Raw genomic sequence first — 288,358 nt, forward strand, 5'->3', positions numbered from 1 at the left:
TGTTTAATCAGAGATCACACAAACCCCAAGCAAAATGAAGCTGAAAATACCCCTTTTCACTGATTCAAAGTCAAGTTCAGTTATAGGTTTGGGGCAGCTACAAATCCCAACCCGTGAAGCAAGGTCTTTCTCCATGAGCTCATTCACCAGCTTAAACATACATATAAGTAGTTATTTGGAGCTTATTTTCTTCTTGTTAGGATTAAGCCAGTGGTGACTTTTCTTCAGTTTCACAGTCATTTATTGAAGTAGAAGAGAGCAAGGAAAAATGAGAATGCAGTCAAAAGACTTGAATTCGAGTCTAGAAACTTCTAGTTCCTGGCTGCATGACTGAAGAGAAATTGCTTAATCTTTTGAACCTCGAATTCTGCTTCTGCAAACTACAGAAATCACTGCCTGTCTTACTGCCCTCACAAGACTGTTGTAAGGTACAAATGAAGAAAAGGCATGTGACTGGTGTGTCTTACACAATGCTATATAAATGTTGTTGGTAGCTAGATGCTATGAGTGAATCGAATACGTATAACTCGTGGTCAGGATGCTCAAGGAACCTACCATCTGAGAGGGGAGAACTGTGTAAAACTAACTTTGAATACAGCCAGATGTGATCACTGACACGGGGGCCCAAAGGACTCAGAGACATGGGGAACTGGCAGGTCATGAAACACAGGGCAGTGAGGTCCATACGGAACAATGGGCAGCCTTCCAGAGGGGCGGGGAGAAAGCATCTTGGTGAAGGAGCAGCATGACTAGAGGTGCCCAGACTCTGCTTCCTGGTTCACAGGGAGATGCTTGCAGCAGGAGCAAAGGTGCTTCCCGTGGAGGGGCAAGGCCATCAGGAGGTGGTCTAGAACCCTAGAACTGGAGAAGCCAGGAAATATTAGCTATATTGACAGGAGTGTGAGTTGAGCTCCAGGTCCTGATGTCCCAGAACAAAGCTTAGTTTGAACTGTGAGGAAAGTTAATAAGGGCACCGAATTTTATCCCAGCGAAGTATCTTGTCCCTACTTTAAAACTTTTCCACATACCTGTTCTCTCCCAGAAACTGATCCTGAGTTGTGGGGTTTTTTTTTTCCCTCCAGTAATTAGAGAGAATGAGTCTTCTCAGCTAATATCCCACTGGAATTTTGTGCTTTCTTTATATCCCTCACCAGGTTCAAGCAGAGGAAAGTTTATACTTTAAGGAAAGCCCAAGATGAACTGCAAATATTCCAGAAGTCACAGTCTATTATCTTCTCTGCTGCTTCTAAACAATGCATGCCAGTTAATTTCCCTGGCCTACACATGCTCTTTGGTACTGAGTATCCCTGTGGCCAAATGAGGCTTTGCTGCTGTCTCGCAGCTGAGGAGTGAACTGCTCTGTGCTCCGTGTACATTGTATTCTTCTTGCCCTCTGATCTCATTATCTGATACATCTGCACGCAGAACTGCACCCCCTCACACACATACACACGCTCTCACTCTGGGCCCGTCTCCCCTACTATAATAACTGGGTCCCATTCCTTGCCCCTCTTTGTAGTGTCATCATGGGGAAATGTACTGTCAAAATGTGAACTTACCCTGGGTGATAGGTATAAAGTCAGAATAAAGGTGTTATTTGTATGCGTTTTAGAGACATCTTACTCCTTCCAGAATAGCTCCCTTTCTGTAACACCCATTATTTTCTGCTCCTCAAATATTTTGATCTACGTGTTTATTTCTCCCCTAGACAGATTTTTAATGTTTTAATATAAATAAACATGTTACAAACTCGAGGGTCAACTGTCTTCTCAACCTGTTAAAAGATGCTCTTTTGTGTTCTTCTAGTAATTGTGTGCTGACTCACACTAAACACCTCTTTTAAAGTTCTCGGTATTTTTTACAGGGTTTAAAATCCTAAGCACAACTTTTATTAAATAGTGAGAATTTTAGCTTAGACAATGTAGAGTTCATATAACCAAAATATATATTCCTCAGGATTTATTTGCTTCATGTGTTACAAATGTGTAGATGTAAATCTAAAAAAAATGATCATATTTAAATTTGTGGGGCAATTTAAACAAAACAGTATAAGAATTATTAAGCGTGAGAATTTTAAATCACAATTTAAATTTTAGGACTTTTAAATTCTTTTTAGAAGAAATTATTTTATAGCCTATGATCCTTACTTCCATGGGCTATTTCATTTCCAGAGATATGGGAAATGTAGTAAATATAACAAAGAAAATTACAATATCACCATTAGAAAACCATCATGTGTTTGAAATAATATGTTCAAGATATTATTCCAGCTGATACTTGTCATGAAATTACTACAAAATTCAGATATCCAACACCCTCCATGTCTTCACCCCACAAAATGAATCAATTCGATGAAAAAAAAAAAGTTCGACATCAAAATAGCTATTTGGCATCAAATGAAAGATTTTTAAGAACCTTTCAATTGGAAATATCATTAACATCAAAGATTTGACGTTCTTGTCACTTAAAATGAAGATAAAATAATTATATTGTTTAATGAAACACTCTCTGTAACTTGACTGACAGGATCTACCTAAAATATTTTAATTGCTCTTTGAGATGGGAAGTCTCAGCATGTGAGCCCTTCTGTTTTCCATGGCACACAGGGTGCAATAATAGATAAGAGCGTGAAATACTGCAAATAATGACATTTAGCTTAGCAGATCTAGGACAAAGAGTAAAGAAAGAAAGCCAAGAAGGAAATATTCTGGCTGCAACTACTTCCTGCCAAACAATGTAAGAAGCATGTTTTCAGAAGAAATGCTTAACTTCTCTAGATTAGAAGCTCCCTGTGGGCAATAACTGACTCTATCTTGTTCATTATTGTGTTTCCTGAGTTTCCTGGAAAAGTGCCCGACACATGATTAGTAACTGGTAAATGTTTGTTGAGTGAGTAAAATGAAAAAATTTAAATGAATGAATGAACTTTATTGCTGCGACGTGTTTGGAGAAAAATGTAAGTGAGAAACGATAGTGAGATAAACCAGAAGATTTAATGGTTTGAATACTTATTCATTCAACAGTTAACTATTGAACAGATGAACAGATAAAGAAGATATATATATATAGATAGATATATATATAGATATATATATAAGATATATATATCTTATATATATATCTATCTATATATATAAAGAAGATATCTATATATAAGATATATATATCATATATATATATATATATATATATGATATATATATATATACACAATGGAATATTGCTTAGCCACAAAATAGAATGAAATCCTGCCATTTGCAACAACAAAACAAATAAAGGAAAAATGAGACAAACAAAAATAGCAAACCCTTAACTACAGAGAACATACTGATAGTTACCAGAGGAGAGCTGTGGAAGGATGGGCGGAATACATGAAGGGGATTAAAAGTACAGTCACCATGATTAGCACTGAGTAATATACAGAATTGTTGAGTCCCTATATTGTACACCTGAAACTAATATAACACAGCACATTAACTAGACTGGAATTAAAATAAAATTAAAACTAAAGATTAAAATTTTTTAAACAGGCAGAGGAACTAAATATATATTTTCCAAAGAAGGCATACAAATGGCCAATAGGTACACGAAAAGTTGCTCAACCTCACCAATTATCAGGGAAATGAAAATCAAACCACAAGGAGGTATCACTTCACAGCTGATAGAATGGCTATTAACATCAAAAAGACAAGAAACAACAAGTGTTAGTGAGGTAGGCAGTTTTGGTGGGAATGTAAATTCGTGAAATCACCATGGAAAACAGTATGGAGGTTCCTCAAAAAATTAAAAATAGTAATATCATATTATCCAACGATTCTGCTACTAGATATTTACCCAAAGAAAATGAAAATACTCATTTAGAAAGATATATGCACCATGTTCACTGCAGCATTATTTACAATAGCCAAGATATGGAAGCAACCCAAGTGTTTATCCATAGATGAATGGATAAAGATGTGGCATATATAGACGCAATGAAATATTACTCTGCCATAAAAAGTAATGAAATCTTGCCATTTGTGACAATATGAATGGACCTAGAGGGTATTATGCTAAGTGAAATAAGTCAGACAGAGAAAGACAAATGCCATATTATTTTGCTTATATGTGGAATCTAATAAACAAATGAACAAACAAAAAACAAAAACAGACTCATAAATACAAAGAACAAACTGGTGTTTGCCAGAGAGAAGGAGGTTGGGGAATGTGAAAAGTAGGCGAAGAAGATTAAGTACAAACTTTTGGTTATAAAATAAATAGTCACAGGGATGAAAAATACAGCACAGGGAATATGGTCAATAATATTGTAATAAGGTTGCACACTGATAGATGATGACTAGATTTATTATGTTGATCAGTTCACAATGTGTACAAATATAGAATTACTGTGTTGTACACATGAAACAAATATAATATTGTATGTCAATTATACTTCAATAAAATACCAATAAAAATAAAAACAAATATTGAGATCATTTATCTCCACCGAGTCCTAGATTAAAAGAAATATATAAAGGAAGCTCTTTAGACAAAAGAGAGTTCTTCAGGAAAAGAAAATAATATGAAACTACATTGAAGATGGCACAGGTTGATGGAATTTACATGTTCTAAAATGCTTTCATTTTTCAGGAAATGTAAAAATACTAATTCGTATTGAAATTTATAAATTGAGGACACAAGTTGTAATTTTTTTAAGTTTTTTTTTTGGAGAGAAAGAGAGTGTGAGCAGGGGAGGGACAGAGAGAGAGAGAGAGAGGAGAGAGAGAGAGAGAGAGAGAGAGAGAGAGAGAGAGAGAGAATCCCAAGCAGGCTCCTCGCTGTCAGTGCAGAGCCCCACATGGGGCTTGATCTTACGAACTGTGAAATCATGACCTTAGCCAAGATCAAAAGTGGACTGCTTAACCAACTGAGTCACTCAGGCACCCCTACATGTTGTAATTTTAAGATAACCATTCAAAGATAGTAAATAGTAAATGAATGTAAAAACAAATAACTAATCAGTGAGGAAGAAACAGAATAACAGAAACATAATGTTAATAAAAAGAAGCCCAAAAAAAGAGAAAAAGGAACAGAAACAGATGGCAAATAGATAAAAGAGGGGTGGTAGATTTAAACACAGCTGTATCAGTAGTTACATCAGATGTAAATGTACTAAATATTCCAATTAAAAGACAAATTTTTCGGACTGGATAAAAATGCAACTATATGTGAATTACAAATCAAAGATGTGAAACAAAAGAATAAAGAATGATAGAAAAATCAAAGGAGGAAAAACTCTATACTAGGTATGATTACTTAATTTTATGTATCAGTTTGACTGGACCACAGGCTGTCAGATTAAACATTATTTCTGGTTATATTTGTGAGTTTTGTCCATAGCAGTTTTGTTAGCATTAGAAAAGTTAATTTTACATTTTATTTGACAATGCAAAGAGCAACGAATAGTCAAAATACCCTTGAAAAAGAATGAAAATGTTAGAAGGTTAGAATCTGTACATTACTAACTATCACGACATTACAAAGCGACAATAATTAAGAGTATGTGAAATTGGCCACACATGAGAAGGCAAGATAAACAGACCCATGGAACAGAATATAGTATCCAGAAACTAATCATACATTTATCGTTATTTGACTTACAATAAAGGTAACAAGGGTAACAACAAGTGTAACAGGGAAAGGATGATCTTTTCAAAAACAGTACTGGGTCAATTGATACACATGTGGGAAAAAAGTGAACAGAGTTCTGCATCATATCATACTCAAAAATAAATTCCAGATGAATTGTAGATCTAAAGGTGAAATATAAAACAATAACACTTTCAGAGATGAGAACACAATTACTTTATGATCTAGGGTAGATAAGACTTCTTAAATAGGACACTAAAAGCACTTTAAAATGATTAATAAGTTGGGTAACATTAAAATTAAGAACTTTTATTCAACAAATGACATCACTAAAAGTGTGAAAAGGCACGTACAGCGTGAGAGAAGACATTAATTTGTATATTTGCATACATATACCTGATAAAGAACTGATATCTAGAATATATAATACATTCCTACAAACCATTAAGCAAAAGACAATACAGAAAAATGAGCAAAACATTTGAAATAAGCACTTAAGAAAAAGTTATCCAAATGGCCAACAAACACATGAAAAAGTGCTCAGCCTTGTGAGTCATCAGAGAAATACATATTAAAACCACAATAAAAATAACTACATACCCAACCAAATCACTAAAATGTAAAAGACTGACAAACTCAAGAGTTGGTAATGCTGTGGAGTAAATGAAACTTTACTACTCTGTTGGCAGGAGTATAAATTAGGACAATCACTTTGGGAAAATGGTTGGCAGCAGGTACTGAAGCTGAACACATGCATATCCAATGAATCAACAAGTCCATTTGAAGTATATATTCTACAGAAATGTGAACATAAAAGTCATGTACAAGAATATTATAGAGTTTTATTCATAAGTAAGAAAACCCAGAACGAATTATTAAGAGAAGAATACCTATTAAGAGAAGAAAGAATAAATGCATTGTGGCATGTCCACAAAATGGAATACTATACAGCAATGGAAATGAATGAGCTACTACTAGGGCCGTCCATATGACTCTCACAAAAATAACATTGAGTGAAAAACACCAGACATAAAGGAGTACATATTGTATAATTCCACCTGTAAAAGTTCAACAGCAGGCATCAACCCATGGTGCTGGAAGTCAAGATAGTGGCTATATTTAAGGAGGAATGGGTAGATAACCAGGAGGAGACACAAAAGGAGGCTCCAGAGGGCTGGTAAGGTTCCATTTATTATCTTGGATCATAATTCATGAGTACATTTGTTTTGTTCTGTTTAATTTTGTTTAAAGGTTTATTTACTTTTGAGAGAGAGAGAGAGTGCATAAACAAGAGAGGAACAAAGAGAAAGGGACAGAAGATCCAAAGCAGGCTATGCACCGACAGCAGCAAGCCTGATGTGGAGCTTGAACTCATGAACCAAGATATCGTAACCTGAGCTGAAGCTGGATGTTCACTCAACTGAGCCACCCAGGTACCCTAAGTATGTATGTTTTGTGATAACTAATCAATATAGTAGATGCTATTGATGTCTCACCCAGATCCCCTTTTCTGAATCTATCCTTTCCTCAGCTGATGTAAGTGGTGGCTACTAGTGGCTCACAAGCTACATCCTTGTTCTGAGAATTAACCTAGGCCAAAGGAGGTGGCTCCCCTTGGAAATACTCTCTAGGTCATGCCTTACTCTACAGGTGATCCACGGCCAATGGTTGAATGATATGGGAGTGCAAAAGTTCAGCCCCCTTTCCTGAGGAGCCATTAATACTCCAGAGCTCCCCCTGGGATCATAATAAGGCTAGACCATAAATGAACCTGTATTCTTCCATTGGGAGACAGTTCCCTATGGGCCTTTCACATGTCTGCACATCTTATAAAATAGAGGCTGAATGCCTTTGTTCTGTATCATCCTTACAGGGATGTCTATATACTAAATAGCCTTGGAAGGTAAAAATAGCATCTCTCTGGAGCAGAAGGTAGGTTTGTTTACTGTCCAGTATAATAAAGGTAATATCTCCTTCAAGGACAAAGTTCAGACAGGTTACTGCCCATTATAAAAACTTCAGAGGTCAGAGTCCTCTTGTGTAACATAATCCACTACTTGTGCAGCACACCCCGGCCCTCTTGTATCTCTTTGTGGAAATTATGGCTCAGGAAACCAGTACAAATGCTAATATTCTTGTTGGTGCTATTGCTGTCAGGAATAAAGCCCTTTATCTCTGACCTCGCATCTATGAAACTATGGCCAGCTAATTTGTTAGCTTGCAAGTCGAGTCTAATTTCAGATCCTTCACATTTCTTTATATCTTCTCCCACCTTTCCTGCTTCATTTGCTCTCTTTCAGGTCTTAGTTGAGAGTGTTCCCTCAATAAATCACATGCATAAAAATCCCCATCTCAGGTTCTGCTTCCAGGAACCCCATTCTAAAACAGGATAGCTGTAGACTTATAATCTGGGCACTTTAGTATATGTACTCCCTACTTCTATTTTAAAAAACAGTTTATATAAATATAAAAAGTAACTGTGGCTACAGTGTGGAACATGGATTACAGTAGGGGGAGATTGGAGTAAAAAAAAGGACCTATTGAAAGGCTATTACTAGAGAAAAAAATTACTAGCTCATAATCATCCTAAAAAAATAAAGTCTGTTACTAGAGCCAAGTTAGGGAAAACTAACATCTGACCTAGGGCAGCAGCAGAGAAAATGGGGCAGATTTGAAAGATATTTAAACGGTGGGATACAGGGATGATATACAAAACATTTAACAACTAGTGTGCACAGATGTTAACTCATCAGAATGGATACCAACCATAAACCACTGCTATGGCAGAACTGGTGCCTACAGGCAGAATATCATCAGGCATGGGCAGATGGATAGAACTGGATATCCAGCCCGAACGCAACTGGTGAGAAATTAATTGAGATGCCTCCCTCTAAAGTTTTCAAGCTTAGTGACATGCAGAATAATGTGCCTTGAATTGATATGGGTAACATCATTTCGACTTACATGATTGATTATTTGATTTGATTTTGGCATGAATGATTCCCAAATCTCTCCAGCTCTTCTGAAGATCAGAATTATCTCAGTATCTGATTCTGCACACACAATTTAGAATGAGATGTGTTTTCCATTTTTAAAATATTTTTAAAATCACACCAATTAGAAGCCATAAAGAAAGGAATGTAGACCAATAAAGTAAGCCAGTTTGACAGATGATGTATCACTTTTAATCACACAGCACATGCGGCTGCCAATTGCTATTTTTTTCTGCTAAAGCGCACTTTACAAATCATTTGACTTTTTCACAGATCTTCCTAAGGTAGCATAAAAGCAGCTGGATTTTATGAAGTGAGACTCTGAATGGCTAATTCAGTCTTTTACCATATATCCCCTTTAATGCAAACAGCTCAGAATTAACTTTCCTTAAATGATTAAGAACTATGGCTTTCCATCTTCCCTTCCCCATAATTACCAGTATCTTTTAAGGAGGAAAGTGTGTTTTCTGTTCATTAATGGTAATACTACCTAGGCAGACCAATCAGTAAGTCCATGATCCGGCAGTCACTGTGGAAGCCAAATTACCCTCTACCAGGACAAAATCAATTAACACCACTAGGGATGTCATTATTGTCACATTATGTCACCCGATAGTCTCCAGGGCCTATAAGTGATTTAAATTTGTTCTTACTGCTATGATTCGTGTGTGTGTGTGTGTATGTGTGTATGCGCATGTTGGACAGGGGAGGGATAAGCTTCACACTGACAAAGGAGATTTCCATTAGAGGGAAATTAATTTCACAACAGAAAACTGCAAGCCACTGTTTCAGGTCTTTGGGAGAAAATTATACACTTGCCTAACTCTGAGGCCTAAATGATTTCTTGTACGGAAGTGTATTTTAAAGATCTGTTTAAACAAAAGCCATGTTGGCCAGAGTCATGAGGCACTTGCCTCAATGCAGAGTAAGCCAGGGGCTGGAAATCTATCAAAGCGTAATGCTACATACACAGCAGTCAGAAATCCAAGAGTCCAAAGTTGCTGTCTTCTCATAAAATCAACTGGCTTCCCATCAAGAAAGATAGAAAAAGTCCAGTTTTGCAAAGTTAGACACTTGACGTGTCAGAAAAGAGGGTGAAATGCCCTAAGTGTGTCTGGCAGAACTGGATGCCGTTTGCGAAGGCCAGAATTCGCGCTTTGAATTCCGCCAACACATCACGGGCGGAGAGGTGGATAGTTTGCACCTTCAAGAACTGTTCCAATTGCTTAGTCTGAGGTTTGGTTGGCTCAGCAGCCAGACACTCGGAAGAAAAACTGCATTTGACATCATTCTTTTCTGACAGTTGTCTTTTTCTTCACCATCTCCTTAACTTCTCATCCCTGGCGGTGAATATTAAACGGGATCTGAGTTGTTTGTTTTTATTACTGTCGTTGCTATTAGAACAGAATACAAAATTCCCAAGTAAATTAAGCAGAATGTTTTGAAATGGCTGGCTTCCTTTTTTTAAAAGTAGACCCAACTTCTGTATTTTGGCCTCCATCAGGGGGTATTTAATTAAGTCTATTCTGTCTAACATGATCTGATGTCATTGTACAAGGATATGTTCTTTGTTAGCAGCACTCTTAGTTTCAGACTCCTCTGTGTATTTGAAACCATGGTAACAGAGCAGTAAGCTAAAGCCAATGAGATAATGAGATATTCTCATTGTAATTGTGTTTCATGAGGGCACAAGATCCCACGGGTGGTATCTGACTGTCTTACAACTGCTAACAGAATTTAAGAAGCAGACATATATTAGCATGGTACCGTTTTCCATAACAGCCATGTAAACATTTGTGACATGGCATTTTTAGCTGTTTCCAGCACATGAAAGTATGTAATGTGCATTTATGTCACAAAAAGCCACACAATTAATGAATATCAATATTTAAAAATCCTTAGAACTTCAAGGAACTTCAGATTTGAAATGCACTAAGCAGGCTGTGGCGATGCTGTTTTGCATTATAATTATGAGCTGGGCTATGGTTTATGAGGGGAGGAATCCATCAAAGCAAAGAAAAAGAGAGCAGCTACCCCTCCTTCACCTCCCAAGCAACCCTCATGCACCTCCTGAAGGAGGAGACAAAACCGATGCCAAGCAGGGTTCCCTGTGTTTTTCTGAGGAAGAGCCGAGTTGGGAGTTTCTAAAAGCATTTTACCTTGAAAAGGCGGGGGGGGGGGGGGGGGGGGGAAACATTTGGAGAATAAAACCAGGATATTTACAAGCCATCTCCTTTGCTGACCTGAAATCAGAAAGGAAAACACCTCACTTGTGAGTCGCTTCTCTTCTGTCACTGTTTGAAGTTTCCCCACAGTTTTCATTCAAGCTGCAGATTTTATGTACAAGTCGCTGAATCCATGTTCTCCATCCTGATGAGGTTGCCCTAACAGGCATGGTGTCTTTTAATAAATAATTTAAGACCAAAAAGAGAAAGCACAACATGGAATGATCGGTTGATTTAAGCAGGGCGAAGACTTCCTCTTCATGTCACCAGGCCTCCCGCCAGGAGCCCCGCTCTAGAAAAGAGCTGACCTGAGAATGTACATTTTGTCAGCTTTGTGACGCCGATGACTCATGGGACAGGGATGATCCAATACAGCAGAACTTTAGAGACAAGGAGCCCCCTTGCTTTCCGCCGCACGGACAAGCGGTGTCACTTCTTGGCTTTTCGTATGTGCCGCTGCCGTTTCTAAAATGTTTCGGCATAGGGAGCTAAACTGGTGTGAAAACCATGTTGACAGAGAAAGGGGAGTTGGCTTTTTTGAAACTCGTTCAAGTGCCTACAGCATTGGGGCGGGGGAGTTCTCTCTCAAAACGTCAGCAGTGCCACATTCCTCTTTGAACGTCACTTGAAGACAGGCAGTTGTTTCGTCCGCTGTGTGTGTGTGTGTGTCAGAGAGAGACACAGAGGCAGAGACACAGACAGACAGACCTGCACATGTGTAGTTGGGAAACGAAATCTGTGCCATAAGTGGTTACACAGAAAGAACACGTCACAGTGATGGAGAATATGGTCTTCGTCTCTGTGAGATACGAGTGGCCTCATCACTCATGGCTGCTGCAGCAAAACTAAACCAGAAGTGGGTAATGAGGCCACCCCTACTGTGGGTAGATAACTTCTATATCTGAGCTGTCACGACCCATTAGGTCCTCACACTGCCCCTTCTTGGATGTGTCTCCCAGCCAGCTCTTTGGACCATAGAGTCTTTTTTATTATCATTCTACATCTGAAAGGGGGAGATCTTGGTTTCTTTAAAACCTTTCTTTCTTGTTCTTGACAAATAGGAAATGGTTGTCAGGTTTGAAACCTCCCTCTGGGCGCCATGTTGAAAGGTTCAGTGAAAACTAGAGTTGACAACAATCGCAAGAGTTTGTTTTAAAGTAGCCAAAATTATGGCAAAATGGCTTTACTTGCGTGGACTTTGAAATGGGTTACCGCATTTTAATCCAGGTAAGTTTTTTTGAGTTTTTTAGTGGGCCTAGCCTATTCCTAGGTTTACAGGATGGGACAAGAAATAAGGGATTGAATGTATTTTTAAAATATTGGAATCACATAAGTATCACTTATAAAACAGATTTTGTAATTTACATTCTTCAATTTCAAGTCTTTTAACGCCATAATTTAGCATGAGAATAGCAGATGTCCACAGAAGTTGATTCTATTTTGTTTAAATGATAGCCAGAGGCTGGAATTGATTTTTTTTTCCCCCTTTACATCCCCTGCCTTCTATCCTGACTGGAGCCAACATTTCTGGGTTTTAAAAAAGGGTTGAGGCTAAGGAGATGCATGTGTGTTGTGGGGGAGCGGGGGGGGGGGGGGGGGGGCGCACAAAATCTGCATGTTACTAAGTGGAAGGAAGCAGGCAGAATGACGTGAAGGAGTAACTCAGAAATCCACAGCTTCCAGGCCTGTGGCCCCAGGTGCTGGGCAGAGAGTGAAGTGACTTCAGAGAAATATGATTGAGGCGATGGGTGGGCAATAAGCAATAATTGATTGCACATGGGTAAAAGCTGCAATGCCTGCCTTTGGTAAGTGAGGCACAAAACAACACCTTTCCATGTCCCCAGCACAGAATTTCAGAGGCTGGGGGCGCTGTAGGAGAAGCATCCACCCAGTTCCTTATTAAGTGAGAGAACCTGCCATATTGGCCCACGGTACCTCCCAAGCAGGCTGAGGCCTCTAACATGACTGGGAACGAAGCCAGCTGTTTCTGCAGACAGGGGTTAGTGGTGCTTGGAGAGGAAATAGCCATCGGGGGCCAGAATAAACCATGCTAGCCCTGGGAAGGTGGGGGAGGTGGGGGAAGAAGAGCACAGGGCTTTGAGGCCCAACAAACCTCCTTCAGGTCCTGGTTTCTCTGTTTAAAAGGGGGGTGAATGTCACTTGCAAAGACATAAACATAAACAGTATCTACTTCACAGTAAGACCTGTATGAATATACATATGAATAGGATATTTATAAAAGTGACTAGTGCAGTCCAGGGAGTTTCTTCCTTCCTCCTGGGGGGTGGGGGGGGGGGTGGGGAAAAGGCAGTAACAGGCTCCATGGAGCTGCTATGAGGATCAAATGAGAAAATGTATATGAAGGACCTTGGCAATGCTAAAATACCCCATAAACGGTAGTTAAAAGAATCTTTAAACGTATTAAATTTAACTTAGGCATGTAGATAAGTATATTTATAAACATAACTGCCACATAGTCTTTCAAATTTCTATTTCCTATCTTTCACTTGAAAAAAAAAAGACTAGAAAAATCCACAATAAATAAGCAAAACTTTATTTCTTAAACAATGAGTGATTAGAAGAATAAACTTGAGATGCTTTCAGCCCCCCTCCTTTGAGTCCATCACTGGGGAGCCCAGGGACAGGGCTGCAGATGTTTTGCCCCTTTTGGTAGCTCTAGCAGAGGCTAAGGGCAAAATGGTGAAAGGGGTGGGGGATGGGTCTCAAACTCAAAGCACTTTTCATCCAGGGATTGGCCTAAAAAGCCACGCTTTTTGATGCGGGAGGATCTGACAAAAACGATTACATATGAGGTGTACTTATGCAGTCTTAAAATGAAAGACACGTTTTAATTCAAGTCAGAATTTGGTTCTAAGTTGTTAGAATTTCTACTGGAAAGATCTGAGTAGTGATTTTTCATGTGCGAAGAATGAGAAGCTTTGCCAGAACTGCCCCCAGATGCTTCTACCTTCTTCCCCATCGGTCACAGAGCATCAGAACTTTCCCCCAATAGATTTAAGCATTTTCAGAATAAGCAAACAATTGAGTAGAGTCAATTGTCAAAAGGCCCTGCCCGTACCCTTGCCCTGGCTGACTGTCTGAAATCCTCTGTCACTAACTCATTTGAGCCACATGGGCATTAACGGGTGGCTGGTAGAGGGAGAACTTACTCCTGGCCTCATCAGTATCTGCTAGTGACAGTTCAGGTTGAGGAGATTTATTTGATGCTTCCTGTTGCCTAGCAAGATCCAGAACTGACATACGGGACAAATAGAGCCGGACTTGTGGAAAGGATTTCTGATCTGGGAGGGCAGAGCCATTCTCCAGCATTCAGTAGGGTAAGAGTTTGAAGAGGACCAGAGAGAGGCAAAAAGAAAGTCACCAATTTGTGTCCCAGTTTTGTCCTCCTTTGTTCTCACCCGTTCTTACCTCAGGGGCTGAATACTTTGATTATGCTACAGAAGTATTCCAACTCCATTTAAGGACAATGCATATGTCACTCTATAACTGCTCTTCCCCCAACACAAACAAATCTGTCTAGTAGAAAACTCTAAACTGTGACTTGCCAACCAGTCTTCCAAACTGAAAATTGGAAAGTGCTTCCTCAAACACATAGCTTCAGCAGTTGAGGAGCTGAGTGAGGCAGGCCTAACAGAAGCACATTATGCTTGAGGAGGAGAACTCAGAGCTTGCAGGAGTGCCTTCTCAGGGTGGTTGGGAGGCTCTAGCTCATCGGTTGAGTTCCTCTCTTTCTGAGCAAAGCTAGACATGTAAGTAGTACTTGAAGGCACTTTTAAGACTGGCCTTTCCAGCAGACCATCAGCTCCTCAAGGGCAGGGACAGAATCTGTTTTGTTCACTGTTGCATCTCCAACAACTAGCACAAATACCGAGCACAAAGCAGGAGCTCAATTTGTTGAATGAATAATAAACGAATCAACGAGTATCTGACCCTAGGCATCTCTTTTTTTCTCTTCTTTTCTTGCAACTCCAAGAGCAAGTTCAAAGTCTGCTAATATTTTGCTACTTTTCCATCCTTCTTTCTCTCTTTTTTATGGACCCAGTTTCTCTCTTCTTTTTTTACTCTCTGCTGTTCCTTTTTTTTTTTTTTTTTAATGTTTCTTTATTTTTGAGAGAGAGAGACAGAGCATGAGCAGAGAGAGGAGTCAGAATCCAAAGCAGGCTCCAGGCTCTGAGCTGTCGGCACAGAACCCCACGCGGGGCTCGAACCCACAGACCGAGAGATTATGACCTGAGCCAAAGTCAGACACCTAACCGACGGAGCCACCCAGGCGTCGCATTCTCTCTGCTGTTTCTAACCCCCCGGGGGGGAAAACTGCCAGCTTCTGGCTGAGCAGCTACAAGTGGAGTGTGTGAACCCACCCATGTTCCTGTGTTGCTCAGAGCGTCAGTCGGCCCGACGTTTCCACTCAAACCCTCTGCAAAGCCGTAGGGCTGAAGCCATCACCCACGTGCAACTGATTAGAGCTACACACACTGCACACCACATTCATCTTGTGAAACTTCAGCTCCAGCCAGCTACAACAACCTAGGAGATTACCATGGCAAAGAAAATTATTTTCTTTAAGTGAAGGCTGGTTGACCACCACAGTGTGGTCAAAATAACTCATTTTTTTCCCCTTAAGAAGCACTAACTCAAATGTGACAAGGACGTGTGCTCACACTCGGCTGACCCTGTCATTTTCCTGCTTCCAGCCTGGCCCCTGCAGGGAGCCGGGCTCTCCAGGTGCCTATCAAATGAAAAGGGGCTTGAAAATTCCCGGCCTCATTCTCCTAAAATCCTGCACCGATTCCCTGATAGAAATGAAAACCCACCAAAAGGGAGTTTGAGGAAAATGCTTCCTTTTTAAAGTGCAAAACTAAAATTCATAAAAAATAGTCTTTATTCCAGACCCGGGATGTAGAATAGACTAGAGCTCAGCAAACTGAATGCATTCATTAGTGATTCTCAAGACCATAACTGAAGACACACAGCTTAATCTTCATGGTTTGTTTGAAATAAAAGCAGAAATCTTATGGAGAAAAAAAGCAGGTTTTACAATTTAAGTTCTGACTTAATGTACAAATTTTGAAAAATTAGAGAAATCCAGAGTTTCACAAATGTTAAATTACAGTATATGTTAATGCTTGATTTTTCCTTTAGAAACAAAATTCGACTTTTTATTACAGCATTATATTTAGTATTTTTCTGAAACATAATAGCATGTAGTCAATAAAATAATATGAATTTCTGAACTGAAACTGTTCATTAGCTGAATATTTTGGAATTGGGTGCTGAAGAAGTGCTTGATTATAATGATAAAGGACTGCAAACCTGTGGGGATTTACAGACATATTTCAGGTTATCCTAGAAGAGATTTCTAGTCCCAGTGTTATGAGCTTGTCTCAGACATTTTACAGTCATCTTGTGAAGAGCTCACCATAAATAGATTGCTTCTTGCAACTCCGATTCTTAGTGCATCTTGAAGAAAGAGCATAAAATAGAAGCATAGAATCTCGGAGCTGAATGGGAGATTCTCTTGTTAAACACATTAATTTCACAGATGAGGGGAAAAAAACCTAGAGAAATGAAATGACATGACCAAGGTCACCCAGCTAATGAGTGGACCCTAGCACATGTTTTCTGACGTCAGTTCCAATTAGGTTTACCAATCATCATATTAAAACATATATATGCTAGTTTAGAATTAACACTCAGCTATTGTTCTTTTGTGTCTTCTAAAAGTCCCTCTTTTGTTGCTTTTAAAAACTTTCCATTCTTATTTTTTTTTTATTTTTTAAAGTTTATTTATTTTGAGAGAGAGAGAGAGGGAGAGAGAGCATGCACACATGAGTGGGGAAGGAGCAGAGAGAAAGGGAAAGAATTCTAAGCAAGCTCAGTGCTGATACAGCACAGAGCCAGAGGCGGGCTCGAAACCACAAACTGTGAGATCACAACCTGAGCTGAAATGAGTCAGTCGCTTAACTGACTGAGCTACCCAGGCGCCACTCCAGTCTGTTTTTTAATATATTATTTTTAGAATATGTCTTTAGAACATTAATACAATAAACATTTGCATTTCATTTTACAGTTTTGAAACTTATTTGCTTAATAAATTTTTCTTTAATACTTGGGACAATGCCGTAGTATAGGAAATCTATAATCTTTGAGGAAAGTGAGGCTCAGAGAGGTTTAGGGACTTGTCCAATGATACAGAGCACAGACAGTGCTAGAAAATGGCTGCCCTTTGAACAGAAGGGTTTTAGTGAGTATAATTTGATGCGCATTCGGGGCAAATGTGAAAATTAAGCCAGAACTGAGGGTGCGAGAGGAGCTGAGAGTTGTTTCCATTCCTTGGTTATTCAACCGAACCACTCATGTAGGCATGGCTGTGAAAGGACTTTGCAATGGAATTAAGGTTACTAATCAGCTGAACTCAGTATAGGGCGAGTACCCCAGCCCTCCGGGGGGGAGGGGCAACCTAATCACCCCTAAGAGAAGAGGAAGGCAGACAGATGCCACAGAGGAAATGTGAGGCCGAGGGAGGTTAGAGGGGTTCAGAATCTGAGAAGGATTCTACCTGCTGCTATTGGCTTTGAAAATGGAGGCAAGGGACCAAGAGGCAAGAATAAGGGCAGGTTGCAGAAGCTGCGGACGACTACCAGATGGCAACCAGCAAGGGAACAGGGATCTCAGTCCTACAACCTTGTGGAACTGAATCCTGCCAGCAACGTGAATGAATGGGGAATCAGATTCATCTCCAGAGCCTCCACAAAGGAAAGCAAGTCTGCTGACACCCTGGCTTCAGCCTTGTGAGATGTTAAGCAGAGAAGCAGCTGAACCATGCTGTGCCCAGACTTCCAACCTACAGAACCGGGAAACAATAAAGTGGGTATTGTTTGAACCTGCTAAATTTGTGGTAATTTGGTGTAACATTAATAGAAAACTGACACAATGGAAATTCTGCTTTAATTTCTAAATTGTTTCAATCATTATGTTAGGAGCTTAGGGCCCTTCAGTTCTTTTCCTCCCAGGGGTTGTTACTGGCAGAGGATCTGCCCAAGGGTTGACAGCCACATGAAACAGGAAGCACTGTTTTATTAATTTGAGCAAGTGTTGTTAACTCTCTAGAAGCAGGGGTTTCCCAGGAGGCTCATATCCAAGAGTATAGCTTAGGCTTGAGGTCAATTTGGAGCATCCCATGTCTTCTTTCCCTGAATTGAAAATAGGCTTACTGCTCTTCAGAAACTGGGGACAAAGGACTGAAAATATGACCACGGACCTGCCAAGCTCCTACTGCCAAGGGCAGGAGGGACATGTAGCCATTGAGAGCATAACGATACCACCTACTGGTGGTGGCCCAGTGAATGTTAGGCTCTTACCAGTCAGATTAGACATTGCTCTTCCACTGGGGGAGACTGAGTTATGAATGGTTGGGATAGGAGAAGCACGTATTTCTTCTGTGAACAAGACTGAAATACGAGGAGAGGTAGAAAGGACTCTCCATACCATTTGACAGACTGAATGTTCTTTTTGGGTGGTCATGAGATGGAACAGAGAATGTAAAACTGTGAATAAGTACCATTTGGAATACTATGTCTGAAGCTGGCAGAGAGAGTTCCTTTAAAGCACTAAATCCCAGATGCTTTTAAAATAATTGTGATGACAGAAACAATCACTGGATATAAGAAAAGGAATAAAGAATTAGATCTTTCTCTATAAGTTTAGCATTTGATTCTCACATGTGTTTAAAATTCCTGACTGGTATAAAAATGGATCATTTGAGAGGAGTCCTTTAGGACGATATCAATATTCACTATTTTTGTCTCATGAATAAGAGTGAGGAGAAATTATGTTGAGTGGTGTAAAGCTGGGACCATTGGCAGAGTGGGGTTAGTGGTTGCTACAGGCACACTGAGAGAATTTTAAGAGCTGAACCATCAAATGAAGTCTGAAAAGTACGTGAAGGTTCAGCAGTGAGGGTGGAGGTGAGAGGGAGGTGGGACTGGGGAAGACTGAGTCCAGGAGTAAGTCATCAGTTTTACACCAAGGTGTTCAGAGGTGTCCCAGGCATGTGAGGTTATCTAGGTAGTTGAATGGTGTTTCAGTATAAGTATATACAGTTGACCCTTGAATGACACAGGTTTGAACTACACAGGTCCACTTATACACAGATTTTTTTCCATAGATACAGTAGTACAATAAATGTATTTTCTCTTCCTTAGGATTTTCTTAATAGCATTCTCTTTTCTCTAGCTTACTTTATTATAAAAATACGGAATATAATACATACAACATACAAAATATGTGTTAATAGACTATTCACGTTGTCAGTAAGGCTTCTAGTCAACAGTAGGCTACTGGTGGTTAAAACTTGGGGGACTCAAAAGTAGATTTTTTACTGCACAGGGAGGCAACACTCCCAACCCCCACTTTGTTCTGGGATCAACTATATTTGCAACTATAAATTGTTCTTGGTCCTTACAGTTGTCCAAATTTGAGAATATAGTACAATTGACCACATCTCAAGAATTCACTTGAGTTCATTCTCCTCTTGGTTTCAAGAAATAAGTTAACGAACCTCTCTCTTATCTTTACAGAGGGGACTGCAACTTGGTCCTTATCTCCCCTTCTTCTTATACTCCTTAGACATCCAGATGAAGATACTTAGTAGGCAGGTGGATAAACAGTCTAGAGTTGGACTGGAGATACACATGTGAAATGTGTCCATGTTTGGCAGTATTAATGTCATGGAAATGGAGAAAGTGCAGCTAGAGGAGCTTGCTTGCTGTTAGTGGGGCTCTGGGCCCTCCTACATGTCTGGTAGAAAAGGAGAAACCAGGATTAGAAATGAGATAGGGCTTCCCCGAAGTAGGAAAAACCAGGAGAATGATGTCACAGAAGACAGAGAAGAGTGGTTCAAGAAGGGTGTGCTTCGAAAGAAGACTGTTCAGCAACATCAACTGCTACTGACAAAGTAAGATGAGAATGGGAAATTGGCCAGCAGCTCCGGCCAAATACAGGTAATTGGTGACATTGATAAGGGCCAATTTAATGACCTGATAGGGATGAAAGCTAGGATGTTGTGGGTTGGGTAGGGAAAGAGTGATGAGAAAGTGGAGTCACAAAGTATAGACCATTCTTTCCATGAGTTTCCACTCTTTCCATGAGTGTCGTTGGGATGAGAAGAGAAATGGAGAATATCTGATGACTGTCATGTTTTTTGTTTTTTTGTTTTATTGTTATGTGGGTATACCAACAGACGTGTGTGTGTGTGTGTGACAGAGAGAGAGAGAGACAGACAGAACAAAAGACGGAGATGGAGAGAGAGGGAGGGAGAAGGAGAGAAGTTGATTATACAAGAGAGATGTGCAAGCATAAACTTACCTAATATTCAAGTGTTTCAGAAACACATTAATATATAATCCTTAAGGGCAATATTTGCTTGGCATTACTTTAAATAGAATTAAAATACAAGTTCAATCAAGGAGGTCTCTTCCTAATCTAAAAAATTCAATTATTTCACTGTCACTCTCACCCTTGTCTTAAGTTCATAGTCCTTTTCATAGGGTGTGGGTGGCAGCAAATATGGTAATAATAAAGGCAGCTGTGGGTCTCACTACCCTCAACCATCCCTGAAGACAGCCTTCTTATTTGATGTTCCAGAGACATAAAGGAAGAGCATGGTGAGGTGGTTTCTCCAACATACCTCAGAAGCTGTGAGCTAGAATTCTCCTCTTAAACACACACCCTGTCAACCCCTTAAAAAGAAAGAGATGACAAACACAAGAGATTAGTGGTTTACTAAAGTCTTTATCCTGTCAAAAAATGCAAGGGCACAAGTAACATGGAGAAGAACTATTCTACAATATACCACCCACATCTACTGTAATGTCTGAAATGTGAGATTTTTTTTTTTCTGAATAGTATTTTTTTTTTGGTCCAAACTGAAGACTGATGAGAAGATTGTAGGCTGACTGTTGTAGAATAAGAGCCTCCACTGATCCCCACATGCACACACAGGGATTAGGCAGAGAGTATGCATTTTCTTGCATTTGATAAAAAAATACTTTTCCAGCTTCTGCAGCCTTTGTGATACAGAAGAACTCTGATATAATTTAATGGGAAATTATAACAGAACTATTAAGATAAGTAAGAAATTTCAAAAATCCATTGCCTTTGTTCCCTTGAAATGAGTGACTCTGGTTAGCAAGATTATTCAATTTGAAATAATTAGGTTTCTGGTTCCTGTAATTTAGGCCTTACCTGTCACTGCAAATTATCTAAATTGTTATATATACACAGATATATATAAAAACTTGTGTCATGTCATTAAGACTAAATATTTTTAAACATTTATATTCAGAGACTCTATTTATTTTCTAATCAGAAAAAACTCTAATACATTTGTAGAACTTTGACAAAAGATTTTTAAAAGGATATTCACGTAATTATGTTTACCACAGGATATTGCTTATATCGCACTTTGGTGAGGTTATGGATATGGATTTCTTTTAAACTCTTACATGGTTGAATTTTCTTTCTGTCAAAGAAATTTTAAAAGACCATGCTATTAAATAGCTATAATGTTTGGGTGCAGAGGTATTATAATTTGCAGTGACTGTGTGCTTTGTGCCATAACCTCCCAGATCTTACTAAATCTAGCCTTGACTGTAGGGAATTCATCTGATTCCATTATTTAGCTAAGTAGAATTTTATAGCCATTAAAAGCAAAGCAATAATTCCTTTCACTGAAGTTGAGCCTAAGACACTGTTTAATACATTTAATTACAACAAAATTGAGTCCTGGGACACTGCTAGCCCACTGATGGACTTCAAATGTTATTGCTAATTTAATAATAACTTTTATTGAGTACATATTCCTTATTCTGTACCAGGCACTAAACTACATACTTCATATACACTATCTTGTTTAATCTTCTAAATAACCGCAGGAAGGCAGTACTATTTGTGTTCCACATTTACATATTAAGAGGTTCAGAAAGGTTGTGTAATTTGCCCAAGATCACACAGTTTGTTATTAGAGACAGAATTGCATCTAACGCCTATCTGAGGCCATATTATAATACATGGAAATAGACAAGTTGTCTAACCCAAACCAGATAACCCTGGAGCTAACCTGACTATATGATAAAATTTACCTCTTTTGAAAAGCCACTCAATCTCTAACAATTTGCTAAATCGTGCTTATAGCCTTTCTCTGTGGTATTCTTAATTGTTCTTTATTACTCAAGGGCAATAGAGGGCCACATATGACTGTCACTGCAGATGTGCATGTGGGTATATAACATTCACTCATACATCCAATCATCTACTATTTATTAAGCACCACACTGCGTCAGGCACTGTGAACAAAACAGCCCGGGCCTTATCCTCATTGAGCTTCCTGTCAAATGGATGAGATACACATAAAATAAATAAACTGTAAATAAATCAATGTAATAAGTACTTTAGAGGGTTATGGGAAATCTGGTTTCTATGAAAGAGATAATCAATATTTGGTTATTCTGAATTAGGAAGTCAGGCCTCAATAAAGAAGGGGCATTTGAACTAAAACCCTTACAGGCATACCCTAAAAGAGAGGCAGATGAAAAGACTATGTACATTCATTCATTCAACAAACATCTGCTGAGGGCTTGCTATGTGCAAATCACTGTGCACAGTGTAAGGACTACATCAGTGAACAAGGCAGAAATCTGGTCCTATCTGTGTAGAGTTTCTGGTCTCATCAAAACACCAAATCTAATGTCTCACTAAAGCTGTAGGAAATGACTCTAGAAAAAAAATTTAATTTAAAAAGAGGGAGAGAAGCCAGTTAATGTAAATATCTGTGTTAGTAACATGGATTCTTTTTTTTTTTTTTTTTGGTTAGTCAATTAAGAAGAGTACTTGAGACATATGCGGTCCCAAAACTATGAGTCACAGTGTTATGCCTAGAAAGCACTCTTATCATTAAGTTATCAAAAAAATAAAAACAAGTTTTGAACATGTTATACTCATTCAATTCAGAAATTAAAGAAAATAAATGAACAGGTTGCCAAGAGTGAAATCTACCGTATGTTGCTAAATCATGCAACACCCACACATAATTTTCCTACAGGTGGCGCTGTGCAGCTGGATTACTGTAGGTTGACTTAAGTGGTGGATTCAGCTCAAACCACAGACATAGAGGCATGCAAGGGAATCATTTTGGTCAACCTAAACATAAACCATCGTGGATAACTTTCCACATACTGCTGGGTTGGACAGGAGTGGTCTTATGATTGATGTCTTATTTATAGATGCTGAGAAAAAGCTCAGTTATCTATCCTTTTGACCTACGACTTCATCATTTCAGATGGCATTTGACGGATATCTATGAACTGCCTTGTCTCCAAACAACAGAATATCTGTTTTCTTAATTTTGTCTTTGAAGGAAAAAGTCCCTGCTTATGATGATCATATAGAGCCAAGGGTTCACTTTCTCTCTAGAGATTAAGACTATTGTCTTCAAATAGGGTGCCTCTGGCCTTTTTGTTAGTTGAGGCAGCAATTGCTGCTCAACTCTCTTTAGGTATTACTGAAACATCCAGACAATCAACAACCATAAAACAAAAACATATTCTAGAAACAAACTACCAAAGAGCTGTCAGGAAGCCACATCCTTCCTTAAGAAAACACGAGCTCCTCTAAAGCAGGGCCTGAGGAGAGAATCCTCTCCAGCAGTGGGGCAGTGTCGAGGCGTTGACATGGGCTCTTAGATTCACTGCCACCCTTGTTTTCCTTTTTCGATATTTCTTCCCAATTCCTGCTGCCATCACAGTCCCAATCCAAAGGACACTGCCCCTTTTAATATCCCAGACCAGATACAGCCCAAATCTTCCCCTTCAAGTTCAGCTGAGACCAGGCCATGACATTTAAGAAAATACTAAGCGCTTTAAGCAATTAAGGGAAAGAGGTTGAGACGGAAACATGTAACCAGACCCCCTGAGTTCAAGACATACCCCCACCCCAGCCCTGGGTCTGGCTCCTCATGTTGGATGCCATCTTTGTACCCACCATCCCAGGGTACATACATTCCAATGTATCTCAGCCCTTAAGAGAGAAAACCCAAGATAACAAACGAATTGAGAGTATTGTCCAGTGCTGTGGTGTCCAGTCTCATGTTAGGTCTCTTCCCTGGGACTAAAACCTGAGCTAACCACCCCTGTCAGAGAACATGTTACTGCCTACTCAGAGGAGGAGGCCTTACCCTCAGGCCAAATAGGACGACCGCGTATGATTACACTCCAATGGTGTTCATACAAGTGGCACTAGTAAAGAACGATAGATTATTTCACCCCCAAAAGGCCCACGAGATGAAGCAAGAGGCAGACTGTTGGGCACTGCCCATTTTCTGAGTGTGTACAAAGAGGCAAGGTAGCTTTAAGGGAATGGCTGGACATCATGGACAATTCTTTGATGATGGTTCTCTTTAGGTGGGATGAGGTGGGGATAAAGGAGCCATCTGAGGGCCGCACTCATACACAGTTTGGGTAAGTAAGCTGTGAAGTTCAAGTCAAAGTAGAAAATCTGAAGCAGGTCTCTTTGTGGCTCTGCAAGTCAGTGATGTTGGCTGATACAGGCACATTCTACCCTACACATCACCTCCCCAGATGTCGTCACTCAATATGAAAAATTTAAGTAATATTGACTTTCAAATATGTCTCTGGACACAGCTAAAATTAGCCCCAGAGGAAAAACTCTGGAAAAACTAGAGGTAAGTGAGTCCCTGAATGCACCTAGGATGCAACCCAATGTTGGATTCCTCAAGATTAAGACTTCTGTGCAGTTAAGAGATGAGGGAAATCAGTGAGAAGCAAAAGTCATCCTTTATCCCACCCTATATCCTCTTGCCACAATCAGCCAGGTGCTCTGTCCACAGTATTTCAGTAACGAGAATGGACAATTGCTCAGCTTCTCAGGTTTTCAGAGGCTATGGCATTACTCACCAAAAAGATGTGTAGGTGCCATGGCAATCCCACAGGGCAAGCTTCCTAAGACAATTCTGATACTCTCCACAGAAAGTGAGGATGGGCTTGCAAGAAACAAATTCAAAACTCTTTGTATGTGGTTATGTACATGTATTTCTATGTAGAATGTTTACATGAAACAATTCCCATTTTAAAAAAAGATCATTCTTACCAACTTTTTCTCCCTACTTTAGATAGGAGATACTAATAGGAGGATCCTGCTGGGTCCTCTGAAATATAAAACAGATCAACAGAACATTAACAAGATCTTAAGAGAAATAATAAAGCCAAACCACACTGGATAAGGACCATAGCCTGATATTCCAATAGATAACTAACAATAACAGAGCCCAGTGGATTCTGGAAGGCAACATGACTTGTACTGTTTCCATTCTGTTCTACAGCTATCCACTCAAAACATCTGAAGTCATTCTTCAAATTTAACATAGAAAAGGCCTCTTTTCTCCTTGATGTGGGTCTGTGAAAAATTCATGATCTAAATACCAGAGAGAATAACTATATTAACAACTTAGTTTCTAAGCGACAAGAAATGAAGACGTTCTCTGATCTTGACCAATTCCACAAGTGGAACGTGTATCATCCAACTAAACTCTGATACCCGAATGGCTTTGCCCATTCTCTTTTTAAGCACAGTGGGAAATGTCAGAAAGATAAACTTCATAGAAATAGAAACTTCTTTTGTGGTTCTTCACTTAACTCAAATGAGCTCAGTATTGTTGGTATTATAAGTAATTGGTACTTAATAAGTACTTCTGAATATGAATGTTTTTATCATCATCTGAATATTAGGAAAACGGTGAACTTCCATGTTGTCATCAAAAAACCAATTAATGACGTATTCTGGAAGGTATATAAGATAATATATAAGCCAATATATGCAAGCACTTTTTGCAATAAATATTATACATATTAAAGTATTGTTTTATTATCATTATTATGTATTGGTACGATTTAAGAACAAAACTGATTTCCCTGGGTATTGAGTCAAATTTAAGTGGACACTAATTAATGAAATACATTTTAACAGTGTCTCCAAGGGAAATTCACATAATATTTTTTTCCCAGGCCTAGGTCCAAAAGTAGTTGGGAACATCTTGGAAGGGGATATGGCCTACTCATTACTCATGCTACTTACTCCCCCCAGATCTGTTTTCCAACTACCAACTAGCTAAATTCTTCTTGGCTTGTGAAAACTAAGGAGTTCACAGCCTCAGGAAATACAATTGGAAGCTGCGGGTGTATGTTGGGGTCAGGGGTGTTTGAAGCAAGATGCCTATTTTCCTCAAACTGTTAAAAAACAGTTTTTAAAAAACCAAAGCAAAAAAAAACCTTGGCTGCAACTGGGTAACTCCTGAGTATTTCACCATCACCACTCAGATGACGCTTTCCCACTCTTCCCTGCTCAGGTTCCTCCTCACTTGGTACCTTTTAGCGCTTCGCGAATTTGCGTGTCATCCTTGCACAGGGGCTGCGCTAATCTACTCTGTATCCTTCCAATTTTAGTATATGTGCTGCCAAGCGAGCACTTGGTACCTTTTACATTCTCATTTATATCCATACTCATCCCTGTCTGAGCACAGTTGTCATATAAGGAGGTTGGGAGGGGCATAGGTCACAGGAACCTATAGCTGTACCTTCCTATATTAAAAATATATATATATGAAAAAGAAAGAAGTGTCATTCTGTGTTAAAGGCATGGAGGGTCCTTCTTTGTATTTGTGTGGCATAACTTTGATATTCAAAGAAAGCTGATGACTAACACCCCACCCCATCACAGAGGCTTGGGGCAGTCCCTTTGCACTCTTTCCCTGCTTTCCATTCTTATGATTTAGTGTAATCTAGCCCCTTGCTGTCAGGAGCACGCAATGAAATCAGAAACTAAAGGGTCCTGAGTGCACACACCCTTCTAACAAAAGGAGTTCACAAAGATGTTTCACTCAACTGGCCACCTCTGCGTTTAGGCTGCGGACTGCTTCCCACTAGGCAATGCGGAAAATGTGGGCTTCAAAACTCAACAATGAATAGAGCTGGCATTGTAGTGTGAAGGAACAGCAGAGTAAGGGAAGGGATTCCCAAGCACAATTTTCTTCATGCCACACATTGATTCTGTCCCATTCCAGCTCCCTAAATCTTTACATTCAATTTCTAACGAGTATCTTCAGTGCCCTTTACCTCTGAACAGCCACCGTTCAGAGGAAAAAGCAAGACTGTGATCATAAGATTAACCCATAAGTTACCTGACGATCAAAATCTCATACTTTTAGCACACCAAAATTCCAGGGACTTTATTTACACAGCCTCATAAATAGGAGAGTGAGGCTGGACCTGTCCAATATGGGCATTTCCATAAGATGAAAGGAACTTGGGCTCCAGCTCTGTCACAGGCTCGTGCGCATACCCTTGAGCAAGTCCATCCACCTCCCCGAGTTTGTCTTCACCTCCATAGAAATGCATAGACTAGACTAAATTATCTCCAGGGTTCCTTCCAGCTCTGAAATCCTATGACCTGTAATTATTATATGGGTGGTATATTTCAATACTTAGCAGAAATTAGAAATGTCAAGAAAAAAACCTCTTCTTTAAACATTTCTAAAACTTAGAACTCTGATTTCATAATAATATTAAAGGCTTAGAAACCTGCCCACACTCCCAAGTTTATGCCTTTGTCAACCAAGGGTGGAAGAACTGGAAGAAGTTTGGTTTGAGTAAATCTCAGTTTACAATTTTCTTTCTTTTGCCCAGGAGGGTTTTATTTTGCTTAATCTTTTTTTTTTTTTTTTTACTGATGTTAATTTTGAGGAAAATATGGTCCAATTGTTCCTGAGCTATTTTGAAATTCAGCAAAATACAATTTAGTTCCAGTTATTTTCCATCTAATCCCAAACTCTATAAACTCATTTATCTTTCAACTAGACATTGCTTTTGCAGTGACTAGATACCAATATTGAAAAGGCTCAAATGTGGTTTTAGATATGCAGCCCAATGAGTTTGAAAAAAAAAAAAAAGATGAAAAAGAAAAGATGAAAAAGAAAGAAGTGTCACTCTGTATCTAAATTTGCCCCAAATCTCTCTCTTTTAGCTCAGACTATTTGGCAGGCTTTTATTGGGAGCATGACAGTTGTCATGGCCTAACTATGAAGTTCATTTTAAGAACATTTGACCTAGTCTGTCTTTCTCTTTCACAGATACTCTCCTACTGGGTTTTCATAAGAACATGGACTTTTCTTGGAACCTCCAGACCAACCTACTATCACTGTGTGTCTTCTTTAAAACCCCATGGAAATGACAGCACACGGCAGATGTGTTCATCCTAAATTCCTACAGAAGAGAAATCTTTAGCCAACGTTTACCAGAGCAGCGATATTATGTGTCTTGTCCCAAATGGGCTCTCCAGTGCTAAGCTGAGGGCCTGGTACACAGGAAGCTTACAACAATTATTTGTAAAGTGAACACATTCTATCATGAGGTGATACACACAAGAATAAATGAATATGACATATGAAAAGAAGAAAATCATCATCTCAAACCTTTCAGATTGGGCACTAGGAAATTTTCCCAGAAGAATTATTTTCTGGGAAAATAGATGATCTCTCTTCTATAGTTTTTCATTTATAAAATTTGAATGAGAAGCATCCCAAGCATGATATGCATAATAAGCAGTTCTGGCTAATTTAACCAAAAGAATTAGATAGCTATAGAATTCTATAACACCTGCTGCAATTTTATCAACAATGGGTTCTATAACTGAATTAACCAATAATTAGTGAAAGTCCCTTCGACAGTTTTCTCCATTGAATTGAATTTTACTAGTTGTTTTAGCATACTGTCAACATAAACCAAATCGCCTTATTGGAACATTCCTTTTTTCCCCCTCACTCAATAGTTCCTGTAGTTAGCACTCATTTGTGCAACAAAGAAATGAGAGTCCCTTCTGTTCCAGGCCCTATTCTAGGCTCTGGAGAAGTAGCAGAGAACAATATAGAGATAGCCCCTGCTCTTGTGAAACATATATTTGACCAGAAAGAGATGAATAATAAATAAACAATTACACAAATAAGATAATGTTCGAAAGTTAGGGGTGAAAGAATCAGGTAAGAGAGGCTAGTGGCAGGGGCAGGCACCATAGGTTAGGTGGTCAGGGAGGTCTCCCTGAGGCAGGAACTGCGGAGCTCAGAACTGACAGGTGAGCAGTCAGTCCACACGAAGATCTGGGAGAAGGGCATTCCAGGCAGAAGGAACAGCAGAGGCCAAGCTCAAGGCAGAAAGAGGGGTTGAAAAGGAAGACCAGGGGGTAATATGGAAGGGATATAAAAAGAAGCTGAGAGCAAACAGGCTGAACCTCGTAGGGAATGCATTGCAGAGTTTGAGAAGCTAGAAGGTGACCAACATGATTTGTTTCTAAAAGGTCCCTCTGACTCCAGGGAGGGTGGACTGTGGGAGGGTGTAGGAGTTGCTGCTGCCCAGGTGTGGCATTAGAGGTCACAAACTCAAGTGGTAGCAGTGGGAACAAAGCAAATAAGTAAGAGATAGATCTCAGCAAAAGCAGTAAGACTTTCTGGCTGATTGACTGTAGGGAGTGAGAGAAAATGCTGGGTGATGCCTTATTGAAATTAATGAGATCTACTAATTAGGATAGCATTTTACCATAAACAAATTATTAAGCACTTTTCCTGCCATTATCACTGTCCTGCCTTTAGGAATAAGGCTTAAAGATCATTAAAAAGGCATCTGACAGGAGTCAGGGGACCTCTAATACTTTCTAACCATGGGGAAGGAAACTGCAGAAGTCGAGCTATAAAATATGTCACATTTATAAAGCACGTTGCTGTTTACAAAGTGCTTTCATATCCATGGTCTCCCTCACACTCTTTATTTTTCTTCAATTTATATGACATTTCCATTGAATGGGGTCGATTAGTAAGCTGGTGCATTCACGTAACAAAAACCGGATTCTGATGAAGAGTTTGTTGACATCCCACTGCTTATTATGAGTTTTTTTTTTTAATCTTGCCTAATGACAAGAACTCCTCTTCTAACAGAAATAGTTTTCAGAAATTTAGAAGAAACATTTTTCCATTATCTTTTTGTTTCAGTGCTATCCACAGATCACGCTTAGACCAGATTTACAAAAAGTAGGATTCAATCAGGGTTTTAAGAATTCCAGCATTATGAAAGTTTTGAAATGATTATGCTTTTCACCGAATGAAAAGGAAATTCAGATTGTTATGCATGAATTAATTAGGGCCATAACCTCCCAGGCCTGCACACGGATCAAAGCAGGCTTCTGCCCCAAAGCAGGCTGAGAGGGGGAGCTGTATGCAAACAAGGGCTGTGATCTTTCCAAGTGCATGGTCATGCCATTGTCTCAACCAGAGAAAGCACTAGACACCCAGCCCCAGAGCCTTGTACAAAGGGACTGGTGGCTTCTGCTCCCCCAGAAAAGAAACCAAGAAAGGTGGCCCAACTCATCTATGATGTTCCGCTAAGGGGAAGGCAGCATGGCTGAGAAGCACGACAGCACAGGGCTGCAGGAAAGTGGAGACCATCAGAATATCCCTCCTGGGCTTTCCCTTCCCATGAGAAACCTCAGAATAAAGTGGAAAGAGCAGGGGCTTTGGAGATCAGTGACAAGGATAAGAATGCTGACTTATGATGAGAATCCAGCCTCCTCTGTGCAGGGGAGACAATCCACTCTCTCACAGGGTTAATGGGAGGATTAAAACCCATCATATAAAATAGATGTACTAATGATTGTTGTGAACATCATTAAACTTATCAAAGAAAATCTTTATTAGACATGCATGAAAATAAGCAGAGGATTATTGATAAATGTCCTCATTGATCACTCTGCAAGTAAGTTTAATGATCATTTACTAAAGCATAGTCCTAGGCACAGTGAAAATAAAAAAGATGTTGTCCTCCCCTCACACTTTTCTGTCTCCTGAGGTACATGCCTGGTTATAATTCAAGAAACTGTGATAAATACTTATCAGAAACAAAGATAAGGGTCTGTGAGAGCACAGAGCCTGTGGGAGACATTCATCCTGGCTAAGGACTTAAGAAAGCCTCATGGAGCAGGTGGCAGTGAAAAGTGAGAAAGGTTTCAACAAAGTGGGATGGAAGAGAAGACCAGCAGCAAAGACACAGAAAATGAAATTGTGAGACCCCTTTGAGGAACAAAGTCAAAGATAAAGGGAGTTAGATGGGGGAAATGGGCTTGAATGTAGCTAGAAATCTAACTAGGGACAAGACTGAGCCAGAGAGCTAGAAGTCCCCACCAATCTCTCTCCAAGATACAACTTAGTTTTCAGTAGGCATGCAGGTGGGAGTTTAGGCCCACAAAGAATATTGCTCTTTGACTTGTATAAAGGAAGCCAAGCAATAAAGTCTACCACTGGGTTCCCAGTGATATTTCCAGGGAATCCATACGCCACCCCGAATCACCCTCAGCCAGAGCTGTAGCTAGAGCTGAGGGTTGTTGGACTCTGTTTCATAAGGTTGGCTGTCTGCTCTATCCCAGGTGGGATTTCCATAAACCAGAAAGCCATTTTCTTCTCATCACCCATGGGATACTTCATGCTCAAAATTCTCAGATCATTTTAGAAGAGCAAGGATCCCCAAGGTCATCTGTTCCACCTGCTCCCTCTCATGAAAAACACAGAAAGAGAGAAGAAGGGAGGGAGAGAAGAAGGGAGAGAGAGAGAAGGAGAGAGAGAGAGAGAGAGAGAGAGAGAGAGAGAGAGAGAGAGAATGCTCCAGAAACAAACAAACTGCATTTAGTGACAAAAAGATAAGGAGAGCCAAAAGGTAAGGAAAGGCCAAGCTCCAGATATTAATAAGATAAGACAAAAATAAGAAAGGAGGGGAAAGGAGAGAAAGAGGAGAGGGAACAGGTATCAAAAGAAACAGGAAAAAAAGAGCAGAAGAGGGGGAGCAGGGAATGAACATATATGGAGGAGCATTTGCACTGAGCTCTGGACTCTGCACAGGAAGCAGCAAAGGGAAAGGAGAAGAGATATGAAAAGAAAGGAATATGGATCATAGGATACTCAAGAGATTTGTTGTCTGCACTCAATCCTCTGCAGGTTGCCTGGCCTTTGACACCATCCCTGGTCAGCCAGGCAGAAGCCTGATTCCTGGACCCTAAACTTTCTCCACAGTCCCAAGCCCCAGTCTCTATCCACCTGAGCCCCAGAAGTGGCCCAGCATCGTTGGTTACACAATCTCCATTGGACTGGAAAAAGGTTTCCCACAGAGTCAGGAAAGTGCTGGTCTCCCAGGTTATGACACTGGACCAGCAGGAGAGAGCCCCTACTGCTGTAGGAGCTGCTGCCCATATTGTCATGGCCGCCTCTAACATCTCCACCTCCCCTCTCATACCCCTGCTTGCGTCCCAGGACTGAACTCGAGAAAAGGAAAATAGGACCCATTCCAACACACTCAGGAGGACCCCAGCAGTTAGGTTTTTCTCAGACTTTCTAAAAATTAGCTGCAGTTACTCAGAGTCCTGCTCAACTGTCACAAGCCCCTTTGTCTTAGCATCCTCAAGACTGCAAATGCCAGGTGGTCTCTCAAGAACCATTTCTTCATTATTTCATGTGGTCTAAGCAAGCTGTAAAAATTAGTGATACTTAATATTCCTTCTCAGACTCAGAAGAAAGCTCTGCAAAATCTCCCCCCGCTGGGGTGGTGGGGGGGGGGGAATCAAATTCCTATAAAATTTTGCAAGTATTTTTGGGGGGGGGGTTATGCTTTCCTCTAGCCCCTTACCCCATCCATGGACCCTAGAGAGTCCTTTGACTCCAGATTAAGATTCCCTGGTCTGTAACTACTTTCAAAAAAACCTCTGATTTCTTATTTCAGACATGGAGGATAGCTGTGGAAAATGTTTAGGACTGTAACCCAAATAAGAAGCATTGCTAAGCTAGGAGGAACCAAAGTTTATCAGCCTCCTTTAATGTTTTAACCAATGTGTAACTCTGCTTCAACCAAAAATCACAAACAGAAAACAACACATCATGGAGACTCAGAAGATAGCAACTTTCCTTTCCTCAATGCTCAGAAGTTTTTTTTAAAAAAAATGTATCTATTGTTTTAAGAATGATACAATTTGGGTTGTTTACTGGACTGGATAAATCTTTAAAGAAAAAATGTGTATGGATGTAAACATAGTATATAAACCAGATGCAGCCTTTTCCATAATTATAGTTGCTTCTGACTAATCGTATTCACTTTCTACTGAAAAATACTTAATAGTTCATAACACTTCAGAACAAGAATTTGCTTTCAACATGAAGGTATTGCTGTCACTGCCTATTTTCTCCTTGCTTTGTGATTACAAGTGCTGATCACAGCTCAGATAGTTGTAAAATATAAACCTGCTATCATAGCTTGCATGTAATTAGTTCTAAATGTGTGGCCTATTTACAATAGCAAGCTGTACATTAGGTACCACAAACACTTAAAATGTCAGATACTGCCACACTTTTATGACAGCCATTAACTGAGTCATAGCAGCAAATATTTAATGTGACAGTTACATTAACATACAGTTCTGCTGATAAAGAAGCATGTCTTGCAATTTGCATCGCGAGATGCAACACTGACTGTATACTTTGACAATGACGGTCTTCTACTTGGTCCAGAAAGTCTTGAGGAAACAGTCTCTGAATCCTCTCCCCTCTGGCAAATGAAGGAGAAACATTTTCATTCCGATGATCGAGCATCAGGTAATTCTGAAAAGTACATCTCTTTCCTAGCACCCTTGACACATACCTGTGGGTTTCTTATTAATCTAAATTATAGAACATTTCTGTCAGTACAACTGTAATTTGAAGATACACTTTTAGTCAATGACTTGTTTCAGAAGGAGGTGACGGGATCAGAGTGATGGTTGGGTGGGACTAAAAACAACTACACAGAAGATTTAAAACATATTCCACCTTCTCCTGGATATACCAAAGATCAGCCACACGCTTCTTTAGCCTTCCTGCTTCTAATTCCAGAAATGGGAATATGGTACCCAAGTTCTCAAATGTCCAACTACGAGAGATGTCCCTACAGTTGGATTCCAAATGTCTTTGTTTTATTTTCTGGTATTTAAGAAAACTATGGTTTCCAGAAGAATTATGTAACAAAACCATAATTCCCAAAAATATTTGTGTTCAAGCATATTTTGTGTAACTGTGGAAATACCAAGCTAACCGTGGCTACTCCCTTTTGATACCATTTCTTGATTTTTTCATCTGTGTGAACATTGTCTGGTAGTAACTGCCACGGATGGACATCAGTAAGCATACTTAGCACACCTGAGATACAGGAATTGACACTGCTCAGAAGCACTGATAATAGTTCATATAAAGTGGCCCATTTATGGGCTGAGAGAATAGGTCATAAATCAAGAATGGATGAACAGCATAGTATTCTTTCCACATCGTGGTAGAAATGTACCACCTGCCCCACATCTCAGCAGCACTTCTCTCCTATCAGTTGACAGTAGGAGTGCAAATTTAGAGGCCTACTGAGATTACTCAACAATATTGATGAGTGAAGTGGGTCAGATATAATACAATATGGAATAGTGGGGTTTGTGGAAAAATGAAAAGTGAATGAATAATCTAAAACGGGCAGTTCTATAGACATGAGGCAGACGGTGCCATTTAGGAGGGTGAGACCTGAGTTGTAGACCCACTAACTGTTTGAAGGGTAGGAAGCCCAGAGTTTTGGGTGAAATCGCCCAAATTTTAAATATTGGCAACCAATTTATTTTGGTTTGTGTCTGTGGGCACAGTTGTGGCCACTGATGATCAGTTTGCAATGATTGTACTTAAGAAACAGATAATACTCTGCCCTTTACAGAAGCCCTGGGTAAGGCCTTAAAGTCCCAGCCAGCCAGGCCACCCCTTCTGCAGACTGAATTCTGTTGCCACCTTAACCACTAGTAAAAATTTTCAGTTCTGGTCCTAGGAATCATTCTGAGTCTCCAATTATTTTCAAGAAGCTGGAACTTAGTTTCATGGATTAGAAATCTTTTTTATTTATTTATTTAAAAAACATTTTTTTAAATGTTTATTTTATTTTTGAGAGAGAGAGAGACAGAGCGTGAGCAGGAGAGGAGCAGAGATAGAGGGAAACACGGAATCCGAAGCAGGCTCCGGGCTCTGAGCTGTCAGCACAGAGCCCGACACAGGGCTTGAACCCATGAACCGTGAGATCATGACCCAAGCCAAAGTCGGACGCTCAACTGACTGAGCCACTCAGACACCCCTCAAGGATCAGAAATCTTTGACCATGTTTTATAGATCATATAATAATAAAAATAATAGCTAACATGTATTGAACCCTATCATAATGTCTTATATGTAATCACCAAAACCCAGTAACACAAATCAAAATTTACAGGACTTACTTAATGCCAGGCTCTGATCTACACTCTTTACATACATTAACTCATTTAATCCTCTGAACGACCCTATGAGGCAGATACTGTTTTCATTTCCTCCTACACTGTAATAAGGAAACTGAGGCACAAAGAAGTTAAGACACTTTCCTGGGATGGTGCAGTTAAAAGGTTGGAGCTTGGATTCAAATCCAGTTGATGAGACATGTTCTCATCATTATGCCATCCTGCTACTTATCAATAAGGACTCAATGACCATAAGTAAGCAATGACCACAGCTGAGATCCATGGGCCTCCATTGCAGTTCCAAATTTTCTAATATGTACGTAAATGCATGGAAACATTAGTAAGCGTTAGGAAAAGTAGGAAATAATTCATTATCAACTGATGATATGATGGGGAAGAGAACTGACATTTCTTGACAGCTCTCCATATGCAAGTGATTCACCTACATTAATATCTCATTTAATCTTCACCAAAGCATCATGCAGTATATCCTCATCCCATTCTGCACCTGGGGAAACAGAAGATGTGCAGTGGAGGTATGTCTGGAAAATAGAGTCCATTAAGGAAAACCGCAGAGAAGACTCCAGAGATTGTTCCAACTGGAAACATATCACTCTACTTGGAATGAGCAATCTTTTCTGACCATGTCAGTATCTGGCTTTGAAACTGTTAATTCCCATTGGGAAGGACTGGGGTGGAAGCAAAGAAGAGCAGATCAGAATCACCAGGGAAGCATTTCCTAGACACACTTGACCCCTCTTCCACTGGAAGGTAGGCCAGTACAGAAGGAAGGGCAATGCAATCCCTCTCTCCCCGGACAGAAGATAAAATCCAAAGACAGAATACCTCCGATAAGAAAGATGTTGCATGCTTTTGTCTAGGTGACTGGTCTAAAAGTTCAAATGCAAGAATGTTTCCAGTTTGCTTGCCCTAAGAGTGTGCTCCAGCCCAGCAATTTAGACTGCTGGGACATCTCATCTCCTGCTTCCCTCTTCCATAATGACATCCTACTTCTCCTAATCCAGCCACATCCCCACGCACTTAAAATACTCATCCTCCCATGGTGTAGTTACACATTTCAAATATTTGTAGCCCATTAAAAAGATATTGAGCACATGGAGAAATAGAGGTCCACATTTGGAAAACATAAATCTGAGGCCCTAGGGATTACAGGCTCTCTTTTTAAAATTTTTTTCAAAGATGAGAAAGGTTTCCTTTGATAATAAACAGAACTCTAAACCTAGCAAGCCGCGCATTCCTTGTAGGATATTCCTCTCAAAGAGGTTTACCAGCCCTCAAGGAACCTCTCGGATTGAATGCTATATCTTCTCATCTCCCTGACTTTGCCTTACATAAGATGGTAATCGTTCTGCTCATCCCTTCTCTCCATTGCCAAAAATGTGAGGGACATCATCTTCTACATGCAGAGGAAGTGTGTATGCCTTCCCTCTAACTCTCCTGTGGTTTCTCACCTTTGGCTCCCAAAGGATCGCATGCAGACACACTTCAAAGTGTGAGCAAACCTTGACAGAGCAGACAATATCCAGTTACCCTATGGGGAAAAAAGGTTTTGCCATTCCTGTATACCTACCCAGTCCCAGGCACTCCCTTTGGGAACCTGGAAGGTGGGCATAAGTGACTGAGAGAACACTTACCTTCAGAGCTCCAACAATTCACTTTTCTACCCCCCTAGATGGAGCCACTCCTCCCACCCAGCTCACTGTTCTCCTCCCCCTCATTCTTACTCCAGTCACATTTTTCCCAGCAAAGGCGCTGGCTCATTTAAACGAAGGCTGGTATGACTTACTGTGCCATGCTTCTTGAGACATCTGCCTTAACAGGAGACAATGACCCCGATTTGAAGGAAAGATCTAGTTGCGATACTGAGAGGAGGTATTCTTGAACTGAATAAGGGAGGTTTTGTAGAGAATGGTAGGATGGATGTGCTTGTCAGGAATTCATGAAACCAGTCTCAAACAAAATGAGATGGGTTTTCCTTCTGCCCCATGTAAAAATCATTCTCCCACTAAAACGGGGAGTAAAAATTCTCATTCCTTTCTCTCTTCCAAATCCCCACTCTTTAATATGTCCATCTCTGTTCCAACTCTTAGGCTGCTGAGCCTATGGTGAGGGAAAACAAATATAACACAACCTTAAAAGATGGTACCATAAAAGATTAAAGTTTAATCCCACCTGGACTGCCCCTCCCTCCATTCTGAAGAGGGGCTAGTTTGAAACTTACCTCACTCACTTTCCATTGACGAACTCTCCTCCTTCTCCACAAGGAAAATAGAAACTGTCAAGGCAGGATGCCTGCATTTCCTCTACCTGTGCCCAAAATTGCCATCTCTACCACTATTGCCCTCTCCACCATCACACCACAACCAGTGTTTTACCCAGATACCACCAGAAACAGGGTGACACAGCTCTCCCATCCCACTGCCTACTTCCTCTGACCCCTAGTTCCAACAAGTATCTACTCTTTGCCTTAAATTTTAAAATGTGTTCATCTCTGACTCCTCTTCAGCTTTACAACATTTAGTCCACAAACGCTTTGAAAAACAAGTAAACAGAAGCACATCCACTGCCTTCAGGTGGCCTTGGACCCTCTGTTGCTTTGGGATTTGCAATACCTCCTAATTCAGCTCTCTGCCTTTAGCCTTAGCCACCAATAATCCAGACTCTACATAGTCAACATAGGGATTTCACAAAGACAGCAAATCCAATTGTGCCTAGATGCTAAGGAAAATCCTTCAGTGCTACCTGTATGAGTACAAATTACCAAAAATTTAATGGCATAAAACAATACAAACTTATTATCTTACTTTTTTGTAGGTTAGAATCTGACACAGGTCTCACTGGGCTAAAATCAAGAAATTGGCAAAGTTTATATTTGCAAATGACATATCAGATAGAGTTAATATCCAAAATGTATGAAGAATTTATCAAACTCAACACCTAAAAAACAAATAATCCAGTGAAGAAATGGGCAAAAGACATGAATAGACACTTCTCCAAAGAAGACATCCAGACGGCCAACTGACACATGAAAAAATGCTCAAGATCACTCATCATCAGGGAAATACAAATCAAAACCACCATGAGATACCGCCTCACACCTGTCAGAATGGCTAACATTAACAACTCAGGCAACAATAGATGTTGGTGAGGATGTGGAGAAGAGGAACCCTTTTGCACTGCTGGTGGAAATGCAAACTGATGCAACCACTCTGGAAAATAGTGTGGAGGTCCCTCAGAAAATTAAAAATAGAACTACCCTATGACCCAGCAATTGCATTACTAGATATTTATCCAAAGGATACAGGAGTGCTGTTTTGAAGGGGCACATGCATCCCAATGTTTATAGCAGCACTATCGACAATAGCCAAAATATGGAAAGAGCCCAAATGTCCACAGACAGATGAATGGATAAAGAAGATGCAATTTATATATACAATAGATCATTACACTGTAATCAAAAAGAATGAAACCTTGCCATTTGCAACAATGTGGATGGAACTAGATGGTATTATGCTAAGCAAAATTAATCAGAGAAAGACAAAAATCATATGACTTCACTCGTATGTGGAATTTAAGATACAAAACAGATGAACATAAGGGAAGGGGAGCAAAAATAATGTAGAAACAGGGAGGGGAACAAACCATAAGAGACTCTTAAATGCAGAGAACAAACTGAGGGCTTCTGGAAGGGTTTTGGGTGGGGGGTTGGGCTAATCTCCAGGGGGCATTAAAGAGGACACTTGTTGGGATGAGCACTGGGTATGATATGAAGGTGTTGAATCACTGGATTCTACTTCTGAAACCATTATTACACTATATGTTAACTAACTTGGATGTAAATTTAAAAAATAAGTTAAAAATAAAATAAAGTAAATAATAACTAAAAAAATTAAAAAGTAAAAACAAAAAAAGAAGAGGAAATTGGCAAACTTTTATTCCTTTATGGAGGCTCCAAGGAACAATGCATTTCCCTGCATTTTCCACCTTCTAGAAGCCACCTACATTCCTTGGCTTGTAGCCCTCTTCCTTCATCTTCAGCTACATGGACTGAGTTCTCTGACTCACTCTAACCTCTTCTACTGCTTCCTTCTTCCCCTTTTAAGAACCCTTATGAATACATTAGGCTCACCTAGATGACCCAGGAAAATCTCCTTATGTTAAAGGCAGCTAATTAACAACCTTAACTCCATCTGAAGTATTAAATCCCCATGCCATACATGGCACAGATTCTGAGAATTAGGACGTGGACATTTGGGGGAAGTTACTATTCTGCCTACCAGACCACCTCACCAGTCTCAGAATAGAGTTCAAACTCTTGGACCTGGTTTCATGTACCATGGCCAAGGGCACAAATGCTAAGGTGGGATGTCCTGGGTTCAAATTTTGGCTCTGACTTTTGTTGGCCATGTGAACTTTGGATGAGTGAATGTGTCTATTTCTTATCTGTAAATGGAGATGATAATAATAATAGTACCTTCCATGTAGAGTTGTTATGAGGATTAGTTGAGATAAGCACGGGGAAAACGTTTGAAACTATGACATACTTAGTAAACATTCAAAAAATATAGCTACAACTCTCATTTTATAGTATTACAATTAGGAATGCATTTGGCTGTAAGTAGCAGACAACTGAAGCAGAGGATTATTTTTTTCACATAAAGAGAAGTCCACAAGTAGGTGGTTTTCTGGCACTGGCTCAGCAGCTCAGTGATATCAAGGCCAACGTCTTTGTGATTCTCTTGGCCTTTCCTCCATAATTACAAAGTAGCTGCTACATCTACTGCAGCCCTCACCCAAATGGTGGAGGACTATGATGAATATAATACTCTTTTTTATCAGGAAGGCAAACACTTTCCGAGAGCCCTTCCAGCAGGTCTCTGCTTGGAACTTATTAAACAGAACTGTGGCATATACCTACCCTTTCCTGGAAGGGATACAGGAAAAGTGAATATTTCACTTTTGCAGCCTTGGAGTAGAGGTGAAAAAAGAGAAAGGGTTGGGAATATCTGTTGGTTAGCCATGGGTACACACAGAAAGAGCATCTATTTGCCATACTCCGTCATTCATGATCTGTTCCCGTTTATCCCTTACCTGTATCTCCCTCCCATTTCCATTCACTCAACTAATATTTATTTAGTACATTCTATGTGCTAGTTTTTAAGACATAGTACCAGGGTCCAAAAGACCTATAGTCTGAAGCGGCAGACAGCTAGGTAAAGAAGCAATTAAAATATAATGTCAACCATGTTAGGATAATGAGAAGCACTGATTGCTATGGGCGAACATCTGGCTAGTACTGGGAGATGTAGGGAAGTTTTCTCAGATGAAATAACATCTAAACCAAGACATGAAGGTTATGGAAGGATCTACCAGGTAAGTGGGCAGTGGGGGCAAGGTGTGTGTGTCATGGGAGGATGATACAGGAAGATTGGAACACAAGTAGGTGGTTTCTGGAAGCCCTCATACTTCATCCTTATCCAACCCCTGATAGTTTCCAAATGAGTCTTCTCTTGTGTAAAATGTTCTCTCCCACCCTGAAAACGTGGCAGATTCCTAAACTTCCTGAAAGGCCCTACTCTGACTCCCCCGGCCAGATTAAAGACACCACCCTCAGTTCTCCTCTGGCAGCGTAGATGGCCCCTGTCTCCCGCTGGCCTGTGAATTCCCAAAAAGAGGGACTAGACTTGTTTTATTCACAGCTATATCCCCAGCCCCTCATGGAATGTTGACACAGAGGAGGTTTTTAATAAATACTTGGTGGATAGATGAAACACCAAAAACTTAAGTGATAATGTACTAAATAAATGTACATAATGAATATACAGGTGCTTAGCAGCCCTGTGGTATGAACGCAAAATTAGTATGTCCGTCTGCTGGTTCACACATTTTTCATGCCTTGGTAAATGAATGAATAAGAACATAGGTTCTGTGGTCAGATGGTCAGGATTCAAAATGGTCATTTACTCCTTATCAGCATGACTTCTGGCTTTACCACACCAGCTTTAGTTTCACCCTGAGAGCAATAATATTAATATCAATCTTATAAGGTTGATTGAAGATATAAGTGCAATGGTCCAGGGGAATGATCTAGCAATGAATAGATGTTAGACATTCTTATTGAGAAGAAAAATGGGAGGAGCAACACTCTTAAAAGATACAAAGGAAGTAAGTTCTCAGTCCCCATGTAAGAATGACATACACCTGAAAACAAAGATTAGTGTTTTCCTGCCTCCACCTCCTAGGACCCAGAGAAGAGAGGTAGGTTAATAGCAAACTTGGTCCTCCTCGCCTTACTGAAATGAGGTCTGCTAATGAGAAGACATTAAATTCATATTTTTAAAAATCAGGTTTCCTCTCCAAAATTATGTCTAGCTGTAATCATTAAGAACTTAGGATACAGAACAAGTTCTATCAAAGACTCTGGATTTCATTGTAAAGCACTCGAGGAAACGAGGTTATAAAAGTTATGTGGCTGCATTTTTATGCTACTATTACTCTCTGGAATTAGTTTCCTACCATGCAGAAAAATGGGAGTGTGAACATGAATGAATTCATCCCTTCCTGTTTATTGCTTCAGCTGAACCCAGAGCTGGGCAGCCTGCTCTGCCGGCTCCATAAGTCGCATTTTGTGGTTTCAGCCTGTCAGGGAGGTCACTCACTGATGACTCAGATATGCTGGCCTGAAGGTATTTATGTGATCTCCCGAGTCGGCAGAAAGCCTGCCCTCAGAACAAGGCAAATACATCCCTGCTCTTGATGGCTTCAAGCTCTGCAATGGGGGGCTGACCTGACAGCTGCTTGTCCTGAGGGAGAAATAAAGGAAACTGGTGAAACACATGCTATTTCCATGAATTCCCACTCATCTGCTGTTAGAAAATTCAGTTGAGACCCTGACAATAAAGGTTAGACTTGTAGTGTCACAATAGAAAGGAAAAGAACTTTAACTTGCCTTCAGCATACCAAACAGGCTGCACTTCACGAGATCTGTAACTCGCTGAGCCATCTAAGACGCGCCACGGAAAAACTATCAATGGGCATTTGTCTGAATTCATATTTATGACATCTGTTTGACATGCGGTTTTCATTTAGATGGCAATCCAGATACCGCTTTGCATAAAGTTCTGGCTTTTTGAGCTGTCCAGATCAATTGTCTTTTACCAAATATCTAATTTTCAGATGTTTACAGATGCACCAGAAGAATATTTTCAAATCATTCAAAAGAATGGCATCCAAGAAAAAATGTGAACCAAATGCTAATGAAAATTCTTGTGTTCCATGCAGAAAAATACTCTAAAATGGAAAAAATCATTCTTCCCAAATTTACTGCAAAAAGCATAATTTGTCTGTCTTTGAGAAATGACTTATACCATTGCCCTTCTCTCCCCATTCCTAATTTAGGCAAAAGGCCCATATCAAATGCATTAAATCAGAGTTTAATCATTTTTATAACTAGATGTAGTGAGGAAAAAAAGCCATAAAAAATTCCCAATGCAATGACACAAGCATCTCTGTGAGTCAACTGTTATTTCAGGGATTTATGATAATTCCTCATCTCAAGGAAAAATGAAGCTAATTGAAACAAACTCTGTACGTTATATTAATGCCATTTGAATACACTGCCAGTTGCAAAGTGACGTGGAAAATGAGGCCGTCCTCAACAACACCACAGTTTCTCAGTTTTATGTATTTTTTAATTTCCTCTATGGAAAATCTGTTCTTCATAAAAGAACTGCGAGAGAAAAATGTGGAAAAAGTTGATTCATTCCATATTTACATTCTTTCTGGTACCTGGAAATGAACCAATTGCAAAAGTATGCCAAAAAAGAAGTTAGTTAAGTCATTTAGAAAACTCATCTTCCCCGGGGCAAAGGACAAACTTCGCAGGGAAAGTCTTGCTCTGATAATATAAAACACCTTCCAGCCTGATGAGATCTGTCTTCCTAACTTTTACCCAGGTTTCAGCAAGGCCAACCTTAAGAAATGGCTGATTTTCTTTAATATATAACGTATCCTGCAAACTGCCCACCAACCCGGGAGAGTCAGTACTATGCGAATCCAAAATTCTTCCTCTGATATTTGAACAGATCGAGGCACTTAACACAAATGCGTCCAACAGCAGAGAAACACCGAGTTTCACTACAAAGCCGACTTAAGTCCTCCCGACCTGATCTGCTAATGCTATTGACCATTTCCCTTTGAAGAGCTGGGCAAAATGAAAGCAAGGTGTCGCTCTCACGGAGTAGAGGGCAGCCCGATGTGTATCACACAGAGCTTCCAGATGCATTTCCCATTTGGCTTGTCATTAACAGCTTCATTTCATTTCATCTACGATAAAAACAATTCAGAAGCATGGAAATGACATTACAGTGAGGTTGCCCTGAAACATCACAGCAGTGAAAGAGCTAGTACACAACTGCATCTTTCTTTTTGAAAATCTGAAGCTTTTCCTGGGTCACAGAGCAATGAAAGTCATGGCTTTTGACTTGTTCAGGTGACAAAATTTCTCCCAGAACAAAGCAAACCTTTATAGCTTTCATGCAGAGGCAAAAGGACCCCTAACCTAAGGAAAGGGGGAGAAATCTGGGCTCCAAGATGGTGGCCAGGCCATGAAAATTTGAATGACTGCCTTTTAGGATGGGACTGGGGTGTGAGGGTCAGGGATGGTGACCTCATTTGCCATTGCTTGATGTCAAACTCCTGCTTCTTGCTCTAGCTAAGCCAGTTTCCTCTTTCATGTTTTTTCTTGTTCAGTTCTTCTTTCTGTCCACACCCCATAGCAATACAGGTACAAAGAGAATTGGACACACATTCATAAAGCCTAGGTTTCTGAATTCAACTTGTAAACCTCTTTCTGTAACTTTAGTATCCTCATCTACTCATCGATAATCTTAAAGACTACATGGTCCCTGAAGTTCTCTCCAATTCCCAAGAATTCATGACTCCATTCTCAATTTAGTCACTGATACATCTAAATTTATATCTACATCTTATTGTGCTAGTCACAGAGCAGCACTGACTTGTCCCTCAACTTCCAATTCCAATTTACCACCCCCCCCCACCACCCCTCATCTGAGAAATCTTAGCCCGTATCTCTCACCCAAGTTCAGACTGGTATATATCACCACCCATGAGGCATTTCCGTCACATGGCCATCCCACAGACTCCTTCAACTCAAATTACCAAAACTGAATTTACCATCTTCCCACTCGTGTCTGCTTCTCCACCTATTTTTCCTATCTCAGGAGACGGGGAGACCCCCCCTTCCCAAACCAGAAACCCAGAGATCATCCTTGACTCTTCTCTTTCTCTCACCTTCTACATTCAGTCACCAAGTATTGCTGATTCTTCTGAGCTATTCTTCATGAACATCTCTCACCCATACCCCCTTGTCTCCAGTACTGCATACTGAATATAGGCTCTAATTTCTCTTTCTGTGTCATAGCAACAGCTGCAGGTCTCATGGTCCCCATGCTAGTCCCTCCCAATCCATTCACCACATTGCATCCAGAATCATGTTCTAACCATGTTACCCCCTTTTCTAAAGTCTTCCAGTGACTCTCCACTTCTTACAGGACAAAATCCAAAATTCTGAGCATAACAAGTAAGACCATCTAGGATCTTCCCTCTGCCTTTAGCCTCATTTCCCCTCTCCATCAGAATGAGCTTCTACAGATTCCCCTAACTTTTCATGCTTTCTTGTGTTTGCACATCATGTTCTCCCCTTTTTGGAAGAACTTCCCCCTGCCCCTTTACTCAAGTTCTCTATTTTCTCAAGACCTACTGAAGACACCATCTCTCCAGGGAAAGCCCCAAGTGTCCCTATGATGTGTTCCCTTAAAATTATGGGTAGGTAAAGTCTTATGATCTCATTAACTATAGAAAAATTGCTATTTACTCTTCTCTGTACTCAACTCTAAGATGCCTGAAGATAGGGAGTATGTTTTATTCTTTTTATTTATCATCAACATACTGTCTGGCATATAGAGATTGTTCAATAAATAGATCTTATCATCCAAATAAATTTCATCCAGCAGTTTCTTTCACTTGTGCTTTTTCATATTGTGAGTTTTCAGGAAATTCCCTGACTTGTTGTGATCTTCAAATTGTTATAGAGAAACCATATACACACAGATATTTAGAAGAAAATACTAGAAGCTAACTAGGAAAATATCACTCCTTTAAAATTAAGCAAAAATAAATGGTGTTCACATTATGATAATTATTCACATGGAAGTTTGCAAGTTCTTTCTATATGATATCTCATCTTAATTTTTCTTAACTTTTTTAATGTTTATCTTTGACAGAGAGGGAGAGATGAGTATGAGTTGGGGGGGGGGGGGGTGGGCAGAGAGGGAGACACAGAATCCAAAGCAGACTCTAGGCTCTGAGTTGTCAGCACAGGGCCCGATACAGGGCTCAAACCCACGAACTATGACATCATGCCCTGAGCCAAAGTCAGATGCTTAACTGACTGAGTCACCCAGGCGCCCCTCTCATCTTAATTTTTAATGTATCATACAAACAATATTATAACAACAGAGGTAATTTTTTAATAAAATTGATAAAGTTTCATGACATTACAAATTCTTTTTGGAAAGAGGCCGGATATGAATAATTAAATTTTAAAAGGACCTACCATCTCAACAAATCTGCTATGTTTAATTTTTCCATTTCCCCTTCTCACTTTTATCCATTTAAAAATGTAATTTTTGCATAGTTGAAATCACAAAATAGAAACAATTTTATATCCTACTCTTTTCATGTTCCCATGTTGCTACTTAGTCTTTATAATTTAAGGACTGAATAACATTCAGTTGTCATGACAACTCATAGACCTGTATCTTTAGCCTTCTCTCCTCATACATGCAGCTGCTTCCTGGGCTGTTATACCTGGATTCTTCTTAGGAGTTTTCAACTCAAGATGTCTGTCACTAAGTCCATTATTGCCCCATTAGCTCCTCTTAAACTTGATCATCCTTCTAGGTTCCCAGCTACAGTGGTGCCATTACCCTCCAAGTTCCCTTAGCCTCACTCTTTCCCACTTCCTCTCTTTTAACATCCAAATCAACAATTTTCATTAATGTTTTAAGATCTCTGTAATCTCTCTCTCTCTCTTTTTTTTTTTTGCATTCTCTCTGCCATTACCTTTGCTTTTCAATTCTCACTTGAGCATTGACACACAATCGAATACTGACACAGCTTCCTAACAGTTCTCCCCACCTTGTCCACTATTTACCAAGCCACCAAGGTCATCTTTCTGAAATGGATATTGAGCTTCTCACTAATATTGCTTAGATTCACCCAGTTGCTCACCATCACTATGGACAGACTCCAAATACCCTAACCTAGCAAGAAAGGATCTTATTAATCTGCCCTATCCTATGAGTTTTACTTCCTGGATAGTGGATCCTCATCCCAGTCATACAAGGGATGAAATCCAGGCCAGAGCCGACAAGGTAGATGTCACTGGCCTGCAGACTGCCCCCAACAGGAACTCAATAAAACCAGACAGTCTTTGAAGGAAACTATATCACAATCCTGGCAGACCTCCATGCTAGCTGTTGTCCCTAAGGCTGGCCAGGAGGAATGAGTTTGTTGGAAGGAAAAGGAATAAAATTCAGGGAAGCCATGTAGAAGTGAAGTCAGGTTTAGCACATAAAATGAGCAACAGAGACCAAAGCGATTCTCTGAACTGGAAAGCAAGTGAATGTAACACTTATTTAAGGAGCTAAAGGGGCGCCTGGGTGGCTCAGTTGGTTAAGTACCAGACTCTTGCCTTCAGCTCAGGTCATGATCTCATGGTTGGTGGTCGGGTAGAGCCCCATGTCCAGCTCTGTGCTGGGTGTGGAACCTGCTTGAGATTCTCTCTCTCCTTCTCCCCCTTATCCCTCCCCCGCTTGTACACATGCACGCTCTCGCTTTCTCTCTCTAAAAACAAAAAAAAATAGGGGCGCCTGGGTGGCGCAGTCGGTTAAGCGTCCGACTTCAGCCAGGTCACGATCTCGCGGTCCGTGAGTTCGAGCCCCGCGTCAGGCTCTAGGCTGATGGCTCAGAGCCTGGAGCCTGCTTCCGATTCTGTGTCTCCCTCTCTCTCTGCCCCTCCCCCGTTCATGCTCTGTCTCTCTCTGTCCCAAAAATAAATAAAAAACGTTGAAAAAAAAATTTAAAAACAAAAAAAATAAATAAAAATTTAAAAAATAAAGAGATAAAGCTGTGGACTAGGATCTTCCAAGGTTGAGCTTGGGACTACAGTTCAGGACTACTATGGGCTCTAGCTATAAGGCTAAAAGTGCCCCAAGGTGCCAGGCTCTCTCCATACTATATTTAAATGTGCTGTTTCTTCTACCAGAGTTCTCTCTGACCCTTCATCTGCCTGGCAAAACCACTTTTCAAGTATCACCTCCTCTATGAAGTCATCCCTGAATCCTAAGGCAATGTTAAGTCTAAGTGACATTCTGGAATCAGTGCAACGTGAAGTATATATTGCATTTGGTAGTGGCCATCAGATTCATCTTAGAACCACAGAAAATCATTAGAAATGATTATAAACAGAGGAGCCCTTTCCTGTGCTGCTTAAGAATGGTATTTGTTTTGCCCACTGTGATTTTTGATGTGGTGTGTTAGCAAATGCTATAAAGGAACTTTAAAAGGCTAGATTAAGATCGGGTGGCATGCCTAAGTGACAGTTCCCATATATGAATCAAAGGCCATTGATAAGCCAATAAATGCTACAAAATGTCTCCAATTATTCTTAAAGTTTTTCAGTTGAGTTATACTGAATATGGTCCTTATTAGTGGTAAAAATTACTACCCCTATAGCCTATCTCTTCTTCTTACAGAACAACAGATTAAGAGACTTAGACCTATAGTTTATTGGGAAGAAAATTAATTTAGAGCTTTAAGGAAATACTCAGAAGCCAGTTGAATGACTTTGGTCACCACAAATTGTTGCTTTTTGTAAATTAGGTTGACTCTTCTTTGTGTCCATTTTACCACAATAAGTAGGTCTACCTAGTTCTAAATTTGTAAATTTGTGGTATCAGTAAGTTAGGAAATACTATCTCATTATCAAGGGGATTGTGTTTACATGATTCCTCTCATGGAAGCCCTGCTAGGAATATCTCAGAACCCACACACGGGCTTACCAAGAGGACCCACTTGAGACAGCATAAATAGCAGAGTAAGGGAATGTGATTATCTTCTACAGTATCGAAACTGTCCTTCTCCTACAAACAGATGGGGAGTCACTAGTTTTTTAAATACTAGTAGTCTCCCGATTAGAAACATTAAAGCTCCCTGTAGACTAACCCTGTGGGTTAGTAGTTAACATCTTATATTGCAGTTGCAGATTAATTTGATCAAATGTTTTCATCTCTGTCTCAAGACAGAGGTTGTGGTGAACCAACCTATCTAGTTTAGATCTCCTGTAGATAAATCTTTAGGTGAACTTTCTCTCTGCAATTCAGATTCCTAAATATTGATGCACCTCAGAGAAGTTTCTAAAGTTCTAAATGATAGAACCAGCCTGTACTTTCTACCATTAGAGTTACATTTGTGACAAAATAAAAGTTACAGTGAGTGGCCAAATAAAAATGGGGCCCAAAACCTTGAACCTGAAGGAATTAATTCTTGACAATTCAGCTTTCTTATAAGTGAATCATCTTAAAAGTCTGTCAGAAAACTATCAGTGTAGGGTGTTGAGCTTTATTCTCCATCCATCCATATTCCATGAAAGAATGTTGAGTCACTGTGAGCACTGCTCCAGAGATTCCTGGACAGCAGAAAAAATGCAAGTATTCCCTCATAAGGTGTGGCATTGCATGATGCCTATACCTGCTAATTTCGCTAACCCTATTTGAGTTGCATATGCCCAGCATTCTAAGCCGAGATACAACATTGCCAACCTCATAAGCCTCTTGGTCCCTCTCCTCTGAGAACAGGAGGAATCTGAACAGAAGCAAGCCATAATTATGACATTCTGCAACAGATGAGAATGGACTGCAGATGGGTCAGCAACCCTGGAACCAGAAAGTCACCTTAGAGAGGACTTACAGATGAGGAGGAGATTGAACTAGAAAGAAAAGGTATATCAAAGACCTGTATTTATTACACTCTTGCAACGGCCAGCTTAAGAGAAAACATTGTATTAGATCCACAGTCTCATTATGGAGATGAACTATATACCTGAAGCAAGAACACCAATCACCAACAGATGACTGAGATACAACCAGCATTTTGTTTCTCTCAGTATATTACAAATAACCAATAAATTATTCCAAAAAAATTCAGGGACATTCTATGACCAAATCTGTGCCAGTTACCTCTGAAATCCTATCAGGAATTTATAATCTATTTGGGAAGACAGCAGTCACATGGGAAGCATTAGGGTACCATTTGGCACTTACCTCTACCAGAGTAAATGCACGGTACTTTCTAAAGAACGTGTATTAGTTTCCTGAGGTTACTATGACAAATTACCACAAAGTTGATGGCTTAAAACAATGGAAATTTATTTCCTCACTATTCTTGAGGCCAGTAGTCCAAAGTCAAGGTGTCAGCAGGTGACACTGCCTATGGAGGATCTAGGGAGAATTTGTTTTTTGCCTCTTACAGCTTCTGGTGGTCTGCATTACTCCACTTGTGGCTACATCAGTCCAATCTCTGTTTCCATTATCCCACTGCCCACTCTGTGTGTCTCAAATCTCCCTCTCTCTTTCTCTTATAACAACATTGGCAATGGCCTTGTCCCACTCAGATGATCCCAGATAATCTGTGCATCTCAAACTCCTTCATTTAATAGAATTGCCAAAGACCTTTCCAAATAAGATTATTCACAGGTTCTGCAGATTAGAACATAGACATATCTTTGAAAGGCCATTTTTCAGCCTACCCACAGAGACAAAAGTCTCTGGGAAGTCATAGGAAGAATAGTTAGCATTTGTCTCTTATTGCTGAGATGATGGGTCTTGAGAAGGTCCTGTAAAGATGGCTAAGATTTAAACTGGCAAGCACAAGAAGTTGGGCATTCAATGTGGAGGGACCAGCAGGTGCAAAGGCCATCGTGTGTTTTCAGCAAATGAGGCATGAGGCCATATGTGGGGCCCATGGGGAGTGATTATCACTGCTCATCAATCCCTGATGGAGGGCATGTAGTAATGAGCAAGGTCAATCAGGCTGGGCAGTTAGGATGGAGCCAGATTATGCAAGCTCTTGAAACACAAGAAGCCCAAACTTGATCTAACAGGCAACAGGGAATCACTGTGCATTTTTAAATGGGAAAATACCATGATGGCTAATTTTCTAGATTCTTAAATAAATTGCCACATCTTCCCAGCCTGTGCTCTTTTATTTATCCTATCTCATTAGCAAAATCTAAGCCACAATACTTATTATTTTCATAAGTTATCTTTTTTTGGAAACGGTAACAAGAATTCAGTATAATTCCCATAATGAAAAGTTGTGCTTCTAGACGTAGCCGTTTCTGTTAGGCGAAAAAAAAAAAAAATAAATAAATAAATAAATATCCATTACTTGCTTGAAGGAAAGGCTCTCTTCATGAGCAATTATTTATACATCTGGCTTATAATAAAATCATATCATGCAAATGAACTGGATTGAGTCAAAGATGAAGTTCTGATTATAACAATATGGGGCTTTGCAATATTCCATTAGGGAGAAGGGAAATGCTAGTCAGCAACCCAACCAGGAAAAACTATTTTGGTCCATAAATTATGCAGCTTTGTGTTTATTCAATTAGGTTAATCCTAAATGAATCCTTCTGTGAAAACTCTATGTAAACACTGCAACATACAACAAGAAAGCAATGCTGAAGGGATGCCTGCGAGGAGGGCTGCCGATTGGATCTGCCCCGTTGTGGAATGACTCCACTTGCTCATTCACTTGACTCCACAAGCATCTCCAACAGCGTGAGATCAGGTTTAATAAAAACCCCGTCTGGCTCTAGGGCTGTGCAAACCCAGGTGAGGCCTCACAAGTCCTTAAAAGTTGATTGTTTGGGGCTGCTACAACACCAAAATTTGATGGAGGTTTTATTAAACCTGCAAGAACCTTAAGAAGACATATTTGAGAAGCCAATATGGAGTATTGGAAGGATGCCCTTGTGGATGCATATAAAAACTCCCTTGCAGTATGGGGATCTGATGGGCATTTGTCCCTTTTCCTGGCTGTACATTGAGTAAAACAGGCCAATACTGGAATCTATGCACCCATATGCATTTGCTATAATCCCATTTCTACATCAATAATAAATAATTAATTAGCCATCTTAAAACTAATATATGAGAGCTTTTACATTTCAGGAAAGAACTTTCACCTCTCTGCAGCTGGCTTAGTGGCTGTTCTCTTCCTCTAGGCCTTGATGACAGTCATCTTGAAGCTCAGAGTTGATTTCTAATTGATAGAGATGCTACACACTATAAGCTCTCACTCCATTGTTTCTTGTCTAGTGATATAGTCAACACAGATTTAACTGTTTAGTTACACTGAAAGCAAGCAGTGTGCCAAATAAGAGAAACAAGGAAGAAGTGGTAAACGGAACAGCTGGGAAACGTTATCTTCCCCCAAGACAACAACGCTGGTGGTCAGTTACCATTGCTGAGTTTAGAGATAAGAGTAAGTGAAAACCCTCTGTGATGGGCACCACCCACCACCACCAAAATGTGGGTTATGTTAAAATTCCACAAAATGAAGATTTTAATTTGATGCCTTTGGATACCAAAAGAAACATTTTCAAAATGGTATTTATTGTAGTAATTTAATTCCTCTAAACCATCTGAAAGACACAACAATTTGGACACACCAGTGGTAAACACGGTCCCTTGTTTTTCCTTCTGCCACTACCACTTAAGCTAGGAAGACTCTCACAGCCTTTTGGAGGTGGTATATATCTATCGAGACTTTTTTTTTTAAGGAAACAATAAAATGCATAGAGGTCTCACAGGGAGATAGACTCAGTATTTTTGGATGACTCATCAAAGCTCTGACTTCTGCCAAACTTTGGAAATGTATATGGTCAATCTGAAGGTGCTGGAGGGTCATTAAATTACCAAACTAAGACTGTTTACAGGTTACTTTGAATAAAATGTTGTGCAGGTGTGAACCTGTAACCAAAGTTTGTGGGCATCATAAAATAACCAGAGTGCCAGAAATTCCATGTCTCAGGCCTTCTGTCAGCATAATATTTTGCTACCACTAGATCTGTCCAATTTCTTATAGCACAGAAAAGTTAACAATAGAACTAAATCCCAAAGTTTTTCAAAATAAGGTATTTGTAGGTGTATAAGCAGTCATATTTTTAACGAGCAATTCCAACTACAGCTTAAACTAAAATCGTGTTGTTCTCCTGCACGGTAACATAAAAGAAAATGTCCCATAGCAATTCACACTAAAGTTCCTGAGGCCCAAGTTGCTCGCTATAGTTCTAAAACTTTGAAACTATTTCAGAATGGCTTATCCAGTTGGCCAATTCCTGAGTATTTCAGAAGTCCATTCAAAAATAAAATGACTAGGGTACCATTATGGCCTTGGTCAAATCTGGACATTGCAATTTTTCAGACACAAGAAGATTGCCAAAACACTTTAACAGCTTTCTACCACCACTGCCACCCATCACTTGGTCTGTCTCTTCTACATGTATTGGTGTGACTGTGTGTGTGTGCATGTTTTCATTTATACGTGTGTGTGGATATGGTGAGTGAGCAGAATGTCTCTCTGATTTAAATTTAGCCAATCAGGGATGTGAAAAAAAAGGCAAAAATGAAGAACCCCAATAGATCAGTTTTTTGTTTTTTCTTTTTTTTTTTTAACGTTTATTTATTTTTGAGACAGAGAGAGACAGAGCATGAATGGGGGAGGGTCAGAAAGAGGGAGACACACAATCGGAAACAGGCTCCGGGCTCTGAGCTGTCAGCACAGGGGCCCGATGCAGGGCTCGATGCAGGGCTCGAACTCACGGACCGCGAGATCGTGACCTGAGCCGAAGTCGGCGCTCAACCGACTGAGCCACCCAGGCACCCCTCAGTTTTTTGTTTAAAAAAAGTGAATGGATACTGACTCTATGGCTTAACCAAGAGGTCATAAGCTCCTCATTCAGATCCTGCATCTTATTCAAAATTCAGAAAGGCAGAGCCATTTCACCTTGAAGCAAAGGGACACTGTGCCCCAGGACAGCCTGTGATCTGGGAAATGTGAACATTGATGAGGACCATTCAGAAGTGGCTCAGTGTTGCCCCTGTGTCTTCTGTGGCATTTTTAGGACATGGACAGGGACCCCCCACAAAAACTTTCTTGCTCTTGCTAATGTTCTTGTTACAAATTTATAAATGCAGAAATAAAGTTGCCCACAGCCTTTCATGTATTTATTCAACAAATATTAATTTCCCATAACTCTGTGATTTAAATAAGATGGAAACAAACACATATAAAACATAGTACCAGTCCACAAGGCAAACATCAATAAACAACAAACAAGTCTAGTGAATTGCCTCTTCTACTTTGTTAGTAATGCTATCATTTATTCCTACTAAACTTTTGGCAGACAACTTGATGCTGTTTGACCCATGAAAAACAAGCCTTCTAAGACCTACATGGTTATGACCCCAGTTCCAGAGACAAATCTCCTTAGACAACAACCAGAAGGACAGTGATGAACTCAAGCATCATTGACCATTATTTTTATCAAGACTATTGATTCGTTTGACCTGATTAAAGCTGGTACAATGTCTATTCCTTTCAACATACTCACCCACAGCCTTATGTTTTATCATTTTCTATGATTCGAATTAAAAATTGGAATACAAATATTACTAGTGTATTTTTAAGGGCACAGAACAAGTTTTATTTTCTCTATATCCTCCCATGCTGAAATGAGGTGCCTTCCCCAGAGTAGTCATTTAACAAGCAGTTAAATGGATCTATTCAGAGTTTTCTGAAATACCTAAACAATGACTAAAATTAAATTGTAAATTTTAGGATGAAAGCTCATTTCTAGATTAAGACCAAAAAAAAAACCCTGTGGGTAAAAAATTTAACACAATAACTTCTCAAAATCAACCCATTTAGAAATAATGCTAATTTTTATCTGACAAAATTACCTATAAACTTACTTATTCATTCATTGAGTCAACACATTCTTATAGAACACCTACTATGTGTTGATCTTTTGTTGAGATGTCAAGTTTTCAAATGGTCATACAGGGATGGATAGGTTGTCTGACCTAAAACCCATCTCTGAGGGATGTTTGTGCTCTCTGCACTAGAGTGAAACCTTACAGAAGGTCAAAATGTCAGGTACAATACAGGGTTGTATATTTAATTACTCTACAATTCCTTTCTTTTTCCTCAGTGGTTTCATTCCCTTAACTCACACTCAGTTCCTTTTTCTCTAGCTCGATGTATATGCCCAGAGGTTATTCACATTTCATGTTAGAAATACTATATCTGTAAAGAAAGCTAAAGAATTGGTTTATGAAATGTTCACTTTGTTTCAATAAAACTGCTAGCCAACATGTTTGGCATATAAGCTCTGATTTCTCTCATCTCTCAGTCCTAAGCCACTATAACATGGGAGAGTTTCAGAAAAGATTACCAGTGACAAGATAGTTACCCCAAATTCTGGTCACCTTTGGATTCCTCAAAAGAGACAAGGCATTCCATTTATTTTGCCCTCTCTTGTGTGCCTTCCATCCTACCTTCTTGCTCTAAAATATCACAATAAAACCTCTCTCCTTTTCTTCTCCATGGGCCTGGGCTCCTGGGCTTCTCTTGCTTCTTCCCTCACCTCTAACTCCAGCTTCGATCACTGTTGATACAGGCTGAGGCCTGAATGCACACCACACTGAAATTATTAATCTCCAAGATGACTCCTCCTCTGATTCCTAGTGGCTATTGTAAACCTCCTATTCTCTTCTCAGCAGCTTCTAAAACAGGTTTGATAAACTCATCATTTAGGCAACCTTCATGACCACAGCCAGATCTTCCCTGGGCTAATAATTGTCTCCCATAGGTAACTTTTTAAGGCTACTGATCATTTGTCTTACTAATCTCTCTATTTGTTCCTGCAGCTAATAGCAGATCCCCAAATACCCTCTGTAATTTTCTAACAAGCAGAATTTCAATTCCCCATAAAGAAATCCCACTTTAAAGTGTAATTAAAGATCATCTAAGAAAAACAGAGCCAATTTTGAACAACCCACGAGCAATTTTTTTCCTCTGCCAGGAGGAAGGGTGTTTAGGGAGAATTGAAAATCATTTTGCAAAATTATAAACAGGTTTAATGCAACCATTTTGATCAGCGGTCTTGTTATCAAGTAATAATATCTTAAATTAAGGTAATGGATTTTAAAAGGAATAGATTGAATAAAAATCATCTGCTATTCAACAGGCATATCAACCAAGCAATTACTAATTCTGTTTATAACTACAGCCCTTTACTCTTTTTAAAAGGGCAATGAAAGCAAAACTTGGTTTGTGAGCTCCTATTAAATTAGCATTGATTTTGTTTTACTGCCAAGCTAAAGAAATATCAACATTAAGGAGTTCTTTAACCCTATTTAAAGTATGCACACTTGCATAGAATTTAGTCCACAGGTTGTTTATCTTGTTATTTACAATGAAGTAAAAAAAATCAATCCCAGCATAGAAGTTGTACGCATGGCTATAGAAGAAAATATGACTATTTAAGAAATTATTAGAAAGCGGCAATACACTATTAGGTAGGACACAAAATGGTTTGTGCTGTTCAGATGTAAATTCACTGAAGTGCAATCCAATGTTAAATGTCAACAATTGGCTGCATTTGATCCATTACAGAAAGGAAGGGCTCACTTAAGGCAAATCGTGACATTTCCTCAATAGTTCTTACATTTGTAAATATATAAGGTGTTCATAGGCAAAATATTTTGGGTTGTTTGGAGACAAATATAAAAGACAGGGAATAATTCACGTATTAGATTAAACAGCAAATAAAGTACAGCTTTCCTAGTTAAAAAGAAAAATGTTCAAATGAGAAAAAAAGCAATCAAGCTTTGAAACATAAAAATTGCAAAAGCTATAATAAAATATGGCACAACATTGACAGAAGTATCAAAACCACTCGAGGAAGTCAGCACTTGGTGCAGCCACTATGGAAGCAGTATGGAGGTTCCTCAAAAATTTTTAAATAGAACAACCATATGATTCAGCAATCCTAACTTCAGGTCTATATGCAAAGGAAATAATATCAGTATCTTAGGGTAGCCTGGGTGGCTCAGTTGGTTGAGCCACTCACCCTTGGTTTTGGCTCAGGCCATGATCTCATAGCTCGTGGTTCGAGCCCCATGACAGGCTCTGCACTAACAGTGCCGAGCCTGCTTGGGAATCTCTCTCTGTCTCTCCCCCACTTTCTCTCTCTCCCAAAATAAATAAATAAACTTAAAAAAAAGAAAAGAATACATTGGTTACCGGGGTGCCTGGGTGGCTCAGTGAGGTAAGCGTCCAGCTCTCAATTTCAGCTCAGGTCATGACCTCACAGTTCATGAGATCGAGCCCCACGTCTGGCTCTTTGCTGACAGTGCAGAGTCTGCTTGGGAGTCTCTCTCCCTTGCTCTCTGCCCCTCCTCCACTCACGCATATGCTCTTTCTCATTCTGTGTCTTAAAATAAACATTTTTTAATTTTCATTTTTTAATGTTTATTCCATTGTTATCTTGAGAGAGAGAGAGAGCAAGCAGGGGAGGGGCAGAGAGAGAGAGGAAGACAGAAACCCAAGCAGGCTCTGTTCTGTCAGCGCAGAGCCCAATGCAGAGCTCAAATCCACGAACCATGAGATCATGACCTGAGCCAAAACCAAGAGCTGGACACTCAATGACTGAGTCACCCAGGTGCCCCAACTTTTTTTAAAAACCACTATCTTAAAGAGATGTCTACACTCCCATGATCTTTGCAACATTATTCACAATAGCCAAAAACATGGAAACAACTTAAGTATCAATTGACAGATTAATGGATTAATAAAATGGGATACACGCACACACATACACACACACACACACACACACACACACACAAAGTGAAATATTATTCAGCCATAAAAAAGAAAATCTTCTCATTTGTGACAACACAGATGGAGCTTGAGGGCATTAAACTGTATGAAGTATGTCAGGCAGAGAAACACAAATACTGTATGATCTCACTTATATATGGAATTTATAAATGTCAAAGTCATAGAAACAGAGTGTGGATTAATGGTTACCAGGCATGGGGGAAATGGAAAGATGTTCGTCAGAAAGCACAAACTTTCAAATATAAGATGAGTAAGTTCCAAGGATCTAATGTACAGTATGGTGATCACTGTATCCTATATACTGTATACTTGAAAGCTGCTTTGAAAGTAGGTCATAACAACAATAACAAAAAAAGGTAATAATGTGAGATGAAGGATGTTTTAACTAACCTTATTGTGTTAAACATTTTACAATATATGCTTGCATCAAGCCATCACATTGTACACCTTTAATTTACACAATGTTATATGTCAACTATATTTCAATAAAGCTGGGGAGGAAAAAAGGAAGTCGGTGGAGCTAAGTCTGGCTAATATCTGCAAAGATGTCTCGCATATTTGTACCAGGTTTGTTGCAAATATGATAGCAATATGTTGAAGTCTTCTACTTTGCAAGAACCTGATCTTTTTCAGATTATGCGAATCTAAAATTGATTGAAAGAAGGACAGCTATTAGACCTGTGTCAAAAGGCCTTTCCATAATAGAAATGTACTAGCCATTTTGAAATTTAATCATAACCCTTCAGATCTTTCTAAGCCCCTAGAAACAATTTCTTTTAAAGTGTAGTATAACTTTAAATGAGTTCTCCATATTCTATTTTTCTCTTACATACCACTGTGTTAGGATATGTTGAGTATCTCAGGAGTTTCTTTTATAAGTAAAAACAGAGAATTAGGGAGTGCAAACAAATTCTATGATCAAGATAATTCAGGGCACTCTCAGTCATTGACGGGCTTGTGCCCAGAGCCTGTCTGGGTATCCTAGAAATACTGGAGCATGGAAACCACTTACCTGTCTACCAAATTCCTACTCAAATAATACAACTTGTTCTTCTTCTAGTTACATAACAGAGGAGATAGGGGAACTAAAATTTATTGCACATTTACCATGTGGCTAGCATTGTGCTAAGCATGTTCCCATGCATTAATGTATTCAGTCTTCTCAACAGCCATATGCAGATCCCCATTTTACAGAGGCTACTTACACATAAAGAACCAATGTTAGGGTAACTACAGCCGTGCCAAAAAATTGTTTACTTGGTATCAGAGAGCAAAACCAATAGAGATAGAGATCATTTGAAAATTTTTGCTCACCACCTGCAAAAATTCATTATGGTAATAAATGGTCCCCAAGTTTTTTTAGTCATCTACTGCTCTCAGAAAAAAAAGAAAAACTTTTGTGCACACACAATACATGCATATTTATTTATTATAAATTATATAACATATAGCATATATTGCTGTCAATATCTAATATCTCAAGACATAATATCAGCCTAGGGCAAGGTTCATGGTTTTAAAATACTAGTCGGGGCGCCTCGGTGGCTCAGTCGGTTAAGCGGCCGACTTCGGCTCAGGTCATGATCTCACGGTCCGTGAGTTCGAGCCCCGCGTTGGGCTCTGTGCTGACAGCTCAGAGCCTGGAGCCTGTTTCAGATTCTGTGTCTCCCTCTCTCTGACCCTCCCCCGTTCATGCTCTGTCTCTCTCTGTCTCAAAAATAAATAAACGTTAAAAAAAAAAATTTAAAAATACTAGATATAAATCCAAATGACAAATAGCATTCCTGATAGTTTTGAATATTTTTGGCTAAACTTCTTGTCAGAGTACGATTAGCTCAACATCAATTTTACCATGTGAAGTGGCTGAGGAAGAGTCCATCTTGCAGGAAGAAAAGGATCGACTCGGCAGCTTTCTTGTGAGTTACTTGCTGTACATTTTTAGTACTAGATTAAAACTAATTCTTTTCCAGAAATCTTGTTAAACTACCTATTAAATGAGAGTTTGAACAAACAAAAAACAAAAACAAAACAAGATAGCATTCAAAAATATGCTTGCCCGCATAAAGAGCAGTGCATCTAACGACCAAGGTGGGAGTCAAGAGTCCCCCACATGCCCCTCCATCCACTCCCTGCACGTTGAAACGCCCTCTTCTTGTCCATCCCCTGGGAGTAGAGTGATCGCTAGCTATGGGGTGGGGGAGTCCAGCGAAAGCAACAGCACCCGTCCATATCTCAAATAATTAGTGGTTTGATTTCATTTCTTTATATAAATTAGTATAAATGTTAATATAGCCTTTCTACATTCCAATGCCTCAAGTGAGTCACCCAGTGCTGGCCCCTAATTTGAATACTACTGCTCTAATAAAGAGAGTTAGAAGTCAGCATAGACGCATACATACTCCCTTAATACAAGGTCTTCTTGATTGATTTTAACTACTTCCCAAGACACATCTGCCTAATTTCTCAAGATAGAATAAGGAATGGAGACAATATTAGAAAATGGTGAGAAGCCCCAGCCCTGCCATTTACTAACAAGTTACCTCCACCCCTATGAGGTGCAATACTTCTTTTATCTACAATTGTGAGGATTTGTTGAGAAACATTTAGAAAATACTTAAAAGGCATAGTGTGAGCACAATAAATATCAACTGAATTATTACAAAATATTTCATGCTAAAAATATTTTAATGGGCAGTCTCCCATAGGAAATTATCTTCCCAGGAATTAGGAAAGCTACATACAATTACCATATAGTTATTCATATTCTGTGGAGCCCTTTCCACAGGCAAAGCCTGATTACATCAATATATCATTATGCCAGTTGAAGTCCTAAATCGAGTCCCAACCCTTGACCTGAGTTCATAAGAGACAGATTCAAACAATAATCATTTGACTTTAAAAAATAAATAAATAACAACCAAAAAATAAAGCTCTTTTGGGGGAGGCAGGGTGAGAGAATTAAAATAAATCCGTGGTCCCCAGACCAGCAGAATCAGCAGCACGAGGGAGCTTATTAAAAATGCAAATTCTGAATCAGAAACTCCAAATATGGGTCTTGTATATAAATAAGGCCTCCCAGTGATTCTGATCCATGCTTAAGTTTGAGAACTGTGAGTATACATTGTACCTGTCTTCTAAAACAAACAGACTGTAAGATTTACAGTCTCAACTAACAGGTGCATTCATTTCCTCTCTATAATTTCCCTGTAATGAAGTAAATTCTCCTCCCTTGTGGACATTATAATGTTAGAACAATGATAGGGATAATCATACTCGTTAAATTTGGTTTGGTTTAGAAAAACTGCTTAAAGTTAAACACAAACATTTGGCCATAATTCAGGACTCAATTTGTTTCATTATAAATTCAAGATTGTTACTGTTCATGAGACATTTTTAAACACAGTTATATTCATGGGTTATAATTTCCAATACAACTCGGTACAATAAGTAAAATTTAATAACTGTTCACTGTCCCATTTTCTTAGTAATACATGTATGCTTCATAGATGTTTTTTTAAATAAGGAAACAAAAAACTCCTCTACTTAATTTTCTCAATATTGCATTTGATACTATTAGCTAAAAAAAAAAAAAAAAACAGGTTGCCCTTATTATGTTTTTACCTTTTTCAGTCATCTTAACTCACCGCATGTCACTGTTCATTTGTCTTTTTTTTCCCCCATACTATTCAATTTGTAAGTATATCTGCAGCCCCATAGACAAATTTTGGAAAGAAAGTACTGTGCATTTTTCAATATAAAATTATTTTTGAATAATAAAAATAGACTTCTAGATAAATAATTCTAGATATTTTATTTACTGTTTAAACTCAAGTGTGTACATTTAAAAGTACCACCAAAATCCATAGACCTGGATCTCCTCTATGAATCACTTCCCTTAATACACATTACCCTCCCTTTGAATGAAGCACTCTTTATTAATGAGCTGCTCTCTCATTTACACATGGTTCGGGGCCTGCTGGCAGAGACTTTTGCCCACTCACATGATGTTATTTGTAAGACAGAATGTGGGTGACTTCAAGGCTTAGATGACCTTTCAGTATTAGGACTGACAAATGAAATGTTGTAATACATTTGCAAAATTTGGTGAAAGAAGAAGAGAACATTCTCAGATAATAAAGTATGGCCCAAGTCCAGACAGCCAGCTGTGAACTTGATTCTTTAAAAATGATTTACATGGTCCCATTGCACTGTCTCTACAATTTTCTTTTTACACATCAGTCTGGATCTAGATTATATATGTAAGATTTATTTGGTGTTTTTTGTTCATTTTGATTTATTATTGCACTATTTGGACTCAACTTTCTCTGAAATGTCTTCTATGAAAAATGATGTAACATTTATTGCATTTATTATACTTAACGATAAACCTTTCAGTAAATTCACCAATGTAAAAAATGGCCAAAATAACATACATTTAATTTAATGCAACACATGATTTTACTTTAAGAGATTTTACATGCACAAAAATCCCCTAGATTTTGGCCTTTATCTAGGGCAACTTGCTTTCAGCAGGAGACTAGTTTGAATCAATTCTTTTCCATTTTAGATTATATAAGGGTCAAAATTCTTCTGTGAACTGCATAGTTATATGTGAGACATGACAAAGAAAGGCAAAATCTAACCATTGTTTCTAGCCAAAAGGTTTAAATACTACGTCTTCTTTGATTCTCCCTCTTTCGTGCAAGTTTTAAGTGTTTTATTTCTCCTACCAAAAAAAAAAAAAAGTTGATAAAATCTAATTCTAAATCAACTTTTTGTGGTTAGATAAATACTCCTAAATGGAATGGAATGTGTTCATCAATTTAAAATGCTTTTCAAAACTCCAGTCATGCTGTAAATCATGCAATCTTTAGTTGGGCATGGATTAAAAGGGTTAACATATCTTTTCAGGTTAATTAAGACTCGATTTGAACTAACTCAATTCTTTCCCCACAATTTAATGCTTCCATTTTCTACCAGTGACCTGAAAACATTTGATTTCATAGATGCCAATGTAGACAAAAAGCTCAAAACACAAAGAATTGGTTTTCATTGCAATGGCAACTTGTTCATTTTGTATAAGCTGGTTGGTAAAGTTCACATTTCCACATTTCCACACTCCAAATTTCATACTTAAGCAATTTAGACATCTTATTAATATTGTCATGGAATGCTTAAGTTTATTTTCTTGACCTCTGATTAAATTTAAAATTTTGATTATTTCTCCTATAATTTATTGTGAAACCAAAAGGGCTCACATTTCATAAATCTTTTAAATATGCTACCATGAAATTACCTAATTATACATTTTACAGTCTAACCCATAAGTGAAAACAATCCATAGCATTAAAAACAAATGAACCTCAAGATGCTTAATTCATTTGACGAGATGTCCTCATTTAAGTGTTTTTTTTAGCCCTTAACAAATAAACAATGTTTTTCGTATTTGATTGAAAATGCAATTGTTATGCAGAAATATACAAATTGTGTTTTAAAAGAAAATGAAGCGTCCTTTATTTTTGTAACAGAGAATATCATTCAAATTCAACCTGTCGCCAGCATATCACCTTCACTTTGACCATACCAGGGAAAGTTAGACCAAGTGAGGCGTGGGGCGGGGGGAGTGGAGATGGGGGACAGGGTATGGAAAGCTAAAGAACATTAACTGGATAAAACACTAAGTTCACACAAATGAACCACTGATCCAAAACATTTGAGCTCAGAATGGAGGCCATTTCACATAGAATCATCACATCTCAGCACTGAGTTGTGGTTCAGGCTCTTTTTTTTTTTTTCTTTTCCCCTTTGAAAGCTGAAACTAGTCAGCTTTGTAACTTTTACAATGAGAAGTCAGGGTACTATTAAATCATCAATTTATTTTAACTTGGAAAATAGCAATGATTTATAATTTGTTAACCACCCTATTGGCTTTGTTTTTTTCTAATACAGGGCACTTTCCTTTCCATGTATCATACTCATTAGAAAAAAAAGTTCATTAATCACGATTCCAATATTATTGTTTTATGTAATAAAAGGTCACTAAGCAATTACAGAGTTTCAGATCCCACACATTGTGCTGGCAGCTGGCCCACTCTAATCGCGAACCGTTAAACCTGCATTTGGTCACCAATACACTAAAACATTGCAAATGACATGGAGGTAAGACAAGATAAGCCCACCCTCATAATGAATGACTCCACAAAAGTCAAGTGGCAAAAGTAATTATAGAATCACATGGACCACTGGCCTTGAATTGTCATGGACATCCCATTTCATGTTCAGTTAAAACAACTCAGAGATAACCTTATGTTCAGCAGAAGCAGAGGCTGTATCACAGATGTACTTCAACTGACACATGCTTCTGTTACGAGAACCAATTGTCCTATAGGAAAACAGCTTCAATTTCTTTATTATCAAGACGAATGAAACAGTTGTCCACAGTCAGATTGTATCCTAACTACACAAAAAGTCTTGTGTAAAGAGAAGTAAATGTTTTTAAATGTTGCAATAATCTTGTGTTGAGTTTTAGCAAATACCATTCAGCATCAGCAACTTTCCATGCATTCCCATAAAACTTCACAAGAAGCTTTAAAGTACATAACTAGCATAATATGACTAGTATAATTACCCAAAAAAAAGTGAGTACATTTAGATATGTCAACCGTTTAATCCGATGTAATTATCATAAAGAAAAATGTAATCAAATTTCTAAATAAAGGTGCTGACAAAAGCTGTATATAAATATTTAAAATTACTTAATGTGGTTTTTAAAATATTTCAGTGCAAATAAAAATCCCCTGAGCAAAATATTAAGATTAGTCATTAATTCCATTACATGTAACACGGAAAACTGAAAATTTCTTTTTTAACTAAGCAAGTAAAGGATTGCTTCACTGAGGCACCACGACAACAATCCAGCTACTCCATCATAAAACTGAGCCATAGGATGGAGCCCGTGACACTGTCACTTTTATCCAGATGGATATTTTTCTCCACAGCCTGTTAATGGACATTGTCAAGGTGATGATAAACACTAGCTTCTAGGCGCATATGTCAATATAGTCTATGATGGGAGGGAAAAAAATAAATAACCACAAATTCTAAGTACACTTACTGCTGTGATAGTCTCTACAACAAATGTGACACGTCAAGGTATTTCTAAACATTAACCATTTGTTCGAGTTCTAGGTCTAAAATAGCATCATCCTAATCTTATCAATTTGAAGCTGAGCAAAAGACCATAAAGTCAGGGGTGTCTTTGGTCTTGTAGCACATGCAATTCCAATTACTGCTCTGTTACTGCAAAACACTAAATGTTGGGTTTTTGATAAGCTGAAATGAATAGGAAGTGACAAACGAGACATAGTGTAGTCGGGATAAGAAATGTATAAAGGAAAGAAAAATGTTGCCAGGGCATGGGAAAAGGGAAGGAATGTTTCTGAGACCCTAAAAACTCTTGATATGGGAAATTGGACGGTGTAGAGTGTATTTATTACATTTTAAAGAATATTATACAGACCACTACTTTAAACTTATGCTAGGAAGATAGTGTCATTCTTATTTTTCATTTTGCTTTGGATAACAAGAAAAATAGAACCAAACTTGGGGCCCATAGCTGAAAATTACAAGACTTTGTAGGGGTTTTTTGTTCGTTTTATTTTTTAATTTACCTTACCTCAGATTTTTAAATGTTTTCATATTGCATCTATTCATTTTAGCTTATTTTATGTATTTTGAAAAACTGCCTCAAATTCTTTTTGGACAGAAGTGGGAATGACTGACATATTTCATTCAGTCTAAGTCCCCTTTTATTGTAAGATGCATCATTAGTGTCTATGCCATTAACAGGGGGCAATAAACCAGTAAGGAACCCACTGCCAGTTGAACTTTGACACATCATCGATTATAAATACATCCTGATTTCAGAGATGACAGATGTGAAACAAAAATTAGTGAAATGCAGTAACATCATTCTCATTGCTATGTTTTAAAGTATTTTTTGACAGTTCAGTATGTTGCTAGGTTTTGGAGGACAATGTCAAGAACTGGGATTGTGAAGATGGGCAAGACATTAGCCATTATCTTGACCTACCCTCTTGTTTTACAGATGAAGAAGTGCAGAAGAGAAGACATAGTCTGAATCCTCAAGAAGCTTATCATCTCATTGCAACTTTAATGATTATATGCAACCTCAATGATCAATGTGAATTGGCTACCCATCAATTACTCAAAGAACAGGATATATTTATCACTAATATGTATATTAAACCTAAAACGAAACCTGAACTGAAAAAGCTTTTCTTTTTCTATGAAAAAAGACACACCACAATACCAACTGAGCATTTAGAAGTATCCAGTGTTGGAGACAGATTTTTGACTCCTTGGGTTTTACACATCTAGAACGAGATAAAGTTTACATAGGTTTTGTGAAACTCTAATACAAATGAAGAATAAAATTTCTCTTGCACTTATAGTGTGGTATATGGATATAGAGAAAATTAGTCATTTGCGTCAGAATTTCTGATTTTGTTAAATAGTAACTGTGAACAGATTTTTATTTTTCTCACTTAAAGATTATCTTTATCCCTTTAAAATTTCCCATTGAATGATAAACCTGATAAATATATATTCAACATTAAGTTACACTCCATTTACAGTAGAGACAATCCAGTATCCATTATATATATATTATATATATATAATTGATATATATATTATATATATTATATATATATATAATATATATATATATATATATGTAATTAGAAAGAACACCATAGTGAAATAAAACCTGATTGTAGGATAATTGGCAATATGAATAGTTGGAAGTTAATAGTGACTTTGCTAAACACAAAACATTTAAACATTAATGATGGTAGAAAGCTAATTAGTAAAATTTAATTGGATGTATGCAAAGGGTATAATGAGAAGAGTTAAAGCATATTTAATTTTTAATCCAAACACAAACTCTGAAGTGGAAAACCAACTAAAGCCAATCATTGTAAAAGATAGATTGACACATTTTAAAGACTACCCTATTATCACATAGAATGAATGGATGTCTAAAATTAAACACAGTAATATATTCTCTTGTGCCTTAAAAAAAAACACATATAGTATGCAATTATCTAAACTGCTTAAAGAGGAAAATTCAAAATATTAAGGCAGGCAAATGTATATGGAAAATGACCCCACGGAATATAGTTTAAAAAAGGAATTAAATTTTATTATATGCAGATAAGCATCCATAGCAAGCCATTCAGGAGACTTAGAAACCTAGAAAGCAGCCAAGGTAAAAGGAGACATGTCAGGGATAGTGCCCAATTTCACTGAATCTGATTTCAGGGCAATATGATATGGAAGTCAAAAGGGTCAGTGTTATTTCAGGGAATATATGTTACAGAGAAGTTGATAGTCCCTCCCTGTATACACATGATACTGACACCACACCCAGAGCTTAGGGTGAGGGAAAAGGTTCTGTTTAGAGTGAATTGCAGCCCTAGCAGCACATTATGATCATGTGGAAAACTTTAAAATACTGATGCCTAGCCCCCACACCAGGAATTCCAATTTAACTGATCTGGGCTGAGGCCCGGGCATGAGGAGTTTTAAAAGCTGTCCTAGGGGATATTGGCCCTCCAGTGTTGAGGACCTTGGTGTGGAAAGACCTTGGAGTTTGTTTGTTTGTTTGGTTGTTGTTTTGGGTTTTTTTTTTTTTTTTTTGCCATGAATTGGTTCTGGCTTTTGCTTATTGGTTGGTGTATATCTTTTTCTTGGAATTGAGTGTAATTTTTTGTTCTTGCCTAATATTCTTCAAAATAGAAATATGATGTTGGCATACAACAGGAGATAATGTCAAAACTGTAAGTCAGCGATATGTTATCTTAAGCACTACAATCAAGTTTGCAATGTTTTCGTATGTCTTCTCTGTGTGATGGACAATTATGCTAAGTATTGAGCATTGAAAAAGCCTGGCTTATGGCTTCTTGGCAGGGAACTTAAATACGACATAATCAAATATGAGTTGTTTTTGCCAGAGTCCTTAGTAACAACAGAAACAACTCTGACTAATTTAGGCAGAAAAGGCATTCTCAAAAGGCTACTGTATAGAAAGTCAAAAACCAGGGGCGCCTGGGGGGCTCAGTCAGTTGAGCATCTGACTTCAGCTCAGGTCATGATCTCATGATTCATGGGTTCGAGCCCCATGTCAGGCTCTGTGCTGACAGCTCAGAGCCCAGAGCCTGCTTCAGATTCTGTGTCTTCCTCTCTCTGCCTCTCCCCCATTTGTGCCCTGTCTCTGTCTCTCTTGCTCTCTCAGAAATAAATATTTTAAAAAATTTTAAAAAAACAGATTTGAGGCTACAACCTAGGAACAGTGACCCAAACCAGACCTCGTCACGGTCTTGTGAGGCCCCGCTATTTTGGGGCACAGACTGGCCATGTACCAGCCACTTACACTGCTCGCATCCCCCGATGCCAGGCGATATATACCTAGACCCCCTACTCAGGCCAGAATGGAGTCCTAGTTCCATTGAATGGAGTCCTACTGAATGGAGCCTGTCCACCACCCATACCAGAATGGAGTCCTAGCTAAATCAGCAAAGAATAGTCACATGCCCATCCCTGGCTCTCAGGGAACCTGGCAGAGCCCTCATCTGGCATTTTCTACTCCCTTAGTGGAACATGTTCTCCGTTTCCCACTAAGACTCATAAGGTGGGGAATTCTTCAAACAGATAGGGAGTTTGCTCACTGAGAAACCTCTATATTTCACTTTTCCTGGAATTAAGCAAAGCTATAGGAAATGGCTTGCTCTGCATTTTACTTCGGTGCCTGTATTTTCCTGTATCTGAAACTGAATTTCAAGATCCCAAGTTCATTTTCACGTGTCTTGGGCTCTTCAGCCTCTCCAACACACAAATATTTTATTAAGTACTAATGTAATGTTGCTCAGTCCACACCTAGCATACTGAGTTTTTATGCTGGTTTCCCACATTGTGCTCTGGTATGCTCCTATACCTAAAATTCACTAAGTTTGGGCAGGTATTAACATATTGTAAAATATTGATGCTTCCTTAGTTACATATGGCATCTGAAACAACCATCCCCATTACCATACACTGGACATTTATTCACTGAAATTTTCCACTTTCCATCACAAGTAGGTCTCATTTTTAGAATGCACATATACCAAGTGTATGCCAGGAACTATAAGGTTTAACATGCTCCTGTGGCCCTGAGATCCTAACTTGCTAAGGAAAAGAAGTTTATGCTGGCTCAAAGACATCTCTAAAATTTCTTCTCCTTGCCTGTGAGGCTTTGGTTATTTCTAAAACATTTTCTGGTCCTGTAAATTATAGCTCCTCCTGCCATTTGTTGGCAGACTCTTCGAAAGCAGTAGTTAATATATACCTTTTCAGAAACAACTGAATGGTATGATTTCAAACCTACATAGTCACTATTTAGCATTTCAGCCTTGTTCTGACAGGTGAATCCAAATCTTCTCTTTTGGAATATATTAGGCTATTACTGCAAATACAAAATCAAATGAATACTCAACCAAAGTTTTCTCAGAGTTATTTCTTCCAGTGGGAAACTTTCTTTTCTCATGAAAAAGAAAGAAATTACCTTTACCCAAGAACAAGCATCCAGTCCAAACCAGAAAATATATGAAGAAGTTAATCCCAATATCCAGTTTAACAGAAATAACTTTGGAAGGACCCTAGTATTCCCACAACACATTTTTCTTAATGTCAAACTCTGAAGTTCTCTTTGGAAAAATAAAACTCAAGTCAGGTAAGTTTTGAAACACAAAGAACATTCCTGAATGCAAAGGATTCCAGCTTTAAGCAAAGAGTAATCATAGAGTTTTAATGACTTAGTAGATTCTACTAATGCTATGCATTTTTCCCCAAGATTTTATTTAAGTTCAAGTTAGTTAACATACAGTGTAGTACTGGTTTCAGGAGTAGAATTTAGTGATTCATCACTTACATATAACACCCAATGCTCTTCATAACAAGTGCCCTCCTTAATGTCCATCACCAATTTAGTCCATCTCCCCATCCACCTTCCCTCTAGGAACCCTCAGTTTGTTATCTGTATTTAAGAGTCTCCTATGGTTTGCCTCCCTCTCTGTTTTTATCTTATTTTACTTTTCCTTCCCTTCCCCTATGTTCATCTGTTTTGTTTCTCAAATTCCACATATGAGTGAAATCATATGATATTTGTCTTTCTATGACTGACTTATTTCACTTAGCACAATACACTCTAGTTCCATCTATGTTTATGCAAATGGCAAGATTTCATTCTTTTTGATAGCTGAGTAACATTCTATTATATATATATACAGAGAGAGAGAGAGAGAGAGAAAGCACTTCTTCCTTATCCATTCATCAGTTGACAGACTTTGGGCTCTTTCCAATAATTTGGCTATTGCTGATAGAGCTGCTAAAAATATTGGGGTGCATATGCCTCTTTGAATCAGTATTTTTGTACCCTTTGGATAAATACCTAGTAGTGAAATTGCTGGGTCATAGGGTAGTTCTATTTTTAACTTTTTGAGGAAACTCCATACTGTTTTCCAGAGTGGCTGCACCAATTTGCATTCCCACCGACAGTGTAAGAGGGTTCCCCTTTCTCCACATTCTCCCCAACATCTGTTGTTTGCTCAGTTCTCAATTTTAGCCATTCTGACAGGTGTAAGGTGGTATTTCATTGTGGTTTTGATTTGTTTCCCTGATGATGAGTGATGTTGAGCATTTTTAATGTCTGTTAGCCATTTGTATGCCTTCTTTGCAGAAATGTCTGTTCATGTCTTCTGCCCATTTCTTCCCTGGATTATTTATTTTTGGGGTGTTGAGTTTGATAAGTTCTTTATAGATTTTGGCTACTAGCCCTTTATCTGATACGTTGTTTGCAAATACCTTCTCCCATTCTGTCAGTTGCCTTTTAGTTTTGTTGATTGTTCCCTTTGCTGTGCAGAAGCTTTTTATCTTGATGAAGTCCCAATAGTTCATGTTTGCTTTTGTTTCCCTTGCCTCTGGAGACATGTCTAGTAAGAAGTTGCTACAGCCAAAGTCAAAGTGGTTGCTGTCTGTGTTCTCTAGGTTTTTGATGGCTTCCTGTCTCACATTTAGGTCTTTCATCCATTTTGAATTTATTTTCATGTAGGGTGTAAGAAAGTAGTCCAGTTTCATTCTCCTGTGTGTTGCTGTCCAATTTTCCAAGCATCATTTGTTGAAGAGACTGTTTTCCATTGGATATTATTTCCTACTTTGTTGGAGATTAGTTGACCATATGGTTGTGGATCCGTTTCTGGGTTCTCTATTCTCTTCCATTGATCTGTATGTCTATTTTTGTGCCAGACCATACTGTCTTGATGATCACAGCTTTGTAATACAGCTTAAAGTCTGGAATTGTGATGCCTTCTGCTTTGCTTATCTTTTGCAACATTACTTTAGCTATTTAGGGACTTGTCCCATACAAATTTTAGAATTGTTTTTTCTAGCTCTGTGAAGAATGGTGGTATAATTTTGATAGGGATTATATTGAATGTGTAGATTGCTCTGAGTAGTATTGACATTTTAACAATATTTGTTCTTCCAATCCATGAGCATGAAATGTTTTTCCATTTCTTCATGTCTTCCTCAGTTTTTTCAAAAGTGTTCTATAGTTTTCAGAGTACAGATCTTTTACATCTTTGGTTAGGTTTACTTCTAGGTATCTTATTGTTTTTGGTGCAATTGTAAATGGGATAAGCTCCTTGATTGCTCTTTCTGCTGCTTCATTATTGATGTATAGAAATTAAACAGATTTCTGTACATTAATTTTATATCCTGCAACTTTGCTGAATTCATGTATTAGTTCTAGCAAATTTTTGGTGAAGTCTTTTGGGTTTTCTACATAGGATATCATGTCATCTGCGAAGAGTGAAATTTGACTTCTTCCTTAGTGATTTGGATGCCTTTTATTTCTTTTTGTTGTCTGATTGCCGAGGCTAGGACTTCCAGTACTATGTTGAAGAGCAGTGGTGAGAGTGGACATCCCTTTTGTGTTCCTGACCTTAAGGGAAAAGCTCTCAGTTTTTCCCCATTGAGGATGATATTAGCTGTGGGTCTTTTGTATATGGCCTTTATGATGTTGAGGTATTCTATGCATTTTTCTATGGAGAAGGTGTGTGGCTTTCAAGAGAATCAAAAAGGGATACATTTCTAAAAATAAAAGTTAAGAAACAGTAAGAATAAAGTTAAGAATAAAATAAAGAGTCCCTTCCCTATTGCAAAGGTGGATTCTTTAACCACTACCACCCAACCTTCTAATTGAAACAATGAAAAGTAAAGTCAATTTTTCAAATTCAAAATTTCCCTAGAGTCCTAGTTTCCAAATTTTTTATCTATAAAGACACAAACGCCCAACAACCTTATCTTCTGGATTTCTTACAGGAGGCTGAATTATTCTTCCATACTTTTGGGAGCAGTGAGTGTTGAGAGGGGATTACATCCAGTGTTTAGAGACATGGTCACCACCATTCACAAGCTTAGCCACCATATAAAAGAATAATTCAAGGAGCAGAGCTGTCCGTCTGCAGTAGGAGACATCATCAAATAAAAAGAAAGAAAGAATAGCCATGAGTATAGCATTCAAGTCATAAAAATGACATGTTTTTAACATTAAAATTCTACTCAGCAGTTTAAAAGTCTAAATGGCACAGTAGCTCTACTGATACTTTCCATTGTGTTCCCACAAAATTCAAAGGAGATACTTGTCATCAGATATGGGTAAATGCTTCTTTTTAAAATACTAAAAATGGGGTGCCTGACAGCTCAGTCAGTTCAGTGTCCGACTTCGGCTCAGGTCATGATCTCGTGGTCCATGAGTTCGAGCCCCATGTCAGGCTCTGTGATGGCAGCTCAGAGCCTGGAGTCTGCTTCAGATTCTGTGTCTCCCTCTCTCTCTGCCCCTCCCCTGCTCATGCTCTGTCTGTCTCTCTCTCTCAAAAATAAAGATTAAAAAATTTTTGTAAATAAATAAATAAAATACTAAAAATATTCTTATTTTATAATCCAGGTAACCTAGTCCTCACCTCACCCATTTGTGATTATGAAATAAGTCATGACTGAATTAATCACCAGCTTATTTTTCAGAAATTATTTTCTCTCAAAGTGTCCCTCATTATTTTTAGGAGCCTCCTTAAATTTCCCAAAGTGTATTCTCTGAAACAGTAGACCCAGAAAATACTCTATGAAGAAAGAGACTCAACGTCTGGAAAATACTGCACCTAGATTCCCTCCTTGGCAAGGAGCCATGTACATTTGACCAATATGAGTGCTGAGAAGTCCCATTTTGTTTTCTTTAGTCCAAAGTCACTTAACTCCTGACCCAGAAAGTGAAGAGTTTGTTTTTGAAGGATATATTTACTTTCACTTGTAATATTTTGTAACATTCATAACTTCATACTTGTGGAGTGGGTAGGGCAAGTAATAGCTGCTCAATGTTGGAGATGAGAAAATTGAGGCATGAAAAGGTTAAATCATTTGTTCATTGTCATCCAGTTTCTAGGTGGTATAGCTTGGACTCAAGTCCAATGCTTTTTCAATTATCCACTGCTTTGGGGCCTCTGATTAGCCACAAGAAGCTGAGATCATCACTTACTATATGTCATCTTAACACAGAAATACACATAGGTCTTCAGAGAAACCATTGTAGGAAAGATTTCCTAGGTCACAGGATTTTGCCCCAAGTTCTGATCTTATTGTTCTACCTGAATACGTTAGCAAGACCAGGAAATTCTTACTGATTTCTTTCACACACAAATTATGTGTCAGCCTTTCTCAATTCATACCCATTATGATGACAAATCTGAAAATTTCAAGAAATGGTGAAATTTAATTAATTGGACAGATAAAATAGATGTAAACCTTATATTTAAGGTTTAAAAGACTTTTTAAACCTTTAGGAATGTAAAATTACTCATTAGTTTATGAAATATGAAATATATCAATTATAATTTGATTTGCTCACAAAATCATTAGGTTTCATTGTAGTTCAAATAAACCATTCAATGAATAAATTGAATTTACATTTAGGTGTATTATATTTTCATATAAAGGGAACATTACATTGTCAAACTTTAAACAACTTAGCTGGTTTTAATATTTTTGAATTTTTGAGAAGCAGTCAAACTCTTAAAATAAATGAAATATTATATTTCAGTAACACAGAGGGTTATTATATTTTCTGGGCAGAGTCTTCCAGTATAGGACAGAAGAGAGATCATAGTTTTAACCAAAGAGCTAAAAAGAAGAAGAAGAAGAAGAAGAAGAAGAAGAAGAAGAAGAAGAAGAAGAAGAAGAAGAAGAAGAAGAAGAAGAAAAAGAAAAAGAAGAAAGACAGAAAGAAAAGAAGAAGGAAGAGAAGGAGAAGAAAAGGAAGAAGAAGAAGAAGAGGAGGAGGAGGAGGAGGAGGAGGAGGAGGAGAAAGGGGAAGGGGAAGGGGAAGGAGGAGAAGGAGGAGGAACCCCACATTTTGAATGACGAAGTTGTTGCCACATCCAAGTATGTCTGATTAGCCTCTGTTGTCCAGAAACCTCTACAAGCAATTTCTGCCTTTCAGAAGGGTCTTTTGCATCTTTTTGTGGGCTGCCGAAAACTAGAGTTTTGTTCTGAATGAAACAAGTTTTTTCTTGTCTATTTTCCAACACAGCTCACTTTCTTCCATCAGAGGTAGTGTTCTGTGGATGTGCCTGACTCAGCTTGGGGAAAGAGCCTTCCCCAACTCAGTTCCATGCAAAATTCCTCCTTGGCACACCATTTAGGAATCCAAAAAACACTGGTTGGGCCCCTCTGCCTCCCTCACTCCAGCCTCCCTGGTCGCTCTTTCTCCTAAAACTCCCCAGCAGCACCATTGCCTGGGCTCTTTATCTCCTCTCATCTAATCCTCACTCCACAATTGCCTCTTGTTTTTCAACACCAGTGGTCTTAAAATAAAATTGATCAACCAACAGTGTGCTTAATAATTTAAATTTGGGGTGCCTGGGTGGCTCAGTCAGTTGAGTGTCCAACTTTGGCTCAGGTCATGATATGGTTCGTGGATTCAAGCACTGGGTGGGGCTCTGTGCTGACAGTTCAGAGCCTGGAGCCTGCTTCAGATTCTGTCTCCCCCCTCTCTCTGCCCCTCCCCGCCAGCACTGTGTCTCTCTCTCAAAAATAAATAAACATTTTAAACAATTTTTTAAAAATAATAAGAATTTAAGTTTGTATCAGGCCAGGTCCCTGCCATTTCATTCATTCATTCAACAGACTTTGTAGTAAAAGCCTGCTCTGGCTGGAATGTGCTGGATGCCAAGGATAAAACATGACCCCTGACCTAGAAGAGCTCAATCCAGCAGGAAAGACATTGTGTCCAAAATAAATTATAATACCACAGAGTACTCACAACACAAGTACTAAGGAAATACAGAGAAGGAAGTAACTCACTCTCCTGGGAGCATTAGGGAAAGGACATGGCCCCACAACTAGGTCCTGAAGGTGGATAAGAGTTTATCAGTCTGAAAATCTGAGCACAGGTATACCTAAGGCAATGGCAGATTTTAATTGGAAGAAATGGAAAGCTATTTTAACATGCATGCCAATAAAGTTTTGGAGGGGAAAATGCTGTCAACTTCAAAATCTCTGTGAGAGAAATTTACACTTTCTGACCCCAAGGAGGGACATCAATCAACTTTTGGCATTCCCTCCACCTTACCTCACTGTCCTGTCAGGAACCTCTCCACACCTTCCCCACCAATGATTTAAATGGCTATCCCTTCTCCCAAGTTTTCAGGACTACCTGTTAACATCCCCTCCTTCACACCTGATAAATGAACTAGCAATTCATTCTCGTGGAAATACAGCTGTAAAGGTTCATAAATAATAAATTAAAACTTGCAGTTGCCATCTAGGTTAAAATAATCCTTAGACTGACTATTGGCAGAGCATTTAGTCACAGCTCATGAGGGAATATGGTTCTACCACATTCAGTTCTAATTTGTGCCTGAGGGGAATTTTCCAGGTAAAGGTAGATAGCACAAAGTCAAAAATGTCTGAATGTCTGGTATTATGTAGGCATAATTGTTAATTATATTTTGAGGGCATTTATCCATGACTCCTCGTTTTCCTCATCTCAAAATCAAGAATTTAAAAATGGACAAAACCTCTGCTTCTCCTCTCCTCCGTATCTCCTTTATTTCCCCCACCAAACTTTGGGTGCAAATGACCCCCTCCACCTCCATTTGATTATTACCATTCCCGTCTCCAACTGCCTCCCCCTACACAATGAGATTTCTGTCAGGCTGCTCCAATCCTGTTCTACTGATTCTGCCCTGAAGTTCTCCAATGACTCCCAATCCTGAATCAAATGTTCCCATCAATGCTTAATATTTTATACTACACTATGTGTTATTTCTGTCCACCATCCTTTCTTCTCAAAGCCACCTTCTCTCTCAGTTCCAGATGCTATCATTTGTCAAACACCTATTGATGAACCCAAGTCTGTGCTAGGCACTGGGGTTAGCATCATCCCTGTCTTCAAGAAATGTATATTCCAATAGGGAAGGCACAAAAGAATCCAGTAGTTACAAACAGTCATGGCATGTTATTGGGAAATGCACTGGGTGTCAGAGGCACACGGCTAGGATCCTCACACTAACAAACCAAGCCAGAGAAATTGTCCTGGAGAATGTGAGCTGGGTCCAGAGTTCAAGGTTGAGTTCACAAGGAAGGAAAAGCAGCAAGGAATTCCCATGGAAAACAAACAAACAAGCATCTGTGCTTTTCTAGTCCTGCTTCCCTGCCCATCATTCTGCTTACTTCTTCTGTTTTGATTCTGGATACAGACTGAGGCTCATTCCTCATTCTCAGTGCTTTCTCTACCCACTTCTGCTCATTAACAGGGCTTAAGTCATGGTTTAACTCCCTGCAGTATGAAATGATGATCAAATATGAGCCTCCTGCCTGGGGTCCCTAAGTTCCCACATCCCAGCCCCACAGGAAGGGCATGCCATCTCCCGGTTATCAGTGTTTTCAGACCCTGGTTCATTAACTAGCCATGAACAGTGACCCCTTCACAACCACAGGATTTCAAGCAATAGCACCATCCTTATCCCAGGAATTAAAATTAAAAACCTTGAGAATAATCTTTTCCTTTTTTCTTTCCTCTTTACTCAGTTTCCCATGCATTCATGAATGAACGAATAAAACTACTATTCGTCATAGTTTTCCCTTCTAAAACCTCTAATGAGCTTTCTTCTGCCTTTAAAATAAAGTAATTTTTTTAAGTTTATCTATTTGTTTTGAGAAAGAGGGCTGACAGCGCAGAGCCTGACCTTGGGCTCAAACCCATGAACCATGAGATTATGACCCGAACCAAAACCAAGAGTTGGGTGCTTAACTAACTGAGCCACTCAGGCTCCCTCCAAATACAGAAAATTCTTAATCCAGATTTAAGACTCTCCATAATCTGATCCCTTATTTCAACCCCAGCTACCTAGGCTACCTATACTGTGCCACATTGCCACATTTATGTAATAGTTGATGGTTTTGAAAGTGTCTTCCCAAAGCATTTTTACAAACATTATCTCTATTGGTCTACCACAATACCCCTATAAGATTGGGAGGACAGGCATTATTATTCCACTTTTACTGGAAGACAAAACCAAGACTCTGAGAAGCACATTAAGTCAAATCTGCTAATTCTTAACCCAATACTCCCGCCCACTGGGTCATATCACGTCTCATGTTTTCATTTGTTACGTAAGTGCAACATCAGTTGTTTCACCTGTGAGTTTTCTATTCTTGCCAAATTGTGAGCTTCTAAAAGGCGGGAAGAGTATTCAAGACTTTTTTCTATAACTTCTTAGCGCATAGCACGCAGAACTGCATCGCACATAGAGAAAAACAGTCAATAAATACTTCTTGAATAAATGTTCTAAACCATGTGATTCTGCTTAGGGAAGCCACAGTGCTACTCCCTTGCTTAAAACTCATCACACTCAGTTCTGTTGATTATATTCCCTTAATCTAAACTCACAACCACAGCCAACAAGGCTTTTACGATCTTGCCCTGGCCAACTTCTCTGACTGCATCCTCTCCCTCACCTTGTTGTCCACCAAGCTCCAACCCCAGGCCTTTTTTCTGTTACTCAAGTTGGCTGAGCTCATTCTGGCCTTGGAGCTTTGTGTCTGCTGCTTCCTCTGGCTGGAATGTTCTGTGGCTGGATTCCTCTCCTCATTCAGGTCTCAGCACAAATACCACCACCTCAGGAAAGCCTCTCCTGGTCACCCGACCTAGAGTTAACCCTTAGTCATTCTCATCTTGAAATATTTTCTTCCCAGCACACGCCACAAACTAAACTCAGTGGTCAGTTATTTATGGGTTGTATTGCCTGTCACTCAATCAAACTATGGGACCCAGTAGGTCAGAGGCATTGTCTCTCTGGTTCCCCAGTGCCTAGATCAAGGCAACATTTATTTTTCAAATGCATGAATAGACGAACAGATGAATGGATGAGTGAATGAATGAATGAATGAGCCTAGTTTCCTCACCTATAAAATCACAGAGTTGGCATAGATAACCTCTCAGGTCTCTCTCAACCTAGTGTTGGTTTTTTTTTCCTTTTTAAAAATATTTTTTAATGTTTATTTTTGAGAGACAGAGAGAGAGAGACAGAAAGCAAGCAGGGGAGGGGCAGAGAGAGAGGAAATCACAGAATCCAAAGCAGGCTCCAGGCTCTGAGCTGTCAGCACAGAGCCCGATGCAGGGCTCAAACTCAGGAGCTGCAAGATCATGACCTGAGCCAAAGTCAGACGCTTAACCAACTGAGCCACCCAGGCACACCTCGACCTAGTGTTCTTTAATGAATCAAAGCTCTTGTCTTTTGATGGAATCAGGCAAGTTTCCTTAATTGGTTATCATTAGATCATGTTTTCTTTTTCTCATGGCTTTAGTTCCCTCATTGCAGAGATTCCCATAACTAGAGAAACAATATTGACCAGAGGAGAGAGCAAGGTCAAACAATATAGTTCAGGCAAAGAACACCTTGCTTCACATTGTGATGTGGCTGCTTCTCCTGTCAGATTGTTACAGGCTGAAGTTTCCACAATCACATTTGTGATCTACTTTTTGTTGTTTTCAAATATGGTTTGGGGCACCTGGGTGGGTCAGTTTGGTAAGCATCCCACTTCGGCTCAGGTCATGATGGTTTGTGGGTTTGAACCCCAAGTCGGGCTCTGTGCAGCTCAGAGCCTAGAGCCTGCTTTGGATTATGTGTCTCCCTCTCTCTCTGCCCCTCCCCTGCTCACGGTCTGTCTGTGTCTCTCTCTCAAAAATAAATAATAAAAACATTTTAAAAAACTAAAAAATAAGATAAAATATGGTTTGCATTATTGTCCCAATATGCCTCTTTGTTTTCTTTAGCCTTGATAAAGATATTCCTAAAATGATTATCATTTCTGAGTTTTCCTCAAGGTATAAAACGTGTAGACTGAGACATTGGTTCTTTCCAAACGGGCAGTGTTGGCACATGGATGCTAGCATAAGTCAGCGTGTGCCTTCGACTGCTATTAACAATAACAGTGGGTGCTCCATGTGTTTGTGTTTCATTCCCTTCATATGTTGGGTCTCTAATTACTGACGAATTATAATTATTCATATTATTATCTTTCTGAAGACAGTAGACACATAAGACACCGTGATAAAGACTGAAACTAGTCATTTTAAGTGTTCTCCAACCATCATGAAGAATAGCCAACTGCCAACAGTGGCTCCAAATCACTAATAATTGCTGACCTGTAGCTGTGCTTGTCTTGGAAAAATAAAACCTAGCACTGGATACTTCCTTTGTCAAGAATCTCCAGAAAATGAATTTTTCAATTGGTTCAAAGGGTACTGAATGTTTTACCCATCATCTTAACAACTTCAGACTTTCAATGTTTTCTGACCTCAACTGCAACTTACTTACACGGAGGTAAATTTAACAGCCTTCCTTAAAACGTGGCAAGGTTAGACGTCCTTATCATTCACAATAGGAAAAGGTCAGGAAATAGAAGAGAGCCTCCCTAGAGGTCTTTTCTTCAATTCAAATCATGTTCTCAGGAGACTATGACATTGCACTCTTTACTCTTGTTTAGTTACATCATCAACTTCTGGTTTGTGTTTTGGCACGATGATGCCAATTGAATCAGAATATAAATCATTTTCTGCTTTTGCCCATACATAGCTACCACTGACATCTTAGATTGTTTCAGTTAATTAGCACTTCAAAGAACACAGGGAGAAAAAAAAAAAAACATAGAAACCTAGCTTGGATCAAAATTTAAGAGTTTATGGTGGTCACTTCTAGCACAGGGTGCCGGCATGCCTTGCCCCAGAGCAGCTAGTGGGGAAAGGCAGGCACGGGAGTACAGTCACCAAGGACAAAGGGTTCTCCTCCTGAGCTAGACCCCCTCTCTTGGATTTCTGCTTAGCATCTGCTGAAATCCCAGTTATTTGATTACAAAGATAAGATAAATGGATCCCCAAGGACTACATCAATTAAATTAATAACCTAGAATTTCAAGGACAAAAATTCCCAAGGCAAAAGTTTCAGAATAGTGGAATATTTACAGAAAAACTCTGAAAACCTGTCTTCCAACAATGAACTTTGTAAAATGAAGCCACCTCAAATGTGCCAGATTTAATTAATGATCATAAATAATGCTACAAAGTATATTATTATTAAATCTCTTCTCCTTTTAAAGGGGCTGGACAAAAACAATAAAATAATAACTATCAAGTCAATTTCAAAGCTGAGATATAAGTATCATAATTAATTTTGCTCCAGGCCTTTTTATTTTTCATGAAAGCTTCTCTACTGATAGAGAAATAATTTATGAAAACAGAAGGAATATTTATTGCAACCTGCCTCATGGTCATTATTGATCATTTAATTTATAGCCTGAATAGTTTATTTCCACCTTTAAGGACATTTTAAGATCTGTCTTTAAATCTCATTACTGCATCTTATTTTATATTATCTAAATATATAATCCAAAAGAAAAGGCTTAAATTATCCTCATCACTTTAGGAAAAAAAAAAAGGAATCTTGTTTCCGGATCGCATCTCTATCCTAGAGATTAACATATTTTTTTTCTCCCATCATTATTTCACTCATTTAAAAATAGATGTGTGTTTCCAAGTACAGCAAAAAAGACTAAGGTGCATGTCTCCCACTTCCCTACAACAGCTAACTCAGGTTAAGAAAAACTCCTTACCTAGTGGAGGAAATAATTTCATAATCAATTATATTTATATTAATAAAAATTATTTTAATAATATAGTTAAACAAAATAAATATTCATTTAAAATAATTATTTAAAAATTAAAATAAAATAATTATTTAACAAAATATTAAAATTTAAAATCAGATACAACTAAGCATAAAAAAAATCATGTTCAGTGATTATAGGTAGATAATGCTTAAAAAGATGTAATAGGACATAAAAGATAATTTTACATTTATAAAGGAAAAATCCAAAAAAATGATTCAAAAGCAATATCTAGTCAATTTACTATGCTATAAACTCACAAAGACAATACCTTAACGATGTTTTCTTCCCATTTTCTCTCAAAAAACTCTTATCTAGTACAAGTTCAAAAACAGAATTTTAAAAGCCAACGTTCACAATTATTTTACAACGGAAACATCAAAACTGGGAAGGAAATGAGTTGCTCAGCTCAATTCTGCTATAGTAGCCAAGCCTCAACTAGAGGTCAGGACTCTGCCACAACCACTTCACATGTCCGCACAGGTTGGGGACTGCTCAACTCCAGAGTGTAGCATTTGTGTAGAGTGCAGCATTCGATGCAGCCCTCAGCATTAGGCAGTGCACCACCAACCCAACTGTATCTGACAGACCTGTTTCAGTGCTGCATTTCTTCCACTGGATTACAATGATGCCACGTTAGTCTGTTTCTCTGGCAAACGTTTTCCAACTGTCTTTAATCCACATCCACAGTTCTCTCTGGCATTTAACTTTTTTACTTCACTTGTTATGAGAAGGAAATTCTGCATGTTTTTTATTGACCTAAAACTATCGATTTTTCACCCAATTTTTTTAAAAAAATCTATTTTTAAGTCTTCCAATTAAATTTCACAAATAAATTTCAGAGAAGATGTTATTTTTCCTCTTAGACTAAGTGATATGGGAAAAAAACATGACATTTAATGTCAAGCAGATCTTCCTAGATGTGTGACCTTGGGCAATTTTCATAACTTCTCAGAACCCCAGTTTCTTCCCCTGTAAGTTGGAAGACATAAAATTGCCCTCACATCTTCTTGCAAGTAAGGATCACAATGATATATATGAAAGAGCTTAGCAGGGTACTTCACACAATCTGTGCTTGGTATGTATTAGTTTTACTATTTGTCATCATCATTTTGTGTGCAAATGTCAACACACCATGGTGATATTGTGTTTTCACATGATTTCCTCCGTTTTTAGATTCATGACACATTAGTGCCTATCATGACAGGACATAATGAGCCAGGCCAGGACTTATGCCTCGCCTCATCTCCCCACAACACTATTAGGAAGCCACTGTCTCTATGGCGTATGTTATGGACTGAACGTTTGGGTCCTCCCAAAATTCACGTGTCAAAGGTCTAACCCTCAATATAATGGGATTTGAGATTTGGAAGGCGATTAGGTTAGATTAGGTCAGGAGTGTCAGGCCCCATGATGGGAGTAGTGGCCTTATAAAACTAGGAAGAGACCTTTCTCTCCCCACACACACACACGCACAGAGGAAAGGCTACATGAGGGTGCAGCAAGAAGTCTGCTGAGTACAAGCCAGGAAGAAAATCCTCACAAGGAACTGAATTGGCTGGCATGTTGATCTTGGATTTACCAGCACCCAAAACTGTGAGAAATAAACCGCTGTTATATAAGCCATCCAGTCTATGGTATTTTGTTAAGGCAGCCCAAGCTGACTAATACAACATGATAACCATTTGATGACACCCCAAACTCTGCTTGGGAGCACCGGGTAGGTCTCCGGCATTTTGATGCAAAACATTCAAGAAAACTATGTGCCTGAAATCAGAGATCAGTGCAGAAGTTGATCTTGCAAGCTTGAAACTTGACAAGGCAGTCCACACAGAATTTTAAATCTTCAAGTTCATTCTGCCCAAGGGGTTCACAGTTAGCAAATAAATGGCCTCAGTGTTTGCTTTTCCCCTGTTCAGTATAAATAAGCCCTTTTTCTGGATGAGCAGTAATTTCCCTGGGTAGAATAACATATTCAACCTGCTTCTGAGGCATGCAAAATCTCTGCCTCACCTACAGGAAGAGAGCTGCGGATGATGAAGAAGGTGAGGGATCAGGCGGTTTCATACACATGTGTTTTTCCTATAAAGCAGCATATGGTTTTCAGGTTGATGTTGGCCAGATTAAATTGATCAGGTCTTTGCTTACTGAAAGTAAAAGAAATTTCTGGGCTATCTCAAGTGAAGTGGCAATCAGACAGGTGATAGCCCTGTACTGAAAGAATACTAAGCACATGGATATTTCTAGATGGATGATGGGGTGTGGGTATATTTTTTTCTGCTAGGATGGGAATATGGCAAAGAAGACTGTTGGATATGCATGATCATTTTCTATCCAGAAATGAGATACTAGTGCTATTCAAATAGGGATGGAAAATCTGTCACTTCTGAGACAGCTCCCTGAATGATTGCAGCCCTTTATTCTGAAATTAAGTGTCAGGGACAAGCATCCAGGCCTCCTTTCTCTCACTCCTGATGGTCGGAAAGAAAGTGTAACTCTGGAGCTAAAGGCCATGCAGGTGAGGTCAATCATAGTATGTCAAGCAGTTCCCCCAACTCAATATTGTGCACATATCTGATAGGAAACCTCCCTTCAAACAACTTAAGTCACTCACCCCAATACTCTGCATTTCCCCACCTGCTCACCAAGCCTTCACTTCTGCCCTTCCCCCAACTCCCCTCACTACCTGGTGAAACCCTACCCACCTCTCAAGGCTCAACTCAAATGCCACCTTCTCCATGAAATCTCCATGCCTCCATTTCCAAAAACAATACCGTCTTACTCTTAGCTCCCAGAACACTTCATTTGTTCCTCTATGCAACACTAGGCATATGCTTCCATACACTCTGTTGTATATTTCATCCCTTTCTTAGCCTGAAATGTCCTAGAGTCAGGAATTACCTTACTCATCGCTTGTAGCATCTCATAATAGGAACTCTATATTTATTGAGTAAATGGCATGTTTTGTCTTGTCTCTCTCAGATGATCAAAACTACAGCAACTCAAACCATACAGAATTAAGGGCCAGCTGCACTACACTGCTCCAGGGGGTCCCATTTTCATTGCCCACAATGTAAGTGGTGCCTGAAGTCATGCCATTCAGCTACCCCTCAGAGCATTCCATATGCACGCTGACTTCAAAAATTTATTATTCAGAATAAATTCTGCTGCTAGATGGGTATCTCAGTTCTTCCTGACCATTCACTTGCAGGTATGAACATTGATATTGCTTCATACTTTTTCATGTTGCTTTTAAATGTATCAGTGTTAAGGATTGGATAGCGGGTGAGGATGGGCTTTCAGAACTAAAAGAATGGGATAAAAGGTAAAGCAAGAACCAAACAAAAAGGAGCACGATTTTGGAAGGCCCACCAGAGAGATATGCCAGAATGTGTCAGCCCCTTGTCTGTCTTGCCCAGGCCTTTGAGCCACACCAAGGGGACCTGTTTTCACTCTGAAAGAAGGATCTTTATTGGTCACAGCTGTACCTCATCCATAATAGATGAGCCTAAAGAGGAGGCAGGAGCCTAAACCCAGAAGCTGCTCCAAGAAATGATGAAAAACCATATGAAATAGCATATTGTTGTGATATGATCTCTCCGTTCAAATTTAATCAAGTTTATCCTAGGAGGACACCCCCTAAATTATAGCTGCTTCCCAACCGTGAGCCCTCACCATTGTTCCCAGTGTCATATGATCACCTTGTAGGGTTTCCTATGCCTCAACACACTGCACTTTCTAGAGGCAAAACCAACACAACAGCTGTGGCCTCTGCCTTGTGAGCTCTGATCTAAAATAAAGAAGTAATTGTATTTATGCCCATTACAGATATATTTTTGGTGCTATTATTACTAATCCTTGTTTCAGATAACAACCATTAAACTCAGGAGGTTGAGAGCAGAGGTTGGTCAGCTTTTTCTGTACAGGTCCAGATAGTAAATATTTTAAGGTTTGTGGGCCAAACAGCAAAATTAAGGATAGTATGTAGGCAACTTATCTAACAATTCAAAATGTAACCATTTTTAAAAGTAAAAACAAACAAACAAACAAACAAAAACATTCTAAGCTTGAGTGCAGTGCAAAAACAGGTGCTGACCAGATTTGATCCACAGCCCTAATTTGCTAACCCCTGGTTTAGAGGGTTGATTCCCAAGTAATATGTATTTTTCCATGGAAACACAAGTTGTACTAGAAACATCATTATTTCTGAAAGAAATAAAATACCGAAAGAAACCATTGCGATGTGTATGCTTTGAGATCTTTCCAGCAACACAATCTGCATTATGGAGGAGATAATTCCCTCAAAGCATAACATAGTGGATGGGTTAGCCCACCCATGCCTATAGATGAGTCACAGAATCAAGGTATTCTGGGCCAAGACCACAGGAGCTATTCAGGGCCACTAAACATTTTTTATCCTAGCATTGCTCTAGCTCTTCATTCATATCAATAAAAGCACCATTAAATTACTTTTTCCTCTTAAAAGTATATAGTTAATACAATTTTCAGGCAGGAAAAATGTTCTCTATTCTACTGTATAGATAGAATATGAGGTGTGCCTAAGGTTAACAAGGGTCTAAGATTTCTCTTATAAATTTCAAGGGAACAAACACACACAAACACATCTACTATTTAACCCATTAAGAAAAAAAAAGGTATGTTATCATTGGCATATCAGGACTCTGATATTCCTGAAGTGCTTTTCTCTCCAGTGATCAAATTCTACCTCTCTATGTTCATAATGCAAAGTTGCATCCTTGGTGGAGGGGAACCTTCTGAAGCTAGGATCTATTTACATTCCCTTCATTTATTTATTTAAGAGTTAAACACCAGAAAGTTTATCACATATTTCCTCACCCAAATGAAGGGTGGATCAGACTTTCCACAGCTATGGAGCCCCCTCTGTAGCCCTCCCTCAACCACTGACCCATCCTTCAAACAGCACCTTGAAAAACATTTGCTGATTAGAATATCCATTAAGACTGGTCCTGGTTTCTCTATTAGAAACAATAGCAAATTATTAACCAATATCTCACAAAAAAACATCACTAGAGAATAGATCACTAACCTTCACTCGTTAGAGAAATTGAATGATTCTCAAATCTGAGAGGCGCACAAGCACCTTCAGGTGGAAAACGACCCTTGGCATCTATGCCAAAACAGAAACCCAGCCCTCTCCTCTTTGCTTGCTTTTCGAGAATTCTATAGCTTCATTTATTTACAAAATTCCTCTTAATTTGTGTGTTAAGATTGCTGTTCTGGTAAGATTTATTCTTTGGGGCTTATGTTTAGCTTCAACTGGATTTCAAGACCTAAGTCTGACCTACGTATTACCCTTATATCCAAGAGGGTTGAAGATTAGTTCTTGGGGCACACAGGCTTAAGAGTTGTGAAGCAGAGCTTTTACCTGTCCCTAAAAGAACAGAAGTTTTTCTTATTCCTGCCTGGACTAAATTAGGAACGACTGGAATGACTTCATCTATATGAATGAAAAGGCTGTCTCTCAGGGATGGGGTGTCCAACTCCTTTGTTAAATGATAGGAAGGGCCCCAGGAATAAGATGAAATTTCCATCATCTTCTCTACAAAGCTTCAAAAGGGCTAGCTTTCCTGGAACCCAGGATACAAGCTGAGTGTCAAAGGGGATCCAGGCACATCAACATTATGAGTAAGTGATTCTTAGAGAGACTGTGGCTTCTTACTTGCACGTTGAAGTACCTTGATCCTTCAGACATCCATCCACCCACCTAACCATCACCCACTGCCACCCCTGGATACAGACACTTTCCTTATAGACTTCTCAGAGCATACAGCACTATGCTTTGCTGGCACTATCTACTCAGGACTCTCCAGTGCTATAGCAGGCCACATGGGCACCTGTAGGTCCATCCAGGGCACCCACAGCATTTGAGACATCCCTAACTTGTATATGGTAAGTCTCATAGTTCTCTTCCTGATCTAGCCAATGATTACCATTCTTATAATAGCACCTGCTGTTGGACTTCCTGATGGCCCATCAGGTGGACTAAAAACTCCTTTAGGGCATCCAGTGATTATCAAGGGTGCTACTAAATCTCAGCTGATGGGGTGAAGTTATGAGGACACAAAAGGTGCTCCAAAGCAGGAAAACTGTTCAGAAATTACTTTCCAACCTAATGGAATATAGTAAAAATAAATGGGATTGCCATTTAATACATGTGCAGTTGCTACCACTGTGACCTATCTGGTGTCAAGATATGACAGCAGTACTTAGATCCTGCTACACTTCCCCAGTTCCTGCTAACCCAGCTGAGCCACGGTGTCCAGTACCAGATAGTGAATTAGATTCTGGGGGCACAGAAGAAGTTAAGCCATAGGTCTCACTACTAAGGAGCTAACAGACTAGGAATGAAACCAGGGATGGCAAAGAGATCACTACAATACAACATGACATTGGAATGTCTGGATCCTAGCAGGCAATCAGCAGTTTGTTGTGATACTGCTTTGCATGGTGCATGCCAGCAAACTCTTACTTGGCTAAGGCCTCCTGAGCCTTCAGCCGTCATCTTGATAGTAATTTCCCCCAGGACTCCTTCCCTGATTGGCAAGATACCTAATAGGACTGATGCTCCCGAGGGACAAGGACTCGACCATCTTGTTTTTTACTGCCCCCCACCCCGGAGCCCAGCATAGGGCCTGACACTGCCAAGCCACTATCTGTTGAATGAATGAATGATTGATTGAATGAGAGAAAAAACTCCACAGAGGAGGTAACATTTGAACGAAGGCCTTGAAGGATGGAGGAGGAATCTGCCAGGAGAAGAACATGGGAGTAAGAAACAGGATACATGTCCAAGGCCTGTGAAGGTCTGGTGAACTACCACTGTGGTAGGTTCATGGGCAAAGGCACCCTGACAAACGGGGAGTGGGGATAGATCAGGCAGAGATTTAGGTTGGAATTAGCATATAAAGAGCCTTGTATGCCAGGACTTTATCCTGGAGGCTATAGGGAATTTGCTGATTTCTGTAAATAAGACATAACAAAGTTAGCCTGTTTTATTTTTTTCCGAGTGATGGCCAACAGCAATGTGGGAAGTGAACTGAAGGCTGCCTGGGTCTGGGCCAAAGACTCCCAACGCCTTGCTCCCCCCAGCCCCCAGCGCCCCCCCACCCCCCGCCTGCTTTAAACCCAACCCCTGCTCTCTCTTTAATACCCCCCAGTGAATATTTTACATTTTCTGGTGAACTTGCTATTATTTTGGTTGCAGCATAATGAGTTTTCATGTCATAGCCTCCCTCTGAGGTCCTGGAAGGGATTGCTCAGCCTCCTATATTCTTTCCATCTTCTATAATGAAGATTCTAACCGAGGAATGTGACCGGGACGCAGCCTCTCTGCTGGCAGGGGTTTTCTCATCCTTCATAGGACGAAACCGTGTGAAGACCCCATCATATCAATCAGCACAGTGGAATGGAAGCAGGCACATTTCCACTGGCTCGATTACAACTACCTGGCCCAACACTGACACCCATGCGCGCTGTGTCGCTAGGCCTGCGCATTTCCCACAGAACTGAAGACAGCTCTGCCACAGAAGTTGTTCCAGCTCTAACAGCAGCTCCGTGGGTGAGCTGGTCTCCTGCCATCCTTCGGGGCTCCTCAGTGTTTGGGAGGTCGTTGTTATTGGGGCCCCTGCTCCAGCGTATTTGATAGAAGCAGCCAATCCGCTTACATCAACACCTTCCCCTATTCCTTCCTGCAAGGAGTCTGCAACCCCTGCCTGCTGTTCTGTCTGAGCGCGTGCTTTGGAAAAAAAACAGTGACAACATCCCCTTGAAAGGGAAACCAGAAAGAAAGAGTCCAGAACAGCAAGAAAAAAGAGAAAGGTGAGCTGGCCAAGATTTTAAAAGAGCCACAGCTCTGGAAGTCACCCTATAGGCTTCGAGATAAAAACCATTTTTGTCTAATAAAAGGATTATTATGTAGTATTTATGCGTGGATTTATGGTTAAAAGACAGCAAACCTCCTTCTACTCAGTAGGAACCAAACACACAGTTTCCCTTTGCAAACAAACAGAAAGGAGCATGACTGATTTTAAAGAAGCACAGTGGGTTTCAGTGCTAGCATCCCAGCCCTCAGCTCCACTGCCTACCAGTGCAACTAAGTGCGGGGACCCCCAGCACCAGCCACACGCCTGCATCCTGCTGCCCTGATCAGCCCACCCCTCCTTCAGTCCTGCAACTCCACCCTTAACACGCTGGAGCTTTTACCTGCTTTGGCGGTCTTGCAAAATGCCCCTGATACCCCGAGGCACCCCACCTGTCCTCTCATTTAAAAAAAAAACCATGGCTCTTTGTTTTGTTGGGAAAACTCCTTGGCCTTAGTACATTAAAAATAAGAGAATGGGAGTCCAGGAATAACACACAGGTCACTGAAACTAAAAGGATTTTATGGCATCCTTAATCTAAATCAAATTGGGGCAGGCAACATAAACATTTTTTCAGCCCCTTACAAATAAAAAAATTCAGCAACTTTTCCAGTGCTTAGAGGGTATATAGCATAGGCAATTCTTTTTTTATTTTTTTTTCCTTTGGCTTAATTTGGTCTTTTTTGTACTAATGAAAATTAGGCATTGAAAGTAATGCTGCTTTGTGTTTATAATAAAACCTCATTAATTCAGATGCAACTAATTTATAATTTGTGATAATTTTACCACAACAGAGCTGAATTTGCCAATGTGCAATATATGATTTTACTAAGCAAATTAATAGTTTAAATCAAATTTTAGAAAGAGTATTTAACTTCCCCAAACAAATTATCCCTCAGGACATTATTAGTAGGTATTTGCATGCAGAAAAAGGAAAATTAAGACTCATTTGTGGTTACAGCTCCACTGTTTCTTTCCTTATCTAAAACCCTTGGATACAGATGGGTTTCAGAACTCAGAATTTTTCACATTTTAGAAAGTTAATAAAATGTGCATATCATATATTGTATTACACCCTGGGCAGGGTCTGAGGCAGTACCCAATTACCAAACTGCATGAATATTTACACTAAATAAGGTAAAGGATATACATAGTCTTACATAACTTCAGGTCAGCTGGTTCTATCAAATATGGGGCCAGGTTTTGCCAACACATCATTTAAGGAAATGACTTCCACTTTCCAGAGTTCTGGGCTGTCCAAACTGTGAATGTGGGCCCAACCCGTGCTGAATGATCCCTTCACGAAAGAAACAGCACTCTGGTTTATGACTATGAGATCATTGCTCAAAGGATGAGTTTGAGACTAACATTGTGATGATTCCAATAGCTGAAGTTTTCCTTCTCTCAATCAGCATTCCCATCAGATGGACCATCTCACAGGTCACTTAACCTGCATATAACAACTGAGATCTAAAGAAATCTTTGTGAATCTTCATAGTAGATCGGGACTTAACACTCTGCATTCAGAAACCTGACTGTGTCCTGAGATAACCACAACTATGCTGAAAAAGCCAGGTCCCAGTGCCCTAAATAGGCCTCACATTGCACAAACATTTGTCACAAGGGGATAACCCCAAAGTATGTCTATTCTTCCAACCTTGGGCTATATTCTCCTGAAGAACTACTATACATCTCCGTCTACAGACATGCCTGACCTAATCTTTATAAATTGCAATGACTAATCAGATGAAAGTCAAACTCAACCATCCAACGTCCCCTGAAAAGATTTTTTTTTTAAGAGGTAGATTAAATAGTCATTAGAACAAAGCTTCAGGATAGAATTCCCTCTCGGCCCAACGAGGAAAGGTTGATAGGAATGCACACAACACTCCATTAGTTATGAACCGAGGGCCTCTTGAAGTCCTGTCTTTTTATTTACACTGCTTTTCCTGTTGGTTTACCTAGCCAACAAACTTCCCAGCGCCGAAAAGAATTGAGCTAAATATAAACTTATGACAAAGAGCTAGTGTTTCTTTCTCTTGAACAGTTTCCTACTGATTATCTGGAAGAGAGGCTTGTAGAAATTATTTGGTGTATGTTACTTATTTGTTTATCCATTCCCTTTGGGTTTCCAATTTTATATTCTGGACATGCCAGTAAGGCATCATTTCATGCGAATTTTTAATCTGTTTTTTTTTTTTAAATTGTGCAAGATTTTTCAATAACCTGTTCTTGGTAAGTGAGTTTTCCCCTTTCAGGTATGTCCCTGTCAAATACCATTCTTTTAGAAACCTTAGGAAAATATTTACTTTATTACTTTTTTCTTCACTGGCAATACAGTTGTAACCTTAAAATAATTTGTTTAATGTCAGTTTTTAAAGGATCAGAGATTACACTAGAAATTTTCATAAGGCTGAGAATTCAGAGACTATTTTTCCCTTATTGTCCATGTGTATATATCAGCCCTAATTCACCACTGGAACTGGAGGTCATTATTTCTGAATTTGCACATTAAAAATAACATCTACCCATAAGGGAATATCTTTAAACCACAAATGCCAGAAATAACAATTGTATTAAACTGCATTTCATGAATACATAATAAAGTTCAATTTACCACTATTTATCATGTTACTTAAATTAAATCTATAATGGAAAAGAGATTTAATTCTGTTTTGAAAATAACAAATTCCTTTATGCCAATTGCACAGGATTTATATTAGCTCCAATACATCCATGTCAATTTTTTTTTTATTTTTGCTTAATTACTATTGCTTTCTATTGTTGGGATCCTAGGGGACAATTCACATTCTTTCATGTATTTTTTAAAGCTTAAAGAGACACATACACATATAATACATTAAAAATGACTGTAATTCAGTTTTATTTATTTATAAAATCTGAGACTTTAAAAAAATGGTATTGTGAATCACCCAAACATTCTCACTCCCTCATAAATCCTCCAACTTATATTTGTATACTTCACTGGAGCTTTGGAAGTTGCCTGAAGTTGCTAGAAAAAGCCACGGTGAATGCAGACAGCAGTATTTTCAGAGTATTTGTATTTGTGCTGTACCACATACATTCAAAAGTGGAGAACACAAGAAATACACCAAAAAATTCACCCATTTTCAACTACCTGCATATCTTGGCAGAGGAAAATGCTGAGAGGACTTGAATTATCAAGTTGTTAGATATTCTTGAGGAGAACAGAATGTACTGTTAATCCTATGTTGAATTCATTAATATCCTTAATATGAGTTTATCCAATAGTTTTAACAGGACCAAGCCTACCCCACTGTGTCTCTGTATTGGGAAATGGCCCCATTATCTACCCAACCACCTAGACCAGAAATCTGGGAATTGGAATCCCTCTCTTTCCTCAGTCAGTCACCAAGACAAGACCTACCCATTCTATTCCATGACACCTGTCCAACCTACCTCATCTCCTTCTTTTCGCACTCTGTATCTGCCTAATTGTCAACTCTCATGGCCTCCCTCCTGGGCTGGTGCATTGGTCTCCTAACTGATTTTCTAAGTGTCAAGCTTGGATCCCTTCTAATGGTCCTTCATGTTGCTGTCAGAGTTCTTACTCTTAAAGAAAAAATGCAAATATGACAGTAAGTCTCCCTTGCATAAATACCATGACCAGCTAGACAAAGTACAAATTTTTACATGGCTTCTCATGTCCTCTAATAATCTTGCTCCTGCCTTTGTCTCCGCTTTATCTCCCACAAAATTCTCCTCAAAACGACTCCAGGCCTCACCAGCCTATAAGCCACTGGCCCAGGTGCAGCCCTTTTTGGACGTTCTCCCTCTGTGTGCCCACACTATGCATTTGTCAGGGATCAGCTCAAATCTGACACCTCCCAAAATCTTTCCTGGTTCCCTTCTTCCTCCAAATAAGTAGACTGAGTCTTCTTCATTATGCTGTCACTTCCCATGCATACTCCTAATCCAATATCTGGTCATTTTTATTGTACTTATTTGCTTACACATCTTTCCCTTCTTGTGTGGAAATCTTTGTGAACAGAGGCTGTGACTGATTTATCATTATATCCCTTGTACCAAGCATAGCTCGTGGCATGTAGTAAATGTTTAATCCACAGTTATTTAACAAATTCAGGAGAATCTGCCATATGTGTCTATTATTGACTCCAAGTACCCTTTATGCTAAGACAGGAAGCTTTTCTGGTAGGAACAGGCTTACTGTGGAATACCCTCTAACACCCCTAAAGTATGAACATCATATCTAAAACCCCAAGTCAAATGCATTTCCTTCGGTGGCACACACTGACCGCTTTTCTGTTGCGGCATTATCTTGAAAATGTACAGTTAGTACTTATCAGGTGGCAGGTTTATCACCAGAGCAAGCTCAAAAAATTCTTGAAGAAACAGCTTCCCAGCAGCTAACTTCTCTAAAGTCTCCTTTAAATACCAGATGACGCTGGCTGACTCAGCACTTCCAGTAACACCCTGTTCTTCAAATGAATGCTACAGCAGTCATTGCCAATGACAGCAGTCTGGAACTCGCGTCTGTCCTGCCCAGAGAGGACGTCAATGGTTTACATAAGGGCAAGGGAAGCTTCCCGTCTGAGCATAGCCATGTGACACACGAGGAACCCCTGAACAGGTTAGGAAGTGAGGCTCAAAGCACTGAGGATACTGCTTAGGCTCTGCCATGATCACATTGAGATGGTGAAAGCAAGCTTAGAAGACAGTGGCGGGGCGCCTGGGTGGCGCAGTCGGTTAAGCGTCCGACTTCAGCCAGGTCACGATCTCGCGGTCCGTGAGTTCGAGCCCCGCGTCAGGCTCTGGGCTGATGGCTCGGAGCCTGGAGCCTGTTTCCGATTCTGTGTCTCCCTCTCTCTCTGCCCCTCCCCCGTTCATGCTCTGTCTCTCTCTGTCCCAAAAATAAAAAAAATAAAAAAATAAAAAAGAAGACAGTGGCCATATTTTCCAAATCCAAACTCAAAATACCTATTATGTAAATAGAAATGTACATTGGGAGATAATCAAACCAAATATGTTAATCAGGAAATATGGGCAACATGATACAGAGAGCTTAGAAATAAATAAAACTAAAATTGTCCTTGGAAAGATGATTCTCTTCACCGTACACTCTCAAGAAAAAGGAAAATGAGAAAAGATCGTAGCAGAGAAACCATATTCAAATTAGACTGTACTCTGAACCAGACAGGGAAGCAAAATCCTAAACCAAGTATTTTCCATCTCAGAGCCCACATTTTAACAAAATTTTAAGAAATTACTGCATATTATGTTTGGTCCAACTAGTTTTTGATTTGTTTTTGTTGTTGTTGTTGTTGTTTTATTTTTGAGACAGAGAGAGAGAGGGCATGAGCCGGGGGGAGTGAGAGAGAATCCCAAGGAGGCTCCACACTGTCAGTGTAAAAGCCCTATGTGGGGCTCAAATCCACGAACTGTGAGATCATGACCTGAGCCGAAATCAAGAGTAGGACACTTAACTGACTGAGCCACCCAGGGGCTCCCGGTCCAATCAATTTTAAGATCATTGTAACTAAATTAGACTGTTTTCCAAAAGGAAACAAGAAGAAAGCCAGCCTTAATAACCAAAACTTTCTTGAGCACAGAAAAACCTACTCAAATCTGCAAAACAGAATATAAGAGAGAAAAGATTGATATAAATTCTCTTCTTATAGTCTACCATTCACATAATTTGGGCATAAAGAAAGTTGGACACATTAGCTGTAAATGCTACCCAATTTATATTAGGCAAATGTATCTTCTTCCTAGAAATAAATATTCACTCTGCAGGCTGCTTTCTCACCTCAAGGGTGAAACTCAATGGCAGGGTTCAAGATAGCTATGACACAAACTTGTGCATCAGAAAAGTAGAGAAATACCACTATAATCATGTTTAATCTTTTAAAGCTGTGATTGAGAAGTGGCATTTGGACAGGATTTAAACTTGGCTTTGGTCATGAAAAAAATGAAACCAACTCCGGTTCTCTCCTAGCCTTTTTTTTTTTTTTTTTTCTCATTAGTTAGATGTCATATAGGAAATGAAATTATTATAAACATATTTAACTTCTTTAAGGAACTTTAAAGACATAACTTACAATCAGTGAGTTTCAAAATTCAATAAATCCTCTCACTTATTAGTTACAGAATATAGTTGCATTTAACCTAATAAACTTAAAAACATGGCTTTAAGGAATATTCTTTCTTGGCAAGAATTAAATTGGCTTGGCTAATTTACATTGTTTTAAATTTAGAGAGAACTGTGTATTGACTCATGATTACAATACATAAACCGTTCCCATGAAATGGTCTGAATTAACCTCCATGCTATTTATATAAACAGCACATATCATTGCGTGCATTGCAGTCTAGTAGATGGGATTTTTTTTAATCGGTAAATTAAGCTTGTAATTTAATCCTTAGCTAAATAAGAAAAGTTTAGTATTTCATTGTGTTCTAAATGATAGGAGCTCATTGCGTCTATATGTTTTAATACACCAGAAGTAGTTGTTAGTGTCTAAAGTTAATGCAAAATAATACAGTTTTTGAGAGTATAATTATAAAACACGTAATGAAACCAAAGGCAGCTGAACTACAGATGAAGTGATGACTTCCCGGTTAGTTCATAGGTGTATGTTAACATGTGAGTTGGGCTCCAAATCTTCCTGAGCTTACTGCTTATAGAGGTATCCAATGATAACTCTCACCCTGAAGACTAATGACAACAGAACTATTATACAATTCTCACGTGTCAGTTAGGAACTACACATCCTCACACTGCCAGTGGCCATTTGTTATCTAATCGTGAGGAATCTACACCAACTTAAAGTAAGATAAAAACATTCGGGATTAAATTTGGTAATAAAATCTGACAACAACAAAGTCTCAAAGAACAATAGGATATAAAAGGATAATGGCCACACTTCTTAAAGAAGACATACTTTCTTTAAACAAACTAGTGGTAGTAACATGCCAATTTGACTCAGCCTTTAAGATCTCTTTATATCCACAGAAAAATCAGAGAGATTTTTAACTGCATGTTTTATTTGGCAAGTCTATATTACCTCTTAAAATGGAGTTTTTTTATATCTAAGTTATTTGGTTATTCATATACTCTGCCACCTATATCTCACCTTCTACTGCAGATAGGTTTGGCAGAAGTATTGTTTTTAGTCACTGGCATGGTTGACCATTTCAAAAATAACTAGATCAAAATAAACATTTGATTTTACTCCTAAACTTGTTCCTCCTTAGTCTTCTCCCATCAATGGAAATGGTACCATCATCCACCCAGCTGATCAAGCCAAATATTTAAGAATTATTTCTGGGTCCTTTTTCCTCATTTCCCAAATTCCAGTCCATTGCCAAGTACTATCTCCAAAATGTATTCTGAACCTCTGCTTCTCATGTCTCCCCTGTACCAGCTCTAGTCCCAGTCCCCAGAGCTTCTGCCTAGACCATTGCCGTGGAGTCCTGTCTTTAGTCATCTTGGTTACACACTTGCCCCACTTCCATCCATTCTTCTCACAGCTAAGTGAACTTGGTAAAAAGTAAACATTGGCTATGACTCTATTGCTTAAAATCCTCCAGTGACCTCCTATTTTATTAAAAATCTAAACCTTGGCCCACTTCTCACATCCCTCCAGACACACTGGCGTCTTTTGTGTCCTCCACTAGACCATGCTCATTCTTACTTCAGGGCACTATCTTGAATGTGATGTGCTCTCTGCTAGAACCCCTTAGCTCTCAAGTCTTTACATGGCTGGCTCCACTTTGTCATCTCCTCATTGGCCCTATCTAAACAAATGCCCAACCAACCTACCGCATCACTGGCCATCACACCACCATCTTTTATATACTTCATTGAACCATTTTCCCTCTTTAGAATGTAAACAACAGGAGACTGACCTTGCCTGTCTTGTTTATGGTTGAACTTTCAGAGCTGGACAGTGCCTAGGATAGAGTAGGTGTTCCATAAACACTAGACAAATTAATCATTTGTATAGATTTTATAACTCACCAATTTAGGTGATATTTAGTCAAGATCAAATTGTGATACTTTAGAAGTAGAAACGGTGGAACAGAAGCAAGATACTTGACAACATTGAACAGGATCTTGCATCTGGCCTAATTATATCTATCCAGAGGATTGAATATGCTGTAGGTTTAGGTAATATGTGAGCTTTTTCAGGTTTGCTTCTATTTTCAGATTTTTTTTTTCTCAGTAGAACAAAAATTGTTTTTGTTTCGTCAAAGAAGTTCTTAAGAAATAGAAAATCCAGGGGCACTTGGGTGGCTCAGTCAATTAAGTGTCCAATTTCGGCTCAGGTCATGATCTCACTTGTGAGTTCGAGCCCCATCAGGCTATGTATGACAGCTTAGAGCCTGGAGCCTAGTTCAGATTCTGTATCTTCCTCTCTCTGTCTCTGCCCCTCCTCCACTTGTGCTCTGTCTGTATGTCTCTCTCTCTCTCTCTCTCTCTCTCTCGAAAATAAATAAACATTAAAAAATTTTGTTTAAAAAGTAACAGGGGGCGCCTGGGTGGCTCAGTCGGTTAAGCCTCCGATTTCCGCTGGGGTCATGATCTCACAGTTTGTGAGTTTGAGACCCGCTTCCGGCTCTGTGCTGACAGCTCAGAGCCTGGAGCCTGCTTCGGATTCTGTGTCTCCTTCTATCTCTACCCCTCCCCGACTTGTGCTCTGTCTGTCTCTGTCTCTCAAAAATAAATAAATGTAAAAAAAATTTTTTTTCATTTTTTTAATTTTTATTTTTTTTTAATTTTTTTTTTAACATTTATTTATTTTTGAGACAGAGAGAGACAGAGCATGAACGGGGGAGGGGCAGAGAGAGAGGGAGACACAGAATCGGAGGCAGGCTCCAGGCTCCGAGCCATCAGCCCAGAGCCCGATGCGGGGCTGGAATGCTGAAGTCGGACGCTCAACCGACTGAGCCACCCAGGTGCCCCTTCATTTTTTTAAAGTAATAGAAAGTCCATGTAAAACAGCAGTATCATCCCAATATCTCCATTGCTTCACTTTTCATTGCAAACAAAAAAAATTTTACAGTTATTCCCAACAAAATGTAATCTACAATTTCTTTAATTAAATAAGTAATTGAAAACAAATCTAGGCAAAGTAACTTTAACAAAGAATATGTTAATGTACTTATACTTCCAACCACACTGACCTAAAATAGTAATAATATAACATTTATTACATTTTTCTCTGTTCCAGGAACTATCATAGGTACATCCCTTGTTTTAAATCTTATAATCATCACAAAAACTCTATATAATGGGTACTATTATTATCCTCATTTTATAGATTAAGAAAATAAAAACCTGAAGCACAGAGAGTTTATGTAACTTGCCCAATGTCACACAGTTAATAAATGTGACAAGAATTCAAATCCAAGAATCTAAACTCCACAGTTAACACTCTTGCTCTTGCATTATATTGCCTCACATGAGAGTAGAAATAACATATATAAAATTCCTATCATAAAGTCTAGAACATTAGAGTTACTTGATAGTGTCCTTAGCAACATTTTATTCCTACATTATCTGAGACAAGGAGATTCAGAGGACTCCAGCTTCTACTAAGCACAGGCCTCAGCTCCCTGATCCTGAGCTTGTTCGGAAAATTTTCCAGATGTCAAGTCAGGCTATCAGCTTGGAGTCAAGAACTCAGAGGTCAAGATTTAGAGAGCAATTGAAGCAGCAAAACAGGAAGTCAAGTAAGGACTCTAAGAGATGACAATCACTTTGTCAAATCAACATCAGGCATATTATAAGCCTTATAGGTAAAGTCAAGGTCAGGAATAACAGAAATCAGGATGTGGATGATAAAGGAAGCTGCTGAAACCAATGGAATCAAAGAGGCAGAATAAGACCAGAGAAAGCAGAGGAGCTGTGGACCTTTATGCCCACAACTGGTTCACACACTAACCCCGTGTTCTCAGAACACTCTGAATCTCCACAGATCCTAACAACTCCATTTTATAGTGGAAAAACTGATATGTATGTGGATAATGTCAGTAATTTTCCAGAGACTCTACTTATAATCAGTGATGGAAATGGAATTTATACTTAGGTGTCTTTCCAAGAAAAAATCGAATATAACTGAAAAAACTATCCCAACACTAAAAGAAATAATATCTTGTATGGTTTTGCTTTATATTTTCCTTTCGTATTGCAGGGTAAGCCTGAGAGAGGGAGAGAGGAAGAAAGAGAGAGAGAGAAAGAGAAAGAGAAGAAGAACAAGAACAACAAGAACAACAAGAACAACAAGAACAAGAACAGGAACAAGAAAGAAAGGAAAAGAAAAGAAGAAGAAGAAAGGAAAAGCCAAGAATAGGATGAATAGTATCAGTCTCATCCTGATCCTAATGACCAATGGCTGAATGTGACTTTTTCCCCTCATCAGCAATGTCTCAGCTATATCTGGCTGGTCCAAGGGGAGAAAACAACTTTCATCAAAGCTTTGGGAGAGCCAGGAACATACCATAAGCTTCCAGGTACATTTTTAGTAAGGAGTTGGAATTAGGATCCAGAAAATATCTTTATTAAATACAATCTGAAATAACATCAGAGGCATAAACAGATATGATTTTAATATGAAAAATGAAAAATAGTTTTCACCTGAAGGCCATTATTTTGAATATCATCAGAAGGCATTTCATGGGTGAATAATTATAAGAGGATCCCTCGGAAGCAACAACTCTCTTGATTCACTTCTTGGTGAGTGAACAACAATGGTGTCCCATTGTTTGCAATGTCTGTAAAACTGAGAAAGAACATGGGATCATTTCCAAGTTAGACTTGATGAGAAAGAAGGCATGGGAAGTGAAAAGTTCTTCTTTTTAAACTGGAGGGTTCTCAGAAATAACCAAGAGGAGAATCAGAAATGTCACTGAAGTAATACATGAGACTGCTGAGCAACAGGAGTTTTCTGAATTGTGTATCTAATTGTATATTTTCCCTTAACTTCTTCTGGAATAAGCTTCCAATTTTGAGTTCCATCTGTAAAGTAATAGAAATTATCTACTTATGGGAACCAAGAGAAGGGAATTTCCTGGTACGGCAATCTGGTACCTCATTATCTGGTGAAAAATGTCTATATTTTCAGGATTATGAATGTCACTAATACATCTAAAATCAGCACGTGTCAGTCATCAATATTCATATTGCTCAAACAAAACAGCACATACTGTAGCTGCTCATAAATCTGGCAGAAATGGTCGGGGGGGGGGGGAAGAAAAGGGAGAAGTGGAGAGATAAAGAAAGAAAGAGCTCAGGGATATATTGAACACAAGAGGGGTCTCCATTCATTCAGTCTAACATCTGCTCAGCCTGAAGTGGAACCACCTGTTATTTTATTAAATTGTAGAATTAATTTATGTGGAAATAAGAGAGGAGGGAGAAAGGAGGCTTTAATTCATACCAAAAGAATATATACATATATACATATACAAACATATATATACCCTCTACTTATTCTAACCACCTGAAAAAAAAAAAAAAAAAGCCTTTCATAGGCCTAATCAGTGCCATCAACAACTAGCGTCATTAGGTAATTAATTGAAGAAATGAAATGTTTCCCTTGACTGTTATGTAGGCATTTTGCCTGTGATGTATTCATCAGCTATTTCTTTGGTCCTCCATGAAGAAAAGACCAGTGGTACCTCCCTCAGCAATTCCACAGCAGCAGCTGCAGGAAAATGAGCAAAGAGATTGCATGAGGATTTTAGCAATACCAAGGAAGGCCTTACCTTCTTAACACCCTTCCATTTACCCAAGTTTGTGAGGGATATTTTCATCTCTCCCCAGCAGAGCAGATGAGAATAATACAGCTTCAGCTGAGGGATCATAAGAGATCTGGCTCTGAGTAACGCAGAAGTCTCCATTAACCTCTCTGCCTCCCTTAATGAAAGACATACTGCTTTGCTTCCTCCAATAGTCTCAGATCTCAGGATCTCAAATTTGCTGAATTAAAGTGATGGATATTACATCTACAGTTGATTTCCTCCTATGTTTGCCAAGAATGTCAGACGGTCATCGAGAAGCATAAATATGAAAAGAGATTAGAAGGACTATAGAAGCTTCTCTATGAATGTAGACAGACATTTCCTAGTATCTCGCACATGCCAACATGTCATTTTTGTCTTTTTATAGCCTGTGGACTGGTTATCCAAGTTGATCAAGATTACTTGGGGCAGTGCATATGACAGCCTCTCCCAAGGTTTGTTTACCAACTATGATCATTGAGGATGTTAGGGGAGGGGATGGGGTGGGACTTCTCTCTCTGAGTTGCATTTTATTGTTTATTCAAACAATTAATGCTGTCCTTTTCTAAAGAAAATGCTTTTCATGCAGCCCAAACCTTAGGAGGCAACTTCCTTAAGCAGTGCTTTTTGTATGATTAAGGTTCATAAACTTCCTTGGTAAAAATGAGAAGAGATTATTTCAACTTGCATCTTTTTTGTCTCTTGAAAAAGTTACCCCAAAAATCGAGGCCAACTTTCCATAAACCTTTTTATAAAATGCCACATAGAGAAGCCAGTTTTCTCTGGAGACTTATCCAATTACATGGACAGCGTGGTCTTCCCCTAAGAGAAAGGAGCACTCAAAATTGTGTTTTTCTGATCATGGCAGTGAGTGTAAAGAGTGAAATCTAAGAAATTCAATTATCTCCCTAGGTGTCACTCAGCTTTGGGATTAATATAATTGGTTATAAATAATACGAGTATCTTTCAGGCAGAAGCGCTATGGGTTTCATTACAACCCCCTTGCCACTGAGTTGCTAACAATTGGGCTTGCCATGTGGGTGAGTTGGGGTTGCAATTGCAAAGAGATCACTTTGCCAACCCACTGGTTTTCCTCATTTTCATGGTCTTCTTTACATATTTTAATTAACGTCCCCAATGTAACATTTTAAACGTGTATTGCCTTTTCAACACACACCAAAATGACCTTTTAAAGTAATGGTTTAAAAATCCAAAGCAGTGCCTGATTACCAACTCAGTACCATATAACATAACTTTTCTTTTTCATGCTCCTGAAATTAATGGAATTCTACAATAGCGAGGATATGAATAGGAATGGCTGATGAAATCAAATTCAAATTCCCAAAGGACCCTGCTAGCAGCCCACTCTGACTTTGTCTGTGTGGGGATTTCCCTTGACCGCTCTCCAGCTAAGACTTCCTAGTTGTGAAATGGCAAAAACCATGGCTCTCTGCTTTATTGATTGCACATAGTAGGCAATGAAATGTGTTCACTTTATCCTAAGTAAACCTTTTGAAAGCTGAAGCACGTTGATAGAATGTTTGAATAGTGCCACGAAGGATGAGGGTTTTGTAACCATGCCCAATGGATGGGCAAACCCAGATGTATTTCGAAGTCATCCAGTGTTCCAACGTTTTTCAAATGTTTTCAGTTTAACCAAATCCTAAACACATTGTGCCAAGTACTATTTTCCTTTAAGTCTCAAACCCATGTGAATTTTAAGGGAAATTAAATCCACATGTTTCTGATTCATTTTTACTTAAATCATTAAAATGCTGTTTTGGATGAGCCATTTAACTTCCAAAAAGCTTTTCTTCACAAACTCCTTTACGCCTTTCTGGTGTGGGGTCAAAAGCAGGAAGTCATACTTTGACAATGATAAATTAATTGTGACATCAAACACTGCAAATCCAAGCCCTAGCACTCTAACAATACTTCAGCAATTGACAAGTTCATTTTCCTAATTTTCTATCAGGAAATGCTTGTATTTTTCTTCATTTTGCCAGCATAACCTAAGAAGCAAACATCTCACCTATAAGCACAATACCACATAGAATCCAAATTTGGAGTTTTATAGTTTTTGCAAAAAGAACAGCACCATTGTGCAGCTCTGTTAGATTTGGATCGTCTTACCCAAGGAAAAGTTAGAAAATATACACAAGATTCTTCTTTCTTCATCCAAACTTAGTTATCCTGAGAAAAGGGTCTTGTAAATGTCATGCAAAGCCTGATGGTAAGTACCTAGGACATTGCAGTAAAAAGTCTTCACATCATGGGTTTCATTTCATCTCTCTCTTGATTTCCTAGTTCACATGAAGGCTCTCTCTATACAGCTCCCATTCCTCCATCATCTCTAACTTCAAATTTCCACAAGCTTCCCCATCTTTTGGAAAAAGAAATAAGAAAGAAACACTTGGCCCAGTTGCCTCCTACCTCTGGCTATCTTCCTGTATCATTCCTTCTTTCTACTTCTGCATTTCTAAAGCTTCATCTCACTGACCACTCACTCCTTACCACCAACTGTCTCCTTAACTTCTTGGTGGGAATGATCGAATCTACGTTGTTAGTCTTGATCTTGAATAGCTCTTAGACAATCCCATTTGGATATCTCTTCGCCATTTCATACTCAATTTGATGAAAATTTAACCAGAATTCACTCCTTGCTGCTGACTTCCCCATTTCTGTAATTGGTCCTGAACTTGAAACTAATTTTGCCACAATTCCAGTCAGTAATCAGTCATGTGGCAATTCAGCATGATAATGCACCTTGCATCCTCTCCATCTTTTCGTTTCATTTCCACCACTCAGCCCTTCACCACCTCATAATTGTGCCCACTAAATGATTTGTTTCTCTCTAGATTTTCCCCTGATTCCAGGCTATCTTTGGGCAACAGACAAATCTTTTTGAAATACTATCTTGCTGATTTTACTCCCCACTTGAAACTTCACTGGCTTCTCACTTTCAAGAGAACAAAATCTAAACTCCTTAATATTGTATACATAAAGTGGTTAAAAACTCCTTATAATCTGGTTTTAACCTAAATTTTCATGAATTCTGTCTTCTAGGACAACTGATCAACTCATGTCCCTGAAACATAATTTGCACCTCCCACCTCTGTCTTCTCTTCATTCTATCCCCCGATCTTCCCTATACAATGAGATCCAGCTCTCATCTGTCTTCATCCAAGAGCCTTTCCCAGATCAGGCTTTGCCAGTCAGAAAGTTCTCCCCTCCTTTATACTCATAGCCTTTATTTTTTCAACTATAATAATGTACTTTGCCATACTTTCATAGAGTTCCAAATGTGTTGCCCTTTTACATCATTCTAACTTTTATCTTAACGACCCTTTAAACTCCTTAAAGGCAGGGACCATCCATTGTTCACATGTTTCAATTGCTATTTTATTGAGTAGTTAGATGATTGATAGCAAAGAAACAATGTTAGGAATCAGCTTTAAAATGGAAAAGCTACAACTTTCAAGTCTTTTAAATATGCATAGATGCTTTTGTGATTGCCTTATATATATCTCAGCACTTTAAACTTTTAGCATCATATTTCAATACCATGAGGTAAGGAACAGATGAAAAGGAAAACTACATCAGTCACATCATAATGCGATATGCTGATACTAACAGGTGACTACATTTGAGAAGTGCAGATGCACAAAAACATCTAAAGATGTAGGCAATTATATGATAAAATGGGACTAATGCAAGTCAATGACAATGGTCTGTATCTAATAATTTAATAGCCATCAATTACAGGGAATTTACTGTATTTCAGGCTCTGTGCTAATCTCTTTACACATATTATCTCATTTAATCTTCACAACAATCCTGTAATATGGGTATTATCCACTTTACGCATGAAGAAAGACCAAGGCGTAGAGAGGATAAATGACTTGCCCAGAGTCACAGAATCTGTAAATGGAATAGGTGGGTTGAAAACGCAGCACCAGTGGAATCCAAAGCCAAAGATTTTAACCCTTACATGATCCATGTCACCCAACTACAACTATTTGGAGTATAACTCAGTTTGTATTCATCAAAGATTAACCTTTCACTCTTAGTCTTATTTCATAACAGCTACCTTGCCTCGAAGATAGTTGATAGATAGATAGATAGATAGATAGATTCCTGAAAACCTACCATTAACATTTTTATGATGTCTTAAAACTGAGGCCAAAATAAAAATCACTAATTTGAAAAAAACATATCACTGGTTTGAACATGATTTGAGAAAGAGTAAATTATAAGTATATAATGAAAGATGTTCTAGGTAAAGAATCTGAAGAGATGTAATTTCACATTGCAGCATGTATACAGATTACTGACTTGGCAAGAGCGCATGGCCTCTCTGGGCCTCTCTTTCTTCATCTGTAGAATGAACTAGATGACCTCTAAGAACCCCTTTCAAATTTAAAATTCTCTGATCCAACCAGTATTCACAAGTCTGAAGCAATGAGGTTATCAAACATTTTCGGGATATATTTCAAACTCAATAGCATCATATTTAAAATTTAAGCCCTGATTTGAATTTCCCGTCACTGGTATTATCATGCTGTTTAATCATGGTTCACACTCAGGAACTCTGAGTTACAACCATTCATTACTTGTGGGACTTCCTAACTAGATGATAAACTCTTAGAAGAAAGGGACAAAGTGTTAATTTAATTCTATATCCTCAGTGCCTGATACACAATACAAGCTTCATACATACTGGCCAAATGAATAAGTGGGAGTTTAGGGATCTATAGAAAATACAGGTAACCACAGTAACATGTACTAATTCAGGAAAGGAAGAGCAAAAATAAATAATGCAAAAAAAAAAAATCCAGAACAAAGAATTATTGCAATATAGACACAAATTGTGCCTCTCCCAGTATCCCTTCTTATGTGGTAGTCCTCACATATGGGCTGTAGGCAATTGGTGGTGTGTGAAGGTGCACCACATCCAGTCAATTCAGGAAATTTGGGGGCGCCTGGGTGGCTCCGTTGGTTAAGTGTCCGACTTCGGCTCAGGTCATGATCTCATGGTCCATGAGTTCAAGCCCTGTCAGGCTCTGTGCTGACAGCGTAGAGCCTGGAGCCTGCTTCAGATTCTGTGTCTCCCTCTCTTTCTGCACCTCCCCCACTCTCACTTTGTCTCTCTCTCTCAAAAATAAACATTAAAAAAAATAATTCAAGAAATTTGTATTCAGCATCTAACTACAAATGTAGTGCTGCTCTTTGGCAAATCAACAGCTGAGATAGCAATAGTTGTTTTTTGTTTTCTCTTGTTTTGTTTTGTTTTGTTTTGTTTTGTGAGAGAGAAAGAAAACGTGAGCAGGGGAGTGGGGCAGAGGGAGAGAGGGAGGAAGAGAGAGAGAAAGAGAGAGAGAGACAGAGAGAGAGAGAATCTTAAGCAGGTTCCACAATGCAGGGCTTGACCCTACTACCCTGGGATCATGACCTGAGCAGAAATCAAGAGTTGGAGGCTCAACCAACTGAGCCACCAAGATGCCCCACAGTAGTTGTTCTTAATTCAAATCTATTTTTTCCAAAATATTTTAAGTCAAATATTCACATTTCACACATTATTTAAAATATGAAAATTGGTTGATGCTAAAACAAATTCAAACAATATATAATAAATCAAAGAAAATCAACTGTAAGAGAAATAATTAAGGTGGCCAGATACAAGATTAACATATAGAAATAATTCCTACACAATGACTAAATATACTTTCAAAAATACAATGGAAGATAGGATACCATTAATAGCAACTAGTTATATGCCATAAAGTACCTATCTTGGCATAAAATGTCCCAAAACTAAGCACTATACGGAGACAATTTATAAATTTTATTAAAGGGCATAAAAGAATATTTTATTAATTGGAGAAGCATCCTACTTCCTAAATAGAATGACCAAATATTTTAAAACTATAATTCTTTCCTCAAATTAATCTATACATTTAATGCAATCCCAATCAAAATCCCAGTAATAATATTTTATGGAACTTGACAACCTGAGTCTAAATTGTCACCTATGTTTGGAAAAAACAATGTGGTGGCACTTGCCTACCAAATATCAAAATATATTGGGGCCTATATATTTGTTAAGAATATGACAAATTCTTATGTATCCGTAGGTCTGTTTTAAGACTCTAGTCTAATAGTTCAGTGGGATAGACTAGAGTCTTAAAACAGACCTATGGATACATAAGAATTTGTTTGACTATATACAGATCATTAGAAGTGCAAAAGGGAGTATATGGACAAAGGTACTACTTACTAATTAAAAGTATGAAAGAAAACCTTTTAAATCTTGAGGCAGTAAAGGCCTTCACTCACAAGAAACACAATTTACAAATTAAAATATTAGTTTTGAGTATGCAAAAGTTTTAAGTATTTACATAAAGAAAGATGTCATAAACAGAGTTAAAAGATAAGCAACATTGATCAAAAGACAGTATCGAGTAAAGAGGCAAGCTACAAAGTAGAAGAAGATACTTGCAACACAAGTATGTAACAAAGAACTCATATCCAGATTATGTAAGTAATTCTTACAGATCAATATTTTAAAAGCAGATAAGCCAATTGAAAAAAAAGATCAAGAAATTTAGACCTTGTACCTCACATGAGCTATTTTATAAGAGAAAATATCTAAATGGTATATATATATATATATATATATATATATATATATATATGAGAGAATGTTCAATCTCAGCAGTCATCAGAGAAATGCAAACTAAAACCACCTTGAGATCACTACATATCCACTGAAATGGCTGAAATGAAAAACACTACCAATACTAAGTGCTGGTAAGGATGTGAAACAGGTGAAGCTATCATACACTCCTGATGTGAATATAAGATTGATACATTTCTTTAGCAAACTGTTATCTACTAAAATCAAATATATACTCACTCTATAAACACATATACCTTCCCTGGTGTATATTCAACAAAAATGCAATTCACCATAAACTATACAGCAGTGAGATTGTGTGTGTGTGTGTGTGTGTGTGTGTGTGTGCGCGCGCGCACGCGCGCGCGCATATGTGTCTAAGTTCCTTTACTCCTATGTTTGATTTTGTGATTGGCCCCAAGCCACATGCCAGCATGTAACCTAATCATGTGTATACAGACAATGGATGGAAAAGGGTATGATGAATATTGGCATCCTTTTACAGACTGCCTTCTTCAGGTGAACTCTTGTAATAACATCATCTGACCATGATGGAGGGGCTATTTAATCTGGAGAGCTAGGGAGCTCTAGTGGGAGTTGGGGGCTCAGTATAGCCCAAGTCTTATAAAAAAAAAACCTACTGTATATCCCTATTCCAGTTCTCTTCTACTTTTTCTTCATGAATTACTTAATTTTTAAGTAAAAGACCCAAGAAAGCTATAAATTCAACTAACGGTGCAATTTTGGAAGTTCATAGGATGAAATTTTTATTTGATATTGAACTATATCAGTCTTGGCATTCTAGGAGATAAAAGAGTCTTTTAGCCTAATTCTAGTAAGTCTTCTGGTTTCAATCCAATCTTTTTGTCAAATATTTAGTCATCCCTTCACTTTCCTATACTATACACAAAAATAAACTCAAAATGGATTAAAGATCTAAATGTGAGACCTGAAACCATAAAAATTCTAAACAGAGCACAGGTAGTAATTTCTCTGACACCAGCTGTAGCAACATTTTTCTAGATATAGGCAAGGTAAGTTAAAACAAAAACAAACTGTTGGGACTACATCAAAACAAAAAGTTTCTGCACAACAAAGAAAACAACAAAACTAAAGGCAACCTACTGAATGGGAGAAGATATTTGCAAATGCCTTATCCAATAAAAGCTTAGTATACAAAATATATAAAGAACTTATACAACACAACACCTCAAAAAACCAAATAATCCAATTAAAAATGGGCAGAAGACATGAACGGACATTTCTCCAAAGAAGACATACAGATGGCAACAGACACATGAAAAGATGCTCAACATCACTCATCATTAGAAAAATGCAAATCAAACCCTCAATGAAATACTACCTCACACCTGTCAGAATGGCTAAAATCAAAAACACAAGAAAAAAGTGTTGATGAGGACACGGGGGAAAAGGAACCCTCTTGCACTGTCAGTGGTAATGCAAACTGGTGCAGCCACCGTGGAAAACAGTATGGAGGTTCCTCAAAAATTAAAAACACAACTACCTTATGATCCAGTAATCACAGTACTGGGTATTTACTCAAAAAACCCAAAAACACTGATTAAAAGCGATATATGCACCGCTATGTTTATTTACAATAGTCAAATTATGGAAGCAGCCCAAGGGTGTCACTGATGCAAGGTTGAAGAAGAAGTGGTACATATAATGGAATATTATTCGGCCATAAAAAAAAGAATAAAGTCTTGCCATTTGCAACAACATGCTTAGGGCTACAGAGTATAATGCTAAGCAAAAGAAGTCAATCAAAGAAAGACAGATGCCATGTAATCTCACTCATATGTGGAATTTAAGAAACAAAACAAGCAAAGGGGAAAAAAAGAGAGACACACACAAACCAAGAAACAGACTCTTAACTCTAGAGAACAAACTGATGGTTACAAAGAGCAAGTGGGTAGGGGGATGGGTGAAATAGGTGATGGGGATTAAGGAACACACTTGTGTTGAGCACTGGGTGATGTATGGAATCGTTGAATCACTATATTGTATACCTGAAACCAGCATAACGCTGCATGCTAACTATACTGGAATAAAAGTTTAAAGAAATGCCCTAAAAATTTTTAGACACTCCTATTTTGTACAAGATGTACAAATTTGAGACAAGACAACAACAACAACAACAAAACAATTGTCACAATGCTATCCTATCTATATGGTGGTGATTATATTGTCTAGTCAGCTGTCCATTATATACAACTGGATTTTAATAGTGATATTTAGAGAGAGGCTAAAAGCCCTTCAATAAGCACCAACTAGTCTCAATAGACATTTGATTCCAGGTCGCCACAAGCAATAATTTAAATAACTTTACAGAATAATAATTGTTTCACCATCTCTTGCCAGGCACTGCCAAATTCAAATCTTTGAATACCAACAGGATTTTCATGCTCCTCAGTGCCATTTATGCTACATAAACCAATTTCAGATCTTCCTCATCTCCTTGAAGGTCTTTTGAGTGTGAGCGACTCTCTGGTTGACTATTATAACTTTCAGAGTCTTTTGTTGCCATCAATAAAAGTTATCTCTGGCTAATTCAAGCAGAAAGAATTTCTGGGAATTCTTTGCCAGGGAGTGCAGGGAGTGCATCATATCATTGGAAAGTCTGGGATTGAGCAGGAATAAAGGGAGGTTAGAGAGTAGGAGACAGGCCAAGGTGCCACCACAAAAACAGTCTGGTGAGGATAAGACCACTGGTACCTCCAGAGTTGCCACGGATAACTCATCAACTGACCCTGGGCTTTTGTCTTATTTCAAAGCTCATGTACCTTAGACAAGAGCAACCAATTGGCCAGGCCAGGGTGCTTGGATGTTTCAATGACAAAAAAAGGTAACTGTCTTTTAAATAACCCAATACAGGGGGTGCCTGGGTGGCTCAGTCGGTTAAGCGTCCGACTTCAATTCAGGTCACAATCTCGTGGTCTGTGAGTTCGAGCCCCGTGTCGGGCTCTGGGCTGATGGCTCAGGAGCCTGGAGCCTGCTTCCAATTCTGTGTCTCCCTCTCTCTCTGCCCCTCCGCCGTTCATGCTCTGTCTCTCTCTGTTTCAAAAATAAATAAACGTTAAAAAAATAGCCCAATAGAAAAGTGATCAAAGTATATAAATATTCAATTTACAAAAACATAAACAAGTGGCCAATTAGCATATGAAATCTAGTTTACCTCACTATGAAAATGCAAATTAGAAGCATAATAAGAGATAATTTCTCATCCAAAAACTGATGGAAAAATTAAAAGACTAATAACATCCTGTGTTTGTGACTACAGAGGAAAAAAGGCACATTCTATACTAGTGTAGATTGGTAGTCTTTTTGATGGGGAATCTTTCATTATCTACCAAAATTTACAATGTGCATATCCTCTGCCCCAGAAATTTGACTTCTAGAAATATAACCTAGAGAAATGTTCAGATATGTCCACAAAGATAGATGTACACAGATGTTCACTGCAGCACTGACTGTAATAGTATAATTGAAAACAACTTAAGTGTCCAAAGAGACAGGTTAAATAAATTATGATATATTCCTATACTGGAAGTCTACAAAGTCATACAAAGTCATTATAAAGAAATAAATGGATTTATATATGCTGCTTGAAATCTCTCTTACATATACTCTTAAGGAAAAGAGATAAATTGCAGAATAAAATTTATAATCCCATTATATGTAAAATAAAAAATAATGTGTATGCATCTATGTATGCAAAAAGGATGTAACACACACACACACACACACACACACACACACGCACACCAGACTTGACGGTTGCTACATATAGGGATCAAAGAGTTGGGGGCTTCCAAGATAGGGGGCTTCCACATTTTGTTCTATGGACTTATGTATTATATGAACTTTTACAACAAGAATATATCCATATTTCACTTCTACATTAAGAAATGTAGGGTGCATAAAGCTGGTAGATGAAACTAAAAAAGGGAGACCAGGTTCACATAGTAGAGGTACAAACCCAGAATAGAGTCTTTTCCTGGAACTCTATGGATCAAAAATGAGCACAGACTTAGTAGTCAGGATCTGAGTTCAAATCTTTACTCCATCACTTCCCAGTTGTGTGTTAGTGGGAAAATGATTTAGCCTACCTGAGTTTGAATTTCCCCATCTGTTTATAAAATGAAGATAATAATAGTATCTTTCACAGAGTGGTTGTGAGGATTAAAATAATAATTAAAATGCTCCACACTGTACCCAACCCATTGTATGAGGGTAATGAATGGTGACTCTCTCTCCCAACAAAATTAGGGAAATATAAAGCATCACCCTCCATTGTGACAATATCTTCTATTTAAGAATCCAACTCTATAAAAAGTTGGAGGTGGAGGAACTAAGTCCCTAAAAGACCTAATGCCTGGTGTAGGTCATAAGCCCCACCACTGAAGAGTGAACACCCAACTCCCACACCACAGAGAGAGGAAGAGAGAGAATCCCCCAATCAAACTCAATAACAGTGAGATCATGATTTCAGCCAAAATCAAGATTCTGATGCTTAACCAACTGAGCCACCCAGGTTCCCCAAGCCTGCCCCTTTTCTAATCAGACCTTAATAAGTTTAGCATCAGAACATGTAGCAGAAGACCTTTAGCAAAAGAAAAAGCTAAACGTTTGTTTGAAATATTTTCACACAGAAAATCACGTCTAGCTTTGTGTTTTACACTTAAAAGCCTCTTTTTTTTAGGAGCCTAAAATCTGATCAATAGTAGGGAAACTGTAATACCAAACATTTTCACCAGAGAAATTTACAACCGAATAGGGCCTTAGAGCCAAGATTTTCACAGCAATGAAAATGATGTGGCCAGAGAAGGGAGGTAAAGAAAGACTTCAGTGATAACATCCTTGGGATATCTCTAAGCTCCATTACACTATCCAGAAGAAATACAATAGGATTTGAGGCCCAATTATTACTTCCTCCATCTAACCCCCTTCATTTAACATATCATTAGTATTTTTAGACAAGTCTCTCGGGGCTCTCACACTTTGTAGGTGAGTCAGACAGCAAGAGCCGTGGCAGCTATCCAAGGAAACTGATCCCCCTTTTAATGCTCCTTTCTGGTTACCTGCTATAATGCAATTATCATGTACTGAAGCAATTTTCGGGAAAATGACTTGACAAGAAGAACTCTGTCATTTTGTAAACAAGAACAAACGTTGTAATTGGATCTTAATTACACAATGCTCTGAGAGGTTATTTTTATTTCTTTGTTTGTTAATGCAATTATTTAGCTTCCCTATTTTAGCCTTGACCTTGCAGGAAGAGGGTATTTTCCAGTCAGCATAATGCTTTATCTTTGAAAGCTACAATCAATAAGGATAATTAATGATGCCGGCTGCAATGATAGCCTCAGCAATCATTATCCCACATTAATCCCTGCAGTCAGACTGGGGTCAAGGCCATCTAAATCATTCACCTAGGGGTGGAGAAATTCAAATCATTTACCAATTTAAATCCTTGCAAACAAATCCCACTTTATTTTCAAAGCAGTTTGAATGCGGACCGGGTTTGTTTTTGTATTTTCACTTGGCACTTTTTTTTCTACTGACAGAATATATACTTTAGATTAGCATTGCAGTTTTAATGTTTGTGTTTTGATAAATTAATGTAAAACCAGGCAGCCCCCAAAATGCCTGCTGTGCCTGGAGGTACGTGGCACATTTAGCATTTACACATTGTCCGGGTTTTAAAAGAAGAAGTAGGAAGGAAGGGGAGGAGGAATGGGGGAGGGGGAAGGAAGCAAAGAGGGTCTGGGGTTGAGAGCCCGCGGCCTTGGGTTGGCCGAAACCTGGGGAAGAAGGTTGAAAACTATCAGCTGGAAGATCTTTGAGATGGAACTGCAGTCTTACTCAGCACTATGAAACTTCATGCTGGATCTTGCAAAACAGCCTCGCTGAGGTCTATTTCTCTCTCATTTTGGCCTTTTTTTCCTGTCTTTCTCTAACATGCAAGTTGGCTGACTTGATGTATGCTTCTAATTGTCTGCTATAGATCACACTCTGTTATAAAGAATTCCACTGGGCTCCCAAATATTTTTCAATGATTTCATTTTAATTAGTGTTTTGCTATAAATCATATTCTTAGTCTGTATACGCTGGAGATGATATCAAATTGACGTCTGGTCTCTCCCTACCCCCTCCACCCTCCTCTCCTCTCTCTTTCCAGAACTGTATTAGCAAATGAGGAGAAGTCCGCAGTGCATCGGATCTCAAAAAATATTTGTTGATATTATATAGCCAAGTTTACTTCAATCCTCTTTCTTTTTCAAGACAAGTAACATATGGGAAGGAATTGCAGCAGCTAAAGTGAACTTTCCCGGCATGGTAATTAGGGATCGGGATGTTTATGGGTGTTTGGGGAAGGTGGAGGACAAGTGAGAGATAGCTGCTGGAAGCAAGGTAAAAAGTCTGTAAAACACAGCCAGAGTACCTCTCTCCTCTCACTGTGAGGAGATCTCTGCAAAGACTGTGTTGAAAGCTGTCGAGGATTTATCACCCGTTGTTTTTTCATTATGAACAGTGACTGCTAAAGAGAAAGCCTTTCCCATGTCTGAGTATAGTTATTATATTCACGATAAGGAACTCCTTCTAATGAGATTGTATCACTACTCCTCCATCTCCCAAATGTAGATCCTTAGTTTCATCCTGGCAAAAGAAAAACAAGATGTTTTTGGCATCTTGGAATAGATCTGAGAGGAGGGGAAAAGTGAGTAAAACTGAATTAAGAAGGAGAAAGGGAACTATGTATTTGAACATGGAAAAGCACATGTCATTCTATGAAATGGCATGCCCCCTTTCAGCTCCCAGCTGTCTGACAGCTTGCCCTCTGTCTTTCCAGGTTTGTGATTTTGGGTGAAGAGTTTGGTCTTTGTAGACACTATCTTCTTCCATCTTCACTGTACTCTACCTGGTCTTTTCACCTTGCAGTCCTTCAGTAAGTATTTTTTCAGTTAAGTATCTACGTGCAGGGCTGGTTACAAAATTTGAAGGCCCAGTGCAAATGAAAATGTGGGGCCTCGTCCAGGACTATGAGGTCGATCTCCCTTTCCCAGAGGCCAGCCACCGCAATCCACAGCAGACTGGCACCACCCTCAGAGGATTGCAACCTTTGCTCTAGATGATGCACTAGTAAATGGACTAGTAGTAAGATCTAGAGAGGCCACTACTGAGACGCCGGCCCACTGCATCATGGAGCTGCCAGCCTGGGGTAAGGACGGCTGCTACCCTTCCCCACTGAGATGCTATGGGGTACACACCCAACTAGAACCCACCACACACACACACCCAGGTCCGTGCTGGCAACTCACAGTGACAATACAATGTGAGCATCCTCCCATCTGGACATCAACCCACAGTGAAGGGCAGCAGCAGGCTTGGGGCAGGCAGGGAAGGGGAGGCCAGGTGAGGCAAGGTCAAACTAATCCCAAAGAGGTGGGGAGGTGATGTGAGCCCAGGCTCCAAGAACTCCATTGTCCCATTATACTTTCACTCATACAAACTTAAGCACAAATTCAAAGATGAAATTATTAAGAATTTCAGGACAGTGGTTGTAGAGCATTAAACCCCAAGCAAAAGACCTTTCTGAGCAAGGGGTCCTTTTCAGTTGCACTGGTCACTTACCCATGTAACCAGCCTTCCTATAATGTATCAGGGGAAGACCCAAAGAACAAGACTCAACTCCCTGGTCTCCGAGAACCCATTATCTAGCAGAGGACACAAGCAGGTTTGAAAAAAAAAAAAAAAAAAAAAAAAAAAGCGGGGCGCCTGGGTGGCGCAGTCGGTTAAGCGTCCGACTTCAGCCAGGTCACGATCTCGCGGTCCGTGAGTTCGAGCCCCGCGTCAGGCTCTGGGCTGATGGCTCAGAGCCTGGAGCCTGTTTCCGATTCTGTGTCTCCCTCTCTCTCTGACCCTCCCCCGTTCATGCTCTGTCTCTCTCTGTCCCAAAAATAAATTAAAAAACGTTGGAAAAAAAAAAAAGCTACAATACAATATGAGTGTGGTTCATTGAGAACCTATTGCATATGCTGAGCATTCTGCTGAACATCTTAGTATATCATCAATGGAATTCTCCCAATGACCCCATAAGGCAATACTATTATTACCCCTGTTTTTTAAATAACGAAGTTGAGGCTTAAGAAGTTAAGTAACTTGTCAAGCTTGTGGAGCTTTAAAAAGGCAAAGCAGGATGTGAATGCCAAATGGGTGCTCCTAAGGCTGCTACCTCCTGCTTCCCTTGTCAGAGAGATTTGTGCAAAGTACTCTATAAAGAGTCGAGAGGTCACAAGTGCTATCCTACAGGAGTTGAGAAAGGCACTACAAAATGATGAATTTGAGCTAGGTTTAAAAAAGAATAGACTGGAAATTGCCCATCAAAGAAGGGGTAATGCTGTATATATAGCCATGGAAGGGCATGGAAATTGGGGAAATTCTTATGGACAAAGCAAGGCATAAATGGCAGAAAGCAGAGAGGAATAAAGGCAGGGAAGCAGAGTAGGACCTGTGCAAGCAGTGTGTCCTGTTAAGGCTTTGGGCTTTATTCTGTATGCAATGGAGACCCAACAGTGACCACTAACCTGAATAGTAACATGATCAAATTGCTAATCTCTCAAGAAGCCAGGCCAGATTTATATGGAACACATACAAAAAACACCACCAAGATAACTATCATCTTTTGGAAACCATTCTAAATTATGTCAAGGATTTTGCAAAGGCTTTTCAATGGCAAAGTTATTCTTCCAGAATAGTTGCCAACTCAACAGAAGAGGCCAGAGAATGAGTAAAGATGTACTAGTCAATAGGAAAGAAATAGAAGAAAACCTCAGGTGATCAGAAATGTGGGCCCATTCTCATGGCAGTAGAAGAGAGGGGTTGTGGAATAGGTTTCCTTTTGTAACTGTTGTACTGATGCACTGTTACTGTTTGGACCAGTGTTTGAAATGGACTAGTACAATGGAGCCAAGTATGGAATCCTAAAGCCTTATTTTCCCTACAACTAATCAGTGTTCCCAAACTGGAATGGAGTCAGGAGATGTCAGGCTTAATGCTGGTGCTGGTTTTTCTTCCAAAGAGTTCTGTAATCTTGGGCCTGAACAGTCACTTACCCCAAGCATTTTCCCAAGAGAAAGTTGGGTGAGACCAGGTGAGCATTTGCTTTAGAATTAGAGAGGTCTGGGTTCAAATCCCAGCTTGTGACCTTGGGTTAGTTATCCTCCATGAGGCTTGGTCACCTTGGTACTGAGGATAAAAATTTTAACCATAAAAGCATATTATGAGTATGAAATGACATAAGAACAATGTGGCCAGCATAGTGCACATGGTGGGTGGCAAGAAATGTCCTCCCCTTCTAGTCTTCAGTCCTCTCACCTATAATATGAATGAGTCTTAGATGAGCTCCAAATCACCACCTAACTCCACTTTTCTTTGATTGTAGGACCTTCTTCAATTTCCCTCTTTTTTTTTTTAACGTTTTTTTTTGTTGTTGTTTTTTTTTGGGACAGAGAGAGACAGAGCATGAACGGGGGAGGGGCAGAGAGAGAGGGAGACACAGAATCGGAAACAGGCTCCAGGCTCCGAGCCATCAGCCCAGAGCCCGACGCGGGGCTCGAACTCACAGACCGCAAGATCGTGACCTGGCTGAAGTCGGACGCTTAACCGACTGCGCCACCTAGGCACCCCATCAATTTCCCTCTTTGAGAGCATCTTATGTGCCATGCACTGTGCTATGGCTTGGGGATATAATGGGGAGCACTGTCCTTGCCCTCAAGAAGTTTATTATTCTAGCAAAGAAGCACTTTGATAGCAATTATGCATGAGCAATAGCAGGGAGAGTGAGGTGCCCAACAGTACACTTTATGTGAGGAATAAAATAGCTGGTCAAGGTTCCCTGTCTCCAAATGTCTCCCCCTAACACCTAAAAATTCTGTATTTGAAAATCAGTATTTTTAAAGTTTGAATTATTGAATAGGAGAGAAAATATATCAAGCTATGTTTGGTTAATGCTTTGGAGAGATTAGTTAGCCAGGAGGTAAGAGCTGGAAGGAAATGAGGGATAGCGGAATAGATACATAGAATAGTGGCAGAAATGGGAAGGAAGGGGTGAAGTACACCAAACATCAGATTCCATATCTGTAATTTTTGTGCTAGGAAGACTCCCCTATCCCCAATACTCACTTAATGACCAACCTGCATGGACCAAGTTCTAGAAATACAACTTTGGATGCTAGAAGTTTCTTTAAGAGAGAAGCGTTGACTATATGGCACACTACAGTATCCTAGATTGTCCATGATTCCTGTTTTTAAACACTGCCCATAATCTAAGTAATTTTAGCTTCTAATTTTATTTGGGCTTACATGAACTCCAGTAAATCCCAAATAAAACTGAGAGTCTGAGCACATACCTAATTTTCTTCACTCTTTTATTAAAAAGAAACACTTTAGCTAGAGGCTTTTAATTTTTTTTCTTCACAATTATACCCTCTTCTCTTTGTTCTACAAACTAACTTAAATTCATTGGTTTGAAACATGAGAATGATTGTGGTGATGCTGGAAATTATTGGGATTCTCTTGTCTATGAAGTTCAGAGGAGATGCTCAGGAATGAGTCTCCTGTATCAAAAAGTAAACAGTGATAACAAAATGAAATTAGTCCAGGAGTTACATCCAAATCCACATGCCTATTCCTTTTCAATGATTGCTGTTCGAGGGATACAATATCTTGACATCTCTCTGTGAGAAATAAAGAGACCTCCCTCACACTATTCTGCCCTAAATATGAGATCTGGGATTTTGCCAGCCTCTCAATCACTTCCTGATGACTTTCAATGCTGAATTGGCATTTCTTTGGCCTTGAGAAGGGATCAGAGAGAGGATTGGCTGCTTTCCAAAAGAGACCTAGGAGCAGGAGAAGGGGGAGGGGTGGATGCTCCCTTTAGCAAGGAATTTTTAAGATAGTGAATCTTTTCTCCACAGCATTTTAGGCTCCTCCTTTCATTCTTTCAGAAGCATGGTCTGGTCTGTAAGTGGTAGCTCCGCCCCTGATTTTACACACACAGTCACTTAATTTAAGCAAATTCAGGCACACACCAGAGACAGACAGAGAGAACATTCAATAGTGAAGGCCATTCCAACTGTCATTTCATTCAATGCACATGGACCCATGGAAAGATAGATTGGGAAATTGGATGTGCTATTCCCTCAGCTGTTCTCAGGTCTTCTGAGTTTCTCATTGTGTGAGCATCTCCTCATGCCAAATAGATCTCTAGTGTTTAAAGTTATTTTTTATGCCTCCTAAATATGAGCCAGTTGCAGTTCTTCACCTAATGTATAAGCAAAGGAAAATCCTACCTAAGATAATTTTGAGGAGCAATTTTGAACATATGCAACCCTTGCCTTATCTATTGCCTAAATCTTTCATAAGTGGCGTATCCATTATTCTCTATCCAAACTCAAGTTGTGATTGACCACAGTGAGCATGTAGCAGAAAGTGGCATTGCCTCTTAACAATACTTTTCTAGTTGGAAAAATATTTAGAGACCATGTGGTCTTGTCTTAACCTCTGACTTCAAAGAGGAAGACACCAAAGTCATGGCAGTGTCTTGCCCAAGGTCCTTCTTGCAGAACCAAGATGGAATTTTAGCCTCCAGCACTATTGCTGTATTTGGGAGAAGGAAGCACTATGTGTTTCATTTATATGAGACCATTCTTCAACTCTGCTCTGTTGTGTCTATAGTAGATTACAAACAATTATCAAATTTGGAATGATCACCATCAACTGAGAACAACAAAAAAGAAAATCAAGCTATTATTGGAGTGTCATGTGATATTTTCTTACATATTAGTCTAAAATATGCTTCCCAGGCTAAGGATGAGTCTCTGAAGACACAGTGCTATACTCTAGAGAATAAATTCAAAATCAATCAACCAATATGTATTGATCATCTATTTTATCATCTACTATATACAAAATATGATGCAGGCTGATGTGATGGAAATAGAGCAACATAAAACAAGATTTCTGCTCTTTGAGGGAAGAAATTTGGTAAAATACATATATATGTGTATATATTCATATATATGAAATGACAATGAACAAAAAGAACTATGATGAGTGCTATAGGAGATCAAAAGACAAAGATGTTATTGTGGATTGTAAGGAGATTTCTGAAAGAAGGAAAACTTGAGATCTGTTAGCATGGAATAGTACAGGAGAGAGCAAGAAGGGAAGAGAGAATGGTATGTGCAAAGGTGAAAAGATGGCAATGTATGTAGCAGATTTAAGAATAGTGTACAATGTGACTAGAGTGGAGGATCTTGTAAGTGATCATGAAATATGAGAATTTGAAATGCCTGGTAAATTTTAAATGCGCTATAAATAATGGAGATTTATTTAGGGTTTATCTACAACTGTGCTTTGAGAAGATACATATGACTTCAGAATATGGAGTAGGTCAAAAGCACAAGAAAAAAGAAGAGAAGGAACTAATTAGGAAGTTATTTCAAAAGTACAGCCTGAAAGGACAGAGAACTGAAGGAAGGTGGTGAACATGTGAACAAAAAGAATGTGATGGAGGTGAAAAATGTACAGATTTAGCTTTTGTTGATATATGAGTGACAAGAGAAACCCAAAAAAATAACCATCCTGATAGCAGGAATGGAACCATCCAGGGAGAGGGGCTGGGTTGGGAGACAGAGAGAAAAGTCTGTATTAAGCATACTAAGGTTTAGGCATTGTAGCACATGCTAATGGAAATAGCCTACAGCCAGTGAGATGTCTGAGACTGGAGTTTAGAAGCTGAGTCAGAACTAGGAGATGTTGATGTTGGGAGTTATCTACAGAGAGATGAGGACTGAAGTGAAATGGTTTGCTAAGGAAGAGAAGGGTCAGAAAAACAGTAGACATGACTTCACCCTAACAGAGCATCTTTTGCACCTGTTCCCTATTTATGACCATTCTCTGTAAGAGTCTTAGCCCTGAATATTCAATTTCTGCCTCCAAGCCATGTATAGCAACATGAAATCACCTGGGAGCTCCGTGAAACTACCAATGCCTGGGTCCCACCCCCAAATATTCTGATTTAATTGGTCTGGGGTCCAGGCATTTGGAATTCTCCCAAAGCTCCCTGTGTGGTTGACAGTATTGTCGTTTAGTTTAAGAAGTGGAGCCTTCATCTTTTAGAGATACAAAATGAAATATTTATAGGTGAAATGCTAATGTGTCTGAGATTTACTTCAAAATAATGAGGCAGGGGCAGGGAGTGGGTAAGGTATAGAAGAAACAAGATTGGCCATGAGTTGATAACAGTGAAGACAAGTGATGGGTACACGGGGGTTCATTGTGTTTTTCTTTCTACTTACATAATATGTTTGAAAACCTACATAATAAAAAGTTAAAAAATAAATCAATATAAAATCTTTGTAGGCAATTACACAGTGTACTGTATTGAGGACCCCTGAGACACAAAGTTCCTTGTAAGTAGGCTCTTCTGGGTCCTCAACTCCATCAGCTCTCACTGTCAGATTTCCATGATGATCCTCTCCCAGGCTGAGAGCAAAACAGTGGGGAGAGAAGACAAGTAGCAAAGCTGGATCCAGCAAGCAACCTGGCCCCAACGATGCCAGGCAAGTCCAGTTGCAGGATTAGTCCATGGTTCTGGAATCCTTACATCATGGGGAGCTCAGGAATGGCAATCTCAATGGAAGGGCCATTAGGGGCTTAAAACTGTATTCACATGGTAAACTTGGATTGCATCCTTTGGGGGTGGGTCTTATGGGTTCTGAGGGAAATTATGGGGAAACTAAAGCTTCCTCAACCCATACCACAAAGCCACCTTCTTGGTACAACCAATTGGACTAAGGAAGAAGAAGCCAGTCAAAGTCAAAGTGGATTCTGAGACCCAGGCCCCAGATGGGATTACTCTAGCCCCGTTGCTTCTCCAGCTGCCTGTTGGGTGCAGCCCCTGCCCACCCCAGCTGCAGGAGGCCTTACAGCTTCTGAGGATGCCCGCTGCCAACACCCACAAAAGGTCTCCCTAAGAACCACCTGGAATAGACCAATGACAAAGGAGAGAAGGGGTAGAAATGGATTCAACAGGTATTACAAAGGTGGAATTGACAGATCTTTTCAACTTGCTGGGCATTGGGAGGTGGTTAGAGAGTGGCACACTGAACGATGGCTCAGCAATCTGGAGTCTCAGTTTCTGGGTGGTCTTCCCTGTGGGCCAACTGTGCTTTAAGGTCACAGGGCTATACTGGGTTGCTCACCCAGGGAAAGCCTGAGTCTATTAGAAACAACTCAGGAAGACATAATGGGATTGGAGGTCTCCACTGTGAGAGTAAGAGAACTAGAGCAGGGAATTTGCTTCACAATAATCAAAGACTTTTAGGACCGTCACTGCATAATAATAATTATATCCAAACCCTGCACTTGACCACATGAGATAAGGTCTGTAAATACACCAATAGACATTCTGTCAATGTTAGTTCCATTTACACTGCATAAAGTGTTTCCCCAAACATAGACATTGTTCCATTAAAGTCACAACAACCATGTAAGGGAGATTAAAGGATGGTGTTAATTCCATTTTAGAGATTAGAAAACTGAAGTCTTCATCCAATTAAGTGATTGTCACAAACCCACTAAAGAGGGTTTTGTCTTATAATTTAAGCCTCTACTGCTTCACCTTTTAGAAAACCAGCAAAGGGAGTTTTCTCCAGCATTCAGGACCAAAGCACCAGGGATCAGTTCCTGAGAAATAAGAAAGAATCAGAGCAGAGGAATTCAAGTAAGGAGCTCCATGTGAGTAAGTAATAGTGGATTATTTAAACACCGGGACATTGCTTGTCACCTGACAACAAACTAGAGCGTAAGAAGTCCCCCTGAAAGGGGACAATCTAAGGGGGAAACAATCTGGTAAGTATAATTAAATTTGTTAAAAAGACCATATTTTTGAACTCAGATAATTTATATTTATATAACATTTTATTTAAATATATTTGGTATTGCATTATTCCTGTTCTTTATTTGAATTGAATTGTTTATAATGGAAATGAAATTAAATAATTTCTATGACATTATTACAAATATAGAAGCCCCCTCCTTCTCTGAGGTTAATTGGTACCTGAAAAGGTTTTAAGTCCCTTTAATTCAGTGGGAGGACAGAAGATTCTATTAGGACTTTAACCTGATAAAAAAAATGAAACTAAAATTATGAAAATAAGTTTTATCCTACATTTTAAAAAGTGTAAATCATCATTGCAACTAGTCACTAATTCTTAGAAGGAACAAAGAATGAATCCAATCTTTATTGGTTTGTTAGGACTTCATGTAAATTTTTAAATCAAACTAACAGCAAAATAATAGCTGTATTCACTTTTTATATGCCCAGATGATCCTAGGAAAGGTCATTTTCACAAATAGATCCAAGATCTTCAGAAATGTTTTCAAGGACAAAATTGGTATTTCAGTGATTCTCTTTTGAATGTACCCAGTGAAGTCATCCCTCTCCACTTTTTAATTGTTAACCCTGACAAACTTTCATCCATCAATGATTTTACGTGTGATTGAAATAGTTCTCCAACATCACTTTTATCGACTTCGTGAAATCTTGCACCTTTTGCATAATTTCCCATTTCCCTCCTAAAATCAATTTCCCTTATGTTTTCATTTTATTGTCAGATGTTCACCACCTCAGAAACCTAGCAGGAGCCAGCAGACAAGGATGCTGATGCCATGAGTAGAGATAGACACTAATATTGAGTGGAGGCTAATTTTATAGGAGGTCACTCTATTAATGTTTTATGATATAATAACTTCCACTCAAAACTGAAGAAACTTAGATATTGAAAACTCAGATGATGAAAGTTTCCTGTAATGACTTTTTCTTGCATCCACATAGTAAATATGCAATGATGTAGCCCACATCTGGAGAATCTAAGTTATCTCTGCCCCCAAAAGCTCTTTCTCAACACCTTCCACCCTCTCCATGGGAAATCCTAACTCTCATTACCTGGGGCAGCATCACAGGTAAAGTCATTACAGGGATGCTCAATAACCTCAGTAAGAAAAATCCCTAACACACCAAATCATGTGAGAAACATCACAGTCACAGTCTCTGCCTGAACTCTTAACACCAGTCTCCACCTCAGGACATCAGCATTGTTCCTCTGGCCTGCTCTGGCTGCCACTCCTCCTAAACACAGAACCTGGCAACATAACACCTGGCTTCTCCTAGCAGCTGGGCAAAGAGTAAAGATGGTAGCTCATAGGAATTAGCAGATCGGAGGAAGAAAAAGCACCGGACCCATCTGCTATGATCCATAAATAGAAACAGCTTTACATGTGTGTCTATGGAAGGCATTTTAGAGGAAAGGAATGTATATCCTAAGATAAGGCCAATCGCATTAGCAATGCCACTGGTATTCATGACAACCAGAGATGTCAATAGAATTAGAGCTGCAGGCTTTGAGGTCAGGAAGCAATTACTTGGATAAGGGTCTTCCTTTTGGCCACCACGTCAGCAATAGTCTCTCCTGTGACTTTTTTACTCATGAAAAGATTCTGGTTGAGTGAGTCATCTTCTTTCTAGGCCAAGAAATAAAATTTCTGAAATCCTTAGGGTAACACTTTGGAGAAGTAGTTCAAAACTGAAAACTTGTGATTCTAGCCAATCACATTCTCTGCAAGTCTCACTGAGACCAAGTTTTTCACTTGATAAATATGGTGAGGCCTTAAAATAGACAGTGCTCTGGAGGTAATGAAATCTCTCACATTCATATGTAGCATTTCTAGTTGACTCCAAAAATGGCAAGGATGCAAAAACAAGAGTCTGTTCCCGAGACACATAGATTTGGGGAGAAGCCTGCTCAATGTTGGATATATATGTAGATTCAGTTTGGGTCTCTAAATGCTGGGCAACATTATCATGAGGAAAACAAAGTAGTATCGACTGACAAGTGAAGTTATAATATGAGTTCCAAGCAGGATAGGCACTGGAATGTAGACACAAGTTAGGAAATATTGTCTGAAAGAATAGTAAATATATGAGAATCTGTGTGAAAAGAGTAGAAATGGCTACCTGTGGGAATAGGCATTTCCACGAAGCCAAAGTCCACTAATCACATGCCTGCTCTACCTGGACAGACCCTGGGAAATATAAGTGAGCACATGGAATATTTGACCATCATTTATTGAATCTGCCACAATCCACTCTTCTCAACAAATACTTCTTTGTTCTCTTCCTCCCATACAGAATACACTTAACCCTCCACAAAGGAGACAAGCCAATGTTGAATCCAGCCACTGCATCCAACTCAAAGTTCATCTTTCTGGGTCATGTCCAGTTGTCTCTCCATCAGATTCAGTTAGGTGTGACTTTTTAGGCCCTAAAGGCCTGATCTAAAAAGACACATAATCTACTCCCACTCCACATACAGGCACATGCATACACACCCACCTACTAAGATGTGTATAAATACTTTTACTTGGAAGAAGAAGAATGGGGGAAACACAGCAGCCACTGAGCTGTAGCAATTCTGGAATTTGTCCAGGTGTACTGGAAGATCTCCCCACCCTGGAGACAGGAGTCTCCTGCATTAGGATTATGTAAGTTTGCTCTCCCAGAAAAATTGCTTTTTTGTTGCTCTCCATAACTCTGAAATTCATCCTCCAGAAGGTTCTTCCTTTCCCTTATTCTTGGGCCACATCTGAAGTGACTTTTGAGAACTTGGACCTCTGGGTGACTTCTTGGCTTTCTCATCTTGCTTCCTGCTCAATGACTCTTAGGGGCTCTGGGGTCACCTTTAAGTTCTGAATATTCAAATACTTTTTCCTGGTTGCTTGAGTTATGTAGTTCTCTAAAAACTCTCTTTGCCTCTCACTTCATACAACACTAGGCACACTCAAGGGACTTTTCAGCATGTGGTTCTCAGATCTGTTTCATTTTATTTTATTTTATTTTATTTTATTTTATTTTATTTTATTTTATTTTATTTTATTTTATTTTATTTTTTTGCTCCCTCAACTCCATGCCTCCCTCTCTCAACTTCATGGTGGCTACTGAAAATAATCTATTAGATGTGAATGGGAAGGTTACATCTTGATCAGTGATTGCCTTGAAGTATATTAATCCACAGAGAGATGGAGAGGCATTTTTCCCTCAAAGTCTTTTTTTTTTTTTTTTCTAAGTAGGCTTCACAACCAGCACAGAGCCCACCATGGGGCTTGAACTCATGGGATCAAGGCATGAGCTGAGATCACTGAGCCACCCAGGTGACCCTTCTCAAAGTCTTTTTAAAATACCACCTCTTGGGGCGCCTGGGTGGTTCAGTTGGTTGAGCGTCCGACTTCGGCTCGGGTCATGATCTTGCGCTCCGTGAGTTTGAGCCCCACATCAGGCTCTGTGCTGACAGCTCAGAGCCTGGAGCCTGCTTCGGATTCTGTGTCTCCCTCTCTCTCTGGCCCTCCCCCCATTCATGCTCTGTCTCTCTCTGTCTCAAAAATAAATAAATGTTTAAAAAATTTTTTAAATAAAATAAAATACCACCTCTTATTGTTTGGGTTCTAGAAACAATGAACTCTCCAAATTTCTAGGCCCTGAGTTTTGAATTCTCTCTTTACCTTTTTTCTGGCTTATAAATTACTTCTGTCCGTAGTTCATCTCTTCCTTGTAGTATCTTGCCAAACAAAGCCAATAATATCTCACAGTACTAAAGTCCTGATTCCTTACTCTCTTCTCATAGCACTACAAGTTCATTAGGGAAGTGCTCTGCCCACCTAGCTATTAGAAGCAATAGTTTACCTAAATATTGAGCCACAATATAAGGGATCAACATCTTTCGGTTTCCATTATTAGTTTCCTCACAACCCACCCTCGATGACTAAAGCAATGCTATGTCCTTTAGGTTTTTCTATTGGCAGCACCCCACTTCACGACAATAGTTTCTATATTGGCACAAGTCGCCACAACAGACCAATCACCAAATCCCAGTGACTTAGCTCAATGAAAATTCATACTTGCTTCTATAAAGTCTTATGCAAAACAGCCAGAAGCTCCCTTCCATCTTGCACTAGAGCCTGATCAACCACGGGCCAGACTACAAAATCTAAGTACTGAACTTGTAAAGGCGTGGGCCAGCTCCCTGGCACATGGTGACAGTCAAGTGGCAGAAGCCCAGCCTCAATGAACACAGGCACCTTCTGTCTCCTCATGCCACCTTTGTGGAGGCGGCATATGCTTTTGTACCTAAGGCTTTTTAAAGTATTGGTTTGTAAGCTTTTGTGGGTCATAGATAGAGTGACCAACTATCTCAGTTTACACAGGACTTGGAGGGTTCCCAGGACATGAAACTTTCTGTGCTAAAACTAGGAGAGTCCCGGGCAAACTGGGACGAGTTGGTCACCCTAGTCATTGTTCTCTTAAAAAAGCAGATAAAAACAAAAAGGTGCCCATGTCTGAAGAATCTGCCTTGGAAGTCATATAAGGCATCGTCTTCATCTTCCTTCCACTGTGAACTGACATGGCCTACTTTCCAAAAGAAGACACAAGCTCCTGGACAAACAGCCTGGCCCACATTTTTGGGTGACTCTGATTAGAAAGCTTTGTTGTGCTTTTAAAATTTTAAATGTGTGCAGACCCCTCCCCCAAAGCAAAGCTTATAGGTAAAGTCATAACAGGATTCAAAGAAGGAAATATTTAACAGGACATCCATAGGCAGAACTTCTCTCCCCTAAAAGAGAGCAGGGTCATGATCACTGCAGTTAGCAAGAGTTCATTGTGAGCCTGAAGAAAGACCCACTTGGGGCCCTGGAGTTATGATGGAGGAGGTCAATTTTCAAAATAAACGTTCATTATATTTTACCCTTTGAAGAAAAATGCTGCTTGGCCTTAAACAAATTAAGAGTGCTCAGGCTTTTTATTTGGGGCATTTTTTTAGTTGAATATTATTAAAAATAATTACAGGCTGTGGATTTAATCTAAAACACAATCAGCACCCCCAAAGTCCCCTACAGTGAGTTAAAGCATCCTCCTTCTCAAAATTCAAAATTAAGTGGAAATTCAGATTAGTTTTGATTTATAACCACATTATGAACTATTTAATATTTTCAAGAAGTCATTCCCTGTGCCCATATTAAATTAATTTACAACAGAATATTATATAATTTATATATGCATACATATAATAAATTACAGCCTGACTATATAATTCTACATGTATAATTAATTACATTAACCATCTACATTTTAAGCCTACAATTAGATAACCCTAAAAGACAACCCCGTTAGCATTTTTTAATAAATACTTGTGTTTGGAGCTGTTTAACAGAGCACCTGATAGCTGATAGAGCAGTGTTAACATCTGTTCCATTATTTCCAGAAGACGTTGGTTGAACGCAATACTATTCACATAAAATATGCATTTGTTCTTGACTGTCAAGTACCTCTATTATTTTATTAAAAAGTCAAAAAAGAATATAATCAGACTTCATAATTTATGTGTGACATTTTCATTACAGAAAACTTTATGCAAAATTGAATTCTAAAATTTAATTTCCTGTGATGTTTAAATTACTTACTATCTGGCTCCTCTCCAAACATCGTGATCATTGAAGGCCCCATATGAATTCTATTAAGGATACATTTTGCTGCTGCCAGAATATACAGGGTATTTTTCTAAGTAACTCTAAGAATATGCTTCTTAAATATATTTTGTGCCAGTTTAAATAGTTTTTCTCACACAGGAAAGAAAGGCAGGAACTTTTCTTTCTTTTTTTTAAAAAACCACAGACAGATTTTCTCTGCTTCTCTCCTTCCCACCTTGCCTGTGACCTCTTATTCCTGATACTTTAACCCAAAAGAAGCCAGGCTGGTCCAATCTTGACAGTTAGGGCTTACTATATCACGGGACAATAACCAGGTACCCTCTGGCTTTCTTTTTCTTTCGGGCAGTGCCGAAAAACAGACTTTATCCAGCGTAGAGCCCACAGTGGGGAATTCTGACCTTCTGTCTTTTCATCCACTTAATGTGATGGTGGGCAACTCCTTCCATCATTCCCTGTTGCTGCAACATCAACGGAAGCAACCTGACTTGGCATGCTCCTTCCCAAGGTGCTTGAGAAACCTGAAAATGTCATCACACCTCACAGCTGCCAGGGGAAATAGGACTGCTAACAATGAGCAATAATTTAAATAATGAGTCTTTGAGGGAAGGAGGTTACCATAAGCAAAGTTACCTTAATGTATTCTCTGGGAGAGAACAGATTTCCAAAATGGCGTTTTAAACGAGGAAAACATGGAACTGTCAACTGTGAGCGGGAAGAGAAAATGTGTACAGTTGTCAATCAGCCAAGGTGCAGTAGGATTCTCTGCTCAAGGCTGCCCCCACACAACTAGCCAGCAATCCTTGGATTCATCCAGCCATCCATTCTACCAAAGGGAGCCTTCACGGTCAGGCACCGTAGAGTGGGCTTGGAATACAACAAGAAACAGGACAGGATTCCTGCCTTAAAGAGTTCATAGCTCAATAGAAGGGTAACTCCTCACATTTATGCACAAATCTACATTTTACAAAGTGATTTAACATGTTGTTTCCTTTGATGGCCCCTTCCCTATGAGGCAGGGGCCAAGCTTAACTCCATCTAATGAATGAGGGAACTAAGCCCCACTTGAGTGAATTTCCAGAGGTTGCACCACAAGTCAGTGTCTAGGTCTCTTACAGCCCAGGGGATCTGCTTTACTCAAATTTAAGGTAGGGCTTCAATGGAGGAAGCCAGGAAGCTGTCATATGTGTGCATCCTGAAACTGGACATGGAGGCCAACCAGCTCATGCTCTCACTCTGGCATCTCTCCATGGCCTTCTGCAATGTCAGAGCAGTAAACTCAACTGCGATACTCACCCTTACAGCTCTCCTTATTTGTCTGCTATTGCAAATGTCTATCTGGTCTGATTTGGGGGGTCTTGAGGAGGTCACCCCACCACTCTCATTCCCCCAGACTATTACCCCCTGCCTGAAACTCCACCACTGTGCATCCTTCTTCCCTTTTTAAGCACTTTCCTTGAAAAGATTATTCCAGGAGAGCTAATAGAGTTAAGCTGTAATGAGCTAGTGAGACTCCACTAGGGAAGAAGTCAGTAGATGCCTTTTTCTCAACCACCCAACACCCCTTCAGAACCATTAATGAGGCACTGCAAACACCCCATCAGGTTTTGGGAAAGTGTCTCCAGGGTAGTTGCTGCATTCCTACCTGTTCCCTTCCCACTAACAGTCCTTCCCCTTTAGATTTAGCTTTCCCATCCGGTCTCTCCCAAACACTGCTTTCAGCTTCCCAGTATGAGCTCTGCTCAGGGCTGCATTTACCACAACCAGTCTGCCTGGTTGCAAATACATCAGGTAGACCATGGGCTCTTTAGGCCCCAATCTACCACTCAGCACCCTGAGACGCCAAGGGGAGGGAGACTTGATGTAAGATTGGTGAGAGAAAGACTGGGTAAGTGGTATGGTGCATAGGGAAGCCTGGACTCATGGGCCCTGGGCAAATGACCCATGGTCTGAGTAAGGGAAGGGTGAAAGAAGGGGAGGAAAGAGAGAAAAGAGATGGTTCCAGATTTGGCCTCCCTACAAAGTCAGTTCCCCCACTCTTCTGCCTTAGCAACACAGGAATTTGGAGGAAGACTCATACAAAAGGTAATATAGGGGAATATGTTTGGCAGAATAACTGATGCTTATGGGTGCTCAATGAATAGAATGCATCAATAATAATGTGTAAATATCTTCAGGTCAGTTGCTCATAAGTCGGATAAGAGTTTCCAGTGGTGTTCACCAGGTGGATGTAAGAGGATAAGATGAGGAGAGTCAAAAGTCAAAAGAGATAGCCTCACTGTGTAAAGATGTGGAGGCCTCACATGAATAGTGATGGCATATAGGGCAATTCCAAGTAGCTCAGGTTTGCTGTATCAGAAAGTCTCTAGTGTAAAAGTGTAAAGTGGAAGTGACAAAGGGAGAGGCTAGGAAGTCCTGCAGAGGCCACTTTTATGGTAAGGTGGGAAACTGTATTCTTTAGCAGCATAGAGCAAAAGGAAGGTAACACTGTCCAATAAACAAAAATTACTACCTAGTCGTAGCCAAAGCCCCAGAAAGCTAAATTAAGTGGATATGGTCACTCAGCAGGTCTTATACCCTTTTTGAAGACCAGTCATCCACCCTGGCTTGGCTCACACAAGGAAAACCCTCCGTGGCCTGTTTGGATGGACCCTTTTTGCAGTTCTGGACACTCTGGATCTTCCTGGCTGATGAACTGGCTTGGCCACCCCACCACTGCAGGGACCATGAGGGTAGAATTGGTGACTGACCTGCAGGAGGTACTCAACATTTGTTGAAGAAACTTTCCCTGCACCTCACAGCTCTCATCTACTACCTGGTGTGCCTTTGCTTTATAGCACAACTTCTTCTCACTGACTCTACTTCTCATTCCACTTTGCTCTCATGCTCACTTGAAACCACTTCGCCAAGGCTCTCTCCTCTCCTCTATAATGAAACTGCTTTTGTCAAGAGCCCTGCACATTGACTTCCATACTGCCAAGTTTGGTGGGGCTTTATCAGTATTTCTCTTACTCCTAGCAACACACTGGGCCACCTCCTCCCTGTTGAACATTTTCTCTTGGCTTCTACAACACCATTCTGGTTCTCCTACCACACTCAGCAGCTCTTCTGAGGCCCCTGCCTCCTCCTCATCTCTTTAGCCTGTAAGTGTCAGTGTTCCGCAGCAAAAGCCCTGGACTTCTCTACACTTACTCACTTCCCAGGTGACCTTTTCTGGTCGCATGACTTGAGACATCCGTCTTTATGCTGGCAGCACCCAAATCTGTACTTCTAGACTCAAACTCTCCCTTGAATTCCAGACTCCTTTTTCCAACTTCCTATGCAACATCTTTACCTGGAAGTCTATTGAGCATCTCAAACTTAACATGTCTAAAACCAGTCAACGTGCACGTGTGCATGCACACACACACACACACACACACACACACACACACGTTACTCTTCATCTTCCCCATCTCAATAAAAGGCAGGGTTATATTTGGTTTGTATTTGGTCAGATGTCTAGGCTAAACACCTAGCAACATCCTTGGCTCCTTTCTTTCTCGTGCACCTACATCTAATTCATCAGCAAACTGTGTCCACTCTACCTTTAAAATCTATCCAGAATCCAACCACTCTTTACCATCTCCACCAAATCACAGAATCCAAGCCACCATCATCTCTCACCTATGTTATTGCAAGAGCCTCCTATCAGCTCCATCCTTAACCTTTCATTTCTAATCCCACACACAGCCAGAAGGAACATTTTAAAACATCAGAAAGATCATGTCGCTTGTCTGTTCAAAGCCTCCCAGAGGTGCAATCTCCTCCTCTATAACCACACCTTTGACCACTCTTTCTCCTGTGCCTGCTCCAGGCCCACTACTTTGGCCTCCTTGCTATTCCTCAATGTGCCGAGGATTCTCTCCTCTTAACGCCTCTTACTTCACCACTTCCTCTGCCTGGGAAGCTCTTCCCCCAGACATCCACAGGATGCATTTCCTTACTTCCTTAAAGCCTCTGCTTAAATGTCACCTCTTCAGACAGACCTTCCCTGACCTTTGTCAGATAGCTTCCTCCATCACCTTCTATTTCCCTTACTTTCGTCTTTTTTTCTTTGTGCTTATCACAACCTGACATACTCATTTATTTTTTTACAAATTGTTCATCTCTCTCCATGAAAGCAAGGATTTTGCTGTTTTGTTCACTCCTGAATCTCCAGCACCTAAGATTTAATAAATACATGGATGAAAGAATAAGTGAGAGGGTAACGTTGGTGTCTTTTAAACAAGGTAAGAAGATACTAACACAAGATTAAGGCTACATTTCAGAAATGTGAAAGACAGCTTCCTTAATGAACCTGAGTGAGTTTTTGTTGTGGTGGTCGTAGCGGTTTCTTTTAATTTAAGGCTTTGTATTAAACTCAGAACCACTCACTCTTTAACCCTGCCAGCAAATACAAGTTTCCCCTACTGGTGCTATGATCACTGTGGTAGCTTCAACCAGGAAATGAAATCTTAATCATAGCATCTGCCATGCACCCTTCCCTTACAAGCCCACAAATGAAACTCCAGCTACACAATCTCATTTCACTAAAGCATAGTTGGACCCGATAACTGGAGTCTGGTGCTCACAGCACACTGTTCTACCCAATGCCACTTAATCTTGACAAGCTTCAAGGTTTATAGCACTCTAACCTTTAACTTAAACAAAAAAGCATGTGCCAGGCTACTTACTTAGCAACCCACAAGCATTTGTGTTATAGAAGTCTACCTGGGGGGCTTTTCAGTGTTGCTACCTCAGTTCCTTGCCAGCCTAAAGGACAAAAGGTTTTTAAAATCTTTTGGGACCAGTGGTTACCACTGTCATTACTGGTTTACAACCTAACAGCACTTAGTGTTGATAGAGAGAAAAAAGGGGACAAGTCATGTCAGATCCAGCTTGGCCTACCCCTGAATACAGGAACAGGAAGATAAGAGGGGGATGGGCAGTTTTCTTCATTTCCCAGAGAACTGGGAAGGAGGAAGCTCAGAACCTTGGGGACTTGGAGGAACGGCACTCAATCAGATGACCACGTGTCAACAACAGCCCAAGAGCATCTCAGAGCTCCTGACCTACTTCCTGTTCCAACCTGAGGGTGGCTGCAGTGTGATTCCAGGTACCTGACTGGGCCAGGCGATCCAAATGTTGAGCCCTGTGAAAAGCGATTAACATTCCAGAGCAAATGTGTTACCCGCAAGAAAGGCCACTTCCAGGAGCACCTGGCCACTGAGCCAGGTGCAGGTTGGTCCCCATGACCTCAGGGAGTCACTTACAGATCGGATATCAACAGGTGTAAGCGGCAGTCACCAGAGCAGGCAATTTTATTGATGGAATCGGGTTTACAAATTACCTTCAAAACATACTAAAGTTAAATATTAAATTCCCCATTCCCTAGCAGACTCCTTCTGGATTTGAAAAGAAGGAAAGTCCAAACACCACTTTTCCTAATAGCCATACCTCCACTACAGTAATACCTATTCAGAAGTAGGCTGAGGGTTCTCAGGCTCAACTATGGTGAAGATTAGTTAGACAGATGCAATCTAAATGATTAAATAGCTTGATCAAATAAAATCAAGAAGTGATTACTAAAGGCTGATTACCAAAAAAGCATATATAGGCTGGTTCCTAGTGTGCTAGAAACTTACATTAATGAATTAAAGAATAAGAATTGGTTTACTTTAGGAGCTGCAGCACTACCAACATCTTCCAACATCCACATTCTGGTGGTAATTTGTGGTTAAGGGTGCTCCCCTTGATCTCAGAGGGAGCAATTCTCCCCAAATGGGCTTGAGACCTTGCATGGTGGGCTACAAACAATGGCCCTCAACTCTGGATGCACATTAGAATGACCAATTGCACACATCCCAGTCTCTACAGATGGGGTCCAGGCAATGGTATTTGTAAAGTTCCCCTAGATGATTCAGCAAAGCCAGGGATCAGAAACATTGCACTAAAAGAAGAGAATTTGGAGCTCATTTAGTCCAGGGCTTCTCAAGCTTTGTTCAAAAGAATCACTGGGTGAATAAAGCAATGTTAAAAATGTAAGACAAACAAAAAAGATTTATGGAGATTTCCATAGCATAATGGTTTAAATAGATCAGTTGGAGAATCAGTAAAGACACTAAGGGAAAGATCATAAAATGAAGAGTGGAATGGAGTGAGTACAGAGAAATATGTGCCCAAGGACCTGCACAATTGCTAGAAGTGAATCAGAAATTTGGTCGTGGGCTTCCTAGTGGCCAAAGCAAGACTATATCCATCACCTATAGTATCTAAAACACCTAGCTGCTCGAGAAGTAAACTAAGTTTTTCTTGGCTGAAGTAACATCACCTCTGAAGCTATAATAAAGTCAATTTTTGGTGTGACCAGATTTGGAGTATTTTGCCAAAAAAAAAAAAAAAAAGGATCACTGGGTGACTCATGTTACATATACAGACTATAAGACACCTTGCCCTGGTCAGTCTGACTCTGTAGGACTGGAGCAGGACCCTGGAATCTGTATGTGTTTACAAACACCCCACGGGATTTTTTTAAGCAAGCAAATTTGCGAAGCCCTGATTTAATGCACCTCCTGATTTTATAAGGCAGTCTGGTGTGATTTTTTATTGTAAGCTCCTCATGAGAGGAACTATTCCTGATGCACCATGGTATTGTCCTCAGACCCTCATATACACAGTAGGTGCTCAATAAATAATTTTTGAATGAATGAGTGAATGGAATAATGGAAAAAGCAGGTAATCTGATTTCAAATTTTTAAGGGTTATTTACTTATTTTGAGAGAGAGTGTGAGTATGAGCAGGGGAGGGGCAGAGAGAGGGGGAGAGAGAGAATCCCAATCAGGCTCCACACTGTCAGCACAGGGCCCTACGCTCAAGCCCATGAACTGTGAGATGGTGACCTAAACCGAAACCAAGAGTCAGATGCTTAACCAACTGAGCCACCCAGGTACCAGATGATTTCTTTTTTTTTTTTTTTTTGGCCTCTTAATGATCACATAAACTTGGATAAGACTCAAGACTTTGTTTCTTCATCTATTAAATGAAGATAATAAGTCTGATACCACCTACCTCCATAGGGATTAGATAAGATACAGTAGTCCCCCATAATCCACTGGGGATAAGTTCCAAGACCTCAGTGAATGCCTGAACCACAAATTAGTACTGAGCCCTTTATATATATTTTCTCCTATACATACATAAAGTTTAATTTATAAATTAGACACAGTAAGAGATGAACAACAAAAAATAATAAAAGAGAACAATTATAACAATATATTGTAATAAAAAGTATGTGAATGTGGTCTCTCACTCCCTCTCCTTCTCTCTCTCTCCCTCTTCCTCCCCCCCTCTAAATATCTTATTGTACTGGGATGCCTGGGTGGCTCAGTCATTGAGCATCTGGCTCTTGGTTTCAGCTTAGGTCATGATCTCACAGTTCATGGGTTTGAGCCCTGTGTCATACTCCATGTTGACAGAGTAGAGCCTGCTTGGAATTCTCTCTCTCCTTCTCTGTATGTATGTCTGTGTGTGTATGTGTGTGTGTGTGTGTGTGTGTGTGTGTGTGTGTATAGTATAAATATATACCTCTCCTCTCTCTGTCTCTCTGTCTCTCTCTGTCTCTGTCTCTCTCTCTGTCTGTCTCTCTCTCTCTCTCTCTCTCTCTCTCTCTCTCTCTATATATATATATATATATATATATATATATATATATATATATATTTATATATTTATTTATTCACCCTCCTTCTTCTTGAGATGATGTGAGATGCTAAAATGCCTACATGATGAATTAATGTGAGGTAAGTAACATAGACAATGTGATCTACCTCACATTGCAATGTTAGGCTACTATGGATCTTCTGATGTTATGTCAGAAAAAGGATCATATGCTTCTGGAATGTGGTTGACCATGGGTAACTGAAACCATGGAAAGCAAAACCATGCATAAGTTGGGATTAGTGGGGGAGGGAGGGGACTACTGTATCATTTTCAAATAATTTTCACATAAAGATTCATATGGTCAATATGAAGAAAGAAATTAATAGCCAGAAGTGAGAATAACCCACTTCACAGAATTAATGAATGGCAAAGTTCCTAGACCAAAGTTCCCTAACTCCCAACTAAGGCTATTCACCACTCTGCCACTGGGCATGGAATTTTCTGGCAAGTGGTCCAACTGAAATACTTTACCCAAACTAGTATGGTACTATCTCTTCAGAAAGACTCTTTTATTCAAGTCTTTCCAGAAGCCTGTAGTTCTCAGAATTATAAGTTTCAAGACCTTTGATGAGAAACCAAGAGCCACCCCAATAAAATTTGAAGGCTGCTGAATTTTTCTACTACAGCAAGACCCAGGAAGGAAAAATGTGGCCACACACCAATTGCTGCCTGCATGCAAAGGGACCCAGCCAGGAGAGATGGGAGGGTGATCTGTGAGTTGAGGACTTGGTCATTGTGCTTTCTCAGAGGTGATGCCCACAAAAACTACATGAAAGAAATGTACTATAGCAGGAATAAGAATGGCCAAGACAATTTCAAGTATTCTGATTAGTCTTTTTATTTTTAGAAGAACTTTTCAATACATGCATGCTAAGTGTACAGATACTGCAAACAGAGTCATGGGAAAATTGTTGCATCAATGACTTTGTTCTCAGGGGAAGAATGTGAGACCAAGACTCTGTCTGGAAGATCCACTATTGCAGCCTTACTATTTTCTGAGACAGCTGGAAAAAATGGTTTGGGTTTTGTCAGATCCATCTCTTCTACTTTTTAAAGGGAGAAAAAAAAGCTACAAGCCACAGAGGAAGAACCAAGGTATTATAAGGCTACGGATTGCCCATGAAGCTTCCAATATTGTCACAAAGTCCCTGAGAAGTCAGGGAAAAGCTGGCGCCTTTAAAAGGTAAGCCCACATTCTTCTAACCCAGAACATGAGGCGGACATGGATGCTGACCTAGCTCCTAAGAGTGATGAGAAGAGCATAATGTCAGTGCAGGGCAGATTTTGATGAACTGAGAATCCAGACAGTGCAAGCCATTCTACCTACGTTTCACAGGACTGCTGCACTGGCTAAGAGCTGGTATCAGTCTAAGTTCATTTTTTCCCTTTTAATGATTCCATGTTATTTTTAAGGATGTTAATATGTCAAACTCGGGGAAAATATAGTACCTGGAAATTTTTTTTTAATTAAGCCCAGGTTCACAAAATGGATTAACTAATAATTACTACTTCACTGTTCCTCCTAGTTCTGTTCTATTCCTTGGCTTCCATCTTGCACACAGGTAGGGTGTTGAAAAGCAACAGAGTGGAGCTGAGGAATGGAAGCAGGACAATGTGGCCTTTCCCCCACTGGCAAAGGGAGCAGTGCTCAGTTTAGCCAATGGCATGCCAGGCTATAGTTTTTGTATCAAAATTTGAATTTCTAATTCATGATCCAAATAGGAGTCTTTTGGGGCACCTGGGTGACTCAGTCAGTTAAGCATCTGACTTTTTATTTCAGCTCAGGTCATGATCTCATGGTTTGTGTGATGGAACCGCAAGTCAGGCTTGTGCTGACCGTGCAGAACCTGCTTGGGATTCTCTCTCTCTCTCTCTCTCTCTCTCTCTCTCTCTCTCTCTCATCTCTATATCTCAAAATAAATAAACTTAAAAAAATTCAAGTGGGATTCTTTTTATTTCATTTGGCTACTAGGTAAAATATCAATGTAAAATATGTGATCATATCCTTTGCCAGCTTACTAAATCTCATTTCCTGGGGCAGAGCTTTAGCTCTTTAGCCTAAGATATAAGGCCCTGGCTTCATGTCTCATGTTCTCTGTGCTTCAAATAGAGCACCTCCTACTCTTCCTTCAAGATCCAGATTAAATGCCATTTTCAATGTGGCCCCTTCTCCTGGTTGCCATTTAACAAGCTTCTTTCTCTGGGACTCATGAAGAGACAGAGACATGGGGCAGGGAGATCACTTTTAGAAACACAGTGACAGCTCTGCAATTTAACTTGGGCAAATCATTAACCTTTGTGAGAATCCATTTGCTATAATCTAGTGATCTATAAAAAAAAAAAAGTATACTGTGACTTATGAAAGGTGTAATGATTTTTACCTGGGAAGATTGTGATGGTCAAATGGGAACATGGTATAAAGAACCTACCATAGTTTCTAGTACATAGTAAGGTACAATAAAGGTTTGGTTTCTTATGCCTGGCAAAAAATAAATATACAATGATTATAGAATGAAGAAATTCCCATCTATACACAGCTCTAATGTTTTTAATACTCACATTCCAAATTGATACATGAGCTCAATAATACTCTGGAGGGTCTACTCTTTTCTCTCTTCCTTTACATTCCCTTCTCTCTATCCTTATTCACTCTCAAGCTTAAGTCATCATGGGAACTGAAGTAGAATACAAATAACACATGTACCTCATATCTCACCTAGACCTTAAGGCTGTCCCCAGTAAGTCTAAACACACAAAGTTCCCCCTTCGCAAATTCATGTAGGTCCTAGCAATCAGTGCCTTTTTCTCTAAGTGCTAGTAAACTGTGCATTTAGTAACCTACCTTGGCTCAACATTACATATGATGGCCCAGTGTTTATTGGCTCCTCCCTTTCTCCTTGACTTCTAGAAAATGCAGGGCACCTTAGAACAAGCCATCTGTGCAGGTAAATCCTACCTTTGACCCACACAAATCAAAAGATTGGGCTATATGAAAGCTGTTATATAGAAAGGCTTGTATAAAAGCCCAGGCATATTTCACATGCAACACTGATCATTTATCTAAATATATTTGCATTTTAATATCCCCCCAAACAACACATACTATTTGAGGAGATTAATATACAACCTGAGATTCCACAGATATTCAATGGTGCCCAGAGAAGAGGCCTGGAGAGCCCTGACACATTTAATATTTTTCCTGAAATGTGAATGTCATATTTGAAACCAGAGTTGGCCCTATATTGATGAAGAACAATTTCAGAATAGTAAAAGAAGCACCATATGGCCACCTGGCCCCAGTTCTGGATCTTCTAATGTGATAAACATTTGATGTGCATTTGAGCTGCCCAGCATGGTTTCCAGTTGGGGGATTTCCCACCCTAGGAGGCCTACCTTGCCAAGGTAGAAGGCAGAAACCGATTTTCCTTGCTTCCCATGGCCTAGGCTTGGGACTATTACATACTCTTGATCAAATGACGTATATTTCAAGTGAGAAGAGAGAGATAAGAAAAAAGACATCTCCATGTGGAACTCATACTGACAGGGGATGGAGCCTGGTAGGAAGTCATCCCGTTTCCAGTCATGGCAATAGGAACAGGCCACTGCTAGGTTCCTGTACGGTCAGCTATAATGCCTGTGCCCTGAGGTAGTAACAGCTGGGTCTCCAGTGGAGCCCTCCACCAGGGCAATTTGGGAATTGCTCCTGGTCATACAGCCCCCAAGTCTGTCTCTGGCCCTTTTGGAGGACCTATCTACTACCTATTGTTATTTTTAAAATTCTTTTCTATGTAAAGTACCTAATGCTGATATAGCCAACCTTAGGCAATTCATTCACTTCTATGGCCCTGAATTTTCTCAGCTAAAAATGAGGGCTTCTGTCTAAACCACCTCTAAACTGCTTTCCAGTCCTAAAACTCTGCATTTATTTGACACTACAATCTGATTTTTCAGGGTGACATTTCAGGTCAATTCACAGTCCAGCCTTCTGAGGTCTTGCAATTTGGAGAGGAAAACCAATGCACACAATGTTTCAAAGGGTGGTGTTTTACCTCCTAGAAATGATCCTGTTTCTGTGGCAGCATGCCTCTCTCACTCAGCAGGCATTGTAAACAATGATTAGGCCAACATTGTTTCCATGGAGGTGAAGCTCAGTATCAGTAAGGGACACTGAGGAGATAGGAGGGAATTAATATTTTTGAGTGTCCATGAAATTAGCACTGGGTTAGGCACTGTCATATATATGAATTGCCTCAGCTTCATTTTAATCTTCAGGATAAACCAGAGCTAAGAATTAGGATTTTCATTTCACAGATGAGAAAACTGAGGTTCAAACCATTCGGATGTTGGTCCGAGTTCACGTTGCAAGTGAGTAGAAGAACAAAGATTCAATGTAGGTCTTCTCTGTGCAGCTAATGGCTGTAACATCCAGTTTAAATTTGTCATAAGAGAAGCCCATCTCCACACTCATTGCAAAGTCTACCCAGTCAAAATAAACTTGAAGGTTCAAACTCTGTTTTAAAATCAGGCACAAGTTGGAGTTGCCTCAACCTAGGAAATTCCTAATAAGGCTCATGATGAGCTTCCCAAGAGAATGGAATCTTAAAGTGAATTTCAAAGATGGGAAAAAAGTCAGATGCATACCAAGAATGGAAAGACTCAATAAAGAAAATATACATTCTTGTTTCCCCACGCCCTCCTCCCCTGCTTTTTTTTTTTAAACAATCTCTGCTATTAACCCAATTCATTTACTAAAAACAGAAAACAAAATGAAAACCCTGCATCCTAATGTATCTGATGCTCTTGCAGGAAACTACTAAATGTTTATTAAGGCCATACCATACATGAAAGCATGAAGCCTGTTTCACATATTGTTACAAATCTGTAATGTTAGAATAAAAGGGAAAACTGATTCCTACCAATTATGAAAATGTACAGGATTAAATCAATAGCTCTGCCAGATCTGACCAGCATCTGGTCTGCAGCAGGGGCCAAATAGATCTCATTTGGGATATTTATGAAAAGTAAATTCTAAAACATAAATCAGGACTATAAAATCATCATCTGATTACCAAAAAATTTTAAAAGCAGAGAAGAAAGTGTATTCAAGTGTGAAATATGGTTTTGGGGAAGGGAGGAGGCAGGCAGCTCTCGCACAGAACAAGAAGCAAAAGTCAAAGAGCAAGAAGAGGGAGGGATGAATGTCTAATGCAAAAAACTTTAAGCTGCACCTTTCTGGACACAGAGCTTGGTGAGGAGTCTAAGCAATTAGCCGGTTCATTCCAGCCCATCTAACACAACCCAACACTTTCATTTCAACTGAGGACAAGAGGCTTGGGGACTTACTTACCCAAATAATCATTTTAATTTGTTTTCTTCTATCTAGATGTGCCCTTAAACCCAGGAAACCAAAAGGAGAACTTATGAACCCAAGCATAAGAGGAAGAAATGTTGGTATACTCATAAGTAAATAGGATAGATATATAGGCAAAGGGGTTTGGCTTAGACACAGTTGTAATGTATGACACAAAGACAGACTAAAAGCTCTAGGCTGTTGAAATGGCCCTGGAGATCTGTATGAGGAAGACTATGTGAGTTCTTTGAGTATTCATGTTTCTCATCCTCTGTCCCATAATAGACAAATTCAAGTCATAACCAGCCCCATTTTCTCAGTTTCAAGGAATGCCTAATTTTAGACTACACCTAGATAGATTTCTATGCTTGTGTGGTTTTTTAGTTAGATAATTTCAAAAATCCTGTTCTTTCATCTCTTCCCAATCAGAAAGGGGTTTACAACAATCCTTTCTTTAGCAGGTGATGGGGGGTGGAGGGGCAGGTGGCACAGTCTGAAGAGGAAAGAAATCACTGAAAATAACTGTCTTCACATAAATCTTTTCACCAGCTGGACATAGGGTCACCCAAAACCTTTGTTCAAAAAAAGATTTTTCTAATCTCAATATATCAAATTAAATAAAGGATTTCATGCAACAAACATTTTTAGCACTTATTATACATCATGTACTGCTGTAGAAGTGAAGGACATAAGATGAGAAAGATGTTGTCCTCTTTGAAGGAACATACAGTTTAGTCAGGAAGACAGAGAATTTAAAGAGATTATTTCAATGTACCGTGGAGATAGATATAGGAACTTATGTTCAGAGAGCCGTGGCAGGGCACAGAGAAAGTGGGGGATTAAGAACATCTTCTTGAGATGGGGCACCTGGGTGGTTTAGTCATTTAAGCATTCGACTCGCATTCGACTCTTGATCTCTGCTCAGGTCATGATCTCACGGTTTGTGGGTTTGAGTCCCACATTGGACTCTGCATTGACAGCACAGAGCCTGCTTCAGAGTCTCTGTCTCCCGCTCTCTCCCCCTCTCCCACTCATAGTCTCTGTCTCTCTCTGTCTCTCTCAAAATAAATAAATAAACTTAAAAAAATAAAAAAGAACACCTCCTTGAGAGAAGTGATACTGAAACTAAATCCAGAAGAGTAACCAGGAGTAAGCCAGGAGACGAAAAGGGCTGTTCCAAAAAAGGGGGCCTCCAGGCAAGGGAAGCAGCAAATGCATAGAGGTTACAGGTAGCATAGAAAGAATCAAAGGTGGTCCAGTGTTTCTGGAGCAGAAAGTAAGAAGTGGGAAATGGCAGAAGATGAATCCAAGAGAAACATATTAGAGAGAAACTGATATGCCATGTTAAGGAAGAGATATCCTCTCCAAGAGATGGTCATTCACCACACAAAAGGCTAAACATCACTGTTATCTGGGAAGTCTGGAAGTCTGGAAATTCCATTTCCTACCAGCAAGAATAGTAGGGACAATGCTGATCATATTTACCCACTCTGATGTAGCTACAGCCCAAAGGGTATATGAGATACCCAGAGTCCAAAAGAGCCTGAGAGATCAGATGATGCCCAAAGGGAAGACAGAAACTGGAAGGTGAAGTTTAGGACATTATAATTGGTATGGACAGTGGAAAATGGTAATATAGACTGAGCCAGAATCATTAGGCAGCCACTCAAGATCATCTTCCTTCTATTGTAAGGATTTGCTGTTGTCTGTTGGTTTGTTGTGGTTGGTTGGCTTTGAATTAACTTAAGATAGAGGAGCATTCTGAAATTTCTGGTTAGACACTGCTTCCATACCTCAACAAACCAATATTTGTAAATTTAATGCCTCAGTTATATAGCAATTTGTTCTTCTCAAACATTTTCATGAACTTTCCCTCATTTGCACTTGTCAGGGAGACAGACGAGAATCATGAATGCCATTTTTCAGGTGAAAACACTGAAGGTCCCCTCTGGGAAAGGTGACTTGGTTAGGCAATCCAGTGAATCAGCGTGAGGTAGGGCAAGTGTTAGAATCCTGCCTTCTGACCCAAAGCCAGACACTCTCCAGTGATGGTATCTGAAGGTCTGAAATAATATGTGACTTATGAACGGAAGGACTGAACAGTGTTGGTTTAATTATTCCATCCGGTTTCAGGGACCTAAAGGCCACACGCAAAACTGCGTTTTGGAGATTCCAGAGCAATACAAGAGAAACACAGGAAAGAAAGCAGCTTTAGACTTATAAAGGACAGAACTCAAAAATCAGTTATTCACTAGCGGCATAACTTCAGGCAATTTACCTGATGCCCTTAGATTTCAGTTTTCTCATCTGTAAATTGGGAATAATAAAATATTCCTCACAAAATAAAGGTAACAGAGGAGCAGCATTTTAGCAGAGTATCTGGTATTGAGTAAGTATTAAATCATTGGTCACTACCATGAATATGACCATCATTCTGCACCAATTTGCACCCTTTGCTCTGAAGGCTAAGACTGAAACATTTTCAACAAATCTACTGAAATTTTTTCCCTACATACACTAGAAATGGTTTCAAAATAACAAAAGCTCACTTTTTCCTGCGCTGTGATGCATCTACACTATCCCAGCACCCAGTAACCTGTTAGAATAATGTCCTAATGCCTCCGTGAACTAGTTTATTATGAATTTCCCTCTGCTGATCAAGACAGAGAGGATACAAATCATTGATCACCAGCAATTGTTTTTCCATGCTTGGAATATGATTAAATGGTCTGCAATGTTGAAAAAAGAGATGATTAAGGGGAGAAAAGTGATAAAACAGATGTTGAATAAAAAAATACAATTTCCCATTGAATAAAGTAGTAGTTGTGCCCATGAGAATTAGCTACACAATACATTCTTCCCTCAAGGGCTTGAGAGGCATTTTGTTCCTGTTCACTTGCCCCCTGGAAAAAAAGCCCAACCCCCTCAGGGAGTCATGAATTATTCTGTTTATTACCCTAGTCTGTAATGTACTCTATATCTTTTCTTAAGAGTACAGACTTTAAGGTTAAAATCCAGTATATTTCTTAATGCTTACTTCAGTCTAGGCATCTAATACGCAGCAACACCCCTTTCATGAACTTTAACGACAACTCCAGCAAGCTGGTTTGCCGTGGCACTCAAAGAAGTAAGACTGAAATGTAATATCACCATGCAAATCTTTCTGCTGCTGTGGTTTTAAGGAGAGGTACCAAGAGCTCTTTTCAAGTAGCTTTTTGCTGGAGACCATCCACAGCCTAGTAACCAGAAGAGTGCCTCGGGGTTTGTCAACATTTTCCTTCCTGGGAGTAAAAAATAAATAAAATTAAAGGGGAATGGATGAATGAGTGGGTAAAAATACAACGAGACTCCTGAAATAGCACTGTTATGCAAATAATGTCAAGCACTCTACATTGCAAAAAAAAAAAACCAAAACTGTAAATATCACCCATGTGACCAGAAACCTAAAGAAGACACAGAACAAAATATTTGCTAATGGATTTCTGTTTAATATTCATAAGAAGATTTTAAGCAGTTCCCTCACTCAATACCCTCATTCCCCAAAATATAAAAATGCTGAATGCTGCCACCTAAGGTTATTGGACTGCATTTTTAAGATTCTGTGTGGAAAGGCGTTAAGATATTTTCGGTAGAAAAAGATGAGGCCTGAATTATGATTAGGACATAGAAAGGAAAAAATTGTAAGACCCTTCTCATGCTTTATCTGCTGAGTACAAATTTTAAGTTACACTCCTTGTTGCCAGGAGTTAACATGCTGAAGCATTTAAATTCCAACCAGAAATTTTTCAAGTCATTTCAGATTAAGCGACCTGCCACTTTCCTTCATATTAAACTACAGGTGTTAATCTATTCATCAAATATTTTGACCTAACTTCTTTCTGAGTAGATGGTAAGATTGTACTTCCCAGCCCCTTGTGTTGGGTGGTGCCAATGAGTAGTTCTGACCAATAACTTGGGAGCAGAAATGACAGGTCATGTCTGAATTGTGCTTTTCATTCCTAAAATCATTCCCCAGAGATTTCATTTTTCCTCTCTGCTATGATAACTGGCAATACTCCAGATGATGGCTCTATCATCCTGGGTCCAAAAATGAGGACCACCAGGACAAGAAGAATCCTGCTAACTGGCACTGGACATATGACATATGAAAGAAGTAAACTTGCATTGTTTTAGGTCACTGAAACTTTGGGGTTTTGTTATAGCAGCATAACTTAACCCATGCTGATTGATACGCTTTACTTTTCATAACTACACAAGCTCTAACTCACTGAGGTGATTTTCCTCATGCAGAAGCACTGGTCCCTCTCACACTCTCTCTCTTCCCTCCTATTAATTCAGCCACAGCACTAATTCAATCTAAAAATCCTCTCTGCTCTACGGTGGTTAACAAATTTGATGTTGACAGAACACAATAATTTATGGCCAGTATCTTAATTTATTTATTGAGCACTTTATTAACCCATACTCTTTGCAGCCATTTTTAATGGCTTTATAGTGGGATTATTCATTTATTCCTGTGTGTGAAACGGGTCCTTCATAATTCACCTGTGGCATTAGTAGACATTAATTATCAGGTTCAGGGTCTCACTAATACTGAGACCACTAATTGTGACGATAAAATATTCTCTTGTGTTTTGCAAAATCCCTTGCCATTTCTAATAGCAGTGATGGCACATTTTATTAAATTTAGATTACTGGGTTTAAATCTAATTTAGATCACTAACTTCGTTAACATTTTACCAATATTATAAACATGAGATAGGAAGGAAGAATATGACTATGAATAAATGTTATTCCTCTCATTGAGAAAATAATCTAAAGATGTATTTTTCTAGAATGTTCAACGTTCAAGAAATGAAATTTAAATGCCTATTTATACCATTCCCAGGTTATAAATATATCAAGTTTCTATGATTGCAAGCAACAGAGTTTATCTTTGGATAACAAACAAAAATAGATGTGATTGTGATGATATGGGAAAGCTCACAGGATCTAAAAGAAGGCTGAACAACATAGCTAAAAATGTATAGGAATCAGTAGTTCTAAAGGAGTGTGGCAAAAAGAATGGCTAGGCAGCCTTACAGGAACACTTCTGCTGAAAGAAATGCATTCCAGCAATGTATTGGGCCTTCAGTTATTCTCTACAAGGTTTAAAGTCCAAAGAATAAATCTGATTGCTGATTGCTAAGCTTAGGTCACGTGGCCAAACTAGGTACACGGAATCTGAGAGGAAGAAACTCCTGAGTTTTCTTCAGCCTACCAAGTAGAAGAGGACTCCTAATTTACCATCCTAATAAAACTACACACAGCATAAGAATGTTTATCCTCAAAAAGAAAATCAAAATGTTGTTAATAGGGGAAATGATGGCTGGGCAGCTAAAAAAAGGAATAAAATATTCACTATAATGTACGTAAAAACTGAAGGTTTCCATAAATTAACATGTATCAAAACATGTAATCTATTTAATTCTGTAGTAGGTCAGTTAGAATTCAGTAGGTGAAAGGAAGTCACTCTGGGTGTTCCAAGCTGGAAGGCAGCTAATTCGCGGAATTAGAGGCTTATTAAATCCTTGACATACAGAAATCAGGAAAGTGTAGGATGTAGGAAACAGCCACCAAAAACACCAGCAGCCTACAACACCAAAGTGGGTGATTTACAAGAGTTATCTGTATGCCAGTGGTAAAACCTCATGGTTATCATCCGCCAAAGGCTACTACTTCTGCCACAGAAGCAATAGAAGCTTCTGCCTATCTTCTGCCTTCCAAATCTCATACTTCTCTTTGGTGAACTCTAACCTGGAACCTGCTACAATAATTCTGGAAAAAGAAGTTTCCAGGTTTCCAGCACCTACAATTCAAAAAAGAACACAGAAGAGGGAAATTGGTGCTGCTTCCAACAAACAATCCAGCAAACTTAATAAGTAACTCATTGTTTTTTTCTCTCAGGAAACCTCACATAGTTGCAAAATTCATGTAAAATTGTGGCTTTCAAGTTAATGATCCCATTCATGGGGCACCTGGGTGGCTCAGTTGGCTAAGCATTGACTCTTGATTTTGGCTCAGGTCATGATCACCTGGCTTGTGAGATTGAGCCTCACACCAGGCTCTGTGCAGACAGTGCACAACTTGCTTGGGATATCCTCCTCTCTCTCTCTCTCTCTCTCTCTCTCTCTCTCTCTCTCTCTCTCCCACCTCCTCTGCTCATGCTCTCTCTCTCTCTCTAAATAAATAAACATTTTTTTAAAGACTAAAAAAAAGTTAATGATCTCACTCTTAATCTTCTAAGTAGGTCTATATAATTCAAGGTGACTTTCTTCTACTTCTGTCATTACTACTAACTTTCTTCTACTTTCTTACTACTTCTTTCATTCATTCAATAAATGTTGGGTATTAGTTCAATGTGCTAGGCATTGAACTAATACAGTTGATCCTTGAACAATGAGGGGGGTTAGGGGTACTGACTCCCATGCAATCAAAACTTCATGTATAATTTTGCCTCAAAACTTAAACTATTAATAGCCTGCTGTTGACCAGGAGCCTTACTGGTGACATAAACAATCAACATATATTTTGTATGTTACATGTATTGTATACTGTACTCTTACAATAAAGTAAGCTAGAGAAAAGAAAGTGTCATTAAGAAAATCATTAGGAGGGGTGACTGGCTGGCACCCCAAAGTGTCCAACTTTGACTCAGGTCTGATCTCATTGTTTGTGACTTCGAGCCCCACATCAGGCTCTGTGTTGACAGCTCAGAGCCTGGAGCCCGCTTCAGATTCTGTGTCTCCCTCTCTCTCTGACCCTCCCCCACTCACACTCTGTGTCTCCCTCTCTCAAAAATAAATAAATAAACATTAAAAAAGAAAAGAAAAGAAAATCATTAGGAAGATAAAATATATTTATAGTACATTACTATATGTGTTGAAAATTTTGCATAAAAGTAGACCCATGCAGTTCAAACCCGGATTGTTGAGGTATCAACTGTACATGCACTGGTGATACAAGTTAAAAAGCATGGTTTCTTCCTTCAGGAACTTTACAATCTAGACAGATGACTAAAGCAAATAAGAATGTGTATAAAAGGTGCAATGAAAATATAGGGAAAAAAAGAATGCTTTCCAGAGGAGATGATCTTTGATTTAAAACTTGAAGGATGCCTAGGTTATCTTCAAGCAGTTATGAGTAGGGATGGAATTTCAGGTATTTCTCTTCTATACAGGAGTTCTTCTGTTTACCTCTCCTGACACCAGGATCTCACTATTTTTAGTATTCTAATTTTATATTTTAATATCTGGTAGGGTAAGTTTTCCTTCACATACTTCTCTTTCAAATGTTTCCGATTTTTCCACACTTATTTACAAATGAACACAAAATCATTTTTATAGCTTCCAAGGGGATTTTTTTTTTAAGATTGGCTTATATTTTATTAGATGGCAATTTAAACTCCAAAGCTCAAAATTGAAGCCAAGGATTTAGCAAAACTATTAGACATCCTCTAGTCAGCCCTTATTTAATGCCTTTTATATATTTCTCTTTTTTTTTAAGCCTCATTCTCCAAATGGCTATTTATCCCTGAATTGTGGTAAATTCACTGTAATTTTTTGGTATGAATGTTCTGAATTGATTTTTCCTGGGATATGCTGCGTTCTGATTTACTGATTTATGTCTGCCTTGAGTTAGGAAGAGTTTTCTTCTATAATATCTTCAAATATCTTTTCTATCATTTTTAGGAATACCAATTATGTACATGTTTAATTTCCTTTGTTCCTTTGTTGAATTTCCATTTATCCTTTTCTTAGTAATCAATTTTATACTTACTTCCTTTGTACTTCATCTTCTCAAGCCTATATATAATGTTACCCTGCTTTTTGGTCAATTCATTCTAGTTCATGTGGCATGTAATGAGATTTTCATCTCATAATTTTTTTCTGTTTTTCTTTATTTTCTTTTTTTTATCTCTTTCCATTGATAGGATCCATGATCTCTTCTTTCAGTCCTGTATCACTTTTCATACTACTTTATAAAAGATCATATTATATATAAGTTCTTTTTTTTAAACTTTATTTATTTATTTTGAGAGAAAGAGAGGGGGTACACAGGAGGGGCAGAGAGAGGGAGAGAGAGAGAATCCCAAGCAGTCTCTACACTGTCAGTGCATGGACCCCGATGTGGGGCTCAAACTCAAGAAGCAGAGAGATCATGACCTGAGCCAAAATCAAGAGTCGATTGCTTAACCAACTGAGCACCCAGGCACCCCTGTAATTTCTTTAAAATATGGAGACCTATTTAAAATCTTCCTTTATGTTTTGTGAATAATTCCTCATATGGATGTATACTCTTTATGTTCCTTTTGTTTATGTTCCTTTCCTCATTTTCTTTTTTAAATGTTTATTTTTGAGACAGAAAGACAGAGGGAGAGAGAGGGGGAGGAATGGGGGAGGGAGGAACAGAGAGAGAGGGGGAGGAACAGAGAGAGAGGGAGACACAGAATCCAAAGCAGTCTCCAGGCTCTGAGCTGTCAGCACAGAGTCCAATGTGGGGCTCAAACCCACAAATGCAAGATCATGAGCTGAGCCGAAGTGGGACGCTTAACCGACTGAGCCACCCAGGTGTCCCCCCTCATTTTCTTTTACAGATTTTCATACAGAGTTCCCACCATTCTGCTTATTTCCTAAAAGAGTCACTACCTGCTTGAGAACATCATAGAATTGGTGAAGTAGAAGACAGATGGATAAACTAGAGCGTTCAGAGCCCTCGCCAATTATTATGGTTGCATTTACTCATCTATCACAGCATTAAAGAGATTTAACACCCCCCCCCCCCAAATTCACCATTTTACAAAATACTTGTTCATTAGTTTATGAATTGACTGGGAAAGCTCTGCTTCAGCTGGGCTTGCCTTCATGTTTCCTGTAAGGTTAATGTCTTTTCCATCTCACTTTAGGGTCAGGTGAAGAGGAAGTAGCTCCCGGGGGCCTGCTTTTCTCACGGCAATCACAGGAGCACAACAGGGCCAGCCAGACTATGGAAGCACATTTCAACACTCTGTTTGTGTCATGTTTGCTAATATCTCATTGGCCCAAGTAAGTCACAGGCCCAAGCTCAGAGTCAAAGAATGAGAACTACACTGTCACCATGATCCGTGAACGAGCATGGAAATATAATTCCATTAAAGGAAGAAGTAAATAACACTACAGTTACCTGCAACAAACTGATTATAAACTTTATCTTTGACAAAGTTTACCAAATCTATTATTTTTGCTGTCCTGGGGTCATTCCACCTCACTGTTTTGGACTTCAAGTGGTTAGTGAGGTTCACAGTAAAACAGTTAGGTGAGAGGCTCTCTGGGTTCTGATCTGGCAATTACCAGTTTCCTCTCTTACCTTCTCCTTTCACCCTTCCCCCTTCCCCTCCAGCATTCTTTCTCACAGCAAACTGCATTGCGATAGACATTAGAAATAGCATGTTCACAAAGTTTCTCCTTCAAATCTTTCCCTTCTTTCAATGGGTGGAATGAAGTCTTTCCAGAAGTCTTTTTAACCTCTCCGTTGGCCAATCTTTATTCCCAAAAGCATTTTATCCACATCTGTCAGACTTATGGCACATTAATCCTAGATCTTAATCCAGAAACAATCCAGGGGGGAAAAAAATCCAAGGATCCATATTTCTATGCTCAGCAAGCTCTCACATCTCAGCCTGGAAGCCACAGCATTCACCATGTGTGCTTCCTGCTTTGTGGCTTGGGTTGTGCCATTTTTCTTTGGTTTCATTGAATAAAAATATTTTTTTTTCTCTTTGTCTCTTTTTTCTTTTTCTTTTAATTTTTAGGTGGGTTTTGACTTAAAATGTTTGACTTTGTCATTTTTAAATGGAAGCCACAAGATTATATATTGAATGTACAACCAAATTAGAAACCCTAGGACTTTTTTATATTTGGTTATACTCAGTCATGTCATCTGATACTACAGTTATACAGTCAAGTTTCTAGATTTAAGAGCATAACTCTAAATTTATCCCTGTTAAATGATGTCTTCTTAAATTCAGTCTTGTGTGAGATTTTAAAGGATCCTGATCCTGGCATGCAGTATATTTATCCAGACCTCCCATCTCCACATCATTCATAAATCCAATCAACTTACTGTTAACGTGCTCATCCAATCACTGCTAAAATTGCTGGGTCAGGTGGGGCCAAAGGTCACCATACCTACCTCCCCTATGGTCTATCAGTTACCATGATCCATTTAACCTACATTTATCCATTTTGTGTCCAGGATAATGTGACACATTTTGTCAAATGGTTGCTGAAAGTCAGATGGCTTTTGTCCACAGCATTCTCCAGTCAACTACAATAGAGAGCTGCTATGCTCTGAATGTGCCCACCTCCTTCCCCCTGCCACTCTGCCCCAACTCCTAGGTTGAAATCCAGAGCCCTCCTGAATGGGATTAGTTTCCTCATAAATGAGGCCTGAGGGGCTCCCTAGCCACTTCCACCTTGTGAGGATGCAACAGAAGTCAGAGACCTGGATGAAGGCCTTCACTCAATCATGCCAGCACCCTGATCTCAGATTCCAGCTCCCAGAACACTGAGAAACAAATTTCCATGGTTTGTAAATCACCAGGTCTGTGATTTCTTATTATAGCCACCTGAACAGATTATGACAGGAGCCCATTTTAGAAAATGAAGACAACAATGACAGATCAGAAGAAGCAGAAGAAGAAAGAGGAATGGGAAATGGGAAGAGAAGAAAAGGGGAGGAGAAAGGGAGAAAAAAGAAAAGGAGAAAGAGGAAGAGAAAGAACATAGGAATTTGGTTAAAAATAGTTTGGTTAGAGGAGTGCCTGAATGACTCAGTCCTCTGAACATCTGACTTGATTTCAACTCAGGTCATGATCTCAGGGTTGTGGGATTGAGCCCCACGTAGGCTCTGCACTGAGCATGGAGATTGCTTGGGATTCTCTCTCTCCCTATGCCCTTTCCCTCCGCACCACCCCACTCTCTATCTCTTTCTTTCAAAAAAAAAATTAGTTTGGTTAGAGAATAATTAAGAGAAACAATGAGAATGGAAAGAGAAAAAAGAGAAACATAATATACTGCAGTCGTGGAACAAAGAGAACTACAAAATGTTTTTTAATCCCATTCCTTATATTCAGGGAATTAAATATCTAAACCAGAGTTACCAAAACTAACTTCTGCAGAATAATATTTAGAAGCATCATACTACAGAATAGATGCCTTAACTGCAGGACTTCTCAGAACCTTTACATCCTAGTACTATTTGTCTCCAAAATGGATATAGTATCCAGAACTGAACTGAAGTGTTTGATCAGAAGTTCTTTTTACACTAGCCATCTCTCAGCATTAGGGTTACCAGACCACATTTTGGGAAATGCTGGCATAAACAATCCATTTTATTCATTGCTTGAGTTACTTGGAGGAGCACATGGAAATGATTGCCAAATTTACTTTGACTTTACAAAGAGGAATTGCTTTAGTTTGACTTCCCTCATGGGAAAGGAGGAAGGTGATGCAGTGCTCTGTGATGTTTAGCTCTAGAGACTAGAGTCAAAATGAAATTCACATAGGAAACCAGACCTGAGTTAGAGAAAGGCAATAGGGCAATACAAAAACAGCATTAATCTTGAAGGCAAGTCCATGTCCTGCCATTTACTGACAAGACAACATTGAGCAAGGAATCTACTTCTCTGTGTTTCAGTTTTCTCCTCTGTAAAATGGGTACAATATTCATCCTTCCTAGATCACAGAGCCGTTGTGGGTGTCAAGTGAAATGATGTCTATGCAAACGCATGAAGCACTTTACAATTGTAAATATGTATTACTCAGAGAATAACAAGAAATTCTCAGTGGCTTAACATAACAAAGAGCTATTTCACACTCAAGTCACTGTCCACTGTAGGTTATTGAGGTGGGTGGCTGTGTTGGCATGCTCTACCTGGTCATTCAGAGACCCTCTTCCCTCTGATGGTGCTACCATATTCATCATGTGACTTCCAAGAAACTGGGAAAGAGAAGGAGGATGGGAGCAAGTCTCGATGGGCCTGCCATTAGCCAGAACCTGACATATGGGCCCAACATACCTGCCAGTGGCTGCAAAACCATTTTAGGCATGTTCCACAAAGAGAGGAGAAGCCTATGTCTCGGCATTCGCTGACACAGATATTGGTAGTAAATGACTAAAAGTAGAAAGAAGATAATACACTGTGCCTTGCATCCTGCCGGCCCATGAGCTGTTCTCTCTGAACCCATCTAAATCTATGATCTAACTAAAGCTGACTCAAAAGGAGGATTTCACATTTCAGGCTGACAAAATGTAATTTAAGTCTATTCACTCTGAGTAAAAAGAATTTTTGAGTATCGAAAGCTAGGCAAATGAGATCCTCATTAGAACCTTCTAATAATTAAATAAAAGCTAATGCTGTCAGAGAAGAAACTTCCCCTGCCTTCCTCACAGTATGAGGTGCAGCATGCCTTAAGGTACTATTCCATTACAGAAAAGCTAAATAAGAAGCCCATTAACTGTTTTTAATAATACTTTATCTCGTTACAGAGATAATAAATGTTCATTGCAGAAATGTTTAATATAGGTAAGCAGTCATTGCTCAGAAATGACCACTATTAACATTTTCCTTTAGCTATTTTGTATCATAGGAGAGTTTGAGTTGAAGACTGCTTTCCCATCAAGAAAAACATGAATGAAATGTGCCTTCTCCAATCATTTGCCTTCTGCATAACTTAATTCTTGCTCACTCTCTGGTAACTGTGGAGAAAGCCTGTTTTCTACCCAGCTCAATCTACGACAGCAACTCACCTAATAAACTTGCTATCTGTTGCTGCCTAACAAACCACCTCAAAAATTAGTGTCTTCTCGGGGCGCCTGGGTGGCGCAGTCGGTTGGGCGTCCGACTTCAGCCAGGTCACGATCTCGCGGTCCGTGGGTTCGAGCCCCGCGTCAGGCTCTGGGCTGATGGCTCCGAGCCTGGAGCCTGTTTCCGATTCTGTGTCTCCCTCTCTCTCTGCCCCTCCCCCGTTCATGCTCTGTCTCTCTCTGTCCCAAAAATAAATAAATGTTGAAAAAAAAAATTTTTTTTTTAAAAAATTAAAAAAAAAAAAAAAAAAATTAGTGTCTTCTCGGGGCATCTGGGTGGCTCAGTCAGTTAAGCATCCAACTTCAGCTCAGGTCATGATCTCACGGTTTGTGGGTTTGAGCCCCACATTGGGCTCTGTGCTGACAGCTCAGAGCCTGGAGCCTGCTTCAGATTCTGTGTCTCCTCCTCTCTCTGCCCCTCCCCGGCTCGCTCGCTCTCTCTCTCTCTCTCTCTCTCTCTCAAAAATAAATAAACATTAAAAAAAATTAGTGTCTTCAAGGAACAACGACCATTTAGTATTGCTCATAATTTTGTGGATTGACTGGGCTCAGCTGGGCTACTCTTCTGTTCCAGATAGTACTGGTTGTGGCCACAGTCTTGCAGAGAGTCGGCTGGGCTGGAGCATGAAAATGGCTGACTCAGGTGGCAGGTGGGTGGTGCTGGATGTCATCTGGAAGCCAGTGTGACCTGTTGATGGGACGCCTCAGTTCTCCACACTGGCCTCTCCACATGACTTGGGCTTCTCACAGCATAGAGTCTGGGCTCCAAGAGGTGAAGATGTAAATGGCAGATCTCTTAAGGCCTTGCCTCAAAAGTTACATGGTGTCACTTTTGTCACATTACTTTGGTCAAAATAGATCACAGCTCAGCCCAGATTCAAAGGGAGGATAAAGAGACAAATGACAAGGTCATATTGCAAAAAAAAAAAAAAAAAAAAAAAACATAGGAGGGAAGATATTGCTGTGGAATATTGTTTGGAAACACACCCTCCCACCTGTTTAGCAAGTGTATCTTGCTCTGGTCAGTGCCTGTCTTTAAGGACCCCCTCCCCACACACACACACACTCAGACCTATGGCTACAAGACATTTATAAAAATTTCAGCTACCATCTCTTGCACCCAGAGACTTTCCCCAAGCCCTTACAGCCTACCTACTATTTTAAGCTTTCTTACTCCTTAAAGTGGCTTTCCAGGTCTTGTAGCTAGATACTTCCTTTCTTCCTGGTTCCTGTCGTTAATAACTCATTTCAAGACCAGAGGCATTGCTCTAGCACATGCCTACAAGAGGAGCTTGGAGACGGCAAAACATGGTTAGAAGTGGAAGTCAAAAGCATGTGTTTGTTCCTGGGTGTAGATGTATCTGGATGACCCGGTGGGGTGTGATAGGGATCACGAGGGCGTTAGTCATGCAGTGTTGCTGCCGTAGAATGTTGTGGAAGGAAAACAATTGGAGGTGGAGGGAGGGGGTTTCTTCTCAAGACACTGTTATCTCCAAACACACAGGCAGACAGACACTCATAAACACACATGTAGCCACACACTCACACATAAGTAAGCCTGAACACATGTATTTCCAAACATTCACAAACTCACACTTGCAAACCCATGCATACTTTCATATAAACACACATACACAGACCCACACATTCACACACAGTCACACGAACCCACACCCAAAGCCTAATCTCCCAGCCCCTTAGCAAATCTAGAGGGAAGCAAGGGGGTCACTGGTTTTCCCTTGAGCTTATTCTCCAAAAGTAGTACCTTTTCAACAATTTTTAGGTAATAGGTGGCCATGGTGCTTATTGACTGTGATCCTGAGATAAAACAGTGTGAAAGAAATACAGTGAAGAGAATATAGTCAAAGAAGGGTGCTTTCTCTGTGCTTCCTTCCACACCACCAAATGGCACCCCCCCAACACACATCCCCCAGGGCCACTTTCCTGGGGTTAGAACCTGGAGGTGCCTTTGCTCAAAGCCCCTCTTGTCTGGTCTGGCAGGGAGGCAAACCAGGGTTCCTGCAGACCATTTCTGTGGCGGCTCTCCCCTAGAGACCTTGATCGATGATGAGATCAAGCCCACACAAGCCCCGGGGGACTGGATTCCAAGAAAAGATCATGTAGCAGAGGGCTTTCCATTGTGTGGATGTCGACTGTGGGCTTCAGAAAGCACAAGGAAGCCAATTCTGGGAAGTGTTTGCAGAGGGGAAAGGAAGAGGGGCTCAAGGTTACAGGAGGGCAACCGGGTGCAAAGTGAGTGGGAACTGATGGCTTTTCTAAAATTCGCCAGCCCCAACCATTTTTAATATTTCTTTAGTATTGTGAAAATAAAAGGGTCAAAGGGAGATAAAGGTGAGCTTTTATTCAATTGAGGATACATACTGTTTTTGTGCCTTTGCACATTCATTTCATTTTAGTGTCAAAGAAAAACCAGCACATCGAAATCCCATGAACACAGTTCATTTGTTTTATTGGGAAGGTTGAAGCAAAATCATTTGAAAAGACCACTACTTTATATCACGATGCATACGTCAACCTTTCAACTTCAAACGTAGCCTCCAAAAACATCAAAGTTGATTTTTTTTTCTTTTTTGGTTAAGTGTACAATGACAAATGTACCAATTTTAGGCTCCAAAAGAAAACCTCCACCTCAGTCTGACTTGTCATTGAAGGCTGGTAAATCAGAGTTAGGAAAGACAAGGGAAACTGCACAGTCAGATCTGGTGAGCCCAACAAATATTTACTGAGCATCTTCTATGCAGCAGGTGCTATGCTGGGTGCCAGAGATAATAAGATGAATACAAAAGATCCCTGTCCTTGAATGGTTTATAGCCTGGTGAGGCTGGCAGAAGGGTAAAGAGATTTATTTAAATATCACTGAGGAATATGCACAGGTGCAGTGGGGCCTCAGAGGAGGAACTCTCAGCCCCACTCAGAAGAGATGGTGCTACAGCTGAGAGCCACAGAGTAAGTAGAAGATGCCCAGGCCAAAAAAGCAGCTGACGAGAGGGCAGTCTGGCTTAAAAAGAGGCCAAGAGACTTAAAACAACAAAGTGTGTACAGAGAACAAACCCAAGACCATTCAATACCTCCAGGGCGTTAAGTATCAGTCAAGGAACAGCAGGAGTGGAGCCGAGAAGGTAGGCAGGCAGGAAAGACCTCATGTGCTTGTAAGGAGCTTATACTTACCCTGGAGGAGACAGGAGCAGGGGGACTCGGGAGCCGGATTTGCATATTAAATAGGGTCCCTCTGGCAGCAGCAAAGACGATAGACAGGAAGAGGCTAAGACCTGAGGCAGGGGACCAGGTGGTAGGCTAGTGGGACAGTACCAGCAAGAGGCGACAAGGGCCAGAGCCAGGGCAGTGTATGCAGGCCTGCTGAGCAGGAAATGGATTCAGGAAATATTTAGGGCAAAAAATTGACAGGATGCTGTTAATTAGACATGAGATGAGGAAAGAGAGAAGGTATCTCAGGGGATCAGACCAATTAATTAAGAAGGGCTCTAGGAGGAGGAGGAGGGCTGGGGAGAATTTGAGGAGGTCAGTTTGGGAAATCTTGATAAGAAGGAGTCTGGGAGTTACCACGTGGAGAAGCCCAAAGTTCAAAGCTGCAGGGACAGATGAGGAGGTAAAGAGTCTCAGCAATTAGAATGCAGGATGGACAGAGATCTCCCAGAGTATAAGGGTGAGAAAGGCAGTGGTTGAGGCAGAAAACAGTGGTTATACCAGGGGCCTTGTTCAAGTAACACGGGTTACAGTGTGTAGATGTTACAAAATGTGTGTGTTTAAAAGCTTGGTACCAAACAGTCTGTGCGATTCGTTGGGTGAAAGCCAGGAAATTACATTCTAACCAGAGAAACCTTGGTGCCTGAGGTCAGGTAGCCAATCCAATCTTATAGCTCCCTTTTCTCCCAGCAGTCCTTCACCCATTCCCTGATCACCCTACAGACGATGCCACACAGCAGTTGGATGTTGTCATTCTTTACAGAGCACCTACCACGTGGCAGGCTGTGGGTTGGTGTCTAAAGTCCCTAGACTGAACAAGTATGGCCCTGCCCTGGAGAAGTCTACGGTGTGGTCGAGGTTCCTCTTCTGGCTGTCTGCTATTTTACCCCCTTGCTTGCTTATTCACTGCAGCCAGGCTAGACCTAAGTCTTTTATTTTCCTAACCTCTACAAACAAGTCATAATTTCTGCTTAGCCTGCTAGAATTGAGATGCCCCATCTTTTGGCTTCTTCACTCAAAGACATTTTATGCTTTATTTTTGTGGCCTGGCAGTTTCCACAGGCCTTACAGAAGGGTCAGTTGAGAAGTCTGTGGTGAGGGGACAGTGAGCTACAAGACACCTGCTACTTAATGGCAGAACAAAGAGCAGATGTTCTTAGTCCTCTCTTTAGCCTCCCTGTACTCTTGCCTCCAAGCCAAGTTTCCATGGTCCCTTCCTCTTCACTCCCCTACCCTGCAAGTTCACCCCTCCAACCCCTTAAATGGAAAGAAGCTATAAGCTTACTATTTACAGCCTAAGCTTGGACATCATTAGAGGTCACGGTTATCTCAAAATAGAACTCTCTGCTTTCACTTTTATTCATTCGTTCATTCATTCATTCATTCATTCATTCAGTGAATACATACTGAGAGCCCACTATGCACCAAGCATCTGGTTATAGTGCGGGGATTATGGCAACAGACACAGCTGAACAAAAATTTCTGCCTTTGTGGAGTTTATATTCAGGTAAACTTTAGCTAAGAACATAGTAGAGTGGCACTAATATATACTCATACCCTGGGACCGGGGCAGACTAAGAGCTCACCATCCACATTCAACCACCATCCCTTCTGAGTATGGTGGCCCTCACTGTCCTTTCTGCCTTACTTCAGATGGGCTGCAGCTATACCTTCATTACTTTTGGTTTGTCAGCCTTTGCTAATGGGAGGCAAATATGAGGGAGCAGAGAGGGACTAAGTGGAGTAACTTATGCCATAAGAATTGGCAGTAGTACAAAGTTTTCACTATAAAAACTGAGTTTAACTTACAAACCATGTTGGTATATGTGCTGCATATACACTGACTCTTGAGGAGGAGCAAGATAAAAGGTTAAACTCTATAGGGGCCCCTGGGTGGCTCAGTCAGTTGAGCGTCCAACATTTGGCTCAGGTTATGATCTCGCGGTCCGTGAGTTCAAGCCCCGCGTCGGGCTCTGTGCTGACAGTTCAGAGCCTGGAACCTGCTTCAGATTCTTTGTCTCCCTCTCTCTCTGCCCTCCCTCCCTCTGTCTCTCTCTCACACAAAAATAAACATTAAAACATTTTTAAAAAAAAAAGAATAAACTCTGCCTCTCAAGACAAACAGACTGGCAGTGGCACTGCCCGTGATAGATGAAGGAAAAGGGTCAGACTCAACCACCAAGTGCCATGTAACAAAGACAGTATATCAGGGATTCGATTGTTGATCCCACTTCTTTCCTCCTCTATAACAAAATCATAAATTCCCACCTTGCCATGAGCTCAGTATACTTCCCTGTCCCTGGACTTTGGCTTAACTTCCTTTGGTGTGACTTCCTCTGACCAATGGGATGTCAGTGGATATGACTCTAGCAGAGATTGAAATGTGCTTGCAGAGTTTGACTTGGAATTGTGTGCTTCTGCCAAAGCCATGAGGACATGCTCAGACTCAATGCTGCCTTGTCACCCTGGGCATTGGCATGAGACATGCGGGATAGAGCCAAATGTCCCTTGCAGCTTGAGCCAAGATCAACCAATGGCCACAGACCCATAATAAATATTTGTTGTTTAAGCCACTAAGATGTTGAGGTTGCTTTTAAAGCAGCACTGTTATGGCACTAGCTCAGTGATCCAAACTGCGAAGATGCTTTCACACCAAAGGGTTCCTGTGAATATCCCGTGAATATCAGTTTGCTGCATATATTAATGGCAGAAGGATCCATATTCCTGTTGGCTCTGCCATCTCTCAGAGGCATGGGACATGCCAGAGCAGAGAGTCCTCCAGCTCTCTCGCCCCATCGCAGCCTTCATTCAGGTTTAATGAACTGCTCTTCTATTTGTCTAATGTCACTATTTTCCCCAACTCGGCTATACAGTACCTGGACTGTCTAGGAAACCCATTACCTCTATTAGTCTGCCAATAGCAAATCAGTAGAATTGCTTGTTCCTTAATTGATAGAATACACTCCCCTCCTCCTGATAGATTACCCGGGGCTAACAGCTCCAAGACCCATTCCCCAGTGTCCGACTACCATCCAATCCAGAGCAATTGGTTTATACTTTCAGTAATAAATCCTAACCTATCAATATATAATAGCTCTTCATAATCAACATCCATATATTCTGTCTGGGTTCAGAAGCAACCACCAGCCATTTTTTACATGCCTATAATTAGCAGTGGCCAGATGATGTTTGTGCATCTTAGCACAATGCTCCTTCCTCGTCCAATAACGATAACACATTTTACATAAATTCAAACTGATTTAATTCCCTTGTCGGAGTATAGAGATATAAATACATTTATGCATGTGTAATGTTCTGTAAATTAAAATAGTTCAGCTGACCTGAGTGCTGCGGCGAGAGAATCTGGTTCTCCTTCTCCAAGAGGCTGACTGTGGGCCGGGGTAGAGGAACTGTCCCACACGGATCAGCAAGGCCGGCCAGCTGGAAGAGGTAATGCGCATCATTTATTAAATGTCTGTTGATCTAAGTGCATTTTGCAAGCTTCTGAAGATCTCATCTGCATCTAAGAGCAACCAGTCTTAGACCAATATGCACAGTCCACTGACATTTAACAGTGAAAGGGTACTGATATAGGAGATAAACTCTGAGGTGGGAAAACCAACTTTGGTGAAGAGGGAGACGTGGGGGGGGGGGGGGGGTTGGGATGGGCACAGCAGAGCTAAATACACATCCCTCAAATGCCCCTTGTAAGCAAGTTCGCCAGCCAGGAGGACAAGAGCGTCCCCTTGCTTCTTATGAATTAAATGTCCTGAAAGAAAGCTGGTGAGCAGAAGGGAAGAAAAAGTGCCCTAAACAAGGTAATAAAACTATAAACTTAATGAGGGCCAGTTTACCACTTTGCAGTCTCTCTCCTTTATAACATGTCCTTACTAGCCAGCCTGTCAGGATAATGTAATTGAGAACTTGCTATAAAACATATGTTTAATGGAGCCAGGGGCCAAGAAAAACACTGTGTAATTGTAATAAGCAGCCTAGTAAGTAAAATGATATCTTTTAAAGGTTAAAATAGAGTTGCTTTCAGAACTGGGCCAGTCTGCTTCTTCAAATATTGCTTCGCTAATGATTTCTTCACTTCACTTACAAAATGCATCTCTGAGGAGATTTGTTACAAATGTGATCCCTGCCTGGGAAGTAAACTGCTCACCATACAGAAGGCTTGGGCATTTATTCTCTAGTTTTATATAACTTAGAGAATGATGTTAAAATTGGCAAATACATCTGAGGCACACCAGGCCACAGGATTTTTTTTTTAATCCACTCATTGTCCAATGCAGTTCAACTTGAAAGAGATACAACAGAGAAAAGATTGATCCTTTGTGGCCTATTCTCTTTCCAGAAGGTAAAAGCAATTCCCATCAACAGAGCCCAGTGCTCTGTGGGGTCATCTCCATTCTGCTCTGGGGAATTCGTTGCTCATCAGGGCATGAATATGTTTAAAAATAAGAAAGAAAAGGGGAAAAACGAAAACTGATTCTGGGAGCTGGAAGACCCCACCTGTTAAAAGCCCATCCCTGGTCTACACCTAGTACTTGCTAATCATGACCTTGAAGATCCTCCTTTGGGGAACTAATAGATAAGCTTCCTCAATAGTAACCTTTTAGATCCGTGTTTCTTTGGCTTTCGAAGTTGGCATTTTTAAAAAACACGCAAATCCACCCATTCCACCTAATTCTACTGGCCGTTGTTTGTTATGTGGGAGAGAAGGGCCGGGAGGGGACTGCACCACTGGTTAAGAGGAACAGCTTGGATCCTGCTAAGAAAACTCCAAGAGGCAGCACTCTCCCCTAACAGAATCAGTGACTCTGTGTGACTCTGGATGCTTCCACGTCTTGTCTCTGGAGCTCAGTTAAAGCACCTGTTAGAAACAGGACTTATGTAAATGGTATCACAGGGGATGGGAATTTGACCTAGCAAATTTTTATCTCACTTCCAGTTTTAATGAACTGTGATTGAGTTTAATATCAAGATTATATATACCAGAGAGATTGCTAAATGGGCCCTCAATATCTGCTCTCCCTTTTCTACAATAGTAACACTACTGAGTTTTTATTCATATAGCTGTCCAAAATAAAGATTACATTTTCCAGTCTTCCTTGTAGTTACGTGTGGTGGTCAAGTGACTCAGTTCTGGCAATGAGATGTAAGCAGAGGTGTCATATGTCAGCTTCCAAGAACTTTCCTTAAAGGACAATTCACATATGTTTTTTCCCACTTCATCTATTATGATGCCTGAAAGATTGATGCAATGGCTGGAGCTCTTTCTGCTACTTTAGACCAAAGGATGAAGACTAACCTAGGGATACTGGACTGGAAATCTAAAAGGGGACTGCGCTTTAAGTTTTTTATCTAGCCAAATCCCCATATCAGCCTTAGATTGCCTACCGCCACACTCTTATGCAGAAGAGAAATACATTATCTCCTTTAAGTCACTGTTATTTGGGGCTTTATCACTTGCAGGTGACCTATGCATTGTATGCAGCATATAATTACATAACTGAATTGTTCATTCCACAAATACTAACAATACATATGTATAGTAACCATTCAACAGCATGATCTTTTGAAAACAAAAAAACTGTTATGTCACTCCCTTCCTTAACAGCCTCCAACAGTTCCCATTACATATAGAATAAAATCCAAATTCTTTCTGTGCCCCACAAGGCTTATGAAACCATGTTTGACCACATCTTGCACCTTTCTCCAACACAGCTAAGTGTTCCCCCAACCACTCATGTCTTCTTTCCACTTCTGGAATCTGTCAAGCTCATTTTGGCCTTGGGGATTTTGCAGTTACTATTTGCTCTTCCTGAAACACTCTTGCCCAGTTCATTGCATGGCTGACTTGCTCTAATGTTCAAGTTTTTGTCCAAATGTGACCCCCCCCCCCGAAAGGTCTTCCTGAACCAGTCAGCCTGTCTAAAGTGACATCAAACACACACACACACACACACACACACACACACACACACACACACCCTACACAGAGTAACTGCCCACCCTGTGATTATATTCTATCTTCTTCAAAACAGTGAGATGCTCTTATTCCTTTAATTGAGCATCTTCTCCAAGTAGAGTATAAAAGCCATGAAAACAAGGCCCACATTATTCTTCATTGCATCTGAGAGCCTAGAATGGTGTCTGTCACTTAGTAGTCATTTGGTAAATATTGATTAAATGAACAGGTGATCCAGGACACTGTACTTGGGTTGGGGGAGAAATGGATGGTCAAAAGGATGTAAAAGATAGTGTCGCTGTGCTCCAAACAAGAGTGCAGAGGTGGTCATGTAGGCCCACAAACACTTGGACACACATTGCTTTGAAATTCAAAAGTTTTCAAATTTTAGAAATGTAATGTAGTGCATGTATATCATGTTTCATATATCATGAAACATCCGGGGAGAGTTTGAGACAGTACCTCATAATCAAATATGTTAATATTTTTGCAAAAAGTATAGAATATTCACCCTAAGTGGGACACAGACTGAAAACAGCCTTTTGCTAGCTCAGGGCAGGTTTGACCATCAAATACAGGTCAAACCTTGCTGCCAGAGATTATGGAGAAAAATATTTTAATTTAGGGGGCCTTTTTGAACTTCAGAATTGCAGATAAAGGACTCTGCATCTGTACTTAAAATATCGTCAGAGAGACTTCTAAAAGACCCTTATACATCACCACTAATACCTGGACATAAATATTATAGATGCATAGTTATCTTTCATTTTTCTTATTCAATCCAACTTAAAAACTTCTCTTCGAAGAATATGTTTTATTATGCCTAAAGATTATAAAAATATTTAGGAGAGTTTGTGTAGCCAGTGATTTGGTTGTCATGGAACCACCCAAAAGAGTTGGGAATAAACAAGTGGCTAAGATAGCAACAGCTGACATTTGTTGAGCATGTACTACATTCCAGCACTGTTTTAAGCACTGCACATATATTTATTCATTCAATCTCCACAATAACACTATTAGTAAGCACTATTATTTTCTTCATTTTACAAATGAAGACACTGAAGCCAGAGAGCTTAAATAGCATATCCAAGGCCAAAGAGCTAATAAGAGGCAAGGTCAGAACACAAACCCCAGAAATCTGGTGCCTGAGCTTGGGCTCCTGATTACCTGCCCAAACAGTTTTACTGCTGAGTGGTCTCGTTCAGAAGTTATGAATAGAACACTGAAGGTGAATGTACAAGTCCAGTTACTTCTCTATTCCCCACCATAACTACCCCTTTTTCCACTTTGAATCCTAGCCAAACACGTAGAAAAGCACAACACTGGGCATCATCAAATTGAAAATGGCCACATAAGAAAATGAAGGGATGAGTAATCAGACTCAGGGAAGGGGCAAAGAAAGGGTAAAAAGTTATCTTAATCTAAAGGGAAAGCAGAAGGGGTCCACAGACAGGTGAAATACGCCCAAGAGAAATGACACCAAATGTAGGAAGGACCTCCATATAAGGAGGGAAAAGTGTAAGTCTTCCAGAAGGCTGTCTCCAGCAGCCTCAAAGCTGGAAGAGACCAAAAGAGAGAGAGCAGCATATTCTGAGTAATGTGCTCCACACTGGGAAGTGGGCAGTCCCTTTGGCATTCTGACCTGGGCTCTGTGCTCTCTTGCTGTCTTATCATGGCCACCAGCTTAGCAGACCTACTGTCTTCCATATTGCAACTGTATTATTCTTTCTTATATAAGGAGAACGATTGCTCACCTTCACAATATGTGTGCAACATTGAACCAATGTTTATTAATTATTTACTGTGCTGTGTTGGCACTGAAGATACAATGATGAATAAGACAGTCCTCACCCTACAAGATCTCACAATCTCCCCTGGAGGACAGGCCTATATGTACATAATACAACAAGGTGTTATCTTCCATTCATTCAACAAATAGGTGTGCCTCATTTCACTTCACTTCACTTCACTTTATTGCACTTCACAGATGTGTCAAGCAAGTCTATCGGCTTCATTTTTCCAACAGCATTTGCTCACTTTGTGTCCCTGTGTCACATTTTGATAATTCTCACAATATTTCAAACTTTTTCATTATTATTATACTTGAATTGCTGCAATCTCCTAATGAAATTTTAAGAGATGAGCAGTTGCTTTTTATGGATGAGCAAAGAAAGTGGTTTCTTGAGATAGACTACTCCTGATGAAGATATTGTTGAAGATTGTTGAAATGACAACAAAGGGTTTAGAACATTCCATAAGCTTAACAGTGGCAGGGATTGAGAAAATTGACTCTGATTTTGAAAGTTCTAGTAGAGATAAAATGCTATCAAACAGCATCACATGCTACAGAGAAATCGCTTGTGAAAGGAAGAGTCCATCAATGTGGCAAACTTCATCGTTGTCTTATTTTAAGATACAATTGCCATCGTCACCCCAGCCGTCAGCAACCAGCACCCTGATTGGTCAGCAACCATCAAACATCCAGGCAAGACCCTTCGCCAGCAAAAAGATTGGACTACAATACACTGGAAGCTCAGATGATAGCATTTTTTAGAAATAAAGTATTTTTTAACTAAGACATGTACGTTGTTTTTTTAGACACACTGAAGAGACTATGGTATAGTGTAAATATAAATTTTATATGCACCGGGATGCCAAAAAATTCATTTGACTAGCTTTATTGAGCTATTCACTTTGTTGTGGTGGTCTGAAACGAACCTGCAGGATCTCCAAAGTATGCCTGTATTTATTGATCATCTACTATCTGTCAGATGTTTAGGTCTAAAGCAGAACAAAGAGACACCAAGTCACAGGACTTCCAGAGCCAAGCAGAAGTATGCTCACCTGCCCAAAGGAACTAGGTATATGAATATAAGGAGTTGGGTTTGAGGAGGGGGAATCTGTGGCAAACTGGAAAGACAGTCTTGTTAAGGGGTCAGATGCTTACTCAGCTCCATCTAATTGTTCTGTATGACAACGCAGATGCAGTGTGGCGTGGCCAGGTCTTCTGATTTTGCAGAAGAACCCAAAACTCAAAACTCTACTGTGAAATCTTCCAATCTAAATGTTACAGGTAATTCGAAACACTTTCAACATTTTCACCAGCCTAACACAGCAGGTCTGCAGGCCACCATGTTGCAATCTTCTGAAAACCATTGTAACACAGAACCTCCTTAGGTGGGCTGACACTGCCACCCACTGCAAGCTCCCCTCACCCACTGGGAAGTGTACCTCTCAGCCACTCTCCACCCTCCTGCCCCCGCTCCCCACCCTTCTGGTCCCACTTTCCTTCCCCCCACCTTGCTGCACCCTCTTTCACTCCTCAGCCTCTACTGCCAGCCAGCCTGTTTCCTTCCAAAGAACACGGTCCAAAGGCCCCTATAAATCCTTCCTGCATTTCATCATGCCAGCATTTTCCGTTACTGTTTTCCCACTCAGATGAGGGAGGTAAAGAGATAATTTTTCAGAACACAACCCAGCTGGTTAGGGAGAAACGAAACCACAGATTAGTCCTTCATAAGATGGGCTCATGGTTTTTTTACATGCGTTCATCTCTCCCCACCAACAACTTTATTGCCCCACGGAGCCAGGTCTATTCTTCTCACAAAAATTTATGGATATTTTGAGGTTTTGACTGTTTTCTTCCATAGGTCTGATCTCCTACTCCTTTGAAGTTTGGAGACCCTAAACCAGACTTCTTCCTAGGACTGGAATACATTACAAGCTACAAGGTCAGTGATCATTGTAAGCAGTAACAAAATATATATTACAAATTACAAATTATATATATATATATATATATATATATATATGCTTGTGTGTGCATTTGTGTATGCACGTGTATGTACGTGCATACATAGAGAATCTACTAAGTGTTACTTCTAAAGAGATACGTTGGAAAAAATAACTTCCATAGGTTTGTTATCAAAATCTCAAAAGATGTTTCCATTTTTTAGAAAACCTGAAGCCTTTGTTGCAAAGATATAAAACACCATAAAAATGATTGCAGGTGACTAGCCAGTCTTTTGTTATATCTCTAAACATAAGACAAACAATAATGTGGGGTTTTTTTAAGAAAAAAAGAACTCAATATTAGTCACAGTAAGCCTCAACATATGGGAATAGGTGCAGGGCGGGAAAGGGGGAGGGGAAGCCCACACTTCATAGTTTTTCAAACCTTTAAAACTGAAAAAATATGTATCCCTGCTTTCTGTATATGCACATAATGTAAAATTTCATCAACCACAATATTTTAAAAGACAGAAATCATGAGATATATCACATCTAAATGGAAATATCATCTAAGGAAGGCACCATTTATCAACATCACTTTGAAATGCAGTGGAGGATGTGATGGCATTATGTAGATCTCAAATATCTATGGGTGAATGAAATTGGGTAACCTTAGCAACCCCAGGTACATCCATGCAGCTATAAATCAAATGTCAGCACTCTGAGCTATGCACAAAATAAAGAAATAATTCTTTGAAATATTCATAACGCTATGCAGTGTATTATTTTGTAAGTCTGTCCCCATTATGCATTTTTGAATCTAACTAAAAAAAAAAAAAAATAGACATTACATTTGCATAACGCACCACCCCACCCACCCTCCCACTCACCCACCAACTGACATCCACAGGAGCTTCTAGAAACAGGCAGACCTGTACTATATACTAATGGCCAAAGCAGAGCTCTGGTTCTTGTGTGTGAGAAGGAAAGGGAATTTTATACACCGGCAGCTAGTCTGACAGCAGCCCAAATGGTTTCATATTGATTATTCCATTAAAAAAAATAACAACTAAATAAGATATGAGAATTTTGGTAAAAGTGTCATGATACAGGTACGTTTTTGTATGTGTGAAAGTAATATATTCAATATTTCACCCTCTGAAACGGGAAGAGATTTGCTTTAAAATAAACAGATTCTTGCTGGCAAGAAAATGTACTAGTCGTCTAATCGGGAGTACCTTGTCAATATGGAATTGTAACAGGCAGCCCCAAAGAAGGCCTTTTATTTCATTTACGCACTTAAGATTTTTCTTTGATAATTTAGTTTGTTTGGAGGGGTATGTTTTTTACATAAATATGTTGTTAGCACCTCATTTTAAAAATTCTGCCTCTGCCTGTTCCTGGAACTGACACTGCAGTGCCTGAATATCGTAATACCTGTGATGGATTCCAAGGGCCATCAAAACGATAATAACTGTGACATAGGGCTCCGTACGATTCTAAATCACACACATGTAAATATGCTGATACTACATAAAGACTGAAATACACAGGTTGACTAATTGTTTGGCTGTAAAATTTTTATAAGCACGTTCAGTTTAAAAATATCCAACACAGCAAACCGATTGAGTCATCTTGATACACTTAAGTGGAGGCTATAGGAAATAACAGGCTTTTCATATACAATTAGATATGTGTCATTTTACAAATGAGTTCTCTTCACTTTAAATACGTGGAAAGTGGCACCAAATGGACAAGGGGCTTCAACCAAGAATTAAACAAGCCATGCGAAGGGAAATCATGTCGTTTATCCTCAATCTATTTTTTTTTCCAAGTTACTACCCTCTTCAAGCTGTATTAATTGTTCTGGACCTATAGCACATGCTTCAATGAAAATAAATTACTTTATTTCTATTACACCACTAATGGCTGTGTGACTTAATTTCATTAGCTCGAACCTGTTGAGAGTATTCAGATTTCCATACCAGGACGCACTTAAAAATGAAAAGATTCTTTCGATTCTCAATTAACGGAATCGTTCTCTTTCAACTGAAATGAATGTTATTGAAACCAATTAGCATAGACTGGAAAATCTCTCGCTAATGAGGGGAGTGTGGGTGAGTAAACAGCAATGAAAAGATGAAATTAGAGGAGAGCCTCTTCTCGTTGGCCTGAATAATTACATGCTTAGTTGCCTAATTGTCTGGTGAAAAGCGCCGTGGTGATAGTAACAGATTGCCATGTTCATTAGGCGGCAAAAGGCCACCTGCTGCTAAGCTTCATTTTCCTGCAGTCGATATACACGTGTTTATCCCTGGGGATTGATATTTGGACACAACACTAGCTGGGAAAAGCAAATGAGCTTGCCAATATGCTGCAATATTGTGTCCTTTATGCCAAGATACAGAAGCTTAATATGTCAAATAGAATGAATAAAACCAACAGTGATAACGAAGTTTATAAGGAAACTGACCTCAGAGCAGGCCCAGTGTCGGACTCTAAAACTGTGTCAAGTTCAACCTTTCAATACAGATGTTCCTTTCTGGCCTGAACAGCTCCAAATTATATAGTACAAAAGATAAATTACAACGGTTAGGGCCTCGGCAATATTTTAGACAATGGTGTAATGAAAGCATGCGATGTAACTGTTAAAATTGAAAACAAATGTACAGTCCTAAAGGCGAAAGCAGTGTGCGAGAGAAACAGTGTTGTTCCTATCGCCTCTCTGTAGGCAGGAGATCAAAGAGAGGCCCCTTTGTTCCCCATCTACCCTTCCTTTAAGTCCCCTTCACTTCTTCAGATTGTCCGCTTACAGTTGTTTTCGTGCGTCCTCCAGCCAGCCAGTATTTTATATTGCACACCATCCGCTTTCCCTCTATCATCATACCAGCTCTGATTGTCCACAATTCTAAGAATCAAGGAAAGCATGGGCTCTTCTTTTACTGTCAAAATTCTTTGGTAGGCATTATCATTTTCACCCATGGTAATGTTGAAAGCAGTTTCAATATCCTAAATAATGCACTTGATAAAAGGGGCATTTTCTTAAAAATGAGTTCAGGGAAATTGGAAAGGAACCTCTCCATGCTCACGTAACAGCACTCTCTGTCAGATAGAGTAGAATAATTGAGTAATAAGGCACCTAGATGGCCTGGAGTCCAGAAATACAAATTTTCAGCCCTCAGACTGGATGGGGCCTACAGACATGTTTACCTTCCACTGTTTTTAAAATCTGTTTGGGGGCACCTGGGTGGCGCAGTCGGTTGAGCGTCCGACTTCAGCCAGGTCACGATCTCGCGGTCCGTGAGTTCGAGCCCCGCGTCAGGCTCTGGGCTGATGGCTCGGAGCCTGGAGCCTGTTTCCGATTCTGTGTCTCCCTCTCTCTCTGCCCCTCCCCCGTTCATGCTCTGTCTCTCTCTGTCCCAAAAATAAAAAAAAATAAAAAAAATAAAAAATCTGTTTGCATTACTTGCCAACATTCAAAAAGTAGGAGATTCAACATAAACAGCTATGTATATGGTTTCTCTTAAAAACTCAAGGACCTGGAAAGTCTGGCCTCCATTCCAGTGTGGCAACAATCCGTCAGACAACACTGGTCATGAGATTTCAGTTTGCCACAATCCCTACTCCTCCTTACACATCCCCGATAATGAGGCGGACCACCAGTTGCTGTCTATTATTGTTCTTACAGTATTGTTTCTTTTATAAAAATGCAATAGCTCCCAGTACCAATACCTTTCTCAGATGTGGGAAAAACAGGTCAAGCATTAACCTTCTGAGAAGTATTCTTCTTATAGATGGGCTTCTTCACTCATTGCTGTTACCCACTTTGTTTCACTAGGGCTTTAGAATTCAGTTTGTGATCCTCACGAACTAAAAAAAGAAACTGAGGCTCTGAAAGAGAAGGCGAGTTCTCCAGTTTCACTCAACAGAGCTGGGATGAAAATCCTGGGCCTCCGGCAAGGATCTTCTCCCTATACAGGGCTATCCCTGTTGTACAAGATACAGTGTCCACTGGTGTCTGTTGGCTCAGTTGGTATAGTGTTCTACTCTTGATCGCCAGGTTTTAAGTTCGAATCCCACACTGGGTGAAGACGTTACTTAAAAATAAAACAAGATGCACACGTTGAAAAATAACAACAAACACAACATACACTGTAAGTGGATAGATTGCTGTAATAGCATGCACACTATAGCTACCATGAGCTGTGTGAAAGCTGGCAAGGGGAGAGGAGGGAGGTGGGGAGCTCAGTGTGAGATGGAGGGTCTCCCCACTTCTGATTTGAAAGTGGAAAGAAAATTGAAAATTTCACGTGGATTGATTCGTCAGACATCTCAACGGAAGCAACAGCCTCTCAGTGGCCACTTGCAGGGACCAACCACACCATCCACCTCAAGAAAAGATGGCACCTGGGAGCCAGGCCTAAGAAAACATTCTTGGGGTAAAACCACGGCTGCCCGGGTCCTACATGAAGCCCAGCTCCTGCACGAAGGACGCAGAAACCAGAGCAGAGACAAAAGCCCATGCTCCAAAGTCCCCAGGATCCCAAATTTAAAAATCCCTTTGGACCCTTCAATCAAAACTTGCTTTGCAATTCCAAATGTTGATGCATGTGAGCCTGCGTTGGTCAAAGCAAACCGAGGTCATGGCCTAGAGACAAAAGCAGCATTTGGGTCCACAACAGGGATGCCCAGCCATGGCATTGTGTCACTCCACGTTGCCCCAATTATGTCAAGGGGTACTGAAAATCTTAGCAATAACTTTTCCCTCCAAAAGCTATCTAAATAGACATTATTTTGCTTTTTGGTCCCAGATTTCTTATTTACACTTACGATTTGGGGGAGTTTTTTAAACAAAGGTGAATCATACTGTATAAAATTTTAAAGGAGCTTTATTCCATAATTTTATTATTTATTCCACAAGTAATGCATGCATTTTTTGAAAATTAATGAATGAAGATTAACAAAAGAAAACTATTTTAAATCACCTATCATTACCACCCAGAAATAAATACTATTAAGATTTTTCAACATTTTTTTTTTTTATTTATTTTTGGGACAGAGAGAGACAGAGCATGAACGGGGGAGGGGCAGAGAGAGAGGGAGACACAGAATCAGAAACAGGCTCCAGGCTCCGAGCCATCAGCCCAGAGCCTGACACGGGGCTCGAACTCACAGACCGCGAGATCGTGACCTGGCTGAAGTCGGACGCTTAACCGACTGCGCCACCCAGGCGCCCCAATACTATTAAGATTTTGATATACAATGTTCCAGACTTTTCATGTGTGTGCATGTGTGTTTTTTCACATGTAAATTTTATTTGCTTCCTTTCCAAATTCTTTCCTTTCTGAATGTAAGGCTAATACAACTATATTTGAGTATAGAAATTTCGGAAAATAGAGGAAAAAATTTAAATCACCTAAGTATTTTGGAGGACTGCTTCTAACTAAGTCTTACAATTATATATTTTTTATTTTATTTTAAAATCAGAAAACACAAAAATGTAAAAATTTATCCCTATATAATCCCACTCTCATCAGTAACATCTATCAAAATTTAGATGATTACCCTTCCCAACTTCTTCCCCAGTTTATAAGAATTTTTTACAAAAAACAAATGGGATCACGCTTTATATACTGTATTGTCATTTGCTTTGGTAGTTGGGGTGGGGGGGACAGGGAGCTCAATAATAGTGACTCTCTAGGGGCACTTGGGTGTCTTTGTCATTTAAGCATCCAACTCTTGATTTGGACTCAGGTCATGATCTCATGGTTCATGAGTTCAATCCCTACATCGGGCTCCATGCTGACAGTGCAGAGCCTGCTTGGGATTCTCTCTCTCTCTCTCTCTCTCTCTCTCTCTGCCCCTCTCCATTCACACTCTCTTTCTCAAAATAAATAAATAAACTTCAAAAAAATAGTGACTCTCTATTTAATAAATATAAAGCATTCTTCAATGTCCACAGAGTATTCCATTGTAGAACTGTACAAATCCCCAATTGCTGAGCATGTAAACTGCTTCAAATTTTTCACCATTATTTTAAAAATAGAATGTAGACATCTTTGTACATATATTGCACACACACGTATATTGCACAGCATTATAACTCTGATAACACATATTGTACGTATATCCAATCATTTTCTTTAGGATATGCACTTCTAAAATTAGATTTGCCAACTCAAAAGATGTGTCCTCCAATAATCTGGGTCTGGCAATGCCTGTTTCCTCAGACCCTGGCTTCAGTTGGTAGTGTCCATCCTGTAGGTGAGCATGGTTGGTTTTGCTTTCAGTTTGTATTTCTGTGGCTATAAGTAACACTGAACAGTTTTAATTTGCTTCTAGGCCATTCATATTGCTTTGCTGAATTGCCTGCTTAAGTCCCAAACATATTGCCTATGAGAGATAATCATTTTGCTATTTACTTGAAAGAGTTCCTTATGTTTACCTTTTATCATAGACAGCTGTTGCCTTTTCCAGTTTATCATTGGTGTTTTACCTTGGTTCATACTCTATTTTGCCATTCTGCAGTTTTAAATGTACAGATATCCACATTTCTTTCTTTCATGGTTTCTACCTGCAGTCATGCCTTGAAAGCCTTTCTCTACCCTGAGATTTCATTGTTTTCATCCACAGTTTCTTATAAGTGTCTTTATCATTTTACCTTTTATTGTTAAATCTTTAATCCACATGGAATTTATCTTTATTTAAAATACAACTTGAGGCACTTGGGTGGCTCAGCCTGATTTCGGCTCAGGTCATGATCTCACAGTTCGTGCGATGGAGCTCTGAGTCAGTCTCTGAGCTGACAGCACAGAACCTGTTTGGGATTCTCTCTCTCTCTCTTCCTCCACTGTTCTCTCTCTCTCTCTCTCTCTCTCAAAATAAATAAATAAACTTAAAAAAAACAACTTTATTGTTTATATTAAGGCATATAGCTTTATTTTTCCTAAATAGTAACTCAGTTTTCCCAACACCTTTTATTTAGTAATATATCCTTCTTCCACTGACTTCAGATTAACGTCAACATTGTATTATTACATATACCTAATCCCGTTGTCTGTTTACTATTGTGCCAACGCCATTCAGTTTTAATTTACTAAGCCATTATAATTCATAATGATTCCTGATTAGTCACTCTGTTCCCAATCATAGTGATTCTCTTCTACAACTTTTCCTAGCTATTTTTGGATGTTTGTTCTGGGTGAACTTTAGAACAATTTTTCAGTATCTGCCCAAAAGGCAGGGGGCATTAGGTCTTCACATAAACCACATTAAGTGTATGGATTAATTTGGGAATATAAATTCATTTTTGAAATAAAAATACATCACAACAATTTCAAAACTAACTTTTTTTTTAAGATGTCTTCTTTACCTCTGCTGGCTTAAAATTATGGAAACAGAATTTATGTGCTCAGTGACCCCACTTCATTGATTTGAAAGTGCTAATTCTTATGTAAGCACGAGCTATTTCTCTAATGTATTGAGTATATGCTTCCACAACAGCATATTTTCTCCATTCCTTTAATTAAATGGACAATGAATTGAAATGTGAATTTCTCAGCAATAGAAGATTCATCCTCAAGCCTTTATGTGTCTTTTATTTAAAAAATATTAGCAACAGCAACAGAGCAAGCTAATAGTATCCATCCTAAAACTCCCCTGATAATGTGCCTGGGTGAGATTGGAGGTCACCCTAGAGGTGACCTGTCAGAGGAGACCCAGCCAGCCCATCCCCACAGCATTCAGTCGACCCTTTGGGAGGCACTTTGGGGCCACAGAAAGCACCCCATCTTGAGGCCTCACTGAGGAGTGCTTGTACCACTTGGGCCTACTGATACCGAATCCTTTATCAGGGAAAGTCATTCCAGTTGTCTGAGCTGGCAACTTACAGCCTGACGCGCACAGAGGTGAGGGAGAAAGAAGACACGGGGCTACCACATCAGTCTAATGGTCCCTGGCAATCAATGGTGTGGCAGGGTCACAGCCAGGTCACCCTTACATTTGATTCCCTGGGCAAGTCCCTCCTTGACTCAGAGGTTAGCCCCGTGCTTATTTAATTGATGGGAGGCCATAGAGGGCAGAGGGGATACAAGGGGGCGTGGGAGTCACCAGGCCAGTTGGAGTCCTGACTGCTCTGCCTTAACTTCTCCAAGCTTCCATTCCCTCACCAGTGCAATGAAGATAATAACCCTACCTCATAGGACTACTGTAAGATTTCAGTGAAAAACAACATGTATGCAAAGTGTGCCTGGTACATAATAAATACAATAAATGGGAGCTATCATTACAGCTGTAGGAAGTAAAGGTTGTTTTTAATTATTGTCATGTAAAAAGTAAATCCCTGTTGCTATTAAGTTTATTTCCTAAGGAGAACCCTCACTTTGTGTTGTGCAAAAATCAATCCCAGCCACTATACAAAAACCCTATATCCAAACTTCTCATGCTCAATGCTAGTTAGCTTTTTGTGAATTTATCTTCATATTACTGCCTTCAGTATATAAACCCTGACACATATAATACTGTAAAGAGGGAAGCCTGTTTTCAGAAGACTCATTTGCATGTGCCAAAGTGGCTTCAGAAAAAGAAAGAGAGAGGAAAACTCCCATCCTGCCCATAGAGTGGTTTAACCAGTTATGTAAATGTACATGAGTGATAGCACCCAGGTCAAGCTATAGGCTGTATGATTTGCAGGGCACAGCACAAAATGAAAATGGGGGACCCTTGTTCAAAAACTATTAAGATTTTAAGACAACAGCAGATAATCGCACCAAGAGCAGGGCCCCTGAACGGACCCCACCTGGATGCACCCCACCTGTCTTCACAGACACCTGGGAGCCAGAGTGAGCCTGCTGTGTCAAAGGTCTCTACAGACCCGTAGGAAGATGATTGCAACTGGAACACGTCTTCCTATTTGTCAACTGCTAAAGCACTGATAATAAACTAGAAACAGTGGCTGTGGCCAAATTGAAACTGGCTTTAGTTCAGAATTGAATCAAGCTAAGATTAACTCTAATTGATTAAGTCTCATCCTAATTTCTACCTAGAAGCTAACTCTGCTGTCTCCAGCATCAGAATAAAGTGCTGTACAGGTAAAGCAAATGCCATTTTACCTATTTGGGGCAAAACCATAATAATGACACACAACAAAATGTCACTAACCTCTGAAGGAATTTTATGGCTTTAGTCAAACTGAATATCCAGGCTGAATATAAGTCTTAAACCAAGGCCCAAGTGGCTTAAGGCCCAATTAGTAAATTGACTACATTAATTACCAAGTTCAGTTTTATTACGATTGGTGAGTAGGTGATTAGGTAGTTTACTGCTTTCCTAATAGTCTAATCTGATTTATGGGCGATGTGACTATTAATGTTTGCTTTGGGGAGACATGTGCTAAATACAGTTCAATGAAATTACCCAGCCCACATTCAGGAAGACGTTGAAAAATTCAATGCAAGTGAGCCGAATTTATTTATTTTTTTTTTTAATTTTTTTTTCAACGTTTTTTATTTATTTTTGGGACAGAGAGAGACAGAGCATGAAGGGGGGAGGGGCAGAGAGAGAGGGAGACACAGAATCGGAAACAGGCTCCAGACTCCGAGCCATCAGCCCAGAGCCTGATGCAGGGCTCGAACTCACGGACCGCGAGATCGTGACCTGGCTGAAGTCGGACGCTTAACCGACTGCGCCACCCAGGCGCCCCGCAAGTGAGCCGAATTTAAAGCTTAATGAAAGTTATTCTGAGAAATAAACCAACTGATATGTACAAATGAGAAAGATATGCATTACATTAGATCTAAACATATTCAAGGGCGGGCATTTTGACTTGATTTTGTTAGGAGAACTTCCATTTGAGATATGACTATTCTGAAAGCAGAGAAATTCTAACTTAAGATCAAGGTGAAGAAAAGAGAGACCGGGATTTATTGACCACTCCCTTCTACATGGGAGTTGTCTGTCAAATGACCAACAGTAATTATAATAAAGCAGACAGAATAAAGCTCCTCCTAACAACAACAAAACATTAAGTACTTCAAATTCAAAAGTCCAGTTTTATCATTCAGCGACTATCTAAAGCACACAGGTATATAATACCTGTCAAAAGGCCAAGTGTTTAAGACCAGTATGTGAAAAGACATTACATTCCGATTGTCCAGAAAAGGAAAAATGGCTGTCCCTTTAAACAGATATCCAATCATTTAGACAAAAGATCATCCCCAAAGCAATGTCAAGGCAACAGCCTACCTATGCCTACATTCTCACACAAGTCCACTCAGCCAATGAGAGTGGGAGAGAAAATAATTGCTATAACTAATTACCATCTGTCCTCACATTCTTCATGTAGCCTGAATATTTTCCTTTAAGGACACTACCTCTGACTAGAAAGCTGTTTATTTGAGCAGCCTCCATGTCATTCTCCCTGACCCATTTGCACGTGTGTGTGTGTGTGTGTGTGTACACATATACATGTGTGATATATACCTATGTGTACATACACACACATATTGTTTTTTCTGAACTATTTCAGAATAAGTTGTATACATAATTCCCTTTTATTTGTTAAAACTTCACTGTGTATTTCCCACAAATAAGAATATTATTATACATAACCACAGTATAGTTATAAAAATCAGGCCAGTGAACATTAATACAATATTATTAAATTCATATCATATTCCAGGTTCACCAGTTGTTCCAATAATGTCTTTTATAGCAATTTTCCCTTTGGTTCAGGATCCAATCCAGGATCACACTTTGCATTTAGTTCCCACGTCTCTTTAATCTCATTTAATCTAAATCAGTTTTCTCTTTCTTTGTCTTTCCTGGTCTTGACAGTTTTTTAAAAAACAGGCCAGTTGTTCATAGCATGGCCTGACCTTGGATGTATTTGTTTCCTCATGATTAGATTAAATTCAGATTATGCATTTTTTGGCAAGAATACCACAAAAGTGATACTGTGTCCTTCTCGTGGGATCAGACCAGGAGGCTCATAATGTTGGTTTGTCCCATCAGTGGTGATGCTCACTTTGATCACTTGGTACAGGTGGCACCTGCCAGTTTCACCGCTATAATGTCATCATTTTCTTTATGTAATTAATGAATAATTTAGGATGAATCTTTGAAACCATCCTTTGAAACTTAGAAACCTGTTTCTCATCAAATTTTTAGCCACTAGTTTTAGCATCTATTAATGATTCTTTCCTGATGATTACAAATTGGTGATTTTTGTTAACTTCATCATCCTCATTCTGTCTACATTTATTAGTTTGATTTCTACCATAAGGAAGAGCTTTATTTTCTTTGTTGTTAGTATGGACTGAAAAATTCTTATTTTATTCATGTGTTATAATCCATTAATATCTTTGCTATTTTGATGCTGAAATCCACAAATACTTTAAATATGGTGGTTAAAGCAAGGACCATTTCTCAAATATCGAGAAATGAAGATAATTTCAGTCTAAAATAAACTACCAATAAAGCAAAAATATTTGTTTTTTGTTTCTTGCCTTCCAAAAGGAACCAGATGTCTATAGAGAAAACTTAGTAGAAATGTTAAGAATAAGAAAATCAAAAGTCATTGTACAATTGCATTTTCCTGAGAAAGGGGTAAGCCTTGAAATTATATCCAAGGGCCCATTATTGCTTGTGCCTCCCTAAAAACTTTCACTGCTTTTGCATTTCATGTTCCTGTACTCCGTTTCAAGGAGGCATAAGGTGCACCCACCCTTTAATAGACCAGTCGCTCTCCCACAGACCGGGTACCATGTATATTTACTGAATGGCTGCTGGAGATCACACACTTACAATCACTGTTGTTTTCTTCCATTTCATTTAGAAAGACATTTTGCTCAAGGTCATCAGGCAGAAAAAACATTTAAGACACTGTCATTGTGCAACTTCCCTCTAATATGACTAAGCCCCGCTTATAAGAGAGGGCGTCTCATTTGGATCAGTGCTTCAGGCCTGTCTAAAGAAATACCACATTCACAGAGGTTGTTGGGTATCTGCTCAGAATTCTAGAAATATCTAGTTGGCACATAAATATAATGTGCTTGAATTAATCCCTTAATCCTGAAGAATATGAATATCACAGAGTAAATAATATGCATTAAATACAATGTCTGCTAAGTCTCCCGTGTGTTATGTTAAACTTTGAAGTAAGTGGATGGGGATGGGATGGAACAAGGCAAAATTTATTTTCAAGTTATTTTTCTTTTTTATGAACACAGGATAGCTTAGGCTTCTATTCCTTATTTCTAAGTCAGATTTCATTTTATGAACCTGCAGTCCTTCCAAGTTATTGTATATTCACTCCTTGAATTTAACATGGGGTATCGCTATTCTTACTTTGCAAAAGTAGCACCAAAAAGTTCACCACCAGCAATTAAATAGCTAACATTTATTGAGCACTTATATTTACCAGGTACTCTGCAAAGCATCTGCATTCATTATTTCACTTAATTCCTAAAAACACACAAGGAAGTGAATTCAGATGAGGACATTAAGGCTGCAAGAGATTGACGAAACCGTCCATTGTCCCACAGCTCAATGTATGTCTTGGGCAAATAGCTGTGATTGAAGCTCCAGCCAGTCTGTTTCCAGCATCCTGACCAATGTGCTGTATGATCCTGTGAGGAGTGTAGAGAGGGTCTTCCTTTGTTGTAGAAACCAGAATCCTTTGATTTCAGCCTACTGTGTGATTTCATAACTCAGGTTACCTGAGCCATACTAAAGAAAACACACTCCCGGGGAAGGGAATGCAAGCAAGACAACTTGAATTGCTCAGGCTCCAAACTTCAGGTGTACCTGGGATTCATCTTTCTCCTTCTTCTTCCCTTCCTCCTCACCATATCCAGTTAGTCACCAAATCTGATCAATTATGCCTCCAAATTGTCCCTTAATTACTTTCTCTCCTTTCTACTCACTCTTTTCTAGTAATGTCACTCACTACTCTCAACTCCCAAGTGGGTTCCCCACCCCCACACACCTCCTAACGTTCAGTCTCCACAGCGGCAACCAGGAGATTGTCTCAAACAGCTTGGATTATGGCACTTAACTGCTCAGAAACGCTCAAAGGCTCCCCATTGCTTACAACATAAGCAGCTTGACACTCAGAGATGCCTACCATTTGGTCCTCACCTGCCTCTCCAGTTGACTAAGCCCCACCCCAGCTCTCTGACCTCACTCCATGTGTACTGATATAATTGCAGTTCCCTGAGCTGTCCCTTTACACGCTAGCCTTCTGCTTTCATTCAAGCTGTCCCTCTGCCTGGACCTACCCTACTCCCTTCACTCCTCCCTCTTTCCCACTCCACAATCCTCACCACTGTTTCTGGGCCCAGCTTCTCCTTGTCAAAGACCTACCTGTTTAGAGAGGCTTAAGCCAGCCTTAACAGGGTCAACCCATGGGAGCCTGGGTGGCTCAGTCAGTTAAGCATCTGACTTCAGCTCAGGTCGCAATCTCACAGCTTGTGAGTTTGAGCCCCACATCGGGCTGCTCACTGACAGTGTGGAAACTGCTTGGTATTCTCTATCTCTCCCTCCTTTCTGCCACTCCCACACTTATGTGTTCTCTGACAGCACGGAGCCTGCTTGGGATTCTTTCCCTGTCTCTCTCTCTCTGCATCTCCACACTTGCATGCTTGCTCTCCCTCTCTCAAAGCAAATAAACTTAAAAAAAAAAAAAGAGGGTGTCAACCCAGGCTAAAATTATCTGTTGTGTAAGAGGTACTTCAAAACACACCATCCGCAAAGAGACGACCTCAGTCACATTTAATATTTCCTTACATAAGCCTGTTTCATTCTGTTTATGATTCTGCTACTGCACTTATCAAATCCTTCCTTGCATTAAATTTAATTGTGTACATCTCCACCTCTCCCACAAGACTGTAAATGTCAGAGAAGTGAGAGCCATCTTAACCATGTGTGTTTCCTCAAAGGCATATGTTGCACTTATCTCCAGTTATTGGTTGGAAAATTTGTGGTAATAAGAAGATGATTTTCATTTCCAAAAACTATGATCTATAGATAGATATCTTAAACACATGTATTAGTTTTATATACATAAATATAAGTATTTTATATAAATCTGTATTTGTTTTACATGCATACACAAATATATAATGTCTACTGACTCCATGAATTAAAGATGTTGACTATAAACATGTTAATTAAAAAATGTTACAAACCACACTTTCATCACTGGAGATGTGGCACTAACCTATCTGTAACTAAGGAAATACTAATGAAATACAGAACCTTCATGGTTTTTTTAACTTATCAGCTTGGCAAAATTTGTCTAAGGTACTACCCATTCCCACTGTTAATAGGCTTGAAAATTATTATGAACTTCCTGGAAAGTATCTTAGTGAAACATATCAAGAGGTTTAAAAAGTTCTCACTCTTTGACCCAGTAACCCCACTTCTGGGAATCTATCACAAGAAAACAATAAGAAATATGAATAAAGATCTATGCTCAAGAATTCTCATCAAAGAGCTATTCATAACAATAAAAAATCGGAAAAATCAAAATTATTAAATGATAGGGAAATAAATTATGTAATATCCATACAGTAGAATAGTTTTAATCATCAAAGATAACATTTTCAAAAGTTATTTTTAAATGTCGGAAATGATCAAAGGTAACAGGATAAAAAAAAGTACTCATTATGATCCTCTTTCTGTGAAAATTATTTGGTAGGATTACAGGTGATACTTTTTCATTATACACATCTATGTTTTTCCAAGTTTTCACATTGACAAAATACTTTTTATTCTTTAAAACTCAAAATGAGAATTTAAAAAAATGATATTAATTGTCCTTTTCCCAGTAGGAACTGAGAATCAAAGACCAAACAAGTCCGTTTTTTATTTCCTCAGAGAGTGAAAACGATGGACTTCAAGAAACTGCCAGAATGCTGCTGTAAGCTCCCATTTCAAAGAAGTGGTGTGGTGTTTGTAATGGATAAATTTGAAGAGACAGCCAGTATTATTCTCATCTGTGATATATCATTTCTGCCTCTGATATGATCTTTAAAAAAAAAAAAAAGATCCACTTTCACTTTTCTTTATTTTAACTCCTTACAACTGGATGGACACCACTCGGTAATAAAAACAGCCCTAAAACCATGTATCTCATTATTTCACAGCTACTAACCATAAATAATAGTCTCATACTTTTGAGATTATAAATTATTCATATGAAAGTAATGCCAAATTATTAAGAGCCATTGGGTGAATCTGTACCCTTATTTGACAGCCACTGGTTTGAGTGACAGCCTGAGAGACAGTGTAGTTGAAGTCTGTATGGACTAGTCCAAGACAAATGCTGTCCTCCTACCCACCAAGTTGCTTTAACTTGAAACCAGATGAACCACATCTCTGAGGAGAAAAAAGTCTTTTCCATTCTGGAGCTCTGTGTGGAGGGACATGTGTACCTTGAAAAATACTCTTTATTCTTAATAGTTAACTAATCACTTTGACATTTATTAACCCTAAACACTTGCTATTTTTCTAGAACATTCAAGGTACCTAGATTTTCTCTGCAACATAAACAGCTTCTGGTCTAATTGCAAGAATGAAAAACATTTATTTACAATGTAGACCATATTCATTTTGTCCTACTTTTTCCAGTAAATAACATTTTATTAAATAGCACAAATATCAGAGCAAAAATAAAAAACAATTAGAAGTGACTGTCATTAGATTATTTTCATTTAGCAACAGTTGACCTAGCTCTGAATTCTGCAGGCACATCCTCTTTTAGCCATTGTTTTCCTTTAGAAAACTACAGTTTTGCTCAGCTTGTAGCAAAAGATGCTAATTTGATCACACTGATTCCTTTTAATGCAAAGAGTGAATTGTTTTTAGACCACTGGTGATTAATGTGGGTATTGATTAGCTGATCAATAAGGCCACAGTGTCTAATTATTGATAATCCCTCTCCAAATGAAAGATCGAGTATAAGGAGTCCTAGTTACAGAGTTCAAAATATAAAGTGATTCAATGTGATGCCTGGTAATTGAAAGTCAAACTAATCCCATAAATTAAATCACAACAATCCATAACATTTACCTGATAAATCCTTTGGAAGCTGTATTTAACTTTCACTATTCTCGACTTTTCCCCCTTACAAAGCCCTCTGAAAAGTGCACAGTTTGTTGAGAGAGATAAAAATCATTCCAAAGTGATTTATCTTTATGAAGTAAGGGATCCAATGGCACCAACACTGATGGTTACACATTCAAAATGATGGCTTCATCCCTGCGTCACATCATAGACTGAAGAATAAAGAAAACTGAGGGTGAATGCTCAAGAGAATGAAGGCTGTCCCTGATACTTAGGCTCACAGACCTGAAAGGAACTTCAGCGATGCCATAATCACCTTTTCACTCTTCTACAGGCAGTTTAAGGGATCTGAGCTTGTCAGAGAGCCAGCCAGAGGTCAGGGCAGGATTGAGAAACGAGGTCTGTTACAAATTCTACTCTTTTCTAGTGTGTCCAGGATATGTAGGCATTAAGTTTATACCATGGTCAAATTTTACTCATAATGTCAGTTACTATGACATGCAATAATAATAAACCTTTTTTTATTCTCTGAGACAGATATTAGCTTGTTCCAGAGCCCTTACATTTCCACCCTTGATGAAGAGGCAAGGTGGGGAGATCTTGCTGATGGAAGACAACTAAATCTCTACCCATTTTGGGATTACCTCAGTCTCCCTGGGTAAATGCTCAGCTTGGAAAATTTCCTCCTCTTGCTTCTCCTCGAGATGGCATCTGAGTCTATGAGGGGCTTATGTTCAGTGGAAGAGGGGAGAAGCAGATCTTTGTGGGTTTTTGGCAGTCCTCTGGAATTTACTAAAATTGGCTCTGAGGTGACTGATCTGACCCCCAGGAGTCCTGCACAGATCACTACTGATGCACAGCTGCTCCTGCCTAGTGTTCTTTATCTCCTTTGCTTTTATTCCTTTTCCACTTTTTATTTTGACACAGTTAATCCATGCAAAATTATCTCTGTAATAGTAAGTAACTTAACAAGTAAGTTAGAGACCTTGATAATGAAAACGCATGAATCCACCATTCTACTTAAGAAATGGAATATAATCAGTACAGCTGACATCCCTTAACAGATCCTTCCCAAACTCCTTCACCTGTTTTCTTTGGTTTTCTCTTTGTCATTCCTTTGTTTATCTATATGAATTTAGGATATAGGTAAATGTGTCTAATATGTACAGTTTTTTATTTTGTTTGTCTTTGAATATCATGATGGTTCATAGCTCATGTATGCTTTGTGGCTTACTTTTTTTTTTCAATCAACATTCTAAGATTCCTCTATTCTTATCTCCATGAATTCTTAAGCGAAAGCCAAAGTTGGTGAGAAGAGAGTCCCTGAAGAATACAAACTATATTTCATCTTGCCTTTGCTCCTCTGAAGAAAATCTCCCTTGATGGAAAGCTTTCTACATCCTCCTGCTATCTGGTAAGGACATCTCTGTCATCATGTTCTATACCCTCTGCACCATCATTTATAGTAAAACTCATTACTATAAACTCTCTTTCAGTAAAAGTATGTATATTGATCACACCTGGCTGTTGATATATAAAAAGGAACTTTATAAAATTTAGAAAGTCTTTCTTTTTTGGAAGAAAACCTAGCTTTTTGGACTTCTGTTTCCAGCTAAGACAGTAGTTTGCATCAATTTAACATAAAAAAATTATAAAAACTGTGTGAAGTTCTAGTTTGTTCATTTGTTTGTTTGTTTTAAGCATCTTTTTGAAGCTATCAAAGAGCAATCAAGGCATCCTGGACCTGAGGAGACCAGATCTCAAAGAAAAGACAAAAATATTGGGGTGAGTAACATTTACAATTGCACCAAAAACCATAAAACACCTAGGAATAAACCTAACCAAAGAGGTGAAAAATCTATACACTGAAAACTATAGAAAGCTTTTGAAAGAAATTGAAGAAGACACACACACAAAAAAAATGGAAAAAGATCCCATGCTCCTTGATAGGAAGAACAAACATTATTAAAATGTCAATATTACCCAAAGCAATCTACATATTCAATACAATCCTTACCAAAATAACACCAGCATTCTTCACAGAGCTGAAACAAACAATCCTAAAATTTTGTGTGTAGCCAGAAAAGACCTTGAATAGCCGAAGCAATTCTGAAAAAGAAAACCAAAACTGGAGGCATCACAATTCCAGACTTCAAGGTGTATTACAAAACTGTAAACATCAAGACGGTATGGTACTGGCACAGAAACAGACACTCAGATCAGTGGAACAGAATAGAGAACCCAGAAATGGACCCACAAATGTATGTCCAACTGATCTGTGATAAAACAGGAAAGACTATCCAATGGAATAAAGACAGTCTCTTCAGAAAGTGGTGCTGGGAAAACTGGACAGCAACATGCAGAAAAATGAACCTGGACCACTTTCTTACACCGTACACAAAAATAAACTCAAAATGGATGAAAGACCTAAATGTAAGACAGGAAGCCATCAAAATCCTTGAGGCAAAAGCAGGCAAAAACCTCTTTGACCTCGGTCACAGCAACTTCTTATTCAACACATGTCCGGAGGCAAGAGAAACAAAAGCAAAAATGAACTATTGGGACCTCATCAAAATAAAAAGCTTCTGCACGGCAAAGGAAACATCAGCAAAACTAAAAGTCAACTGACAGAATGGGAGAAGATACTTGTAAGTGACATATCAGATAAAAGGTTGGTATCCAAAATCTATAAAAAACTTATCAAACTCAACACCTAAAAAACAAATAATCCAGTGAAGAAATGGACAAAAGACGTGAATGGACACTTTTTCAAAGAAGACATCCAGATGGCTAACAGACACATGAAAAAATGCTCAACATCACTTATCATCAGGGAAATACAAATCAAAACCACCATGAGATACCACCTCACACTGGTCAGAATGGCTAACATTAGCAACTCAAGCAATGATAGAGGTTGGTGAGGATGCAGAGAAAGAGGATCTCTTTTGCACTGCTGGTGGGAATGCAAACTGGGGCAGCCATTCTGGAAAACAGTATGGAGATTCCTCAAAAAATTAAAAATACAACTACCCTATGACCCAGCTATTGCAGTATTAGGTATTTATCCAAAGGATACAAATGTGCTGTTTCAAATGGGGCCCATGCACCCCAATGTTTGTAGCAACACTATTGACAATAGCCAAAGTATGGAAAAAGCCCAAATGTCCGTCGATGGATACATGGATAAAGAAGATGTGGTATATATATATAATGGAGTGTTACTCAGCAATCAAAAAGAATGAAATCTTTCCATTTGCAGCTACGTGGATGGAACTAGAGGGTATTATGCTAAGAGAAAAACAAATATCATATGACTTCACTCCCATGTGGTTCCCATGAACTTTTCCTGGGGCGGGCTGGCACCCAGCCGCAGTTTCTGGGCATCAGCAGCAGCACAGTCCCACGAATGTTCCTGGGTATGGCCAGCACCTGGCCACTGCTCAGTGAGACCCTCCCCCAGAAGATCTGAGCAGGTCAAAGCCACAGTCCCTCAGAAGTGAGGGGTTGGGAAACAGCTGCATCTGAGATAAGACTCAGGAGGGAAGTGCCGTCTGGCAGCCTGATGGCTTGGTCACAAATAGTGTAAAAGCGGGGAGTGGATGGAAGCTGGAGACAAAGGATGGTAAGCAATTGCCCATCAGGGAGAACGGAGTTCCAATACTAGAGACTGGGTAGCTGGGTGATGCCATTTTCACCCCTCCCACACATGCACATACACACCTACAAGCACCACAAAAATCCACCCCAGTAAGCTAAGCAGCGCCATCTAGCGGACAGTGGAGCCAATACACTAAGCCCCGCCCAAGTGGGCCAACCTCGCTCTTCAGGAATACCACAAGTCTCTCTGCCAGCTCACTTTATGGACTATAAAGTGCTTCATAGTTTGAATTCTAGGGAAACTGATAACATTTCAGTCATATTTCAGTCTGTTCACTGGTCCATCTATTCAATTTTTTTCTTTTACTTTTGTTTCTTTTTCTTGAATACAGAAAGAGAAAAAAATATTTTTATTTTCAACTTCTTAAAATATTTTTCCTTTAATTTTTTTCTACTATATTTTTTACTTTTTTGTATATTTTTCAATTTTATTTTACTTCCACTATTTCATTGTATTCATTTTTTCAAATTTTCGAACGATTTCCTTTTTTGTTTTCTTTTTTTCCCCCTTTTTCCTCTAATCTATCAAGCTCCTTTCAACAACCAGACCAAAACAAACCTAGAATCTAGCATCGTTTATTTCATTGTTTTGATCTAGAATCTAGCATTGTTTATTTGATTTGTGTGTGTGTGTGATTTTTAATATTTAATTTTTAATTTTTTTTACCTTATTAACTCCTTTTTTTCCTTCAAAATGATGAAATGAAGAAATTCAGCCCAAAAGAAACAGCAGGAAGAAACAACAGCCAGGGACATAATCAACACAGATATAAGCAAGATGTCTGAACCAGAATTTAGAAACATGATAATAAGAATACTAGCTGGGGTTGAAAATAGATTAGAATCCCTTTCTGCGGAGATAAAAGAAGTGAAAGCTAGTCAGGATGAAATACAAAATGCTATAATTGAGCTGCAACCTCGAATGGATGCCACAGCAGAGCAGCGAATCAGAGATATACAGGACAAACTTATGGAGACTAATGAAGCAGAGAAAAAGAGGGAGACTAAGGCAAAAGAGCATGAGTTAAGAATTATAGAAATCAGTGACTCATTAAAAAAGAACAACATCAGAATCATAGGGGTCCCAGAAGAGGAAGAGAGAGAAAAAGGGGTAGAAGGATTATCTGAGCAAATCATAGCAGAAAACTTTCTTAACATGGGGAAAGACACACACATCAAAATCCAGGAAGCACAGAGGACTCCCATTAGATTTAACAGAAACCGACCATCAATAAGGTATATCATAGTCAAATTCACAAAATACTCAGGAAAGGAAAGAATCATGGAAGCAGCAAGGGAAAAAAGCCCCTAACCTACAAGGGAAGACAGATCAGGTTTGCAGCTAACCTATCCACAGAAATTTGGCAGGCCAGAAAGGGGTGGCAAGATATATTCAATGTCAATGAATCTGAAAAATATGCAGCCAAGAATTCTTTATCCAACAAGTTTGTCATTCAAAATGAAGGAGAGATTAAAAGTCTCCTGGACAAACAAAAATTAAAGGAGTTCATGACCATTAAACCAGCCCTGCAAGAAATTTTAAGGGGGACTCTCTGAGGGAAGAAAAGATGAAAAAAAAAAAAAAAAAGACCAAAAGCAACAAAGACTAGAAAGGACCAGAGACCACCACCAGAAACTGCAACTCTACCAGAAACATAATGGCAATAAATTCATATCTTTTAGTACTCACTCTAAACATCAATGGACTAAATGCTCCAATCAAAAGACATAGGGTAACAAAATGGATAGGAAAACAAAATCCATCTATATGCTGTTTACAAGAAGCCCACTTTAGACCTAAAGACACCTTCAGATTGAAAGGAAGGGGAAGGAGAACCATCTATCATGCTAATGGTCAACAAAAGAAAGCCTGGGTAGCCATACTTATGTCATACAATCTAGACTTTAACATAAGGACTGTAACAAGAGACAAAGAAGGGCATTATAGGGGCGCCTGGGTGGCACAGTCGGTTAAGCGTCCGACTTCAGCCAGGTCATGATCTCGCGGTCCGTGAGTTCGAGCCCCGCATCAGGCTCTGGGCTGATGGCTCGGAGCCTGGAGCCTGTTTCCGATTCTGTGTCTCCCTCTCTCTCTGCCCCTCCCCCGTTCATGCTCTGTCTTTCTCTGTCCCAAAAATAAATAAAAAACGTTGGAAAAAAAAAATTAAAAAAAAAAAAAAAAAAAAGAAGGGCATTATATCATAATTAAGGGGGCTATCCACAAAGACCTAACAATTGTAAACATTTATGCTCTGAATGTGATAGCACCCAAATATTTAAAATAATAAATCACAAACATAAAGAAACTCATTGATTATAATACCGTAATAGTAGGGGACTTCAAACCTCCACTTACAGCAATGTACAGATCATCTAAAAAGAAAATCAACAAGGAAACAATGGCTTTGAATGAGTCACTGGACCAGATGGACTTAACAGAAGTATTTGTAACATTTCATCCTAAAGCTGCAGGATATGCATTCTTCTCCAGTGCACATGGAACGTTCTCCAGCATAGATCACATACTGGGACACAAATCAGCCCTCAACAAGTACAAAAAGATTGAGATCATACCATGCATATTTTCAGACCACAATGCTATGAAACACGAAATCAACCACAAGAAAAAAATTGGAAAGATAACAAATATGTGGAGACTAAAGACCATCCTACTAAAGAATGAATGGGCTAACCAAGAAATTAAAGAGGTAATTAAAAAGTACATTGAAGGCAATGGAAATGTCAATACCACAGCACAAAACCTCTGGGACGCAGCAAAGGGGGTCATAGGAGGGAAGTATACAGCAATCCAGGCCTTCCTAAAGAAGAAAGGTCTCAGATACACAACCTAACCTTACTCCTTAAAGAGCTGGAAAAAGAACAGCAAATAAACCCAAAACCAGCAGAAGACAGGAAATAATAAAGATTAGAGCAGAATTCAATCCTACCGAAACCAAAAACCAAAACCAAAACAAAACAAACAAAAACAGTAGAACAGATCAATGAAACCAGAAGCTGGTTCTTTGAAAGAATTAACAAAATTGATAAACCACTAGCCAGTTTGATCAAAAAGAAATAGGAAAGCACCCAAATAAACAAAATCAAGAATGAAAGAGGTCACAACCAACACAGCAGAAATACAAACAATAAAAGACAATATTATGAGCAATTATACACCAATAAAAAGGGCAATCTGGAAGAAATGGACAAATTCCTAGAAACATATAAACTACCAAAGCTGAAACAGGAAGAAATAGAAAATTTGAACAGACCCATAATCAGTAAAGAAATTGAATTAGTAATCAAAAATCTCCCAAAAAATAAGTGTCCAGGGTTGGATGGCTTTCCAGGGGAATTCTACCAAACATTTAAGGAAGAGTTAACACCTATTCTCTTGAAGCTGTTCCAAAAAATAGAAATGGAAGGAAAACTTCCAAACTCTTTCTATGAAGACAGCATTACCTTGATTCCAAAACCAGACAGAGACCCCACTAAAAAGGAAAACTATAGACCAATTTCCCTGATTAACATGGATGCAAAAGTCCTCAACAAGATATTAGCCAACTGGCTCCAAAAATACATTAAAAAAATTATTCACTATGACCCTGTGGGACTTATACCTAGGATGCAAGTCTGGTTCAATATCTACAAAACAATCAATGTGATACATCACATCACTAAAAGAAAGGACAAGAACCACATGATCCTCTGAATAGATGCAGAGAAGGCAGTTGACAAAATACACCATCCTTTCTTGATAAAAACCGTCAATAAAGTAGGGATAGAAGGATCATACCCCAAGATCATAAAAGCCATATATGAAAGACCCAACACTACTATCACCCTCAATGGAGAAAAACTGAGAGCTTTCCCCCTAAGGTCAGGAACAAGACGGGGATATCCACTCTCACCACTGTTATTCAACATAACATTGGAAGTCTTAGCTTCAGCAATCAGACAACACAAAGAAATAAAAGGCATCAAAATCGGCCAGGAGGATGTCAAACTTTCACACTTCGCAGATGACATGATACTCTTAATGGCAAACCAAAACATTCCACCAAAAAACTTCTAGAACTTATTCATGAATTTGGCAAAGTTGCAGGATATAAAATCAATGCCAATGGACAGAAATCGGTTGCATTGCTATGCACCAATAATGAAGCAACAGAAAGAGAAATCAGGAAATCGATCCCATTTACAATTGCACCAAAAACCATAAAATACCTAGGAATAAATCTAACCACAGAGGTGAAAAATCTATACACTGAAAACTATAGAAAGCTTTTGAAAGAAATTGAAGAAGACACACACAAAAAAAAAATGGAAAAAGATCCCATGCTCCTTGATAGGAAGAACAAACATTATTAAAATGTCAAAGAAATCTACATATTCAATGCAATCCTTACCAAAATAACACCAGCATTCTTCACAGAGCTGAAACAAACAATCCTAAAATTTTGTATGTAGCCAGAAAAGACCTTGAATAGCCGAAGCAATTCTGAAAAAGAAAACCAAAACTGGAGGCATCACAATTCCAGACTTCAAGGTGTATTACAAAACTGTAAACATCAAGACGGTATGGTACTGGCACAGAAACAGACACTCAGATCAGTGGAACAGAATAGAGAACCCAGAAATGGACCCACAAATGTATGTCCAACTGATCTGTGATAAAACAGGAAAGACTATCCAATGGAATAAAGACAGTCTCTTCAGAAAGTGGTGCTGGGAAAACTGGACAGCAACATGCAGAAAAATGAACCTGGACCACTTTCTTACACCGTACACAAAAATAAACTCAAAATGGATGAAAGACCTAAATGTAAGACAGGAAGCCATCAAAATCCTTGAGGCAAAAGCAGGCAAAAACCTCTTTGACCTCGGTCACAGCAACTTCTTATTCAACACATGTCCGGAGGCAAGAGAAACAAAAGCAAAAATGAACTATTGGGACCTCATCAAAATAAAAAGCTTCTGCACGGCAAAGGAAACATCAGCAAAACTAAAAGTCAACTGACAGAATGGGAGAAGATATTTGTAAGTGACATATCAGATAAAAGGTTGGTATCCAAAATCTATAAAAAACTTATCAAACTCAACACCTAAAAAACAAATAATCCAGTGAAGAAATGGACAAAAGACGTGAATGGACACTTTTTCAAAGAAGACATCCAGATGGCTAACAGACACATGAAAAAATGCTCAACATCACTTATCATCAGGGAAATACAAATCAAAACCACCATGAGATACCACCTCACACTGGTCAGAATGGCTAACATTAGCAACTCAAGCAATGATAGAGGTTGGTGAGGATGCAGAGAAAGAGGATCTCTTTTGCACTGCTGGTGGGAATGCAAACTGGTGCAGCCACCCTGGAAAACAGTATGGAAGTTCCTCAAAAAATTAAAAATAGAACTACCATATTTCCCAGCAATTGCACTACTAGGTATTTATCCAAGGGATACAGGTATGCTGTTTTGAAGGGGCACATGCACCCCAATGTTTATAGCAGCACTATCAACAATAGCCAAAGTATGGAAAGAGCCCAAATGTCCGTCGATGGATACATGGATAAAGAAGATGTGGTATATATATACAATGGAGTATTACTCGGCAAGCAGAAAAGTGAAATCTCGCCATTTGCAACTACGTGGATGGAACTAGAGGGTATTATGCTAAGCAAAATTAGTCAATCAGAGAAAGAGAAATATCATATGACTTCACTCATGTGTGGAATTTAAGATACAAAACAGATGAACATAAGGGAAGGGTAGCAAAAGTAATATAAAAACAGGGAGGGGAACAAAATGTAAGAGACTCTTAAATATGGAGTGGCACCTGGGTGGCTCAGTTGGTTAAGCATCCGACCTTGCTCAGGCCATGATCTCACATTTCGTGGGTTCGAGCCCCATATCAGGCCCTGTGGTGACAGTAAAGAGCCTGGAGCCTGCTTCAGATTCTGTTTTTCCCTATCTGCCTCTCCCTGCTGTCTCTCTCTCTCTCTCTCTCTCTCTCTCTCTCTCTCTCTCTCTCTCAAAAATAAACATTAAAAAAATTTTTTAAAAAAAAGAGACTCTTAAATATGGAGAACAAACAGAGGGTTACTGGAGGGGTTGTGGGAGGAGGGATGGGCTAAATGGGTAAAAGGCAATAAAGAATCTACTCCTGAAATCATTGTTGCACTATATACTAACTAACTTGGATGTAAATTTAAAGTAAATAAATAAATAATAAAAGTGTGGGAAAAAAGAAAAAAGAAAGTGGCAGGTCGGAACTTTTAGTAGGCTCATGGGACTGGGATATGGACAGTTGGAGTTCAGGCTTGCCAAAGCCACCAGGATTGGAAGGATTGGTTCCCAGGAGAGAAGGGGATTTCAGGGATGTGAGCCTGATGGTCTGGGCTGCTTTTTTTTTTCCTCTCAGAGTATTTGCCTATTTGCAAAATGTGCAGGCAGAGAGGTGGGAAATCCAAGCAGAAAGAGCTACTAAGAGACTGAGAAGCTAAATACAATTATTCACTGCCTTTAATGTGAGGGAGACAGAGACTGAAATTAAGGCCCAGGGAGGTTGAGGGCTTTGGTAAAGACATGAGTCCAGTTTAGAGCCCTGAAGGAGTAACTGTAGGAGTGCAAATACATTGGAAAAAAACAAGGCCTTCCTAAGCGTGAAGTCCAGCCTTGAGACATCCCAATCTGAGACTTTAAGTCAATATGATTTGACCCTATTATAACAGCAAGAAAGCAACAAAAAAAGACTTTCAGCATTTTCATGAGGCCAGAAAGACAAAAGCTGAAGGTCAGTGTTACTAAGGCAATCAGGACTTGAGGGGATGGGAGTAAAGTGACCCTTAGATAAGTGACCCCAACATTCTGACCCATTCTTCTTGAAGCATTTTCCAGTGTCTAAGCTACAGAAGGCAAGAGGCTGAGACACCATACAGAAAGCAGCAGCTAAGATACTAAAAAGCTAAGTCACACTTGACAAGGATGAGAAGCCTTAGAAAATATGCCAGGATTTCCACTGAGACCCCTGAAGACCAAGCCCTAGGAAGGAAGGAAACTGGAAATCATAGTATCCTTACAAACACTAAACCCACCTTCAAATCATCTTGATCCCTGACTCAATCAAAGCAAAATACACACAAGAAGAAAATTACATTTTCCTTAGAAAATACTGTCACCCAGAGCCTCTACAATTTTTCATTTGTAATATCTGATGCACAATCAAAACCTACCATGTATCCCATGATACAAGAAAATGCCCAAAGTCCAAGATTTTTTTTAAAAAGATAATATAAACAGACCCACAAGTGATTCAGATATTAGGGTTATTATAAATTTTGAATGTCTATACATTAATATATTCAAGAAAATAGATGACCAAATAAATAGTCTCACCAGAGAGTTAGAATCTTTAAAAGAGAATTAAATGCAAATTCTAAAATTGATATATAACACTGATATTATAAATAAAAGTCAAATTATGGAGGGGCGCCTGTGTGGCTCAATCGGTTGAGCGTTCATCTTCGGCTCAGGTCATGATCTCGCAGTCCGTGAGTTCGAGCCCCGCGTCGGGCTCTGGGCTGACAGCTCAAACCCTGGAGCCTGCTTCAGATTCTGGGCTCCCTCTCTCTCTGCCCCTCCCCCCCACTCATGCTCTGTCTCTCTCTCTCTCTCTCTCTCTCTCTCTCTCTCTCTCTCTCTCTGTCAAAAATAAACACTAACAAAAAAATTTTTTAAAAGTCAAATTATGGAAACAGCCCAAATTTATAAATGGATAAAGATATATATAATGGAATAAATTGTAATGCAATAAATAAATGGAATGGAATAAATAAAATGGAATAAAGAAGTGGTATACACACACACACACACACACACACACACACACACACAAACACACAATGGAATATTACTCAACCATCAAAGACAATGAAATCTTGCCATTTGCAATGATGGTAATGGAGCTATAGAGTATTATGCTAAGCAAAATAAGTCAGTCAAAAAAAAGACAAATACCATCTGATTTCACTTATATGTGGGATTTAAGAAACAAAACAGATGAACATACAGAAAAAAAAAAAAAAAGAAAGAAAGGCAAATCAGGCAACAGACTCTCAACTACAGAGAACAACCTGAGGGTTGCTGGAGGGCAGGTAGGCAGAGGGATGTGTTACACAGGTGATGGGGATTAATGAGGGCACTTGTTGGGATCATCATTAGGAGTTGTATGTAAGTGATGAATCACTAAATTCTACACCTGAAATTAACATGTCACTGTATGTTAACTAACTAGAATTTTAAAACTTTAAAGAAAAAAAAAGAAAAGAAAAATAACTGGCATTAAGAATGCAATAGATGTGCTTGATGGATAAGACAAAGATTAAACATGGATTAGGTGTAGCAGAAGATGTGAACAGGAAAATAGGTCAGTAGAAAATGTCCAGCCTAAAGCATGGTGAGAAAAACAGAAGGAAAATAGAGAAAAGACCAAACTATGCAAAACATGTATAGTTGGGAGAGAACACAATAAAAGCAATATGTGAAAAGATTATAGTTGAGAATTTCCCAAAACTAAAGAAACTCATGAATGGTTTATACAGTGAAGTAGGTAGAAATACAGAGTGCAAGAAGAAATTAATAGAACCAGAAAAAAGCACATTTGTGGGAAAAAATAAGAATAAATACAACAATATAATGTCTGAAAAGCTTAAAACATGTGTACAATTAAAATACATGAGAAAAAAACAGTAACACAGAAAAGTAGAGATGAATATATGAAGTGAAAGTTTCCTAAGGTTCAGGAAATATTAAAAGTACTAATTTACACAAAACACTAATGAGTCAAGGATGTACACTGTGACCTCAAGGGTAAGCACTAATGGACTAAGAAAAGAATAAAAGGGGAAAATTGAAGAAAATAATTAATACAAAAGAAAATGAGAGGGCAAAAAAGAAAAAAAATACAAAGAAGAGACAAACAGAAAACAAATAGAAACACAACAGATTCAAACCCAAATACAGAAGTAATTATACAAATCATAAATAGACTAAGAAATCCATTAAAAACGAAATATATGCTGTCTAGTGGGGCACCTGCGTGGCTCAGTCAGTTAAGAGTCCAACTCTTGGTTTTAGCTCAGGTCATGATCTCAAGGCTCATGGGTTCATTGTGGAGCCCACTTGGGATTCTCTCCCTCTTCCTCTCTCCCCTCCCCCACTCACATTCTCTGTCTCTCAAAATAAATAAATAATAATAAAAAACTTACAAAAAAAAAGAAAAAGCGACATTTAAGGCAGAGAGCAAAAGAATAAAAAACACATACCCTGCAAACATTAATGAAAAGTTTTACTGATAACAAACAAATTAGACTTCAGGGCAAGCAGTCTAATTTGACTAATCAAATAAAAAGGGAATATGTATATATTGGCATTTCTAGTGGTAAAGAGCAGCATTTCCTAACAATAAAGCATCAATTCACTAGGAAAATATAACATTTCTAAATTTGTATGCCCCTAAAAACATAGCCTCAAACCATATAAAGCAAAACCTGACAGAACTAAAGGATAAATGGACAAATCCACAAACATGTTAGGAGATTTTAACACACTTGTGTTGATAACTGACATCACATTGATAGAACAAATAGACCAAGAATCAGAGATATAGAAACTTTGAATGATGTGATTAATCAGTTTGATCTAATTGTATGTATGCATACATACGTGCATGTATCGCTGCATCCAATACACATTCTTTTCAAGTGTATATACTACATTTACCAAAGCCAACTAATCACTGAGGTAAATAAAGTTTCAACAAATGACACATTATGGAAATCCTTCAAAGTAATTTCTTTGATCGGTGAAATTAAGACAAAAATCAATAACAAAATGATAACTAGAAAATCTAAACTGTCTGGAAATTAAACAATATACTCTTAATCCAGTTATTTAAGAAATAACTGAATTAATAACTGAATAGATTCGGTTAAAGAAGAAATCACAATGGAAATGAAAAACCATTTTTAACTGAATTATGATTAAAAATTATAAAAAAAATATAATATCCTAACTTGCATGATATAGCTAAAAGAAACAAAAAACTTGATTGTTTTTAATGCATATCTTAGAAAACAGGAAAGGGTGAGGGTAAATGATTTTAGGATTTTAGGATTTTAGGATTTTACTTTTTAAGTAAGGAAACAAAACACAAAGAAAGTAAAAGGAAAGAAAGAAATATAAAAGCAGAAATTAATGAAAGAAAAAATAGAGAAAATCAACTACAACAAAACAGACTTCTTTGAAAAGATTAACAAATTTGATAAAATACTAAAGACTGATCTCTAAAGAGAAAATGCATAAATTAGCAATATTAGGAATTTTAAAAAAGACATCACTACAGATCTTATAGGCCTTAAAAAGGTAGTAATAAGATTACGAACAAACTTATGCAACCACTTTTTAAAATTTAGATCAAATAGATAATTTTCTTGAAAGCACGACTAACTAAATTTACACAATAAGGGTGCCTGGGTGGCTCAGTCGGTTAAGCATCCAAGTGTTGATTCTGGCTCAGGTCATGATCTCACAGCCATGAGATCAAGCCCCAAGTCGGGCTCCAAGCTGGGTGTGCAGCCTGCTTAAGATTCTCTCTCCCTGTCTCTCTCTCTCAAAAGTAAATAAACATTTAAAAATAAATAAATTTGCATAAGAAGAAAAGTCTGTTAGGACTAATGTATTAAAATTAAATACATTTTATGTGTAATTAAAATGTTCCCAAAAATAGAACACCAGGCACAAATGGCTCTATTAGTGGATTATTTGGAGGATTTAAGAAAGAAGTAACATAATCTTATACAAATTTACCCACAAAGCAGAAAAGAGGAATATTCCCCATTGCATTTTATAAGGCTCACATAACTTCATGAAGGACATTATAAGAAAGGTAATAGACCTGTATATCTCATGAACATAGATGCAAAAAATCTAAACATAATTTAGCAAATCAAACCCAGAAATAACAAAAACTAACGCACTAGAACCAAGTTCAGTTTGGATGCAAGATTAATTCAATACCCAGAAATCATTCCATTCATATCACCTATTTATACAATATAATTCACTACAATAACAAAAAAGATGGCATGATCATCTTAGTAGATACAGGAAACCTATTTGATGAAAATCAACACTCTGCTAATTAAAAAATCAAAACTCTAAGCAAACTAGGAATAAAAGACTTTCTTTAATCTGGTAAAGAATACCTTTAGGGGTGCCTGCATGGCTCAGTCGGTTAAGCATCCAACTCTTGATTTTGACTTAGGTTGTGATCTCCTGGTTCATGAGTTTGAGCCACAATGTGGGGCTTGTGTTAACAGTGCAGATGTTGCTTGGGATTCTCTCTCTCCCTCTCTCTCTGCCCCTCCCCCACTTGTGCTCGCGCTCTCTCTCTCTCTCTCCCTTTCTCAAAATAAATAAATAAAAACTTAAAAAAAAAAAAGAATACCTTTAAACAGTGAAGTATTGGAAACTTTCCCCAAAGGTCGAGAATGAAAAAGAATCTCACTATTATCACTTGTATTTAACATTTTATTGGAGATCCTATTCAATGTAATTATAAAAGAAAAATTAAAATGCATATAAATCAGAAAGGAAAAAAAAATAAAACTATTCTAGTTTGCAGATGATTATGAAGGTAGATAATCCAAAAGAATCTACAGATAAACCACTAGAATTAATATATGAACTTAGCAAAATGTCTGGGATACAGGGTCGTGATGGAAACCTCAATTTTATTTCTATATGGTAGCAATACACATTTGAGGATGAAACTTGAAAAATTACGTCATTTAAAGTAGCAACTAAGGGGAACCTGGGTGGCTCAGTCAGTTGAGTGTCCGACTCTTGCTTTGGGCTCAGGTCATGATCTTCTGTTTCAGGAGAGAGAGCCCCGCATCCAGCTCGGCTTGGGATTCTCTCTCTCTCCCTCTTTCTGCTTCTTCCCCATTCATGCTCCCTCTCTCAAAATAAATAAACTTTAAAAAATAAAATAAAATAGCAACAAAAAATTTTTAAACATCAAATATCTAGAAATTAACCTAATTAAAGATATGAGACACTTCTCCAGAGAAAACTGTAAAATATTTCTGAGACAAATTCTCCTTATACAAGGTTTATTTATAAACCTAAATAAATGGAAAGATAACTACATTTATGCCTTGAGATCATCAGTAATTTAAAGATGTCAATTCTCCTCCAAACTAATTTGTAGGTACAATGTAATCATCATCAAATTCCCAATAGATTTTTCCTGTAAAAATTAACAAGCTGGTTCTAAAATTCATATAGAACTGCAAAAAGCCGAGAAAAGCCAAAATCATCTGCAAGAAGAATACCAAAGCTGGAAAACTCCCTACCACATATCAGGACTCCTTACGATGCTGCATTAACGAAGAAGACAGTGTGGCATTGGTAGCGTATGGATGAATAGACACATCGGAACAGAAAGTCCAGAAACAGACCTCACATATGTAGTCATTTAATTTATAACAAAGATGGCACCACAGTGCAGTGGGGGAAAGAATGATCATTTCAATAAACAGCAATGGGTCAATTAATTATCCATTTTGGGGGAAAGTTCATCTTGACCCTCTACTTTGCACCATAAACAGAAATAAACTCCAGCTAGATTTTAGACATAAATGGGAAAAATATAACAAAAAAAGCTTCCGGGAAATGACAAGGGAATGTCTTCATGAACTTTAGGGGAGGCGAGGATTTCTTAGACAAAATACAAAAGCATAAATCATAAAGAAAAAGATTGATAAGTAGGATCACTTTAAAAAATAAGAATTTTTTTCAAGAAAAGATACTATTAAGAAAGTAAAAAGGCAAGCCAATAGTGGAAGATGATTATATGATACATATCTGACAAAGGATTTACATCTAAAATATAAAAAGAACTATAAAATCAACAAGAAAAAAATTGTCAGAACAATTTTAATGGTCAAAACAAACCAAAAAATGGATTGAATAAGACTTTCACAAAGGAGGGTGTGTAAATGGCTAATAAATACGTGAAAAGGTGGTCAGCAATATTAGTCACTAGGGAAATACAAATGAAAACCACAGTGAGATAACACTATGCATGCAATAAAACAGCTAAAATGAAAACAAAAAAGTCACAATAGAAAGTATTGATGTCTGGAATTTTTATTTACCTGTTGAAAAATAAATTGTGTGGGGCGCCTGGGTGGCTCGGTCGGTTAAGCGTCCGACTTCGGCTCAGGTCATGATCTCGCGGTCCGTGAGTTCGAGCCCCGCATCGGGCTCTGTGCTGACAGCTCAGAGCCTGGAGCCTGTTTCAGATTCTGTGTCTCCCTCTCTCTGACCCTCCCCCGTTCATGCTCTGTCTCTCTCTGTCTCAAAAATAAATAAACGTTAAAAAAAAAATTTTTAATAAAAAAAATAAAAATAAATTTAAAAAATGAAAAATAAACTGTGGTATATTTGTGAAGTTAAATACTATACATCAATGAAATTGAACAAACTAATACTCTACACAATAACATGGATAAATCTCACAAACCTAATTTTAAGAGAAAGAAGCCAGACATAAATCATCACAAAATAGATGAATCATTTTACATAAAGTTCAAATATAGGCAAAACAAATCTATGGTGATAAAAGTTAGACTAGAAGCTGCCTCTCATGGGAAGTAATTAAGTGTAAGGGGCAGGGAAATTCTGGGGTGCTGGCAGTGTTCTTTATCCTGATCTGTATAGTAGTTACTTACACAAATGCATTCTCTTTGTAAAAATTCACCAAGCAGAACACTTAGGATTTATGCTTTTTTTTTTTTTTTTTTTTTTTTTTGGTCAATATGTGATATTCAATTCAAAAGTTTACTTAAAAAAAAAAAGCCTCTCTTTTGTTTGAGACAATTGACTTAATGCAGATCAGAAGTCCTATTTTGGAATTCAAAAGCCAAACATTGGATCTTTCTTTCTCTTTTCATTCTGTTATAACAGTCCAAAGCTTCCCCCAAGCACTGGATGCCTCTGGCTGGATAGCAGAAGAATCATGTAAAAGGAAGTACAAAAAGGAAAAGAACATTAATATATTTCAAAAATATTATCCCTGTTACACTTTTCATAAAGCCCAGAATCAAACGAACAGAAACAGTTGTAAATTAAAACTGTGATATAATTTTTCAAGATAATGGCAAAAAATATCTTTGAGAGGATAGCCTTCATGATAGAAAGAATGCTTAGAAATAGACATTCCATATGGTATTTGTACATGTATTCTGGAGAAAACTTGGGAAAAATCTGTAAAAAGTGCATACTTATTTGACTTAGCAATGCCTCTCCCAGAAACATGACTTAAATAAAAAAGAATCTGTGGAAGTAGCTATCTACAAGTCTTTTCTTTGTAATTTTGTTTATAATGTAAGGAAATGTGGGAAAAAATCTAGCTACCCAATGACAGAGAAATACTATACATTAGTATGTAAAACTGTAGAAATAAACGTATTGAAAATGTATGAATAATCATACTTTATTATAGGTGGAAGAAAACAACATACTAAACATAAGTAGACACCATAGAATTCCAATTTGTTAATATGCTTTGAAGAAAATCCAATGGGCCAGGAGGAATTGCCTCTGGATGATGGAGTCATTCATTCATTGATTAGTTAAATGCTAATATGCCAGGGCCAATGTTAGGGAACAGGTGTACAAAGACAGATACGTTCTGTGTTGTTATAGAGATTAAAGCCTGAAAAAAGCCACAAACCCTCACCCATCTAACCCTGTTGGAGGCCTCCTGAGCAAAGGCCCCTAAACCATGACAGAAATGAGAGCTGCTGGAAATATTCATAAGTAAGAAATTAAAGCTTTATAACCTGAAGTTTCCCAGCTACAATTTACATTTCCTAGGGCTGTTTGCTCAGGCAAGGTGAGAAAGAGCTGGTTACCTCCTGTCTCCAATGGATCCACACTACATAAGAAATTGTTAAGTAGTGTCTAAGAGCCAAGAGCACTGTGACGTTGTTTTTGTTTCAGTCTGAATTTGTTGTATATGCCAAAGCAAGCCTCAAAATACAAAAAGAGAAGGCAGAGACATAATTAAAATAAGAATTTCACAATGAAACTCATGCTTGCTCATCATATTTATTCTTGATCTAAACACCATGGGATAATATTTTATACCTTTAGACATACCAGAATCATAACCCAGTGATTGAAAGCAGAGACATTGGAATCAGGCTTCCTGGATTCACATCCTAGTTCTACCATTTTTCAGCTTTGTGACTTAGGGCAAGTAACTTCATGTTCTTTGAACCTCCATTTCCTCATCCATAAAATGGAGGCAATGATAGTAAATATGCTGTTGTGAGGATTAAATGTGTTGAAGTATAGTTCTTACAACAGAACCAAATAAAAAGTAAACCCTCAAAAATGGTCTTTATTGCATTCTAAATATACGATGACTCCCTTCTTTAACAGAAACCTAGTGGATTTCTGCAAATACTTTAATCCCAACAGACCCAAATTAAAGATTCACATGGAAGAAAAGGGGTCACCTTGCAGTACAATCTACCTAATTACATCTGAAACTTGAAAACTGAACAATTAATTATTTGGTTAACCTGTTCAACTTAGATAGCCAATATGGATGATAAAAGTATTTTTCCTCATAAAATATGTTTGTTTTTCTCTACAAATGTGTCCTCTGTTCTCCAGTTTATAATTAACACTGGATTAGTAATTTCCTGTATCCCACGCTGCTCCCCAACCACCTAAGCCCATACTTTCCTGGAAACTCCCATCCGATTGTGGCTTCAGAGGAGCAGAATGGTACAAAGACTGCTTGGAAGTGATGTACATCGAAGAGGTCATGTTTGACAATTATTTTTGCCCTGCCAGTCTCTGAGCTCATGGATTATTTACATAGTGCTTTATAATTGCTAGATCCGATCATATAATTCTCTCTCCACGTTTCATGGTGGGTTGGATAAGTCTGTTATAGCTTCTTTTATTTAAGTCACAATGATTCTATATGCACAATTTACATGGGAGAGAGCAATCGCTAAATCTCCCCAGGGCCACTCTGTCCCACGTAAGTTCTTATACCATCAGATTTATTCCTTTTTTCTGGGTCATACCCATTGGCACACAACCATGGTGTAGTCTTCCATCTTGGAAAGAAGAAAGGAAGGGAGAGAGAGGAAGAGGGATGGAAGCAAGAAGGTAAGGAGGGAGGGAGAGAGGAAAGATTCTATGATCCCATGTCCCACCCCTAGCTGCCCTCCATTTCTGTTTTCCTTTACAATAAAACTCCTCCATATAGGCTACTCAGGGACTTTCTTCCCATTCCCTCCCAACTGTCTCTAGTCAGGGCTTAATTCCTACTATACTACAAGAAATGCTCCCTCCATATTGTTAAAAGTAGTGGTCAGTTCTCATCTAATCTAACTTGTCCCGGCCACACTTGATAGAGATGATCACTTCCTTCTTCTTGGAATGCTTTCTTTTACAAGCACATTTTCCTGGTTTTCCTCCAACCTCGCTGCCCACTCTTTCTCTGCCTCTTTTTTTTTTTTTTGTCTCCTTCTTCTCTCCCCAGCATGTGATTATCAGAATGTTCCAAGGCTCCTGCCTAAGTGACCTCCTCTGATACCAGGGCCCTAAGCCCCATCTGTACACTGATGCCTCCCAAATGTATATCTCCAGCCCTGACCACTCTCCTGAGTTCGAACTGCCGACTCAGGATCTCCACTTGATTTCCACTGTCACACTGGTTCTTCTGCCATGCTGCCTTGCTTCAATATTGTACATACCATTTCACACACCAGGTACTCTGGCTTAAAACCTTGATGTCATCTTGATGTTTCCCTTTCTATCAAACCTCACATCTAATTTATCATCAAATTCTCTTCATTCTTCTTGCAAAATATATCCCATATCCCATCACTTCTCAACCTCCTCTGTCACCACCTTAGTCCAAGCCACCATCATTTTTCCCAGGGATTACTCAATAGCCCATCCAGTATCCTTGCCTCCATTCTTATCCCCCTACAGTCTATTCTTCACCCGGTGTGATCAATTTAAAAGGTCAATTGGATTTTGCCACTCCTCTACTTAGAATATTCCCAAAGCTTCCAATTACACTTAAGATAAAATAGGAAATTCTCACCATGGTCTATAAAGGTCCCACAATATATGGTCCCTAATTCTTGTCTTAAAGATATCATCTCCTCACTCTAATTCACATGGACCGTCTTTCATTTCCTCCAACATGCCAAACCCATTTTTGCCTCAGGGTCTTTGCACTTGCTGTTCCCTCTTCCTTGGATGCTCTTTTCTGATACCCACATGGCTAATTTCTCCTTGACATTTAGGCCTAAAGTCAAATGTCATCTCTCCCCAGCCCCCAGAGAGGCCTTCCTAATCATCCCTTACTTCCCACAACTATCCCCATCACTTCCTGTCATTTCACCCTGTTTTATTATCTTTTTCTCACCACTGTCTAGTGCATATATTTGTTTACTTATTGCTTGCCGATTCCCCATTACAACATCAAATTCCTTGTGAGTAGGAACTTTACTTGTTTTGTTTGCTGTACTATCCTCAAGCTGAGAGCAATAACTGCCATATCAATATATTTAGTGGATGAATGATAAATATTTAGCTTGCATGATGGAATGTCCAGGAGGATGTGTAGCCAGAAATTCATTCAAGAGGTTTTTCTTTGCCCTGTGGGAAAGGTGATCAGAGATGGAAAGATGTGAGTAAATTGTGGAGTATGTGTTCACTTCCTACTTCCTCAAGCTTTGACCTTGTCAAAAAAGGAGAACATCTCCTTAAGGGCCCTATTAGGAAGTGTGATCACTCGTTGGGGTGCCTGGGTGGCTCAGTCAGTTAAGCATCTGACTTTAGCTCAGTTCATGATCTAACAGTTTGTGAGTTCGAGCCCCACATTGGACTCTGTGCTGACAGCTCAGAGCCTGGAGTGTGCTTCGGATTCTGTGTCTCCCTCTCTCTGCACTTCCCCTGCTCACACTCTGTCTCTGTCTCTCAAAAAGTAAATAAACATTAAAAAAAAATTTTTTTTTTAAAAAGGAAGTGTGATCACTCACCTGAGGACTTGGCCCATGGCCTGTAGACCTGGGCTGGCTTCAGAGGTTACACAGTCAGGCCAGACCAGTATGCAAGGTGCTCTTACACAGGCTCCTGTCCCCAGAGCAACTCTGGGAACCTTTGAATATGCCACCATCTTTTCCTCTCCTCCTTCCTCACAATGTCTGTCCCCTCCCTCCTATTCCCCAGCATTAGTGGTTCAGTGTTGGTAGGCTTTTCATTCATCTGGAACAGTGAGTCTGAGGCTATTTGCCACTGACTGGGTCTTCTGCTCCTGAACCACGGAAAACCATGTGAGTCTGGGAAAAAAAGAATCATCCTATATGCATAAAACTATCTTCCAGACAATGGCAAATCACCACCCTCTTAGTCTTTTCTCTCCCACAAACATTAAGAAGACTGGTTTGAAAGCCATTAAGCAATAAGAAATTCCCAAGAAATCAGTGCTAGAAGATTCCACCTTCTACTGGTTCAGTCACTAGTTATGGGTAACTCTAGGTGACTTCTAGTAAATAACAGTAAGAATTTGAATGATTAGTATTCATTGAGGGTGAGGAGAAACAGAAGTCGGTTGCTCACATAGTTCTTCTGCTCTTTCCTCTTTCTTCCCTCCATGATGATAGAATAAATGTATCAGGGAGGAAAGCTAGGTTGAAAAAAGGAGGGAAATTATTTATTGCAATTCCTTTGAATATGTTGTATTTTCTCATTCTTTCTCATCCCAACATGCTGAAGTAAAATTGCTTAATTTCCAGATGGAAAGAAGCATATAACATCTGATAAAAATAATTTTCACAACAAACTCCTCCATTTGTGATCATGTACATTAATGATTTCATGTAAATTTGTTTGTGTTGCACTCAGTGGATATTTATTAATGGATGTACAAATGGACAGATGAAAAATATGGATAAAAAGGATAAACAAAAAATAAACCATTGATGAAACTTAAGAGAAACTCTTTGTCAAAGAGGATTGAAAAATCAAATCTTAGAGAATTATTATTATAAGGTGAAGCATTGGTTATAAACTCACTGAACCAATTAAAAGTCAGCACTGATTGATTGATGCCTTGTTTAGATAGTTAATTCATTCCAACAACACGTTATTGTTTTCTAATGTTCAATAACTCACATTTTAAGCACTTAGAATCAGATGCTTTCAAGGAGAGAAAATGAAAGGCAAGAAGATGCAGCTCACACTAAGGCTTAACAGTTGAGGAAGCCCAGGGCCACGTCCAAGATAGCCAAGGTCAATCTTAGTCCTTATATGTGAGTTTAAACCAAAAACTCAAAATGTTATTACCATATTTCAACTCATCCTACTATGGCACAGCAATAGCTGCTCAAATTCTTTTTCTGGCGGTTACTCATTCATAAATTCTTATAGATAACTGAAGTCAGAAGTTTCAGGGCAAGTAAAAGACCTGCTTTATACCACCGTATAAAAACCCATAGATCTGGTCGTATCTGCAGAAAGTACAATGTAAAATATTATTTGATTGAATAGGAATTTTCATTTCATCATAGATTGGGAGTGAACCACTAAACTTCTGAAACTCAAGTCATGGAGGGCATTTGGGTGCCTACTAAACAACTCTTGGTGTCAAATTTTTTTAAACTAAGTTTAGATACAGGAAAATAATTTTCGTGAACTACATTTTATGAAAAATTGCTTCATCTTTAATCAAGATTCAAAATCGTTTCCTGAAATGGGCCTGAGCAGATTTGAAGTTGCTAAATAGCATCTTCTTCATTCTACAAGCATTTATTAAATTCCTCTTCTGTGTCAGGCAATGTGCTCAGCTTTGCATAATGGTTCATAGTGAATCCATATGCACCATCTTCCTTGATCCTCCTAACAGCCCTTTGGGGATACTGTTATTATTGTTTCTGCTTTATAGTCAAATAAACAGAAGCTTAGTGAATTTAAGTGTTCCAAATCAGTAAATAAGAAACGGAGCTCATTCTTAACCCACAGTTTTCCCATGGAATTGGATATCTTGGTTAAAGCTGTGTAAGTACTAAATCCTAAAATAAAATCTTCACCAGATTTTAAGTCTGGTGAATAATATAGATTTTCCAAGTTACTTTCAACCAATCAAAGCCTGAGAGATTCCATAACAAAACCACAACCCTTCACAGCATGGTTTTTTGAGTTGTCCCTCTCTAAGTGAGACATGTTATTTTGGGCAGTCTCATGTGATGAAAGAGATAATGGGCTCTTTGGGCGGTAATAAAAACAAAGTCACTATTTTGACAGTAAGTAAAATAGAAATTGAAACTTTAAAAAAATAAGATTTTCTGATTTCACAAATGAGCCATCAAGAAACTGGGCTTAACTTCTCGGTGTAATTTTCTCTGTCACTTAAAATAATAACATGCCAATTTACGAAGTCCTTTGGGCTTATTTTAACATGTAAATGAACAACTCAAATTCGATTTGAAAATTTAGGTTTTTTGTATACAGGATCAAAAATAGAGAAATATGGGAGGGGATGTTTTGGTCTGGGTATGTCCTCTAGCCCAAGGCACAGGTGAGGATGTACTGAAGGAAGACCCAGCCAGCAGGGGCTTCAGGAGCTCAAAGGGGAACTAGGGCTTCAAGGTCACAGTCAATTGGGAAAACCTGAGTGTTTGAGGCAGAGCATCCCTGGGGAAGTGCTTTTTGGGTGTGTAGGTTTTTGCTTTTTTGTTGTTGCTGAGAGTGAAGATCAAGGTGGCATGTAACCAATCAGCAGATACTAAGAGTGGAGATCTGAGGGAGAAGGGGCCACATCCAGTGGGTCTGTCAGAAAAGCCTCTTCTGGCAGATTTGGCAAATGCATGAGGAGTAGAATGAGATAGCCAGAAGACGGAAAGAAACATTGGCAATTGCTGAGCAGAAGAGTGTCAAGAACAGTGAAAAGTCTGATATCTTATTCTATTTTCTAGCTAAGAAGTTAGCTTGCCACAGTTTCATGGATGCTAACAGAGGGCACAAGACTCTTGGGTCAAATACAAAGGACTGTATGCTCAGAGCACTGCCAAACAGTATAAGCGTCAGTATATTCTAATCAATTGCCCTTGCTCCCAAGTTCCCCGGGGCAATGTGGATGGACCTCCATAGATGCTTGCACAGGCAGTGGGTTACCCTATGAGAAACGAACACTGACCTGAGGAAACAAGAATCTTCTATAAGGAGCAGTAAACATGCTGGCCCTTTGCTCTGGAGAAAGACACTATCTCTATCTTCCAAAGTTGTTCACTATACAAATATCTTGGGGAAAAAAAAAAAAGTCTGGAACTGACAGCAATCAGTGCCTTTCTTGCAAGATACGTAGAAATTCAAGAGACTCGGGGAAAATTGTCTCTCAACAAAGAGTTGCCTCCGAGGTGGTTCTACCTCCAGTTCCTCAGTTGTGATCACCTAAAAGAGCTGGGACCCAATCAGAACATATTTTCTGAAAACCTGGACAAAGAAGAATCTGTCTTATGTCGGGCTCTCCAAAAGCAGACTTTGAGATGAAGGTCCATATGCAAGTGATTCATTAAAGAAATTATCCCAGAACAATCCAGTAAAAGAATGGGGAAACCAACACTGAAGGAGGGATTTTAATTCTCTTATCCTGAAGTAAAACTCTGGTGTGTAGATTATGCCTCAGAGTTGTCTTGATCTGAGGGAAGAGATCTAGGCTTAAAATTCCTATCCCTTTCAGTCACTGGCCAAGGTCATGACAGTGGGGCACTAACTCTCAGGCATTTATAGCTCTCTGTGCTTACAGGAAAAGACACTCCAGTACCCTGCAGACAGGTTCCTGAAGAAGAGGCAGAGATGAGGGACACAGGAGGCAAAATATACTGAAGCCAGGGTAGAAGCACACAGAGGTAGAAAAGGGATCTAACATAATCTGATTGCTTAGATACACTTCCATCTCAGATTATGTTCACTTCACACTAGCATAGTTTCTTCAGACAGATAGGTCAAAATTTCTAGGGGAAAACTTGTAAGAGGAGGGTTAGTAGGATGAGTAAAAGCCCACTGCTGCAATTGATCTCAAGTTCATAATTGATATGCATGATCTCATTCCTCTGTCACCCACTCTACATTTCCCTTATCATTAGCTAACCCTGATGCTGGTCTAAGCAGCTTGACTGGTGGAATTAACCAGAGATTCATCCCTGAGAGATATGAGCCCAGATACAACTCTCATATTAGATCATGGCTGCTACAATTGCCCATTCACAGTTAAAAATAACCATGGGAGCACCAAGACAAAGCCCAGAGGATCCCTAGATCTTTCCCCAATTATGTAGTGGGAACCCTACATCTTCATGATACTCAGGGTCAGTTACTCCTGCCAGTATGGTAGCTCCTTTCTTTTCTACTATCACAAGGAGCCCTAATGACTGGGTGGAAGCCATAGCTTTATTGTAAATGGAATGATTACTGTGTCTCTTGGAGAAGCATCCCTCCTCTGGGAACCGGGACCTCTAACCCCACAAAACCAAAGTTGTGTGGCCACACAAACATGAACCCACTTGCTTTCCTATAAGTGAGTCCCTGATGCTGGGCTGTAAACTCACAGACACTTTCAGCTTTCTGACTACAGTAGCCCAAGGGCATACTTTCACAGAAGAGTTATAGATTCCAGTCAGTGGATGAAGTTAAGAGAGAGGTACAGTGAAATAATAAAAGAGATCTAAGGGGATATCAGCAGGAGATCAACAGTGTTTGCTACAAAATCAAGCAAGCGTCAGGCAAGCTATTGCTTCCAGAAGCTAGTAATTTTTCTCTTGTTTTTAATTTACTTTTGGGAGAGAAAGAAAGCACACATGTGCACATGAGCTGGGAAGGGGCAGAAAAAGAGGGAGAGAGAGAGTCCCAAGCAGGCTCTGCACTGTGAGCACAGATCACAACCCGGGGCTTGATCCCACGACCCTGGGATCATAACCTGAACTTAAGTCAAAAGTCAGCCGCCTAACCAAATGAGCCATCCAGGTGCCCCAAGAAGCTAGTAATTTTCTATCCTTTGTTCTATTCAACAATTAATACCTATTGTGTGCCCTGCACAGTGCTCCATGTTAATGGCACAGAAATAACAGAAATAAATTTTTATTCTTATTCTCATTCTTTTTATTTTTAGAGAGAATGCAAGTGGGGGAGAGGGGAAGAGGGAGAGAGAGAGAATCTTAAGCAGGCTTCATGCTCATTATGGAGCCCAACACAGGGGTTGATCCCACAACCCTGGGATCATGACCTGAGCAGAAATCAAGAGTCAGGCACTCAACTGACTGAACCACCCAGGCACCCCTCCTCCTCCTCTTCCTCCTCCTCCTCCTCCTCCCCCTTTCTCCTCCTCCTCCTCCTCTTCTTCTTCTTCTTCTTCTTCTTCTTCTTCTTCTTCTTCAAAAAGGAATCAAATAAATATCAGGTAGTAGGGAAGTTAGCCTGGGAGAAAAGATGGCCTAAAAAAGGTGTGTTCTCAATTAGATTACCACTGTAGGTAGGTAGCACTTAATTCTGCTGAGAATTCAGGGATCTAGGGTCAAACATGTACGTCAATGTTATCCCACTAAAGGGTGAGGGAGCTGGGGTATTTGCACACCACATCCTATCGAGCATTATTTGAGAGATGCTCCAAAGGGGCATTAATTCCCCAGCACTTCTGACCTGTCTTGCCTGTGAATAGAGTAGGATCTGGTCCCAGAAAAAAAGCGCTCAGGAAAAATGTCACAGTGCTGGCAGGGGCAGTTGGAAGGTATATGTGAGAACACCGAAACTTTAAAGGCTAAAGGGATAATGAGTGGGGCACTCTTTTGAGTATTTGCATTAAAAGTCTTGAGATGGCTTTTTAACTAAATTTGAAAGATGAGTGAGAGTTCACCAGCCAGAATATTAGCCCCAGGAGTTAGTAAGAGAAGAACAGAAATAATATCTTAGTTCTAGCTGATATAATAAAATACAATAGACTGGGCGGCTCATAAAAAACAGAAAGTTATTTCTCAGTTTTGGAGGCTGAAACTCTAAGATCAGGGTGCCAGCATGGATGGATTCTGCTGAGGACTTCTTCCTTTTGCAGACTGCTGCCTTCCTGTTGTATCCTCACATGTTAGAAAGAAAGAGAGAGAGCTTGCCCCTCATAAGGGCACTAATCTCTTTCAGGAAGGCTCCACCCCTGTAGACTCATCCAAACCTAGTTACATCCCATCACATTGAGAGTCAGGGCTTTAACCTGTGAATTGTGGGAGAGGTCACAAATATTCATTCCATAACAGATAACGAATGTCCATCCAAATCTAAAGTACACACATATGCTCATTTTGGAAATATGACCAGACAAGTAAGCAATGTCACAGTTAATGCTGTAGTATACTCTCAAGTTCTAATGGGGGCTCAGGTCTTCCTGTGTTCATCCCCTATTTTGCCATGCAGAAGAGAACAGCCTGAGTTTAAAAGAATACCCAATGGAAAAAAGGCAGTCTCTTCAGCAAACGGTTCTGGGAAAACTGGACAGTGACATACAGAAGAGTGAAACTGCACCACTTTCTTACATCATACACAAAAATAAATTCAAAATGGATGGAAGACCTAAATGTGAGACAAAAGCCTACAGGAGAAAACAGGCAACAACTTCTTACTTGACATGTCTCCAAAGGCAAGGGAAATAAAAGCAAAATGAACTGTTGGGACCTCACCGAGATAAAAAGCTTCTGCACACTGAAGAAAACAATTAACAAAACTAAAAGGCAGCCGACAGAATGGGAGAAGATATTTGCTAATGACATGTCAGATAAAGGGTTGGTATCCAAAATCTATAAAGAACTTATCAAACTCAACACCCAAAAAAAAAAGTAATCCAGTGAACAAAGGGGCAGAAGACATGAATAGACACATTTCCAAAGACATCCAAATGGCTAACAGACACATGAAAAGAATATCACTCATCATCAGGAAAATACAAATCAAAACCACCATGAGATACCACCTTACACCTGTCAGGATGGCTAAAATTAACAACTCAGGAAACAAGAGATGTTGGTGAGGATGTGAACAAAGAGGAACGCTTTAGCACTGTTGGTGGGACTGGCAAAATGGTGCAGCCACTCTGGAAAACAGTATGGAGGTTCCTCAAAGAATTAAAACGAGAACTACCCTATGATCCAGCAATTGCACTACTAAGTATCCAAAGCATACAAAAATGCTGATTCAAGAAGCACATGCACCCCAATATTTATAGCAGCGCTATCAACAATAGCCAAAGTATGGAAAGAACCCAAATGTCCATTGGCTGACGAATGGATAAAGAAGATGTGGTATATATACATACAATGGAGTATTAATCGGCAATCAAAAAGAACGAAATCTTGCCATTTGCAATTATGTGGATGGAACTGGAGGGTATTATGCTAAGTGAAATTAGTCAGTCAGAGAAAGACAAAAATCATATTATTTCACTCATATGTGAAATTTAAGAAACACAACAGATGAACACCAGGGAAGGGAAAGGAAAATAAGATAAAAACAGAGGGAGGCAAACCATATGAGACTCCTAAACACAGAGAACAAACTGAGGGTTGTTGGAGGGGAGGTGGGTGGAAAGATGGGTTAAATGGGTGATAGGCATTTATAGGGCACTTTTAGGGATGAGCACTGGATGTCATATGTTAGAGATGAATCACTGGGTTCTACTCCTGAAACCAAGACTACACTAAATTGAATTTAAATTTAAAAAAAAAAAAGGTAACAGCATGAGTTAAACTCAAGGGTACTTGGGGTCCTGGTACTAGCAGATAAAGAATTCAGTGGAGTTTATAAAGAGGTTACAGGTTACAAGCTGTTACTGTATTTAATTATCTTAAAAATGGTAATAACAGTACTATTTATAGAAATCTGAGCACCCACTCTTAGGATTCTCTCTCTCTATTCTATGGTTTTTCTCCTTTTTCTGCCTTGAGCCCAAACCTTAAGGCCAAATAGGAATCAAGGGAACCACAACAAAGGGAACCCCAAACTTCCCTGGAGACACTCAAATAAAGGAGCTAGGCTAAAGCAATTGCAAAGACTCTTTCTCCACTCTGGCCCAAGGTTTAAATTAAAATCAGTTTACTTTGAGCTCTTTATTAAAATTTATTAAACTCACACTAATCTTGCCTCACATGTTCACATCCAGTATCTGCCAGGGTTCCAGCTGAAAACAGATGGTTCAGAGAGACAGTACATATTCAAGGACTTGAGAGCAAACAAGGCCACTGTATCTCTACCATAGGACATATTAATTCCAAGCAATTCAGACTGTCCTCAATAATGATAAAAGTAGCAAAGAAAAACATCTGAGCCAAAGACTACGCACTACTTATACTATATTGCTTTCACCATATAACACAGTTTCAGGGGTGCAGACAAAATACCTTCTCTAAGCACAAACTATACCCCGAACTTTCACAATCCCTTTGTCCACAGAAGCACAGCTATGTAATTACGTCTTACCTAAAGTTTGCACCTCAACAAAAATAGGCTTGTTGAATTTGAATGAACAGAGGCTTATAGTCAACATTTTCAACAAATAATTATTGATTATCTCCTATGTGCCAAATATTCACTCTGTGCTAATTATTCATTGGTCAACAAAAGAGGTTTTTTGCTTGTCCTCATGAACTTTAGACTGGAGATAAATAATAAACAAAAATATAAATGAAGACATCATAGCAAATTATGGTAAGTGTATGAAGAAAAGTATCAGGTGCTATGAGTGATATTAGCAGTGGGTAAAAGGAAGTAGCCTACTTTATATTGGGTGATCAGAGAAGGCTTCCCTAGGCAAGACCCGAAGGGTCAGTAGGAGCCCACCAGACCTCAAGCTGGAAAAAAAGCTTATGCGAAACATACAAGAGAGCTTAGGGACTATGAGGAACAGAATACAGACTGATGTGGCTGGGGTACGATGATAAAAAGGAGACAGGCCAGGTAGGATCAGCTGTAGTAGAGTCAGCATTTCTTCTGAATGCACCGTAATGTTTCCATAGAATGGTGACATGATTTTATTTAGGTGGGCTGTTTTCTTCTTAATACCTTTCTGGTTGCTAGGCAGAGAATGGATTTGGAAGATGGGATGAACCAACAGACCTATGAAAAGATGTTCAATATCACTAATCATCGGGGAAACGCAAACCAAAATCACAGTGAGACATCACCTCACACCTGTCAGAGTGGCTAAAATCAAGAAGACAAGAAACAACAAGTGTTGGCATGAATGTGGAGAAAAAGGAACCACCATGCACTGTTAGTGCTAATGTAAATTGGTACAGCCACTGTGGAAAACAATATGGAAGGTCCCAAAAAAATTGAAAATAGAAATAGCATATGATACATTAATTCCACTATTGGGTATTTATCTAGGGAAAAGGAAAACACTAACTCAAAAAGATACATGCATCTCTATGTTTATTGCAGTATTATTTATAGTAGCCAAGACATGGAAGCAACCTAAGTGTCCATCAGTAGACAAATGAATAAAGAAAATATATACAATACACATTGTATATATTTATAACATTATATAAAATATTATAAATATATACAAAGGAATATTACACACCCATAAGAAAGATGAGATGATACCATGTCAGACAACATGGATGGACCTAGAAGGTATTATAGTAAGTAAAATAAATCAGACTGAGAAAGAAAATACCATATGGCTCCACTCATAAATGGAATCTAAAAAAAAAAAATGAATAAACAAACAAAAAGCAGCATCAGAACTATAAATACAGAGAATAAACTGATGGTTCCCAGAGGGGAGAGTTGGGCAAAATGGATAAAGGGGACAGGGAGATACAGGCCTCCAGTTATGGAACGAGAAAGTCATGGGAATAAAAAGGAAAACATAAGGAATACAATGATGTTATAATAGTGATTTAATGGGACAGATGGTATCCATACTTGTGAACACAGCATAATGTATAAACTTGTCAAATCACTAAGTTGTACACCTGAAACTAATGTAACATTGCGTGATCAACGATAATCAAATTTTAAAAAAAATTTTTAAGGTGGGATGGGATGAATTGGCATGAAAGAAGTGGGCTTGAGGTGAAGGCAACTCCTCCTTGTGACCTAGTCTAGGCCCATCAGAGAAAGTTATCCTGACTTCAACCATTTGCCTGGGTTGGCCACACACACAGAGTGTGAGTACAACCAGAGGCAGCCCCTTTGCTTCTTGCCATTTCCAAAAGTAGACTTGGAATCAAACTGGGAGTCAAACACTTGAATGCAATGCCAAAGCCACCCATTTAGAAACGAATGAATTGGAGTTGACCGAACAGATACCATTTTATTATTCACAGATTGATCTCTAAATAGATTTGGGTTGGCTATGGGGGGGAGGGTGCTGTTAATGCAAACAGAATTAGGAAACAGTTTTGACTTTAGCAATTGCCCCACACTTGGTACAACATAAATTATCGATAAAGTGTTTTTCCTCAGGGAGATTGTGTTTTACATATACAAAACTCATAATTTGTGTTTATTGAAAAGATTTAGACACTGGAATGTTATTTATGTTTTTAATTTGTCTGCACCAGTAAATAACATCCCACTTAGCTAGCAGTTCCTAGGCAGAGCATTCGCTTCTGAAATACAATGTCCACACCCTATTCTGGCCACCTCCATGCTTGGTACTGCTGATCCATAAAACCATTATCAATGTACTCAATAAATATTTATAGACTAGATGGATGAATGAGTGAATCCTTTATCTTTCCTATTTACCAGAAGAATCAACCCAATGTAGAATTTGCTTCACAGTCTGTTATGCCATTTAATTAACAACACCAGTACCCCTTTGTATTTCATGACTGTAACTAAATGCCAATTTCTCATCTTTAGTATCATTATACATTCAATATGCATTTTTTATATTGTAGCTTTTTAAATTTATAAAGCATATTGTTCTTATACATAAGCATTCACTGATGAGGAGGAGGCCCCTTCAAAAACTGGTTTGCACTCTTTTCCTTTCAAACCCTTTATTTGTGAAAAGACCAAATGTGTGCAAAATGCACTGACAGGCCCTGAGGGCGGCTATAAGAATAAACAATGTCAAGCCCCATTTTCAAAGGCCTTTAAAACAGGACACAACCTGGTTGGCGACTAAAGCCTATTGATTCTGCCCATTAATATTTCTACAAACCATTCCCACAACCACGGCTCAGTGAAGGCCTTCCCCACCGCTTACCTGGACTATTACAATGGTCTCCTGTCACTTTAAAAAGAAAGCTGTCTTTTCCTTCCACTTCCCTTCACTTAAGACTAAAATATATTTTGAGAAAAGACAATATCATCAATCCAGAGCATAGAGATTTTAATAAATGGGCTTTTGACATGTTACATCATAAATGAACCTTCCAAGTTTATAAGTGGTCCTTTGACAGGATGCATCATGTCAATCTATAACTCAGAACTTTTACAATTTAATTCATAATTCATATAGTAATGGAGCCTGGAAATTCCATTGCTTCCTTTCTTCTAGCAAAGGCAACTCTGCTAGCACAATTTGAGACTCATCACTTGGTGCTATGTGGCTAAAACTGTGCAGTGTCCTTGGAATGAATCAATCAGTGGGTCCTCACCCATTGTTTCTAAAACTTGGATCATTATTGGGCCACCTTACTACTTTAGCCATACTCATTTACCTTTTGTACTATTAGCCTCCTAATTTTTAAAAACAAAACCATTTTTAACTTACTTATAGAGGCAAAACGTTATACTAACAGCAAAAACAGAAAACCAGTATCATTTGTCATTAAAAGAATCTCCCACAATTCTATAAAGGGCACAGCTCATTCACAAAGCAACAGAGGAAAGAATCACTGTTTGAGAAAGCCTCAACTAGCCAACTCTGTCACCTCCACTGATCAGGAAGAGAGCTGGGGAATAATAATAGAATGTTTGTAGTCAATTCAAGACTGCCTTGACTTAGCATAAATAATCTAAAATTAAATTGGGCGTGTGACCCGTATATCACGAGGGTGTCCTGTGAGTCCCATGGTATCCGTGTTGGCCAGACCTCCCAGGCTAGTCTGGGCTTGGAAGCATTTGTTTCATTGTCTGCTTTTTAATAGAATCAGATGGCTTTTTTGAAAAATTGAAATCCTGGGAGGATCAGGAGAAGAATAAGGAAAGAAAAAAATGATTTGGGATGAATAATATTAAAGATATGGAAAAAGTAAAACAACACAAAGATATGGGAAGACATCATAAAAGTGGAACATGTGCAACCAGAAAACAGCTTGGTAGCGATTACACTCTGCTCTCCTAGAATGATTTTGATTTTGATTTATTGGACAGGCACAGACCCGGAAATATTACAGAATAAAGAATATAAAAATCTTCTGAAATGTTAACTGTTCTTACCTATGTAAACTAAATCAAAATATCAACACACTTTTGAAGAGATAGGTATTCTTTTGTTTGGAAGGTCTGGGTAGAGTCAGATGAAATTTCAGATCCTATGGAGTTTTTTAATTTTGATGCTTCAGGATAAAGTTATTGGAATTATACTGATAATGACAAAGACAATAACAACAATTTCTGGCGTTAAATAATCTTATATAACTCTAGTTCCTTTTATTGATATATACTAGACCATTCAACAGAATCTTCAGTTTAACTCATATCTCCTGAGCTAGTCAAATTTAATTCTTCTTTCTTTGGTCTCTCATTCTTCTACCCAGCATATGTTTGCTCCTTCAGCTACATTTACCTTTGGGAGTATAGCAGAAAAGTGCATTCACGCACTTCATTTACCACTTCTCCTGCCAAAAGACCTGCAGTATCCCAAGCCTGAAGCCAGGGTCTTCCTCCAGACATTCATGATTCCTCCAGACAAATCCACCTACAAAAGAGAAGGACCTAGAGAATGCAGCACTCTGCAGCTGAGGCACCAAATGGGTACTGAGAATGGCTGGACCCTACCAAACTTAGGACTGGGAACCCAGCTATTGCCTTCTCATCATTTCTGCCATTTCTGGGCAATGTGGCTCACAAAACTAGCCCTAGACCATTTGTTTTTTTTGTTTGGGATTCTGACAGAACTGAATGAAAAGAAACCCAGTCCCCATAAAACCACTGACAGTTCCTTGGCCATTGACCATCATTGAATCCTGTGTAGAGGACATTTTTCAACATGTCTCAGAATAGTGTTTTAGAACAGTGTCCTATGAGTAATATCAAACTTTAAAATGACGGTGACTTATGGAGCTCGTTTAGGGATTAGCAGCTAAAATGTCTCATAATACAATTAGTTCTTTGAATTATAGGCTTTGTTTTAACATAAGAAATGGCAAGTTTTTCCTGGAAGTAACTCCAATAACCACATCTAGACAAAAAGACCCAATGAAAAAGTATTTTTCACTCTTATTTTTTCCTGAGGAAACTTACTACCCTGGAATTTCACTTATGAAATCTATTAGTTGAGAGATTCAATCCTCAGTTATATCAAAATGGTATGCATTTAAGTCAAATAACATCAGCACGTGTTTGAGTGCCTACTTTTGGAAGGCACTAACTGAGGCAGTAGAAAGAACAGAAGGCTGTATATATATGTGTGTACCCTCAGGCAATTGATAAATTAAGTTTGTCAAATAAAATACAGAATGCCCAGATAAATGTGAATTTCACATAAGCAATGAATCATTTTTTTGGCATACATATTTAATATAAGTATGCCCCGTGTAATATTTGGGACATGTTTATATTTTTTAAATTGTTCACTGTCTATCTGAAATTCAAATTGAACTGAGTGTTTTGTATTTTCATTTGCTAAATCTGAAAACCCTATCTGTAAATGAAAAATCATTTAACAAATAGTTACTGAGTGCCAAGTGTGTGGTGATGACTGGTCTTGATGCTGAATGGTAAAAAGTCAGACAAAAGTCCCTGTTCTTCTGGATTTAAAAGTCTAATAGTAAATAAGAAAACAAGGAAATAACTACAAAGACTTGCTATGAAGGGAGTCAGAAGAGCTGTGCAGTGAATATCGGAGGGGTGAGCATCCACAATGGATGAACCTGTCACCTGCCACAGGAAGAGTCACTAGCCACAGGAAGATTGGGGGAACTTCATGGGTGAAGGCTCTGGGGTAGGATCAAGTTTGCTATATCAAAATTCAGTGCGGCACAATCCTCACTTCACTGAGAGATTGTTCTGCCCATTACCGAACAGTAGTTTCTGTGGCACCTCCCAGTCATCCAAGAATTGAGACAATAAAGACTTCTCCCACATATTTTCAACGCTCCCTTCACCAACATTAAAAATCACTGAGTAAGAGGAACCAGTCACACCAAGCAGTGTGGGCCATGCTATGGGGTCAACCTTTAAATAAGTGATTAAACAATAATCCTCTCAGTAATTAAGAGACAAGAATCAAATGAGAAAAAAAAGGCCACCTCAGCACTGCTTATTGGCCATGTTCATGTTCTAGGCAGCAAGTGCTCTGAGGCCAGAAGCAGAAGAGCTCACAGTTGGCCTCATGGCTTGGAAGGTCATTCCAGGGAATGAGAACTCAAGACTCGAAGGCAGAAAAGAGGAGCAGAGAAAACAGGCCAGTGCCAGTCATAGGAATATGGTGTAAGCCCAGGCTTCAAGGCATAAAAGAACATATATGCAGGGCTTCTGGGTGGCTCAGTTGGTTAAGTGTCTGACTTCGGCTCAGGTCAATAATCTTGAGGTTCATGAGTTTGAGCCCCGCATCAGACTCTGTGCTGACAGCTCAGAGCCTAGAGCCTAGAACCTGCTTTAGATTCTGTGTCTCCCTCTCTCTCTGCCCCTCCCCTGTTCATTCGTTCATTCTCTCTCTCTCTCTCTTAAAAATAAACATTTTTTCAGAAAAGAACGTATATCCACTTTGGGGGCTAAGACACAGCCAAAAGCCCTTTGCTCAACACATGAACATGGCTTGGTGTCCTGGTTGGCACAAGGCTGATCGCCTGAGTCCCCAGAGTGAAGATAGAGAAGCAGGGCCATGTATCCTTCTCTCCACCAACCTGCTGTCTCCCCATGTGAAAGCTGGGAAGTAGACTTTTGCACTTCACTATGGGATGCAAAATAACAGGCATTTCAAGTCTATTTTGGCAAATCCAACATTAAAAACCCAGATATCTTGAAAAGATCAGTGGGAAAGAGTGATAGGATTTGGTTTAGATAACGAGTTTTGCTTTATGACAAGATTTTTCAAGAGGTTTACTGACACTAGAGCATGGGGTACTCAAGGCCCCAGATGACCTCTCCCTTTGTCTCCTGCTGCTCTCCATGTATCCTGACCAGCTCACATCACTTGCTACTATCGCAAACACATCTTACATTTGCTTGTGTGTTCTCTAAGTCTAGCCTTTCTCCACTTGTCTACTTAGAAAACTCCTATTTATGCTTCAAACCTCAACTCAGATATTCCCTTCTCTGTGAAGTGTTCCTTGCTGTTTGGGCCCCACTTCCTAACACACCATCTCCATGCCCTGACATGCACACTGACACAGGCATGAATCCACACCCTCTTTCTTAGGACCTAGCATACTATTTTACATATTCCTCTATTGCAACACTTACCATACTATATTACCCTGTTAGCTGGTTTCATCCTTCCTTCACTTAACTGTGAGTTTCTTACAGATTAAGATAATCCATTCTGATCCTGCATTAATACAAACAAGATGCATAGTATGTGCTCAATAAATACAGAAAGAAAGGAAGACACAGAGAGAAGGAAAAAAGAAGGGAAAGAAAATGAAAATGAAGGAAAAATAACCTTCCTATTGAATTTAATATATTTTTAAAAATCACAAAAGTCTTAATGAAACCTAACATTTAAAGAACATATCTGTCATTTAAAGGAAGGTATAGTTGTATAGACATTCTTTTTGTAATGTGGAAGAGATGAGTTCCTGATGATTATTCACAGGTCAGGGCTCCTCCAGCGAGAAATGAGTCTAAATCAGGGACTCTGCTCTAATGAGAATATGGAAGGAAAAGAGGAAAGTTTCTCTCCCAGGTGAATTTGGGGAATATGTGCATATCTCAACGCACACAAAAAAATTTGCTCGTCTCTGGAGCCAAATTTATATTTGTTTGTTCTGCAAATGAACTATAACAAAAATGTAATATCTACATACTTTATATTTATTTTAAATCACAAGACACTTCCTTTCATGAGCAACACTATTTTAACCTATTTCTGATTTTTATTCCCTGAGTAGCTCTATTATCAAGACAAAAGCATAAAAGAAAACTAAGGAAAAACGGAATGCAAAAAAAAGTCAAAAAGATTTTTAATTCTTTCTACCAATTAAATGTTGGGTTATGTTATAAAAGATCACGTAGGGCACACTTCATGAAAATAACTTAAAAAAATAATAATTTTATTTTTCACGCTGAACAATCAGAAGATGTTAATGATGAGGTAAAAAAACGAAGTTACCTAGTGAGGGTGGAGTTCAGGAGGTCTTATTAGTAGCTCTGTATTACAATCTAGAAACGTCTTTATGTAGACTAATCATATTGCAAGTCCAGAGGAGATTTACAATCTGATTTGCCACAGAGAACTCCATGTAATCTTCGTTGAGGAGTGACACCATTTTATCTTTGCACGATTCCCTGTTTCTCACACAAGTAATTCTGTCCTTTCTACATTGTCAGCTCTGACAGGCTGATTTAATCTGCAGGATTCTGAATGCCTCTGACCACTGCAGCGAGTCATTAACCTTGACTCGCATAATTGAATTCAAGGTTGATTGCCTGTGACCCTCTGCGCTGAGGTCTTCTAAATGTACATATTCATTACGGGCGGCCTTGCTAAACGGATTGCACAGGGAAAGCTGTAGCAGTCTGCCTGTTTGGTATGCAGGGGGCGAAGAGGGCACTAATTGCATGTTAGAGCTGAGGATTAGATTATGAAACGAGTGAGAAAATGAAGATAGATCCTCTGACACTGTCAGATTAGGGGCAGCAACGTGCGGGAATATGACATTGAAATTTACAGTGACATTAACAGAAAGAAAATTAGAAACAAATAGACATTGGACATTTTTTTTTTGAAAACCTTCATATTTTCTACCATCACCTAATAAACAGGATATGGGAGCCAAAGCCTGTTTCTTTTCTCATTTGCATAATCGCAGCAGAACAATAGAATTTTTAGGAAGCTTTTTTGAAAACTCGGAAATCACATTATGGTTACTTTCACATTGCACGTTATGCAATATCTACGGCATGTTTAAATAATTGGCTTTACACACCAAATGCCAAGAAAAGACATTCACACAACTTCAGTAAACCCAGAGAATACACAAATGTTTAAATTCAAAATTATTGCAAACAATTCTATCAACCAATACTATACGGTTCAATTTTAGTGAAAGCCAGCTTATGAAGTTATCGCTATTTCTATTCTTCCATTGATTTTGTGCCGCTTCATAGTTAAAGTAAGTGCCTGCTTATTCAAATCAAACAAGTCTTCCAGCCCACAAGCAGATGCTCAAGATAATAGCAAATAGTTCTACAAGTCACTTCCATTTTCCAGAAACAAATGTCTACACTGCTACAAACAGACCAACAAAAAAATTTGGTCAGAGGTGAAGCTGTGTATACATTTCAGGGACCTTGTTCTTTTCCATTTAGGTGTGGGATGCTACTTAAGCAATCTTTCCTCACACTTTTGCCAGTTGTTTCATGATTTATTTTAAAGGAAAACAACAGCCTTTCTAGAAAACAAAAACATATAAAACTTAGTGGCATAGGACTTTGAAAAGCAAAAAAAAAAAAATGCTCTTGGTGTTTAATCACAGCTAGAAATGAGTGTTAAGTTGGATAAAAGTTAAAGATTTTATCTCTGGAGTTCAGTTTTGTTTTGTTTTGCTCTTGCTTTGTTTTTGAAACAAGCCCGCAGAGTGGTCCCTGTGGTGCTGTAAGATAATACTCCGGAAATGTTCTACAGCATTTTTAAATGATTAACTTAGTTTGCATTGATCTTTTAAAATGAAATTTATTTTTGCTACTTCAATAAACTCTAAATGGAAAGAGAAGTAACTTCCTAATAATTATGCCTTATTGGGAAGTCCCTCCCAATATAAGCAATGAACTCATGAACCAAGCCTTGAGATAAAAAGAAAGAGCTATGGATAACTTCAGTGCCTGAGAACACTCATGCTTTTCAAAGGATGCATAGATGGTCTCCAGTGCACCTGAGTGCATTGAATGATTACCTACTAATAGTTGTATTTAATACCTGTCATCCAAATTTATTAAGTACATAATTAAGACACCTTTCAAGTGTGGTCACTGAACCACAGGGCTTGATCCTAATGCTGGTTCTGACAGGTATCTATGGAAGCCAATCCAGATTTCCCCTCCAATTTCCCTTTGCAATCAGCATTTGTGCACATATGGCACAATGGTTAAACATATTGAGCTTTATTAAAGCCAAGAAGCACAGATTTAAATCCCAATCCTATTAATTACTACCTAGGTAGCCTTGGGTAAATTACTTCATCTCTCTAACCCTCAGTGTCACCATCTGTAAAAGGGGACCAAAGATAGTAACTAGCTCATAGCTGACACACACAGTATGTGCTTAACATGATAGAGATAGAACTGACGTACAACATTGTGTAAGGTGAACAAAAAAGGTGATATATGCATTTTTTGTGAAATGATTACCACAATAAAATTAGCTAACTCATCCATCATCTCACGTGTTATCTTTGTGTATATGTGTGTGGTGAGAACTTTTAAGATCTACTCACTTTTTAACATTCAAGCATACAATACAGTATTATTAGCTATAGTCACCATACTGTACAGCAGATCCCTAGAACTTATTCATCTTACAACTGGAAGTTGTACCCTTTGACCACATTCCCCCATTTCCCTCAGCCACAGGGCCCCTGGTAACTACCAATCTCCTCTCCGTTTCTGTGAGTTCCATTTTTTTAGAGTCTACATATAAGTGAGATCATACAGTATTTTTCTCTGACTTATTTCACTTAGCATAATGCCCTCAAGATTCAACCATGATGTTGCAAATGATAGGATTTCCTTCTTTTTCGTGGCTGAATAATATTCTATCGTGTACATATCTCACACTTTCTTTATTTATTCACCTGGTAGCCGTTATTAGCGGTATTTGCATCCGGACCCCACGTGGAGTACTGTTCCGGAGAACCAGGATATCACTTCATCCAAGGATGTGAGATACAGTCCAAATTGCTTATTCCATAATTTAAAATACACTTTTACTAATATTTAAATACTTATCAGACAGTTGATAACAGTGATATGAGAAAGAGACCTCCCTCACCTCTGGGCTGCCCTAAAGTTGAAGGTAATGAAATGCAGCTGGCCACTGAGCATCCTTCCTGGATCTCGTGAGACACAGGTGGGCAGTTTTTGTTTCCCTTTCTTGCAATTAGGAAATGTTCATGTGTCCTAACTGGAAAATGACACTAGCTCTACACTTGTCCAATGAACAGCATAGATCATCCACATTCTCTCCAGCCCTGCATCAAGTGTCATACCTTCATTATATTTATCATCCACCCATCGTGACTGTTTAGTATTTGACTTCCTGTCAAGGCAGAATAAAAAATGTGAAAGAGTTTTGGAAACTATAAAGCACTGTAAAGAAAGGAGGTATATTATTATTAGTGTCTGTTATTTAGGACAGCCTCATCTTTTCCTTAGATTGAACAAGGAAAAGCCCTGGTTTCCACTTTCCTGGCACTTCCAGAGTCTCTACCACTCTATGCTTTGAAAATGAGTCTTCATGGATCCAGTGGCATCAGGTCTCATGAAAACAAAGAACCCAGTCAAATACTTACGAAAAGTGATGGTTGAACTTCTTAAGTTTTAAAGTTAATTGAAACGACAACATATGCATCATGAATTACTGTGCCCTTAACAGGCATAGAACAACTCCTGAGATTCAATAAATGTTCATGGCACTTAAGACAGTAAACAAGGAAAGCCTGGTGCCCATCTGGATTAAATAATGCTGCCTTGGGTTTATCCAGCACCTACTCTAACCTCAAAGAGACTCAGAGCACCTTATCAAATGTGTGTTCAGGGCCCGGACCTCTACAATGAGCCCTTAACCACTAGCCCGGAATGTATTCGAGAAGAAAATGGTTATGTCCGCTCAAACTCCAAAGAATTCCTCTCTTTTCTTCCCACAGAATACCTGCCTCTTCCTTGAGACCATCTGCAACAATCCTTGATACCTGGAGGAAAGTCAGCTCCAGCAGATTTCTCTGTACCCACTCACAAGCATCCTGCTTATCATCATGAATCACTAGCTGCTTCTAGTTTGTGTGGGTTTTTTTCCTGGTGGTTATTACTGTTTGCTTTTTGTTTATTTGTATTATTTGGAGGATGAAGAAGGGGGAATGGATGCCAGCATTTAAATTGGTAAGAGCCAAGTATACAGGTAGCTAAATTCAACAAAAATGAAAAACAACTAGTTTTGATGCCTCTGACCAAAAATGACTTTTCCTTTCCACATCTCTTCCAAGCAAGTGTGCAGTTGCGTAAATTAAGGCAAAAAAAAAAAAGGATTTTCTCAAAGTCATGTGTTAGTTATCATGGTCCCAGGTGAGTGATAAGTTATGAGCTAGAGTACAGCGTCCCTGTCCTTTAGTAATTTACATTCTTGTGGGAAAACAGGACCTCAAGGATTCAATAGAACTGGGTTGGCATGTGAGGAGAGCCAATGTGTGGGACAGACAGTAAAAGGCACAGGTAATCCGTGGAAGGACAGCAACATTAGCTAGCAGGTGCTTGGAGAACTAAGAGGAAGGGTGTGTCTTCAACCAGACTTTGCAACAAGGACACGATGTAGGCAAGAAGAGAGGAGAAACGAGGGCTTCTCACAGAAGAAGTAGAATTGCATGTGTTTATATTTGCATAACTGTGAGATTATTTGCCCTAGCACAGAGAATTTTCAGAGGCAAGTAATAGGATATGAGATGCAATTTTTTAAGTTTATTTATTTATCTTGAGAGAGACAGAGAGAGCACAAACTGGAGAGACAGAAAGAGAGAGGGAGAAAGAAAGAATCCCAAGCAGGCTCTGCACTGTCAGCCCAGAGCCTGATGCAGGGCTCAATCTCAGGAACTGTGAGATTGTGACCTGAGTTGAAATCAAGAGTTGGAGCCTTAACTGACTGAGCCATCCAGGTGCCTCTGAGATGTAATTTTTTAAAAGCAACACCCTAACGTGTTTGGATCACATTATCTCATTCAATACTCACAACCCTGCAAGGCAGACAAGTGACACAGAGATTAGGTGCCGTGTGTGAGTTCACCAGCTGGTAAAAGGCAGAGGCAAAATAAGAATCCAGATTTTTTGGCTCCCTTTGTCATAGGGTTTTGTGAGGCTTCAATGAGGTAAACTGTGTAAAATGTTAAGAACAGTGCCTGGCACATTGTAAGCCCTCAAGGAATGTTAGCTATTATTACTATTTTTATCATTTTTGTTATTACAGATCTGATTGCAAGGGAAGGAGTCTGAACTTTGTCCTCTAAACCTGTGTTTCCTAAACTTCACACACTTGTGTCATTCCTCACATTGCCAAATCTGGCCTACTAGGATGCTTTCAGCTGCAAGTAGCAGAAAACAAGACAATAAAGAGTATATTGGCTCGAGTATCTGAAAATTCCAAAATGGAAGTTTGAGCAGGGCTCTGACTCCCTTTCTCTGCAGTTCTCCAAATTCTGCCCTCCTTGATTTATACTGACGGCTTTCCTGTGTAGGGGGAAAGAAATGAATGCCTGCCTCCCTCCCAAGGCCTCTCATCCACACAAGACTATCCAGAAGGAATGAGGTTGTTTCCTTCAACCATTGAGGGAAAATCCTGAATTTCACTCTAATTGGGTCATCTTAGGTCATGCGCCTATACCTGAACCAATCACTGTGGTAAGAGTTTGAGACTCCACTAATGAGCTTAGTCCATTCAGAGTCTTTTCCTAGTCCACCCATTCAACCTGGCTATCTAGGATGGGAGAGGAAGAAGAGTACTGGGGATGCATCACAAAGTCCTCTACAGTTGGACATCACTTCTAATATCACTGAATGAATGTTTTTCTTTAAAATAACCCCTTTTGGGCACATGCACCCCAATGTTTATAGCAGCACTATGAACAATAGCCAAGGTATGGAAAGAGCCTGAATGTCCATTGACAGAGAATGGATAAAGAAGATATGGTAAATATACATATATATATATATGTAATGTATATATATATATAATGGAAATATATATATATATATATATATATATATATACACACACACACACACACACACACACACACATATACTTAAGATACAAAACAGATGAACATAGGGAAGGGAAGCAAAAATAATATAAAAACAGGGAGGGGGACAAAACATGAGAGACTCTTAAATATGGAGAATAAACAGAGGGTTGCTGGAGGGGGTGTGGGTGAGGGAGATGGGATAAATGGGCAAGGGGCATTAAGGAGGACACTTGTTGGGATGAGCACTGGGTGTTATACATAGGGGATGAACCACTGGAATCTACTCCTGAAATCATTATTGCACTATATGCTAACTAACTTGGATGTAAATTAAAAAATAAATAAATAAGTTTTTAAAAATATAAGTAAGTAATAAATAAAATAATAAAATAAAGCAAAATAGAATAAAATAAAATAATCCCTCTTTGGGGTACCTGAGTGGCTTAGCCAGTTAAGCATCTGACTCTTAATTTCAGTTCAGATCATGATCCCAGGGTTGTAGGATCGAGCCCTGCATAGGGCTCTGTGCTGAGTGTGGAGCCTGCTTAAGATTCTCTCTCTCTCTCTCTCTCTCTCTCTCTCTCTCTCTCTCTCTCTCTCTCAAAAAAAAATAAAAAATAATAAATAAATAAAATAACCTCTCTTTAAAACAATGATTATTCCATTCTAAGCCTTAATATCTGTAAAATCACAGGTGTAACAGCTGTTTCTTATTTAAAATAAATACATAACTTATAAAAAAATTTTCAAACTGTTTCCCCAACTACAAATATCATCCCACTTATATCACTGCTGAAGGCTTATATTCTGAGTTCAGTCTTCACATTTCCATTCCAGAGCTCTCTAATCTCAAGACCATATTTATAACCACAGTCAGTTTTTTCCTTTCTTTTCAAGTAACATTTTCTAGGCTCTGCCTGGCTGAGATGGAAAAAACACAATACCCAACACACTGCAAAACCAGCCTAACTGTTGCCTGGTTGACTTTGCATGCAGAGAGCGCCATGGCTTAAAGGGTTGCAGTCAGTGGCAGAACCTCACACAGCAGCCTGCAGACACCCTGGCCTGTGAAAAGACAGTTTTGGCCAACCTTGACGTTATGGTTCCAGTCTTCTAATAAAAACATTCCATAGGAAATAGCTGCTGGTGAAGATGACGGCAGGAAAGACAGTGAGAGAAATTGGGACAACAGGGCCTGGAGGAAATTCTGAAACCATTACATCCAAGTCATAAACTCTCCTAGCAATAAGGCATAACTTTATAAGCAGGCAGGAGCCCAGGGTATGGATAAGGACCCCAGGAATTAAATTTACACCATCCGTCTGAGTCATAGAACTTACTGGCAAACCCCTCCTTTCTCTTAGTAGCTGTGGGTCAGGCTCAGCAAGAGTTTCCCAGGCCAAAGCAAGCAGCCGCAGCCCCAACCAGAGAGTAATTTCTTTGGACCACTAAGGAATTCTTTCTCTCTAAGAATACAGGCTGTAAAATCTACATCAAAGGGATAAGATAGCCAAACCCAGCCCTCACATCCCAGGAAAGGGCAGACATGCCAGCCTTCCCCTAGAGAAAGCATACTTGGTAAACCACACTCTAGGCTCAGAATCAAGAAATGATATCCTGGCTCTCCCACTTATGATTGGTATATCACTGCCTGTCAGCTGCTCACAGGTTCTGTCTGTAAAGCAGGATTTGGCCTCCTCTGAGTGAATTGAGGTATCCATGAGGAACCTTAAATATACAATGAGACAGGTTAATTTTATTATTGAAGACTACAACCAAAAGTAGATTTTGAAGAAACATGTGTAAAGGTACTTCTTGTAAGAAAAAATTTCAGAATCTGGCGATGTATTAAACCAAATCGACATCTCCCCTGTCGTGGGAGCACACACACACATACCTGTCACCAAGTCCTCTCTCATAACCACTTCACATGTCCTGCCTCAGGACTGGACCCCACCACTGTCTCCGCAGGATGGCTGTACAAGCATATTCCCCATCTCTCTACCTCTGGTTCCACTCCATGAGAAGCCAGCCTCCCTACTGCTTCCACTGGAATCTTAATCAAATGTAAATATGATCCTGTCCTTCCTCTCCTTCAAACCCTAAGTGGGTCTAAAGCTTTCAGAGAAAGTTAAAATTCTTCACCCTAACACCAAAGCCCTGTGTGACACCACCTGCTGTTCATCACTCATCTCCCTCCACCCACCCCCACCCCGTGCTCTCTTCCCTTTTGTCATATGAACCGCAGAAAGCAGCACTGTGTTCTTAAGCCTCCATCCCCCACACATGCTGCCCTCTACAAAGAATATTAATTCCTGCTTGTTTTTGAAACTCAATTCCTTGGGACGCCTGGGTGGCTCAGTCGGTTACACATCTGACTCTTGATTTCGGCTCAGGTCCTGATCTCATGGTCATGGGATTGAGCCCTGTGGCAGGCTCTGTGCTGGGCACGAGGCCTGCTTAAGAGTCTTTCTCTGCCTCTGCCCATTACCTGCTCATGCTTGTATGCTCTATCTCTCCCCAAAAAAATAAATAAATAAATAATTAAAAAAATAAAATCTTGAAACTCAATTCCAGGAAACTGTCACACGCACATACACATACACACAGACACACACACATCTGGTTTGGGTCCCTCTTCTTAGTGAGTTCCCACAATACTTCCTTGTATGCTTGTTCAGTGTACCTACCACAGTGTCCCACAGTGTTGACCTATTCTTCTTCTCTTTCATTTAATTATAAGCTCTTTGAAGGCAGGAATTATTTCACTTGACTTGGAAATATAGTATCTGGTCTAGCCCAGTATCTGACATATATTTAATAGATGTGGTTCTCTGGTTTAACCAGTATTCTATAAAGTGCTAGAGTAAGGAACTTGATATCCAATTTTAAGTATATATTTGGTATAAGTTTGCCACCACTTCCTCCATATGAGGTGCTATTTCTCAGTCATTCTTCATTAAACAGGTGAGAAGCATTTATTCCATGTTGAAAAGTAAAAATCTGGTTCAAACATTCACCTATATCTTACTCTAAATTGACACAGATAAACAAAGCCTAGGAAATAGGGTACACATTTTTTTCTAAATGTGAAGACTTATAAAGTGACAGTTAATGTCACATGAGTTTATAAAAGACATTTTAGGGGCGCCTGGATGGCTCAGTCAGTTAAGCATCAGACTTTGAATCAGGTCATGATCTCATGGTCTGTGAGTTCGAGTCCCACATCAGGCTCTGTGCTGACAGCTCAGAGCCTGGAGCCTGGATTGGATTCTGTGTCTCCCTCTCTCTCTGCCCCTCCCCCACTCATGCTCTATCTCTCAAAAATAAATAAACATTTAAAAAAATTTTAAGACATTTTAGTGATTTCTTGGGACTCACAATCAGGAGAAGTGCCAGATCATAAAACGTTACTCATAACTTTTGAAACTTTCTGCTTACAGATTAGTCTCCTTGCCTTAGACCCAAGGTTTCTTGCTCACAGAAAGCTAGAGCAAAGTGCTTTGAGCTCTTAGGATGAAAAGAACTTTACAACTCCAAAGTATTGTTTGGATTCTCCTGCAGACATGTTATGCCTTTGCTGCCATATGATTCCACTTTGGACCGGTATCTGTCCCATCTTTCCTAGATCCAGCATTGCTCCATTTCTAGCCTCCAGTCCTCTCCAGGTTCTGGGGTCTCCCGGGTGGGCCTCCTTCTGAAGTCACCTGATGTGCCAATCCAAGATGGTTCCAGTGTCAGCCTTGACATGCAGCCCTAAATCTTTTAGACATCTGTAAACAGCATGCTGAGTTTTTCCATCATCATTTTATTTTGTCTACAGGAAAGGGTAAGCACAGTGAATGTTGTTGGTGTTTTTGATTTGAAGGCTTTTCTATGGTAGCAAATAGTATTCATGGTTTTATCCCTTCATGATTCTCCAAAATCTAAGCCAGTAAACCTCCTTTGGAAAACAACTGATCTTAATATCTGCTGGATTTTCTTTAGTGAGAGCTAAGGTCAAAACCTGAATTCTAAATACAGAAAATCACCAGGTCGGTGCATTCTCAATGATATGTGGCATTTTAGTCTATTTCACCTGGTTTCATTCATGCAACTTATTCACACATTCATCCATTCAACAAAGATTTATTGAGCAACAATATTCAGGAATTATTGTGCTATGCATTGTAGATACTCAAGGGGATGACACCCTCCCTGACCTTAATCAGCTTATACTTATAGTAGAAATAGATAAGCAAACAATTATAACATAACATCCTGCATGACTACAGAGGGGGAACCAGGTACCATGGGAGCAGAAACAAAGGCCTGAGTATGCTCTATTAGGGGAGGCAATAGTGGAGTGACGAAAGGGGTCAATTCAGCATTTCAAGTGAAAGAATGATGCTTGGAGGACCAACAGATGCTGGGCATGAGAAGGGTAGGAAGAGAAGACGAGAAGAGAAGAGAAGAGAAGAGAAGAGAAGAGAAGAGAAGAGAAGAGAAGAGAAGAGAGAACAGGCACAAAGATTCAACGGCAGGGGCTCTATGTAGGTCTGCCTTGCTTGAACATAATGGTAGTCATGCTGCTGGGCATGTGGGCATGGGTCTGGTCAGAAAGTGTTTGATAGGCCATGTAGGAAGTTTCCATTTTCTCAGGCAGGAGATAGGAACCACTGTAGAATGTTGAGCTTGAAAATGATCCAAGGAGATCTTTGTGATGGAACTATCATTCTGAGAGCTGAATGGAGGCTGAATTGCAAGTAGGTGAGATTAAAGACACAAAGTCAAGGGAGTGGTGGTGATAATCTGCAAAAGAGAAGACAAAGGCCAGAACCAAGACAACACCAATTGCAGAGGGAAGAGAGAAAGAATGGAAAAAGACTTGGCATGTAAAAGGGCAGCATCGGGTTGGTGATGGAGTAAATGTGGGGATTCCAAAGAGGACCCGTAATAAGATTACAAAGTGGAGCCACCATGTCAGAGTGTTGGTGAAGATCACGTGGACCTGGCAACCTTTTGGAGAAGAAATTCAGGAGGAGGAAGGGAGTCTCAGACTTTCTCTACTTCACAAGAGATAATTTCTTAAATTCTTTCCTGGTTTCATGCTATCAGGATTCAGTACCTATACTTACCAAAACCCAGATGGACATACTTACCTATTCATTTATTATCTGTGCTAACAAGTAACACAGGATTTTTGTTGTTGTTGTGAGTATTTCCACATTCTACAAATCAACTGGTTGGATTGGAATTCTTTTACCCGCAGTTGTCCTCCAATTACAGGAGACTGCTAAGAGGTTGGTCCCCACTGAAATGTTTCTGTTGTCTAAAGATGGCCATCTTGTCATGGCTTTGAAAAATACACATTATTCTTTGTCCTCATCCATCAGCATGACTGAGCTTCCATTTACACCAACCCACATGAACAGATTGGCAAATCTTATAAATTTATAAAGCTCTTATAACATATTGTCTTAAATCCGTGAAATACTTGAGAAAATTTGCTTTACTCCAGTGCAATGACTTTAAAATTTTAATAACACAGTTAGGAGGTAGTTACTTGCCATTTGTACCCTTTTGTAACACTCTTTTGTTAAAGAAATCAAAACTATTGAATCCCAGAATTTGTTTCTTTGATTTCCCTAAAAGGGAGAACTTTTTTTAGTATAATTTAAATATTTTTATTCAGAAGTGATGGTAAACCACAGGCACCAAGTAAATCAAGTGGCACATTAAGTCTAAACCCCAGAGAGTAGAAACAAGGTACAAATCTTGGGGGTAAACTATTCATGAAGAAGCCTAGAATCATGGCAGAGTATGAGTTAGATTTAAAAACCCAAGCCCAAAGCGTTGTACCAATTCAACTAGCACCCATCAAAATTTTTTCTAATTCCCTGGAAAAGTGCTGATTGCAAGGAAGATACATAGATTTAGAGAGAGATGTCTAATTGTAATCCAGATCAGAGATTATTCTATTGAAATAGGGCCTAAAAGAAAAATTTAAAGCTTGCCTTTGCTTTAAGCCAACTAAAACACATGCTAGCTTTAATTTGCATTTTTATACAAATAGTATTGGGTACAGAAACAGCATAATTTTGCAACGGCAAATTTTCTCTGTATTCTTCTTTGATAAATTATTCTCTTGAAGGTATTTTTCAACTCTTACAATTTAAAATTTTTTTAGATGAGTAATTCTACCTTCCATACAAAAGACAGGCTTTCCATTTATAAGCCTGTTACCTAGAGGCACAATTAAAATGGAAACATTAAATAGAAATAAAACATAATTCTCTGGCTCTTTTCATCCACCAGCTGGCTCATTTCATAGACTCCCTCTTCAGTGAGTTCCAAATACATTAGTAGTTAGTCCATTACCTATTTGCACATCCTTCAAATTACAAAATTTAATTGTCCAAGTTTCAATTCAGGTAGTCCTAAATGTTTTCATTTTATAAATAAAGCTTTGTGTGCATGTGTGCGTGTGTGTGTGTGTGTGTGTGTGTGTGTGTGACTGTGAGCTGGAACTTTGGATCAAATTCTTAATCAGCGTTTTCTCCAGATAGATATTCACATTCCCCAACCCGTAAGAATTCCTTCATGGAACCCTCCTGTTCTCTCTCTGGCAGTGAGCCCATCTCAAAAATTCACCAATAACTGGAAATCTCTCTATACTATCTCAGAAAAGCTTTTGAATTGTTAGGAATAAACTTAAAATTAAAATACCCCCTGTTTTTTCTACTGTAAGGAAGAGTAACACCGATTGCTTTTATTTATTTTTATTATTAGGCACCTTGAGGTGGCTCTGATGAGGCTGCATTGCGTTGATTTAAATATGTGGTGTTGTGATAGCTGGTTATGATTTTCTGATGTTTTTCTGCAACTCTAACCATATGTAATTTTGAATTAAATGAAAGTTAAGTACTAAAACATTTTGCCCAAAGGGAATTCAGATTCCCAATGTGCTTTTAATAACTGTTTGTGAAACATTTAGGAAAATCTATGGCAACACATTTAGGAAAAAAATCAAATTACTGTTGCCTTAAGATGTTATTCTAGTGTCTAAACTTTATGAAACATCCTGTGTGGCCCAATTGTTGAACTAATCTAGTCAGTAATATTTTACAACATACTGTATATATATAGGACTAAATTTAATTTGTATAATATTTTTTAATAATACTTCTTTAGGATACTTCTTTAAAACTCACTAAAAATGTTGTGGATGGTGCAAAAGATGTTTCATCACATATTTCTGGAAAATTGCAAACAGAGTCTAATAGAAAGCATTAAAATTAATTAGTGGAATCAGGTTAAGAACCATGAAATAACCACTTCTTTAAAAAAAAAAGTATGAGAGGTCTCAAGACTTCTGCAAAATCTAAAATAAAATGAAATGGTGTACCCAGGCCTAAGGTAAACAAATGCGATCTTCACCAGAAAGTGAGACAACAGGAAAGGGCTTTCTGGAAGGCTAACTCTGCAGTTGGTTGTGTAGACACTGCTTCTGAAGGTGCAATTTAAAAACTGAACTCACGTTGAAATGTGACCTGAATTTCCATTTTCTCTCACAGACAGAAATGGCTATATAACTAATTTGGGAAAAATTCAAACTATAACCTTCAATGCACAGCTCAGAATCTGTACTAAATGTGAATACCAGAATCACCTTTCATCCAGAAAGATGGTGTCCTTGAACCTAACCAGGAGATAATGAGCTTTCTTTTCCTCACATTTGTAATCCCTCACCCAAAGCTTCATTAGAATACAACCATCCCATAATACAGTTGTAGTCATTTATTTTGCTATTTATGCATGTTTTCATTTCCCTCTGTGGCCGTGAAAACAATTACAGAAACTTGTAAATTTTGTAATCCATATCTATGAAGAAACAAGTAAATTATGATGATCTAAAACAGAGTGGCAGCCAAAGGGCTTTAGTCTGAAAAGATCAGATTTTCTAAGTAACTGATATGTCAGAACCATCCCCAGTGAGGATATGACCAGAATTTTTATCCATCACTCATTAAATTATGACACTGTGTGACTTTATAAGCCCTGACTGATACAGCATCCTGATTAAAGGGTTTATTAACAAATGATTGGAAATATAGGTATTCTGTTTGTACTTCACACACTTTTGTATTATTCAGATGTTCTTTGGCAATAAAAATGTATCAACTCGTTTTGATTGGAATTCCTTTACCCCTCTGTTATGTGACACTTTCAAGTGTTGGTCATACCTAAGCATTGTTAATTGTTGAAGGTGTATGATGGGTACATGGGATTCATTTAACTGTTCTGACTTTATGGGTTGTGGATTATTTGGCAATATCCATGACAAAAAGGTTTTTTAAACTGTATCATTTGGGTAATTTCAAATATGTAGTTCTAGGGAAACAGGTTTTCTGCAATCTGTAGTTTATAGATTGGAATCTGAAGAGGAGATTTTCTCCAAGAGGAGAAAGCTGAAGTTTACAGAAGGAATCACAATTTCTTACACTTTATTTTAGAAAATGAAACTTGCAGGGCACCTGGGTGGCTCAGTTGGTTGAGCATCTAACTTAGGCTCAGGTCATGACCAAACGGTTCATGGGTTCAAGCCCAACATCGGGCTTTGTTCTGATGGCTCAGAGCCTAGAGCCTGCTTTAGATTCTGTGTTTCCCTTCCCATCTTCCCCCCTTCCCCTTCCCTCTCTGTCTCTCTCTCTTTCAAACATAAATAAATGTTTAAAAAAATGTAAAGAAAATGAAACTTGCATGAAATGCTTCCTTTCACATGTTCTGAATGGAAGGAAAAAATCAATCGTGCAATAATGACAAAGAAATTCCAAATAAAGTTTTTTTACAAACCTTGACATTAATTTGAAAAATTAGTCTGAAAAAAATACCCTCAGACTGATTGCATTACCACTCAAGACATGAAAATCTCTTAAAATAGGCCACTTAGGGTACACCTGGGTGACTCAGTCAGTTGAGCATCTGACTCTTGATTTTGGCTTGGGTCATGATCTTGTGATTCATGAGATCAAGCCCTGCACTGGGCTCTGCACTGATAGTGGGGAGCCTGCTTGGGATTCTCCCTCTGCCTCTGTCTCTCTCCATCTCTTTCAAAATAAATAAGTAAACTTAAAAAGAAATGGGCCACTTAGGGGGCATCTGGGTGTCTCAGTTGGTCGAGAATCCAACTTTTGATCTCAGCTCGGGTCTTGCTCTCAGGGTCATGAGATTGAGCCCCACATTGGGCTTTACACTGGGCATGAAGCCTACTTAAAAAAAGTGGGGGCCCACTTGGGGTGAAATTGTCCTTTCAGCCATTACCACAAAATGTCTAATATCACAGGATTTTTTTAAGAACTCACTCTATTAATAATGATAAGATAAACTAATATTTCCTCTGTCCCCAGAAAGGGATGTGCTAAATGCTTTGCAATCATTGTCTTTTTTGATTCTCATGAAACCATGGGGTAGGTACTTTTATGTTCATTTTACAGAGGAGAAAGCTGAGGTTGAAGGAGGTTAACAATGGAAGGTCCCACATCAAATCAGTGACTGGGTTGGGACTTGGCCCTGGGCGGTCTGGTTCTAGAACCCATGCTCTTGGCCCAATCAAAAGAGGAAAGCAACAAAAAAACAAACTCAAATTATGTGTGGTAAAGTAAGACCAGACAAATTTAATAAAACATTGTTGAAATAATTAGCAGATGTGGAGTGTTCTAAAAATATATCATTTTAAAGCACTTAGAGGTAGATCATCCCTTTGTTTCTAACACAACCACAAGACAAATGTGAGTCCCATGTTACAGCCAGGAAGGGCCCAACTAAGAGCAGACTAACCTATGAATATTCATCATGGTCAGGGCCTGAATTATCACCTTGCTCTTCTGAGTCCAAATCCACATCCAATTCCACAACTGTCCAGCTACCTTTAAAACATAGCTTTCAGGGGATGCTTTTTTTTACTCCTTATTATGATTATTTCGCCTGTTTCTTCCCATGTCTTTAAAATTTTGAAATACCTATTTTGGGGGACAGGAAGGAAGGGCCTTGGCCATTTTGTATATCCAAAATCATTTGAGGTTCTGGTTTAAATGGTCTAGGGCAAGACTGGGACAAGGGTAGTGTTTGAAGCTCAGTAAGCAATTCTAATGAGCATCCAAGGTGAAGCCTGGCTCCTAGTGGCTTGCTGATATATAAACTGCCAAGCTAAATCAACTTAGGGTCAGTCACTACACAGAACATAGAGAAACTCAGCTTCACAAGCTTGCCCCTCAGGCCAAGAGGGCAAAATACTCAGGGTAGAAAAACAAAAGAACAGAACACTAGCATAAGTAAATCTGCTCTCTCAACTGAGGGAATAACAGAAATCTTCCAATTCCGCCACATACAGAGGATGTGTGCGAGATGCAGCATTCCTATGTGCTAGGGGGGAAATGCTTACAGGTGTGACCATAATGTCATTGAACCCTCATTGTTAAATTAATTCCAAACAGATATACTTCATGGCCCTCAAAGCTGCTTGTTCTACTCTCCTACTCCTACATGTGAAACTAGAGCATTTGGGAAAAAACACGAACATCTATAAAAAGAACAGAATGCATTGCCAAAGGGAATTAGACTTTGAATCACACCAGCGTCATTTCCTGACTATTTGTCTACTAAGAATTGGTCAGCGATGAGATTTGATATAAATGGATACACATGGTCCCGACTTATGATGGTTCAACTTAAGATTTTTCAACTTTACAAAGGTGCAAAAGTGATAAACAGTCAGTAGAAACTGTACTTGGAATATTGAATTTTGATCTTTTTTCCATGCTAGCGATATGCAGTAAATTCACGGCATGATACTACTCTCCTGATGAGGGATGATGAGGGAAACTCACAGCTCCTACTCCACCATGTGATCAGGGGGTCAAACAACTGATACCCTGACAACCATTCTGTGCCCCTATGGTCATTCTTTATTTCATTGTCAGTACAGTATTCAATACATTAGATATTCAACACTTTGTTATAAAATGGGCTCTGTGTTAGACGATTTTGTCCAACTATAGGCTAATGATAATGTTCTGAACATGTTTAAGGTAGGCCAGGCTAAGCTAAGCTCTTTGGTAGGTTAGACATATTTAATGCAGTTTTGAGTTATGATATTTTCCTAATATTATAATATTATTGGGATGGAACCCCATAGTCAGTCATGAAAGATCTGTATATCTGCATTACTAACTCAAACAACTAGAGGCACAAGTCGGGAAGAAAAGAATGAGAGAGTAAAAGGAAGTGGGCATTGAAAATGGAGGAAAAGTACTTTACACTCATTAGTATGGCTATAACCAAACAGGTGGACTTACCAAATGGTGAGGATGCAGGGAAATTGAAACACTCATAAATTGCTTGTGGGAATGTAAAATGGTACACAGACACTTTAACAAACAGTTTGACAGTTTCTTAAAAAGTTAAACATGCACTTACAGTATGACCCTGTAATTCCTAGGTATATATACAAAGGAAATGAAAACATATCAGCAAAAAGCCTTAAAAGCAAATATTCATAGCAGAACTATTCATAAGAGCCAAAAAATGGAAGCAATTCAAATGCCTAACACATGGTAAATGCTAAACAAAATGTATACTATGGACTTAATGTTTGCAGTCCCCCAAATTCCTGTGTTGAAACCTAGTCCCCAGTGTGATGGTGTTTGGAGGTGGGGTCTTTGGGAAGTGATCAGGTCATGAGGGTGGAGCCCTCATGAATAGTATTAGTGCCTTTATAAAAGAGACCCCACAGAGATCCCTCACCCCCTCTGACATGTTAAGACACACCAAAACAAAACAAAACAAAACAAAACAAAAAACAAAAACAAAAAAACCCAGCCATCTAAGAACCAGGAAGCAGGCTCTCACCAAACACTGAATCTGTCAACATCTTAATCTTAGACTTCCCAGCCTCCAGAACTCTGAGAAATAAATTTCTGTTTATAATCCACGTCATCTGTGGTATTTTGGTACAGCAACCCTAACAGACTATGACAATGTGCTACATCCATAAAATGGAATACTACTAAGCAATATAAAGGAATGGACAATTGAAACACATGCATAGATGAATCTCAGAAGCATTATGTCAAGTGAAAAAGGCCATGCACAAAAGACTACATATTGTTTCATTCCATTCACATGAAATTTCTAGAAAAGGCAAAACCATAGAGACCGAAAGCAGATCAGTAGTTGCTTAAGGCTAGGAGTACGAGCAGAAATTGACTACAAATGAACACAAAGGTACTTTTTGAATGATAGAAGTATTTTAAACTTGAGTGTTGATGATGGTCACACAATTACATAAATTTACTAAAAGTCACTGAATTATACATTTACAATAGGTGAATTATATAGTATCAAATTATACCTCATTAAAGCTATTGAAAGATTATATATATATACATATATATACGTATATATATATATATATATATACGTATATATATGGGAGAGAGCGAGAGAGAGAAAGGTAGGAGAAGTGAAGAATAAGAAGTATGGAGGGGGTAGGAACATTTATGGAATAGAAGAAAAGAATGACATACACAAATATAGGAAGCCATACCACCATGGACTGTGAAAGCAGACCATGCTTCCTCGCTTTCTGTGTTTTATTCTTTGTGCTTATATTTTTGACTCAAATTGTACACCCAAGACGTTACAGAATTTTAGAAATATTTGGTATAAACAACAAAATTTCAAATGCTCTAACAGTGAAGGAAAATAAGTGAAGTAGAACATCACATATATATGTGTCGCTGATTCTTTGTATGTTGCATTTTCCCAAGCATTTGGTTTCCAGGTTTAAGTCATACTTATGATATTGCCTTTGCACCAAGTGAATTATACCCAAGTTTGACACCATTTTCTGTAGCTTGCAGTACCTGTGAAGTCAAGTTGCTGTTTCTTGACATTGCTGAGTACCATTTCTCATGACTTGAAAATATCTCCCTTTCTTGCCACTTTGCATGTCAATTTCTCCTGATGCCCATATCTCCTCTCCTTTCTGCTGTCAGTGGGAAATTTTTTAGAAAGCAGAGAAGAGAATGTAAATAGTAAAGAATGATACTGTATGTTAACAAACAAAACTTTTCCTCCTTGACTTCATGAAAATAAGGACAATAGCAACCCCATCAAAACAAGGTGGGGAAAGAGGGAGACCCAACTCTTTCTCCCCATTGCTTTACTCTTCCTGTGCTTTGGTCTCCACTGTAACTCACCTGCCATGTCCCTGCCTGGCAAGCCAGCCTATGTCCTATGCTTTACATTTCTTGTAATACACATGCACTCTTGTTATCAAAGGATGCACAGCAAAGGAAACATGATGTTTTAAATTTCTCACTCAAGACCTCATATGATTCTTTCCACTTAAAAAATATATATCTAAGCTCAATTGAAGAATATTTTGGCAACTGTTATTTGGGACCAGTCATATTGGAAAATTTATTTGTCAGTTGCTGACAGTGTAACACTATGCTCTATGTGCCTCTAACCTAAGGACTTCCACAGAGAAATAAATTGGAAATGTAAATTTTTTACAGGATAATAGAGGAATAAACAGTTATCTCAAAAGTCTTTTCAACGACAAAGCTAAGAGGTCTTTGGAATGTTTGGCTATATTCCAATGCACACCCCATCTTGCATTCTGCAGGAACTCAGGCAGCTGAAAAGTGTACCATCCATTACATGTGTGTCTGCTCATTCAGCAAGTGCTTTATGACAAAGGCCAGGGTTTCTCAACCTCAGCACTGACATTTTGGGTCAGATTTTTAAGCTTTTATTTTTAAGTAATCTCCACACCCAACCTGGGGCTGGAACTCACAACCCTGAGATCAAGAGTCACATGCTCTACCAACTTAGCCAGCCAGGGCACCTGGGTCAGATTATTCTTTGTCATGTCTGATGTTTAGCAGCATCCCTGCTCACTACCCAGTAGATATCAGAAGTCACTCCTTCTCCCCACATCCCCATCTGTGAATTTGGCAACTGAAATTGTCTCCACATATTGCCAACTATTCTCTGTTGGACAAACTCACCTCCACTTGAAAAATTACTAGAGGCTATCCCCAGTCTGAACCTACAGACCCCAAAACACTGGAATCATGGCTAACCTGTGGGCATGGAGGATCCAGTCAGTGCATTCCAGGCTCTCTAAAGAAAGGTATGAACCCAGAGCTAAACTTCTAATATAATCTACAAATATTTAAACACCTTGGGAAGGACAGGGCACATGCCCTGCAGCAGTTAGATGGTTATCATACCTTACTCATGAACACTTGTAAAACACTGGAATTTAGGCTCTTGGGTCACCAAATTACCCATGAACTCTCAAACAGCAAAAATATAAACATCCCTGGTAGTGACATAAAAAGGGAAACAAGTGTCACATTGTAGTAATTAACAAATTTTCCAATCTGCTCTAAATATCTGATACTAGAAATGTATTGTTCAATCTAGCTGAGATTGGTTTTTTTAGAGAAACCCAATCAAGACATACAAATGGGCAAAACAAATGAACAAACAAATGGACTAAAAGATTTGACAAAAGAAACACGTGAAACTGAGCAGCTTACCAGACAAATGAAAGCTTCCCCCTCGCCAGAGAAAATGGCTTTTGCTTCACTCACCCACGTTTAACATACAGACATTTAAGGAAATCTGTCCCCAAATGGCCATTTCTTTCCTCATGACAAAAGATCCTAAATATTTTTTGTTTGCAGGATAAAAAAAAAAATACTCTCCTAACAAAAAACAGTTGTAGACGTTTTGTAATTCTTTTTAGAAAAAATAACCGAAGACACATAGTCTAATTCATTTCAGCTGAAATTTCATTTACTAACTAACCACACTAATGAGCTGCTGCCCAGGGACTTCTAATTAGATTCGCTGTATTTCTGTCACTGACATTAATTTCCTTACTTCAACTTCTAGAAAAAGTTTGATGTTTTCCGGATTTTTTAAGCAGGAAAAATTTAAGGATTTCAACAGTTTAAACTAATCCTAAATTTTTTTTAACTGCTGCAGTTGTATGGCATAACATATTTCTGAATTGAAAAACACAATGTTGACATTCCTATACATGCCAATACTCATTTTATCAAGATGGCTGGTAAGCTCGTGCTTGAAACTGTTGTTCATTATACTGTTTTTGTTCTTTATATATATTCTGGGGTTGGGTCAGAAGATTAAGTCCATATAGCCATCAAGCCATGTTCTCCAAATCAAAATTACATTCAAAGGACTTTCAGAAGGCTAGCTTCCAACTAGCTTTCTACTTGCTAATTCCGCAATTTAAAACAAAATATTGTTCTGCTACTATTGTACTATAATTGTATTACACTGAACTTCCTGCATTATTCTCAGCATGAAACTGAAAAGCATACTTCTCAAATAAATCTTATGTGCATCTTCTATTACATCACTGAATAAATAAAAACAATGCAAGCATCATCCAGTTTATAAACACCAGATTGCAAAAAATCCACAGATCTAAATGGCCACAGCTGCCCTACCCCACCCCCAGGCCATGTGCTGTCCCGATATGGAAGCCATTATGAAAAAGCTCAGAACTTTTAGAAAGAATGTGGAATGCTATACAACAGGCATACAGAGATGACCCCCATACATGCCAGAAGTTTTCTCTATCTCCTTATTACAGTGTCTAATATTCTTCAAATTACAAATCTCTTTGAATTAACAAGCTTCTTTAAAATGCAAATGACTCCCAGAGCGGTAATTATATTCTTTAATTAATTAGGGCAGATTGCATTGCTCCTGATACCTAACTAACATTATCCGGGATAAAGGATTACCAGGCAGTAATAGCAGCTGACCAGTAGCCACAGTACAGGGAACAGCTGTCGTGATGGCTGTATTGCAGCAGTAGCAAGCATTAACTCTGTGCCAGACTCTGTGCCAACACCCCTGTGTGGATTGCCTCATTTAACACTCTAGAAATCCTGGGAAAGCATTTCAGAGAGGCAAAGCAGTGGTCGTCAAAATATGGTCCCTGGACCAGCAGCATCAGCATTCCCTGGGAATTTGTGACAAATTCAAGTTCTCAGCCTCCTCCACAGACCTACTGAAACAGAAACTTTGGGGACGAACCAGCAGTCTGTGTGGTAACAGAACCTCCAGGAGATTCTGACACTTGCTAAAGTTTGAAAAACACTGGGCTGTATAGATTTGTAGAGAAAAGTCACATGCAAGTACACATACGCAGGCTCACGCACTCATACATACAAATGCAGACGCATGCACATGTACTAAATTAGAGTTTCCAACCTATTTATGAAAGAATACTGAGTTTAAGCAGAAATGATTGGTCCCAAAGAGCAGAGGCAGATTGCATATCCCAGAGTTGCTGCACAAGGCGCCAGCAAGGATCCCCAACAGTGATTGATGATGTCCTTGCAAGTCAGATCCAAGGAGTTAACTTTGAGCCGCACCATAGTCCACTCTTTCAAAGGAACTCAAGAAATCTCCCTACTAATAAGAGAATTGGTGGCCACTTGCCGGCCTTTCCTAATCCTTGGAATAAACCTAAAGACCACATTCTCTCTGTAAGAGAGTTAAGTTCTAAAAATTGCTGGGAAGCAGTGCCTGGATGGCTCAGTCTGTTAAGCTTCCAACTCTTGATTTTGGCTCAGGTCATGATCCCCGGGTTGTGGGATCGAGCCATGCATGGGGCTCTATCTCAGGCTCCGCGTTGTGCTCCATGCTGAACGTGGAGCCTGTTTGGGATTCCCTCCCTCTCTCTCTCTCTTTCTCTCTCTCTCTCCCCCTCTGCCCCTCTCCCTTCTCATGCCTCTCTCTCTGTCTAAAATTAAAAAAAAAGAAAAAATTAATTAAAATTGCAAGGAAAACATTTTCTACTCCCTATTTTTCAAAATAAAAATCAGCCATTGCACATTCCACAGTTTTCCATTGTTCCTGGGTTTTAAATGCTAATATCTTGGTATCACAACATTGACAATGCATTATTAAAATCGGGAGTATACTATTGAAATATCATCCAATCCTGCCTGCTGAAATAATGAGAAGTTCATTAATACTCATTAAACTAGCTCAATAACAATTAAAGAACAGTTACAAATTAAAAAAAAAAAAAAAGTCTCAAACCCAGGAAGAAAAGCTAAGTCAGCCCCCACTGGTTTGCTCATCTGATTTCTCTGCCCCCAGCTAGGAGGAATCCCCCCAAGCTGATTTCCCCCACAGGAATACAAGTAGTGTCCCTATTTCACAGTGCATAGACTTAGGTTAACTAATCACATGTAGGAATATGCAAAGTCTAGCCTAGAGAAACTGAAGGTCAACTCCAAAATCCAAGCTGTAAACCACTTTTGAATAAGGAGAAAGGATGCGTGGGTAATTTGGGAGCATGAAGTATTTCATAGGGGAGAACAATTGCCACAGCAACTATTTAGGGCAGAATGAGAGGGGTACCCAGCAAAAGTAGGAGTAGGACCAGAACAAACTATCCAGTTCAAAGTTCACTATGGCCAGTCCCATGCCCTGAAAAGGGAGAGGAGATGTTCTCTTTCACCATATGACTTTTTGCTCCTAATACCTAGAATTCATCCTTGTCCGACTGCTACAAGATTTCAAGTTAAGGTGAATCACAGAGCTTTGGAGGAGTGGATAGAAACCAGAATCAGCATCTAAAGTAAATCTAAGAAAACTACATTCTGAGTTACCACCAAACAACTGAAAAACAAAGCTTTGGAAATAGCTTATTCTTTTTTAAAAAAAATTTATATTTATTTATTTTTGAGACAGAGAGAGAGAGAGAGGGAGAGAGGACATGTGGGGGAGGGGCAGAGAGAGGGAGACAGAAGATCCGAGGTGGGTTCTGAGCTGCCAGCGCAGAGCCTGACGCGGGGCTTGAACTCAACAAACTATGAGATCATGACCTTAGCCAAAGTCAGATGCTTAACCAACTGAACCACCCAGGCACCCCAGAAATAGCCCATTCTTAAAGCAAAGCATGCATAATTAATCATTCATTATAATCATTCTTTATACTTTTTCTTCTACACTTATGTATCATTTATGCTGGCATTTCTTATGATCCTGCACTGGTTGTTCCCAGGCTGACATATCAGATAGACTTTCCACACTGCTCTGTGTTCCAGGTAACTGCCCCCTGCCCTTTATATGGGCTTCCTGCCCCTCTGGTTTCTGACTGAGTTCAGCAAATGGGAGGTGATGGCAGGAGATCCAAAATGTGAGGAGTCTGAGTACTTACTCCCTCCATCCCTCCCTGCTGTGTCAGCTTGACAGTAGCTGTGTTCCTTTACTTTTAGCCACAGTTCCTGGGAGGCAACCGCTCCCTGACAACTACAGCTCCCATGGAGGTCTGATAGCAGCTCCCTCCTTTTATTCCTTCTGGCCTAAAGATACTAACAGCTCTTCCTGTTCTGTCCCTGGGTACCTCACCATCTCTTGGCAATTCCCCATGTCTTGCCCACACCTTTGTTAAGTAGTCCCAATCATTAAACTGTCCCCAGAGTGGGACAAAACCTGCTGAGATCTTGAGTACTGCAACCACAACCATGGATTTATAAGCATGATGCTTTCTACCAGATCCTTATTACTTTTTTTTAATGTTTGTTTATTTTCAGAGAGAGAGAGTGCAAGCAGGGAAGGGGTAGAGAGAGAGGGAGAGAGAGAATCCCAAGCAGGTTCTGCACTGTCAGCACAGAGCCTGATGTGGGGCTTGATCTCACAAACCGTGAGATCATGACCTGAGCCAAAATCAAGAGTCAGACGCTTAGGATCTCTTTTGCACTGCTGATGGAAATGCAAACTGGTGCAGGCACTCTGGAAAACAGTGTGGAGGTTCTTCAAAAAGTTAAAAAAAAAAAAAAAAAAAACTACTCTACAACCCAGCAATTGCACTACTAGGTATTTATCCAAGAGATACAGGTGTGCTGTTTCAAAGGGGCACATGCACCCCAATGTTTATAGCAGCACTATCAACAATAACCGAAGTATAGAAAGAACCCAAATGTCCATTGACAGAGAGTGGATAAAGAAGATGTGGTAAATATATATACATATAATGGAACATATATATATGTATATACACACACACACACACACACACACGCACACGCACAATCACACACACACACATACATACACACACACAATGGAGTATCACTTGGCAATCAAAAAGAATGAAATCTTGCCATTTGCAACTACATGGATGGAACTAGAAGGTATTATGCTAAGCAAAATTAGTCAGTCAGGGAAAGACAAATATCATATGACTTCACTCATATGAGGACTTTAAGAGAAAAAAACAGATGAACATAAAGGAAAGGAAGCAAAAATAATATAAAAACAGGGAGGGGGACAAACCATAAGAGACTCTTAAATATAGAGAACAAACAGAGGGTTGCTGGAGGGGTTGTGGGAGTGGGGATGGGCTAAATGGGCAAGGGGCATTAAAGAATCTACTCCTGAAATCATTGTTGCACTATATGCTAACTTGGATGTAAATATAAAAATAAATAAATAAATAAATAAATAAATAAAATTTTAAAAAGACACTTAACTAACTGAGCCACCCAGGTGCCCCCCACTAGCATTTTTTTTTACTGAATCTTCTTTCAATGCACCAGTTTGCATCACACTGCCAATTTCAAAATCACTCTATGAAAACTATGTAATTTAAGTAAAACATTTTATAGTAAGAGCTCAATAAATGCCAAATGGCATTAGTATCATCATAATTGTTATTGGTAAACTAATGCTTATGATTAGAATGAAAGGCAATTGCCATAATTTATTTATTTATTTATTTATTTATTTATTTATTTATTTGAGAGAGAGAGAGATAAGCAGGACTCACCCAAAGCGGGGTTCATGCTCACCTGAATTGGGGCTCGAGTTCACCTGAAGTGGGGCTCATGCTCACCCCAAGCAGGGCACAAACTCACCTGATGTGAGACTCAAACTCACAAACCGTGAGATCATGACCTGAGCCGAAGTCAGAAGCTTAACAACCAAGCTACCCAGGCCCCTGGCAATGGACATAATTTAGAGGAAGGCAGATTTTGAATTAATGATGAGCTTTTTAATAATTACAGGACCAGTAATGAAATGACCAGCCTTATAAACAGAATTTATAAAGTACTTTCACATCTGTGGTCTCATATCATTTTCACAACCCTGTGAGGTAGATATATCATCAGCCTCTTGCTCAGATGTGGAAACTAAGACTTAGAGGACAACTTGCCCAATAGCAGAGCTACTGAATATTGGCGCCAGCATTGAAATCTTGCCGTAGGGCCAGGTTCTACCCATCGTACCCATCTGGAAGTCACAAGGGGCAGCTCATGGAGCAGCGTGGGGAAAGAAACAGGTTTTCCACTCCACTATACTTGGATGGCACCCCCATCCCCCCTGCTCTAATTCGCCCACCTGAGTCACAGTTAGATGTATTCTAGTTTGTCATATTGTAAATTCTTGCTCTGCAAGAAAAGGGAAAATAAAATGGAGGCAGGTTAACGCTTTAATAGATTATCAAGTGTGATGACTCAGACTAGGAGGGAGGGAAGGCACTGAAGGGGAAATGTGTGATAGAGTCCTGATGAAATATATACTTCTTAAATATTTGACCACTGCTGAGAGCCACCTGGGAGAGAATGAGTAATCCATGGCAAACAACCCAGCGGAGTGCAGAGTGGGGGAGTACATAAAACGGCAGTAAGCCACGGCCTTGTTTCATCTTAAATCTTTCTAAACAACAGTGGACAAGAGCTTCATGGGTAATGATACAAAATTGATTGAGTGGGTTGTCCTTCAAATTAGCTGGTCCTCTGTATCTGCATTTCCAATTGTTGTCGAGGGTGTCAGAAATTACGGTGCATCTCATGAAATTTATGTTTGACAAATAATTATTAAGAAGGAAAATAGCCTTGGTAAACACCTAGTATTGGGAGGGGGGGACCTTGGTGCTCAGCATAACATTTGATTTTGTTAATATAAATAATATATTAACAAGTGAATAACTTGGATTCGATCCAAACCACTCTACTGTAAGTGCTTTGCTAAAACTTACCAATGGTATTTACTTCTATAAATAACAGCCATAATTGGAATAGTTTTCTAGATACATCAGTTTATATCTTATGACAAAGACCCTTTTAAAGATCTTTATCACTGCAAACATTTTAGAGAAACCTTTGAATTAGATGGTTGAGGAGTGGTGTCGGACCACCCCTAGTGTGGGGCAGAAGAGGAAGTTCAGGGTACACCCTGAGCAGGGTCTTGAAGGTTTGTAGGACTGAAGCAGGAAGAATGGAGAAGGATAGCGTCTTCCAGATTAGATGTGGTGAAATGCTGGTGATGAAGTCTGAGGTAGTCTGGATTCTGGGAGAGGCTATAGGACGTTAGTCCACCTCAAACTGTCATACACCCATCCAAGCATGAAAGAGCTGGATGGAGACCTTAATGGGGGAAATGTAAGGTAATAGAAAGAGCAATGTCCAGAGTAAGATACAACTGGCTTCAATTTCTGACACCACCACACCTAGCAGTTAAACGGCCTTGAGCAAGTTTCCTAACCTTTGTGGGTCTGTTTCCTTACCTGAAAAGTGGCAGTAATAATATCTTCTTCATGAAGCTCTTGAGAACAAAATGAGGGAATGTATGTGATAAGCCCAATACAATGCTGGGCAAAAATTATGTCCTCAATATATTGTGAGCATAGTTATTATTATTTTCTAAATGTCTTGAGGGCAACTAATTGAAAAAATACAGGATTCTTGGTAGATTTATTTCTCATGTGAATTGCCCAGTTGATGTTTACTACAAAACTGAACTTTATATTAAATTAAAAGAATGTGGTCCATTTAAGTCAGGTATCCCGGGATTCAAATCTTAGCTCACTACTTTCTATGTGTGCCCTTGGAAAAGTCAGATGACCTCTCTTAGTTTGTTTCCTCTTCCGTATAATGGAAATAAGTACATTGCAGTACTCGGGTAATATTGGGGGAGAATGTATATAAAGTGAATAATAGATGCTTAATAAGTAAGTCACTGTTACTATTATACTCTCTGCAGAGCTTCTGGCTACGTTAATCATTCTGTTCTGTTCACCTCAAGTTTAAGATACTCCTTGAGTCATTTTCTCAGCACTAAAAGAAACTCTCCTGAGAAATACAATGCCCCTTTTCACCCACTTGGAACAAATACGAACATTCACATAGTGTTTTAACCTTCACAAAACATCCTCAGAGATATTATTATATTTAATCCTTACAACAACCTTGTGAGGCAGAATTAGCCCCATTTTACAGACATGGATGTCCATTTGGAACAAGACTAACTGGATTGCCTGTAGTCACTCAACCAAGAAGGGGCAGGGAGCTGGCACTCACACCAGTTCTTCCAACAAAGCTCACATCCTTTCAGCTCTCTAGGGCATCTCTCCTCTGTATCTTGCTGCCTCTACCAATCAGAAGAAAATGTTTTTTGGCATGTGAGTGATCATTAAAGATGAGTTCACCATAGAAAGAAGGAAAGGCCAGAGTTTCTCACAGTATGAGTCAATTAATCAATGAGAACTCTAGCTTTCCATCACAGTTTCTACATCAAATAAGAATACTCACATTCAGACATGAGTTTCTCAAAATGTAGACTTCTGTGGGCTTGTTAGCATCTACTCTTCAATGACCCATCTTGCGGGAAGTGTTAGTTGTGCGTGCAAGCATCTATCAGCAAAAGCGTGTGCTTGCTGTCATTTCAACTGGAAGCTCTTCAAAGGCAAAGACCACCCCCATCTGATGTTCCGCATACATATAATGTTCAATGGTGCCCCAAACTGCAGTACATCAAACAGCAATTCAGAAGAAACAAATCTCCCAGGAAACTTGCATTTTGTCACTGGCCAAATTTCGGGGGTGATCTGCACCTAGAACATAACAACAACAGTAATCATACCTACAGTATATTGAGGACATACCTCATGCCCAGCATGGTACTAGGCTCTTCACACATATTCCCTCATTTAATCCTCAAAAGCCTCATGAAGCAGATACTATTACTTCCACTTGGCAGTCTGACCTACAGAGGTTAAGAAACTAGCTCAAGGGCACCTGGGTGGCTCAATCGTTTAAGTGTCCAACTCTTGATTTTTGCTCATGTCATGATCTCTCCAGTTCACAAGTTCAAGTGCAGAGCCTGCTTGGGATTCTCTTCCTCTCTGGCTGCCCTCCTCCACTCATATTCTCTCTCTCTCTCTCTCTCTCTCGCTCTCGCTCTCGCTCTCTCTCTCAATAAACAAACAAACTTAAAGAAACTATAAGACACCCAGCAGCCTCTTCTGGAATCCAGACTGTTCCAGTCTCCATCAACAGCATTTCTCCTGCAATCAATCAGCATTCCTAATCTGGAAGGTCTTCTCTCTCCATCCCACCTACCCAAATCCTATATACCCTCAAGCTCAGGTCTCACTTCCCTGGGAGCCTTCTTCTCCACTCCCAGCCAAAGCAATGTCTTTTAGCCTTTACCTACTAAATCATTCTTAGCTGGACCCATTTACATTAGCACTTGGTTGTATACCATCACATAGTCTTTTTAACCTATTACATGAAGAAGCAGCATGATATAGTGGAGTTCTAGCACAGATTGACCACAGACTGGCATGTGACCTTCAGTAAGTCACCTAATCTCTGAGCCTCAGTTTTTTTATCTTCAAGTATGTATTCTCCAAAGTTCTCCCTAGTTTTAAAAATACTGTTTCCATGGCCATAAGTCCTCACTCCTTAAGAAAAATTCAAGTTTCTCAAGGGCTTGTATTTTTGTTCTTCCCTATAACATCAGACACAGAGAAAGCATTGAGTGAATACTTGTTAGCAGTTTGATGGACTAAAATGTAGATTTCAAGTGATAAAAAATAAGATAAATAATAACATCTAATAGCATGAAGAAAGGGATGTGTAGAGATCTAATATTATCATTGTAGGTCTAGATGGGCAGTCAGCAAAATAAGGATAAAATTATTTTATCTCCAATAAAAAATAAACTGAAGATGACTAATTCATTATTTTAAAAAAAGCCTCCCAAATCAACTATTTTCAAAGAATAAGGCAAAATTGAGCCATTGACCTAGACTTCATAGCAAAAAGATAAATATGTATTTGGCTCATACAGATGAGAACCAATCTTTGTTATTTGTAGAGCAAAAAAATCAAATTGTTCAAAAAAAATACCAGAGATCTGTCACTTTTTAACATTCAACCAAAACTGAAGCAATACTTTAACATATAAGATTTTCTTCTCTATCTGGCCTCAATGTCAATGTCTTCACAGTAAAAAGTGACTGAAATTGTGTAGAAAAAAAAGAATGAAAGTTGTCACTTTAAACTTACTTAATGTTATTTGTCACATATCTCAATAGAAAAAATTTTTTAAGAATGAAAGAACATACAGGTAATCAGTATCCAAGTCTTGTTTTGAATGAAGCCCCAATTTCTGCTGCTGGTTCTCAAAAAGGAAGCTAAAACTTGATTCACCTACTCTAGGCTACTTCTGAAACTATTCATGAGTACTGACATTCCATTTTCTTTCAGGTCAGTAATTACTTTCATCTTAAATCTCACATGATAACTGCCATCAAATAGTAAGTGATGCTGGGTATATGTATATTAATAAAGAAGTTTGTGAGAATTTAGGTGAATACTGGTACATCATAACTATCTGAAAATTATCTTTTCTTTGTTTATATCCATTATATAGTATGTGTGCAAAAAAAAAGGAAAAGGAAAGATTAAAAAAAAGCAGTAAAACTTAGAAATCATCTACCTTCATTAATAGCCATCAAAAAATTTTTCCAAACTAAATGTGGTAAAATATGGCATTGACAAGAAGGAAATATTATTTGAAGGAATCTTTTCAGGGATGCCATAGTTCAAGCCCCGTGTTGGGCTCTGTGCTAACAGCTCAGATCCCGGAGCCTGCTTCAGATTCTGTGTCTCCGTCTCTCAGCCCCTCCCCCACTCACGCTCTGTCTCTCTCTCTCTCTCAAAAATAAATAAACATTAAAAAAAATTTTTTTAAGTACTCTTTATAGAGATTACCATCCTAACTTATTACATTAGTATATTAAAGATTAATATCAATAATACTTAAATTTTAAAAAATTCTCTAAAAAACTTATACAAGTCAACACCAAAAAGACAATCTGATTAAAAACTGACCAGAGGTTCTAAATAGACATTTTTCCAAATAAGACATACACATGGCCAACAGACACATGAAAAGGTGCTCAACATCACTCATCATCAGGGAAATACAAATCAAAACCATACTGAGATATCACCTCACACTTGCCAGAATAGCTAAAATCAAGAAGACAAGAAACAACAAATGTTGGTGAGGATGTCAAGAAAAAGAACCCTCATGAACAGCTGGTGGGAATGAGTACTGGTGCAGCCACTGTGGAAAACAGTATGGGAAATACCATTTGTATATAATAATAGAAAAATTATACTAAAATACTGTTTCCATAAAAATATCATGTGATTCAAGAATTCCACCATTAGGTATTTACCCAAGGAAAATGAAAACACTAACTTGAAAAAATATATGCACCCCTATGTTTACTGCAGCATTACTTACAATAGCCAAGACATGGAAGCAACCTAAGCGTCCATCAGTAGATGAATGGATAAGGAAAATGTGGTACACACACACACACACACACACACACACACACACACACAGAGGAATACTACACAGTCATAAAAGGATAAGATCATGCCATTTAAGACAACATAAATACATCTAGAGGGTATTATGCTAAGTGAAATAAGTCAGAATGAGAAAAACAAATACCTTATGACTCCATTCATAAACGGAATCTAAAAAAATGAATAAACAAAAAGCAGAATCAGAACTATAAATACTGAGAACAAACTGATGGTTGTCAGTGGGGGCGGGGGGGGGGGGGGGCGGGCAGGGCCTGGCAAAATGGGTGAGGGGGAGAGGGAGAGACAGGCCTCCAGTTATGGAATGGGTAAGTCACAAGAATAAAAAGCAGTGCATAAGGAATATAGTCAATGATATCATAATAGTGATGTAATGGTAGCTATACTTGTGGTGAACACAGAATAATGTATAACTTGTCAAATCACTAAGTTGTACACCTGAAACTAAGGTAACATTGTGTGTTGGCTATGCTCAAAACAAACTATAAATAAAGAAAAAATTTTTAAATCTATCTAAATAGATCTTTAACCACTGCCCTTTATAAGAAATATTCTTATAAAGACATTAGAAAGCATTTTACCTGTTATCTCTCTTTTATTGAAAACTAATTCACATACCATAAAATTCATTGTTATAAATTACACAATTCAATGGTTTTAGTATATTTACAAAGTTGCACAATTCTGTGGTGGGTTGAATGGTGACCCTTCAAAATGTAAGTCCACTTGGAGCCTGTGAATGTAACCTTAAGATTATAGTTAAGTTCATTGCATATATAGTTAAGGGTCTCAAGATGAAATCATTTTAGCTTGTCTGGATGGGCCCAAATCCAATGACAAGTGGTTTGTTTTTTTTTTTTAACATTTATTTATTTTTGAGACAGAGACAGAGAGAGAACATGAACAAGCGAGGGTCAGAGAAAGAGGGAGACACAGAATCTGAAACAGGCTCCAGGCTCTGAGCTGTCAGCACAGAGCCCGACACGGGGCTCGAACCCACAGACTGCGAGATCATGACCTGAGCCGACGTCGGACGCTTAACCGACTGAGCCACCCAGGCGCCCCGACAAGTGTTTTTTAAGACATAAAGGAAGAGAAACACAGAGAAGGTGATGTGAGGATGGAGGCAGAGATTGAAGTGATGTATCCACAAACCAAAGGAATATCGACACTTGCCAGCAGCCAGAAAAAGGTAGGAGAGAGGCTCTCCCTCAGAGCCTCCATCGAATGAGCTAACACTTCTGACATCTTGATTTTAGATTTCTGGCCTCCAGACTGTGAGAGAATAAGTTTCTGTTGTTTCAAAACACCAAAGTTGTGGTAATCTGCTATATAGCCCTAGAAACCTAATACAAATGCTCACCACTAATTCCATAATATTTTTATCACCCCCCCAAAAAACCCATTAACAGTCCTCCCCATCCCCCATCCCCAGCAACCACTAATCTATTTCTGCTCTCTATGGATCAGTCTATTCTGAATATTTAACATAAATGGAATCATACAATATATGGTCTTTTGTGTTTGGCTTCTTTCACTTAACATAATGTTTTCAAGGTTCATCCATGTTGTAGCAATTATCATTACATCATTCTTCTTTTGGCTGAATAATATTCTTCTGTAGATATACCATATTTTGTTTATTCATCACGTGATGGACATTTATGTTGTTTCCACTTTTGGACTACTATGAATAATGCTGCAATGATCATTCTTGTACAAGTTTTTGAATGGACATGTTTTCAATTCTTTGTGGCATGTACGTAGACCCAATTCTCTTGGATATATACATATCCATTTCATCTTGGCTATTTTAATGTTGCCATATAATTATTCACAGTATTCCCTTATAACCCTTTTATTCTTGTAAATGTTGGTAATGATGTCCTCTCTTTCTTGATTTTAGTCATTTGAAACTTTTTTCTTGATCAATCTAGCTTAATATTTGTCAATTTTGTTGATCTTTATCCAACTCTAGGTTTTGTTGATTTTTCTCTATTTTCTATCCTTTATCTCATTATTTCCACTCTAATCTTTATTATTTCCTTTCCTATACTATGCTGGTTTGGGCTCTAGTTTGCTCTTATTTATCTAGTTGCTTAAGGTAAAAATTGCACTATTGATTTAATATTGATTTGAGTTAAATGCCTTTGTTAATATAGGCATTTACAGCTACAAATTTCTTTTTAAGCACTGCTTTAGCTATACTCCAGGCATTGTTATGTTGTATTTTTGGTTTTGTTCAGAGCAAAATAGTTTCTTTTTTTTTAAGTTTTTTTATGTTTATTTATTTTTGAAGGAGATGCAGAGCATGAGTGAGGGAAGTGCAGAGAGAGAGGGAGACACAGAACCCAAAGCAGGTCTCAGGCCCTGAGCTGTCATTACAGAGCCTGATATGGGGCTCGAACCCACAAACTGTGAGATCATGACCCGAGCAGAAGTCAGATGCCTAACCGACTGAGCCACCCAGGCGTCCCAATATTTTCCTTTTTTTTAAGTTTATTTCTTTATATCAAGAGAGGGAGTGTATGTGTGTGGGAGTGAGGGAGAGGGAGAGAGGGAGAGAGAGAATCCTAAGCAGGCTCAGAGCTGACAGTGCAGAGCCTGACATGGGGCTCAATTCCAAGAACCACAAGATCATAACCTGAGCCAAGATCAAGAGTTGGATGCTTAACCAACTGAGCCACCCAGGCACCCAATAGCAAAATATTTTCTAATTTTCCTTATGATTTCTCCTTTTACTCATTAATTATTTAGAAGTGTGTTACTTGCCAAATATTTGTGAATTTCCCAAAGATCCTTCTGTTAATTATTCTTAATTTCATTCCATGGTAATCAGAGAAGGACTATAATTTTAGTCCTTTTAAATTTATTGATGTTTCTGGGGTGCCTGGGTGGCTTCGTCGGTTAAGTGTCTGACTTCGGCTCAAGTCATGATCTCACGTTCCATGAGTTCGAGCCCCGCGTCGGGCTCTGTGCTGACTGCTCAGAGCCTGGAGCCTGTTTCCGATTCTGTGTCTCCCTCTCTCTCTGCCCCTCCCCTGTTCATGCTCTGTCTCTCTCTGTCTCAAAAATAAATAATCGTTAAAAAAAATTTTTTTTATTGATGTTTCTTTTATGACCCAATATATGGTCTATCCTAAAGAATATTCCATATGCACTTAAGAAGAATGTGCATTCTAGTGTTTGACTAGAGTGCTCTATAGTGTTAGGTCTACATGATTTATACTCATGTTCAAGTCTCGCACTTCCTTGTTTATCTTCTATTTTACTACACATGAGTATTGTTGAATTGTCTATTTCTTCCTTCAGTTCTAACACCTTTTCTTTTCTTGGGGACTCTGTTGTTAAGTGCATATATGTCTATAATTGTCATTTGTTTTTTTTTTGAAAGAGTGACTGTTTTATCATTAAAAAGTGTTTTTCTTTGTATCTGTAACAATTTTTGTCTTAAAGTCTATTTTGTCTGCTGTTAGTATAGCTACTCCAGCTCTCTTTGGGCTACTGTTGGCATATATATCTTTTTCTATCTTTTTATTTTTAATTTAATTGTGTCCTTGAATCAAGAGTGTCTCTTGCAGACAACATATAGTTGATCATGTCTTTTATCCATTTTTCCAACCTCTGCCTTTTAATCCATTACATTTAAAGTAATTACCAGATGAGCACTGGGTGTTGTATGGAAACCAATTTGACAATAAATTATCAATAAATAAATAAATAAATAAATAAATTACCAATAAGGTAGGGTTTATGTCTGCCATTTTGCTTTGTTTTCTATATGTTTTCTGTCTTTTTTGCTCTCCTACCCATCCATTTCTTCCTTCTTTTGTGTTAAATATTTTGTTTGATTTTCAAAGCTACTGCAGAGCTGGGGAGAGGGAAATGAAAGTAAGGCAAGTTAAAACACAAAAAAACTCAATGTTCTTATCAAGATTCAGCTATTTTTCTTTTCTTTTTTTTCAGCTATTTTTCTTGAATACTCTTTGAATTGTTGCAAGCCTTTGGTTAATTCCAAGAGTTTTGAAAAAAATTGATTTTGATAGTTTTTTCCAGTGTTCTCACTGCTTTTTGGAGTAGATTTTTAAATGTCTTTATCTGCCATTCTTGCTGATGTCACTTGTATCTTTTACAATTAACCTCATATAGAGACAAATAGGCTATAATTACTATTATTATTAGTCCCACTCATTTACAGATGAAGAAAGTAGGTGTATACATTTTCTATTGCTGCCATAACAAATTACTAGAAATTTGGCAGCTTAAAACAACACAAGTTTATTACCTTAGAGTTCTGTAGGTCATAAGTCTGACATGAATCTCACCAGGCTAATATCAAGGCCTTTCTTTCCAGAGTCTCTAAGAAAGAATTCATTTCCTTGCTCATTCAAGTTGTTGGCAGAATCCAATTCTTGAAGTTATATTTCCTTGCTGGCTGTCAGCTGAAGGCTGTTCCCAGCTTCTATAGGCCACCACCTCTTTTTAGTTTGTGGCCAGCTTCCTTCACCTTTAAAGTCAGCAATGGTGGGTCAAGTCCCTCTCATACTTCAAATCTCTCCTGCTTGCCTCTTCCATAGTCAGATGTCACTAACCTACCATCTGCCCTCCTCTTCCACTTTAATAACCCTATAATCCAGAGGATAATCTCCCTGCTTTAAGGTTGGTAACCTTAATTCCATATGCAAATTTTCTTTTCTATGTAATTTAACATATCACCTGTTCTAGGGATTAAGACCTGGACATCTGGGTGGGAGCAAGGGGAGGAACATTATCCCGCCTACCGCTAGAGCTCACAGAAACTTCTATCACAAAGCTAGCAAATAGCAGAACTGGAACTAAAATATAGTGCTTCTCGGGGCATGCAAGTGGCTCAGTCGGTTAAGCGTCTGACTTCGGCTCAGGTCATGATCTCCCAGTTCGTGGGTTTGAGCCCTACATCGGGCTCTGTGCTGACAGCTCAGAGCCTGGAGCCTGCTTCCGATTCTGTCTCCCTCTCTGCCCCTCCCCCACTCACTCTCTGTGTCTCTATCTCTCTCATAAATAAATACAACATTTAAAAAAAATTTTTTTTAATATATAGTCCTTCTGACTCCTTGTTCTGTGCTCTTTTTAACCACATCTCTGATGCACAGTGATGTAACAGTCTAACTAGACAAGCTGCCTGTATGATCCCCTCAGGAACATTATGACCAACCTGATAATTCTAAGTCCGAAATCATAGAATGTTATAGCTTGAAGGCACCTCTGAGTCCAGCCCCATCATTTTATAGGTGAGGAAAATAAGGCCTGGGGAAATTAAGTTTCCATCTTCATTTCTAGAAAACCCAGAATCACAATTCAGTTTCTCCTGACTTTCAGCTCATATGATTTTGTCATTACAAAATTCTTTCAGTTAAACATATATCCCCACAAGATACCTCATCTACTCAAATTAGCCTTGTAATACTCAACTATTAACAGCCATGCAAAACTTGACCCATAAAACTTACATTATCCCTATACTGTCAACCACTTCTAGCCATCCATGTCTTTGTAACTTCTTCCCATTTAAATTTTATGACTTAAACTTTTTCTTACAACTGCTCTAAGCCTCCATATAAACACAGATTTTTACATAGATTCTACTCCACAAAAGGATTAAAGAGGAAAGACTATATATTTCATTTCTTTTCTGTGTGCTTATTGATTTCTGTAAAATCCTACACAGAGCAAGTTTTTCCCTTTATGATTCCTCCCATTGACATCTCAAATTACTTAAAACAAGCCTGAGAGAGGCTGCCCACACCACTATTCCATACTCTACTCTGAGCCAATCCTATAGATCCTATAAGCTCTGAGATGGTCATGGGAGGGCCGCTTAACTGAGGCTACTGCATTTAGACCTGTCCTAGCTAGATCATGTCAGACCTATAGTGCAGCCCATCCTCAGTCACCCGCACTCACAGAACAGAGGCACACAGAACCTAAAAACCATTTCATGTGGACTTCAAACTTACATGATTTTTCACATCATATTAACCTTAGTGCACTTTTCTCCATGCTAATAAGAAAATCAACATTTACAGAGCAGATGGCCCTGGTGGCAGCCTAGTCTCCCATCCCTAACCTGCTCAGCCCTAGCCCTGCCCTTGACATCACAGTCTGTGCCTCTAACATCAGTTAGGACTCATTTATGATTAGTTATCTTCCTCATCACCATGGGTTCCTAGCCTCTACCCCACAAAAATTAGTCAGACCTCTTACATCATCCTTACCTCCCAATAGATTTTTATACAATCAGGATCAACAAATTTGAGACCCAATGCCTTACCCACAGGCTACTTCAAAATTTCTCTTACGTTTGCTTAGTCTTGGCTTTTTCTTCTTTTCTCTCTCAAAAGAATAGACATCTTTCTTCCTGTTCAGAGCTAACCCTTCCACTTGTAAATTCACTTATTCTCTTCCATTTCCTCTTTCTGTGAATTGTGCTCATTCTTTTAATCTCCACCTTGCCCCTGGCCCTTCTCTTTTGCCTTCAAACCTGCTCAATTCTCAGTCAGTCAGTCCCTCTCCTCTCTCCCTTCTTGCGCTAACAAATTTCTTAAGGAATAGACTGAATTCACTTTCTTGTCCTTTCACGTACCCCCAACTCCCTATAATGTGGCTTCTATCTTCAGCTATTTTATTGACATGGCACATTTAGGCATCAAAAATGACTTCCTAATCACCAATTTCAGTGTGCTTTATCCATTTTTTCTCCTCCTTTGCCCCACCTCCACGTCTGAGCTGTTGCCAACTTCCGTGCATTCTCTCTCCTCAAAGTTTCTAATGCTTAGTTCCTCCTTCCTGCTCCTACCACACCCATCCTACAACCAATCAAATATACACCATCCTCTCCAACCCGGACTTTACTTTCCTCATTCTAATTATTAAAATACTATCCATGATTTAAAACCTTTCACGAATGCCCACAAACTGAAGGTCAGAGTTGTTTTCCTCATCCTTGAATTCTCAGTATAAACCTATTACTACTGCCATAAGTGCCTCATACATGAGACATTTACTCAAGGTCAGTAGACTGATGATTAGTGTGTTGACTAGTATAAGAGGAGGTCCCCTCAGAAATACTATTTTAGCAAGGAATAGCATCCTAGGATGAGAAATCTGCTGTAGGACAGCCACACAGTGGATAACTCACCTGTAGATTGTTAAGAATCATGTGGATTCCAGCATCTGCCTAGTTTATTGCCCTCATGCCCAAAACATTCTTTCATCCTAATATATAGCTGAGCTTGAAGAATAGATATGAGCTTCAAACACTCCACAAGATTTCCAAATAACACAGAAGTGAAGTTTTTGCTAACATTACATCTTAAACGTTGAAGACAGGGGCACCTGGCTGGCTCAGTCAGTAGAGCATGCGACTCTTGATCCCAGAGTCATGAGTTCAAGCCCCACATTGGCTGTAGAGCCTACTTAAAAAAAGTTATTTAAAAGTTGAGGAAAAATCCCAAGTGCCTAGCACAGTGCCTTAGACAGCTGGAATAAATATAATTAGGCATTGATTACAACATGCAAAAAGACTCCTTAAGAGTCAGATTATTTCTGTACACTATTTCTGTTTTGGACACCAATTTGCCTCATAACTATTCTGTTAAGAAAGTGGAATCCAAGTGGCAAAAACATTGGAATTGGCACTGTGGCAATTCTTCTGTAAAAACTTGTTTATACAATCTAGCTTTGCAAGCCTGCAGATAGTCTGATAAAAAAAAAAAAATGAGGTGGTCCTTAACTAAAAACATGCTTTTGTTATTGAGATTTTTTTTTATGTTTTGGCAATGAATTATTCAATACACAAAATAGCATAATGAAAAAAAGGTGAATATTTTTTGAAGACACCTATATTCAGCATATCCCATAACCATGATTCTTTAGCTATCATGTAACTCTGTAAAGCAAAAAGTTATTAGAAGACATCATTATAATATTCACCTTAAAATCATTATATCTATTCTGAAAATTATTAAAAACCTGCTTAATAATAACCTATAGTCATTTAAACAAATAAAAATTATTCCCCAAAAGCCACAATTAAAACTACTAATTTTGTAACACTAAAACTCTTAGGCTTAAGAAAAAAATCAGGATTACTGAGGATACTTGGAGAAACTTAGATTTTAGCTAAAAGGAATATATGCTGCTCCTCCCCATTGGATCATATTTGGCAATCAGCCTATGAAATTAACTATATCTTAGTTCTGAGTTTCTATAGAACAAAATATAGGAAGGAAAGCTTTTTCTGGAAAGGGAAAGAAGATTTTTAAATGGTATTGGTATTGGTAAATTCTGAAAATGGAGTCGATAGAGAGAAATGTAGGTATTTCAAGTTAGCTAAAATGTGTGTTTCAAGGCTTAGTGTCAGGTCTTGAGTCATTAATGTCATCCACTGTGAAGATCATTCATGAACCACAATACTCTGGCACCTCCTCAGCCACATACACACAGCATTTTAGAGTCAGTTCGTATATGAAAGGAACATAGGCTTTAGACTCAGATGATCTGGGTTAAAATCTTGGCTCTGTAACTTACTAGCTATGTGACCTTAAGTGGAGTTCAGGCTTTTCACTTGCAAAGAGGAGTTAGTATCGATTTCAGAAGTTGATTGTTAGAATTAAATGAGATAATGTATGAGGCACCTGACACAATTTCCTGTCCTTTTTGGAAAAGTAATCGTACTGCAGCCTGACAAATGACAGCTCCCAGCATTTGAGGGTTAATAAGAAGTTATTCTAAGCTGCTGGTTCAGGGATAGGCATCCTGTCCCAGACAGCCCATCAGCCCCACTAATGGGATTTAAAACAGTTGCTGCTTCTTCCTCAGTCATGTAATGATTTCTGGACAGCCAGAGAGGCCCATTATCTGCAGTCCCTACTTCTGCTCTGTCTGGCGATAATGACTTCTTAGCACAACAGCAGGGCCGCGGTCTTCCACTTCCTGCTGCACCACTGTGCAAAGGACCCTCGATGAAGTCAAAGACAAATTGTCATCCCACCACAGAAGCCGGTAGTCTGTGAAATGCTGCCCGCCAAATGCCGCAAGAGCTCCTGGAGAGCTGTCCTCTAAGGCAAGGGTACCCTCTCAGGGGTTTCCTGGGACACTATGAATATGATAGATGATAGTGTTCCGGTGAGAAAGTGAGACCCCAGCATCCCCAGAGGACCTCTGAGGTTAATGCCGAGGTACCAGCAACCTCCCCCGCCTCTGGCTTGCTCTCTCATCCCAGTCAGTTCTTACAAGATGCCTGCAGAGCTCAAGGGCAAGATAATAATGATAATAATAATAATAACAATAATGTGCAAAAAAATGCCACAAAGTGCTGATTTGAAAACCAATATCCAGATGCAAAAATTAACTTAGTTTCCCATTAACATTTTTTCTCTATTCTTGGTATTCTTTATCTTACTCTTCTTGTTATGTAGAAGTCACCTCAAATCCAGCTTAGTAGGAGGCAAGATATAAATCCTGAATAAATAAAACAAATAGCATAGTGAATTAAGGGCTTCTACCAGGCTTGAGCAGATCCCCCCAAAATTCTTTACATTAGTCATGAAAGGAAACTCTCACCCAAATTAAGGAATAACACGTTCATTCTATGGTTGATTTGTCAAATTCATGCAAATGTAGGACTCCAAATGAAAGGAAAAGGATGTACACGACTTGGTTTGGGTTATAAGATGGATGCAAGTGAATTTTTAAAAACTGATCTGAAAGTAAACAAACACTTTCTCCTATCTTTTTAGCTACCCAAGAAAAATCTCAACTGACCATTTAATTCAAGGTAAATACCAAATTTATTAAATATTATCTCACTTTAATAAACAAACTTATAAAGTTTAAAAACATTTATTGGGTAAAACTGAAGGCTGTGCCAAATGCTGATTGAGTGTAAGTGTACATTGTTACAACCACTTTGAAAAGCAATCTGGCATTATGTCTTAAGTGCCTGAAAATGTTCGTCCCTGTTATTACATTTCTGGGAAGCTATCCTAAAGAAATAATCCCAAATTCAGGAAGAAATTCTGTAGAAAGACATAACAAAAAAAAAAAATGGAAGCAAACTAAAAATGTCTTATTATAGGGAAATAGTTACATAAATGATGGCATGCTTCTATGGTAAAATAGCATTAATCATGAAAATAATTTTAGTGATATTGGGAAAGATAACTGAAAAGAAACAGAATTTAAAGTGTGCATACAGTATAAGATTCCACTATGTAAAACAGACAGAAGTATACAAAATGTTACTACTGGTTGATTTTAACTTTGTGATACACACTTTTCCAAAATTTCTAAGCTGTCCACATGAGTATGTGTTATATTTATAAGCTTGAAAAATAATATATCTTATCTGTGAAAACTAAATAAATGGGGTCAACTTGCAAAAGAAAAAAAGTACTTTTCACTGACTGACATAACCCGTGCAGCCTTGGTCACCAGGCATCCTACATCTAGAAGAGGAGTGGCCGAGCAGAGGAGAGGGAAGTAAGCCAGGAGCGTATGGGGTCTGGTTGGGAAGACCACCCAGCTGGAGGACTGGCCTCCAAGTGGATGATCAGTTCCAAATCGCTGAGTCCCACAGGCAAGGGTAAAGTGAAGTGCACACCAGAGTTGTCCAATTTTGTCAGTAGAGCTGCAGTACTGCTCAGAGCCCAGCTATGATCAGAAAACAAATCAAGTAATTTAAACTGACCAGAAAGGACACAAATGATAGGATTAGTAGACAAAAACATTAAAAGTTATTATAACTATGTTCTGTGTGTTCCAGGATCTAGAAGAAAGATTAAGCATGTTAAACAGAAATGTGGAGGATATAAAAAGGCTCAAGTCAAACTTCTAGGTATCAAAACTATAATGTCTAGAAAGAATAATAGTAGGACAGGATTAAGAGTACATTAGACATGGGGGGGGCGGTTAGTGAGCTTGAAGACATAGCAATAGAAACTATCCAACATGAAACTCAGAAAAAAAAAAATAGACTGCCACAAAAAAAAAAAAAAAAATGAACACAGACTTAGTAGGCTGTGGAACAATTTTAAGTGACCTAATATACATGTAATTGAAGTCCCCAAAAACAAGAAAAGAGAATGGGAGACTGAAAAGGTATCTGAAGGGGTGCCTGGGTGGCTCAGTCAGTTAAGCCTCCGACTTCAGCTCAGGTCATGATCTTGCGGTTTATGGGTTTGAGCCCTTCATCAGGCTCTGTGCTGATAGCTCAGAGTCTGGAGCTTGCTTTGGATACTGTGTCTCCCTCTCTCTCTGCCCCTCCCCCAGTCGTGTGCTCTCTCTCTCTCTCTCTCTCTCTCTCTCTCTCTCAAAAATAAACATTAAAAAAAATTTTTTAAAGAAAAAGTATCTGAAGAAATAATGACCAAATTCTTTCAAATTTGATAAAATGTATAAACCTTCAGATCCAAGTAGTTCAAAAGCAGCTCAACAAACCCTAGCACTAGAAAATTGAAGAAAACTATACCAAGGCATATCATATTTAAATTGCTTAAAATCACTAAAAAATAAAAAAAAATAAGAATTCACACACACAAAAAAAGAAGATATGTACATGGGAAATAAAGATAGGGGAGGTAGCAGATTTCTTGTCGGAAGTAATGCAAACCAAAATACAATGGTGCAGTATCTTCTTTGTATTTTTGAGTAAACCTAGAATTCTATGCACAGCAAACATATCTTTTTTTAATGTTTTATTTATTTTTTGAGAGAGAGAGCAAGCTGGGGACAGGCAGAGAGAGAGAGAGAGACACAGAATCTGAAGCAGGCTCCAGGCTTCAAGCTGTCAGCACAGAGCCAGACGCAGGGTTTGAACCCACAAACCACGAGATCATGGCCTAAGCTGAAGTCGGACACTTAACTGACTGAGCCACCCAGCGCCCCCACAGCAACATATCTTTAAAAATAGAGAGCAGGGGTGCCTGGGTGGCTCAGTTGGTTAAATGTCTGACTCCTGATCTCAGCTTAGGTCTTGATCTCAGAGTTGTGAGTTCTGGGCATGGAACCTACTTAAAAAATAAATACATAAAATAAAATAGAAAACTTTTTCAGACATACAAAAGCTGACATGTTTAATCACCAGTTGTCCTTCAGGCAGAAGGATAATGATAACAGATGGAAGTATGGATCTACACAAAGGAAAGAAGAGCACCAGTTTTACAAGAGTTAATATAAAAGATCTTTTTTCTCATTTTTAAACCTATTTAAGATATTTAAGATAATTGACTATTGAAAGCAAAAATGGTAGCAATGTACTGTCAGGTTATTACATATGTAGAAATAAAATGTAAGATATAAACAGCACAAAGTTCAGGATGGAAGAAATGTAACTATGCTGTGTGAGGCCCTTATGCTCTAAATAAAATCTGGCATCCAATATGAGAAGTGTGGTGTCTCTAGCTTATCACTATAAACCCTAAAGCAATCACCAAAATAATTCAGAGTTACTAAGTTAATAAGCCCACAAGAAAGTTAAAAGAGATTCATTAAAAATATTCAACCAAATGGAGGCAAATAAAGACAATAAAGGAAAATAAAGAAGAGATGAAAAAATAGAAAACAAAAACAAGATGGTAAATTTAAACCTAATTGTAGTAATAATCACATTAAACATAAATGGCCTAAATATCCCCATTAAAAAGCAGCAACTATTAGACTGCATAAAAAAAGTGCAAGTGTTAAATATAAAGGCACAATTAGGTTAAAAGTTAAAGGATGAGGGAAAATATGCTAGGCTAATTTTGGATTTTAAAAAGTTAGAGTGGCTATATTAATAACAGACATAGTGGAGTGTCTGGGTGGTTCAGTTGGTTAAGTGTCCAACTTTGGCTCAGGTCATGATCTCACGGTTTGTGGGTCAGAGCCCCACATTGGGCTCTTTGCTGACAGCTCAGAGCCTTGAGCCTGCTTTGGATTCTGTGTGTGTCTCTCTCTGCCCTTCCCCCTCTCACATTCTGTCTCTATCTCTCTGTCTCTCTCAAAATTAAACATTAAAATTAAAAAAAAAAACAGACATAGTAAATATTCTTTCTGTTTACAGTAAAAAATATTACCAATTGTAAAAAAGGTTATTTCCCCAAATTTGTCTCAGATGGCTCCAGCAACTTCTTCTTGGTCTGGTTTGAACACCTTGTGCAGGTAGAGCAGGACACCTTCTACAAAGTTAGTGCTGCTCTGCATGCCAGTAAGCTCAGGTACTTTGGGCAGGAAGACATGACAAAACACAGTGTGGAAAGGTGACCTTCCAGTTCCAGTGCTCCTCAGACAGCACCAATGGGACCTAGGTCCAGGAGGGGCAGATGCCCAAGCTCATCTTCTACACCTGAGGTGCTGTGGGGTGGCATGGACATACTATGGTGGGCATCAGGAAGAGATCTTTCTCTGCAGCTGTTCATCCCAGGAAGGGAAGTGCAGGAGACAGCTATCCCTTTATCCCAACCCAACTACCTTTCTAACATCATTAAAGGCTTCACTTACTTTGAAAAATAAAGGGTCATTTCATACTGATAAAAGTATCAATTCAAAAACAGGATATAACAAGCCTAAATGCTTATGTACCTAATGACAAGCTTCAAAATGTATGAAGCAAAACTGATAAAACTGAAAGAACTAAACAAATCAACAATTGTAGGCAGAAATCTCAACATTCTCTGTCAATAACTGATAGAAGTAGAAAATCAGTATGGATATGGAAGACTTGAAACAGTCTATCAACCAATTTGACATAATTGAAAATTACAGACCACTGCATCCAATACCAACAGGATTATCTTCAAGTGCAACAAAACATTTACCAAGACAGACTATAATCTGGGCGATAAATCAAGTCTGGAAAGGGGTGCCTGGGTGGCTCAGTCAGTTAAGCATCTGACTTTGGCTCAGGTCATGATCTTGCAGTTTGTGAGTTTGAGCCCCGCCTCAGGCTGTGTGCTGACAGCTCAGAGCCTGGAGCCTGCTTCAGATTCTGTGTCTCCCTCTCTCTCTGTTTCTCCCCCACTGATGCGTGTGCTCTCTCTCTCTCAAAAATAAAGATTAAAAAAAATTTTTTAATCTGTTATATTTCTATTACAACAAGCAATTGGAAAGTAAAATTTTTTAAAACAGCATCATGTACAATAGCACAAAACTATGAAATGCTTGAGAATAAATCTGAAAAAAGATGTTTGAGACATATACACTGAAAATCACAAAACACTGGTTAGAGAAATTAAAGAAGGCTTAAATATATGGACAGATATTCCATGTTTATGTATCAGCAGACTCAATATCCTTAAGCTGTCATTTTTACCTCAAACTGATCTATAGATTCAATGTAATCCCGCTCAAAATCATGACAGGCTTTTGTGTAGAAATTGCCAAGCTTATTCTAAAATTTATATAAAAGTGGAAAGAGCCTAGAATAAGCAAAAAAAAAAAAAAAAACTGTGAAAAGGAAGCACAAAGTTGAAGAATTTACACAACCTGACTTCCAGAGTCCAGAATTAGAGCTACATATATAACCAATTAATTTTTTTAATTTTGTTATTTGAGTATGGTTGACACACAATATTACATTAGTTTCAGCATCTCTGATGCTGAATTACATAATTACATAATGCTATGCTCATCATACATGCCACTACCATTTGTCACCATACAATGCTATTACAATATCACTGGCTATATTCCCTGTACTGTGCCTTTTATTCCCATGACTTCATTCTGTAATTGAAACTCTGTATCTCCCATACCCCTTCACCTATTTTCGCCATCTCCCCACTCCTTGCAACCATCAGTTTGTTTTCTGTATTTATAGGTCTGATTCTGTTTTTTGTATAACCAATTAATTTTTGACAAAGATATAAAAGAAATGCAGTAGAGGATAGATATTCTTTTCAACAAAGGGTAATAAACAATTGGATTCTCATATGCAAAAAAAGATACTTGGATTCACACCTCACACCATATACAAAAACTAACTCAAAATGGCTTATAAACCTAAATGTAAAATCTGAAACTATAAAAGTTCTAGAAAAATCTATAGGAGAGAATCTTTGTGACCTTGGATTATACAGATTTCTTAGGTACAATAGTAGATATGTGATCCAGAAAAGAATAAATTAGTAAGTTAAACTTTATTAAAATTAAGAATTTTTGCTCTGAGACACTGAGAATGAAAAGACAAGCCAGAAGCCAGAAGAAAGCATTTGCAAGTCATAAATCTGACAAAGAATTTACATCAAGAAAATATAAAGAATTCTCAAATTTCAATAATAAGAAAGCAACTCATTTTTTTTAATTTTGTGTATGTTTATTTATTTTTGAGAGAGAGACAGAGACAGAGGACAAGCAGGATAGGGTCAGAGAGAAAGACACACACACAAATCTGAAGCAGGCTCCCAGCTCTGGGCTGTCAGCACAGAGCCCAATGTGGTGCTGGAACTCACAAACCATGAGATCATGACCTGAGCCGAAATCAGACACTTAAATGACTGAGCCACTCAGGCATCCGAAACAACTCAATTTTTTAATAGGAAAAAGATTTGAATAGGCACTTCAACAAAGAAGATTCATAAATGGCAAGTTGCACATTAAAGACTATTAACATTGTTAGAGAAATAAGCATTAAAACCACAAATACATAGCACTAAATGTCTATTAGAATACATAAAATTAAAACTGACAATACCAAGAGTTGACAAAGATTTGGAACAACTGGAATGTAAAGTGGTACAATTACTTTGGAAAAGAGTTTGGCAGTTTCTTAAAAAGTTAAACATATATCTAGCATGTGCCCCAGCCATTTGTACATACTAGATAAATGCTCAAGAAATATGAAAACATGTCCAAACAAACCCTTGTGCGTAATGTTCATAGCAGCTTCATTTGTATTAACCAATAATTGGAAACAACCCAAATACTCATTAGCAGGTAAATAAATAAATTGTGGTATGTCTGTCCGAGGAATACTACCAGCAATAAAAAGAATGAACTACTAATATGCAAAGCAACAGGGACGAATCTGAAAATAACAATGCTGAGTGAAAAAAGCCAAACTAAACTACACACCAAAAAGGACACATACTTTATGATTCAATTTATATAAAATATTAGAAAATAAAAATAAATCTATGTTGTCTAGGGATGAAGTGGGGCTCAAGGATAGGTGGGAAGAGGGCTCATAAAGAAGCATGAGGAGGGGCGCCTGGGTGGCTCAGTCGGTTGAGCGCCGACTTCGGCTCAGGTCACGATCTCGCGGTCCGTGAGTTCGAGCCCCGCATCGGGCCCCTGTGCTGACAGCTCAGAGCCCGGAGCCTGTTTCGGATTCTGTGTCTCCCTCTCTCTGACCCTCCCCCATTCATGCTCTGTCTCTCTCTGTCTCAAAAATAAATAAACGTTAAAAAAAAAAATTAAAAAAAAAAAAAAAAAAAAAGAAGCATGAGGAAACGTTGGTTGGTGGTAGATATGTTCATTGTCTTGATGGTAGTGACCACCGAGGTACACATATGTCAAAGATTATCAAATCATACTCTATTAATAAGAGGAGTTTGTTGTATATCAATTATATGTTAACTAAGGTTCTTATTTAAAGCCAAAACATGGATCATAGCCAAAAAAGACAAATCAGGTGAGGTGCCATAGGTGTGATGAAGGGAGTTTTGAAGAAACCCAAAAATGTCATAAAGGGAATGAGGACATCAGAGAAAATGCCTAGGATGCAGGATCTCTACGCAGACTTTACCTACTTAACAATTTTGCCTGAGCACCAGAGTATACCATCAATGGATAAATCCAACGTCAAGTTCAATTAAATGTTGTACTTAGCAACAATGATATTTTTTTAGGCCTCGTTGAATTATTTCAGCTTTTAAAGCCATGGTCATTTGCATGATTGTTAAATCACATAGAAAATTTAGAAAGAGGACACTAACCAAAAGGAAAGAGTTGCAACTACACCCAGATGAAAACGTGATTACATGTTTGCCTGCTTCAGTTCAAAAAAAAGCAAGTGGTGACTGGCTTTCCCACGGGCTTTTCAAAAGTATAAAATTGTTGACACTCATATAAATATGGAAGAAAGAAAGGAAGAGACAAGAGCACACAATGAAAATGATTAGAAAGTTGACTTTATTTTATAACAGGAGGACTAGAAATCACATGCCGTCTAAAAGATAACCACAAGAACATAACGGAAAATTTAAACTTTCAACTATGCCTGAAATCTATAAAGCTGCAATCAGATCTACTATTGGCAAGCCACAAGTACTTTGTGTGACACAGGGACAGAGGCAAAACAATCTTTCAAAATTGGAGTACTAGGCCTGGCTGCTGATGTAATAGTGAACAATGATTAAACTATCAATCAAACAGATTTTTTAAATATGTTGTGTGTCATAGCTAGAGATTTCAAATCCAGGACAAAATCTGGTGTTAGTTACAACAGAGATGAATTGGGTGGTCTTTTCAGTACACAGATGATCACAAAATAAGCATAATGTGGAAATCAATTCAAGGACTCTCTTCTTCATCTCAGCTCATGAAGATTCCAAATTAATAAAAGCAATGTTATAGATTTATGAGCCATGGCCCAGCAAAGTGTTTTATGCTATTTTCCAAGTTATTTACCAAGTTTCAAAGCAAAAACATTTAATATGAACTCCATTCTCTAACTATACCTAAATATCTTTACTTTCTAAACAATTGAATTTGTGGTTATTTTTTCCAGATGGACAGCACTTCCAAAACCAAAAAAAACAGAAAACAAAAACAAAAAAAAAAAACACAACAACCAAAAAATACTGGGTAAATTTCATCCCTGAACCATCTGGAGAGCCGGAAGAAATGGGGTTGGTCTCAGTGCCAATTCTCTCTAGAGTCTATTTTATGCTCACTCATATCCAATTGAATATCCCTCCCTATATGGGAACAATTTAATTGAAATATTACAAGCTCCCATGTGATCACTTCCTCAAGTTTGTTTCCAGGGAAAACTCTTTCTCTGCAGTTGAATGTCGTGGGCTGCTTATCAGAAAATGAAATCACAGTGTGATTCTCTTTATGTTACAACTGCCAGAAACCAAATCCAAATTTCTTGCCTAACATCATAATCTGCTTGGCCTTGGTGCCTAAAAGAAAGGGAACATTCTCCTTCTGAAATATGATCTCTGTTTTTTAGCAGGTATTCTGTCTCAACGTGCAAGCCATACTGTAAGACATATTAGATGTAGACAAAATGTGTAACTAAAATAATTATGAGCAAATATTAAATATCATTTTATGTTTATAACCTACAGCAGCTTTCATCCATCTCACAAGTATTTTGCATTCATGATTATGTGCCAGGTGCTGTGTCAAGTGGTCACATATGGAAATGAACAGAATTTGGTTCCCACCTTAAGGGACTTCTAGCCTACTTGTGGAAAAAGACAAGAAAAGTGAAATTTCTGAGGACGGTTGTAGAGTTTCACAAGAAGGAAAGAGTTTTAGGGATTCAAATGTCTCATTTTGGGGCACGTGGGTGGCTCAGTCAGTTAAGCATCCAACTTCAGCTAAGGTCATGATCTCCCAGTTTGTGGGTTTAAGCCCTGACTCCAGTTCTGTGCCGACAGCTCAGAGCCTGGAGCCTGCTTCAGATTCTTTGTCTCCCTCTCTCTCTGCCCCTCCCTTGCTCATGCTCTGTCTCTCTCTCTCTCTCAAAACTAAGTAAACATTAAAAAGTGTTTTTAAAAATATATCATTTTATCTATAGCCATACCCCACTTAGGAAGACAGGTATTACAAATGACAGCATCCTTGTGGTCTGTCCTCCAATTATTTCTCCAACCTTAATATTCCTTTTCAGTCAACATCTACTCACCTCTCCTCACCTGAAGAGAATGTCCTCTAATTTCAAATCTTCTGGCAGAATTCTCAGATCTCATACACGATCATATGCCCTGTTTCAGAAATGCAATTCCCAGATGCATTCATTCCTACCTTCATACCCTGCCTCAGGCTGTACCATCTAACCCGAAAAGCATCCCAGCCTCTCCACCACCTCCTTGTCCATCCAATTCCTAAGTAACCTTAAAGGCCCAAAATATCATTTTTTCTCCTTCTCGCTACAATAGCCTATCCCCTCTGTTCTCTGAAATGCTGATGCACTTATGAGCATTTAGCCCTGCTTTTACCTCCAACTGTTTCCTGTATATTGGTTTTAAACACTCTTTCAGAAACCATGTGCTCTAATGCTCAGAACATGGTAAATGCTCAAAAAAAATACAGGTTAATCCTAATTTATGTGGAAATTGAGGTCAACTGAGACTATAATTTTTCCAAGGTAACAGGCTAAACAATAAATGCACATTAATAGCTACCATTTATCAAGTACCAATATGCCAAATCCTATGTTACTCAAGATTAAAGTAGATTCTGGGTTCTCTTGCTTTCAAGCAAGCATTTGTATCATATGTTTTACTCAAATCTACTATATTATTATGATAATACATTTTATTTGTTGAGCACATATTTTGTGCCAAGAGTTGTATATCAACTATTTCATTTTATCTTCATAAAACAATATGTAGTAAATATGATTACCATTCCTTGAAAAGCTTAAAGAACTTGTTCATATGCTCATTGCATGAAATTGAGGCAGGATTCTAAGCTAGGTCGTCTGGCTTCAAACCTTTTGTTCTTCACCACTCTGCACCACCTCTAAATTACCAAAAAAAAAAAATCCAAAAAAAGTACAATCTTACATTGATTCATTAATTAATAAAAAATGTATGAGATTTGGGAGGAGGACCAAAGATAGCGGAACAACGTGGAAGATGTTGTGTCTCACATCCATGAAATACAGCCAGATCAACACAAAACCATCCTGCACACCTAGAAAACTGATCTGAGGATTAACACAACAATCTGCACAACCTGAACCACAGAACTCAGCAGGTACATGGTGTGAAGAGGTGAACTGGGGGAGAGAGAAGCACAGAGGGCAAGGAGCTATTTTTGCTTGTGGAGAGAGGACAGAAACAGGGGGAGGGGGAGAGTTTGGGAAAGCACACCCTCCCCCAAAAGCAGCTGGAGAGAAAGTGGAAAAGTGGAAACAGCCACAGGGTCTGAACTAAAAAGGGACAAAGGAAAAAGGAGAGGATTTAAATTCCATTAAGACTCTATAAACAGGGGGAGCACAGAGTCTGAAACTCCTCAGCTCAATATCTGGCAGTGCTCTGGTAAGAAGGGCAAATCCCCAGGAGCAGAGTGAGGTTCAGGGGTCTTTGGGCCACACAGGAAGAGGCAGTTCCCCTACTAGTAGAGGCTGTGTGGCTACCCGGTCCCAGCAGACCCCAGAGAACAACCACATCCACTGGTGCTGGAAGAAGGTCATTAAGGGTGAAGCCTGGTGCCAGACTTGTGTTGTGATTTTCCATAATCCCTGAAACAGTGCTATAAGCAATCCTGTGAACTTTTTCTGGTGTGGGCTGGCGCTCAGTCACAGTGTCTGGACATCGGCAACAGCACGAATACCCGCGACTCTTCCTGGGTATGGTCAGCACCTGGCCATTGCTCAGTGAAACCCTCCCCAAGAAGGTCCGAGCGGGTCAAAGTCACAGTACCTCAGAAGTAAGGGATAGGGAAACACAGCCGCATCTGAGATAAAACTCACGCGGGAGGTGACACCTGGCAACTTAACAGCTGGGTCACAGACAGTATAAAAGAGGGAAGTGTTCAGAAGCTGAAGACAAAGGATAGGTGTGCAATTGCTAGTGGGGGAGACCACACAGTTCCGATACTAAAGAGGTAGCTGGGTGACACCATTTTCACCCCTCCCATGCATGCGTATACACACCTACAAGTGCCACAACAATCCACCCCAGCAAGCTAAGCAGTGCCATCTAGTGGAAAACGGAGCCATTACACTAAGCCCCACCCAACTGAGCCAACCTCGCTCAGGAACACCACAAATCTCTCTGCCTGCTTAGTTTACGCACTATAAAACGCTTCATAGTTTGACTTCTAGGGGAAACCGATGTAATTTCAATCATATTTCAGTCTGTTCACTGGTCCATCTATTCAATTTTCTTTTTTTTTCATTTCACTTCTTTTTCTTGAATACAGAAAGAGAAAAAATTTATTTTTATTTACAATTTTATTAAAAATATTTTTCTTTTTTTAGACGAATGTTTTACTGTTTTGTATATTCTTCAAATTCTATTTTACTTCAATCATTTCATTTTATTCTATTTCATTGTATTCATTTTCTCAAATTTCCAAATGTTTTCCTTTTTCTTTTTTTCCCTTTTTTTCTCTAATCTATCAAGCTCCTTTCAATAACCAATAACCAGACCAAAACACACCTAGAATCTAGCATCATTTATTTGATTTTGTGTGTGTATGTGTGTTGTTTTTAATATTTTAATTTAATTATTTTCTTACCTACTCAATTCCTTTTCTTCCTTTAAATGATGAAAGGAAGGAATTCACCCCAAAAGAAAGAGCAGGAAGAAACAACAGCCAGGGACTTAATCCACACAGATACAAGCAAGATGTCTGAATCAGAATTTAGAATCATGATAATAAGAATACTAGCTGGGGATGAAAATAGATTAGAATCCTACCCTGCAGAGATAAAAGAAGTAAAGACTAGTCAGGATGAAATAAAAAATGCTTTAACTGAGCTGCAACCTTGAATGGAGGCCTCGGTGGCAAGGATGGATGAGGCAGAACAAAGAATCAGCGATATTGAGGACAAACTTATGAAGAATAATGAAGCAGAGAAAATCAGGGAGACTAAGGCAAAAGAGTACGATTTAAGAATTAGAGAAATCAGTGACTCATTAAAAAGAAACAACATTAGAATCACAGGGGTCCCAGAAGATGAAGAGAGAAAAAGGGGTAGAAGGGTTATGTGAGCAAATCATAGTGGAAAACTTTCCTAACCTGGGAAAAGACACAGACATCAAAATTCAGGAAGCACAGAGCACTCCCATTAGATTCAAGAAAAACCAACCATCAACAAGGCATATCATACTCAAATTCACAAAATACTCAGACAAGGAGAGAATCATGAAAGCAACAAGGGAAAAAAAAGTCCTTAACTTACAAGGGAAGACAGATCAGGTTTGCAGGTGACCTATCCACAGAAACTTGGCAGGCCAGAAAGAAGTGGCAAGATATATTCAATGTGCTAAATCTGAAAAATATGCAGCGAAGATTTCTTTATCCAGCAAGCCTGTCATTCAAAATAGAAGGAGAGGTTAAAAGTTTGCCAGACAAAAAAAAATTAAAAGAGTTCGTGAACACTAAACCAGCCCTGAAAGACATTTTAAGGGGGGGACTCTCTGAGGGAAGAAAAGATGGAGAAAAAAAAAAAAGACCAAAAGCAACAAAGACTGGAAAGGACCAGAGAACACCACTAGAAACTCCAACTCTACCAGAAACATAATGGCAATAAATTCATATCTTTTAGTACTCATTCTAATATGTCAATGGACTAAATGCTCCAATCAAAAGACATAGGGTAACAGAATGGATAAGAAAACAAGATCCATCTATATGCTGTTTACATGAGATCCACTTTAGACCTAAAGACACCTTCAGATTGAAAATAAGGGGATGGAGAACCATCTATCATGCTAATGGTCGACAAAAGAAAGCCAGAGTACCCATACTTATATCAGACAAACTAGACTTTAAAATAAAGACTGTATCAAGATGCAGAAGGGCATTATATCATAATCAAAGGGTTTATCCACCAAGAAGACCTAACAATTGTAAACATTTATACACCAAATGTGGCAGCACCCAAATATATAAATCAATTAATCACAAACATAAAGAAACTCATCGAAGTAATATCATAATAGTAGGAGACTTCAACACCCCACTCACAGCAATGGACAGATCATCTAATCAAAAAATCAACAAGGAAACAATGGCTTTGAATGACTCACTGGACCAGATGGACTTAACATATATTCAGAATATTCACCCTAAAGCAGCAGAATATACACTCTTCTCCAGTGTACATGGAATGTTCTCCAGCATAGATCACATACTGGGACACAAATCAGCCCTCAAAAAGTACAAAAAGATCGAGATCATACCATGCATATTTTGAGATCACAACACTATGAAACTCAAAATCAACCACAAGAAAAAATTTGGAAAGATAACAAATACTTGGAGACTAAACACCATCCTAGTAAAGAATGAATGGGCTAACAAAGAAGTAAAAGAAGAAATTAAAAAGTACATGGAAGCCAATTAAAATGATAATACCACATCCCAAAACCTCTGGGACACACCAAAGGTGGTCATAAGAGGAAAGTATATAGCAATCCAGGCCTTCCTAAAGAAGAAAGAAAGATCTCAGATATACAACCTAACCTTACACCTTAAGGAGCTGGAGAAAGAACAGCAAATAAAACCCAAAACAAGCAGAAGACAGGAAATAATAAAGATTAGAGCAGAAACCATTGCTATTGAAACCAAAAACAGTAGAACAGATCAATGAAAGTAGAAGCTGGTTCTTTGAAAGAACTAACAAAATTGATAAACCCCTAGCCAGTTTGATCAAAAAGAAAAATTAAAGGACCCAAATAAATAAAATCAAGAATGAAAGAGGAGAGATCACAACCAACACAGCAAAAATACAAACAATAAAAGACAATGGCATGAGCAATTATACGCCAATAAAATGGGCAATCTGGAAGAAATGGACAAATTCCTAGAAACATATAAACTACTAAAGCTGAAACAGGAAGAAGTAAAAAATTTGAACAGACCCATAACCAGTAAAGAAATCAAATTAGTAATCAAAAATCTCCCAAAAAACAAGAGTCCAGGGCCAGATGGCTTTCCAGGGGAATTCTACCAAACATTTAAGGAAGAGTTAACACCTATTCTCTTGAAGGTGTTCCAAAAAATTGAAATGGAAGGAAAACTTCCAAACTCTGTCTATGAAGCCAACATTACCTTGATTCCAAAACCAGAGACCCCACGAAAAAGGAGAACTATAGATTCATGATGAGCATGAATGCAAAAATCCTCAACAAGATACTAGCCAACCAGATCAAACAATATATTAAAAAAGTATTCACCACGACCAAGTGGGATTTATACCTGGGATGAAGAGCTGGTTCAATATCCACAAAACAATCAGTGTGATACAACACATCAATAAAACAAAGGGCAAGAACCACATGATCCTCTCAATAGATGAAGAGAAAGCATTTGACAAAATACAACATCCTTTCTTGATGAAAACCCTCAGGAAAGTAGGTATAGGAGGATCATACCTTGAGATTATAAAAGCCATATATGAAAGACCCAACACTAATATCACCCTCAATGGGGAAAACCTGACAGCTTTCCCCCTAAGGTCAGGAACAAGACAGGGATGTCTACTCTTGCCACTGTTATTCAATATAGTATTAGAAGTCTTAGCCTCAGCAATCAAACAACACAAAGAAATAAAAGGCATTCAAATTGGCCAAGAAGAGGTCATACTTTCACTCTTCACAGATGACATGATACTGTATGTGGAAAACCCAAAAGATTCCACAAAAAAACTGCTAGAACTGATCCATGAATTCTACAAAGTGACAGGACATAAAATCAATGCACAGAAATCGTTTGCATCCCTATACACCAACAATGAAGCAACAGAAAGAGAAATCAAGGAATTGATCCCATTTACAATTGCACCAAAACCCATAAAATACCCAGGAATACACATAACCAAAGAGGTGAAAAATCTATACACTGAAAACTATAGAAAGTTTATGAAAGAAATTGAAGAAAACACAAAAAATGGAAAAATATTCCATGTTCCTGGATAGGAAGAACAAATATTGTTAAAATGTCAATACTACCCAAAGCAATCTACATATTCAATGCAAACCCTATCAAAATAACACCAGCATTCTTCACAAAGTTAGAACAAACAATCCTAAAATTTGTATGGATCCAGAAAAGATCCCAAATAGCCAAAGAAATCTTGAGAAAGAAAACTAAAACAGGAAGCATCACAATCCTGGACTTAAGCTGTATTACAAAGCATAATCATCAAGACAGTATGGTACTAACACCAAGAGCAGACACTCAGACCAATGGAACAAAATGGAAAACCCAGAAATAGACCCAGAAACATGTGGCCAACAAATCTTTTATAAAGCAGGAAAGAATATCAAATGGAATAAAGACAGTCTCTTCAGCAAGTGGTGCTGGGAAAACTGGACAGCAACATGCAGAAAAATGGACCTGGACCACTTTCTTACACCATACACAAAAATAAACTCAAAATAGATGAAAAACTTAACTGTAAGACAGGAAGCCATCAAAATCCTCAAGGAGAAAGCAGGCAAAACCTCTGCTGACCTTGGTTGCAGCAACTTCTTACTCAACACATCCCTGGAGGCAAGGGAAACAAAACCAAAAATGAACTAGTGGGACCTCATCAAAATAAAAACCTTTTGCACAGCAAAGGAAACAATCAGCAAAACTAAAAACCAACTGACAGAATGGGAGAAGATATTTGCAAACGACATATCAGATAAAGGGTTAGTATCCAAAATCTATAAAGAACTTATCAAACTCAACACCCAAAAAACAAACAATCCAGTGAAGAAATGGGCAAAAGACATGGATAGACACTTCTCCAAAGAAGACATCCAGATGGCCAACTGACACATGAAAGAATGCTCCACGTCACTCATCATCAGGGAAATACAAATCAAAACCACCATGAGATACCACCTCACACCTGTCAGAATGGCTAAAATTAACAACTCAGGCAACGACAGATGTTGGCGAGGATCCAGAGAAAGAGGATCTCTTTCGCACTGCTGGTGGGACTGCAAACTGGTGCAGCCACTCTGGAAAACGGTATGGAGATTCCTCAAAAAAGTAAAAATAGGACTACCCTACGATCCAGCAATTGCACTACTAGGTATTTATCCAAGGGATACTGGTATGTTGTTTTGAAGGGACACACGCACCCCAATGTTTATAGCAGCTCTATCAACAATAGCCAAAGTATGGAAAGAGCCCAACTGTCCATCGATGGGTGAATGGATAAAGAAGATGTGGTGTATATATACAATGGAGTATTACTCAGCAGTCAAAAAGAAATGAAATCTTGCCATTTGCAACTACGTGGATGGAACTGGAGGGTATTATGCTAAGCGAAATTAGTCAGAGAAGGCAAATATCATATGACTTCACTCATATGAGGACTTTAAGAGACAAAACAGATGAACATAAGGAAATGGAAGCAAGAATAATATAAAACCAGGGAGGGGGACAAAACATGAGAGACTCTTAAACATGGAGAACAAACAGAGGGTTACTGAAGAGTTTGTAGGAGGGGAGACGGGCTAAACAGTAAGGGGCATTAAGGAATCTACTCCTGAAATCATTGTTGCACTATATGCTAACTAACTTGGATATAAATTTAAAAAAAAATTAATTAAATAAAAAAAATTTTTTTAAGTGTTTGAGATTTGTTCATACAATCCATATTCTACTGAGCTCATACCTAGGTCCACATTATGTAGCACAAACCAGAGAGTTTGGAATTTTTTATAACATTACAGTTCTGGAGATTATTAAACCTATAATTATCTAGCATTTGTAAAAATTATGTAATCGGTCACCTGAGGGGTCCCAATTATCTAGGCAATGAGCAACTAAGAAGTGTACTTTGTACAGTTCCTAGTCCCACACCTGGTGCTCCAGACTTTAAATTGTTTTACTACAGTGTTATGTGTGTGTTGGGTAGTGTTTTTTTTAAAGAAACTGATATCATATCCTCTAGATTTCAGCCTGAAGAGTTCATCTCTTTGTCTTTCTACTCTGGTCAAATCATTGCATCTAATTAATTTTGTGTGTTTGGAGGTAGGTCCCCCCTACTCCCCAAGTCTATTGCTAGTTTCACAAGTGGTGTAATAATTACCATTGGATCAGGTAAATTTATCATAAAATGCATTTCTTCTATACAGGCACACATTTATCAATGCAATTGGTAATTATTTACTTATTTACTATCAATAGTGCCTCACAGTCAGCGGGACCTTAATTACTTCCTAATTATCCAGTCTTCTATTTCTTTATAAATATGGACTTGAAAACAGCAGTTCAATAGCTCAGACATTTTACAACTAACATTGATTTCTTTTCCCTCCTCATTTATTGATGGGTCATTGTCTCTCTCCTGTATTTCTTCTTCCCTGATAAAGTTGTAAATGACTCTGCTTATTATTCTTTTTAACTCCTTTAGTTAGCGTTAGCTCACTTGGCCTCTTTATTTTCCATGCCTTCTTTGGCTGTACTAATTCTACTGAGATTCTCTTTTTTGAATCCCTCCCTATGATCCATTTCCAGTAAATGTTCCTTTTTCCCTTTAAACTTTACTGTTTCATGTCCCATAAATTGTATGCCCCCTTCCACAAAATTATACTACAAAATAATCACCCTCACCTCATGCCAGCCTACACACTATTGCTTTTAAAATCCTTTTTTTCATTTTTGTATCTTTAATACACCTAAAAGTTGCAGATACTCTATCACTTACATATCGCCAGAAGAAAAAAAAAAAAAACAGATTCATCAATGAATAGCACATGTATTTACCTCTAGTAGCCTGGGGAAAACAAAAACAATCAGAATAATTCTATAAATAGGAGCCTCATCAGTTTAATCTTTTCAAAATTTCCACAAACACAGCCATTCTGCCCAAGGTAAGATTCTCTTCAGTGATTTGCTCTGTCCATAGCACAAGATCCTTATTTATCTCCGTTCTCATTCCAAGCTCCAACATGTGCTTCAAACTGTGAGTAATCTCTGCGAGTGAAACAGAATGGGAGATAACATTTCCTCCTAAATAGCAGTGAACATTTCTTTACTACCATCTATACCTTTGGTGGTAATTTTTTGGTGTACTGCTTTCCTTTCTGAAAGTGATCTTTATCCTGCCTCTACGTATCCTAAAATATTAAACACATAAACCAAAACTACAATTTTAACCTTAACCCATGGCATAAAACATGACAAAATACAGTACTGTATTAGTTTCCTATGGCTGCAATAACAAATTACCAGAAGCATGGGGTTTAAAGCAACACAAGCTTATTATCATAGTGTTCTGGAGGTCAGAAGTCTGATATGGGTCTCACTGGGCTAAAATCAAGGTGGTGGTAGGGCAACATTCCTTCTGGAGGCTCTAGATAGAGGAGAATCTGTTTCCTTACGTTTTCTAGGTTCTAAATGTTTCCTTACATTTTCTAGGTTCTGCAGTTTTGACTTCTGGCCCCCTTCCATCTTCAGGGCAAGTGGTGGATGGATGAGTCTTTCTCACGTTGAATCACTCTAATACTGATTCCTGTTCCTGTCTTTCACCTATAAGAACCCTTGGGCAACCTAGAAAACCCAGAATAATCTCCTCATCCCAAATCTGCAGATTAGCAACCTTAATTCTTCCTTGCAATGTAACATTACATATTCTGGGGTTCTGGGGATTAAAACGTGGATGGGGTGCCTGGGCAGCTCAGTCGGTTAAGCGTCAGACTCTTGATTTATTTAGGCTCATGGTCATGATCTCACGGTTTGTGGGTTCAAGCCCCACATCGGGCTCCCTGCTGTCAGCAGAGACCCCACTTCAGATCCTCTATCTCCCTTTCTCTCTGTCCCTCCCCAGCCATTGTTTGGAATAAAAAACTGGTGAAAGCAATAAAATGGTAAGATTGATTTTTCCAGTAGACTCATTTTTCTTATAACTAATAATAATGTTATAATAATAATAACTAATTGAGCACTCGCTAGATCCTAAATAATGTTCTGGGGCCTCACACAAATTATCTTAACGGCCGTTTGAGGTAGGTATTATTATTAACCCATTCCACAGGTGATTTTCACATCTTCAATGTTACTGGGCTAGGAATTAGAAGAGCTAGGATTCAAGCTCAAGAAATCTGCCCTTAACCTTCTCACCAGCCACATACCCACATAATTCTATTTTCTTTACAATTAACTCCCCACACTTGGGGCGCCTGGGTGGCGCAGTCGGTTAAGCGTCTGACTTCAGCCAGGTCACGATCTCGCGGTCCGTGAGTTCGAACCCCGCGTCAGGCTCTGGGCCCATGGCTCAGAGCCTGGAGCCTGTTTCCGATTCTGTGTCTCCCTCTCTCTCTGCCCCTCCCCCGTTCATGCTCTGTCTCTCTCTGTCCCAAAAACAATTAACTCCCCACCCACATCACCCTTTTATTTAAGGAGCAAAACAGCCTACTAAAAGGCAGGAACATTATTTAAATACAATACTAAGAAGAATTAAAAGCTAAAAAGTCAGATGACATATTTATTTGGTTTGTGCTTTGTGACATTTAATTTAAAATAGCATCATAACCACAAAATTAGACAGAAATAAGACAACAACCAAGAGGTGACTCCAAACAGATTCCTAAAAGCATTCAGCTAAAAAAAATCTAGTGCCTCAGATTCTCTTCCCAGCATTTCTGGGAGTATACATTAAGCACTTAAAAATTTAAAATGTTACTCTGCCTTAGAAAGATCATCTCTAGCTGTCATTTTTATTGACAAGTAGGGGGAGGGGGGTTTTCAGTCCTGGAGGTAAGTCAGAAAGACACAGCACCCACAATATGACATCTCAGTATCTGTGAAAAGGCTGAGAGAAGCCAAACCAGCCTGGCAGGCAAATTAACTCCTCTGAGACTCCTACCAAGGCAGCAGCATCAAGGAGCCATCAAGGCAGCTTAGGCATAGAGGGTAGGGGCTTTCAGGGCACATAACTAAAAGAAACAGACACAGTCACCTCTTATCCCTGCTAACGTAAGTATGTAAAGTCAACTTTATCCCCATAAAAATTCAGCCAGTCACCCAATCCCTTAAGGTCACAATAAGGAAAACCCAAACCCATTTCCAGTGACTTGTGGGAAGTCTATGTCTTCCCTGGGATTCTGCAAATTCTCAGAATTCTATTGTCATGAACACCTCTGGCACTCAGCTCCCACCTCTACTCAGCTAGTTCAGTTAAGGATCGTTTTGCCTTCCCTGGCCAAATTCTTTTTCATACTACATCAACCTAGGCATAGATCTCGGTCCCTTTCCATCATTTGCACACACACATACACACACAAACACACACAACAAAACACTCATGGCAGCACTGCACCTGTGCCTGAATGTCTGCGAATACTGAAAAAGAATACATCACACAAAAATTCATATTTGATAATAGAAATCACAGTCATAACAGTTTTTAGCTATTCTTTATGTCTTCTCTACCCTTCTCACATCTTCCCTCGTACACCAGCCCAATCAAGTGGACATACACACATTCCCCCTACTTTCCTGTGCAGAATAATTTACCTTCCTCCATTCCTCAATACCTAGATTCCCTTGGAGTAAGTCCAAAATTCTGATATTACTATTGTAGAAGCCCTGGTTAAGTTCTTAGTCAAAGATCAACTCGTCCTCCATTTCCAATATGGATGTTATGGGCTGGGATGGGAGGTTCTTTTCACATGATAGGGAAGCAGATAAAATAATAAACTAAGATGTTATCAGCTACACTATTTTAGTTCCTGCCCTGAGTGTGTTACCAACTTGTGCCATATCCAAACTGCCTCTTGGAATTGCTCTCTTGCTTTCCAATTCCATAGTACTTTCCAGAACCAACTGTGCAGTAACTAGACTATCGACACTCTCCACAGACTCCATTGTCTCCCCATCCAACCCAGAAATTACTGCTGGAATCACCTTCACAAATATATGTGTTATGATCTTCATTGTTTAGTTTAAGAACACAAAAGTTCCCTATTTCCAAATATATTTTATTCATCTGACCATTTATCAGATCAACCCCATCCTTTTTCACTTCTGTATACAAATCCACACGTGGCCAAGCAAATTATTTTCAAATTCCAGGCAGGAGGATTTACTTAGCCCCAAAAGCATGCTTCCTTTTATTTGCATGTCAATTTAAGTTCTAAAACAGTCCTTCTCCTTCCTCATCCACACATATTCACTGGCACTTCAGAATGAGGTCAAATGAGGGACACCTGGGTGGCACAGTCGGTTAAGCGTCCGACTTCAGCTCAGGTCATGATCTCACGGCTCAGGAGTTCAAGCCCCGCGTCAGGCTCTGTGCTGACAGCTCAGAGCCTGGAGCCTGCTTTGGATTCTGTGTCTCCCTCTCTCTCTGCCCCCTGCCTTGCTCATGCTCTGTCTCTCTCTCCCTCAAGAATAAACATTAAAAAATTTTAAAGAAAAAAATGAGGCCAAATGAGGCCAAATTTCCTATGCCATAGCATGTCCCTGTTTGATGCCACCCAACTGGGACCACTGCTCAGCCATCAGTCCCTTTATCAGTGAAGGACTCGGTCATCCCTGAATATTTGTTTAAACAAAATAGTTATTTTTAGTTGAGCACTGACTGTGTGCTCCAAACTTTGCATGAGGATTAGCTCATTTAATCCTCACTAAAAAAATGTTTAACATAGTATTATTACCCCACTTAACAGATCAGAAAACTAATGCTTATGTTAAGTATTTGTCCAAATCCACATAGCTAGAACATCGTAGAACAAGGTTTTGAACCCAAGTTCAAAACCATCACCTGTGCCTTAAGCACAATACTATAAAATTCCAGGACAAGTATGTTATTCAATAACATAGAGTCATTTATGTTTGTCTAATCTGTTAATTCATCTGGGCCATGAACTACTGAAGGTAATTGGGTGATTCCTTCTACCCTATTTATTTCTATTCCTTGTCTCTCTCTGTCTCTCTGTCGGTCTCTGTCATTCTCTCTCTTGTGGATATTTGACTTAAAAATAGGGCCACAGAAGGCAATCAAAGTGGAATGATGTAATGATATTTATTATTCCCATAGATATAATATGGTGACTGCTGTGGCCACTCTGTCAGTACCAGCTATCCTCTAGTTCAACTTATTTAAGAATTATCAGTTATCACTTAAGAGTAATAGACTTATACCTAAAGTTGCTATGAGTTGTACTCCAGAAGCCCTTATCAGGCAGAAATGTTAGCAAGTATGTAAAATAAAATTCTTTGCAGATAGCATAGAAATATCATTTGCTCTTTTCCCTTATTCTCAAGGAATAAAAAATAAGAAATGTAGCACTTCTATAGGGTAAAATGTCTTCAGGAAAAAAAAAAAGGAGAAAAATAAATACTTCTAAACCAAAATATGTAAAAATCAGTATTTGCTTGCAAAAGTCCTAGGAGGAACTCTCTTTCCTCCCCAGACCAAAATAAGAGTAAATAACCTTCTTGATGATATACCTGAGTAAATATTGCCAGAATTTATTATATAAATAGTCAAATACTCCATTTCTTGCAACCTTTGGTGTTAGTAAGCCTTTACACGTTGAGTACCCTTAAGGAATAAAACTAATCAAAGAAAACAAAATCATATTTCTTCCTCAAAATTGTAATAGGAGAAAATTTGTAAAAGGGATGAAATAATCAAGAATTTATTTTATAATCTCTCCTCAAAAAGCCTACTCCCACTACAGTAAATCTTAAAACGCTTTGTAAAAAATGGATATTTGATAGATGTGAACTTTCATTCTACCCATTCTTACTGGTTACATAATGATACCTACATTCAATTTTCAACTGCCAACTAGTAGAGCTAGGTTGGGGTATTTAAATTGGTTAATTTGTAATCCCCTCACCTTGCATGCAACTAGTCCACTCAAAAATAAAAATAAAAATAAAAATTTTACGTTGCTTTTTGTTAAAGGATATAAAGAAATAAGTCTGGCACAAAAAAAGACACTCAGATCAATGGAACAGAATAGAGAACCAAGAAATGGACCCACAAACATATGGCCAACTAATCTTTTACAAAGCAGGAAAGAATATCGAATGGAATAAAGACAGTCTTTTCAGCAAGTGGTGCTGGGAAAACTGGACAGCAACATGCAGAAAAATGGACCTGGACCACTTTCTTACACCATACACAAAAATAAACTCAAAATGGATGAAAGACCTAAATGTAGGACAGGAAGCTATCAAAATCCTCGAGGAGAAAGCAAGCAGCTTCTTACTCAACACATCCCTGGAGGCAAGGGAAACAAAACCAAAAATGAACTAGTGGGACCTCATCAAAATAAAAACCTTTTGCACAGCAAAGGAAACAATCAGCAAAACTAAAAACCAACTGACAGAATGGGAGAAGATATTTGCAAACGACATATCAGATAAAGGGTTAGTATCCAAAATCTATAAAGAACTTATCAAACTCAACACCCAAAAAACAAACAATCCAGTGAAGAAATGGGCAAAAGACATGGATAGACACTTCTCCAAAGAAGACATCCAGATGGCCAACTGACACATGAAAGAATGCTCCACGTCACTCATCATCAGGGAAATACAAATCAAAACCACCATGAGATACCACCTCACACCTGTCAGAATGGCTAAAATTAACAACTCAGGCAACGACAGATGTTGGCGAGGATCCAGAGAAAGAGGATCTCTTTCGCACTGCTGGTGGGACTGCAAACTGGTGCAGCCACTCTGGAAAACGGTATGGAGATTCCTCAAAAAAGTAAAAATAGGACTACCCTACGATCCAGCAATTGCACTACTAGGTATTTATCCAAGGGATACTGGTATGTTGTTTTGAAGGGACACACGCACCCCAATGTTTATAGCAGCTCTATCAACAATAGCCAAAGTATGGAAAGAGCCCAACTGTCCATCGATGGGTGAATGGATAAAGAAGATGTGGTGTATATATACAATGGAGTATTACTCAGCAGTCAAAAAGAAATGAAATCTTGCCATTTGCAACTACGTGGATGGAACTGGAGGGTATTATGCTAAGCGAAATTAGTCAGAGAAGGCAAATATCATATGACTTCACTCATATGAGGACTTTAAGAGACAAAACAGATGAACATAAGGGAATGGAAGCAAAAATAATATAAAAACAGGGAAGGGGACAAAACATGAGAGACTCTTAAACATGGAGAACAAACAGAGGGTTACTGGAGAGTTTGTGGGAGGGGAGATGGGCTAAACAGTAAGGGGCATTAAGGAATCTACTCCTGAAATCATTGTTGCACTATATGCTAACTAACTTGGATGTAAATTAAAAAAATAAATTTTAAAAAAGGAAAGAAAGAAAGAAGTCACTGGCAGGACAAACAAGTATGTAATACATTCTTTTTTTAATGCATTTTATTTATTTTTTTAAGTAGGCTCCATGCCAAACATGAGGCTTGAGCTCATGACCCTAAGATCAAGAATCATATGCTCTACTGACTGAGCCAGCCAGGCACCCCAGTTATGTACCTTCCGGGGCATCCTGCAAAAATTTTACAAAATACACATTACTTTGACTTATTTAATTTTCAGCTCTCCTCACTAAGTAGAAAATTGGGAATTGGTATTCAGAGATGTGTTTCTTTTTTTCAAAATTGGGTATAATAAAATGGATTGCAATACCTTCATAGGAATTATGTTTATCTCAGATTTGATTTGTAGAATCTGACTTACTCACTTAAAATTGTAAAAAAAAAAAAAAAAAAATTTACTATCAGACCCTCTTAATAGTCATTTAATGAGTAAAGTTAAAGACTCCATGCCAGTTTCATGTGCCTAGAGGTTTTTGCATACTTCGTTATGAAACGAGAACTTAAGGATAAAGACCAACCTTCAATAATGTTGAAGGATAGAATAATCAATGGGACTTTGTGATTGCATTAAACCCATATCAGAAAAGAGAATGGTATTAATTCTCAAAATACTCATACTTTAAAAGATGTTTATTACTATGTAAATGTAATAAATACTATCCAACTCATTTCATAGTGATTGTAGCAGGGGACAATCAACAGGCAAGACGGGATGAGAGCATATGGATCCAAACAGGCGTTTGGTCATTTAGAGGAGGAGGAGGAGGAGGAGCAGGAGGAGGAGGAGGAAGAGAAGGAGGCAGTTAATGCTTTTAGAGCATGTCCAATTTGCCAGTTATCATTCCAAGTATCTTGATATGAATTACTGCGTCTAAACCTCATGAGGCCCATGAAGTAAGTACTAGCCTTATCCTTATCCCCATTACACAGATGAGGAAATGAAATAGTAGCCAGACCATGCTTGCATTTTCTATTTTTTTTATTCTTTTCAGCAAATAGTTTAATAGGAAGGGGAAGGAAGAAAGGGGACAGCCAAGTGGGTAAAGTGGCAAATACTTCCTTTCTAGAGGAAAAAGAAAATGTGTTCACCGTACATGTTATCTACTTGGGTTCAATACTTATTTTCTATCCAAGGACTCAAACTGAGATCAGTGGGAACATCTTCCCTTTCCAAGAGAACAGGAATTTCTAAACAATACCAGGCAGAGCAGAAATCTGTCAAACTGAGACTCTGTGAAAAGTAGGAAAAAGTGTCCCCTGCTGGGGAATAAATCACAAAAAGAGAACTTTTCTTAAAAAACAAATTAGAAGGGCACCTGGGTAGCTCAGTCGGTTAAGCGTCTAACTTTGGTTCAGGTCATGATCTTATGGTTAGTGGGTTCAAGCCCCGTGTCGGGTTCTGTGCTGACAGCTCAGAGCCTGGAGCCTGCTTTGGATGCTATGTCTCCCTCTCTCTCTGCCCCTACCCTGCTGTGCGCTCTCTCTCTCTCTCTCTCTCTCTGTCTCCAAAATCAATAAACATTTTTTAAAAAGACAAATTAGAAAAATTCCCCACTCCAGGTAGATCAGGTAGAGAATTCTATATTCCTCTGGGCTAAAGTCACCCTGGGCTCAGACCCTCAGCTGGCCAGTACAAATTTAGCCTCCAATGG

At 39.0% G+C, this 288,358-nt stretch overlaps 1 non-coding gene across 1 annotated transcript; it reads right to left on the reverse strand.

Moving 5' to 3' along the window:
* Positions 1–26,299: 26,299 nt before the first annotated feature.
* LOC131513252 (U6 spliceosomal RNA) lies at positions 26,300–26,405 on the reverse strand. Its single transcript, XR_009262483.1, has one exon. It is a non-coding gene; the product is annotated as a U6 spliceosomal RNA (small nuclear RNA).
* Between the last annotated feature and the right edge of the window lie 261,953 nt (positions 26,406–288,358).

Source organism: Neofelis nebulosa, chromosome 5 (assembly GCF_028018385.1).
Source record: "Neofelis nebulosa isolate mNeoNeb1 chromosome 5, mNeoNeb1.pri, whole genome shotgun sequence".
NCBI classification, from domain to species: Eukaryota; Metazoa; Chordata; class Mammalia; order Carnivora; family Felidae; genus Neofelis; species Neofelis nebulosa.